This window comes from Drosophila takahashii, chromosome 2L (assembly GCF_030179915.1).
Source record: "Drosophila takahashii strain IR98-3 E-12201 chromosome 2L, DtakHiC1v2, whole genome shotgun sequence".
In the NCBI taxonomy this organism is placed as follows: domain Eukaryota; kingdom Metazoa; phylum Arthropoda; class Insecta; order Diptera; family Drosophilidae; genus Drosophila; species Drosophila takahashii.
Window position 1 is genome coordinate 35,808,231 of NC_091678.1, and position 288,358 is coordinate 36,096,588.

Here is a 288,358-nt window from a genome sequence, read left to right on the forward strand (position 1 = left end):
TTGCCGACGACGGAATGCGTATATGCCAGAGTTTGAAGAGGATAATGACGAATACCCCAACCAGAACAAGGAGGAATCTAATAAAGGTTATTAGTTTAAAATCATTTATTTTAAATTATTAAATTTAATTGAGGTCACATCGCTTCATTGCGGAAAGGCACTGTATTCAGTCTAGAGTATTACTCAAATCTACTTAATCTAATCCTTTTTACCTAGTAGCTTTGTTAGCACTTCTAGTTTTTGTGCTTCAATGGTCTTAAGTTCTTGCAGATGTTGAGCCATCATCTCCGTCTGCATCTTCATAGTGGCGGCCATCGATTCCATAGACTCTATGACTCTTTCCATTAGAGCATTCTGGGTGGCGCAAACCTCTTCCAAGGACTTCGTTTGACCCACTCTAGTCCTCTTCGGAGTTTGGTCAATTGCTGCACTGGTGTTGGCTGGGCGCTTAATAGTTTTATCCCCCTCCGCCTTAATATCGGAACTGGGGGGACCAAAGGATCTGGCTTCTTCAATGCCGTTCACCATTTGGTAGATCCCACAAATTGCGGCCACAGATCCCTCCACATCCGATACTGTCACCTGGTTGAAGGGACCCCACCGGTAGCAGTCGCACAGTGGTGGAAATGACTGATTTAGCAGCGATTTATTAATATCTTCTGCAAAAATGATGATATTTTTGTACGGAAAATTTTTTTTGGTAGAGATTGGATCCACAAATCAAAATTAATATACAAAAAATTTTTAATAATTTTTTTTATTTTTTAATTTTTTTTTGTTTTTAATATTTAACTGCTCTAATCGGTATCTGATGAGGAATCATAAGATAAGTCTTCCTCTACATCTTTATTTAAAAGAAGACTGATAACATTATTGTCTACTATTTCATTGCGTTTGGAAGGTGAAACTGAGCCTTTTGATAGCATGGTAATAAATGGATCCGATGAAATAAAAAGTGTATTGGCCAAGTCTTCCATAGTGTTTTTTCGCGAATTTTTTCGAGTATGATGTAAACGATATTTTCGCAAATCTTTATTTCTGGCCTCGAGAGCTTCTTCTGACATCATACCTATCGGAAGGGCAAAATGTTGTATTATTTCTGCACCATGCATTAAAATTTTATGGACAGATGTAGGCATGTAAAACCATGGATACAAGTCCACAAATATTATTGCGGTTTGCAATGCATAATGTCGAAAGGCTTCTGTATCAATTTCATATCCACATGCTAAGGTGCGTAAGATTACGCTGAATCGATAAATTAATACAGAGCTTACTCCTGTAATTTTGGCAGCCTTTTTTGGTTCTTGGAAAAATCTTCTAGCTGTGTTGCCATTATTAGTATTACCAGAACCAGGCTTAGGAACATCAACCAATATGCCCATTTTCTTTCGCAAATTATCTTGTATCTCCTTTTTTCTAACATCAACAGCTGCTTTTTCCGCACTGCGAACTTGCCATTTTTTAAGAATAATTCTATAGCTAATATGTAGAATGCAATCAAGAAAACGAATCCAAGCGTGTAGACTTGATAAACCATAGTCATACAAATTTTCTTTGCTTGGCAAATGTTGTATATCAATAATATCGTTCATTTTTTTTGGGGTTGTTTCACATATTCCACACACTAGGGATGATGATTCTGCCAGAACACTGAAAACTTTTCCATCTATCATGGTCATATGAAACTTATGATGTACTTCATATTTTTCCAGTCTCGTTGGCTGTATTTCGGCTATTTGACTTTTAAATTTGTCCACTTCATCACGTATCAAATCTGATGTTTCCTTAAGACAAAGCAATTTTACTGGCCTGCAATAACGTGTGGATGAAGGTTTCATATTTTTCCAGAGTATTGTTGATCCAGAAACTATTTGTAGTGGTACCAAGCACACCGAAAACATATGTTGATCGATCATACAAGCATTTGTGTCGTTAAAATTTTGACGATATGTTGCATGGCCACTACTCCCATCACAGCCCCATTTGTATATTGCAGTTATCGTAGGAATATTGTTATTCTCTGCACCTGGAAAATCTTTGGCATGTGCGGTATATAATCTGGCAACTGTGTGATCAACCAAGCTTTGTAAGGGTACCTCGAATGAATGATCAGTGACGCTTAGACCACTAGGATAGCACATTTTTTTTTCAGACAGTAGAACATCGTACGTCGGAAATATATTTGCATTCCGCTTTTTGGTACCACTCTGCAGGTCTACATATGCCTTCTTTGTGTAACCACCGTCAATATATAAAGCTAAGGCTTCCGCTGCTGCTACTTAATCGGTTGGTTATCAGCTGATTGAGTAGCTAATATCATTTTTTTGGGTAAGCTTTCATCAGAGTTTAATAACGTAATCATCTTAGCTGCACTTCGCTTGCCAGAATTATACAAACTTGTACTAGCCGCAGATACGAGCTCTTCGCACGGAATTTCTTTGACGATGTCCGAAACTTTTTTTTTTTTGTTTTCTCCTGGCTGTTAGTAAAAGTAAGTTCGGGTCGTCCAGCACTTGATCTTAGGTCCACTAATATAAGGTCATCATTTAACCATTCTTTGTTGCTTACCTCAAAATTTTTACGTATACGATGGTTCTTTTGCCATTTCAATGCCAATTTTTTGGTAAAACTTTTTATTTTCTCATTTATTTTGGCGCAGTCACTATCATTATATAAATTTCTGTCTATTATATTGTTGTACACGTATGTCTGTACAGCCAAACATTTGTTGGAAGCATCATTTTCCATGTGCCATACTGAGAATAGCTCGCGCTTAGACACTGACAATGAGGCTAAAAAAAAATATTTAAAGGTAATATGCGGAAATATGCAGCTAATGTTGGACATTTTCACAGCGCAAAACATTGACTAATTTTTATAAAAAACATTGAAATCGATCCCAGTCGATCCTCAAAAGTTCTGGTCTACGAAAGTTTAGTTTGTTAGTAAACATTATATCTCCCACGTGCACTACACCTCATACAATTTTGGGACGAACACAATCACAGGTCACAAACACTTATTTTGTAGTTAATTACATACCTTTTTCCATATTAATTGCAAAAAGTTGAATTGCAATGGATAAAATCGAATTATTTGCCAATTTTAGCCAGTGGACAAAATTGGCGGGAGAGCGGTTAGCGACAGCTGATGAAACACAAATGTTGTGTTTGAAGCTTTACAGCTGTGCGAATATCGAGAGGAAAGCGAAATGAAAAGTTTTTTTGGCCTATCGGATACATTAGTTATCGATTACAAAACATTTTTGGCGCCAATAATTAAGTTGAAATTTGAATTAATCGCTGCTAAATCAGTCATTTCCACCACTGTGTGCTGGCGACTCTGTTTGATACAAAGACAGTAAAACGGGCGGGCTCGCTGCGAATCCACGACAAAACAGTGGTTGAGTTGGACCAACAATAGAATCTTCCGGCGAATATTTTCATGCCTGCTACTTCATTAATAAGCTGAGCAAGCAACTCTGCTCCGCACAGCTCCAGCTTGGGAACTGTCATACCCTTAAGAGGTGCCACACGAGATCTTAAGCACAGCAGCTGCGCTTGAGTTATTCCCTTTCCTCTTGATACAATGTAGATGCAAGCGCCATATGCGAGTATACTAGCGTCGCAGAATCCACGGACTTCAACTTTAGTATCTGGAAGTACAACTAGCCGCGGAAAGGCGAAACGTGGAGAGTTAGACAAACTATCATAGAAGGCGATCCAAGCAGACGCCAACGAGGCCGGCAAGCTTTCATCCCAATGAAGTTGCTCCTTCCATAAGAGCCGTAGAAATATTTTGGCCTTCGTTATGATGGGTCCAACCAATCCTAGGGGGTCATAAAAGGGAGCGACGATGGACAGAATAAAGCGTTTCGTTGGCCTAGGTGACGTCGATCCGGGCGAGACAGAGAAGAGAAATCGATCTGAAGCGGGGTCCCAAAGCAAGCCAAGTGTCTTTGTGAAGTCTGTTCCATCGTAAAACAGCAGCTTCTCGTTATCCTGGCTAGAAATTCCATTTAAAAGCTCTGATGCGTTAGAGCACCACTTTCTGATTTGGAAGTGACCTTCCTTCAATAATTCCGTTGTCTGCTTCATGATCTCAGCAACCTCTTCTATAGATTCGCCTCCTGTCATTAAATCATCAACGTAAAAATCACGATTTAGAATGACAGAGCCCATCGGATATGCATCTTGTTCATCATGAGCCAACTGTTGCATGCAACGTGTGGCAAGAAAGGCCGCTGATCTGGTACCTCTTCTCTCGTGAAGAGTCTCTCCATAGGATGTACTGGAGGAAGCTATCAGGCTCTGGAAGGCGAACACATCTGTACATCTTACAAATGTCCCCGGTTAATGCTACTCGAAAGGTTCGAAAACGCAGCAGAGTATGGAACAATTTAGCTGGAAGAGTGGGACCGGTCATGAGAACGTCGTTCAACGAAAATCCGGTGGACGTGGCAGCAGAGCCGTCAAATACAACCCTAAGCTTCGTGGTCGAACTGTCCTCCTTAAGGACGGAATGATGCGGCAAATAGTATTGGCACCGACTCTTTGCTTTGGGACCCACCAACGACATTGTGGGTCTCGACATTCCTTGATGAACGCTACGTACCTTTCCTTTAGTTGAGGATGCCGGTCCAGTTTTCTTTCCAAGTTAAGAAATCGTCGAAAAGCCTGTGTATAAGAATCGCCTAGAGTCAAAATCTGCCAAGTGGGCCACCCCTGTTCCGAAGGTCCGATTTTCATCGAACTTTTTTACTTTTCCGGTTCACAACTAAATATAAGAACTTCATTTGAACGGTTTTGCGAAATTTTGAGTTTTACCGGAGTTATAGGGGTCAAAACATGGCATTTTTGACACTTTTTCGAAAAAGTTGCACTCAGTCATTAATTCATAACTTCGGAACGGTATGAGATATCTTTATGATGTTTTCACTAATCGCTCAAGAATTATTATGGCTTTCCATAAAAAAATGTAAAAAAAATTAAAATTTTTCTTCTTAAAAATAAATTAACATTTTTTTTTAGTTTTTATTTTTTTCAGTGTTCTTCACCAGCTATAGAGTTTAAAACCATTTAAAAACAAGAAAGGAAGCTACCTTCGGCCAGCCGAAGCTTATATACCCTTGTAGATAAAGTAATGCCTACTCGGTGCAGTTCCAGGAATTCCAATTTTGTTTTTAAGTAGTCAAGAATCAAAACGCCTACTTCCTACAAAGTTACAATGAATTTTCTTATATTTGTTCGAATTTTCCTATGGGAGCCTTAAGATATAGTGGTCCGATCCGGCTCGCTCCGACATATGTACTACCTGCAATAGAAAGAAGACTTTCGGGAAAGTTTCATCGCGATAGCTTTAAAACTGAGAGACTAGTTCGCATAGAAACGGACAGACGGACAGACGGACATGGCTAGATAGACTCGGCTATTGGTGCTGATCAAGAATATATATACTTTATGTGGTCGGAAACGTCTCCTTCACTGCGTTGCAAACATCTGACTGAAATTATAATACCCTCTACAAGGGTATAATGAAGTTTGATTCATTACGAAAAAGATCCAAAAAAAAAAGAGTGGCCCGGCCAAAGGTTTTTCGCAATATCGATTTGAAGAAGGGCGCACAGCGGATTCCCATTGTAATAACCTGCAAGTAATAGTCACACGCGTTTGTTTTAACTCTGTTTTATATTTGTTTAAGTCTTATTTATATACAAAGAAACACATGTAGATCTGACCACGGCGGATGCTTGATTAGTAATAAGAGTCCGCGTGATCGGCATCTGAGGACGAACCATCGCCTCTCCCTGTGGTCAGTAGAGAGTCGCTTCCAACACTCTCTCGCACCGGTTCCCACACCCATATAAAACGACAAAAAGTGCCTCATTGACAGCTGGAGTCGGCTGACGCTACGCGCGCAACGGCATGTGTTGACCAGCCAATTTTCACGAGCAAGCCGTTTTTGTATGGAAAACCGCTGTGCGCCCTTCTTCAAATCGATATTGCGAAAAACCTTTGGCCGGGCCACTCTTTTTTTTTTTGGATCTTTTTCGTAATGAGTCAAACTTCATTTTTAAATGGTTTTAAACTCTATAGCTGGTGAAGAACACTGAAAAAAATAAAAACTAAAAAAAAATTTTGATTTATTTTTAAGAAAAAAATTTTAATTTTTTATGGAAACCCATAATAATTCTTGAGCGATTAGTGAAAACATCATAAAGATATCTCATACCGTTCCGAAGTTATGAATTAATGACTGAGTGCAACTTTTTCGAAAAAGTGTCAGAAATGCCATGTTTTAACCCCTATAACTCCGGTAAAACTCAAAATTTCGCAAAACCGATCAAATGAAGTTCTTACATTTTTGTTGTGAACCGGAAAAGTAAAAAAGTTCGATGAAAATCGGACCTTCTGAACAGGGGTGGCCCACTTGGCAGATTTTGACTCCTAAGATATCCAAGTTTCGCTTTAACGGCAACCTTACAGAAAACTCCCCAGTTGGGAGGCGAGAAAAATTGGACTTGAAGTGATTCTCACAATCTATATATTCTTGTTTAAACTTTTCTAAGTTTAAGCCACAAGATTCAATATCCCAAAAATACCTTAGCAGCATATCGATTCTTTCATCTGCCTCTTGTTCATATTGCGGCGTGGATTGAGCTGCTACTAATGCTCTCTGAGATTGTCTGCTACCTCCTGAAACCACCCAACCGAAACACGTTTTCTGAAGTACTGGTAGCTCCGGCGACAACTTGATTTGGCCAACTGAGAAAAGATCAAAGAACAAATTGGCTCCTATGAGAAGATCGATGAGCTGAGGCCTGAAGAATTCTAGATCCGCTAGTCGTATGTTATTTGGAATGTTCCAATTTGCAATGTCAAAGGAGAAACTTGGCTGGTGATCTGTAATCTTAGGCGCAACTAGAGCGGTAATATTGGCCTGGTAATCAGAGATTCGAGAATGCAGGCTTAAATGAATAGTGCGGCCATCGGATGCGAAGCTGGAGTCTCCAAGTCCTGACACGACATCTGTAGACTTGGTTCGTTTTAGTTGCAACTTTTGCGTAAACTTGGAGGTAATAAGATGGACCTGCGAGCCTGAATCTAATAAAGCGCAGCATGGAACGAGAGTTCCAGCATAATTTTTTACAAGGATGACTACTGTCGCAAGAAGCAGCATGGAACGAGAGTTCCAGCATAATTTTTTACAAGGATGACTACTGTCGCAAGAAGCACTACATCTTGATTGAGATTTTGCTGGACGAATAAGTTTCTTCCACTGGAGAAGGTGGTTCGATGGCTTGGGACACGCTCGTCAAATTTGGTGATGCAGTGGCATTCGGTGTGTTGAAATGAAGCAATGTGTGATGCCTTGAGCCACAGACGCGACACGCACTGATAGATTTGCATGCTCGAACCTGGTGGCCTCCTTTAAGGCAATTGATACAAAGCCCAACCTTTTTGACCTCCTTTAATCGAGCAGACGGTGCAAGGTTGCCGAAAGATGTGCATGAGTATATAGAGTGGCTAGGATTTCTACAAAAATCAAAACCCTGACCGTTGGAATTAGTTGCTACAAATGAATTTCTACTACTGTTAAGTTTGTTCCTTCCAACCTGCTTGCCAGGCGCGTATGTGGCCGTGGCATGTTCCATAGTTTCCAGGCGTTTGCATCGTGCTTCTAAAATCGAGGTGAAATCCGCGATCTTCGGTATTTCCCCCATCCATGCATTTTCTTCCCAATTAGATTGAGTAGCTCTGTCCAATTTTTGAAGAAGTATGTAGGCAAATATAGCACCAGAAAACTCCTCCAAGGTGACCATTCCCAGAAGAGCGCGCAAATGTGCATTTAGCTTGTCCGATAGTTTCCGTAGTTTTATTGCAGACGCCACCTCCACCTTCTCAAGCCCAAACATCTCGCTGATGTGTGCCTGAAATAAAAGACGCTTGTTACCAAAACGTTTATTTAAAAGATGTAGCGCTGCAAGATAGTTTGCGTCAGAAATCTCCAGCGCTCTGATTGTATCTAACGCCGGACCATGTACACAGGATCGCAGATTTTGAAGCTTCTCGATATTTGACAATTCCGAATCGTTACGTATAATTGACGGAAAAACGGAGATGAAATCTGCAAACTCCGTGTAGCCGCCAGCGAAGGTTGGCAATTTGACTTCCGGGACGCGCGATCTGTTGGCCACAACGACGGTTGGCCGATCCGATGAGTCTTCGTGGCGGAACCTAGAGCAGGGCGGCTGCTCCGGCCTACGAATCTGCAATTGTCTGTGAGCACGAACTATAATTGCCATACACAATTGTCGAAAATTTCACGAGTTTGGCTATCGATTTCGTCGTTGTCCAATTCGTCAAGCGCATCGTGCGCAGTATTAAATGAGGTTGCTAATTGGCTTATTAAATTTAGGCGCACTTCTAAATCAATGGTACTAAGCTCCCCAATAGCGTCTTGGGAAATTGCTAATACTTTGCACTCGCTGAACAAGGGGATTTACTTTGCGTTTGTTAAAAGACACCCTGTTTTGCATCGGCGTCTCACTTCCCGCTTCTTCGTCCGACATAGTTCACCGCAATGTTCTGTTAGCACTCAACACCAAAGTCAAATTCGGACGCGAGTACAGTTGCCGCGTGCGCGAAGAAGGTGGTATGAGAGAGAGTTGATAAGAACCGTTGCAGTGAGACCGGTGTTCACGAATCTGTATTTGAACCCGTTCACTAATTGCACCCGTTCAAATAATTGCACGCTTGCACTGATTTTTTAATTATTTGTTAATGCAATAGCCGAATTGCTATCACGTCGGGGTCACCAAATGTTGCGGCTAGAGTGAGCTTTTTCACTAGCACTGTTGGCCAATAAGGCGCTCGAGAATCCAATAATCAACCACTAAAATACAAATTAATTGTCCGAATTAACAATATAAGTATTCGTTGTTTATTGGCGAATATACAAAGTTTGATGAGTGCAATTCAATGATTGCAAAGACGGCAGGCCAAAATGCTTGCCGTTTGCATGCGAAACGAAAAAGCGAAAGTTAGAAAACGAACTGAACTACGATCGGACGCAGCCGATAACAACAACAAGGAACAGCTGTTATGCGGCGCTCTTCTTCTCAGTGTTCGCAAGCTCAGCTGTGTTGCGCGGTCTGGCTAAGCGCTTAGCTGGACACATATATTTATGGATGGCCGACGGTAATACTTCGATGTTCGGGATTGGGTGTATGTGTAGAAAAAATATGTGTGGATGTACCCTGCAGGAAAAATGCGAACTAGTCTGAAAAACAACTAGTTAAATTACTAATATAAAGCAACCGGAATTTGTCTGAATGCATTTGAACTACACAGGGTCTAGAAAATTTGTGCTAGTCGAAAAAATGATTAATACAAAACAAGTAAAAAATAAACTTGTCTCGGACTAGTACCTTTCTGACAAAAAAAACTTTAAAAATATTTAACTGGTAGAACAAATACATGTTAGGGTCTAGTTAAAAGGCAACTGGAATTTAACTAGTTGCAAATGAAACACATATGATCCAAAAATATAGCCTAGAGGGTAAATGTCTTGGGAAATTTAACAATAAACAAATCAAACACTCGAGGTCCTCGGTTCAATCCCCAGTCTCTGTACATTTTTTTTTGTTTTTTGCTTGCTAGGTGATGCTTTAGTTTTATTTTAAACTTTGTTTAATCTGTCCGAGGCAATATATATGTGAAAAATCACTGTTTTTGAAGTATGTCACACTAAAATTCATAAACCTTGTTAGGGCATTACAAAATGTGATGCGTGTATGGCTCAATCAGTTAGTGTGTCTACAAATCCAAAGGTCCCGGGTTCAAGTCCTAGAGAGGGCGACTTGCCTCAAAAAAAGTAAGTTTGTTTTAATTCCATTTAATTATTTAATTGGTTAACAGTCATTAGTGCAAAACTAGTAGCAAATGGACTAGTTGTTTCCGACGACAAGCATATGAAAAATGGACCACTTCGTTACAAGGAAATGGACATAACTTGAACTAGTTAACCTTCTCGACCCAACTAGTATTTTAATAGTCCAAAACTGATTCCGTTTCCTGCAGGGTATGGAAGTAATATATGTGTAATATATGTATGTGGAATATGTAATATGTATTTATATAATGTTAATACGTTATCCTTGGTGTGAGTGGCACTGCTTCGCCTGGTCACGGGATATGTGTAGCGGGGGATGGGGTAGTATACAGCACATAAGCTGTCTACTGGTTCGGTGTCGCACCCAGCACTTGTAACTAGGTGGACGTCGAGGAGTGCGCAAATGAGGATCTGAAGACACAGCGACAGCCTCTGTTGATTGCGATAGTAGATGAGTAACAGAAAGTGGTATTCTGAGAATGATACTGTGACTGAGACTGATTTTATTAAACAAACTTAACGGTATTTATAAGTACACAAATGTTTACGGTAACCAAAAAATGTGGAAAGGGAAAAATTAAATTATAGCTACTCTTCACAACTCGCAGTGGGGCAAAGAGCTATATGCAGTGATAAGCTATATTCGCTGCGTCGGCATATTGATGACTATTAAGAAGAATGACGGTCTGACTGTAGAATTACAATTGACTGCAAATGTTATGATATGTGATTCTTTGTTCGACATATGTAAATGCGATAGTAATTATATTATGTAGGTCGATGAGTCTTAACATTCTCCCGGCCGTTGAACAGATGTTCAATCATCGCTTACGTCGAGGCTAAACGTAAGTGGTGAGCTTGCTGGATGCGTCGAGCTAGCGTGTTCCTTGGGGTGAAAAGTTGCTTTTTTGGAGTTTCAGATGATTTATCCTTTCCGGATGGTGTACGCGATTATTAGCAAGACTGATATGGCTAAGGCAGCGTAGGCCTAGCATAAATCCATTTTTTTGGTTGTGAGGCCTTTATCCAAACCATATCGGAATTAGATTCAACGACTTCGCAATGTGAGGTGGATTTATTGTTAAGGGCCGGTTTCTCGAGTCCCTGTCAAAGTCCCTGATAGCTATCTGTTCGAAAAACTTAAAGACCAGATATACTGTTCGTAAAAGCAAATCCGCTTTCTCGATTGCTTTAAATTATCTGAACGAGAAACAATTACAGAGTGCTGTTAACGCACAGAATTGTACTGTAAAGCGCAAAAATGGCGTGCTTCGATTATTTCATCAGCTGTTTGGGTATTATTCAAAGGAAAAGTCAGCTGTGATTTCGTTTCTTCTTCTTAGTTGGCTTTGGGAAATCAGCTGTCATTCTATCGCGCCGAAAACGCTTAACAGGGACTCCGAGTCCCTCTCAAAGTTAGCTCTCATATTGATGCTCGAGAAAGCCAAAATGCCTTTATCTTTTCGAGAAATGTTAGACGGCACTCGAGAATCCGGCCCTAAATAGTTCAAACTCACACCGATCTTCTGCGTTGAATACTGTTTGATGAGTGAAACAGAGATGAACATTGACGGGTACAGTTAAACATCCTTAAAACTCTTCCTCAGTCAAACTCATGAATTGATCCCTGGGCGCATTGACTATGATGATACTTGACAATAATTTGAATGAAGTCCATTTCCTGGAGTTCCATGTTGGGATGGAGATGATGCTGTACACTTCTTCCGAACTATGACATGAGTGTCTATTGTCGTACCTTCTGCTCGCATGATTTTGTATAGTTCAATCGCATGTTCGGTTGATACTGGGAGCATTTGATCTAGTGCTAAATGGTCCCTAATTTGGTCGAGTTGTTCTCTGAGTTGTTTTGGAGAGATTAATGCGGGACTTATTGTCCGATGGCGGATGACTGTTAGAATGTTTGTTATGTCTGTTTGAATCCGTTGAAGACTGGTTGGGGTAATACAAAAGCTTCAATACGTTGTGTGAAACCACTATGAAGTGATTTAGCTCGTATGTTGACTCGTGCTTTACTAGTTTTCGGTAGTCCTCCAATGCCTTCAATTCGTAATTTGGCATTATGGAGCTTTTATGATAATATTGACACCATTCGCTCTGTAATCAGATTTATCTGTGATCCAGAGTCCAGTAGTGCTCTAAAGTTGGCACATTGCCCATTGTTGGCCTGTACTGCAACCTTGGCCGTGGCGAGTAAATTTTTATTACTCGTCGCCCTACAATTGGCGTACTAGGCTCCACGGTATTTTCAAGATGAAGAATAGTATAGTGATTTTTGTTGCACTTAAAGCACTTTCATGTGCGGCAATCCTCTGTTTTGTGCTCAGTGCTGAAACACTTAACACACATTATTTGTGTTAGTACCCAATTTAATCTTTCAGATGTGGGCCTTGATCGGAAGTCTTCACATCTGTATAGCGGATGGATTTCCTTTTTTCAGAATTCACATGACGATAACCTTCCAGTTGTTGACAAGGCACAAGTTGAGGTCTTTTGATTCTTTTTCGATATTTTTTCGATTTTCCTGTGTTGATCCAAAAAATCGAGCATAGTATGCAACGGCTGTAGTTCTGATAAGGGTAAGAATTTCTCAACTGCGCATATGAAATTTTAGATTTTCTTCAAACTCGGGTACCTCGTAGAGTTTGGCTTGGTTATCATCTGTGATTTTTTTAAAATTTTTTGGTGTCCATTTAGGGGCGCTATGAATTTTTGAAGTTAAGAACTTAAAAAATGTTCTCAAACTTTAAATTAGTACATCTCGAGAATGGCTTAGAAGATCAACGTGCAACTTTACACGTTTTTAAATGTGTACTGGGGGAGTTAGAAATTTGTATGAATTTTAATTATTTGAAATTTTTTATTGCGGTTTTGAATGTCTTCTTCATCCTATAAAAGAAACTTAAGTATCCAAGATTGTCCATTTCATAATTAACTTAATTTACCCGAAAAAACATTTTAGTTCCTTTTCATCATTTCCAAGATATATAATTTTGTATGCGAATTTAGAAAAACCTTATTTATATTTCCAATGAGTACAATTCTTACATGTTTAAGCTGAAGGTTTGCACAACTCAATTACTCACTGATATTATGCACATATGCATATCATAATTTTACCACAGTCCCTTTATATAGCTGTCATACAAATCGATGGATTTTCTTATTGTTAAGAAGGTAGGCTTTGAAAAAGTATAATTAAAACTTGAAACAAACATTTTTTTCAAAGCCTACCTTCTTAACATGAAAAACGGGTGTCTCAACTTACACGCTCAAAGGGTCCCAACTTACACAAAATGAGATGTTTCGGGAAAAAATTAATTACTTTTTTTCTGACTGTCACATTAAGCTAATTCTTTTTTTAATTAGTTAACAGTTAATATACTAATGTTTTAAATATCTTACCAAATTAATTTAAGGACGTTATTAATTTTAAATGAAGTTTTTAAAAAAGTAGAAAAAACTTTTTTGGTAAAAAATGGTACACGACTCTCACAGCTTTAATCTGGCTAGAGCCTAGCTTATAATGCTTTCCCCAAAAGTTTTATCACTAAGGGCCGGTTTCTCGAGTCCCTGTCAAAGTCCCTGATAGCTATCTGTTCGAAAAACTTAAATACCAGATAAACTGTTCGTAAAAGCAAATCCGCTTTCTCGACTGCTTTAATTTATCTGAACGAGAAACAATTACAGAGTGCTGTTAACGCACAAAATTTTGCTGTGAAGCGCAAAAAATGGCATGCTTCGATTATTTCATCAGCTGTTTGGGTATAATTTAAAGGAAAAGTCAGTTGTGATTTCGTTTCTTCTTCATAGTTGGCTTTGGGAAATCAGCTGTCATTCTATCGAGTCGAAAACGCTTAACAGGGACTCCGAGTCCCTGTCAAAGTTAGCTCTCACATTTATGCTCGAGAAAGCCAAAATGCCTTAGCAGGGACTTTATCTGTTCGAGAAATGTTAGCCGGCACTCGAGAAACCGGCCCTAAAAAGGACTACAAAAAAAATAAAAACAATTTTTTTAGTGGATAAGTTTTGAGAAAATTGAGTGTCTTAACTGACAGACCGTCTCAACCTACAGACCTCTCCCCTATATAATTCCTGCAATGACTTTACGCTATCACAAGATGTCTGTTGATGCAACGAATTACTGTATTTGCAAACTGTCTTGGCTTGTCATACGAATCAACAAGTATTTCCCAAGCTTGTACATAATTGTCTTCCTTGAGTTCTATATGCCGAATCAGCCTTTCTGCATCACCGGTAAGTGCGGCTTTTAGGTACTACATTTTCTTTATGGTGGACATGTTGGTTTCATGAGCCATGCATGAGAATAAATCAGGGACCGTAACAGTTATAATCATAGCTCGCAAATAACTGTTGACCGATTCGTGCGGTCCCCAAATAACTGTTTTTCTCTGAGACTTTGAGCAAACAATCAGAGAGCAACCGATTGAATTGTTCGTACAGAAATTTTGCTCGCACTCAGGCGACGAGCAGTTTTTTCGGCTTTCTTTTGCTCGGCTCGCTTACAGACTGGTTGCTCCTGAACGACGTTTCAAAAAGTCTTTTGCGCATGTGTTAACGTTAACGTGCTTGGGCGATACTGCTCTCCCTTTCATTCGCACGTACTTTCAAAGGGAACACATTGTATAGTTGTATTAGTGAAAAGACATTTGGCGATGACTTTTTCAGTAAATCGGTCTTTTAATAAGTCTCCCTGTGCGAGCGACATTCGTATCTCTCATTGAACGAGGTTCGTAACAGAGCGTCTCACGAACAGCTCAACGTAAAAGGCTCAACCGAAAACCAAAACGAAAGGAAACGAAGTGTGCTGCGCAGAGAGAGAACGAGGGGCATGCTATTTTTCGGTTGTTCTCGGGAGTAGAGCGTAAGGAAAAAAACGGTTAACAGTTATTTGCATGCTTTGGTTATAATTTTTAAAATAAAAATCAAATTAAATTAAAATGATTTTTATTTAAAAGTCAAAGCATAACAGTTATTCTGTGATTTTTATTTTAGCATAACAGTTATTCAATGATTTTTATTTTAAAAATCAAAAATAAAAATCAAAACCAAATATCTTTTAAACCACGGGGAATACAAAAAAACGGAAAACGCACTTTTATTTTTCGGATTAATACCTTTCTTATGATATATCACACGTCCATTAGGATTCTAAAATTAATATTATTTATAGCTATATATATATGGAAACTTTTCTGGAATATTTATGTTCTAGTAATATTAAAGTCAAAAATCCATTAAATGATATTAAATATTATTAAAAAACATAGTGAGTTCTTCAATACAAACTGGAACAGCATTTAACAAAGTGGCACTACTTTTTGATATCCTTAGTAAATAATCTAAAGACGCTTTTCCTCTTCTTCTTAAGAATTCGCGGTTTTTGAAGAACTGATTTAAATATCCAAGCAAGTATAAGTATTAGTATACATTTAAATCCGTATTAAAAACCATTCCAAAAAAAATTAAAAATTTTTGGGCTCCCAAGAAAAAAATAGCACAAATCGACATTAAAAATTTAACACTAGTGAGTGCCAGTGTGTTTAAATGCTAAAAATGTGTTATTTATAACCAACTGTAACCTAGAGTTCGCAAAAATCCTTATATTTATGTTAACAGGTCGACCAAATCACTAATATAAACTTTTAAATATTTTAATATTTATTTATTATTAATTAAAACCTAGAAAAATTTTGAGTAATTATAAATGAAGTATAAGATGTTTTTTACGTAAAAAATGTATTTTATTATTTAGATTCAAAAATAGCATCTTCTTGATGGCTCCTTCTGATAAGTTGCATCTCAAGTCAGATAGTAGCAATTTTAGTGCGGATGCACGTTCCACGCTGACTTGTGTCGCTGGTACCGAGTGGACTACCTTTGCCAACTGGTACAAATGCGGATAATTGAATCTCTGCCCAGTACTTCATAATGTCCTCGCTCAAGTTGATGGGCTTTGGAGTATAGTTTTCAATTTCCGTTCTTGCCAGTTGGATCTCTGGGTTATTTTCTTCTTCGGAGTCCTTGATTTCAGATGCCACATCAATTGAACTTAAAAAGGAGTCTAAGAGGCTATATTTTAGATCAGAAGTGTCACTTTTCTGACTGGTCGGTGGAGTCGGTTGGGGTATTTTGTTGTCCTATAAATAAAAAATATTACAAAATTAAAATATTTAATAATATAAAATATACCCTTTTCCGCACTGAATATATTTGGCTAATAAGCTTTTTTAAATGGCTCTTTGCCTTTAGGATTTGATCCGGATATGGTGCTAAAACACGTTTTAACCAGGGGTCGATATATAATGCAGCGAGAACGACTTCATTCGTCAATAGGTGATTCTCTCTCTTGACGAGGCAGTTCGCGAGTATTTCGCTGTGATTATTTTTCATCGCCATTACTTCATGTTTTGTTTCCGGCAAAATTTTTTAAAAATCTCCCAAATATAGTTGCTTGCTTTGGAGTTTCTGCTTGGCAACAAAAATGGGATTCAAAGTCTTCACCAGCACATTGATTTCTGTCCATTGCAAATCTGACAGCTGCGCATTTTTTCCCATCACATCTGGTCGGTACGTCAAGGTATGGTTGCGATAGCCCGCAATTACGAATTAAAATCCTGAAATATTAAATTAATTATATTAACAAAAAGAAAAAAGGTACAAAATAGAACAGTGGTAAGTTATTTAAGTAACCTGTACGTGGGGGTCCTTAAAGTCTTAATCATAGCTCGTACTTGTCGGATAACTTGGTCGCGAGAATCATCTTTTAAAAAATCTTTTACAGCCAACTGTAAGGAATGGGCGGCACATTTAATTGACTCGATGGAATAAATGCGAAGATCGTGATATTCCTTTTCATTGCAGATAGGTTCTAAATCGTTTTGTTCTTCATTGAGCCACTCAACAGCCTTAATCATGTTTTTTCCATTACCAGTTGTTACTGTATAGACTTGATTGGTTGATATTTTAAAATATATAAATATATAAAATTGAACATTCACTCCAAGAACTCCGCGGTTATGCCTTGATGCAATATCTTCCTTTAAGGATATTAATTTTTTGTCCAGCATACCTATCAAGTTTTTTTTAACTTGGTCATATTTCTCGGAGACATAGGTAATTACGTTCCTTGACGTTATTGGATTCATATCTAGGCCGGAGAAAATTTGATCAGTTAATATTTTAAATGCCTTTGAGTCCAGAGTGGCAAATGGCATATTTTCTTCAGTAACCAGCTGAACACAAGCCGATTTTACGTCGCAAATGGAAAGACTTATGTTAAATTTTTTCTTCTTATCCACTGGCTCATCATTTTGGCGTTCGTCCTTTTCGGAGACAAAGTGTTCCTCATGTTCATGTGCTGCAAGAATCTTTGAGGCCAAAATTGCTAGATTTGGAAAAAAAAGGATGCTTATAATGCTATCTAGCTCATCAGCCTCACTTAAATCCGCGTACTTCTCACTGCCAGTAATTTAAGTTAAGTACTCATCAGGCAAATCAGAATTATGGCAACATTTTCCATGTCTCTGTAGTCCATATCTATTAAAATATTAAAAGCTTAATATGTTAAGTTTGTATTTCTATTATAATTATTGAAATTTTAAACTTACCTTATGTACAATATCGCATTTAAGGTTTTTAAGTTCATGGAGTTGCGTAATTTGTTCTTTACATTATTCATCTGAGAGAATATACGCTCCACTTCAGCGTTTGACCATGGCAGTGAAAGAATTTTTAGGCCAAATTCCGTCAAACCACGGAATGGGTTGTTGTTTCCAGCGTCTTTGTAGTTCAGAACTTCCACCCAAAATTTAATGGTGTCTTCCACAAACTCCCATTTTATAAAATTGATTTTCTCGATTTGATTTTTTATTTCATCAATGTTTTGACATTCAAAATATTCTAATACATCTATTATGTCATTATTTTTGCAAGTTTTTAGAATATTTTGAACCGAAAATAAATTAACCTTTTCCATTACTTAAATATTTTCCGGCAATCTAAAACAAAAAAAATAGGTATTATATGTACCAGGATACAAATTACCATATTACCTATCGCGAAGTTTGATTATTAATTCTTTTACGAACTCCATGCAATTTGTTCGTATTTCAGTTTTGTACGATTGGAATTGATTCTCTTGCCTTGCATATATGAGCCTTAAGAAAAACAAATAAAGATAATTTATTTCATTATTATACAGCCCGTTGAGAATGAGGGCCTTGTGACACTTTTCCGAATCAGCTGCCAATTCAAAATGCAGCTTCAACTCTGTCCACTGATCCACGATGCGGGAAACAGCACTCTCTATCGACAACCATCTTGTGTCAGATACCTTCGGTATTTTTATACCCTTTTAGAGGGTATTATAATTTCAGTCAGATGTTTGCAACGAACTAGTCTCAGTTTTAAAGCTATCGCGATGAAACTTTCCCGAAAGTCTTCTTTCTATTGCCGGTAGTACATATGTCGGAGCGAGCCAGATTGGACCACTATATCATAAGGCTTCCATAGGAATATTCAAACAAATATAAAAAAATTCATTGTAACTTTGTAGGAAGTAGGCGTTTTGATTCTTGACTACTTATGTATAAACAAAATTAAAAAAGATACGCTGAATCTGGAATCCCTGGAACTGCACCGAGTGAGCATTACTTTATCTGCAAGGGTATATAAGCTTCGGCTGGCCGAAGTTAGCTTCCTTTCTTGTTAAAGGATTCTAATGTAATAAATTAAAAAACCTATTATTAAAAACTTAGAAAATCTTAAAAAATAAAAATATATCTGTTACGCACCTAAAACAACTGTAAGTTCTACTATATCTATAAATCGTTAATACATTAGTAATAGACAATCACAATTTGGATTATTTTTTGTTAATACAATTGTTTATATGTACCTTCTCATCATTAATACTTTGATACATTTTTCTATAGCGCAATTGTCGACCTGAACTTTTTGAAAACCATGAGTAGGTCTCATGCGCAAGAAATTCTAGGCTATCCGGTAGAGTCTTTTTGCAAGACTTTGTAACGGCCAACTGAATTGAGTGGCATACACATTTAAGAAGTTTTAAAGTTGGGACGGACTTTTTCAACTCCGTGTAAACGCTCCTTTTTGAGCCAGTCATAACGTTTGCGTTATCTGTTCCAATTCCAACCAAATGAGCTATATTTAAATTAGTTTTTTGATAGCAAGTTTTTACAGCAACTGCTATGGAAATAGCATCTCCACCTTCGATTTGTTCAAGGCCCAAAAATCCCCTTTAGGGCCGGTTTCTCGAGTGCCGGCTAACATTTCTCGAACAGATAAAGTCCCTGCTAAGGCATTTTGGCTTTCTCGAGCATAAATGTGAGAGCTAACTTTGACAGGGACTCGGAGTCTCTGTTAAGCGTTTTCGACTCGATAGAATGGCAGCTGATTTCCCAAAGCCAACTATGAAGAAGAAACGAAATCACAGCTGACTTTTCCTTTAAATTATACCCAAACAGCTGATGAAATAATCGAAGCATGCCATTTTTTGCGCTTCACAGCACAATTCTGTGCGTTAACAGCACTCTGTAATTGTTTCTCGTTCAGATAAATTAAAGCAGTCGAGAAAGCGGATTTGCTTTTACGAACAGTTTATCTGGTATTTAAGTTTTTCGAACAGATAGCTATCAGGGACTTTGACAGGGACTCGAGAAACCGGCCCTTAGTCTTACTAAAGTAGCTTATAGCAACTCCTAAAGATTAAAGAACATTTACAATTACAGGTTTATGTACATATACACGCTTATTATACCTTTGCAGAGGGTATTATGATTTCAGTCAGAAGTTTGCAACGCAGTGAAGGAGACGTTTCCGACCCCATACAGTATATATATTCTTGATCAGCATCACAAGACGAGTCGATCTAGCCATGTCCGTCTGTCCGTCTGTCCTTCTGTCCGTCTGTCCGTCTGTCCGTCCGTCTGTCCGTCTGTCTGTTTCTACGCAAACTAGTCTCTCAGTTTTTGAGCTATCGGGATGAAACTTTCCCAAAAATCTTCTTTTTATTGCAGGTAGTATATATGTCGGAACCGACCGGATCGGACAATTATATCTTATAGCTCCCATATCTTATAGCTCCCATATTACCTTCTACTCTTGGGAATATTATTTTTTATATATTTCTGAATTTCGAATTAAATATTTTAAAAATCGGATCTCTATATCATATAGCTGCCATAGGAACGGTCGAAAAATTAAATGGAAATTAATAGGAAAACAAATTATATCTTTGTTGATTTTTATTACATTCTCTTCTACTCTGGGATATGACTATTTTTAAATATTTCCGAATTTCGATTTTAATTTTAACAAGAAAGGAAGCTACCTTCGGCCAGCCGAAGCTTATATACCCTTGTAGATAAAAGAATACTCACTCGGTGCAGTTCCAGGGATTCCAGATTCAGCGTTTCGATTTATTTCAATTTTGTTTTTAAGTAGTCAAGAATCAAAACGCCTACTTCCTACAAAGTTACAATGAATTTTCTTATATTTGTTTGGGAGCCTTAAGATATAGTGGTCCGATCCGGCTGGCTCCGACATATGTACTACCTGCAATAGAAAGAAGGCTTTCGGGAAAGTTTCATCGCGATAGCTTTAAAACTGAGAGACTAGTTCGCATAGAAACGGACAGACGGACAGACGGACAGACGGACAGACGGACAGACGGACATGGCTAGATAGACTCGGCTATTGGTGCTGATCAAGAATATATATACTTTATGTGGTCGGAAACGTCTCCTTCACTGCGTTGCAAACATCTGACTGAAATTATAATACCCTCTACAAGGGTATAAAAAGATCGAACTACTATATCATATAGCTGCCATAGAAACGATCGAAAAATTAATATAAAATAATAGGAAATTTAACATTTTTGCGATTTGTAAATTAATAGGAATAATCTGCAAGGGTATATAAGCTTCGGCTTGCCGAAGCTAGCTTCCTTTCTTGTTTTTATTTATACTCAAACAAAAAGCTTACCAAGAATTTTTGTCACACCAATGTCAGTGGACTCGTCCAACAGAAGACTGAAAGCGGCGTTTCCGATGTCGGTGCGTAAGTCGCATTGGAAGTACATTTTTAATAATGTAGGTGCACTTCGTTCTGCATAATTTTATATTAGCAGCAGCTTTGTAAGCTGAAAACTGCTCCACACACAACTTTGCCAAGTGATAGTGAAATAGTGAAATATAGTGCCGCTTCCTGTTTCTCCGTTTTCGTTGACTTGCAAACGAATTTCAACTTATTTGTTTGGGTAAATGCGCCCATCAAAGCCAGATTTTTTTTGAAGAGGCGTGGTGGCGAATATCGAAAATTTTTGCATTTATTGCACATTTACAGTAAGCACAGTATGCTCGGGCTCGATCAGTACAGTCTTTGCGAATCCATTGCTTGAACTCCTCATCTCGCAGCCAGGCATCACGAAATTGTTGCTTGTATGTTTTTGGCATTTTAACTTGACGACAACGCACTTTCAACACTTTCAAGAAGTTCATATAATCGAACCACTGAGTAAAATACAAGTTCTGATAACTTTGTGAACCATTATTAATCGTAAATTGTGCAATCAAATTCAAAAAGGTATAAAAAAGCAATAATACCAAAGAAAAGTAAGAAATTGCTTGTCTTTTAGTTAAATGGCTAAAATAGCTAAAAAAAAAGTGGCTAGTTTAGTGGCTGATAGCATTTACAAAAAAAAAAATGACAACTTTTTTTAAAAGTGGCTAGAAATAGCCATTAAATGGCTGACGTGGCAGCACTGGTGGTAAGCCACCGTACAAATCATACGTGGCATACGTCCACTTCGAGTTAGTGTCTGACCTCACCACTGATGCGTTTTTGTTGGCATTTCAAAGGTTCGTGAGTCGACGCGGGATTCCGGAGAAGGTGTGGTGCGACAACGCGACGAATTTCGTCGGAGACGATCGCCACATGAGAGAGTTCCGGGCCCGTCTGGAGAAGCAGGGGGGCGGTATCGCAACTTGCGCATCAAAAAAAGGATGCTAGTTTGCTTTCATACCGAGAGCACCTCTCTTCGGCGGACTTTGGGAGGCAGGTGTGAAGTCTGCAAAACACCTGTTCCTTCGGACGGTCGGCGAAGACATCCTGACCGCGGAGGAGCTCGGAACTCTCCTCACCAGGGTGGAGGCCGTTCTCAACTCCAGGCACCTCGGAGCGATGAGCACAGATCCCAACGACGGCGAAGCCCTAAGCCCAGGCCATCTCCTGATCGGCGGGCCCCCCCTAGCTTCACCCTCAGCAGCGCTCCCGGACCAAGTCAGCCCAACTTGTTTACACAGGTTTTGGCAGCGATGGTCCCGAGAGTATGTCTCCAGCCTCCAGGCGAAATGCAAGTGGCACCAGGAGGTTCCAAACGTCGGCGTGGGAGCTCTCGTCGTCGTCGCCGAGGACAATCTTCTGCCGCAGCAGTGGATGATCGGTCGGATCGTGGCGGTGCACGTCGGCACTGAAGGGAAGGCCCGAGTGGCGGACGTTAGGACAAAGAATGCGACGTATCGGCGAGCAGTTCATAGGCCGGCGGTGCTGCCTGTGGCGTGCTGAAGACGGTGGTCCTTCAGAGGGGGCTGTGTTTGCGCACTTTGCGCTTTTATAATGAAATATGTTGAATAGTGTAAGGCGGGAGCGGGAGCGCAATAAAGCTTTAATCGCTCTCGCGAATTCGCCCCGTCTCTCGCCCCTTCCGTTAAGTTAGGCTTAAGCGTTTATATATTGAAATTAAAGAGTTAGTTGTCATATGAATCTCATTGCGCAAACTCCCTCGTTGTCGCCAAAATAAAATATCAAGTTTCAATGCAATCACAAGTTTTCGCGTTGTAATACAAAATAGTGAAACAGTGAAATTGTTGTTGCCGCTGAAATTCGTCAGTTGCTGCCTACTGAAATACGCCTTTGCTACGGCTGGAAAATTTTGGCCGCTCCAGTTCTCAACCGCCGTTATCGCCAAATTCACCGCTTTAATCCCCTACGCACAGGAAGAATGGCATATGGATTCGAAGAGGGAAGTTACCGACGGATGTGAATCGTCCCACCAGGTATAGAGTGCTAAAAGTTGAAAGCTAATCTGTGGCGTGTCGTAAATTGTGTTTTGGCCCATCTTTCAACTTTTTGCATTCGTGTGAAAAATTCGGTAGATAGCGAGCATTCTAACCAAGAAATAAATAAAACTTGCATGCACTAACGATTATAATTCTGATACATATATACATACATCCATACAAATATACATATTTCGAATTATAAATACATAAGTGAATCGATTTGGACCAAAATCAAATAAATATTTGTCGGCATCCTGGTTGTTCAAAGAATAAAATTCCCCCATTTCTCGTCGTAGTGAACACCAATTATAGCTTTGCAAAAATTAAAAGGGTAAAAGTTGGGAAGTGTAAAAATTTCTAATTCGAGAATTAAATTCCCGGCAAATTTTCGGCCGCGCATTTTCTTCAAATTTCCCTCGCTTTTCGACGCGCTTTTAAGCGTCGGGTTTATGTATTCGTTGCCCTTAGTTATCGGTCAGTACATCATTCTCCGTTAGCATTGCGCTGAGCACCGCCACCCGTACACATACACACACGCACAGACAGCGCAGCCCGTTCTTTCGAGTTCTCTTTCGTCGTTTTCGTTTTCGATCGCTGGAACGGTGCAAGCGTTGCCGTTGCCTAAACGCTTGTTCGTTTTTTGGTGTTTGAGCTTGGCGTGTGCTGCCCTACACTACGTGCGCTCGGCATATTATAATTATTTAATTATTATAATAAATTAGGATTCCTTAAATTAAGTCCTCAATTCATTTAAATAACTCCCCTACACTGCTTGCGTACAGCTTATTCCTCTCGTTGGTTATTATTTTAAATTTAATAAATTTAAAAAAAAAATTGTGTATACATACATACATACAATTTAAAAAAAAAAAAACTAAAATAAAATAAATTATAAACTCTTCGATACCAAAAAAAAAAAAAAAATGCCAAAATCAGAAAGTAACAACAAGGACATCGAAGGGTTGAAAAACCAACGAGATGGATATATGAAGAGTATCGAGCGAACGCAAAAATATTTAAAGGAGGGTCGATTCTCCTTAAATACGGTTGAGTTAGAATGTCGATTAGAAATCCTAAATACGCACATTGAAAATGCTTCGCTTATACAGAATAAAATCGAAAAATGGAGATGATGAGTACCGCGAAGAGTTAGAAGAGACTGCGATAATAGCAAAATCGTTGCTAATTTCCCTAATCGCGGAAACAAAGCTTAAGAGCGTTGATAATTCCGCTCCGCCGGCAACGCGCACACCCCAATGCCGTTTGCCGAGCGTCGCTCTTCCAACCTTTAGCGGAAAACATTCCGAATTTAAAAATTTTATAAGCCTTTTCGAAACTTTGGTTGACAAAGATGACACGCTGCACGATATCGAAAAATTTAACCATTTAATATCGTGTTTGGCTGGAGACGCGCTAGGAGCAGTCAGGGCATTCCAAGTTACAGCGAATAATTACCCAAAAGCCTTGGCTAGCCTAAGGCGGGTGTACGATAATGATTGTTTAATTTTGTTTGACAATATATCGACACTATTTAATCTGCCAAAGATTTCCCAGCCATCAGCTACAGCCTTGAGAAACCTGATCGACACAGTCACAGCGCTGTACGTTTCTCTTTTGTCCATTGGGGATGACAAACGTATTACGAATGCCATCCTCATCCATCTAGTAATGGGCAAAGTCGATGCAGGAACTAAAAGAAAATGGGAAGAACAGTTAGATTATACTTCGCTTCCTCTTTGGAGCGAGTGTGAGTCGGCCCTGAACAAGCGCTATCAGCATTTGGTTGCCGAAGAAGCGTGTAAGCCAAAAATTGTTTAGCAGAGCCAGGCTTATCCTAAGAAGAATGGAAATAGGAGTTTTTTGTTTGTTGCTGCCATAGACGACCCCGAAGTATGTGTGTTTTGCAACTCAGCAGAACATCAAGTAGGAAGTTGCACTGCTTTTGCTGCCCTCCGAAAGGGCCACACTGTAAAAAGATGCAAATCGAAAAGATGCAGGGTGTGTAAGTCCCCACACCACACATTGCTGCACATTTACTCGCCATCAAATCTCGCGTTGCCAGCCCCTCCTCAGCCCCACGCTCTTGCAGAATACTCCATCCACTTCGCATGTTATGCATGCGACTGCATCGGATAAAGTTATTCTTGCCACAGCCATCGTGTGCGTCCAAACAAAAAGTGGCGAATTAGTTTTGGCTCGAGCGTTGCTCGATTCTGGTTCACAAGTAAATTTTGTGACCGATGAGCTCCCTCAGAGACTTCAGATTAAGAGAGAGGACGTGTGTTTGAGTTTGCGGGGCATTGGTGGAACTAATGCTCAAGCAACCAAGAAAATTCACACTATAGTTAAGTCGCAGCAGTCGAAGCAGTCAATTGTCGTACGAATTTTACATACTAAAAAATATTTCCGGTTATCATCCGGATTAAACGGTGAACACCAGCGGCTGGAGGGTGCCTGAAAATATTCAATTGGCAGATCCATTCTTCTTCAAGCCCCAAAAAATAGATATGCTTATAGGCGCAGACTCGTTCTTTGAACTATTGTCAGTCGGCCAGATAAAGCAAGAGCCTGAGTTTCCCATTTTGCAAAAAACAGTTCTCGGCTGGATAGTGTCAAAGAGATGTGCCTCAGAAAAAATAAGAAACACGGAAAAGTTGGTACATCTCAGCTGCCAGAAGGAAGTGTTGGAGTCAATCGACACAACCCTGCAGAAATTTTGGTCTGTGGAGGACTTGCCGCCCAAGGCCAAGGTCCATACTCCTGAGCAGCAACTTTGTGAGCAACACTTTGAGAAAATTACTCAAAGATTGTCGTCCGGGAGATTTTCGGTTCGTCTGCCGTTCAAATCTGACCCAAACACTCTTGGTTCATCATATGAAGTTGCGAAACGTAGATTTTTGTCGCTTGAAAGAAGATTATCCAAAGATCCTTCTTTAAAAAATATGTATCTGGAATTCATGGAAGAATATGAAGCGATAGACCATATGTCATCCACGAACAATAAAATCCCAGACAGTCCGCACTATTTCATTCCGCACCAATGCGTGCTGCGACCTCAAAGCACCTCGACAAAGTTGAGAGTGGAATTCGACGCCTCGAGCCGTACATCGACGCAGGTCGCGTTGAATGACATCTTGATGGTTGGCCCCACCATTCAAGAGGAGCTGTATTCGTCCCTGCTTCGGTTCAGACTGCACAAGCTTGCGCTTGCAGCAGACGTAAAAAAGATGTATCGTCAAGTAATGGTTGACGAAGCTGACCGAAACTTTCAGCTCATAGTGTGGAGACGAGATCCATCTGAGTCTCTAAAAATCTTCAGGCTGAACACCGTGACTTATGGAACTTCGCCAGCCCCCTATCTGGCGATTCGGTGTTTAATGCGGCTTGGAGAGATCGCGCAGACGCCAAGGTCATTCAGAATGACTTTTATGTTGACGATTTGTTGACTGGCGCCAGAAGCGTTGAGGACTTGTTAAGCCTTCGAGACGAAGTTTCTCAGGTATTGCAAGAGGCAGGATTTGAATTGGCAAAGTGGTTTTCTAACTGCCCAGAGTTGTCCGCATCTGAAAGCGCTGTCATGCCGCTAAGACTCAGACGTAACTAAGACCCTTGGTGTGGTTTGGTTGCCGGGTAAAGATTACTTTCAATTTCGGTTGGATGACTCTTTCCTGGATCTTCGTGCGACAAAACGAAACATACTGTCGGTGACTGCCCGACTTTTCGATCCGCTTGGCCTGTTTTGCCCTCTAGTGACTAGGGCAAAAATGTTGTTGCAGGAACTGTGGCTTCGAAAGTTAGACTGGGACGAGTCGCTGCCGATGCAACTGCAGACATCTTGGAATGCTTTTAAGGGAACGCTGTTGCAACTGCCCAAGATCAAGGTATCGCGATTCGTTCATACAGACGCCAAAGTCCCGGCAGAAATACATGGTTTCGCTGACGCTTCCATGCGAGCATATGGAGCGTGCATCTACGTTCGCACTAGTACCGCTGAAGGTTTAAAAGTATCTTTATTGACAGCAAAATCCAAAGTAGCTCCCCTCAAGACGAAAACTTTGTCCCGCCTTGAGTTGTGCGCAGCTCACCTTCTTGCGGATCTTTATAATCGTGTAAGACCATTGCTTAATTTTCCGATCACAAAGGTGTTCCTATGGACGGACTCTGAGATCACTCTGCATTGGATTAAAACGCATCCGTCGTCGTTGTCGGTTTTCGTCTCAAACCGAGTTGCAGAGATCCAAGAGTGGTCGGAAAAAGCAATTTGGCGATGCAGAAAAAGATTGGCCTGTGAAACGACACTTCGAAGTACCTGCTGATGTCGTGTCGATGGAATTACGCAAATCAGCTTAGGCGCTTGTGGTTATCCCAGAGCCTAATTGTGTGCTTCAGAAAATATAATCCTTTTCGTCGCACAAGCCTTATGTGCCTTAAGGGTTTTCGTGTGGGTTTTTCGGTTTATTCAAAGGTGCAAAAAAGTGTCGCAGCCTTTTAAAAAAAGTATTACTCCAACAGAACTGAATTTTGCGTTTGAGAAAATATTGGAAGTGATCCAATCTCACGAGTTCAGTGACGACATAGGCAAAATTCGGAAAAATAAACCGGTAGCAACGAATATTCAAAAACTAAGCCCCTTTCTCCAGGAGAAAAAACTAGATTGGTGTTCCTCGACATTGCTGCGAGTTGGGGGTCGGTTATTGAATGCTCCTATCCCGTACGAAGCCAAATTCCCGTTGTTGTTGTCGAAAGGCTCACAGTTTGTTAAAGCCTACGTGTCCTACCTGCACGTCACAAATTGTCATGCTGGCCCTCGAGCTCTTGTAAGTCTGTTGCGAGAAAAGATATGGTTGGTTAATGCGCAGGAAGTTTGCCGCAGAATAGTTCGGTCTTGAATTTGTTGCTTTCGGTGCAAGCCTCAACTCTTGACGCAAATCATGGGGAACTTGCCATCAGACAGACTTCGAGCTCTCCGCCCGCACAGTGCACTATGGGAAAAAAGTCTATTTTTTTGGCATAAACTCTAGTTTTAGAGATACAATTTAGAAATTTTTTATATATACTATTAAGATAAAGCTGTAATTTCGGTTTTTGTTGCTTTTTGAATCGGACCATTGCTTTCATCCACCGCCCACGCCCCATATTCAAATTAATTGGCAGGGATTTAAAAAAATTTGTATTTGTATTGGTAAGACGGTAAAATAATTTCGGATTACGTTAATTTTTAAAATATGTCAAAAAAAAAAATTGCTGACATGTACAAGAAAAGTGAAATATTATCTAATAGCAGATGCCAATTTTAGCTTTAATTGGGGTCCAGCTTCTTTATATTTGAGTCCTTTGCAGCCAGGATTTTCACTTGACTTGTCCCTTTCCATAAATTCAATTTTTAAGATTAATGAAAGCCACTTAGATTGTTTTTTTATTTAAAAAATATTTTTTTTTATGTTTATAAGTTGCTGTATTTAAGTAATTTTTTTGAAGAAACGTGCAAAAAGTTGCAAAAATGATTAGTTTTGCGATATTAAGGATACATTTGGTAATAACTTTGCGTTTTTACCTTTTTGCAACTTTGTGCCATTTATAAGTTGTACACCACGGAACACAACCAAACTTGTTAGTTTTAAGCTAAAAAGATGCACATTTAAAACAGTTCACAGTTGGACAACAAGCCATAATAATCAAAACATGTAATCTAAGATACATTTATAAATACCTTTGCTAAGATTTGACATGATCAGAAATAATAAAACATTTTGTTGCTCCACAAAATAAGCACTGAAAGTTTGCAAAGATTTTTCACTAATTTACGCACACAACAAAGTCAATCGAAGAGCTGACTTTGTTCGCTTATCAACACTATAGTGTTGTTAGTAAAAAATCTTTGATAACTGTTCTTGGCTAATTAGGGTATGTAAATTCACAAAATATATTTAATTTTTAAAAATAATTTGTAAAATAAGTTGATTTTATGCCAAAAAAATTGACTTTTTTCCCATAGTGCAGTGGGGCGAAAAAGCCAAAAGTCTGCCTTAAATCTGCGGAGCCCTATATCGAATATCTTTTGATGGGGCATTGTTGAAGGCAATTAAATATGTAAAAAAACATCATAAGGTGATTTTTTTTAGTAAAATTTTTTTGTTGTAGAAAATTTTTAAGAAAAAATAAATTGTTTTTTTAAGAAAAAAAATATAAATAAATTACTTATAGGGTTCTAAGTTTCCCAATATTTTTTTTTAATTTAACTTGATTTTTGAAAAAAAAAATTATTCAAATCGGTCAACTATATCTTATAGCTGCCATATAAACGCTTATTACAAAAAGGAATGTCTCGGTTCTATTTCAATATTGGTTCATGTAAATTGGGATTAAGTCATTATTTATCATTTTAGCTCTGTGCTTACCTTTTTTTTAATTGGTCAATGATATCTTATAGATGTCATAGAATCAATCAAGGAAATATAGCATATTTTCAAAAAAAAACTGGTAGAAACCGGTATTTACTTCATATATGTATTTTTAGTAAAATAACATAATTTAACATTTTAAACCCAAATTTGTTTATTAATTTATCATTATCTTCATCAATACCTTCACATAAGTAAAATATCTTCATGATGTTAGGGCGCGCGAATGAACCAGGGCTGACGATATTTCAAATTATGAACATTTCTTGCTAACTTAAACTGCGGTTTTCTCAGAAGAGGCACAAAAGGGCAGGCTAATTTTTTCAGAATATGTAGTTAAATATCTAAACTTTTTTTTAAAAAAAGAATTAAACGGGGATCTAGGGTGTAACACTACTTTACGTCCAAGGATATCCAAAAAATCCCTTTTTTTTTGGACCACTTTTAAAAAATTAAAATAAAATAGTAATTATGTATCTAAAATTTTTATTTTTTTTTAATATTTTAAGAATTGGTTGCTCTTAAAATTTCAATCGTTTCATATACAACTTAGGCCCTTGGGCGCTTTCAGAAAAAGTTCAAAGATGTGTAAAAATACCTTTTTTTCTTATTGGCTAAAATTATATTATACCATTCAACACAGATCACTCTTTCCTTTTGATGTGTATAGAGAATTCAATTGTTTTTAAAGTTGCATTGCAACATTTTGGAAAATCTTTAAAAAAAATAAAACATTTGTTCTAGGCGCCCCACAGTGCGCCCCTTTAATATCTGTGGTGTTTGTTTTTGTTGCCCATTTAACACAACGTATCGTATCCGTGGTAAGCCGCCGTACAAATCATACGTGGCATTGTTTGTATGTTTTGCGTCCAAAGCGGTCCACTTAGAGTTAGTGTCCGACCTCACCACTGATGCGTTTTTGTTGGCATTCCAAAGGTTCGTGAGTCGACGCGGGATTCCGGAGAAGGTGTGGTGCGACAACGCGACGAATTTCGTCGGAGACGATCGCCACATGAAAGAGTTCCGGGCCCGTCTGGAGAAGCAGGGGGGCGGTATCGCAACTTGCGCATCAAAAAAAGGATGCTAGTTTGCTTTCATACCGAGAGCACCTCTCTTCGGCGGACTTTGGGAGGCAGGTGTGAAGTCTGCAAAACACCTGTTCCTTCGGACGGTCGGCGAAGACATCCTGACCGCCGAGGAGCTCGGAACTCTCCTCACCAGCGTGGAGGCCGTTCTCAACTCCAGGCCCCTCGGAGCGATCAGCACGGATCCCAACGACGGCGAGGCACTAAGCCCAGGCCATCTCCTGATCGGCGGGCCCCTACTAGCTCCACCCTCAGCAGCGCTCCCGGACCAAGTCAGCCCAACCTGCTTGCGACGATGGCTCAGTGTCTCGTGTCTCAGGCACAGGTTTTGGCAGCGATGGTCCCGGGAGTACGTCTCGAGCCTCCAGGCGAAAAACAAGTGGCACCAGGAGGTTCCAAACGTCGCCGTGGGAGCTCTCGTCGTCGTCGCTGAGGACAATCTTCCGCCGCAGCAGTAGATGATCGGTCGGATCGTGGCGGTGCACGTCGGCGCTGACGGCAAGGTCCGAGTGGCGGATGTGAAAACAAAGGATACGACGTATCGGCGAGCGGTCCATAGACTGGCGGTGCTGCCTGTGGCGTGCTGAAGACGGTGGTCCTTCAGAGGGGGCGGTGTTTGCGCACTTTGCGCTTTTATAATGAAATATGTTGAATAGTGTAAGGCGGGAGCGCAATAAAGCTTTAATCGCTCTCGCGAATTCGCCCCGTCTCTCGCCCCTTTCGTTAAGTTAGGCTTAAGCGTTTATATATTGAAATTAAAGAGTTAGTTGTCATATGAATCTCATTGCGCAAACTCCCTTTCGTCGTCGCCAAAATAAAATATCAAATTTCCCTGCAATCACAAGTTTTCGCGTTGTAATACAAAATAGTATTCCATTTTCAATAAGGTCAGAGGCAGGTGGGATATAGGAACATGAAATAAAGATAGACAAGGATTTTAGGGTAACTTTCACACAAACAAATTCAATGTCACTAGGGACATGAGAGTGAATTCTCTCAGAATTTAGGGTAGAGGTAACGGCAATGTGCAGACCGCTTGGCGAACATTTCCCAGCCATTGAGGGGTACCCTCAATTAGGGCGTGATGTCGGTCACCTCTTGACCGATTTGTATACCAAATTAATTAATCCTTCCTTCTGCTGCCAAGGTTCAAGCTTCTGTTTATCGACCTCCAAGTCTTCTTCTTGCTGCTGGACGATCGCCCTTGAGACAAATATTATAGCATTGCCGTAGGGACTGAAGTTGTGACCTTGTATAAATCTATCATATGGACTCTCTGTATGTGGAATTCCTGCAACAAACCTTAAATGTTTCTTAGTTAACTTTAGAAGTTTCATCAACAGTTCAGAGTTTGTGTAGTTTCGAAGTTGAGCTGATTTTTTAAGTAGTTCTCTTGCTGCTTTTCCGCTAGCTGCAAGACTTATTCGGCCTAAGCGTTGGTCCTTGTCTACGTCTTCTTCTAAGCCCGGCTTTATTTCTGCATCACGCGAGGTTTCTGTCTCGAGAAGACCTGTGATTACATAGCCAAGGCTTGTGCGCTGTGCTAGAGCCTTACCAGGTATAAGTCTAAAAAGCCTCCGGTGGTCAAGCAGGGATATAATTCAGCCCCCAATATTAGGTCAATGGGTCAAGGCAGCCGGAAGTCAGGATCTGCTAACGGCAGTTTTTCTAGTATTTTAAGATCATTTGTAATTTGTACTGACGGCTGATTTGGAATGACGTTGTGAACAATATGTACTTCTACGAGGGTTTCAAAGTCCGAAGTGCACGACGAGAGTTTTAACAGTGCCCTAGTTGCCTTTACTGTTCTCTCTCCGATTTCTGATATTTTCATCATTGACGTCGATTCTTTAAGCGATAGCAGTTCTGTCATCCTCCTTGAGATCAGATTCACTTGTGATCCAGCATCTAATACGGCGCGACATGTTTGTTGGGACCCAGTTCGACCTTGTAGAGTTACCTTGGCGGTCGCCAGTAGAACATGTCCTTTCGGATTGCCGGAGCCTGTGATTGTTACGGTGCCGCACACTGGAATCCTTGTCGGATCCTTATGTAGCATTGAATGATGCTGTTGTCCACAGTGTTGTCAATTTCGGGTTGATTGGCAGCCGGACAGATTGTGATGTCCCGATAGACAATTTGAACATCCTCTGATTTGTTAAATAGGATTACGACGCTCGTCTGGGTTCATAATATTCAAAAGTGAAGAGATTGCAGCCGATAGGATCGTGTGATCCCTGATTGCAAATGTTGCAGTAGGAAATGGTTGAATCGGTTGCGAACATTGGTTGTCTTCCACTTGGTTGTTCATCCAATATTTAAAGCATGCAAGATCCTCGTTCCAAAAAACTTAGAACGCTTGGTAGAGTGGGCACTTCTGTGGGTGCGTCGGCAGCGTCCTCTAATGCTGCTTGTGTCTTGTGATCCAGCTTTTCTCGTATTAGGAATCCTAAAATTGGATCCCATGTTTGTGTGTCGATTTCTAGACTTTTGAGGGTGCCTTTCGAATTTTCGACTGTGTCATAAAGGGACCGGAGTTGCAACGATGACCCGTTGAAGGGCGCGTAATCTACTATTTTTGAGAAAGCGGTAAAGATTAATATTTTTCCGTTTTGGTATCTAGTTTTTAATCGTTGCCAAGTGTTTTCGTATACGCCTTGGAAAAATGCTGTATCCGTTAATGTGCTTCTTGCTTCCCCCTTAAGTGCACTTTAAAGCAGATCTAGCTTTTGTGCAGGAGAGTACGGTTGATTGTGAACTAATTCCATGAAGAGGTCGTGGAATTGTGGCCATTGTAGAAATTCCGCAGCAAACTCAGGTAGATTGACTGGTGGTTGGGTTAACGTTAGCTTTAGTGGCGAGTCATCTTTGCCTAACAGCGTCGTCTCGTATTCTTCATAAAATGACTGTACTTGACACAATCCTGTAGCGGCGATGTCTGAAGCCCTTAGTATTACTTCTATCACATCATTAGCCTGTCTCACCAATGCCCTTTGCGCATCGATGTGGCGCTGTAGTGCGGGTGTGATGGTAGTAGCATGGGATGCTAAGTTGGTACATCGTAATTGCAATAGTCGGATTGCCTTGCTTATTGATGCGTCTAGGTCCATCGGTAATGGTTTCCTTGATTTAGAGTCATCTCGTACCCTTCTAGGCATGCTTTTGGTGTACCAGTGTCTCTTAACTAATGTTTCAAACTAATGTTTGTAGGTCTTTCCTTGTTCGGCAGTGAATCATAGCGGTGTGCCTTCTTTGAAAGGGAAGTGTAGCACCAGTAATTTTTCGGTACTACGGTAGCTTGGAGGTCACCAATGTTTGAACCCAAGCGTGGCTTGTAGACCAATATAAGTATAAGGAACTCGGTCCTTATAGTTACGAGGCTTCTTCACGGAAGAAGAACCACGGAGTTATAAGATGAAGTGATAACTGATTTATTATGAGGTTGGTACATGGTTATATACTACTTGGAGTTGAGGAAGTTAAGTGTAAAGAATTGTGAGTTGTATGAGTTGTATTCTAGAGTTGGTCAGTATGTTTTGACTATGGCAGCGGTTAGCGTAGTTAGGTCGGCTGACACTGCAGAATGTGCAGACCGCTTGGCGGCTCTGTGGCACATCGAGTCAACATTGTCATAGACTATGTAGAATGTGCTGATATGGACGCCTGGTACTGTTACCAATTTTACTACTGCTTGATTTGTTGTTTGTTGGCCATGTTGAGCAACATAGAGTACGAACGTTTGTCATTTTGAGCAACATTGAGAACGAACAGAAGGAATGAGATCCTCCTTTAAATGTATGAATTCATTAAATAACTCATAAAATGGCCCCAATCTTTGGAATCTCCAAAAAATGTGAGTACCTGAATTTTAGGCAGCGTTGGCAAATCATTAATTTTAAATCCAATCGCTTATATACGATTTTAAAAATGTAAATATTTTGGAAAAGTAAAAAATGCAGTTTTATTGTGTTTATAAATACCTATCGAAATGCAGAAGAAATTTTTCAAATCGGACCATTCGTTAAAAAGTTATGGGTGGTCAAAGTTTTCTATCTTCATCTCCCTCGCACTCCCTTTACCTGAGTAACGGGTATCTGATAATCGGCACCCGACTATAACGTTCTCTCTTGTTTTCTATGTCTTTGGTTAACATTGAAATATCGAACGCTAATTCTTACAATATATCATTATATCTTTTAACAGTGACGCCTGTAGTGATTCCCTTCTTTAAAAGAACTAGCTTATCCCAATAAAAATTAATCTTTCCAATCCTAATTTCAAATGTTTTATTTTTATCATTTTGGACGACCTCAAATGTATCTGCGTCTGGCGTCTGTAGTGATTGCCTTCTTTAAAAGAACCAGCTTATCCCAATAAAAAATTAATCTTTCCAATCCTAATTTCAAAAGTTTTATTTTTATCATTTTGAACGACATCAAATGTAGCTTTTAATTACCTATCTAACTGCTGAATCGCCAAATCTAACTGGCTTTCGCAGTTTATATTGGTTTCTATTTTCTGCTCGTTTGCCATTAATTTTCCCTCGGACTTATCAGATTTAGCTAGCACTGTATCTATTCTTACTTTAATTCTATTAAAAATAGAGAGCATTTGCTCGTAATGACTTTTACTGAAGTAGTCATGGTCGACTACTCCAATATGAATCAGAGCTTTATGGTATTCGATACACTCGGCTTTAAGCTCATCAAATTTCTTTAAATATTCGAATAATAAGCTCGGGAGATCTTCAAGCGCTTTTGTGATCTCCACCTGCCTTTTTATCAGTGCGACAGTTTGATCGGACCTCGATCTTGTAGTTGTATCAGTCGTAGACGTACTGAAGTCCTTGAAGTCCCGGAATCCTTATAAGCAGGTTTTACAGATGATTTAAGAGTTGCTATAAATTTATTTTTGGTTTTTTTTTTATATTGGGAGTTACTTAATGATTTATTTTTTATTTGTATTTCCGTTATTTTCTTAATAAATTCGGGAGCCACTTATTATTCTACTGTTATAACTTTTTCGATGTCGGCCTCGACTACACCTGATTTGATTAATCACTTTTCGATGTTTGAAGGCCTCAAAAACGCCAAAAAGTTTAATCCCTCAATGGTAAGAATTATTTTTATTTAATATTTTGATTTGTCGAATTTATTACCACTTTTACAACAAATTTTGATTTTTTTTTATTATATTAAAAAAGATTATTTTATATCTTTTTGGTTTTTATAAATTTTTTACTCTGTTTCTTACCACTGCTGAGTTGTCGAAGGACCAAAATGTAAGGGATGTATATTGAAATAAAAACAACCTTTTGAGTTGAGTTCTGTATTAAAACTAATTTTTATTTTCTAAGTCCCTGCTTAGGAAACTAACATGAAATTTTTGTTCTGGTCTTATCAGTGGCCTACGCAGAGGCCGTGTCTGCCTGAATAGGAGAGTTATCATGTTCGAGAAACATCTCAAGTAATTATATTCTGTTAGGCTTAAGTGGCCTGCACTTACAGATTGTAGCATATCACGAATGATTCTAACAGCAACGAAAGATGGTGGGTGTAGCTTCAAGTGGGGCACGCGCTGGTTCCGGCTCTTGTTTCGTCGGTAAAGGGAGTGAGTTTCCAATTTGATCCACAGTGCTACTTGCTCGCATATGTATATAAAATATCCTATTTAAATTCGCGTGCGAACTGACTTTGAGGTTAATTGTAGGCGGACAGAACTAAGATTGGGGTAAAGAGGAAGGGAATACCTGAAAAGAAGGGTGCTGCCTAGATGGAATGGCAGCAGCTGATGTGTGTGTGTCGGTGTCAGCAGCAAAGATGTTGTTTGCCGCTGATATTGCCCACCCTACCATGATCACCACAGCCGCATAACCTGACACAGGTTGGTGATCCCTTCGACACACGCCTAACTCCTAATCATCTTCATCGCTGCAAGCTTCCATTAGAAAAAAATTTAGCAATTCATGTTTATAATAGGTTTAATACAAGAAAAGTAATACTTACAAAGGTGATCATTAAAGTTACAAAGTTAAGTATCATATAAAGTTTATGCAAAGCTCATATTGAATGAGTATATCTAAATCAAAGCAAGAAAATGTAATTTAAGTTAAAATTTGTTTTCAAAAATATTAAATGTAATTGAATTCACTGAGCAAGTATTTAAGTCATGGGGGAATTTGTTTTATAATAACAAAATCAATGAAGTATTATATTAGACAGTCAATGAAAATGTGTAGCATTACGACCGGAGCCGATCACTTACCCAAAATATCCAACGTTGAAAGCGCTTTCAATATGTTGTATTATTGGCTGTAATTTTGTTTATAAATTTGAAAACTGCATTTCAATTGACTTTATGTAAAGATAAATTAGGGAAAAACACTTTCAGGGGCTTAAACACTTGCTCTCATGACGAGATTTGCTTACTGCATATCGAATTATTTGATTACACTAGGATTTAAGGTAATTTACGTTAGCTGCTTATTTGATATTTATGTTTTAATTAATTTAGCGATAAATAAATTTAATTTAAATTACGAATAGGAATTTAGTTGATAAAAATGTAACTGATTAGAATTTAAATTGTGTTGGTGTACTAGACGGAATCACAAAGTGGGTGTTGCAGGCTTGGGCCTGCCCACTTGCGCACTTTCTTGATTAGACTTCTGTTTGATGCTCTATGATGAATGTGGAGAGCTGATGAAAATCTTGACAATCCTGTGGCGTTGGTGGTAGAAGGAGTAAACTCGACTTCAATTTTCCACGATGCAGATGAAAATCTGGGAGGAAAATTTTCCTGGGCCGTAAGCCACGTGAAGGAGTAAACTCGACTTCAATTTTCCAAGATGCAGATGAAAATCTGGGAGGAAAATTTCCCCGGGCCGTCAGCCACGTGAAGGAGTAAACTCGACTTCCAAGAATTTTCCTATAAAATGCATTACTTTATAAGTGGGGTTTTTCCACGAAATAATAGTAAAACTTACTTCCTTTAATCAACAGGAACCCACTGGTAAAAAAAAACCTTATAAAAGGCTGAGGATGTCTGATATTTTCCACGATTTGGTTTGGGTAGATCTCTGGGTTTAAATAAAATACGCTCAGGAGAGAACGATCTTCACACGGCCAAGGTTCAAAACGGAAAGACCGAATAATCGAAATGCATCAGGCAGCCAGGCATGTTTATCGAAAAAGTGTGGGACCAGAGTTGCTCAAAAAGTCTTTATCGAACTCGTCTTTTCAGTGTTGTAAAAACCGAAATTATTTGAATTTAGCTCTGCCATTTTAATTCCTGGCGGCAACTTCAAAAACTGGCGGGAATTTTAAATTGAAGTGGGAAATTTAAAAATTGAAAATATTAACGACAAGCGCCCTACAAGATTACAAGCAGAGCTTGCAAATAACTGTCAACCGATTTTCCTGAGGAAGTTTAATCTCGACAAAACCGAAAAAAATGTTGCCCACAAACTCTCTCTCTGAGCGGAACCCTTTTTTAGTTTTGCTTGTCGGTTTCGGTCCGACCGTTCGGCTCAACCGAACAAAGCAATCGGTCTTTCAATAACCACTCGGTGAGACCCTTTTAAGTTAACAGTCACCTAAAAGGGTTTCTAAAAGACTACTGTTAAATAAAAGTCAAAAAAATGGGTTTTCTCTAGAAAGGAAAAAGTATAGGCCTGCTGTGATATGTGCATAAATTTTACATAGGAAATCAAGATAATTCTAAAATTGCATTGTACATATAAATGTATATAAAATTGTATTCTGAATATAGGTTAGCTGCTATTTTTTTGTTTGCTTCAATATATTAATTGACTATATAAGGAACTATCTTTAATAAGAAATGCCATAAAGAAACGAATTACCTTTCAAATGAGCTATACCATAAGATTAAATGAGAACTACCATAAGTCTTAAGATAAAAAATGGCTCAAAGCATTCCAACTAAGCCTATTCCTACAAAATGGATCGCGCGTTCCTTCAAATCTTTCGAAATATTTTGAATAAAACTGAATAATGTTGTGAAGATATTCTTAAATAGTTAGGAATTGATTTAAAGCTACATAAACAAAATTTGAAACTGCTAAAGGAGGTTTAACCTGTTAAAAAGCTCTAATTTTTCTTGCAGCTTAAAAGATTCGCTTCTTATTACGTGGATTTGGTTATTAATTGCTACATAAGAAAGAAATGCCAAAAGTGGAGTTTTGGAATCGTAAATTATTTAAAATATGTAGAATATTGGAATTTAATGGTAAATGGGCTAATCTTACAGATTAAGCTTTAGAAAATACACATTACGTATTTTCCCGTACCCTTTTGAATTTTAATAATCAAAAAGCAATGTTACGACTGAAGCATTACTGAACAGGTCACACATGCACACTCATACATTCACAAAAGACCGTTTTCCTTAACAGACCGAGCAAAGTAGTCAGTAGAAACCGAAACCGAAATAACTCTGAAAAAAAGGGTTTTGCTCTGAGCGTAACATCTGTTAAGCAAAAACCCTTTTAAGGGGTTAGCTCACACCCAGTTGTCATAGGGTTTTTTGTGACAGGTTTTTTCCTAACACTTTGAAAAGGTTGACCGAACCTTGCAAGCTCTGATTACAAGTGCTAACACCGCTTCCTTGTAGGGTTTAAAATAACAGATCATAGTTTATGGCTCTGGGTCGATTAACAATTGTCACATGACATGCACAGAGCTCATAAAGTATTATATTTTATTTTTATTAGTGTTTGTTTGAATAGTCAGCAGATGAGATACTTCCAGTCTTTATTCATGTTTATTGTCTACAAGAACTAATTAAGGTCGCCAGTTCTTCAATAAAAACTGGAGCAACATTTAACAAAGAAGCTCTACTTTTTCATATGTAAAGTTAGTCCGCATAATCTAAAGAAGCTTTTCCTCTTCTTCTTAAGAATTCGCGATTATTGAAGAATCGATTAAAACATAAAACAAACTATAGGAATATAGCTAAGTAGAGAAAAGTATCCACACAATCAGCTCCTCTTCTTCTTAAGAATTCGCGGTTTTTAAAGAACTAGTTTAAATATCTTACCAAGTATTAGAAAAGGTTCAATATTGAAATCGATTTTTGAAGAATTCTTAGGAACAAGTAAAAGGTCGGATTTTGTGGACCATTCTCTACTTAGCCCACATAATCTAAAGAAGCTTTTCCTCTTCTTCTTAAGAATTCGCTAGTATTGAGAATTGATACATTGTTAATCGAACTATAAGAAACAAGAAAGGAAGCTAGCTTCGGCCAGCCGAAGCTTATATACCCTTGCAGATAAAGTAAAAACCTATAGTTTAATGCTCTTTTGGTGCAGTTACAGGGATTCCATATTCAGCGTGCCTATTTAAATTTGGTTTTTAAGTTGTCAAAAATCAAAACGCCTACTTCCTACAAAAATACAATGAATTTTCTTATATTTTTTGGAATATTCCTATGGGAGCCTTAAGATATAGTGGTCCGATCCGGCGCTCCGTCATATGTACTACCTGCAATAGAAAGAAGACTTTTGGGAAAGTTTCATCGCGATAGCTTTAAAACTAATAGACTAGTTCGCATAGAATCGGACAGACGGACATGGCTGGAGAGACTGGGCTATTGGTGATGATCAAGAATATATATACTTTTTGGGGTCGGAAACGTCTCCTTCACTGCGTTGCAAATATCTGACTGAAATTATAATACCCTCTGCAAGGGTATAAAAAGTCCTTAGCTAGGTAGGGAAAGTATCCACACAATCAGCTCCTTTTCTTTTAAAGAACGGATTTAAATATCCAACCAAGTATAAGAAAAGGTTCGATATTGAAATCGATTTTTATGAACCGCGAACCCGCCTCCGTAGAGAGTGCTCCATAGAAGCCATTACCCCCCATTCTCCGCCATTCTCCGTTCTCCAATCTCCTTGCAGTGTACTTGCTGCAAGTCGCTGTAAATAGTTAAGTACAAATTGCATGGCTAATTTAAGCTGTTGCATAAGGCTTAAGAGCACTCACGCACACACAGACTCCGCACTTCACATCGTGTTGACAAGTTGACCGTAGAATTAACCGGCGAAGGTGTGATGTGACAGAAGATTTTGCTTGAGTAATGACCGTTGCGAGCTGAGCGCTGTGCCCATGAAGTAGGCAGGTTTAATAGCAGCTATCAAGAAATAATTTCCACAGACACTAAAAATTTGCCGCTTGGTTCCATATAAAAGAGAACTGTACTTAGAGTCAAGGAACTTGAGCGCAAACTTGAACTACAATACTTGGAAATGGTTCATCCTGCGAAAATGGTTCTTACATTGATACCTGAATTTTACCTGACATGGCTTCAAACCCAAATTGACTTATAATAAAAACTTTCATCCTAAGAAGAAGAGGATCTGATTGTGTGGATACTTTTTCTACCTAGCTAAGAACCTTTTTCTTATAGTTCGTTTGACATTTTAATCGATTCTCAGTAATCGCAAATTCTTAAAGATAAGAGGAAAAGCTTCTTTAGATTAAGTGAGCTAACTATATACATCAAAAAATTGTGGTATTTTGTTAAATGTTGTTTCAGGTTGTGTTGAAGAACTCGCGGCCTTAATAAGTTAAGTAGTTCTTGTAGAATGAGAGAGAAGGAAAAGAGCATTTCGACAGAAATCCATGTTTTAGTACTTAAACATAAACAAAGGATGGAAGTATCTCCTTTACTGACTAAAATTATAATACCATTTGACGGGATGCAGAAGCCAAGGTCAAGCTTTTTTGTCAGAGGTGGTACATCTGCATTCGTTATAGGACTATGTAAAAACAACGTCCTAAATCGGTATAGAAAAGCCGTGGCTTCCAATTCAAAATCAACAATAATCATTATTTTAAGGCTTTATTTTTTCCAATCAGAAATAGGGGATAAGGGGCTGAATAGTATATGGCCCTAGCAGCCAAACGGCTTGTTTAAATTGCGCGCCGTGTTTACTGAAGGTTTGTTAGAGCATCAGAGGGCTGCATTAAGCTTCAGTTGAAGCGCCATCAGTTGAAGAAATTACTAACCAATTTCCGTCAATGTCTCATTCTGTTCGGGTCACTTTATTGAACATTAGTCGCTCGCGAGATTTTTAGAAATATTTATTTCCTGAAGGGAAATTTCATGCCCAACGCGTTTCTCTTACTAAATATTTTGTTGGTCTTCAATCTTACACTCAGAAAAAAAATCGCCCTGAATTTTAGAAAATCGCCATACTTTTTAAGCCAAAGGCAGCTCGCCTTGCCTTTTAGAAAAAATATTTCTAAAAATTAGAAAAAAAATTTCTAAAATGTAGGGTTAGTTTTTGCAAAATTGAATAAGAAGAAGAAAAAAAAAATCGGGGAATCGGGAGTTATGCCGACTCCACCCCCCTGTCGATGTGGGGGGGTGTTGTTGTTGGGGTTCTCGTTTCTCAACTTATTTTTCTCTCCTCTATTTAAACATAGGGATGACGTCACGATGTTTGTACACAAGCACACTTTTAATCTTAAATTGTAACTGATATAATAACTGAAATTATTATATTATTTATTAATGATAAACATAAAAATCAAATAACTTACTATCTTGAGAAAAACATTTTGGTCGCTCGCGGGATTCGAACCCCTCACCTCACAGTTTGCAGTCAAACACTCTACTAGCTGCGCCAGGGAAGCATCACGAGAGGCGCTGTACAAAGTACATTCTCATTCTGTTCTCTTGGGTTCTAGGTTTATACTCTTATTTATCCATTATGTGTGTGTTAGCTTACCTAAATCCTTATTTGTATTAAAGTATACATTTTAATGCGCCAAAAAAAAAAGACGCAAAAAATGTCCGCCTCGACGTGGGATCGAACACACGCTTCCGAATATAAGCGTAGAAAACAAATAATCCGCTCGCATTAGACCCCTGGGCTACCGATTGAGCCAATTTCCTAAAATGTAAGGCGATTTTTTCTTAGTTTGAAAGAAAAGTTTCTGAATAACAGAAAATTTTTCTAAAAATGGATAACAAGAGGAGTTGATCTAATCAGGGTAAGTTTTTCTTATTATTTAGAAAAATATTTCTGAAAAATAGAAATATTTTCTGAATTTCAAGGCGATTTTCAAAGTATGGCAATTTTCTAAAATTTAGGGCGATTTTTTTTCTGAGTGTAGCGAAACTTCAAACATTCCTTCTGGGGTGGAAATAGTAGATGGTTGTATATGATAACACTTGGTCTTTATTTTATTTCTTATGAATTCTGCAGGTTGGTAGAACAATTGGTCATAGTCGGAGTATTGGTTTCGGTAATTGTCGAATTTGTAGGCGAGAGTTAAGTGAGCCAGATTGCAGTCAAACTGAGCAAAATGACCTAAGTAGCGGTTATAAACAGCAAAACAAAAAGCGAAATTTTTAAGGAATAATGGAGTTCTAGAAATCAAGGAAGAAAAATATTAAACTTACAAAAATAGGGACCTCCGCGTCAAAGAGCTATAAACGGATTTTTAACAGCAAAAGAAAGGTTAGAAAAAATACCACAACAAATGTATTATTTTAGATCGATAGATTAGTGTCTCTTTCACCCTATACCGTTAACAGCGAAAGTAAGTTTCGTACTGTTATTACCCCAATATTGGGGCTAGACCAGTTTAAAAAGTATATTGACATTTTGCAATGTTTCTTAAAGGCTTTGCAATTGACTTCAAAATGATGTACAAGGTGAGTTCCAAAGTAAACAGGACTTTTAGTTTTTTCGGCAAAATCAATTTATTTTATTCAAAATAGTTTCCTTCTTCTTTAATACAGCGTTTTGCACGGTCAAAAAGCATGTCGAACGAGTGTGTGCAAGACTTTTGAATGGCCTCTACGTCTGCATAACGCTTTTCTTTCATCGGCAAATGCATTTTTTCGAAAAGGTAGAAGTCGCAAGGTGCCATATCAGGTGAATACGAGGAGTGGTTGCTGGTTCAAATGTGATTTTTTGACAAATAGTCGGACACATTCTGAGCAATTTTTGGACGTCAGTCAATTTGTGCGGAACAAACCGTGCACACACATTTTGTAAGACCAAATGTTCGGTGAAAATGCGGTAAATCGATGTTTTGGAAATGTTCAATTCCATTTCCATGAATTGCAATGATGATTTCGGCAGATCTTTTATGAATTCACGCACAGTTTCGATGGAATTTTCGGTGATCACGGATTTTGGTTGACCCACATGTTCATCGTCATATATGTCTTCACGACCACTTTGAAAACGTTGAAACCACTCGTGCACTCTGCTACATACATACTACATCATCGCCATAAACTTGTTTCATCAATTGAAACGTGTAACGAACTGATTTTTGTGGTTTGCTCGCTACGAAGATCGTGCGGCTAGCTCAGTAGATTTGTGTGTTCGTCCCACCAAATTTATATAAACGTGACCGCCCGGTTAACAGTAAAACACTTCAGAACTCGGTTCAAAGAGGCGTTTATTTACGGCTCGGGGTTACAATAATTGTTGTGCCTCGCGCTGACGATGCTCCTGCGACTCCGCTCGGTGGTTCCTCGCTGCCGGTGCTCCGGTATGCTCCGGGATGATCCAGGTACTCTCGCTGCCACTCGTCGACGAGGGCGTGGAGTTGGGTCGTTGGGCTTAGGGAAGCGTCACCGTTCCCAGACTAGGGTGAACAGGCACCACGCTCGCAAGACCTTCGTCCTGCCAGCCGCAGTCTCCTGTCCCTTGCTCTGTCCCGGCCGGTCCCGCCAGACGCCTACTCAGTTTCCTTTGACGCTCCGGTACTACGGCCGGTTTACGCCAGCAGTCCCTGTAGCAAACGCCCAGAGAAAGACGAACGTTCCACCCTAACCTTCCCTCCTGGCTGGTGCGATCGTACCTGATGCCTAGTTCTCGGCACGGTCCCTGGATGCTGGTCCTCGTCGATGTCCTGGGCGACTCGTTGCTGCGTTGTCCTGCGTTGCTCCCTTGAAGTCCGCTGCTCGTGCCCACACTCTGATGGTCGGGATGCCCGTGCTAAGTCTGCCCGCGTTCTGCTCAACTGATCGGTACTACGGCCGACGCACAGTGGCGCCTTTTGACTTTTTTTTGGTAATAAATCATAACTTTTGAACCAGTGAAGATAATTGAATTTTGTAAACGGCAAATGATAGATAATTGATCCACCTTTCAAATTATTGCTTGAGACAGGGAGTGGGCGTGGCAGAGGCGTACTTACAAATCGGCAAAGTCAGAATTTAAAAACAAATCCATTTTTTTCCGACAAAAAAAAACTTTTTTTAAAAAGTTTTTGTTTTTTTTAGTTTCTTTTTTCATGTTGTAATTTTTAACACTTATTAAAAAAAATAAATAAAAAATTGGAATTTTTAAAAAAAAATTTTTTTTTTTTAAAAATTACGTTTTGTTTAGTTTATTTTTTTATGTTTTAATTTTTAAAAACTAAAAAAAAAAAAAAAAAAAAATTAAAGTTTTTTTTTAAAAATAAAAATTTTTATATTTCATGTTTTTTGAAATAATGGTCACAATTTGGTAAACTTGGTAAATCCAATAGACTTAACATTTCTGGACTATAATTACTAGATTCTAACTCTGTGACAAGGTTGTGATTCCATGACCCTAGAATACAGTTTGGATTCGCACATACTAAATTCAATGCTTAGGCAGCGTAAGTTGTTTTGAGCTGGCAAAAGTGGCTATTTTCGTTTCTGAATAACATTTAAACGTGATTTTTTACAGTAACATGATATATACCAAAATTTAAGGAATCTCAAGGGCTATACAGTTTAAAGTTTTAAAGAAAATCGTTAGAGCCGTTTTCGAGAAAAATAAAAAAAACTAAACAAAAAAATTTAAAAAAAAATTGTTTTGTGCATATCTTTTTCAATATTACATTTACACAAACTACATATAGGATGCGCTTAAAGCTTTTTTAAAAACCTTTCAAACGAGATACAGCACAAGTCTGTTGCTTCTGTAGTTTAGAAGTTACGGCCTTCCGTATTTTAGCTATTTATAGCTGTTTTCCCGCTAAACTAGCGAGTTTTTCCAAAAGTGGTAGAACTAAAATTTCTTATATCGAGCTGTTGAACATCATATAAAATTTTCAGGACTTTAAAACCATGTTTTGGACAAATCTTTCACAAGGTTGAGCCATATGCAATTTCTTGGACCATGACTTTTTTCCCTTTTTTGGCTCTTAAAACCGCGGACGCAGGCGGACGCAGCTACAACTTTCGTAATATCAAGAAGAAAGTCCAAATAACGTTTTACGGAAGTAAAAAAAAAATAGTATTAAATAGTTTTTTTTTATTTTCCATCAAAGTTGAAAAATATGGAAAAAATGGACGTTTCGCAAATAACTCATAACTAAGAGATGCGCATGGCAAACTGCAATATGTTTTACTTTTTTTACTCTTAACTAACACACCAATCCGTGGAAAAAAGAAGCAAAGCGATTCGATACCTAGTTTTTAAGAAAAACCCCCCGGAAGTGCGAAAAATAACCTAAAAACGGTGTGTTTTTTTTAAGTGAAAAATTGTTCAACTTTGAAAATTCATATCTTTTACAACAATTTTTTGATTTGAAAAAGGGTTACATATTTGTAATAGTGGATCAATTACCTGTCGATTGGTATGGGTCACAACTTTCTAGGACAAAGTCAAAAAAGTGATTTATTGCACGTTTTTTGGCCCAAGGCGCCACTGTGCGACGCAGCGGGACTAATCGGTATTACAGCCAATGTAGTCGGACTAGTCGGTATTACAGCCAACTTAGCCGGACTAATCGGTACCACAGCCAATATAGTCAGACCAATCGGTATCACAGCCAATATAGTCGAGCCAGTCGATATTACAGCCAACTTAGCCGGACTAATCGGTATCACAGCCGATATGGTCGTGATGGTCGGTACTACGGCCAACCTTGACGTTCTGCAGACTTAGCCGTGCGTTGCCTTGAAGGACCTCAGCTACCTGTGTCGCAATTCGGAGACTTGCTTGGTCCCGAACGTCTTGACGTAGCGATCTTGCTCCTTGCTGGTTTTTCACGGCTATTTCTCCTTGACTTTGATTTTACTAGACGTTGCTCACTCGCGATTTGATGCTCGATGACTGGTCCCGACTCCAGCGCAGGGCCCGCTTATATAGGCCTCCGGGTCCCGTTAATCCTCGGCCTCTCCTTTTCATCTCTCCAATTCAGGGTCCAAAGTGCACGGTTTTACCGTTCGACCTTTCGCCCTCTGCGCACGACACCACTCCAGGGTCCAAAGTGCGGCGCTGTACCGTTAACTCCTTGCTCACGGCACGCCTGCGCTCTCTCGTCTCTCCCTCAGGCTAGTGCCGTCTCGCTCTGACGCCTCTCTTTGCTCTCTCTCTCTCTGGGTTGACACTCTCCCAACTCTCCACTTCAGGGTCCAAAGTGCACGGTTTACCGTTCGACCTTTCGCCCTCTGCACACGGCACTACGCTAGAGTCCAAAGTGCGGCCGGTCTCCATGTAGTTCTCCATGTATTTCTTGTGTTTATTTGTGCGGAGTTATTTAACTCCTCACAAACGTTTCGGTAAAAGTTTTACCAATTTTAAAACAAATTTTAATGTTGGCTCTTTGTTTGAAGCTCATTTTTGCAACGATGACAAAAACATACGCAAAACGCAATAACCTCACTTCCAATAGATGGAATGTCATGACATTTTCACTGGAAGTCGATAAACGATAGCAGATTCTAACGCACCAGTTGACATATAGCGCCACTAGAGGGCGCAAGAGAGAACGCTATAGTCGGGTGCCTATCAGGTACCCGTTACTAAGCTAAAGGGAGTGCGAAGGAGATGAATTTCTTTTCATTGATTTGTTAATTTTTTCCAAAGCTTTTTCTGACAGTTAACGACTACAAAAACGTACAAAAGAATTCATAGCTAATTCCTCAAGAGAGATCCCACTTTGAAATCAGTGGCATATAATCCGTTAAATATGGGGGTTTCTGAGAAAAATATAATGGTATTTTTGCAGACTGGCCCTTTGGACGAAATCCTACTTTTAGACTTTAAAAACGCTATCGCTTGGTCATCTACGGTCCAATAAAATCTATTTTTTTTCTCGTAATCGGCTATGGAAAGACAGATTTTTCTGCTTTTGAACCATGGTAATTGTTTCTTCCGTTCGCAGGATAAAAATGATTTTGTGTTTTCTTTTCAACGCGATTATACGGCGAAAGAGTGGTAACATTGACAAAATAGGTATGAGGTAAACTATTGGAAGCAAGTGGCTTTGCAATCAATGTGGTACTCTCCACATACAAAAAAAATAAAAAAGTGGGGTGGCCGGGTTGACATGGAACGTCCCATATGAGTGATTCTTTGTGAAACGTATCGAGATTTTCTTCATGGTCTCAAAACGATATCTAATTTTTATGACACTATCACACCATTTAAAAAGGATTTTTAAAAAAGTTTCAAAAAAAAATCCATTTGACAGAAGCGAAGATATGGCGTTGCTATTTTTTTGTTTAATTCATTTATAATTTTAAATTACGCTGGATAAAAAATAAATAAAAATACTCAAAAAGTATTATTTTTGCCAAGCTTTCAGATGAAAATAACAACCATAATGGTTCCAATGCAAAATATGGTCCAAACTTTAAAAAAAAATTTTCATTCGCGGTTTTCTGCAAATCGGCATTTTTAATCTTTATAAAAAAAATAGTATAATGTTCTTTACATAATTCTTGTTGGCTCCTAAAAGTTTCGTTATGGGACCTCCATTACTTTCTGCATAATTTAATAAAACATTAAAAAACAAAGCAGTCTTTCGTTGTTATACATTAAATTATATTAGACGAACAGTTTCGTTCTTCATGAATTCCGGGAGAACGACCGTTCCCATTTAGGTAAAACCAATAGGAAAAATGCAGTTTTGTATAACAAATAAATCCCTACCAATTTCAACGTGGGACAATAACTTCTTGCTACTTATGTAGTTCTAAGGAAGAACACTCGAATATATAGCAACACATTACATCCAAGCTAAGACCATTCCAGGCTCCTGGTAAATAACGCCCCTCGTTCGGTTCATGTCGCTCCTTGATTCCCCCTGTGGCGGCGCTCCACTGTTGTTTTAAGCCTCCTTACAGTGATTTGTGTATTGGGAAAATTTAAATGTCTTCAGCGAATGACTATCTTTTTAAAAGAGTTTGCTATTAGGTGTTGGAGCAATATGGTGGTGCTTTTGAGAACGTGCAATGGTCTTAGCTTGGATGTAAGGTGTTGCTAACGTGTTGTTCTTCCTTAGAACTACATAAGTAGCAAGAAGTTATTGTCCCACGTTGAAATTGGTAGGGATTTATTTGTTATACAAAACTGCATTTTTCCTATTGGTTTTACCTAAATGGGAACGGTCGTTCTCCCGGAATTCATGAAGAACGAAACTGTTCGTCTAATATAATTTAATGTATAACAACGAAAGACTGCTTTGTTTTTTAATTTTTTTTTTTAAATTATGCAGAAAGTAATGGAGGTCCCATAACGAAACTTTTAGGAGCCAACAAGAATTATGTATAGAACATTATACTATTTTTTTATAAAGATTAAAAATGCCGATTTGCAGAAAACCGCGAATGAAAAATTTTTTTTTAAGTTTGGTCCGTATTTTGCATTGGAACCATTATGGTTGTTATTTTCATCTGAAATCTTGGCAAAAATAATAATTTTTGAGTATTTTTATTTATTTTTTATCCCGCGTAATTTAAAATTATAAATGAATTAAACAAAAAAATAGCAACGCCATATCTTGGCTTCTGTCAAATGGATTTTTTTTTTAAACTTTTTTAAAAATCCTTTTTAAATGGTGTGATAGTATCATAAAAAGTAGATATCGTTTTGAGACCATGAAGAAAATCTCAATACGTTTCACAAAGAATCACTCATATACACTCTTTATCTTTCAAACCCCATACTTAGAAAAATTTTAGAATTTTTTTTAAGGCAGAAATAAATTCCAGAAAACATAGTCAAAAAACTTAAAAACATACAGCTGCGGTAAAAGTAAAGGGTGTTTTTTTTAGAGGTATAGAACTTTAAGTTGGCATCACTGTTAAAGATGGCGACCGATTTAACAGCTGTCAAGTGATTAATTCTCAGTTTGGTTTGGCACTTCATCATGAATAGACTCAAATAGTGCAAAAACAATGATGGCCAGAACGTTACAGTCAATGGTGATCGGTATAGAGCCATAATTACTAACTTTTTCATTCCTGAATTGAACAGCAATGATGTCCAAGAGCTCTGGTTCCAACAAGACGGCGCAACATGTCACACAGCTCGTGCCACAATCGATTTATTGAAAGACACGTTTGGTGACCGCCTAAATTCACGTTTTGGACCTGTAAATTGGCCTCCAAGATCTTGTGACTTAACACCGCTAGACTTCTTTCTGTGGGGCTATGTAAAGTCATTGGTCTATGCGGATAAGCCACAAACGCTTGACCATTTGGAAGACAACATTCGCCGTGTTATTGCCGATATACGGCCGCAAATGTTGGGAAAAGTCATCGAAAATTGGACGTCCAGATTGAACTACATCCAAGCCAGCCGTGGCGATCATATGCCAGAAATCATTTATAAAATGTTATGCCACAAGATTATCTTTCGAATAAAAAAAAATGAATGTCTATCGATTAATCCATCGTTGTTTTATTGCAACTTAAAGTTCTATACCTGTAAAAAAAACACCCGTTAGTAGTAGTGTTGCCGCCCTGTGTTTTTAAAAGTTTTATGTTGTAACTTGTTTTTATCCAATTAGTCTAATAGTAAAATTATAATCAATACAATATTAACAGGAAAATATCAATAAATCAATTAATTCGTTAACACAACATACCAATAACTACTTCGAAATTTGATATTTTAAAGTATTTTAAACCTTTAAACCTTTATGATTTTTTACTATGTTTTCTAAAATTTGTTTCTCCCTTGATAAAAATCATAAAATTATTCTACGTTTGGGGTTTGAAAGATAAAGAGTGTATCTTCTAAAAAACTTTAACATCGAATCAAACCATTATTCCGTTTGCCTCTGAGAGCTCCGGAAAGATGGCCCATTTCAGCATTTTCGAACTTTGAGGTCTTTTTGCTAAGAATCCTTGCGTCGGAGAACTTTTTTGAAAACGCAGTTTAGGCTTAGTACTCAACCCAACAAAAAGTCGTCCAAAACAAAAAACTTCATATAAAAAACAACGTCAAAGTTTTTGTTTTGGACGACTTTTTGTTGGGTTGAGTACTAGCCCTAAACTTGGGAACTCGTAACGAATCCAAAAATATAGCATCCATCGAGGTAAATTTAAAAAGCATTAAAAATGCTGCACAGTGTTATCTGTCATATGCTTTTTATATTATTCAATTATCCCAACTGGTTCAATAGTTATGATTTATTACCAAAAAAGTCAAAAGGCGGCACTGTGCTTCGAGCCTGGTGCTGAGGACGGCGTCCACGTCGGTGAGGAGAGTTCCGAGATCCTCCGCTGCGCTGCCTCTGCCCAAAGTCCGCCGAAGTGAGGTGCTCTGGGCGGTATGAACGCAAACTCGCATCCTTTTTTTAATGCGAATGTTGCGATACCGCCCCCTGCTGCTCCAGACGAGCCCGGAACTCTCTCATGTGGCAATCTGCTCCGACGAAGTTCGTCGCGTTGTCGCACCACACCTTCTCCGGTATCCCGCGTCGAATAACGACCCTTGAAAAACCAACAAAAACGCATCAGACACTAACCCTAAGTGGACCGCTTTGGACGCACAACACACAATAAACGCCTCGCATGACTTGTACGGTGTCTTCCCACGGATACAATACGTCGTGTTAAAAAATCAAAAATCAACACCACAGATATTAAAGGAGCGTAGAGCTCTAAGTCTATCGGACGGCATGTTCCCCAAGATTTTCTTGTAACAGACTTACAAGAGCTCGAGAGCCAGCATGACAATTTGTAACGTGCAGGTATGACACGTAAGTCTTAACCATCGAAGTAGCAAAAGTCGCGTAATTTTTCATTATTCTTGCTTCGACTTGTTAATATGAGCTGTAGTTTTGCTGCTGCTTCTAAAAAAGTCGGCAGTCGCAGTCGAAGCAAAATCCCATCACTGACGACTGTCGAAGCAATAGCAAGTCGTCGCTTTCTGATTTTTAGCTGCTGCTGTGCTACTGCTTTCAGTTGGTAGCAACAATTTCTGGAAGTTGCTATTGGTTCTGCTACTACTTCTAAATATCTGAGAAACTTCGTCTCGAAGGCTTAGCAGGTCCTCAACGCATGTGGCGCCAGTCAACAAATCATCAACATAAAAGTCATTCTGAATAACCTTGGCGGCTTTTGGACACGAATCTTGCGCAATCTCTCCAAACCGCATTAAGCACCGAATCGCCAGATAGGGTGCTGGCGAAGTTCCAAAAATCACGGTGTTTAGCTTGAAGAGTTTAAAGTCTCCCCACTATGAGCTGAAAGATTTCGGTCAGCTTCGTCAACCATATTTTTTACGCCTGCTGCAAGCGCAAACTTGTGCTGTCTAAACCGAAGCAGGGTCGAATACAGCTTCTTTCTTTAGTTCCTGCATCGACTTTGCCCATTACTAAATAGATGAGGATGTCATTCGTAATTCGTTTGGCATCCCTAATGGACTACGGCGCTGTGACTGTGTCGATCAGGTTTCTCAAGACGGTAGCTGATGGCTGGAAAATTTTTGGCAGATTAAACAGTATCGATATATTGTAACTTGGAATGCCCTGACTGTTCCTAGCGCGTCTACAGCCAAACACCATACTAAATCGTGCAGCGTATATTCTTTGATAACGGTTGGAAAAGCGACGCTCGGCAAACGGCATTGGGATGTGCGCTTTGCCGCGGAGCGAAATTGTCTTATACCTTGTTGCAGTAATTAGTGAAATTAGCAACGATTTTGCTATTATTGTAGTCTCATCTAACACTTCGCGATAAACATCATCTCCATCTTTCGCTTCGTATTGATTTTGTGTAAGCGAAGCATTTTCAATGTGCGTAGGGGAGAGTGGGGTAATATCGTCACTGGGGCATTTCGTCACCTGCAATATCTCGGAATCCATAAGTCTTAAAAATATATAATTTTTTTGTTTTAGTCCTTTAAGATGGCATAACACAACCAATGCATTTTTTTTGCACAGAAGGCCAATATAATTAAGCTATAATATTAAATGTGTTTTAATAGTTTAAAAGCTACATTTAGTTCTCGGCGAAATTTTTTCTGTATGCCACAATTGAAAAGGGATAAAATACAGATTTTTTTATATAATACACAGTGCTATAATGTGCATTTCTGCGTTAGTGATTTTTAACTTCGCTCCTAATTTCGGAAGAAAAATAATTATTTCTAAAAAAGTACTGTCTGGGGAAATTTCGCCACCCTATGCTTAGGGTAAATTCGCACCTATTTTAAATACATATTTTTTTATTTGACGAGCTGGCTTAAGAACAGACTACAGGCAGCAGCAAAAAATATAGGACGTCAACAAAAATGGTACGCTTGATCAGTAGTATGCTACACTGATCAAGCGTACAGGCGTAAAGTTCCCTACATTTTACAGGTGACGAAATTGCCCTAGTGCTGTGGCGATTTTACCCCCCTATGTGGCGAGATTTCCCCAGTATATTGGTTTTACTTTTTAATTTTTTAAAAACCACCAAGGTAATTTAAAAAAAAGGGGAACGTCACATTTTAAAGCTTGGTGCTAACCGCATTCAACAATATAAATAGAAATATGATAACGTGTCTCAAGATGGACAAAAAATAGCTTTGAAACAAGAAAGGAAGCTACCTTCGGCCAGCCGAAGCTTATATACCCTTGTAGATAAAGTAATGCTTACTTGGTGCAGTTCCAGAAATTCCAATTTTGTTTTTAAGTAGCCAAGAATCAAAACGCCTACTTCCTACAAAGTTACAATGAATTTTCTTATATTTGTTCGAATTTTCCTATGGGAGCCTTAAGATATAGTGGTCCGATCCGGCTCGCTCCGACATATGTACTACCTGCAATAGAAAGAAGACTTTCGGGAAAGTTTCATCGCGATAGCTTTAAAACTGAGAGACTAGTTCGCATAGAAACGGACAGACGGACAGACGGACAGACGGACATGGCTAGATAGACTCGGCTATTGATGCTGATCAAGAATATATATACTTTATGTGGTCGGAAACGTCTGCTTCACTGCGTTGCAAACATCTGACTGAAATTATAATACCCTCTACAAGGGTATAAAAATGCTGACGAAATTACCCCACTCTCCCCTACAATTCAAATCTATTAACATAAACGTATCAACTCCTAAAAAATATTAGTATCGATACTGCACGAAAAGAACCGTCGCATTAAGTACTCGCTTTTGCTTCCTGTGCTTGAAAAAAATTAGATGTAAAAACCACAAAACTTATTATTTTTCTTTTTCGAAATAAAGCCATTAAACAATATTTCAAGTTGTAAATCACAACTTGTAATTGAATTATTCACCGGCGATCCTACAAATTTGGTGTCAGAAGTGTCATTAAAATAAGAGTGTGGCTAATTGCGCAGGAGCTTTTTTTGTTTCTTTTAAGCGGTTTATACAAAGAAAATGAATTTTTTTTCTTAGCTGAATATGTGCTTTGTGGTTCTACCTACAAGAGCACATTTAAATCTTTGTAAAATTCTACGTTGGTCGGATGCAATCACACTTTGAGTGATATTTTTGAGCGTAATATATCGCTCAGAAAATAATTATTATTTCTGAGCGATATTTTTTTCGCTTACAAAATAATCATTAAATGGAGATTTTTATTTTTTATTTAAAAAAAATTATCATTATTTTCGGTCCCTGATCAAAAGAGCCTTCAGCGTTTCCTCGGATTAACACCATATTTTAGGCGATTCGTTGCAGACTACGCGTTGAAGGCAAAACCACTCTCTGATTTGCTTCGTAAGGACATTCCATTCCGATTTGCCGAGGAAGAGCTCGCTGCATTCGAGCAACTAAAAGTAGCTTTGATATCTGAAACGTTGTTACGTTTATATAATTCAAAAGCTCAGACGGAGATACACAGTGTGTATCTGTGTGTGTATTACACACAGACGCTTCTATGCTTCTATGCGAAGCCAGCTAAAGAGAAATACCACACTTACGATCTGTGTTGTCTATAGTCGAAGCTTTGAAAAAATGGGCTGCTTATTTACTTGGGATAAAATTCAAAATCATTACCGACTGCAATGCATTTGCTTCAACTATGAAAAAGCGCGGCGAAATCCGTTTAAGAGTTTCACGTTGTTTCTTCAGGATTACGACTTTGTCATCGAACATCGAAGTGGCAGCAAAGTGTGGCAAATGCTGGAAGACACCTTGCATCACAAACTGCAGGAAGCACAGTCGCAGGACGAATCTTCTCAAGTGGAGCGGATCCATAAGATCGTGATTTCAATGTTAGCCAAGCATTGCCAAGAAAAACCGTGTAGCTGGTATAAACATTAAGTGATGAACAGCACACCGCCAAGATGCAAGAGATTCTCACCTTTTAGGATATTGACAGGCCTTGAAATGAAAACAAACAAAGTAACAGAGCTGAACATATTCCTTAAAGAAGCCGCTATAGAATTATAGGACCGAGAAAGGGAGACCGTTCATATGGAAACTCAGGATAACATGGCCAAAATTCAACAGGAAAATCGTGGATCCTTCAACAAGGGTCGCAAAAAGGAGTTGAAGGAGCTTGTGGCCATATAGCGCACCCCGCTTAAAGTTAAAGCCGAAATCATTGGACCTTACAAAATAAGAAAGACTTTTCCCCACGGCCGATATAGAAAAGGTTGGAGACCATGAAGGTCCGGGCAAAACATCAACGGTTGCAGAATATATGAATAAGTGGAATCCTCAATCAGAACCTGCAGAAGAACCATCATTCGAGCCGAATGATAATTCAGGATGGCCGATTGTGGGAAAAGAAACGAAAACAAGGAGTGCACTATGGGAAAAAGTCTATTTTTTTTGGCATAAACCCTAGTTTTAGAGATACAATTTAGAAATTTTTTATATATACTATTAAGATAAAGCTGTAATTTCGGTTTTTGTTGCTTTTTGAATCGGACCATTGCTTTCATCCACCGCCCACGCATATTTAAAATAATTGGCAGGGATTTTAAAAAATTTGTATTTGTATTGGTAAAACGATAAAATAATTTCGGATTACGTTAATTTTTAAAATTTGTCTAAAAAAAAAATTGCTGACATGTACAAGAAAAGTGAAATATTATCTAAGAGCAGATGACAATTTTAGCTTTAACGGGGGTCCAGCTTCTTTATATTTGAGCCCTTTGCAGCCAGGATTTTCACTTGACGTGTCCCTTTCCATAAATTAAATTTTTAAGATTAATCAAAGCCACTTAGATTGTTTTTTTATTTAAAAAAAAATTTGTTTATGTTTATAAGTTGCTGGATTTAAGTCATTTTTTTTTAAGAAACGTGCAAAAAGTTGCAAAAACTATTAGTTTTGCGATATTAAGGATACATTTGGTAATAACTTTGCATTTTTACCTTTTTGCAACTTTGTGCCATTTATAAGTTGCACTCCCTTTAGCTTAGTAACGGGTACCTGATAGGCTATAGCGTTCTCTCTTGCGCCCTCTAGTGGCGCCATCTATATGTCAACTGGTGCGTTAGAATCTGCTATCGTTTATCGACTTCCAGTGAAAATGTCATGACATTCCATCTATTGGAAGTGAGGTTATTGCGTTTTGCGTATGTTTTTGTCATCGTTGCAAAAATGAGCTTCAAACAAAGAGCCAACATTAAAATTTGTTTTAAAATTGGTAAAACTTTTACCGAAACGTTTCAATTGGTGAAACAAGTTTATGGCGATGATGTAGTATGTATGTAGCAGAGTGCACGAGTGGTTTCAACGTTTTCAAAGTGGTCGTGAAGACATAAATGACGATGAACATGTGGGCCAACCAAAATCCGTGATCACCGAAAATTCCATCGAAACTGTGCGTGAATTCATAAAAGATCTGCCAAAATCATCATTGCAATTCATGGAAATAGAATTGAACATTTCCAAAACATCGATTTACCGCATTTTCACCGAACATTTGGGCTTACAAAATGTGTGTGCACGGTTTGTTCCGCACAAATTGACTGACGTCCAAAAATTGCTCAGAATGTGTCCGACTATTTGTCAAAAAATCACATTTGAACCAGCAACCACTCCTCGTATTCACCTGATATGGCACCTTGCGACTTCTACCTTTTCGAAAAAATGCATTTGCCGATGAAAGAAAAGCGTTATGCAGACGTAGAGGCCATTCAAAAGGCTTGCACACACTCGTTCGACATGCTTTTTGACCGTGCAAAACGCTGTATTAAAGAAGAAGGAAACTATTTTGAATAAAATAAATTGATTTTGCCGAAAAAACTAAAAGTCCTGTTTACTTTGGAACTCACCTTGTACATCATTTTGAAGTCAATTGCAAAGCCTTTAAGAAACATTGCAAAATGTCAATATACTTTTTAAACTGGTCTAGCCCCAATATTGGGGTAATAACAGTACGAAACTTACTTTCGCTGTTAACGGTATAGGGTGAAAGAGACACTAATCTATCGATCTAAAATAATACATTTGTTGTGGTATTTTTTCTAACCTTTCTTTTGCTGTTAAAAATCCGTTTATAGCTCTTTGACGCGGAGGTCCCTATTTTTGTAAGTTTAATATTTTTCTTCCTTGATTTCTAGAACTCCATTATTCCTTAAAAATTTCGCTTTTTGTTTTGCTGTTCATAACCGCTACTTAGGTCATTTTGCTCAGTTTGACTGCAATCTGGCTCACTTAACTCTCGCCTACAAATTCGACAATTACCGAAACCAATACTCCGACTATGACCAATTGTTCTACCAACCTGCAGAATTCATAAGAAATAAAATAAAGACCAAGTGTTATCATATAGAACCATCTACTATTTCCACCCCAGAAGGAATGTTTGAAGTTTCGCTAAGATTGAAGACCAACAAAATATTTAGTAAGAGAAACGCGTTGGGCATGAAATTTCCCTTCAGGAAATAAATATTTCTAAAAATCTCGCGAGCGACTAATGTCCAATAAAGTGACCCGAACAGAATGAGACATTGACGGAAATTGGTTCGTAATTTCTTCAACTGATGGCGCTTCAACTGAAGCTTAATGCAGCCCTCTGATGCTCTAACAAACCTTCAGCGACGCTCGACAAACGGCATTGGGGTGTGCGCGTTGCCGGCGAAGCGGAATTGTCAACGCTCTTAAGCGTTGTTTCCGCAATTAGGAAAATTAGCAACGATTTTGCTATTATCGCAGTCTCTTCTAACTCTTCGCGGTACTCATCATCTCCATCTTTCGCTTCAACTTTATTCTGTATAAGCGTAGCATTTTTAATGTGCGTATTTAGGATTTCTAATCGACATTCTAACTCAACCGTATTTAAGGAGAATCGACCCTCCTTTAAATATTTTTGCGTTCGCTGTATACTCTTCATATATCCATCTCGTTGGTTTTTCAACCCTTCGATGTCCTTGTTGTTACTTTCTGATTTTGGCATTTTTTTTTTTTTTTTGGTATCGAAGAGTTTATAATTTAATTTATTTTAGTTTTTTTTTTTTTTAAATTGTATGTATGTATGTATAGACAAATTTGTTTTTAAATTTATTAAATTTAAAATAATAACCAACGAGAGGAATAAGCTGTACGAAAGCAGTGTAGGGGAGTTATTTAAATGAATTGAGGACTTAATTTAAGGAACCCTAATATATTATAATAATTCAATAATTATAATATGCCGAGCGCACGTCGTGTAGGGAAGCACACGCCAAGCTCAAACACCAAAAAACGAACAAGCGTTTAGGCACCAACGCTTCCGCCGTTCCAGCCATCGAAAGCGAAAACGAGAACTCGAAAGAACGGGCTGGGCTGTCAGTGTGTGTGTATGAGCGTACGGCTGGCGGCTCAACGCAATGCTAACGAAGATTGATGCACCGACCGATAACTAAGGGCGTCCTGCAAAAGCCAGGAAGCCGACAAATATTTATTTGATTTTGGCCCAAAGCGATTCGGTTATGTATGAATATTTCAAAATATGGGTATATGTATTATGAATGGATGTATGTATATCAGAATTATAATCGTTAGTATGCAAGTCTTATTTATTTGTTGGTTAGAATGCTCGCTTTTTACTGAATTTTTCACACGAATTGAAATATGGGCCAGAACACACGCCACAGACTAACTTTCAGCATTCTATACCTAGTGGGACGATTCACATCCGTCGGCAACTTAGAGTAATCGTCTGCTATCCAAAAATGTATTTAAGCTTATATATGTGACCAACGGAAACGCTTAACTGAAAATTTGTGATGAGAAATCAAAGAGATAAGAAATAGGTCCTCGCTAAAGAAGCTTGGAATTTTAAAACTTTTTAAAAGTGCAGAAAACCACGGTTAAAATTTTCAAAAAAATGTTTGACCACTTTTCTTGTTTTGGCAACCTCACCTCACAGTTCCTGTGTCTTTTAACCATTCAATTAATAATAATAATAAAAATAATTGCATTTATACTTCTCGGAAATCTTTAAAGGTGTGGGCGCCAGACTAGAGATGCAAAACCATCGATGTACATCGATGTTTTCATAATCGATGGTTAAAAACTTCGATATATCGCTGAAAAATAAAGAAAATAGAATAAAAAAAAACTTCAGTCTTTTTCTTTAAAAACTACACTTCATCCACAACGACGAACCGCCCTAAGGGGTTTCAACTGAAAGAAACTGTAGCAAAACTAAAAATATTTGAAAAAATGTGCTCATCAGAGAGCTGCAACGAGTCAATCATTTTCAGATACACCGATCATTTACTCGAACCCGTTTTGATTAATCGCTTTGGGTGAGCAAAGCGAAATGAGCGGTGAGCGAAAGCGATTGTCCCATAAATGATGTGATCGTTTGTGATCTACGGCTTGATGATTTTTTGTAATCGAATAATTTGTACAATCGGTTGGTATGATCGTGCGTCTTCGCGCTTACCAGTGTGACCGTGCAGCTCAAGTTTATCGTGCATTCGTCAGCTGTTAGTTAATAAGCACACGTCATGTATGTCGATCTAATATTATTTTTTAAGTAATAATAGTTTATAAAAAATGTTTGCCTTAGTATGTCAACATAGAAGGAGTTAAAATCGCTTTCTTTAGTTAATAATTAAATATTTAATATTCCTTTTGTTTTCATTAAACATACAATACATTCAAACGCATTCTCCTTTAATTTAATATCGTGGTCACACGAAATTTCTAATCAACTTAATCCTTTCACAATCCATTCTTGTACAACTGACTCGAAGCCGCAATCATCGGAAACGGTTGATCGCTTCGGAACGATCATTTTGTTCACCTTCACCTGAAGCTAAAAATCACATCATTGATCGTTACGAACCGAGACGAGTAGTTGAACAAACCCGAAAGCCGAAGTATGATCCGATCGTGATTATTCGAGCCGAGTGAGTTTAAGGGATTAATCGAAAATTCAGGCGCGATGATCGATCGTACTCGATCATACTCGTTGCAGCTCTCTGGTGCTCATTTATCAAGTTTACTTACGGCTGCTTAGCGTATCTTTCTCTTATTGATACATCGATGGTTGCAAACCTACATCGATGTATCCCCGTTTTTAAAAACATCGATAATATTGAAATATACATCGATGGTTTTGCATCTCTACGCCAGACCCATTTTAAAATCGTTAGTGGGCGATTGTGGGCGTTAGAGGGGGCGTGGCGCTTGGCTGAAATAAATTTGCGCTGCGTAGGAAGCCCAAGAATATGTGCGGGAAATCTCAACCTTCTAGCTTTTGTAGTTTTCGAAATCTCAGCGTTCATACAGACGGACAGACAGACGGACAGACAGACGGACAGACAGACGGACAGACAGACGGACATGATCGACTCGGCTAGTGACCCTGATTAAGAATATACTTTATGGGGTCAAAAACGCTTCCTTCTAGGTGTTACATACTTTTGCACGAATACAATATACTCTATTACTCTACGATTAACGGGTATAACAAACCTAAGTTTTGCGTCAGACATTACATTTACGTATCTGTTTGTGTCGTCATCTTCAAAGGTTATTTGGCTTGTTGGCCACTTTTTAATATTGGTGTTACAAGAATTCTGGGCCTTTTATCCACGATAAATCCTACGCAGCGCAAGTTTATTTCAGCCGAGCGCCACGCCCCCTCTAACGCCCACAATCGCCCACTAACGATTTTAAAATGTATAAAAAGACCTGAAAAAAGTAAAAAAAATCGTTTGGCCGGAAAACAATATCTGGGCACTTCTAAGCCATATTGCCCAAGAAACTTTATACCATAAACCACGTTTGACCGAAATTGCAAGAGAAAAATACTGGTATTTCGTTTTACTTTTGAGAAAAACATCACAGTAGCCATGAAATATTTGTCAATTTTAAATGACTTATTCAAAATTTGACAACATTTAGGAGTAGATAATGAAATAAAAAAAAAGGTTTTATTAGTATAATAAATCCAATAAAAAATATTCTCATAAAATCGCTTTAAACCGAAATTAAAGAATACAATAAACAATAGATTCAATGAATAGTTAAAATTACTTCCATTCAAAATTTAAACCTCAGAATTGTTTATCCATCAGAAAAAGCTCTACAATTTTGGGATTTTCAACTTTGGCGTCGAATTCCAAAGACATGGGCAATGGTTCACAATGGGGACTATTTTTTAGGAATGCCGTGATGTATTGAGAATAGGTTCTACCGAAAATAATAAAGGTTAGTCCAATTATATAGGCCATGTAATTCAAAGTGTCGGCAAACATCGGTTTTTTGTATTCTTAGCTATACCGCGGAACCTGTAGGTGATGGAAAATAATTTTGTATGGGACTTTTACTCAGGAGCATCCAAATATCATGGAAAACTTGAAATGGTTCGTGGAAATTTCACAAAGTTTAATTTTGTGTTCCTGTGTAGTACGATATCTTTAATTGTAATTAAACAATTTCTGTGCGCACGCTCCAGTAAGGCTAGATATACACTACCATCTACTCGCATTTGTATTTCCCAAAGATAGATAGAGTGGATCGCTTATTTGGCAATACACTAACAATTTTGCAAATAGTTCTCGCAATTTAGTTAGCATTTGACATTGTGCAGCTTCGGTCAAGGTCAAGTCCCAATGATTATTGTCTTCAAACAAGCCCAAAGCTTTGCAAGCCATTTGGAAAGTATTGTGCTCAACACCATTTACTGTTTTTAAATCCAAGAATGAGGTTGGACCTCATATCTCATGGAGTAAAAGTCTAAGATAATAACATTCACTATTTTTGGGATTTTATCTATAATGTTACCATTGATTACAATAGTAAAACCACTATCAATTGGAGCCCTTCGCCTATATTGTGGGTAACCGTCTTTCCCAGTCAAAGTATCTTTCAAAAACTGCCTTGGAAATATTTTTGTGCATTTACTTTCATTCATGCAAGGCGATTTCAAATTTAATGCCCTGCAGGGTCCATGAATCATATTTGCCTTGACGATATCATGAAGTAGAGGATCCTCATCAGGATCGGGAATTTCAGCGCTTATGATAGAATCAATTTGCTCAGGCATAATATGAGATTTTATATATATATATGTTGATGCACTACGAGCAGTACAAACAAGTGGCCCAACGATACCAAGCACGTGCTTGTTACGTGCTTGTCAATTAGGTCAAAAATGCGAGTTCGCGAGGAAAATACATGAAACAAATAGAGACGGGACATATAAAGATTATAAAGATTATGAACTAAGATTGAAGCAAATGAGATAAAATTTTAGTTTTCAATACAGGGATAGATGTAGAGGTGCAAATTAAATGATAAAGATATAATTATTACATAGAACACGAAAGGGCTCATGCAGAGTAAAATTTGATGTGCATCGAGGCAAATTAAGGGGGTTATTCTAACGGGAACATTAAAAGTTGAACGGTTTACCAGTTCTAAAGAATCAATATCACCTCTTATAAGATTTTGCATAAAAATAGTACCAAGCATTATTCTACGGTTTTCAAGTGTAGGTAAATTAGGCATTAGTACCTTCTTCTACTACCTTCTGGTAGGAAGGTAGCCTTACGTTTTGTTCCCAGTTCAAACTACGAAGGGCAAAAGTAGGTTGGTGGTAGTCGATCTTCGCTTAACGAAACCATGCTGACACGGTGATATTAGGGAGGAACATAAATGTTGCAAATGGGTTGTGATGATACGTTCAATAGCTTTTGGAATTGCCGACAATTTAGAAATACCTCTATAATTCTGGGCATCCGCCTTCGCACCCTTTTTGTGAATAGGAATAATAAAAGAGTCCTTCCAGATAGTTGGAAAAACTGATGATGAAATAGACAAATGAAAGAGCTTAAGAATAGGTTTGCAAATGGTTGATGCACAAAACTAAGGCACACACCCAGGAAGTCCATCAGGACCGCGAGAATAAGTTGGCGTTGTTGTTGTTAAATCTCTTAAGAGAGAACTTTCTGTAATTATAGGTAAAAGAAATACAATTTGCCCTATTTAAGGGATTACGGTAGTTTGATTCTGACCATGAAGAAGAACTATAAGTAGTTTGAAAAAAGTCGGAAAATAAATGAGCAATTTCAGAGTAAGTCGATGCCTCCATTGAGTTAAATCGAACCGATGAAGGCAAAGCTGATGACTAACGCTTTGCGTTGACAAAGTTATAAAACTGCTTCGGACCATTTGTAAATTCAACTTTACAACGATTTAAATACATGGAATAGCAATGACTGTTAAGAACATTAAAATCAGATCGAGCCACCACATATTTCGAAAAATCAGATGGCTTACCCGATTTTTTATACTTTTTATAAATGGTTGTTTTAAGATTTTTTAGTCTTTGAAGCATTTGTAAACCAGGGGGCCTGTTCGGCTTTGGAGGAAGCCTATCAGGAACGCATTCATTAAAAAAAGTGTTTAGAACGCTATAGAATAGTTCAGTTGCACTTTCGATGTCCACACAGTTATAAAGATCTGTCCAATCGTAGTGCGAAATCATTAAGTTAAGTTTATTATCGTCACATTTCTGAAAGCATCTCATTTTAGTTTGAGAAACTAAAGGAGGCAAATTGTCAATTTCATAGTTGGGTGGTATCGGTCTTCTGGTACCACAAGAGTGAATTCTCCCAGAACTTATGGTGGAGGTGACGGCAATTAAAACGCTGCCCCCCCTGCGGGAAAGGCGATCGGTTCTAAAATTGTTAGACAGAACTTCAGAGTCGGTTATCTCTGGTTTCAGACAAGTTTCAGTAGCTTCATGTTAAATCCATTTTGTCCTCTAAACTTTTTACAAATTCTTTGATTACTAGATCATCATTAAGCCAAAAGCTTTCAGAAAGTAGTATATTAAACACAACAGGCGGGGCAAACATTTTGAAGGACTGTGGGGATATGAAAATCTAAATTGTTCCACCGCAATATCCTCGGATGGGAATTTTTCTCGAATAAATTCCAAAACATCCTCAGATGTGGTAAATAATGAAACAAACAATTGCTTCCTATGTGGGACAACTGAGAGTATCTTAGGCCCCCCAGCAGCGGTCTGAACATTTCCCAGCTGAGAACCAGAAACGGCTCGTTTGGGTACAACTGGGAGTTTCTTCCGCCCCAAAACGGCAGTCTGAACGTCACTGGGCTGAGAGACAGAAACAGCACCTACTTAACCTGTGGGCATGGCCGGCACCGAACTGATTGACTCCGCCGGCTCTGAGGATTTTATTGGAGCTTGACTTTCAGATATAGGCAAAGAAGTATGTGTACATGTGGCAGGCCACGCTTTTGGCACTGGACTTTACCAAATAAATTGCCTTTATCCAATAAAAACATTAATATTTTTACCTTTAAATGGAAAATTGGAGCAATAATGTCATGGCGATCATGGGTTTTTTGACCCGGATATAACGCTTTGGTTATATCATCCCATTTAGGATTGCATGTAAATGTTATAAAGAGATCAGGGCGACCATAGTGTCGTACGTCATGACCTCCTGCGTCTTTTCATGCATATATCGTGCGGAACCATTAAATGTTGAAGGTAAAATTACCATTTGACCAAGTTGGCGTGCATCTGCGTCTTGGCCGCCTATTGCACCTTTAAGATGTATATAAGTTTCTGCTCTTAATTTTGCTTGAATGTTTCGAATATAATTTAGTCTTTCACTATCATTTTTTGCGAACATATCTGTCACAAATTGATTAAGCAAAGATCTCGAACGCAATAAATGATTGTCTTCAGATGATCGAACCATTAATCTATAACTATAGAAGTCTAATGCTGACACGTTTTTTTTAAGTCTTTTTTTGACACTGGATCAATTTGAGGTATGTTAATAGAATATCCATCCTCTCCATGACAAAATAGTAAAGGATATTGTAAACTATCATATTAGCGATGGATTTCACTTATGCGCTGAAGTTTGTTTTTATAACTTTGAATAACAAATGTCTCTCTTTTGAAATTGATCGCCAATTAATACCAAAGCAACTTCTTTGGCTGCAGGAGCATTATAGCGGCCTCTATGAGCATCAGCTGGTTTTTTTTCAGGGTGAATAACCATTTTAAAATCCTGGCAATTTTTCGGAACTTTTTGTAGTGCATTTTTGAACCCATTAATATATGGATTACAATTTACGGCATTATTTGGAGTGCGTTTATTAAGTCATGTTTAACGTCAGAATAATGTTTTCTCCTTAAATTAACTTCTGTTTCATCCTCGCCAACAAAATATATTTGCAAAAACTCAGCTTCCTTTTGAGGAGCCGGCAAGAGGCTACCAACCAAGTGATTTTGTATGTCTGCTCGCTACGAGATTCGTGCGGCTAGCTCAGAGAAGTTATGTGTTCGTCGCACCACATTTATATAAACGTGACCGCCCAGTAGATCAGTGAGAAAGCACAGAATTCACGAGTTCGAATTGGGTTTATTGCGGGTTTGATTACAGCGGGCTTGGTTGGCCTTGGTGTTGCCACTCGTGGTCCTCGGTGTCTCCTGGTGATGGTCGTCTCTGCACGTCGATGCGTCGCCTCGGTGATCGCAAGCCTGGTCGATTCCGTGCTCCGATCCTGTAGCTCCCTGTGTCTTCTTGTAGCTGCTCGGCGATGCTCGTCTCGGATGCGTGGATTCGACGACCACTTGTAGCGCCTCGGACTCGCAAGGAGATCAGCCGTGTGGGCTTAGGAAAGCGTCACTTTTCTCAGACTAGGGTGAACAGGAGCTGCGTTCTACAGGACAACGACTAAAGACACACAACCGCCTATCCCTGGCTCTGTCCCGGATGGTCCCACTAGGTTCCTGCTCGGATCGCGCTGACAGTCTAGGTGGTCACCTGGAAGCTGCTTAGTGCTTCACCTTGCTTTTACGCCTGGTGTAAAAGAACGTTCCTCCCTCGCCTCACCCGCTAACTCGTTCGTGACGGTTCCTGCTCCTGGATGCGCGGGTTGTGAAGCTGCACGTAGCGTGGCTTCTGGTACTTGGGGTTACGGACACACCGGTCCCGGGCTCGTAAAACCGTGGGTCTTTCTAGGTCACCGCCTTGAAATGACAAACTGCCTGTTCTCTCTAGGACAGCGCCTTGAGATCACAACTGGCCTATTCTCTCTAGGACAGCGCCTTGAAATAATAACCGGCCTACGGCTCGCCCTTTCTAGCTGGTCGCGCCAGGACCTGTTCGATTTCCATTTGACTGACTGGGCTGACGCCGGGACCCGCCAAAGTAGTGTTGAATCAAGGCACAGGACTTCACTGCTCGACTCTGAGGGACACGCCAGGCGTAATGCGAGGCTTTAGTCGTACAGGAGTAGGAACAGTTCGCCATGACTTAGCCGTGTGATGCCCTCTGGACTTCAGCTACCTGTGTCTCAGCTCGGAGATTCCTGATGATCCAATCCCGAACGTCTTGACGTAGCAATCTTGTAGGCTCCCACGGCGCTGCTTCCGACGACTTGACTTGTGTTTTCACTTGTAGATTACTTGGCACTGGTTGACTGACTTATTCACTTTGATATCTTGACTGATCTTGACGGATTGATTCCTCGTGATCGACTGATCCAGTTGCCAGCGCCCGGCGGCTTTATATAGGGCTTACGGGAACCGTTATTTTCCTTTTGTGCTCTGCCCGCGGCATCTCTCCACTCCGGGTCCAAGGTCCGTGGCTCCTGTTTGACCCACTTGTCCTTCACGCTCGGCCTTAACTGGTAGTTGTGCGCGTTGCCGCCGTCCTGCTGATTCTCATGGTGCATGTGGCACGCCGGTGTGCCGCTTTGTTACTGAGATGTGGCACTTGTCCTCCTGGTCCAAAGTTCACGGCAGAGTCCAAAGTCCGGTGCAGTTCCGTTATTCCTTTTTGCACCCGGCACTCTGCCTCCGCCAGCGAAGTCTCCACTCTCTCACTCTCCGTACTCACTCTCCACACTCTCTTTGGGAGAGTTTTCTCTCTCCGGAGTTAGACTCTCCAAACTCTCAGTCTCCATCATTTATTCTCCAACCTCTTACTCTCCAAACTCTCTTAATCCGAGTTCTCTCTCCAAACTCTCACTCTCCAAACTCTCTTCGCCGCGCCGCTACTACGCTAATTCGCCTCGTAACTGGTAAGCGGCCGGCCATCCGTTATTCCTGCTGCTGCTATTTTTATACCCGTTACTCGTAGAGTTAAAGGGTATATTAAATTCGTGCAAAAGTATGTAACAGGTAGAAAGAAGCGTTTCCGACCCCATAAAGTATATATATTCTTGATCAGGATCACTAGCCGAGTCGATCTAGCCATGTCCGTCCGTCTGTCTGTCTGTGTCTGTGTCTGTGTCTGTGTCTGTGTCTGTGTCTGTGTCTGTGTCTGTGTCTGTCTGTCCGTATGAACGCTGAGATCTCGGAAACTATAAAAGCTAGAAGATTGGCATTCTGCATGAATATTCTAGGAGCTCCTACGCAACGCAAGTTTGTTTTTTACGTATGAATTTCCTATGTAAAGCGGTTACGAACGTTTTAGCATGTGCTTAATTTTTTCGGGCTTTTGGATGGAAAGTTCATGTGAAACCTGCAGAAACCTGTAAATCCTTTCCTTTTTTCTATATTTTCTCCACTCTTCCCCAATCATTATTGACAGTCCCTACTTAGATAGGTGCCGGGCTAAAAGAATTTTAAATTATTAATCCTTGTGAGCCACTGACCCAAGCAATAACAATAATTAAACACTACATTTTACCGGCATGGCAAGGAATAAGCCAAATTCTGCACATAAATTTAAATATTTACCAAAATAATCGATGAAACATATATCTTATTGCGTATATACTGTCTATTATATATTTATCGTATTATTAATCTTCATAATGGGGTGGAAAAAATGTTATAATACTTTTATTATTTTATTTTTAAATAATAAAACAATGTATTTATTTAAATTAATAGACTTAGCAGACAGCTTTGAACCCAATATACTAAAGATTCTGCGGCGACTGACAGTAGATAAACTTTGAAGGATAACAAAGCTTTTTATGCGCGAACAGGGTGTGCAATTAGTAGCTTTGACCAAAGCTCAAAAAGCTACGCAATGCTTTTTCTTTTGAAAAAGCTCATTCTTTTAAAACTAACATAACATAATTTTACATACCCTTTCGTTAGGTATAAAAGCATACTTTTTTTATTTTAATTTTTATTTGCTTTAATATCCCGATAGTCTTACTGTGTCATTTTAATTAACATCGGTCACTTTATTATACCCTTGCAGAGGGTATTATAATTTCAGTCAGATGTTTGCAACGCAGTGAAGGAGACGTTTCCGACCACATGGAATCCCTGGAACTGCACCGAGTGGGCATTAAACTATAGGTATTTACTTTATCTGCAAGGGTATATAAGTTTCGGCTGGCCGAAGGTAGCTTCCTTTCTGGTTAATTATAAAATTACTTAGGAGCTAAAGGTACAAATTCATTTAAAGAAACAATAATTATTTTGACATTTAAAAACTTACATAAAATGACATACAGGGTAATTCCCTAAACTGTTGAATTGTTGAATTTTGGTCAGCTGTTAATCAGTTGCTCCATACAAAGTCAACTTTCAGAAATTTAAGCAATTTAACAGCCTCGGGGCTGTTGAAAATTTTTGGTGAATTGCTGAAAAGCCAGAGCTGTCACCTTTTTTATTAAAAGTAATGGCAACTCTGTAACATTTTAGTATAAGTCACTTAATTACGACAACTTGCAGGCTGAATTTGATCATTATGACTGGACTCTCATTTACAACTTGCCATCTGCTGAAGACGAACTATTACACCAGTTTACAAAAAAAATCGATGAAATATACCATGAATGAAACCTTTGTTTTCCGGTAAGGTACATCTTCCTGATTAAGAAAATGGCACTTAAATTTTTTTTTATGGATAAAATTTTTTTTTATGTGTAAAAAACGTTTTTGAGGTTTTTTTAATTTCTAACTTGAGTTATGGTTAACCGATTTCAACCATAAATTACTCATTTTACAGGTAATAGAATTCCCTCCAACTTTCTTATACACTGCATTGAGTTCCATTCATTAGTTTAGGAGCTACATTTCGTCAAAGTTGAAAAAGTTAGAAAAAATGCAGAAATGCTGGCATAAATGGCTTCGTTAAAAATACACGCCTAAAAACCGAAATTATTTTTATAACTTCTACTGGTAGAAGGTGCTTTGACAAGAAAAACAAGCTATTGATCATTACAATCCACCAGCAAATTAATTTGATATGCATTTTTGAAGCTTGCGACAACGGTGTTTTTTTGGCCGTTTACAGCTGTTAACTGACACAACAGGGCTCTAACAGGGCTGTAATACCCGTAGTTCCCAACGTAAAAAATCGATATAAAATCGAGCTAATGATTGATTTTTTTGTTGATGGTCTTGTTAGTTGACTTAAAGGTGTATCTTTAATTATAAGTCATAAAACTAATTTCGGTTTTTAGGCGTATATTACCTGTAAAATGAGTCATTTATGGTTGAAATCGGTTAACCACAATTCAAGTTAGAAATTAAAAAAATGTCAAAAACGTTTTTTACACTTTAAAAAAACTTTATCCATAAAAAAAAATTTAAGTGTCATTTTCTTAATCAGGAAGACGTACCTTACCGGAAAACAAAGGTTTCATTCATGGTATATTTCATCGATTTTTATACCCGTTACTCGTAGAGTAAAAGGGTATACTAGATTCGTGCAAAAGTATGTAACAGCTAGAAGGAAGCGTTTCCGACCCCATAAAGTATATATATTCTTGATCAGGGTAACTAGCTGAGTCGATCTAGCCATGTCCGTCTGTCCGTCTGTCCGTCTGTCCGTCTGTCCGTCTGTCCGTCTGTATGAACGCTGAGATCTCAGAAACTACAAAAGCTAGAAGGTTGAGATTTCCCACACATATTCTTTGGCTTCCTACGCAGCGCAAGTTTATTTTAGCTGAGCGCCACGCCCCCTCTAACGCCCACAATTGCCCACTAACGATTTTAAAATGGGTCCTGCGCCCACATCTTTAAAGATTTCCGATAAGTATAAATGCAATTTTGTTGTGTATATTTATACCTATCGAAATGTAGAAGACATTTTTCAAATCGGACCATTCATTAAAAAGTTATACGCTTTATAAATTGTCAACATATATCTATCTCCCTCGCACTCTCTTTAGCTGAGTTACGATTATTAGTCGGGACACCAACCCGACACAGCGTTCGCACTCCCTTTAGCTGAGTGACGGGTATTAGATAGTCGGGACACCAACCCGACTATAACGTTCTCTCTTGTTTTTTGTAAACTGGTGTTATTATACCTGTTTCTCGTAGAGTAAAAGGGTATATTAGATTCGTGCAAAAGTATGTAACAGGTAGAAGGAAGCGTTTCCGACCCTATAAACTATATATATTCTTGATCAGGATCACCAGCCGAGTCGATCTAGCCATGTCCGTCTGTCCGTCTGTCTGTCTGTATGAACGCTGAGATCTCAGAAACTACAAAAGCTAGAAGGTTGAGATTTCCCACACATATTCTTTGGCTTCCTACGCAGCGCAAGTTTATTTTAGACGAGTGCCCCGCCCCCTCTAACGCCCACAATCGCCCACTAATGATTTTAAAATGTGTCTGGCGCCAACACCTTTTAAGATTTCCGAGAAGTATAAATGCAATTTTGTTGTGCATACTTACATATACCTATCGAAATGTAGAAGACATTTTTCAAATCGGACCATTCATTAAAAAGTTATACGAAATCAAAGAAATGTTATATATCCATCGCCCTCGCACTCCCTTTAGCCGAGTGACGGGTATTAGATAGTCGGGACACGAACCCGACTATAGCGTTCTCTCTTGTTCGTACTACTAAATGACGTAATTTGAAAGCAATTGTTGTACTTTCTTATAAACGCCATGAAGTGATTATGATTATAACCAGGGATCGTAATTATTATGATTTTTAAAATAAAAATTAGAAAATAATAATTATTTGTTGATTTTTATAGAAAAAATTGGAAAATAAGTTTTATTTTCAATTTTTATAATAAAAATTAAAAATAAGTCTTATTCTTAAATTTTTATTATATAAATTGAAAATAAGTCTTATTTTCCAATTTTTATAATAAAAATTGAAAATAAGTCTTATACTCCAATTTTTATTATATAAATTTAAAATAAGTCTTATTCTCCAATTTTTATTATATAAATTGAAAATAAGTCTTATTCTCCAATTTTTATTATAAAAATTGAAAATAAAAATTGAATGCAAATATCTTTTAAACCAATGGAGTATGGGCCAAAATCTAAAAACAGGATTGATCTTCGAGTCAATACCTTTCATATGAGCTATGACATGACTATGTCCAAGGATATTTTAAGGACTTATAGCGCCTTTTAATGTTTTATATATGTAACTTCTATGTTCGATGAAAGTACATGACGTCAAAAAAAACCATTTAGTACCAGAAAATCCAAATGATAAGAATAAATATCCCAGTCGAAATGCACCTGTCCATCTGTCTGATTTTGCATAAAGTAATTAAAAAATAAAAGTCGCGAATTTTCCAATTATTTATAAGTATATTTAGTTAAGTTAAGTTATGTATAATCCACACAAATAAATCCTCTTGTTCCTAAGAATTCGCGGTTTCTAAAGAATCGACATAGAATACATATTTAGGTATCTAAAGTAAAGTTATGTAAGATACACAAAAATATATCCTCATGTGCATAAAGTTAGCAATGCAACTTTTGAAAATGCAACTTAGCAGAACAACTATGTGTTAAAAAAAACAAGAGAGAACGCTATAGTCGGGTTGTTGTCCCGACTATCTAATACCCGTCACTCAGCTAAAAGAAGTGCGAACGCGGGTTGGTGTCCCAGCTAATAATCGTAACTCAGCTAAAGGGAGTGCGAGGGAGATAGATATATAATTTTTGATTGCGTATAACTTTTTAATGAATGGTCCGATTTAAAAAATGTCTTCTACACTTCGATAGGTATAAATATACACAACAAAATTGCATTTATACTTGTCGGAAATCTTTAAAGATGTGGGCGCAGGACCCATTTTAAAATCGTTGGGCGATTGTAGGCGTTAGAGGGGGCGTGGCGCTCGGCTAAAATAAACTTGCGCTGCGTAGGAAGCCAAAGAATATGTGTGGGAAATCTCAACCTTCTAGCTTTTGTAGTTTCTGAGATCTCAGCGTTCATACAGACGGACAGACAGACAGACGGACAGACGGACAGACGGACAGACGGACAGACGGACATGGCTAGATCGACTCGGCTAGTGACCCTGATCAAGAATATATATACTTTATGGGGTCGGAAACGCTTCCTTCTAGCTGTTACATACTTTTGCACGAATCTAGTATACCCTTTTACTCTACGAGTAACGGGTATAAAAATGTTAAAACAAGAGCAAATAAATTTTTTTCTTTCACGAATAATTTACGGCAAAATAACGGCAAATTCCCATTAAAAAAGATTTTGGAAATTTTGAACTTTAGTGGGGGTGTTCTGCTAAGTTGATATCAACTTAGCAGAACATCTCATAATTTTAAAAATAGTTGAGCGGCAAATTTTTTTCTTTCACGAATAATTTACGGATAAATAACGGCAAATTAATTTAATTTATTTATTTATATCTTCTTCCTAACGCTACAAGTATAATACTTATAATTTAATGCGCTAGTCACACATGACAAGTTAACTTTGTGTTAATAATTGACTTAACTCTAATTCACAAATTGTAATTATACTTATATTTAATCTAAAGCTAGGGTCGCTATGTTTATTTTATGTCCTGTTAGCTGCTTGGAAATGAGAAATTAATTTTGCCTTAAACTGCGCTGCACTACTAATATTTTGAATACAGTTTGGTAGTTGGTTCCATGACCTTATTGCATGAATAAAGAATTGCCGGTCAGAAAGCAGGGATCTATGCCTTATTTGAATGATAGTTTTTGATCTGAGCGAATTGGCAAATCTAAGCGTTTCAAAGAGGTAGCTTGGTTGTTTAGTAATAATTATTTTATGTAGGTATACTAACACTCTCATTTTCATCCAGTCTGCCGAGTGCAGTTCAAATATTTTGTAAGCAAATCCTGTGACGTGATCAAATCGATGCAGATTAAATACGAATCTCGCAATGCTATTATAGGCCACTTTAATTTTGTGCTGGCTGATTGAATCACTGTTTGCAAAAACTTCAATCCCATAAAAAAGTGCTGGGATCAGACACGATTTGGCAAGCAACAGACGTATGTTTGTGGGTAAATAATTTCTAACCTGGTAAATTGCTCTGAGTAATCCATACGTTTTCCCTACAGCTGCGTTAATGTGATCACTCCAGGTCAGCGTACTGTTAAAAACAAAGCCCAAGTTTGTGGCTTTTTCAACGTATTCAATAGGTATGCTGTTTAAAACTAAGGGCTGGATGGAGTTAATGCTAATTTTCTTTTTGTAAATTATGAGACACTTGGATTTTGCCGGATTAAGACCTAGCCCGTTATCTTTTGCCCAGTTGCTTATTTGGACCAGTTCACTATTACATATATCTACACACTCATCTATTCTACGTAGGGGACGACTCACATACATTTGGACATCGTCTGCGTACATATGGACATTACAATTTGATAACGCAGAAGGAAGATCATTCACATAAAGAGTAAACAGCAACGGACCAAGAACAGAACCTTGAGGCACGCCACGTTTTAGAGATACAAAAGAAGACGAGACATTTGAGATTACAACAGACTGACGACGATTTAGTAGATATGAGGACATAAGTTTAACGGCAGTTTTTGAAAAATTGAACTGATTTTTTAATTTTGCACATAGAACATCATGATTAACAGTGTCAAAGGCTTTACTATAGTCAAGGAGTACAAGGAAGGTCACAAAGGATTTGTCAGCATAGTCACGTATATCATTTGAAATTTTTATGATAGCTGAAGTGCAACTACGATTTTTCCGAAATCCGGATTGCATATGGTTTAGTAAATCATTTTCTTGCATAAACAAATTAATTTGGGCTGCCATTATGTTTTCAAAGGCCTTGGACAAATAGGGAAGGATAGAGATGGGCCTATATTCATTGTTTGCCTTTCGGACGGGGACTATTTTGGCGATTTTCCAACTGTCTGGAAATGTAGATGTTGTTATGGCAGTATTAAAAATGTGTGTTATGTATTGTATGATTTTATGAAGCAATAATTTTAAAAATTTAGGGTTGATATCGTCCAGTCCAACTGCATCTGATTTAATTTTAAGGATGTTGAAAAGCACTTCACATTGATTGACACACACAAATCTAAACCTATTATCACAGACATTTTCAGGTACTGATCTCAGGTACATATTGTTATTGCAGATTTCAGGTACATTGCATTCCGACAATCTTAGGTTCAGTTCCTCTACGTCAACATCCTGAACTGGTGTTGCTTTTTGTTTGCCTATTCCTAATGACTTAATATTTCTCCATGTTTGACTAGTAGATGTTGAGTTTTTAAACCTACGACTACAAAAGCCTACCTTCGCGGATTCAATTAATTTAGTCACTGTCTGTCTTAATAACTTAAAGCGCCCGTAATGTATTGCAGTCCTGTACCTTTTCCACTTTTGATACGCGCCATTCCGCGCTTTTATTGCCAACTTAATCTCATTGTTAAACCACGGTTTAGCTGAGTGTTTTATAACTTTGCTTTTGACTGGAACAGAAAGCTCGAGCGAGCTTTGAATATATCGAGGTTCCCCTCCTTCGTTCAGCTTCACGTGGACCACTCCACGGCGTGTAAAAACAGCTGTAAGCTGCTTGTGCTTTTTAAGTCGCATGGCTTCTTTGAAGATCTCATAATTATATTTGGTCAGCTGTTCGTTCATGTACATCAGTGCTGGCGACTCAAACCCTATCAGCTGTAGGCTAAGTTGAACTTTTTTGTCTCGCCGGTATGCCCCAATTGCTCTCAGTAGCTCCACCTTGCCGCGTACGTTTTCCAGTTTTACAATTATTATTGGGTCTACAAATGATTGACCTGATTGTCGCGGACGTACCCTAAAGATGGATTTGACCACTGGAGGCGGAGTAAGTTGCAGCGAGAAACAAAGCTTGTGAAAAAGCGTCTTCAAATTTTCGCCTTCGACATGTGGGACCCCATGCCAGCGCAAATTGCTCGCGACCGCAGCATCCTCCTCCGCGTTGCATTTTGCCACCAGTCTGGCATCCAAGTCGACAACTTGCTGCTTCAGCTCATCTACCAGGCCACTAGGAGGGCCGTTTGCTGCCAGTTGGCTAGCCAACTCAGTGACCCGCTGTTGTAGCTCGTCTACTTTTTTTACCTCATTCTCCAGTTGAGTGACACGTTGAGTGAGGCTATGGATCTCGGTTGCCATCGCCTGGAACTTCTCCTGGAGGTTGCTAAGGACGCGGGCCTCACTTTCTCGCAGCTCGCTGGAAAGAATCTCCTTCTGCTCATCAAACCTCTCATTGATGAGTTGGAGCATCTGTGTTGAGGATTCATTGTCGATAGAAAAAAATTTGCATTTTCAAAAGTTGCATTGCTAACTTTATGCACATTATATCCTCTTGTTCCTAAGAATTCGCGGTTTCTAAAGAATCGACATAGAATACATATTTAGGTATCTGAAGTAAAGTTATGTAATTTATTTGTGTGGATTATACATAACTTAACTTAACTAAATATACTTATAAATAATTGGAAAATTCGCGACTTTCATTTTTTAATTACTTTATGCAAAATCAGACAGATGGACAGGTGCAATTCGACTGGGACATTTATTCTTATCATTTGGATTTTCTGGTACTAAATGGTTTTTTTGACGTCATGTACTTCCACCGAACATAGAAGTTACATATATAAAACATTAAAAAGCGCTATAAGTCCTTAAAATATCCTTGGACATAGTCATGTCATAGCTCATATGAAAGGTATTGACTCGAAGATCAATCCTGTTTTTAGATTTTGGCCCATACTCCATTGGTTTAAAAGATATTTGCATTCAATTTTTATTTTCAATTTTTATAATAAAAATTGGAGAATAAGACTTATTTTCAATTTATATAGTAAAAATTGGAGAATAAGACTTATTTTTAATTTATATAATAAAAATTGGAGAATAAGACTTATTTTCAATTTTTATTATAAAAATTGGAAAATAAGACTTATTTTTAATTTTTATAATAAAAATTGAAGAATAAGACTTATTTTCAATTTTTAATTTAAAAATTGAAAAATAAGACTTATTTTTAATTTATAAAATAAAAATTGAAAAAAAAGGTTTATCACGTTTTCACATTTGCCGAACCATACTAAGTAAGTGGTTTTTTTCCCTTATTTTTTGGACGCTATTTTGGCTATCAATTTTTTTAAACTCATAACACTTATTTGCAGTCCCTGATTATAACTTTTCCTTCTTTACAACATATACCTTTAGACTCATTTTTCCATTTTAAAGCTTCACAAAATCCGCACTTCTTGTCCATCGCTCCTAATTGAACATAATACAAATGTCCATTAGAGAGATCGCCACTAAAACGCCGTCTATTTGTAGGACTCCCTTCTGTTCCCAAGTGGGTAAGAAAATTTCCATTGTAGTAATTTCAATAAAAATTGGGTACAATTCCCCTGAAGCAATTAACTCAGAAGTAGCACCATAAGTGTGAGGGCGCATAATTTCACGTTCATAATCTAAAGGATTGTCATAAATGTTTCCTTGAGAATTAACCGTATAATTTGGGAAATGATTCCACCGTCCCACAATACACCTAACTATGGCCTGGCGTATTTTAGCAGACAAACATTCATTTCCATTTAAAATGTAGGGAAGTGCATTAAATAGGCAAGCTCCATCGCCTGTTAGTGAAATTATGGAGTGCGGGATTAATACACCATCTATCTTTAGGTTTTCAATAGCCATATTGATAACTTAATTAAAAGTTAAACTCGAAAAATGTTCGATTATAAAATGTTTTCTTAAAAACTAACGAAAATGGCAATACATAGAAGTTCACTACGAATGCAACAGTAAAATTAAGTTTGCATTCAGCCTGTAAAATACAGACCGTAGTAAACTTATAATAAGCAATTTATAAAACAAACTGATTTTTTCAGTAGAAATTATTTGCTTTTTTTAAAACAATCTACCGAAAATCGCAATACATAAATGCAATTAAGAAAACTTTAGTTTGCATTCAGCTTGCAAAATACAGACTGTAGAAAACTTATAGTCAGCAATTATGTTTTGTTAAAAACTATTGAAAATTGCAATACATAGAAGTTCACTATGCAAATTAAGTTTGCATTCAGCCTGCAAAATGCAGACTGTAGAAAACTTATAGCAACGTAATTTTTTTCTTAAAAGGTTTACTACAAATAATAATTTGTCTCAAATTTGTATTTAGCCTGCTAGAACAGACTGCAGTAAACTCTAAAATGATTTAAGGATTAGTTTAATACAAATGCAAACCTATAATGGAAAAATTAGCATTAGCCTTTAAAATGTAGGCCGTTTATATCTTTGCACTACATACTAACCCGATGTTTACTACGAATGAGTATTTAGCAATTAACTAATTTTTCTTCCAGTCTATATGTAAACAGACTGCAGTACACTGTCGAGAAAATATACATAAGCAGCCAAAAATAAATATATTATAAAGAAGAATACTTGATACAGGCTGTAGTTAGCTGCAGAAAAATCATAATTTATTTAATTGTGTTGGGGCGGGGGTGGCTTGATTGCAGAAGGCGATGATGAGTCCCAGGGAAATGGATTAAATCCGCGCAGAAATATGCTTTCGAAAACACGGTTGAACTTTCGGGGTTTTGCGCGACATGCGGCTGTTTATTAGTACACATGTAAATAGGAACTAAGTACAATAATCTTAGCTTAGAGGCTCCTGAGCGGAGCGGAGACTTTGGGGAGAGTTGAAGTGGGAGAGCTAAGGACAGGGCGAGCAAGTGAGATGTGGACATCTGGAGAAAACTGCCGCTCGACGCTGCCTCCAGAAATTAAACGCCCTTTTGGCGTAAACAAATTGTTTTGCATTCAAACCAGTTACTCAAAAATGTATTTTAAAAAAGAATAGCCAGTTCTATTCCTATTCTTCTCCCTATTCTTTCTTGCAAATTCTTCTTCTAGACACTTCGATTTGCTTCCTTGAGCTTCCTCTCCAATACTCTACCCTTGCAGCCAGAGACCTAATGTCTTGCTGAGCCTGAGGTCAGGACTGCCACCGGATTGTGGACCTGTCCCTGCCGCTTCCAATAACTTGGCCTTTGTTCTGTTCTGGCTGCGCTGCTGCGTAATACGCACTTGTTGTTGCTGCACTTGCTGTTGTTGTTGGTATTACTGCTGTTGTTGTTGGTTTGGCTGCTGTTGTTGGTTTGGCTGCTGTTGTTGGTATGGCTGCTGTGGTTGTTGGTTTTGATGCTGTTGTCGTTGCTGGACTTGGTTTTGAAAGTCCTGTTGTTGTTGCTGCATCTGTGGCTGTTTTTGGCCTAATTGGTGAAGTAGCGCCGCGTGTACCGCCCAGAGCAGGTAAATTTCCATTTGGAATTCGTTAGGTGGCCCCTGGCCACCCGCACGTCCGTCTTTGGCACAACAATCTAATTCTGAGAAATGAAGAACTTTTGAATAATATACATATGTAAATATGTATATCCCAAATCTTAACATTAGATAAATTAACCAGTTCATTTAAACGCTTTACTTGTATCTACATATAAGGTATGGAATGCTTTCTATACCCAATGATAGCAACAATAGATACAATTTCGCTGATTTGAAAGAAATTTTCAAAAATCTATATCAAAACTGAAATTCTTAAGAAAGTTTCGATTAACGTTCCAGTTATTTATTTTGAGGGCATTGAAGGTAATGCATCTTCGCAAATAGTTAAATTTTATTTCAGAACTGACAAAGCTAATAAAACAAATTAGCAAAATAAATGAGAATTTTAATTTTTTAACGCTTAAGTTACATTTAATGTTTTGAACACATTGATGTGCATATTCTGCTTTTTAAGAATAGTTTTAAGAATAGAGCTCAAAAACTCAAGCTGCTAATTTTTTTCGTAGTGGACATAACAGACCTACTCCCACAAGTTTTGCGAGTGTTAAAACGTAAGCAACGTATGGCCGAATAGTCTCCCGAACCATTGAAAATTTAGTAACAGTGAATAGAACTCAACCATACGTACATACATAGGTAAAATAACTTTGGGATCATACGGCAAATCTTAAAAATTCCTGAGGTAGGGCTTGAGCTGGCAATATCCAGATGATCAGCGTTGCAAAGTGAATATTACATCTCCTAACTGGAAATTTTTTAATGTGTATGCAGTGTTGTGCTGGAGAGAAATTCATTCGTTTGTACTTATGTATATCGCAATCGTTTTCGTCAATTTTGTTGTTTGCTGCTGAATATTTTAGCTGGTCTAAAAAAGTAGGCACAACGCATTCTTACATGCCGACTTGTCAATGTGTGTGTAGTGTAAGTCGTTGCGTTTTTTACATTTAAATGTGACGACTACAATTTTTTCCTTCTTTCCCCTCAAATACCCTCGAATGAATTATTTAAAATCAAAACAAAACAAGGGAGAACGCTATAGTCGGGTTGGTGTCCCGACTATCTAATACCCGTCAGCTAAAGGGAGTGCGAGGGAGATAGAGATAGATACAGACAGACAGACAGACAGACAGACATTGATGAGTTGGAGCATCTGTGTTGAGGATTCATTGTCGATAGAAAAAAATTTGCATTTTCAAAAGTTGCATTGCTAACTTTATGCACATTATATCCTCTTGTTCCTAAGAATTCGCGGTTTCTAAAGAATCGACATAGAATACATATTTAGGTATCTGAAGTAAAGTTATGTAATTTATTTGTGTGGATTATACATAACTTAACTTAACTAAATATACTTATAAATAATTGGAAAATTCGCGACTTTCATTTTTTAATTACTTTATGCAAAATCAGACAGATGGACAGGTGCAATTCGACTGGGACATTTATTCTTATCATTTGGATTTTCTGGTACTAAATGGTTTTTTTGACGTCATGTACTTCCACCGAACATAGAAGTTACATATATAAAACATTAAAAAGCGCTATAAGTCCTTAAAATATCCTTGGACATAGTCATGTCATAGCTCATATGAAAGGTATTGACTCGAAGATCAATCCTGTTTTTAGATTTTGGCCCATACTCCATTGGTTTAAAAGATATTTGCATTCAATTTTTATTTTCAATTTTTATAATAAAAATTGGAGAATAAGACTTATTTTCAATTTATATAGTAAAAATTGGAGAATAAGACTTATTTTTAATTTATATAATAAAAATTGGAGAATAAGACTTATTTTCAATTTTTATTATAAAAATTGGAAAATAAGACTTATTTTTAATTTTTATAATAAAAATTGAAGAATAAGACTTATTTTCAATTTTTAATTTAAAAATTGAAAAATAAGACTTATTTTTAATTTATAAAATAAAAATTGAAAAAAAAGGTTTATCACGTTTTCACATTTGCCGAACCATACTAAGTAAGTGGTTTTTTTCCCTTATTTTTTGGACGCTATTTTGGCTATCAATTTTTTTAAACTCATAACACTTATTTGCAGTCCCTGATTATAACTTTTCCTTCTTTACAACATATACCTTTAGACTCATTTTTCCATTTTAAAGCTTCACAAAATCCGCACTTCTTGTCCATCGCTCCTAATTGAACATAATACAAATGTCCATTAGAGAGATCGCCACTAAAACGCCGTCTATTTGTAGGACTCCCTTCTGTTCCCAAGTGGGTAAGAAAATTTCCATTGTAGTAATTTCAATAAAAATTGGGTACAATTCCCCTGAAGCAATTAACTCAGAAGTAGCACCATAAGTGTGAGGGCGCATAATTTCACGTTCATAATCTAAAGGATTGTCATAAATGTTTCCTTGAGAATTAACCGTATAATTTGGGAAATGATTCCACCGTCCCACAATACACCTAACTATGGCCTGGCGTATTTTAGCAGACAAACATTCATTTCCATTTAAAATGTAGGGAAGTGCATTAAATAGGCAAGCTCCATCGCCTGTTAGTGAAATTATGGAGTGCGGGATTAATACACCATCTATCTTTAGGTTTTCAATAGCCATATTGATAACTTAATTAAAAGTTAAACTCGAAAAATGTTCGATTATAAAATGTTTTCTTAAAAACTAACGAAAATGGCAATACATAGAAGTTCACTACGAATGCAACAGTAAAATTAAGTTTGCATTCAGCCTGTAAAATACAGACCGTAGTAAACTTATAATAAGCAATTTATAAAACAAACTGATTTTTTCAGTAGAAATTATTTGCTTTTTTTAAAACAATCTACCGAAAATCGCAATACATAAATGCAATTAAGAAAACTTTAGTTTGCATTCAGCTTGCAAAATACAGACTGTAGAAAACTTATAGTCAGCAATTATGTTTTGTTAAAAACTATTGAAAATTGCAATACATAGAAGTTCACTATGCAAATTAAGTTTGCATTCAGCCTGCAAAATGCAGACTGTAGAAAACTTATAGCAACGTAATTTTTTTCTTAAAAGGTTTACTACAAATAATAATTTGTCTCAAATTTGTATTTAGCCTGCTAGAACAGACTGCAGTAAACTCTAAAATGATTTAAGGATTAGTTTAATACAAATGCAAACCTATAATGGAAAAATTAGCATTAGCCTTTAAAATGTAGGCCGTTTATATCTTTGCACTACATACTAACCCGATGTTTACTACGAATGAGTATTTAGCAATTAACTAATTTTTCTTCCAGTCTATATGTAAACAGACTGCAGTACACTGTCGAGAAAATATACATAAGCAGCCAAAAATAAATATATTATAAAGAAGAATACTTGATACAGGCTGTAGTTAGCTGCAGAAAAATCATAATTTATTTAATTGTGTTGGGGCGGGGGTGGCTTGATTGCAGAAGGCGATGATGAGTCCCAGGGAAATGGATTAAATCCGCGCAGAAATATGCTTTCGAAAACACGGTTGAACTTTCGGGGTTTTGCGCGACATGCGGCTGTTTATTAGTACACATGTAAATAGGAACTAAGTACAATAATCTTAGCTTAGAGGCTCCTGAGCGGAGCGGAGACTTTGGGGAGAGTTGAAGTGAGAGCTAAGGACAGGGCGAGCAAGTGAGATGTGGACATCTGGAGAAAACTGCCGCTCGACGCTGCCTCCAGAAATTAAACGCCCTTTTGGCGTAAACAAATTGTTTTGCATTCAAACCAGTTACTCAAAAATGTATTTTAAAAAAGAATAGCCAGTTCTATTCCTATTCTTCTCCCTATTCTTTCTTGCAAATTCTTCTTCTAGACACTTCGATTTGCTTCCTTGAGCTTCCTCTCCAATACTCTACCCTTGCAGCCAGAGACCTAATGTCTTGCTGAGCCTGAGGTCAGGACTGCCACCGGATTGTGGACCTGTCCCTGCCGCTTCCAATAACTTGGCCTTTGTTCTGTTCTGGCTGCGCTGCTGCGTAATACGCACTTGTTGTTGCTGCACTTGCTGTTGTTGTTGGTATTACTGCTGTTGTTGTTGGTTTGGCTGCTGTTGTTGGTTTGGCTGCTGTTGTTGGTATGGCTGCTGTGGTTGTTGGTTTTGATGCTGTTGTCGTTGCTGGACTTGGTTTTGAAAGTCCTGTTGTTGTTGCTGCATCTGTGGCTGTTTTTGGCCTAATTGGTGAAGTAGCGCCGCGTGTACCGCCCAGAGCAGGTAAATTTCCATTTGGAATTCGTTAGGTGGCCCCTGGCCACCCGCACGTCCGTCTTTGGCACAACAATCTAATTCTGAGAAATGAAGAACTTTTGAATAATATACATATGTAAATATGTATATCCCAAATCTTAACATTAGATAAATTAACCAGTTCATTTAAACGCTTTACTTGTATCTACATATAAGGTATGGAATGCTTTCTATACCCAATGATAGCAACAATAGATACAATTTCGCTGATTTGAAAGAAATTTTCAAAAATCTATATCAAAACTGAAATTCTTAAGAAAGTTTCGATTAACGTTCCAGTTATTTATTTTGAGGGCATTGAAGGTAATGCATCTTCGCAAATAGTTAAATTTTATTTCAGAACTGACAAAGCTAATAAAACAAATTAGCAAAATAAATGAGAATTTTAATTTTTTAACGCTTAAGTTACATTTAATGTTTTGAACACATTGATGTGCATATTCTGCTTTTTAAGAATAGTTTTAAGAATAGAGCTCAAAAACTCAAGCTGCTAATTTTTTTCGTAGTGGACATAACAGACCTACTCCCACAAGTTTTGCGAGTGTTAAAACGTAAGCAACGTATGGCCGAATAGTCTCCCGAACCATTGAAAATTTAGTAACAGTGAATAGAACTCAACCATACGTACATACATAGGTAAAATAACTTTGGGATCATACGGCAAATCTTAAAAATTCCTGAGGTAGGGCTTGAGCTGGCAATATCCAGATGATCAGCGTTGCAAAGTGAATATTACATCTCCTAACTGGAAATTTTTTAATGTGTATGCAGTGTTGTGCTGGAGAGAAATTCATTCGTTTGTACTTATGTATATCGCAATCGTTTTCGTCAATTTTGTTGTTTGCTGCTGAATATTTTAGCTGGTCTAAAAAAGTAGGCACAACGCATTCTTACATGCCGACTTGTCAATGTGTGTGTAGTGTAAGTCGTTGCGTTTTTTACATTTAAATGTGACGACTACAATTTTTTCCTTCTTTCCCCTCAAATACCCTCGAATGAATTATTTAAAATCAAAACAAAACAAGGGAGAACGCTATAGTCGGGTTGGTGTCCCGACTATCTAATACCCGTCAGCTAAAGGGAGTGCGAGGGAGATAGAGATAGATACAGACAGACAGACAGACAGACAGACAGACAGACAGACAGACAGACAGACAGACAGACAGACAGACAGACAGACAGACAGACAGACAGACAGACAGACAGACAGACAGACAGACAGACAGACAGACAGACAGACAGACAGACAGACAGACAGACAGACAGACAGACAGACAGACAGACAGACAGACAGACAGACAGACAGACAGACAGACAGACAGACAGACAGACAGACAGACAGACAGACAGACAGACAGACAGACAGACAGACAGACAGACAGACAGACAGACAGACAGACAGACAGACAGACAGACAGACAGACAGACAGACAGACAGACAGACAGACAGACAGACAGACAGACAGACAGACAGACAGACAGACAGACAGACAGACAGACAGACAGACAGACAGACAGACAGACAGACAGACAGACAGACAGACAGACAGACAGACAGACAGACAGACAGACAGACAGACAGACAGACAGACAGACAGACAGACAGACAGACAGACAGACAGACAGACAGACAGACAGACAGACAGACAGACAGACAGACAGACAGACAGACAGACAGACAGACAGACAGACAGACAGACAGACAGACAGACAGACAGACAGACAGACAGACAGACAGACAGACAGACAGACAGACAGACAGACAGACAGACAGACAGACAGACAGACAGACAGACAGACAGACAGACAGACAGACAGACAGACAGACAGACAGACAGACAGACAGACAGACAGACAGACAGACAGACAGACAGACAGACAGACAGACAGACAGACAGACAGACAGACAGACAGACAGACAGACAGACAGACAGACAGACAGACAGACAGACAGACAGACAGACAGACAGACAGACAGACAGACAGACAGACAGACAGACAGACAGACAGACAGACAGACAGACAGACAGACAGACAGACAGACAGACAGACAGACAGACAGACAGACAGACAGACAGACAGACAGACAGACAGACAGACAGACAGACAGACAGACAGACAGACAGACAGACAGACAGACAGACAGACAGACAGACAGACAGACAGACAGACAGACAGACAGACAGACAGACAGACAGACAGACAGACAGACAGACAGACAGACAGACAGACAGACAGACAGACAGACAGACAGACAGACAGACAGACAGACAGACAGACAGACAGACAGACAGACAGACAGACAGACAGACAGACAGACAGACAGACAGACAGACAGACAGACAGACAGACAGACAGACAGACAGACAGACAGACAGACAGACAGACAGACAGACAGACAGACAGACAGACAGACAGACAGACAGACAGACAGACAGACAGACAGACAGACAGACAGACAGACAGACAGACAGACAGACAGACAGACAGACAGACAGACAGACAGACAGACAGACAGACAGACAGACAGACAGACAGACAGACAGACAGACAGACAGACAGACAGACAGACAGACAGACAGACAGACAGACAGACAGACAGACAGACAGACAGACAGACAGACAGACAGACAGACAGACAGACAGACAGACAGACAGACAGACAGACAGACAGACAGACAGACAGACAGACAGACAGACAGACAGACAGACAGACAGACAGACAGACAGACAGACAGACAGACAGACAGACAGACAGACAGACAGACAGACAGACAGACAGACAGACAGACAGACAGACAGACAGACAGACAGACAGACAGACAGACAGACAGACAGACAGACAGACAGACAGACAGACAGACAGACAGACAGACAGACAGACAGACAGACAGACAGAAATGGGCACAATTTATAATATTCCCATTGAATATGTACAAAATGCTGTTAACTTGGGTGTAACTTTCAACAATACCTTGCAATGGAGTACACATATTACTACAGCAACAGGAAAAATATATGGAATGTTAAGGCAGTTGTCAGTATCCAACACTTTCTGCCAGTAAACCTTAAGATCTTAATAGCAAAAATGTACCTACTACCCTCATTATTTTATTGTGTTGAAATCTTTAGCCATTTTCAGCTTTAATTTTCGTTCATAAGATTATGATGACAAATGAACCAACTTACCTCGCTGACAAACTTGTGCATGCCCAATCAAATCTAACTAATAATTTAATTCATCCGAGGACAAGATTACTGTGTTCTCAGAGACAATTCTACATCAATGCTGTGCGCCTGTGGAACGAACTGACTCATGTTCTCAAATCAATAAGAAGTGCTAATCAGTTTAAAATTAAATTAAAAGAATTTCTAAAAATAAATAACTCTAATAATTAACGATAAGTTTAGTTAAGTCCCTTGTAAACAACTATGTATTATTTTTAAGAAATATTGTCAGCTATAAATTATCTTAATTATCAACACGTAGTGACTAGCGTATTAATTCATAAGTTTCAAAAACTTGTAACGCTAGGATACAATAAATAAACAAATAAATAAATAAATCATCACCAAACGCGTGGTATGTTCCGAGTCAGCACAAATTTTTGACCCACTCGGACTATTTTCCCCCGTGGTAGTTAAGGCAAAAATATTTATGCAAAGGCTTTGGGACTGAACCTGAGTTGGGTCAATGAGCTGCCTCAAGAGCTTCAAAATGATTGGAAGAACTATCGCTCGGATCTGCAAGCATTGAACAGTATGCAAATTCCTAGGCATATCTATAATGGAAGGTTCCAGTCAATCAAAAAGTACACACATTCGTGGATGCATCAGAGCGTGCGTAAATTTCAGTACGACTTCTTTGGTCCAAGTCAGGAGTAGCTCCATCCGCGAAAGAAACTTTGCCTTGCCTTGAACTATGTGCTAGACTGACTCAGCTGTAGGGATGTCCTGGATAAATGCATCGTCGGCCGCATACTACACGCTCATCTCGAATCGTGTATCAAAAATAAAAGCTTTCTCAGATCCATCTCAATGGCGACACGTGTCCTCGGCAAACATTCCAGCAGATGTGCTATTAAGACGAATTGCAGCCAGAAAATTATCAGAACACAACCTCTGGCTGTATGGACCACTTTTTATACACGGTTCAAATGGATGGCAATAGTGTTTAAAAACTACACAGAGTTGTGGCATATATGATACGTTTCTGTTACAAAAGAAACAGATCAAGTACAACCACCCTATGCATTGGTGAACTAACTCACGCCCGTACTAGCTGGATTATGTTCACTGGCCCATTCACATTTAGGCACTACATCAATGGGAGGGCAGTAATTTCCAATTAATAATCTCGGGCCCAGCTTGGCTTTGCCAAAGCTGATGTAGTGGCTGTCCACTCTGCTATACGGATGGAGTCCACTTACGTGCCGCCGACGTCGCCGGAGTCGCCTGGCCGGAGAGATGCTCCCCGCAGGCAGCCGCCGCTGCACTGTTGGGCCCGTGGGCCTGTTGCAACAGCTGGTGGAGTCGGAGGGAGACTAGAAGAATCTAAACTCCCGTATAACGCAAAGCATAAAATCTTCCATCCTTACAATGATCCAATAGTAACAATGCTGTTGCGATGCGCAGGCGGTAAGAGCCATTGCCAGACAGCAATACTGGATTATCAATGATAAAACAATGTTGAGAAGCATTATACACTGTTGTGTCAAGTGTACAAAGGAACGGCCCAAGCTAATGCAACAAATCATGGGCAGTCGACCGAGTAACACAAGCTCGACCATTCTTCAATTCTGGTGTTGATTACTGCGGGCCAATTTGGATTCACCATAAACTCCGTGAAAAAAAGACCAGACATGGCGAATACTGCAGTTGTCTGCTATTTTAGTACTAAGGCAGTACATCTAGAGTTGGTAAGCGATCTAACAACAGATGCATTCTTAGGTGCCCTTCGACGGTTCATGAGTCGGCGTGGAAGGTGTCAGACCATCCACTGAAATAACGCAACCAACCTCGTCGGCGCCAACAATAAAGGCCTTAGAATAAACGATCTTCACGCATAAGGCACAAGCCCAGATCATCCACCATTGCAATTAGAGACAGGTGGATTTTAAGTTCATACCGCCCCAAACTCCATCATTCGGCGGGCTGTGGGAAGGTGCATAAAATCTGTGAAACGGTTACTAGTATCAGTCATTGCCACCGCACCATTGAAATTTGAGGAGCTTAACACTGTAATAGTGGAAGTCGAAGCAATTCTTAATTCTCGACCTATTTCACATATGTCGTCCGATCCTACATGTCTGCATTAACCCCAGGTCATTTCCTGATTGGTGAGCCTCTAACGGCCCACCCGATATAAATCTCTTCTCAACTAACAAATGATTGGTAAGAAGATGGGAATTAGTGTCCAGACTTAAGCACGCATTCACCATGTCGCAGAATGACAAAAAGGAATTACTTGTATTAAGGGGGGGTAGGGTCTTTGGCACCAAAAAATCGACTAACTTTGCGATTTTTTCTATAAAAACTGGTTGGATGGATTTAATTCAAACCTTTAATATATTTTTAAGTGCTATTTTAGTAACATCCACTAATTTTTACAGCCCATACTGTCGGCTAATATATCGGTGGTAAAGCGATTGCTGGAACACTATTAAAAAAAGACGTTTTGCGGTGTTCACTGTACCTCCGCTAAAAATGATCGGATTTCCATTTTGTTTTTACATTTCGCCTAAGAATTAAAAAAACCCGCCCCCTGGGAAGCCCTTTTTTAATTTTTTATTTTTAACAATTTTTTCCGAAAGTCCAAAGTCAAAAATGCGTTTTTCACCTAAAAAATGTGACTTTCGGCTTAAAAATAAAATATTTAAAGTTAAATGCAGAAAAATATGCGAGAAATTTAAAAACGATCGGTTGAGCCGTTTAGAAATGCCGATGAACACAGACTTTCGAAACGTGGTTTCGAGAAAAACGCTCTTAAAGATGCACTTACGTACCTAAAGTCTTAGAGGTTAGGGTAGTAGATTTAGCATAACTTCTAAAGTTTTTGTCCGATTGACTTAAAACTTTTTTTGTATAATCTTAAGATGTTATTATAAAAAAAAAAAAAATTTTTAAATCAAAAATAACGAAAACGCATGCAACTCTATATTTGAGCATTTTCAATATGTATATGGCGAGCTACAAGAATGAAGTTATTTGTTCTAATTATTCCCGACAGTGAAGATCACGACTCGATATAGTAGGTAACGTGGCTAATTCACTATTTGGCGTACTTAGCGTCATGTATGCAGACGACATGGCCAAGGTTATAAATGAGGTGAAATGCAGAGAAGATGTGTTGATAATGCTGCTCAAGAATCAAACGTCGATCTTGGGTTCCACTATAAACGTAGTCGGGAAAAGCCAGTCATCCACTGATAACCGCATCATAAATTGGGAGCATCAACTAGCAACCATCAACAGGGAACGTGGCAGCTATTAAGGCGACACCTTACAGCAAGCATTTGTGATTTAAACTGCCCAGCTAACGCTGCTGGCTACTGGATGCAGCGGATGCAAGCGGAAATTGCCAGCGTTCTTACCGATGTCCGTCATCGAACCATCAGTCCCATGCTGGTAACTCCTAAGCAGCTAAGATAACAATTAGACAAAATTCGGGAATATCCTTCCTGATCATATGTTGCCGGTCTCGTCGGAAAATGTAATAGAACTCTTTAAAATCATGCGCGCTGAGGAAACCACAGATTTGTTTGTTATATTCAAAATGACAGTGCCTCTGGTATCAACAGCTATGAGGGAAGTCTTCAGCATCCCCAGCCCGACGTGGAAATCAGGAGGCTGGATTCGTTTTGACATTAAGACACCTATCATAGCTGTAAATTCCCACAGAGATCAATTCATTGGTCTTACTGAGGATGACTTCGAGCATCAACAAAACAGATGGATGTTTGCGACCCACAGCCAAATAGAACTTCAAGCTGTAGGCAAGGGAATGCGAACCACCATTCACCTTAATGGATCAGGCTTATTGTCTCTGTTCTCAGGCTGCACCGCACGAAACGCTAACATTAGTATTAGCACATTCAGCACGATGATCACCGAATCACATTTAGCGTACATTCGTTTTGGCAATATCACAACGCCCGATGTGGAAGAAACATCAGACTCAGCTCAAGAGACTGCAACCCAGCCATCTGAATCAGACGAACTGGATCGTCTACAACAAAAGCTGTCTAAGCTAAAGGATACAGCATGGCCCAATCAATTTAGGTCAGCGAACTAAGGTATCATATATCGGGTCAAGCCGTCAGCAACATTATCGGGTCATTGACTTATTGGCACAAACTTATTCTGCTGAATTGTAACTGGGCTTGCTTCTCTTGCAAATAATGCATAATAACCAACACTTCGCTTTATACCTATTCTGTTAGCCTGAACACTTTTTTACCTATAAATACTGTAAAGTTTATTTAATAAAATCAGTAACAAATTTGACCCCCACAATCAAGTTTTACTCATTTTGCAGTCAACAGATACTGATATGCAACCCTTAGTCCAACTGGTTCAAGTTCTAGTTGCGACGGCATCTAAGCCAAGCAATAAACATGCTGCATATGCATATTTCGATGCGTCAGTAAATATGAGAAACTGAATGTCGCATTCTGTAATTGGTAATGTTGTCATAAGTCTGGGGATTGCAAATTTTCGGAATTTTCCAAAAGATTCGCAGAGTGTTTTCCAAGTCACAAAATGTACGTCAATGAATTGGTCGTCCCAGCCAATACCACTATCCCATATAGCTTGCAAAAGTATCTTGTTAGTTATGAGAATATTGGAAAGGAAACCCAATGAATCAAAAATCGACATTGTAATCTTTAGAACCTCTCGCTTGGTAGTCGCCTTGACATATTAATTATTTCATGATGTGATTTTGTAAATTGAAGATTATAGGTGAATGTGTGTTACACATTCTTCTGTAAGTATTTTGATTTTATGAGAAGCCTGAGCTATATTTTGACAATTGACAGTATTTATTTGATTCAGAACCTCTGCTGAATTCGATATCCAACTGCACATTTGGAAGCCACCTGTCTGATGTACAAATGAAATGTCTTTGATCAGTTGAACAACACTGTCAATGTCATCTGCTCCGCTAAGTTATCGTCCATATAATGCTTGGTTATAATGTCTTACCAGGCCTTGATACTTCTGTTGGTAATCAATCGCGTTGTGACTTCTTACTTGTTGAGCTATGCTCGGTCTGCATTTGGCTCCGAAAAAGATAACTTGGACTTCATAAACGTCCGGAGGGCCCTCTATCCCCTTTTCATAGAATTCTTTGAGCATTGGATTTGCCAAAACATTTGTTTAATGTCTCCTACGAAAACTATTTTCTTTTCTCTGAAGTTCATAAGAACGGAAGACAATAGATTATAAAGGTCAGGTCCAGGTAGAAAAAATCATTCAAGAAATAGTTGTGGCTTTTAGAAGCGGCATCAAACACTATTCGCAGTTTTCCTCGTTTGTTGATATTTTGTAAACCAAAATTCGGGAGATAGTAAGTTAGAGGTGTTTTAATTTTAGCTTCTGTCGAGTTTAGCTCTTTAAAACACCCTTTTGAAATATAAGATAGCATTACTTTGGAGTATTTTTGTCCATAGTTGGGGTTCTTGTAAATTGTACGTTCGCATGACAGTAACCTAGATAAATCGTTGTTGTAGCTTTCAGGGAGCTGTATGTTATCTTTCTTCCATAAAAGTCCGCACTCAAACCTGTCACCTACTCGTTTTAAAGCATTATTTGTAATACTTATGCATCTTATGTCTTCTACAGGCATTGGAATGTCTTTTTGAATTGCGAGCTCGTTTTCGATTGACCAGTAAGACTTTACTAGGTTATGTAGATCATCCAAATCGTCATTTTCTGGAAAATAATTATTTACATGGAGTGTATGATTTGTCTCGTTCGACTGTCTTACAGGTTGTGTTAAGCCATGCACGATCCAACCTAACCATGTGTTGCTAGCAACCGGACCGTCAACGAATTCGTACTTCAACTTGCGTGATACAATAAGAAACCAGATGTCTTGTCCTATCAGAATTCTAGGATGTGCCCGATCGTAGGAGCAATGGGTAAAAATCGTTTAAAACTGAAAGTTGTCTGTCATGTCGTCTATGTTTAAAGTTTTCAGCGGCAAATTGAGATTAGAAACAGTCCTTACCCTTCTCATCGTGTGTGTCTTAGTATTAGAACCACTGCCTTTGATGCGTACGCTGACAACCTTAGAGTTATCTTGCTCATATATTTCATTGTTAGTCCATTGCATTTTCAAAGGCTTTGTTGGACCGTCAAGACCTAAATCGTTAGCTAACTTTGCATCAGTGATCAGTCAGTTTGCAAAAATTGCAAAAACCTTTCACCTGACCTTTGCCTGTGCCATCCCCAATACCCGATACCGTCAAAGTGGTGTCTTTAGACTTGCTAATAATGTGGCCAAATCCTAGAGTGGTGGCAGCTTTGATAGTCTCACCTAGCCACGAATGAAAAATAATTATTTTTGGGTCATATTTATACCCTTGTAGAGTAGGGTGGGTCGATTTGGAGGTCAACAAATCGTAGGGGGGAACGTATTCTATAGACTATTCTAAGCAACAATGCCAAAGAAACTATGCCTTGGAAACCACGTTTAACCCTCCACATTTGCAAGAGAGCAATACTGGTTTTTTGATGAAAAATATCTCAATAGCCTTAACTTTGGAACATTTGTATGGACGCGAAAAAAGATATAAATCGTTTGGGCGGAACATAATCAATGGACCATTCTAAGACATATTGGCCAAGAAACTATTTGCCTAAAACCACGTTTGACCCTCCGCATTTGCAAAAGAAAAATACTGGTATTTCACTTTATTTTTGAGAAAAATATCATAGTATTAGTAACGACTAATATACAAAATAATAGTATTGATAAAATGCTTTAAAGAGAAAAAAAAAATGTTTAACAAAGGGAAGAATTTAAATTTCACAAATATTTCACGGCTACTATGATTTTTTCTGAAAAGTTAAACGAAATACCAGTATTTTTCTCTTGCAAATGCGGAGGGCCAAACGTGGTTTATGGCATATAGTTTCTTGGGCAATATGGCTTAGAAATGCCCACAGATAGTTTTCCGCCCAAAACAATTTTTTACTTTTTTCTGGTCCATTCCAGTGTAGAAAATGTAGGGCTACTGTGATATTTTTCATCAAATACTGGGGTTTTATACCCGTTACTCGTAGAGTAAAAGGGTATACTAGATTCGTGCAAAAGTATGTAACAGGTAGAAGGAAGCGTTTCCGACCCTATAAACTATATATATTCTTGATCAGGATCACTAGCCGAGTCGATCTAGCCATGTCCGTCTGTCCGTCTGTCTGTCTGTCTGTCCGTATGAACGCTGAGATCTCGGAAACTATAAAAGCTAGAAGATTGGCATTTTGCATGAATATTCTAGGAGCTCCTACGCAGCACAAGTTTGTTTCAAAAAGGTGCCACGCCACCTCTAACGCCCACAAGCCCCCTCTAAAGCCCACAGTTTTGAAGCTATTATGAAAATAGTAACTGATATGTATTCGCTTCGTCAATACCTATCGATTGGCCAACTAAAAAATTGCCACGCCCACTCTAACGCCCACAAACCCAATAAACGCTTAAACCTGGCCAGCGCCTACATTTCCGCCTTTCATGACCAGTAGTACCAATATCTGGCGGTAGATGGCGCAATACAAAATACACTAGCGCCATCTAGGAAATGGCATTGAAAATAATCTACCTTTATTTCTGTGGTCACTCTAATTCACATTATGTTAATGCAAATTTTAAATTATTTAAAATGGGGCGCGCATTTTGTTTTCTAGAAAGCCTCTTCTAGAAAGAGATCCTTGGGTAAAAATCGAGCGGCGAAAAACATATAAGAAGGCATATTTCTATTAAGTTGTTTAGCTGAGTAACGGGTATCTAATAGTCGAGGCACTCGACTATAGCGTTCTCTCTTGTTTTCTTTTGCAAATGCGGAGGGTCAAGCGTGGTTTTTAAGATATAGTTTATTTTGCAACATTGCTTAGAATTCTTCCTAGATTGCGTTCCCCCCCTACGATTTATCACTTTTTTTTGCCCATACAAATCGACCCAGTCTAATATATATATATATATATATATTAGGGTGGGTCGATTTGGAACCGCAAAAATCGTATAGGGGGAATGTAATCTTTAAAGGATTCTAAGCCATATTGGCGAACATACTTATGGTCTAAAATAACGTTTGACCCCCCCAAACGCGAATGAAAAATACTGTTTTTTTTTGAGAAAAATATCATAGCGGTCAGCACAGATATATTACTGAATATCAATGTCAAATTTTTATTTCAAATTTAAAAAAAAACTGATAAAAAATATACAAGTTCACCACTTTTACTTGGATCACATTCATTTATTATATTTCTTTAAACAATCTGAATTTAATATATGTTTTTAAGGAATCTAAAAAGATTATATATATTTTCAGCGACGATTATTAGAAGAGGCGTATGCAAAAAATACACTTGCTCTCCTTTGCCACAATTCGATTTTTGGGAGTGAGAAGCAGGCAATTAGAAGAGGGCTATTTTATTATTATACATATTAAACTTCCTTTGGATTTAGTTAATTTAGAAACACCTCATTGCTCTATTTCAAAGCAATGTAATATGACTGCGGTGTTTAAAGATTGTAAGTTTATTGTTTGGGATGAGTGCACCAATTTCGCAAAACAAAGTTTTAAGTGTGTACTCTTTTGGGAACCGTTCTTTAGGTAAAAAACATAAATATTTTTTAATAGATTGAATTAATTTCTCCCAGGCTCCTCCCATATGAGGCGACAGTGGGGGTTTAAACGACCATGTGCAATTTTTTTGTGTCAAGAACTGTGTCATTTCGTCATTAGACCAATTGTCAATTATTATCTTAAGATCCTTACTTGCTCGTTTAAAATTGGTCCCATTGTCTGAGTAAAGTTCTATTGGAAAGCCACGACGACGAACTGACGAAATACATGCATAAATGCATTACAAGACAAGTCCTCTGCTATTTCTAAATGAACTGCACGAGTGGTCATACAAGTAAAAATTACACCATACCTTTTTACATGACTTCTGTTTACCAATACCTCGATAGGACCGAAATAATCTATTCCAACTTTTAGAAAAGCTCTTTCTGTTGGTTCAATTCTGCATTTAGGAAGCTGTCCAATTAGAGCTGTCTGTAGCTTAGCACGTCTATTCTTACAAAATTGACACTCACGAATTATTTTCTTCACCGTATTTCTACATCTAATTATCCAATATTTCATTCTAAGATTGGAAATGACCGTTTCAGTAAAAATATGACAATTTTGTGTATGGTAAAAAAAGATCAGTAGCGCAGTGATTGGATGGTCGTTACTAAGAAGTATTCTTGCGTTCATGTTATAGTCCACGTCATTCAAATTGTCCAATCTACCTTTTAACCTGAGTAGTCCGTCGGTTGTAAAACATAATGGCAATGATTTTAAGCGACTTGAGTTCCCTATTGACTCTCCTCTTTGTAGACTTTGAATTTCATCTTGAAAGGAATCAGATTGAATTTGTCTGTGTATTACATTTTCGGCATCAACTAACTCATTAGCTGTAAGTTCGCAAATCAAAGTAGCCAAGCGGTGGTTCGTAAAAACCTTGTCCAACTGGAGAATCTGCTTACATCAGGTAAAACAAATGTACGTTTTGCTTCTGATATTACATTTACGTATTCGTTTGTGTCGTCATCTTCAAAGGTTATTTGACTTCTTGGCCACTTTTTAATATCGGTATACAAGAATTCTGGGCCTTTTATCCACGAATTGTTTTTTTCCAAATCTATCTTTGCGACCCTTGTGGCTTCGTCAGCGGGATTAATTTTTGACGGAACATATCTCCAATCGCGAACGTTGGTTAGTTCTTGGATTTCACCTAACCGCTGGGATACGAAGGTTTTAAATCTCTTACTGCTAGATTTTAGCCAGTACCAAATAATTTGAGAGTCCGTCCACAAATACATTTTATTTATTTTCAAATTTAATGTTTCTAGTAGTGCTTTGCTCATTCTTGCACCTAATAAAGCACCCTGTAATTCCAATCTTGGGATCGACATAGGCTTAAGAGGAGCGACTCTTGACTTCGCTGTTATCAACATGCAATCGATTGTCTCATTTTTTTCAAACCGAATGTAAGCGCATGCTGCATATGCATATTTCGATGCGTCAGTAAATATGTGCAACTGAATGTCGCATTCTGTGATTGGCAATGTTGTCATAAGTCTGGGGATTGCAAAGTTTCGGATTTTTCGAAAAGAATCGCAAAGTGTTTTCCAAATCACAAAATGTTCGTCAATGATTTGGTCGTCCCAGCCAATACCGCTATCCCATATAGCTTGCAACAGTATCTTGTTAGTTATGAGAATATTTGAGAGGAAACCCAATGGATCAAAAATCGAAATTGTAATTTTGAGAATCTCTCGCTTGGTTGGTCGCCTGGACATGTTAATTATTTCATGATGTGATTTTGTAAATTGAAGATTATATGTGAATGTGTCGGTTTCGTAATTCCACATTAACCCTAGGACACGTTCTTCTGTAAGTGTTTTGATTTTATGAGAAGCCTGAGCTTTATTTTGACAGTATTTATTGACAGTATTTATTTGATTTAGAACCTCTGCTGAATTTGATATCCAATTACACATTTGGAAGCCACCTCTTTGATGTACAAATGTAATGTCTTTGATCAGTTGAACAGCACTGTCAATGTCATCTGCTCCGCCTAAGTAATCGTTCATATAATGCTTGGTTATAATACCTTGACAGGCCTTGGGATACTTCTGTTGGAAATCATTCGCATTGTGATTTCTTACTTGTTGAGCTATAGTCGGACTGCATTTGGCTCCGAAAAAGATAACTTGGATTTCATAAACGTCCGGAGGGCCCTGTCTTCTATCCCCTCTCCATAGAATTCTTTGAGCATGTCTATCTGTCTCAGGTACTTGGATTTGCAGAAACATTTCTTTAATGTCTCCTACGAAAACTATTTTCTTTTCTCTAAGGTTCATAAAAACGGAAGATAATTGATTATAAAGGTCAGGTCCAGGTAGTAAAAAATCATTCAAGCAATAGTTGTGGCTTTTAGAAGCGGCGTCAAACACTATTCGCAGTTTTCCTGGCTTGTTGATATTTTGTACACCAAAATGCGGAGGATAGTAAGTCAGTGGTGTTTTAATGTTAGCTTCTGTCGAGTTTAGCTTTTTCAAATACCCTTTTGAAATGTAAGATTCCATTACTTCGGAATATTTTTGTCCATAGTCGGGGTTCTTGTCAATTTTACGCTGATAGTAGCCTAGACATAGCGTTATTATAGCTTTCAGGAAGTTGTAGGTTATCTTTCTTCCAGAAAAGTCCGCACTCAAACCTGTCACCTACTCGTTTTAAAGTATTATCAACAATACTTATGCATCTTTTGTCGTCTACAGACATTGGAAAGTCTTTTTGAGTTGAGAGTTCGTTTTCGATTGACCAGTAAGACTTTACTAGGTTATGAAGATCATCCAAGTCGTCAGTTTCTGGAAAATGATTGATGTAGTGTATGATTTGTCTCGATCGACTGTATTTCAGGTTGTGTTAAACCATGCACGACCCAACCTAACCATGTGCTGCTAGCAACCGGACCGTCAAAGGATTCGTACCTCAACTTGCGTGATACAATAAGAGACCAGTTGTCTTGTCCTATTAGAATTCTAGGATGTTCCCGATCGTAAGAGCAATGGGTAAAGTTCTTTAAAAACTGAAAGTTGTCTGTCATGTCGTCTATGTTTAAAGTTTTCAGCGGCAAATTGAGATTAGAAACAGTCCTTACCCTTCTCATCGTGTGTGTCTTAGTATTAGTAAGAACCACCTTAGAGTTATCTTCCTCATATATTTCATTGTTAATCCATTGCATTTTTAATGGCTTTGTTGGACCGTCAAGACCTAAATCGTTTGCTAAATGTTCATCAACTAAAGAAATGGTGGACGCTTCATTAAGAAGAGCATATGTTTCAATCGTATTTATTGGCACATAAGAGTGACATGTACCGCTTTTAATAAAACTTTGTTTGTATTCCAGTTAACGTTGCAATTATTTTCTGTGTTACTTGAGACTGACTGTTCAATACCCTCTGACTTGCATGTTTGCATGTTTTTAGATTTGTCTGTATGTAGAAGACTATTATGATTGTAACTACAATTATTTCTGTTACATTGCCTTTTACATTTGCAGTCTTTTAGTAAATGGTTTTTACCAAGGCACGAAATACACACAGGCTATTTTGAGTGACATGCTCCCAGCGTTTGTCAACATTTAAATCGTTAAGTTTAGTGCAAGTATTAAGTTGCAAGTTTGCAAAAGTTGCAAAAACCTTTCACCTGACCCTTGGTTGTGCCATCCCGAATACTCGAAACCGTTAAAGCGGTGTCTCTAGACTCTCTGTCTCTAGTGTGGAAATCCTAGAGTGATGGCAGCTTTGATAGTGTCACCTAGCCACCTAGTCGTTCACAAAGACACTTTATTTCGCAAGTGGACGCCTGTTCTATCAGCGCTGCCAATGCGATTTTTACAAAAATTCTTATTTTTAAAGGGCAAAAATATAAATGTATTTTTCAACACTGATCTTTCGGTTAATATTTAAATTTGAACTAAAAACAAGAAAGGAAGCTACCTTCGGCCAGACGAAGCTTATATACCCTTGTAGATAAAGTAATGCTCACTCGGTGCAGTTCCAGGGATTCCAGATTCAGCGTTTCTTTTTTAATTTTGTTTATACATAACTAGTCAAGAATCAAACGGACAGACGGACAGACGGACAGACAGACAGACGGACAGACGGACATGGCTAGATAGACTCGGCTATTGGTCCTGATCAAGAATATATATACTTTATGTGGTCGGAAACGTCTCCTTCACTGCGTTGCAAACATCTGACTGAAATTATAATACCCTCTAAAAGGGTATAAATATAGGGGAGTGTAGGGTACGGTGACGAACGTTTCGTTTTTTGAATGTAACTTTTCTAAAAATCAATATTTTTCAAAAGTGTAAACGCAGAAAGTTGCTTACATCTACTGAGCATATCCCTGTAAAAATTGAATTCGAAATTCCAATGCAGCCAAATCCCACAGTGTTTGGCGTGAACCCTTCTTTTTTTGCACTTTCAAAAGTTGTAGGGTAATGTGACGAACGATTTGTTCTTTAAAGTAACTTCTCCAAAAATCAATATTTTTTAAAAGTGTAAAAGCAGAAAGTTACTTACATTTACTGAGCTTATTTCTGAAAAATTTGGATTCGAAATTTCAACGTAGCCAAACCCCACAGCGCTTGGTGTAAATCATCCTTTTCACAAACAAAAAAAAAATTTTGTTATATATAATTTACGGAAAAGTTATTTTCGATACGGAAAAGAAGGAAGTAATAAGATAATAACCAAACTTACACAAAAAAAAAGGTCAATGTACAATTCTTTAAAAATTAAATTAAACTGACGTCACTAATAAAAACAACAATAAAACTGTAGCAGTAAATGTTATCTGGTATTATTATATTTTTTTACAAATAATCAAAGATAACAATTGAAATTCTTGAATAAAAAAAGTTCGTCACAATACCCTACAAAAAGTTTGTCACGATATCCTACAAGGTAGAATTGGAGCAAAAACGGTGTCACTCTCAAACGGCGCAAAAGAAACAAAACGCGAAGTACCAAAAACTGTTGATAAAGATCTCATGTATACGTGCATATATTTGCCTGATTTTATTTTCCACTCATCTTTGCTCTGGCACTGCTGAAACACAAGTTAATTGAATAGGTTTGCTAGTTTGCGCACCACATTTTTAGCGAAAATTACCTCACGAACAAATTACGGGACTTCTTATTAATATTACTGTAAATACATTGTCGACACGATAAGGGGAGACGACTACATTTATTTGGATTTTTTGTCGTGACGTCATATATGAGATTCGACGAGTTCGTCACATTACCCTACTCGTCAAATTACCCTACACTCCCCTACAAATGTTCAACAGGTGAGTTTAGAGAGTTCTTTGTTGGATCTCATTATGATGTATTTTGTGTGTCAGAAACTTGGCTTGTTAATGGTTCTAGTGATGTCCCGTTTTCAAGAATCTGCATGGTTAAATTTATAGTTTCCGAGGTCTCTGCGTTAATACTGTCGGACAGACAGGCAGATGGACAGACGAACATGGCTAGATCGACTCGTCTATTGTTCATGGTCAAGAATATATATTTCATAGGGTCGGAAACGCTTCGTTCCTTCCTTCCTAATAACAAAGTCTTGGGGCATCCTTTTCTTCGGCTTATAAACGTACAACTGTCACGTGCGACAGTAGTGAATTATCCAAATGTAAAATTCATTATGTATGCAAACCATAAACCAGATATTACAGATATTACACTACTTCACAGCAAAAATACACCAAGGACGATGTTAGTTATACCCGTTACTCGTAGAATAAAAGAGTATATTGTATTCGTGCAAAAGTATGTAACAGCTAGAAGGAAGCGTTTCCGATAAAGTAGGGGAGAGTGGGGGAATTTCGTCACAGGGGCAATTTCGTCACCTGCAATATCTCGGAATCCATAAGTCGTAAAAATATATAATTTTTTTGTTTTAGTCCTTCAAGACGGCCAGACACAACCAATGCATTTGTTTTGCACAGAAGGCCAAGATAATTAAGCTATAATATTAAATGTGTTTTAACAGTTCAAAAGCTACATTTAGTTCTCGACGAAATTTTTTCTGTATGCCACAATTCAAAAGGAATAAGATACACGATTTTTTATATAATACACAGTGCTATAATGTGCATTTCTGCGTCAGTGATTTTTAACTTCGCGCCTAATTTCGCAAGAAAAATAATTATTTCTAAAAAAGTACGGTCTGGGGAAATTTCGCCACCCTACGCTAAGGGTAAATTCGCACCTATTTTAAATACATATTTTTATATTTGACGAGCTGGCTAACGAACAGACTACCAGCAGCAGCAACAAATATAGGACGTCAACAAAAATGGTACGCTTGATCAGTGTAGCATATTTTCAGGCGTTAAACTCCCTACATTTTTCAGGTGACGAAATTTCCCCAGTTGTGTGGTGATTTTACCTCCCTGTGTGGTGAGATTGCCCCAGTATATTGGTTTTACATTTTATTTTTTTATAAATCAACAAGCTAATTAAAAAAATAGGGGAATGTCACATTTTAAAGCTTGGTGCTAACCGCATTCAACAATAAAAATAGAAATATGATAACGTGTCTCAAGATGGACAAAAAATAGCTTTGAAAAAATGCTGACGAAATTCCCCCACTCTCCCCTACATATATTCTTGATCAGGATCACTAGCCGAGTCGATCTAGCCATGTCCGTCTGTTCGTCTGTCTGTCCGTCTGTCTGTCTGTCCGTATGAACGCTGAGATCTCGGAAACTATAAAAGCTAGAAGATTGGCATTTTGCATGAATATTCTAGGAGCTCCTACGCAGCGCAAGTTTGTTTCAAAAAGGTGCCACGCCCCCTCTAACGCCCACAGTTTTGAAGATATTGTGAAAATAGTAACTGATATGTATTCGCTTCGTCAATACCTATCGATTGGCCAAGTAAAAAATTGCCACGCCCACTCTAACGCCCACAAACCCAATAAACGCTTAAACCTGGCCAGCGCCTACATTTCCGCCTTTCATGACCAGTAGTACCAATATCTGGCGGTAGATGGCGCAATACAATATACACGCCATCTAGGAAATGGCATTGGAAAAAATCTGCCTTTTTTTCTGTGGTCAGTGACCACTGGTCACTCTAATTCACATTATGTTAATGCAAATTTTAAATTATTTGAAATGGCGCGCATTTTGCCTCTTTTTGCTCGTATACGTTTTTCACAAGTGCATTCACCTGCGCTAGAGAGAGACGGAAGATGTGCTTGCCAGAATTGAAAGTTCTAGAAAGCCTCTTCTAGAAAGAGATCCCTGGGTAAAAATCGAGCGGCGAAAAACATATAAGAAGGCATATTTCTTTTAAGTGTTTTAGCTGAGTAACGGGTATCTAATAGTCGAGGCACTCGAGTTACGAGTCGAGGCACTCGAGTTACGAGTCGATCTAGCCATGTCCGTCTGTCCGTCTGTCCGTCTGTCCGTCTGTCCGTCTGTCTGTCCGTCTGTCTGTCTGTATGAACGCTGAGATCTCAGAAACTACAAAAGCTAGAAGGTTGAGATTTCCCCCTCATATTCTTTGGTTTCCTACGCAGCGCAAGTTTATTTTAGCCGAGCGCCACGCCCCCTCTAACGCCCACAATCGCCCACTAACGATTTTAAAATGGGTCCTGCGCCCACATCTTTAAAGATTTCCGAAAAGTATAAATGCAATTTTGTTGTGTATATTTATACCTATCGAAATGTAGAAGACATTTTTCAAATCGGACCATTCATTAAAAAGTTATACGCAATCAAAAATTATATATCTATCTCCCTCGCACTCCCTTTAGCTGAGTTACGATTATTAGTCGGGACACCAACCCGACACAGCGTTCGCACTCCCTTTAGCTGAGTGACGGGTATTAGATAGTCGGGACAACAACCCGACTATAGCGTTCTCTCTTGTTTTTTTTTTTTTGGTATTAAGTTACTCTCAACCTCGAGCAGCTGAGAGAATTATTTGGCCTCCTCGTCTAAAAACGGGTTAACGCCATCTCCTATGTGTGTGGTGAAAACAATTGTAGGCGATGAATATCGAATGATTGTTTGTATTAAACATGTTGATGAATTTTAGTAATGATGATTAATGATTAAGAGTTCATTAATTGTGATGTTAGGTGATTACATTTATAATTTAATATTAGCAGTGCGTATGAAATGTGTGATTTGCTTGTAAGATTCGATGGGTTCTTTATCAAAGAAACGATAAATATCATTGTAATTCCTTAGTGTTGGAAAATGTGAGCGTGTATTTGAAAAGGCGGGACAATTAAAAATAAGGTGAGATGCATCTTCTGGTACGTTGCATGTGTCGCATAGATTATTATTAGTGACTTTCATTTTAGCTAATGAGCATTTGTCAAAGCCATGACCGCTCAATAGACGGTTGATTTGCTTAATTTCTAACCGATTGAGGTCACAGTTTTTATCCTTAAACCAAGGCTTTGAAGTAACATATGGAAAAAGGCGAGTGAAACCTCTATCCCTTCCGCTGCAGTATAAATTATATTCATTTTCCCATTCCATGTGAATTTGATTGTATATATAAGTAATAGCGTCCTTCAAAGGCCAGCGAGCACAGAAGAAAACACCATTGTCCTTGGCATTTTTAGCGGCAATGTCAGCTAATTCGTTATCTTCGATATTTACGTGGCTTTGAATAAAATGAATTTCTATTGAAAATAGAAATCTAGCATTTTCGATTTTGTTTATGATTTGCTTAGCGATGTAGTTATCTGGATGAGATTTTTTCAATGATAAGACCCCATTGAGACTATCAGTTAAAATAGCAATTTTAAAGTATTGGTTATCTATGGCAAAGTCGATGGCTTTATCTATGGCGATTAATTCAGCTGTGAGTGAAGATAATTTTTTGTTTGTAAAAAAACTTTTAATGGTTTCTGAGCTTTTGTGAACAAAAGCGCAACCTGTAAAATTTTCATTTACAGAGCCATCAGTATAAAATAATTCAAAATTTTTGGATAACAGATAATTAATTTTTTCCTGGATAAGGGCATTTATTAGAGCAGCATTAGCTGATTTTTTATTTAAACAAGAGCCTTTAAAAAAGTCTGTGTCAGTTGTAATCTTGCGCGTAGAAATTAAAACATTGTTCAAAGGCACGATGGCGTCAAAGATGTATTTAAATTCCGAATATATTCTAGCATAACTTGTGTTTTTAGCAATAAAAGAGTTGGACAAAAGAGATGCTGCAGGTAAACCGTATGCAAATGTTTTGGCTAACTCTTTGGCAGTTATAAATTTTTGTCTGAACTCCGGGGGGAGTTCAGACGCTAAATTATAAATTATATTTACAGGAGTTGATTTTATTAAACCAAGAGCACGTCGCAAATAAAAATTTATATACACTTTTATCTTTTTAGAAACAACAGCAGAAATATTAGCAAATGATGAACATGAATACTCTAATTTAGAGCGTACAAAGGCTTTATAAAATAAAAGCGATTTATTTGGGTGAACACCAAAGTGACAACCACTGAGCATTTGCAGAAACATATTAGTTTTATTGGCTTTAGAAATAATCTGCGTTTCTTTTTTAATTTTGTTTATACATAACTAGTCAAGAATCAAACGGACAGACGGACAGACGGACAGACAGACAGACGGACAGACGGACATGGCTAGATAGACTCGGCTATTGGTCCTGATCAAGAATATATATACTTTATGTGGTCGGAAACGTCTCCTTCACTGCGTTGCAAACATCTGACTGAAATTATAATACCCTCTAAAAGGGTATAAATATAGGGGAGTGTAGGGTACGGTGACGAACGTTTCGTTTTTTGAATGTAACTTTTCTAAAAATCAATATTTTTCAAAAGTGTAAACGCAGAAAGTTGCTTACATCTACTGAGCATATCCCTGTAAAAATTGAATTCGAAATTCCAATGCAGCCAAATCCCACAGTGTTTGGCGTGAACCCTTCTTTTTTTGCACTTTCAAAAGTTGTAGGGTAATGTGACGAACGATTTGTTCTTTAAAGTAACTTCTCCAAAAATCAATATTTTTTAAAAGTGTAAAAGCAGAAAGTTACTTACATTTACTGAGCTTATTTCTGAAAAATTTGGATTCGAAATTTCAACGTAGCCAAACCCCACAGCGCTTGGTGTAAATCATCCTTTTCACAAACAAAAAAAAAATTTTGTTATATATAATTTACGGAAAAGTTATTTTCGATACGGAAAAGAAGGAAGTAATAAGATAATAACCAAACTTACACAAAAAAAAAGGTCAATGTACAATTCTTTAAAAATTAAATTAAACTGACGTCACTAATAAAAACAACAATAAAACTGTAGCAGTAAATGTTATCTGGTATTATTATATTTTTTTACAAATAATCAAAGATAACAATTAAAATTCTTGAATAAAAAAAGTTCGTCACAATACCCTACAAAAAGTTTGTCACGATATCCTACAAGGTAGAATTGGAGCAAAAACGGTGTCACTCTCAAACGGCGCAAAAGAAACAAAACGCGAAGTACCAAAAACTGTTGATAAAGATCTCATGTATACGTGCATATATTTGCCTGATTTTATTTTCCACTCATCTTTGCTCTGGCACTGCTGAAACACAAGTTAATTGAATAGGTTTGCTAGTTTGCGCACCACATTTTTAGCGAAAATTACCTCACGAACAAATTACGGGACTTCTTATTAATATTACTGTAAATACATTGTCGACACGATAAGGGGAGACGACTACATTTATTTGGATTTTTTGTCGTGACGTCATATATGAGATTCGACGAGTTCGTCACATTACCCTACTCGTCAAATTACCGTACACTCCCCTACAAATGTTCAACAGGTGAGTTTAGAGAGTTCTTTGTTGGATCTCATTATGATGTATTTTGTGTGTCAGAAACTTGGCTTGTTAATGGTTCTAGTGATGTCCCGTTTTCAAGAATCTGCATGGTTAAATTTATAGTTTCCGAGGTCTCTGCGTTAATACTGTCGGACAGACAGGCAGATGGACAGACGAACATGGCTAGATCGACTCGTCTATTGTTCATGGTCAAGAATATATATTTCATAGGGTCGGAAACGCTTCCTTCCTTCCTTCCTAATAATAAAGTCTTGGGGCATCCTTTTCTTCGGCTTATAAACGTACAACTGTCACGTGCGACAGTAGTGAATTATCCAAATGTAAAATTCATTATGTATGCAAACCATAAACCAGATATTACAGATATTACACTACTTCACAGCAAAAATACACCAAGGACGATGTTAGTTATACCCGTTACTCGTAGAATAAAAGAGTATATTGTATTCGTGCAAAAGTATGTAACAGCTAGAAGGAAGCGTTTCCGATAAAGTAGGGGAGAGTGGGGGAATTTCGTCACAGGGGCAATTTCGTCACCTGCAATATCTCGGAATCCATAAGTCGTAAAAATATATAATTTTTTTGTTTTAGTCCTTCAAGACGGCCAGACACAACCAATGCATTTGTTTTGCACAGAAGGCCAAGATAATTAAGCTATAATATTAAATGTGTTTTAACAGTTCAAAAGCTACATTTAGTTCTCGACGAAATTTTTTCTGTATGCCACAATTCAAAAGGAATAAGATACACGATTTTTTATATAATACACAGTGCTATAATGTGCATTTCTGCGTCAGTGATTTTTAACTTCGCGCCTAATTTCGCAAGAAAAATAATTATTTCTAAAAAAGTACGGTCTGGGGAAATTTCGCCACCCTACGCTAAGGGTAAATTCGCACCTATTTTAAATACATATTTTTATATTTGACGAGCTGGCTAACGAACAGACTACCAGCAGCAGCAACAAATATAGGACGTCAACAAAAATGGTACGCTTGATCAGTGTAGCATATTTTCAGGCGTTAAACTCCCTACATTTTTCAGGTGACGAAATTTCCCCAGTTGTGTGGTGATTTTACCTCCCTGTGTGGTGAGATTGCCCCAGTATATTGGTTTTACATTTTATTTTTTTATAAATCACCAAGCTAATTAAAAAAATAGGGGAATGTCACATTTTAAAGCTTGGTGCTAACCGCATTCAACAATAAAAATAGAAATATGATAACGTGTCTCAAGATGGACAAAAAATAGCTTTGAAAAAATGCTGACGAAATTCCCCCACTCTCCCCTACATATATTCTTGATCAGGATCACTAGCCGAGTCGATCTAGCCATGTCCGTCTGTTCGTCTGTCTGTCCGTCTGTCTGTCTGTCCGTATGAACGCTGAGATCTCGGAAACTATAAAAGCTAGAAGATTGGCATTTTGCATGAATATTCTAGGAGCTCCTACGCAGCGCAAGTTTGTTTCAAAAAGGTGCCACGCCCCCTCTAACGCCCACAGTTTTGAAGATATTGTGAAAATAGTAACTGATATGTATTCGCTTCGTCAATACCTATCGATTGGCCAAGTAAAAAATTGCCACGCCCACTCTAACGCCCACAAACCCAATAAACGCTTAAACCTGGCCAGCGCCTACATTTCCGCCTTTCATGACCAGTAGTACCAATATCTGGCGGTAGATGGCGCAATACAATATACACGCCATCTAGGAAATGGCATTGGAAAAAATCTGCCTTTTTTTCTGTGGTCAGTGACCACTGGTCACTCTAATTCACATTATGTTAATGCAAATTTTAAATTATTTGAAATGGCGCGCATTTTGCCTCTTTTTGCTCGTATACGTTTTTCACAAGTGCATTCACCTGCGCTAGAGAGAGACGGAAGATGTGCTTGCCAGAATTGAAAGTTCTAGAAAGCCTCTTCTAGAAAGAGATCCCTGGGTAAAAATCGAGCGGCGAAAAACATATAAGAAGGCATATTTCTTTTAAGTGTTTTAGCTGAGTAACGGGTATCTAATAGTCGAGGCACTCGAGTTACGAGTCGAGGCACTCGAGTTACGAGTCGATCTAGCCATGTCCGTCTGTCCGTCTGTCCGTCTGTCCGTCTGTCCGTCTGTCTGTCCGTCTGTCTGTCTGTATGAACGCTGAGATCTCAGAAACTACAAAAGCTAGAAGGTTGAGATTTCCCCCACATATTCTTTGGTTTCCTACGCAGCGCAAGTTTATTTTAGCCGAGCGCCACGCCCCCTCTAACGCCCACAATCGCCCACTAACGATTTTAAAATGGGTCCTGCGCCCACATCTTTAAAGATTTCCGAAAAGTATAAATGCAATTTTGTTGTGTATATTTATACCTATCGAAATGTAGAAGACATTTTTCAAATCGGACCATTCATTAAAAAGTTATACGCAATCAAAAATTATATATCTATCTCCCTCGCACTCCCTTTAGCTGAGTTACGATTATTAGTCGGGACACCAACCCGACACAGCGTTCGCACTCCCTTTAGCTGAGTGACGGGTATTAGATAGTCGGGACAACAACCCGACTATAGCGTTCTCTCTTGTTTTTTTTTTTTTGGTATTAAGTTACTCTCAACCTCGAGCAGCTGAGAGAATTATTTGGCCTCCTCGTCTAAAAACGGGTTAACGCCATCTCCTATGTGTGTGGTGAAAACAATTGTAGGCGATGAATATCGAATGATTGTTTGTATTAAACATGTTGATGAATTTTAGTAATGATGATTAATGATTAAGAGTTCATTAATTGTGATGTTAGGTGATTACATTTATAATTTAATATTAGCAGTGCGTATGAAATGTGTGATTTGCTTGTAAGATTCGATGGGTTCTTTATCAAAGAAACGATAAATATCATTGTAATTCCTTAGTGTTGGAAAATGTGAGCGTGTATTTGAAAAGGCGGGACAATTAAAAAGAAGGTGAGATGCATCTTCTGGTACGTTGCATGTGTCGCATAGATTATTATTAGTGACTTTCATTTTAGCTAATGAGCATTTGTCAAAGCCATGACCGCTCAATAGACGGTTGATTTGCTTAATTTCTAACCGATTGAGGTCACAGTTTTTATCCTTAAACCAAGGCTTTGAAGTAACATATGGAAAAAGGCGAGTGAAACCTCTATCCCTTCCGCTGCAGTATAAATTATATTCATTTTCCCATTCCATGTGAATTTGATTGTATATATAAGTAATAGCGTCCTTCAAAGGCCAGCGAGCACAGAAGAAAACACCATTGTCCTTGGCATTTTTAGCGGCAATGTCAGCTAATTCGTTATCTTCGATATTTACGTGGCTTTGAATAAAATGAATTTCTATTGAAAATAGAAATCTAGCATTTTCGATTTTGTTTATGATTTGCTTAGCGATGTAGTTATCTGGATGAGATTTTTTCAATGATAAGACCCCATTGAGACTATCAGTTAAAATAGCAATTTTAAAGTATTGGTTATCTATGGCAAAGTCGATGGCTTTATCTATGGCGATTAATTCAGCTGTGAGTGAAGATAATTTTTTGTTTGTAAAAAAACTTTTAATGGTTTCTGAGCTTTTGTGAACAAAAGCGCAACCTGTAAAATTTTCATTTACAGAGCCATCAGTATAAAATAATTCAAAATTTTTGGATAACAGATAATTAATTTTTTCCTGGATAAGGGTATTTATTAGAGCAGCATTAGCTGATTTTTTATTTAAACAAGAGCCTTTAAAAAAGTCTGTGTCAGTTGTAATCTTGCGCGTAGAAATTAAAACATTGTTCAAAGGCACGATGGCGTCAAAGATGTATTTAAATTCCGAATATATTCTAGCATAACTTGTGTTTTTAGCAAAAAAAGAGTTGGACAAAAGAGATGCTGCAGGTAAACCGTATGCAAATGTTTTGGCTAACTCTTTGGCAGTTATAAATTTTTGTCTGAACTCCGGGGGGAGTTCAGACGCTAAATTATAAATTATATTTACAGGAGTTGATTTTATTAAACCAAGAGCACGTCGCAAATCAAAATTTATATGCACTTTTATCTTTTTAGAAACAACAGCAGAAATATTAGCAAATGATGAACATGAATACTCTAATTTAGAGCGTACAAAGGCTTTATAAAATAAAAGCGATTTATTTGGGTGAACACCAAAGTGACAACCACTGAGCATTTGCAGAAACATATTAGTTTTATTGGCTTTAGAAATAATCTGATCAATATGATTGACTGAGGAATTATTAGCACTAATAATTCTACCTAAATAGTTGACTTTTTCTACTTCTGAAATTGCTATATTATCACAGACTATATTTGCAGGCTGTCTTCTTCTATTGAAATGTATTATTGAAGATTTATTGGAATTAAAAGTAAGATTGTTGATATTGCACAAGTTATTGAAAGCATTTATCTTAAGTTCTAAAATATCTCTAGCTTTTGCAAACTGTCTATCATAGCACACTAAAAAGAAATCATCTGCATACTGAAAGAGTATACAGTTTTCGTCATTGATGGAATGAAAATCTATAGTATAAATATTAAAAAGAATGGGACTCAGACAACTACCTTGACATACACCTTTGCTTACAACTATTTCTTGGTTATTACTTACTAAAACTCTTTTTTCTAGAAATTTAATTATGAAACCTATATATGGGCACTTCCAAAAAAAAGTCCACCAAGCCAAAAACCTTGAAACTTGAATAAAACATATTTCCACATGATTTTGCCCCGACATTAGTTTCTAATTAGTTGGATACTGAGCTTAACTACAAATTTGGAGTATAGTTTGATTATTTTTATGGCAAACCCCACCAATATACGCAAAAATCAGTTTTTGGCTATTTTCTTGTTATTTTTTGGACCTGTCTTCTGTTGTAAATTTATCCTATAGGAATGCTAATATGTGACATTTTTCTGTACTGAATGCTTCATTTACATGCTAAACTATTAAGTTAAAAGCAAAACATCCAGCAATTGAGAGATAGAGGTAAAGAAATCCGCTTTACAAAACAGTTGGAAAAAATGTCCCGAGCGACATGTCCCGAGCGAATGTGGTTGAAACTGCATAAAAAAAAACGGCAAAGAATTTTAGAGTAAAACCAAAAGCATTTCACAGCGACATGTTTGAACAACATTTTAAAAAAATCGCATTAAAATATTCCATCAGAATTCGCTAATTTCTGGTGTTGTATGAACTTCCCCGAAATCCACTTCTATTTTTGTCCCGAGCGAATACGGCAGTTTTTTACCGATATTTTAAAAACTAAAAGTGGTACAAAATCAAGATAGAGCTTGGGAAGAGTGAAAAGAAAAGCCCATAATTAAAATAAAAATCCATTGTTTTAAATTTTTTTTTCAACTTTAAAGGTGTGCAAATGTCCCGAGCGACATTTTGGAAGTGCCCATATGCACTATCAAAATTATAACTCGTTAGCTTTTGACAGAGCAAAGGAATATTTACTGCGTCAAAAGCTTTACTTATATCCAATACAGCGGCTATAACTTGCATTCCTTTTGCTTTAAGATTTGCTATATTATTTATTACGTCATTAATACATTGGGAAGTCGAGTGATTTTTCCTAAAAGCGTAAGATCTATCAGGTAACAAGTGATTAAAATTAATAAAAGATTCAAACCGCACTTTAATCATACCTTCTAAGCACTTAAATAAAATACTAAGAAGGCAAATCGGTCTATTGTTTGACACAATAGAGGCGTCTAAATTTTTTTTCGGTACAGGAACCACTTTTATTTTGCGCCAACTATCAGGGATAGTCCCGCTAATAAAAATTTCATTTAAAAGGGATAATAAATTTTCCAATTGATTATTAGGAAGACTCAGAATCATTTTGTAAGAAATGTTGTCCAATCCTTTAGCCGAATTTGGGTTTCTAGTTTTAAGAAAAGTTATAAAATCATCTAAATTAAAGTTAAGACTAAAATTAGGAAGATCCCAACTTGTTGGAATGGTGGTTTGGTTGCAAAGTGCGGTATTTGGAATATTTGCAATTTGATGCAAAAATTCCTTATGTTTTGCTTCGTTCCAAGAGCTTTTGACCGGCTTAATTTGCTTATACATTTTAAGGTTTTTTATATTTTGCCACATATCTTTTGGTGATGTTGGATTAGACAAATCATCAGATAGAGCGTTCATATTCAATTTTCTTACTTTAAAAAGGTAATTGTTTAATGTTTTGTTGGCTTTGTTGTACTCAATTGCATCAGAAAATAATTTTGTTTTATAATACTTTTGGCGACTTGCGTTTCTTAATCTAAATAATCTATCACAGGATTCATCCCAATATTTCTTAGGAATGTATTTGTTGTTTTGCGAAATATGTAAGGTGTTATTAGAAACAATGTTCTTAGTTGTACTATACAGGTTGTCAAGAGTTGAGATATGAATTTTCGAGAAATCCGAAAATACCTTCTCATGTACAATTTTATGCTCAATAATGGAATTATTATTAAAAATTTCAATTATTACTGGGAAATGGTTACTATTAGTTATTTTAGTGTTGATTGCGGACCAATTAAAATTGTAGTTGATTCTATTTGCTAAAGATAAATCAATAGCAGAAGAATAGTTGGGATTTATTGAAAAAGTTGGCGAGCCATTATTAATACAGGAAAATTCCGAGTTTACTAAAGACCTTTCTAAAAAGATTCCTTTAGAATTATTAGATTCATTACCCCAAACTATTGATTTGGCATTAAGATCACCTCCTATCAAAGAAGGACCGTTTAATGATGAAAAAAAAGTTAGGATGTTATTGAAGCTAAGCTCAAACGTATTAAGGTCCACGTTGGGAGCAGAATATACACTAAAAACATATATGTTACGACTAAGATTTAAAGTTCTGATATCAATTAAAATTCAATATTAGTGCTAAAATTTATTATTTCAAACCGTATATTTTTTCTTATGTATATTCCAACTCCTCCATAACCGTCTTCTCGTTCTCTACAGACGAAATTGTAATTTAAAAGGCTACACATTGAATTATCTTTGACCCAAATTTCAGATAAAATTGCAATATCAATATCATTATTTACCAGAAAAATTTCCAGCAATTGTTTATTATTTTTAGAAGTAAGACTTTGTATATTATATTGTAGAATTTTCATTTTCAAAAAATAAAAGTTGAAGAATTATTAGTTTTTATAAAAGAAAAAATTAATATGGGGAAAAAATAAGTATTAATAAAAATAAAAAATATAAAATTTTAAATTAATTATTAATTTTAATTAAATCAATTCTGCAATTTGTTTGCGCAATTTTAGTATTTAATTCTTCAAGGAATTTTCTTGAATTAACATTGTTGACTTCGTTGTTTAAGTTTGATAAAAATTTGGAAATTTCTGCATGTAAGTTATTTAGACCACACTCAGCAGTTTCGAGAGCAGACTCGAACTGTGACGGTCTATTATTTTCAATTGGTGTAAAACGTTCAGATGAAATATATTCGTTTTCTTTCAGAGCACTTTTCCAGGCTGCCATGGTGTTCTGTGCGTTTACATTTTCAGCTTTGCGGTTTTTCATGTTTCTAACTATTTTGTTAAAAGGTTTATAAGAGTGCATTGTTTCTGCTGTTGATTTTGTGTTGTTTTGCATTGCTGAGCTCTCATTACTAACTTTTTGCCAAAAAGGCTGAGGAAAGGCTGTATGATCAAATGAATCAACTGTTTCGAATCTACCGAAAAGAGATGGATACCTAGCTTTAACTTCCATTCTAGATAAATTTTCTGCTGTCATACATTTTTGGATTGCAAATTCACGCTGTCTTGCTGGACAAGAACGCGAAGTCGAAACATGGTTTCCGTTACAATTAACACAGACAATATCACTGCAAATAAAAGTGGAGAGATGCACTAAGGAACACTTAAAACATTTTTGCTCGTTTTGTTTGCAATGTTGTGCAAAGTGGTTAAATCTAAAGCATCTATAACATTGATTGAAAGGAACAAAATGCGAAACAGGAACTTTTGTATAAAGTAGAGTTATTTCCGAGGGAATTTGATTGCCTCTAAATAATAATTTTACTTTGCTGGTAGGTACTAAGATCTCTTTATTGTTTCTGTCTCTGGTGTTAATTCTAATCACCTCTTCAATAGGCACTGAAGAAATAATCGACTCCTTAATCATGTCAGTTGTAAAAGAGGTTGGAATTTGGTATATAATACCAGTTTTGAAAATAAAGTGTTTAAAAATTTTCGGTTCATATCCGTATTTGTCAAGATCAGAATTAACGAATAAATTCGCCTCTTTTGCCGATTTAAATTCAATTTTGCAACGCCCAAAACCTATCTTTTGCACTGCGATAACTCCAATAACTTCATTTTTGACTAAAAGACCGCTTAGCTCCAATGGGTTAATCGGCACTCGACTTTGTTCTCCGCTAGTTCTCTTTTTGTCCACATACACCATAAACGGTCCCTTATGGTCACCGTTATATTCTAATTTCATTGCATTCTCTACTTGCTTTTCTTCCATCTGAATTCCAGATACCGTTGGGTTAGGGGTTATTGGCATAACCTCCATTGGTTCTTCTCCAATTTCTCCGTCGTTACCGCCATTTCTTGTCCTTCTATCAAATTTAGCTTTTTTGGCTTTACACGCCACTGCATCCGAGGCCAGGAATTTCTCCTTGGCCGCGGAGGACATTTTGAGTTTCTCAATTAGGGTCCTCGTATTGAGGCCTTTTCTTTTTGCAACACTCCAATAAAAATAAGAATAAAATCAAATGTTTTAAATATTTAAATCCACACTTTTAAAGAATTTAAGTCACACCGATCCAAAAAACATCTATTCACCACGAGGGGACAAACGATTCTGATGATGTATATTTATTTTTAAAATTTTATTGCTGGTAAAAAAAAACCATCTTCTAGGCCTTCTTTTCTTTTGGCACTAGGCTCAAATTAAAGGTCTTTATTAGCATTAAAATATGTGCTAGGGCTGACATTGAACCATTTCTCGTTTTTAAGATACATAAAACAACCAAGACTTTCGCACGCGACACCAATAGAAGTGACTTTTTATACCCTTGCAGAGGGTATTATGATTTCAGTCAGAAGTTTGCAACGCAGTGAAGGAGACGTTTCCGACCCCATAAAGTATATATATTCTTGATCAGCATCACAAGACGAGTCGATCTAGCCATGTCCGTCTGTCCGTCTGTCCGTCCGTCTGTCTGTCTGTCCGTCTGTCCGTCTGTCCGTCTGTCTGTTTCTACGCAAACTAGTCTCTCAGTTTTTGAGCTATCGGGACGAAACTTTCGCAAAAGTCTTCTTTCTATTGCAGGTAGTATATATGTCGGAGCCGACCGGATCGGACAACTATATCTTATAGCTCCCATAGGAAGGATCGGAAGAAAAAAACTTTAAAAAATTCTAGCTTCGGTGTTTTTTGAAATATTACCTTCTACTTTTGGGGATGTTATTTTTTAAATATTTCTGAATTTCGAATTAATTATTTAAAAAATCGGACTACTATATCATATAGCTGCCATAGGAACGATCGGAAAATTAATGGAAAAGTAATAGGAAATAAATTCTAGCTTCTTTGATTTTTATTGTATTATCTTCTACTCTAGGATATGACTCTTTTTAAATATTTCCGAATTTCAATTTTAATTTGATCAAAATCGGACGACTATATCATATAGCTGCCATAGGAACGATCGGAAAATTAATGAGAAATATTAGAAAATTAACATTTTTGCGATTTGTTAATTAATAGGAATGATCTGCAAGGGTATATAAGCTTCGGCTGGCCGAAGCTAGCTTCCTTTCTTGTTTTACTTCCATCTTAACTTTAGATTGTAACGAAACGTGAAGAAATATTTTAATGCAGTTAGTTTCATAGTGTTCATTGTTCTTTCTTCATTAAAATGTATTTGGTTTGTTTACAAAATATTGAGTGGTTACTTTTTTATTGGCATTGAAGTGACTGTCACACGCTACATGTCGCATGCGTCAGTTTTTTCCGTCATTTTCTTAGGTGGTTTTTCTGTAACCTTAAGTGCCGTTTTCTCGTCCGTTTTTTAATTTGCCTGCCGAGACAACGGAGCGATAAACAAAAAATGGTTTACTCGTCCTTATGTTAGCGCAGGTAGTGACAAATTTTGTCTCGGTACTTCATCCACCGTGCAAAATTTTTGCGGTTGAATTGTGCGCAAGTGTTGCCAGACATTTGAGCGTTGTCAATCTGGTTCTACTCTTCATTCGAAAACAGGTGATTCTATTTTCAGTTAAATATAATGCGAACCTTTCGGCGCAGATATCAAATCTAAAGTAAAGAAGTAAGTGCATTCATTTGATTTTACTAATTCCATATAGTCAAAAACCATTATTGCAGGGAAACGACAATATAGTCATGGGTTAATTTTCTAATAACTCTTAGATTCTACGCAAGTGGCAGTTTTCTTATAACTGTTGGCGATTGTTAAGAAAGTTTCTTTTGCTATAAGGTCTTTTTTAAAACAATTTATGAAGTACCTGCGTATTGAAGATAGCCAAGTTTCCGAAAGTCATTGGAGCTATAGATTGCACGCTCTCCTGTTCATCGGTATAACTTTTACCGCGAAACTTTCTTTCTGCCGAAATTGTTTTTTATTAGTTTGAAATTTTGTTTATATCATTAGCTGTTAGTGTGACTGTTTTATGGTAGTTTTCGATAGTTTTTCGATTAATTTTTAAGAATTAGTTAACTCTTCTGTTGTGGGGCTGCCACCTAGTCTCAATTTAGTGCGCCTTTTATTTGGAGTTTTAAATGACGGACGAGAAAACGAAAACCGATTTGCCACCGGGATAAATTTTTCCTTCCATTAGCTAAATTTTACTTTGCAGGACGGACGAGAAAACGGCCCTAAGAGGGGGTAGGGTCTTTGGCACCAAAAAATATACCAACTTTGCGATTTTTTCTATAAAATTATTTTAAATTAATTTAAACCTTTTGTATATTGTTAAGTGTAATTTAAGTAACATACACTCATTTTTATAGCCGATACTATCGGCTAATATATCGGTGGCAAAGCGATTGCTGGAACACTTAAAAAAAGGCGTTTTGCGGTGTTCGCTGTACCTTCGCTAAAAATGATCGGATTTCCATTTTGTTTTTACATTTCGCTTAAGAATTAAAAAAACCCGCCCCTGGGAAGCCCTTTTTTAAGTTTTTTATTTTTTTCGAAATTCCAAAATCAACAGTCTTAGAGGTTAGGGTACTAATTTTAGCATAACTTCTTAAGTTTTTTGCAGATGCACTTACAACTTTTTTTGTATAATCTTAAAATGTTAATCTACAAGAAAAAAAAATTTAAAAGAAAATCAATTTTTTTTTTGTGCAAGACCCTACCCTCCCCCTTAACCTCAAAAAAACCGTTTAAGCGCTACTTTAAAAATACCAAAAAATGACTTTTTTGTTTATATAACAGGTATTGTCCTAAAAAATTAACCCAGGATACTAAAATAACTTAGCTTAGTTGAGGATCCATCTAACTAAAATCACATATCAGTGCAAAATCATAAAAAAAAAATATATTTGTATCAAGTTTCAAGCTTTTTGGCTTGGTTCACATCCCCAGAGAATTGCCCATATAAAAATTTATAGAAATAGTTATATTAATACCAAATAAAAACAACGTTTTCGTATTTTGTTTATTTAAGAACTGAAAGTGACAATATTATACACCAGTTTGGCTGTGTTCACAAACTCATTTAAGTTTTAGCAAAGTTGTCTAAATTTTAGCAGGGTAATGTCTGTGACATATTATTAACTCAAACTTAATGTTATTTTAGGGAAGAGGGAGTAAAAAAACAGTTAAAATAAGCAACATAACTTCTTAAGTACGTATATAACCACATATATGTGCATATTAGGACTGGGTCGATTTGTAAGGTCGCAAAACTAGGAAAAATGTGATGTTTTTAAGGGGGGAGATAGATGTAGAACTACATTTAGAAAGCGTCTGAACCTAACTTACAAAGAATATTCATAAACTCTGGTTGTGGCACCCTTTTAAAATCAAAAATTATTTTTGTACATTTTTTTTTTTGTTCTTTTTGCTTTACAAATTTATTCAGCAAGTAGGTTCAGACAGTGTTCATTACGAAAATTTCTGTAAAACCAGCATGATGATCAAACCATTACTTTTTGAGTTACCCGATCAGCAGCTGAGGAAAACATGGTTTCTAGAAAAACGCATTTAAAGTAATGAAATATATATAGTGCACAAAGATGGTAAGTGCCGTCATATAGTTCGAATTGCATTGGGAAACTTTAGTGACTCATTCTTAAAGAATTATTCTACCAATTTAAAAAATAAGAAAAATCTATTTTTTTTCTTAATGGATCTTTTTTCTTAATGCCTTTTAGTTTGTTTCGTTTGTTGGTCTAATTACTTAAAAAACGGGAAACAATCTAAAACTAACTAAAGTTGATTAGGCTATAAAAATAAAAAGTTTTAAGTGCCTTAACTCACAGAAATGTCTTTCAAAGCAGCGTTTCATGGCACTTACTAAATAAAAATTTTAAGTTTTCCTAAAAGAAAAAAAAATTTTCTTGGTTTATTTAATGGTAAAAGACTAATTCGATCGATACCAAACACGTCAAGTTAAAAAGTAAATGATAAAATAACAGACATAAATCAAAGTGTCCTACAGACCTCTCCCCTACACAATTATAACCGATTATAATAATTAGTTGCAGTCCTAGCAAAACGGGTACTATGATTTTTTCTCCAAATCTAGAAATTTTCTTTTGCAAATGCGGAGGATAAAGCGTGACTTTACGGACACGGGTTCTTTGACAATATGGCATAGAATTGCCATACATTGTGTTTCGTCCATAATATTTAAAATTTTTTTTGCTTCCATACCAATGTTTTAAATTTAAGGCTACTGAGATATTTATCATGAAAAAACAGTATTTTCCCCTTGCAAATGGGGATGGTCATAAAAGAATGCCTATAATTGCCATTAGATTAAGTTCCCGCCTTCTACTATTCCAAGACCCCAAGTTGAGTCACCCTATATCCAAGAAAACAAATAGGTAGATAAAAAATATATCAAATGACAAATCAGGATAGGTTATGATTGATTTTTACTACTGCAAGATAGCTATTGCCTAAATTAAAAAAATAACTCATTTTTAAAAAAATGTTGTAAATAAACCGTTTTAACCGAGTTTACACAAATTGGTTCAAGTATAGTGCAGGGTTTATGGATTTTCAATAGAATAACTGTTTTTTTTATATTACGCCAAATTTGATTATCTTCAAATTCTTTAATACGATTGTTCTACATGTTTTATTGGTGTTTACTTTGCCTATTTTCGGATCTATCTCCTAGCTTTGGCAAAAGTGGTATGGAAGCTGCTGTCGTGTCTCTGTCATCATGCTTTCCATTTTGAAGCTCTTCTACTTCTGAAGCAACTAAGCTACTATTTATTGACGCGTTATCCGTTTGCTCAGGGTTGTTTACTTTTTGCGCATCTTGAACGGGTTCACTGACACTATTGTGTCTTTCGTCCTGAGATATATCCATATTTCCAGGTGAAGAATTTGCGCTTCGATTAGTTAGATTTAGACGATTTTGATTTTGTGCAAGTATTGGTGGTTTTTCATCTTCTGTTATAGAGTGTAATAAACGTTCAACTTCGTCATCAAAGGTCTCACTTGAAAATGTTCCTGATTTACGACTTTTCTCCAATAATGTAGCTTTTTTCGCGGTGAGGTATAAGACCCTTTTGATTGCAATGTATATCACATCAGATAAAGCACGAACGGAGTAATCAGGTACAAAAGATTGCCGAATTTTGGAATCCAAGTTTAAAGACTGCAAGGAGCCCATTTGTGATGGAGAGTCTAGAAAAAAAACACATTAAAAACTTGTAAGTCGTTTAGATTCAAAAAACAAGAGAGAGCGCTATAGTCGGATTGGTGTCCCGACTATCTAATACCCGTCACTAAAGAAAGTGCGAAGGAGATGGATATATAAAATTTTTTTGATTGCGCATAACTTTTTAATGAATGGTGCGATTTGAAAAGTGTCTTCTACATTTCGATAGGTATAAATATATATTAAAGATTATTCCGCTTGACAGAGAAAAACACGTGCGACCTGGTTGAGTAAATATGTGTAAGTGATGGAGCTTTATTCGATAACGTCAATGATGGCCCCATATTTAACGGATTTTATGCCACTGAGTTCAAAGTGGGATCTCTTTTGAGGAATTAGCTATGAATTCTTTTCATTGATTTGTTAATTTTTTCCAAAGCATATACGATTATTTTATATTACTTATTAGCTTTTTCTGACAGTTAACTACTACAAAAAGAATTCATAGCTAATTCCTCAAGAGAGATCCCACTTTGAAACCAGCGGCATAAAATCCGTTAAATCTAGGGCTTTTTGAGAAAAATATAATGGTATTTTTGCAGACTGGCCCTTTGGACGAAATCCTACTTTTAGACTTTAAAAACGCTATCGCTTGGTCATCTACGGTCTAATAAAATCCATTATTTTTCTCGTAATCGGCCATGGAAAGACAGATTTTTCTGCTTTTGAACCATGCCGATTGTGTCTTTCGTTCGCAGGTTAAAAATTATTTTGTGTTTTCTTTTCAGCGCGAATATACGGCGAAAGAGTGGTAACATTGACAAAATGGGTATGAGGTAAAATATTGGAAGCAAGGGACTTTGCAATCAATGTGGTACTGTCCAAATACAAAAAAAATCAAAAAAGGGGGTGGCCGGGTTGATATGGAACGTCCCATATCCAGATAATGCCTCCTTAGAATTCTTGTAATGCAACTTTAGATCATTTGTTGATGCCAAATATCGAAGAACATGCTTTACTCCTGTCCAATGCTCAATGTGGGGATCCTTATTACGTTGGGCCAATTTAGATATTGAATGTAATATATCTGGTCTTGTGCATAGAGCCAGCCACATGATTTCACCAATGGCCTTTTGGTATTCCTGCTCGTTCACCTTTTTGCTTCCATCCTTGTCGCATAAAACTTGAAAACCTGCATCAAGTGGGGTGGTAGATGGTTTGCACTCTCGAATGCCGTGTCGATGAAGCAAATTTTCAATATATTGGCTCTGACTCAAAGTAATATCTCCCAATTCGCCTTCTCGTTGAACTTCCATACCAAAGAACATGTGTAACTGTCCTTGGACGACACAGTCAAACGATTTAGAGATTTTGCTTTTAATGTTTATCAAATCTTCCTTGTCTTGGCAGGCTATGATCAAATCGTCCCCGTATACCAGAATAAGGGATAAATGTGGTCCATCTGTGTTTATATATAGACAAGGCTCGTTTTTACATGAACTAAAACCAATTCCACGAAGAACTTCATCCAACTTGTAGTTCCACTCTCTTCCCGATTGCTTCAAACCAAAAATCGCCTTCTTTAGCAAAAGCACTCCGTTTGCGTGATCTTTGACCAGAAATCCGCATGGTTGTTTCATATAAACAGTGTCAGTTAAATCGCTATTCAAATAGGCAGTGCATACATCCATTTGATGCAAATATAGTTTTAATTGTGCATTTCCATTGGCATCCATCTTCACTGTAAAAACCCATTTACATCCAATAGTGCGTTCGTTGGTAGGAAGGTCTACGATCTGCCGAGTTTGATTAGTCATCAAGGCCTTGTATTCTTTTTCCATCGCTTCTAGCCACAGCTCGGAATCGGGACAACTAATTGCTTCTTGGTTGCTTACCGGAAGAAATATTTCGCCATTAACTGCTGCTCCCAGGACATTGTACTGTTTTCGCGGGCATCCAGGCTTGCCCGGTCGAATAAGTTTTGGTCTTCCAGGACCCACTTGTCCTACGTCTCTGGCTCCGATGTCTTCAACTTCCGCGCGGTCGTCCTCTAAGTCACCGTCCTCTGCGCAGCCGTTTATATAGCCTCTCCCCATAACGATTCGCCAAGTCCAGATTGTGTCAGTAAACAACGCGCCATCTCTACCAACGTACGGTTAGCTCTCTCTGCTACGCCGTTTTGTTGTGGGGTGTACGGGATTGTTAGCTGACGCATGATTCCATTTGCTTTAAGGAATTTATCAAAGGTCGTGTTAATTAATTCTTTTCCATTGTCGCTACGTATGCATTTTAAAAGCTTTCCTGTTTGCCTTTCCACAAACTTCGAGAAAACTTCGTCTTTGCCTTTTAGAAAGTAAACAAAGATACGCCGGGACTTGTCGTCTATGAACGAAAGAAAGTAGCGATTTCCGCCCAGAGATCGTGTACTAAAAGGGCCGCATACATCTGTGTGAACTAGTTCCAGCACTTCACTGGCTCTACTCTCAGTTTTCTGTAAGAATGGTTGAACATGTATTTTGCTTAGCATACATGTCCTACATGATGCATTTGGTGGGATATTACAGCCTTCGATTCCACGAACCATATCCTTTTCGAAACAATCGGTTAAGCTGCAAAAATTCAAATGACCATATCGCATGTGCCATAGCATTCCATCGATACTAGATGCAGCAAGGCATTGGCCGGACATTCCCTCGAATATATACAGATTTCCAGTCCTGTTGATTTGTAGTATACACTCTCCGCTCTGAATAATTTTGGCATTCTTTTCGTTAAAATGCACCAGATTCCTTTCGATACAGTTTGACTTACAGACATAAAATTTGCCTTCATCATTGGCACATACAGAACGTCGCTTAGGACAATGGTGTACCGATCTGTTTTAAGCTTGACCACTCCTTTTCCCTCCGCTTTTAGGAATCCGTCTCCAACCAATCCAATCAACTCAGAATGCTCCTTCATGCTTGTAAACATCTTATCGTCGCAGCACATATGACCAAACACCACTTCGAACGACCAAGGCTATCTGAGTCCAGGGCTCCCAACAAACTGCACTGATTTTGAACACCTGTTGGGGGTGGCTTCTTCTTTTGAGATCCATCATTCCGACATTCCGACATAGCAAATGACACTCTTCTTGTTGTTGAATGACTTCTTAGCAACAAACGCCTGTGCGTGCGTGTCATTTTCTTGCGAATGAGACCGTCTTTCTCCTTCCTCTTTCATTTCGATTCGTAGCACCTCAAATTCTGGTAAGAAATCCCGCGTCTCAATGGCGACAAAATTTTCGTACTCTTTGGGAAGACTGGATAACAGGATTATTGCTCGTAGCTCATCACTCATCTCGATGCTCACTGACGAAAGCTGATCTAGAACTTCGCTGAAAAAGATCAGGTGGCTGGAAACATTTTGGCCATCCTCCATTTTTAGGCTCAGTAACTGTTTGTAGAGTGATACTTTTCTAACGGGACCACTCTGCTGGTGCGCCTCCTTTAGCTTCGTCCATGCCTCAAATGCCGTCGTACAGGATTTGATGTAACTCAGCTGGGATGTTTTAACACTGAGGGTGATCATTGCCAAAGCTTTACTGTTCTTGCTCGCCCAATTTGAGTCTTCAGCGGCATTCCAGTTCCATCTCGCCTGAGGCCACATCCCAAAGCTCCGCGTGGACCAGTACGCTGCGCATTTAAATACTCCAAGAATCATAATTCTTTTCTTCTAATTTATCAATTTTATAAAGCGCACTCGTGCTGAGGCTGTGTTTCACTCTTGTTCTTACGCCACTCCCATACAAAAAAGAAGTTCGATTTTTTTTTTAAATTTTTTTCTTGTAGATTCACATCTTAAGATTATACAAAATAAGTTTTAAGTCAATCAGAAATATTTTTTAGAAGTTATGCTAATACTAGTACCCTAACCTCTAAGACTTTATTTTATGACACTGAAGTTATTATTTATTGATAGTACATGTTTTTATCGAAACAACAAGCGTTTGTTCTTGAAAAAATATGAATAATTTACGAAGTTATGGCAATTCTTTCGGAACCCTTTTCTTTTATAGCGGTTTGCGGTGACCACGATGGCAGTCCAGCAGGTCAACTGATATCAAAAAACCAAACAATTTTTATTAGGATAGTATTTTTTCCAGTTCGTGCACGATTATTTTCAAGAATATTTGTTTTTTTTCTGCATACAGTAACAATTTTTCCAAAAAGTTGATTTTTCGAGTTCTAAAAATTTTATTAAAAATTCTGATCTGCGAAATCTAAATTGGCTCAAAAAAACTGAATTGTTCACGAACTCGGCAAAATCATTATGAATAATTAAAAAAAAAAATTAAAGAAGATCGATCAAATAGTTCTTGTGCAATCGTGGTCACAGCGAAGGCACTTTTGGAAAAACACGACTTTGAGATAATCGCATTCAAAGTTTTACGTTAAGTATATGCAACTATTGAAGTCGAGCACGTCAAAACGCTGTTTTCCTATCGAACTATTATTCGGATCTCTATGAAAATTTGGGAAAGTGTTCTCCAGGAGATATACTTTAGGATTCAGCAAAAAAAAAATTTTCGTTTCTTTGAAAAAAAAAAGGTATATAACCCCTTAAGTGCGTTTTTCTCGAAACCACGTTTTGAGAGTCCGTATTCATCGGCTTTTCTAAACGGCTCAACCGATCGTTTTCAAATTTGTCGCATATTTTTCTGCATAAAAAAAACCCGCCCCATATGAACCGTTTTTTTATTTTTGAACTTTAAACATTTTATTTTAAAGCCAAAAGTCAAACTTTTTAGGTGAAAAACGCATTTTTAACTTTGGACTATCGAAAAAAATTGTTTAAAATAAAAAATTAAAAAAAGGGCTTCATAGGGGCGGATTTTTTTAAATTCTTAAGCGAAAAGTAAAAACAAAATGGAAACCCGATCATTTTTAGCGGAGGTACAGTGAACACCGCAAAACGCCTTTTTTTAATAGTGTTCCAGCAATCGCTTTGCCACCGATATATTAGCCGATAGTATCGGCTATAAAAATTAGTGGATGTTAATTAAAGAAAAAATCGAAAAGTTAGTCGATTTTTTGGTGCCAAAGACCCTACCCCCCCTTAAGAAGAAGAGGTAAAGCTTCTTTAGATTATGTGGACTAACTAAAAATAACAAAAAGTAGTGCTACATTGCTTAAGGGGGGGTATGGCCAAAAAAAATTGGATATATTAGTTAACATAAAATAAAAAAAATAAATAAAAACAAGAGAGAACGCTATAGTCGGGTTGTTGTCCCGACTATCTAATACCCGTCACTCAGCTAAAGGGAGTGCGAACGCTGTGTCGGGTTGGTGTCCCGACTAATAATCGTAACTCAGCTAAAGGGAGTGCGAGGGAGATAGATATATAATTTTTGATTGCGTATAACTTTTTAATGAATGGTCCGATTTGAAAAATGTCTTCTACATTTCGATAGGTATAAATATACACAACAAAATTGCATTTATACTTCTCGGAAATCTTTAAAGATGTGGGCGCAGGACCCATTTTAAAATCGTTAGTGGGCGATTGTGGGCGTTAGAGGGGGCGTGGCGCTCGGCTAAAATAAACTTGCGCTGCGTAGGAAGCCAAAGAATATGTGTGGGAAATCTCAACCTTCTAGCTTATGTAGTTTCTGAGATCTCAGCGTTCATACAGACGGACAGACAGACAGACGGACAGACGGACAGACGGACAGACGGACATGGCTAGATCGACTCGGCTAGTGACCCTGATCAAGAATATATATACTTTATGGGGTCGGAAACGCTTCCTTCTAGCTGTTACATACTTTTGCACGAATCTAGTATACCCTTTTACTCTACGAGTAACGGGTATAAAAAAGCTTGACCTGATTACCAGGGGATTTATGTACAGAAATTATCTGCAAAATTTCAGAACGATCGGTACATTAGATTTCGATGGACAATGTTCACCGACTTACAAAAACATACTTTTCAGGAGAACGATTTAAAGTTTTGAATAGGTATAAGGGACGGCTGGGACCGCCCCACGTTCAAATGGTCATATTTTTTGTAATTTTCATCCGATTGACATGAAATTTTAACACAACATTCTTAACGTGTTGTACATTAATAAAAAAATTTAAAAAAAATCTAAAAAAATTAAATACCATACCCCACCCACCCCCCAAGCCCCCCCTAATGTTCTTCCACTTTGTATTGAAGAACTGGCGACCTTAATTAGTTCTTGTAGACAATAAACATGAACAAAGCCTAGAAGTATCTCCTTTACTGACAAAAAAATAATATTTTTCTTTTAAAACTCAAAATTAATCAGTAGTCTTGAGTTTTATTTCTTTTATCAAAAATAATGATTATTGTGTGATTTTAAATTAAAACGAATTTTAAATTACGGTCCCTTGTTTAATTTCTTTTTGAGAGTAGTTGCAGAATGGGCATGCATAGGGGAAGTGTTCTGTTTATTTTATGAAAATTAGTAAATTTGGTATAACCTAATCGCAGCCGCTGTATGAGTATTTGCATTTCCCCATTCGTATTTCGGAGTATCCCAGCGGGAACATTCCTTTGGAAAATATGATATTTTCATGAGGTTTCTCCATGCAAGCGGAAGGGACAAAACCTTATTCACCCCTTACATTTAGCAGGTCATCCACAGTTTATTTCATATAAATTTGATCGACGTTTTGTTCGACAAAGATAAAAACGATTCTATCTTGCCTGTGTTCGCGAAAATGTTCGTCGAAAAAATTCGACTGTGGATGACCTGCTTTTCTTTCGTCTCTGGTTTTAAAATACACGGGGCTGACACAAAAAGTGAGGGTGTTGAGGTACAACCGCTTAATTTTGAATTTTCCCGGCTGCGATTTAAATTACTCTTTTTTATGTATACTTTATCAGCGTTGCCACTTTGGTTTTATTAATAATGCGAATGTCAGTACGAATCTGACGACAGGAAGAAGAAGACGTGCCAGCGTCTATGAGAAAAATCTAATAAAGTTTATAATTGAAAGCAATAGCGTTTGTTTCTAATTATAAATGGTCCTTCTGAGTCGTATCTGTCGCTGATCGGTTTACTCAACGTGTGAAAGTTCGAAATGGAAAAACTAAAGTTAATAAGGAGCAAACAAAAGAGCAGTCTGACACGACTGCTTTCGTTTGCCGAGAATCCCACAGCGGAGTGCAACGCGAATGTTGCTGACATTATGATGGCGAGACTCCAAGCCGTTTGGGCAGAGTTCGACCGATCCACGGATGACATGTTCGACTTTACGGAATCTGAAGGTTATGTTGATCCCATGAGTGACTATAACTTGTATGAAGGCAAATTTGTGCGAGCCCAGCTGCTATACACACAGATAAAAGAGCAGGCTGGTGCAACACAAACGGTAAAAATTGCAGAACATGATGAAATTGGTAACGACGCAATTTCACAGGCATTACAACAACAACTCCAACTGCAGAGGGTTTTATGAACGGTTTCCAACGAGTACTGAAGCAGTGACGCCAGGGAGAGATGTGCAGTTACCCAAACTACAGATCAAAACCTTCGGTGGCGATTATAAGGAATGGCCAGCGTTTAAGGATCTGTACGAGCACGCAATCGACTTAAAGGAATATTTAAAAAAAGGACAAAAATTCCAATTCTGAAGTCGTTTCTGGAGGGAGATGCGCTTAGATTGATTAGTCATTTGCCTATCACGGAGGCAGCATATGACGCAGCATGGGCACGCTTGATAGAGCGCTACGATCGGCCCCGTCATGTTGTTAATTCACTTTTAGAATCTTTTATAAATCTGCCCATAGCCAAGTCTGCAAACGTGGGCATTTTGAGAAAGATTGAAATGAAATTGTGCGTGGATTAGACGCAGTAGGACAAACTGGACGAGACTGTTGGGTAATACACCTGCTTTTGGCAAAAATCGATTCGGAGTCGAGACGCAAGTGGGTGGACTTCAGTCGAGATTTGACATCTCCAAGAATTGAAGACCTTTTTGGATTCCTGGTTGCTCGATGTGAGGAGTTCGAGCTTAGCCATCGTGAGCCAACCACCGCCTCGTATGGACAGAACACAAGAGGAGCTGCACGATCATTTGTATCAGCTGGACAGAGTTTTAAATGTGTTCAATGCAGATCAGATGATCATTCACTGTACGATTGCCGACACTTCCTTGGGCTTTCTGTCGAACAGCGCCATACCTTTGTCAAAGAGAAGCGACTATGCTTTAATTGTTTAAAGCCAGATCATGTATTTGCCAGATGTGAATCAAAATATCGCTGCAGACACTGCCATGGCAAACATCATTCTCTGATTCATTTGCAAGTCTCCTCTAGTCAGCCTGTTGTATCCCAAAGTCAGCCAAGCGTATCAATGACGGTGCAGGATGAACAGGACCAGAATGTTTCGCTGGTTTCAATGAGCCACATTGCACTAGCACCTTCTGAACGACTTGATAGCCGTCCACCATCTCAAATAAGAGGAACGCTCCCTACTGCGTTGGTTCATGTACTTAATGCAAGCGGTACATATACAGTTTGTCGGGTGCTTTTGGACACTGGGTCCGAACTATCCTACTTATCGGAAAGGTGCATCAAGGAACTTGGAATTATGCGATCACCGTCCCGAATACTCGTATCTGGAATATCATCAGTTAAGGCGGAAACGACAAGGTGCTGAAGCATTCTTAACCTTAGATCAAGAGTGTCACAGGATGAGTTGATTGTAACTGCTCACGTTTTAGTCAAAATCACATCATCGCTGCCAAGGAACAATATCGACACAGCAGCATTGAAGATCTTCGATGATCTTTCGTTAGCAGATTCAATGTTCAACACCAAATCAGAGGTCGATATTCTGCTCGGAAGTAATTATGTATGGACTGCTTTTTCTGTACAAAAGAAATTTGACAATCATGGCAACATAATCGCTGTATCAACAATCTTTGGATGGGTAATTACATCAACAATGCTTTCAAGTCCAGTAGCTGCAACATCGCTACTTTCAACATTCGACATTAACGCTTTCCTCCAAAGGTTTTGGGAGCTCGAGAATGTGTCTGCCAACATTCCACCAGACCCAGAGAACTCTAAAGTTGAGGCGCATTTTTGTGAAACTCACTCGCGAGATGACCATGGAAGATACTGTGTAGAGCTACCATTTAAAGACCAACTTACAGAATTTGCAGACACACTTCAAGGAGCAATGGCGCGATTTAACTCGCTAGAAAGACGCCTGCAAAGAGACACGAACCTGAAAGCACAGTACGTTAAATTTATGCACGATTTCGAAGTTCTGGGGCACATGCGAAAGCTCGAACCGCAAGAAATACATTCTTCAGATAGGCGTACATTTTATATGCCTCATCACCCGGTTTCTGGTGTAAAACTACGAGTGGTGTTCGATGGGTCTTACAAGGACCGACATGGCAAGTCGCTAAACGATGCGCTGCATGTGGGACCGAGTATTCAGCGAGACCTGTTTGCTGTTTGCCTTCGATTTCGCATTTATCCATATGTGTTTTCCGCGGACATTGTTAAAATGTTTCGTCAGGTATGGGTTTCCACTAAACATCGAAACTACCTAAGAATTTTATGGAGACAGGATCCTAAAGAAGAACTAGCCCATTATCAGTTGTGTACTGTAACATATGGCACGGCCTGCGCTCCATTTCTGGCTGTAAGAGTACTTGAGCAACTGGCAAACGACTACAAGCAAGATTATCCTGATGCTTCAAGAATCGTACTTGAGGATTTTTACGTGGATGATGTTTTAACGGGGGCAAGCACGGAAGGTGAGCTGATACAACGAAAGGATGAACTCGTAAGACTATTTGAACACGCACAGCTTGAGCTGGGAAAATGGGAATCTAACAGCGAATTGATTGGTGGCTCTAAGACGTGTCTAAACCCAGATGTTATAAGCATGTCGAAAGATGAAACAACGAAGGTGCTTGGTATTCATTGGAAACCAGATCCTGAGATATTGGTATACAACGTCAATCTGATCGAAACCGCAGAGTGTACGAAACGCCAGGTATTGTCCGATGTCTCTCGGATTTTCGATCCGCTCGGGTTACTAGCGCCAGTAGTTGTTCAATTTAAAATATTGTTCCAAGAGTTATGGCTGCTTGACCTGAACTGGGACTCACCATTGCCCGATAATTTGACGGAACTGTGGCAGAAATACCGAAAGGATATTACCAAACTATCTGACTTGCAGGTAAAGAGGCATCTGGGCTACACTTCTGGACCAATTGAGTTGCATGCATTCTCAGATGCATCGATAAAGGCCTACTCCGCAGTTGTATACAGCCGAGTCAAACTTCCGGACGGCAGCTTCGAGGTGTGCCTTCTCGCTGCAAAGACACGCGTGGCACCACTTAAACAGCAGTCATTGCCTCGATTGGAGCTTTGTGGGGCGTTGCTTTAGAGTCGACTAGTTGCATCTATCAGGGCTGCATTAAAGCATATCCAAATCACCGTTCACGCATGGTCCGATTCTACGGTCGTCTTGGCTTGGCTGTCGCTCATTCCGTCCAAATTAAAAACATTCGTCGCCAATCGCACTGCAGAGATTTTGGAAATTATACCCCGGCATGCTTGGCACCATGTCAACACGAAGCAAAACCCTGCCGATTGCGCTTCCAGAGGAATGATGGCTTCAGAACTTCTCAAGTTTGACCTTTGGTGGAAGGGCCCAGAATGGCTGCACGACGAAGACCTAAATCTGGTAACTCAACCATGCTCACAAATTTATAGTTCCGTTGCAGATGATCGAATCAATGAAGAGGTTAAAACCATCGCACTGATAACCATGGGTGACACTCTTCCTGTAAAATCCGTAATAGACGAACTGGCTGATCGCACCTCATCCTGGCGGAGACTTATTCGCATCATGGCCTAAGTATTGCGGTTTATTCGTCGTCGAGGATCGCAACATACACCCAGTTCGATATCTTTGTGCTCTCAAGAAATATTTGAAGCACGTACCTACTGTGTTCAACATGTTCAGGCAGCATTTGAAGATGAGCGTGAGCGGTTAAAGAATGGACGCCCTTTAAGAAAGGATTCCAAGCTGCGCACACTTTCCCCGATTTTGGACAACAACGGACTCCTGCGTGTGGGTGGACGATTAAGCAACTCGGAACTGACCTTTTCTGCCAAGCATCCGGTCATTATGCCCAAAACGCATCGTATCACATACCTCATTGTAGAGCAGCGGTCGGCACACACATACAATAACATTTGAATGATCAAATTGCACTGGGCAGATCATTAGAGTGTGTGTGCAGACCGCTATTCTACAGTATACGTGAGCGAGCAGCGGCTGGGCAGAACAAAACCCTATGCTCACTTAATAGGGCGCTGCCGACCGCTGTTGTAGAGAATGAGCACAGGTTACACCTGCATCCGGGCGTATCGGCACTCTTTGCCATAACTCGTCAAAACTTTTGGATTTTAGGTGCACGAAACCTGATTCGAAAGGTTACACATAACTGTCTGAATTGTTTTAAGCAACGTCAACATACTGCTCATCAGTTTATGGCGGACCTTCCCACTACCAGAGTTCGTCAAGCATACCCGTTTCAAAACACGGGATGCGACTATGCGGGACCTATGATCCTTAAGGTACACAAGGGTCGCAATCCCCGCAAGGAGTAGGGCTACATATGCCTTTTCGTTTGTATGGTTACCTCAGCACTTCATCTGGAATTGGCAACTGACCTTAGTACGGAAACCTTCTTGGCAGCCCTACGCCGTTTCATTTCCCGTCGCGGAAAATGCACAGAAATGTTTAGCGATAACGGGCGAAACTTTGTTGGTGCTAAGCGTCAGCTAAATGAAATGGAACAACTTCTTCGATCACAGCTGCATAACGACACCATTGAACAAGCACTTGCATCAGAAGGCATAAAGTGGAACTTTATACCGCCACATGCTCCACATTGGGGTGGCAAATGGGAGTCCGCAGTGCGATCGGTTAAGATGCATCTTCACAGAGTACTAGGCAACGCCACTCTCACTTTCGAGCAAATGCATACTTTATTAGCACAAGTTGAGGCCGTGGTCAATTCGCGTCCACTGTATTCAACATCCGACACCAATCTTGGGTATTTATCTCCTGCCCACCTGCTCATTGGTCGTCCGTACACCTTAGTACCAGAAGGAGACCTTGGAACAGTGCCAACCAATCGATTGAGCTACTGGCAACATTCTTAGTCACTTCTTCAAGGGTTTTGGAAGCGTTGGCACCAGGAGTATTTGACGACCTTACAACAACGCCCAAAATGGACCACACGACTCCAAAATCTGGAATGTGGACACATGGTTTTAGTGAAAGACTAAAACACACCCCCAGCCGCCTGGATTTTGGGACGAATTATAGACACATATCCCGGGGCGGATGGCTTGGTACGCTCAGTTAAATTGAAAACATCTGCTGCAGAAATAACACGTCCGATTACCAAAATTGCTCCGTTACCGAGTTCTGAAACGGAGTTTCAGGGCCGGGCGGTATGTTGAGGAACAACCGCTTAATTTTGAATTTTCCCGGCTCCGATTTAAATTACTCTTTTTTATGTATACTTTATCAGCGTTGCCACTTTGGTTTTATTAATAATGCGAATGTCAGTACGAATCTGACGACAGGAAGAAGAAGACGTGCCAGCGTCTATGAGAAAAATCGAATAAAGTTTATAATTGAAAGCAATAGCTTTTGTTTCTAATTAGAGGGGTAAATGAGGTTTCTATGTGGTTTTCCAAGGGAATTTACATTTTCCCTACACCGTCGCCTGCTAAGAGATACAGGATTTCCAACACTTTCTGCTTAAAGGAACTCGATTTCCAACACACAAAGAACCACTCACTTTCCCGGTGGGATGTGACAGATGGTTTGCAGTGAGGTCTGAAGAATTTGCTTGTGTATATGTTTTATATATGTTTATTCAGAAAGTGTAAAATGCAGTTAGCGTTGTCTTGTGCAGTTAATTTTTGGTATCGCATAGATTTACGCACAAAAGAAACGAGAAAGAAAACAATAGAGAATGCTATAGTTGAGTGCATCGACTATCAAATTCATCTTACTCAACTATGTGAGCGTGAGAGAGGTAGATCTATGCAAACAGAAACGCTAGCAATCGCTTAATGTGGTTCCATTTAGCAGAAAATTCATAATTCGTAATTCATCATTTTTTATTGAATAACGAATAAAAGCCAAAAATCTGTCTTTAATCAACAAATCCTAATAGCTAACATTTTTTGATGGGATATTGTTAAAGGCAATTAAATATGAAAAGAAGAATGGAAGTTAATTTCAGCCAGCCGAAGTTTACATCCCCTTCAGGAGTGCCTATTTAAAATGTTGTTTTTAAATGGTCAAAAATTAAAACGCCTACTTTCTACAAAGTTATATCGTTTTCTCTATTATTTTTTTGATTATTCCTATGGGGGCCATAAGATACAGTATGTATCGACATATGTATGTACTAAAGATTCATCGCGAAAGCGTAAACACTAAGAGACTAGTTTGCATAGAAACGGACGGACATGGCTAGATATACTCGGCTTTTGGTGCTGATCAAGAATATACTGCGGTTACAAACTATAACTAACCCTCCTTCTATATTACATCTATAAAAAACATCCTAATTAAAAATGTCCCAAAAATAGGCCTTGTTTGGATTCCTATCCACATAGGAATATAAAAGGCAATGGAACTGCAGTCTCATTTGCCAAACTTAGCCTTCAATTCCCTTACATATCTACTACAAGTTTAGTGACATCGCTCACATTCTAAAACAATGTTTAAACCATCAAAAACTAAAATAAAAAAAGAAATTTCAAAAACAGCATCTCCCTAGTACAAAGTGAAAAAACTAATAACATTTCCACCTAAATACAAAATTAATAGAAGACAACAAAGTATAATCAACAGAATACGACTGGGACACACCAAGTACACCAATGCGCCTTACATTGATAAAAACCTCCCCTCTATCTGCCCCCTGTGCAACATCAAACCAATAAGCCTAACCCACATTATTACCTCATGACAACCCTTTCTCTTCAAAGAACTGCATCGTTCAACTCATAAAACCCTCCACATTACATAAAATCCTACTGACATCAATTTCTACTCTACTCTTTCTAAATAAGATATTATTAAAACATATGAATTTTAAATACCAAATAAGAGATGAACAAGAGAGAACGCTTTAGTCGGATGTCCCAACTATTAGATACCCGTACTCGTCTAGAGGGAGTGCGAGGGAGATAGAGATATACAATTTTGATCGGACATAACTTTTTAACGAATGGTTTAACGAATGATTTGATAAATTTCTTCTACATTTCGATAGGTTTTGATACACACAATAAAACATTTTTACTTTTCCGAAGGTGTGGGCGCCACAAAACGCTACAAAATTGCATTTATACTTCCCCGAAATTTTTAAAAATGTGGATGCTAGACACTGGAACATATTATCTGCGATTGCCCCAGTACTCGCATCACTAGGAGACGCCTCCAGCAAGGAACCAGGCGATGTTCTTGCCTTCGCCGTATCTCAAGAATCACGTGCCAGGAGCAAAATGATGGACTTAGCCATTATGTAGTGAGAATCACAGGCCACTCCGCCACAATCACACTCGGAATACTCAACAGCCGCACCTGCAGAAAATGCGATGAATCGAGGCCAAACCGGAAGATCTAACGCTGAGGCTGACTATTGACACGGGTACAAAATGAAATTAAATATCTGAAAAGTCAAGTAAACGCTTTCGTAAAGCAAACTTTGCACTTATCAATAGCCTTATCGCTTGCTCGGATTGGTCTAATCTGTACTATTGTATTAATATGACTGAAGCTGTTAATAAATTTTAGAATGTACTAGCAATACATTTATTGCTGATTTTTTCATATATTCAAATTCAAATTCAAATAACCTTAGCTAAACAGTAAATCCACCTAGAACGCACTAATATTCTAATCCTTCTCACCATAACATACCTTACCTTAACACCGCATTAACCCTAATATTACCTCACCTTGACCCCACCCATTTTATTCTAACCCTGGGCACACTTTTTTAGCACCTTTATGCGTTTTTCACTATTTCCTCGCCTTAACCCACCTTAGCACCAGTTGTTCTTCTTCTTAGCTAACCGGACTTTAGTCTCACCTGAAAAAAAATGTTGCCTACTATACTTACTTACGTTAATATCACTTTTTCTTAGTAAAAGATTTTTGTCACCTTGAACTTATCCTCACTAAAGTCCAAACGAACCTTACCTTTCATTACTTTTACCCTAATCTATCTAATACGTCCCTAATTGCAACTTAACCCCTAATATCACCTTATTCCCACCTTAACTCCACCTCGTAGTTCTGGTAGCCTAATTATATAGATTTGGTTAGCTAAACGAATGCAGAGAAAAACTCTTACTCTTTTTTACCGTTTATTTTTAACAGATCTAAACCCCAAAAACCTTAAAAACACCGCATTAACCGTAATATTACCTCACCTTTACCCCACCTATTTTATTCTAAACCTTGACACAATTGTTTAGCACCTTAATGCTGTTTTCATTATTTCCTCGTCTTAGCCCACCCTAGCACCAGTTTTGCTCTTCTTAGCTAACCTAACTTTAGTCTCACTTTTTCTTAGTAAAACTTGTTTGTCACCTTGACCTTATCCTCACTTAAGTCCAAACGAACCTTATCTTTCTCACCTTCACCCTTTCCTTACATTACTTTTACCCTAACCTATGTCATACCTCCTTAATCGCAACTTAATCCCTAATCTCACCTTATTCCCACCTTAACTTCACCGTTCTGGTAGCCTAATTATATAGTTTTGGTTAGCTGATCGAATAAAACTCTTACTCTTTTTTAGCGTTTATTTCGAACAGATCTAACCCCCAAAAACCTTTAAAACATAAAAAAGAATATATAAAAAATAACACACAATTACCTATAAAAGGCTACGGCCAAAATGCTTTAAGCGAAAAACGGATCCTCGCAGGATCGGTAGGTAAACAAAAAAAGAAGTGCCCCAATGTTGGCTGGGGATCAACAGCTGGAGTTAAATATTTCCGGAAATAAGGAAAATTAAAAAAAGCACCTAAAGCTCCAACTCTTTTGGGAGAAAACAGTGGGTGTAATTTTGGAAACGAAATTTCCCAACAATTTTCTAATTTTTTCAAAATATTTGATTTAGAATTGCAACCATTAGGTGATTCGTTATTTTATCCTAATTTACATTACATACTTATGTACATGTCAATTTATCGATGTGTGTGTGTCATTGCGTTTCTCACATGCAAATGTGACGACTGCTTTCCCCTTGAAAACCAATCCAAAATTTTGTTAAATTAAAAACAAAAATTCCTTGTCTATTTTATGTGTTGGCTAGACACTTTGACTTAGAATTGCATCTGGTATCCAAATAGTAAAATTTTGATCAGGTATTTTCAAACCAGAAAAAAAAACCAACAACAACTACTTTCTCGCTCTGCTTCTTATGACGTTCGTGAGTGGTGCGAACTGCCGAAGCATACAAAAAACAAAAACAACGTACTGCCAAAAAGGCCCCCCAAACCCCGCAATCTTACATAAGTCATATAAAATCAACCGTGGCACAGTGGCGCCATTTGACTTTTTTTTGGTAATAAATCATAACTTTTAAACCAGTGAAGATAATTGAATGATGTAAACGGCAAATGATAGATAATTGATCCACCTTTCAAATTATTGCTTGAGAGGGAGTGGGCGTGGGAGAGGCGTACTTACAAATCGGCAAAGTCAGAACTTAAAAACAAATCCATTTCTTTCCGACAAAAAAAACCTTCTTTAAAAAGTTTTTGCTTCCCTGCAGGAAACGGAATCAGTTTTGGACTATTAAAATACTAGTTGGGTCAAGAAGGTTAACTAGTTCAAGTTATGTCCATTTCCTTGTAACGAAGTGGTCCATTTTTCATATGCTTGTCGTCGGAAACAACTAGTCCATTTGCTACTAGTTTTGCACTAGTTACTGTTAACCAATTTACGGTTACAGCTGTTAAACTACACTGAAAAAAATATTTTCACGAAAAAACTAAAAATTAATCTCGAAACCAAGAAGTGATTGAATTTCACTAGTACTTGACGATGCCCAACTTGACGCTCTCCTAATTTAGTATCCAATCAATAGGCGCGGTGCTTAGAGAATTTCTGATAATTATTATGTAATCAAATACAGTAAATGATAATTAGATGGAATTAAAACAAACTTACTTTTTTTGAGGCAAGTCGCCCAGAAACAGCGATTTTTTACATATATATTGCCTCGGACAGGTTAAACAAAGTTTTAAATAAAACTAAAGCATCACCTAGCAAGCAAAAAACAAAAAAAAATGTACAGAGACTGGGGATTGAACCGAGGACCTCGAGTGTTTGATTTGTTTATTGTTAATATTTTTATACCCTTGTAAAGGGTATTATAATTTCAGTCAGATGTTTGCAACGCAGTGAAGGAGACGTTTCCGACCACATAAAGTATATATATTCTTGATCAGCACCAATAGCCGAGTCTATCTAGCCATGTCCGTCTGTCCGTCTGTCCGTCTGTCTGTCTGTCCGTCTGTCCGTTTCTATGCGAACTAGTCTCTCAGTTTTAAAGCTATCGCGATGAAACTTTCCCGAAAGTCTTCTTTCTATTGCAGGTAGTACATATGTCGGAGCGAGCCGGATCGGACCACTTTATCTTAAGGCTCCCATAGGAATATTCAAACAAATATAAGAAAATCCATTGTAACTTTGTAGAAAGCAGGCTTTTTGATTCTTGACTACCTAAAAACAAAATTTAAATAAATAGGCACGCTGAATCTGGAATCCCTGGAACTGCACCGAGTGAGCATTCTTTTATCTGCAAGGGTATATAAGCTTCGGCTGGCCGAAGGTAGCTTCCTTTCTTGTTATATATATTTTTGGATTATATGTGTTTCATTTGCAACTAGTTAAATTCCAGTTGCCTTTTAACTAGACCCTAACATGTATTTGTTCTACCAGTTAAATATTTTTAAAGTTTTTTTTGTCAGAAAGGTACTAGTCCGAGACAAGTTTATTTTTTACTTGTTTTGTATTAATCATTTTTTCGACTAGCACAAGTTTTCTAGACCCTGTGTAGTCCAAATGCATTCAGACAAATTCCGGTTGCCTTATTTTAGTTGTATTACTAGTTGTTTTTCAGACTAGTTCGCATTTTTCCTGCAGGGTTTTTTAGTTTTTTTTTTGTTGTAATTTTTAAAAATTATTAAAAAAACAAATTGTTTTGTTTAGTTTCTTTTTTTATGTTTTAATTTTTAAAAACTAAAAAACAAAAAAAAAGTATTTTTTTTCTTAAAATGTTTATATTTCATGTTTTTTGAAATAATGGTCACAATTTGGTAAACTTGGTAAATTTAATAGACCTAACATTTCTGGACTATAATTACTAGAATCTAACTCTGTTACAAGATTGTGATTCCATGACCCTAAAATACAGTTTGGATTCGCACATACTAAATTCAATGCTTAGGCAGTGTAAGTTTTTTTGAGCTGAAAAAAATGGGTATTTTCGTTTCTGAATAACTTTTAAACGTGATTATTTACAGTAACATAATGTATACCAAAATTTAAGGAATCTCAAGGGCTATACAGTTTGAAGTTTTAAAGAAAATCGTTAAAACCGTTTTTGAGAAAAATAAAAAAAGATATAAAAATAAAGTTAAAAAAAAATTTGTTTTGTGCATATCTTTTTAAATATTACATTTACACAAATTACATAGGGGAGAGGTCTGTAGGTTGAGACGGTCTGTAAGTTGAGACACTCAATTTTCTCAAAACTTTTCCACTAAACAAATTTTTTTTATTTTTTTTTTTTGTAGTCCTTTTTAGTGACAAAACTTTTGGGGAAAACATTATAAGCCAGGCTCTAGCCAGATTTAAGCTGTGAGAGTCGTGTACCATTTTGCACCAAAAAAGTTTTTGTCCACTTTTTTTAAAAATCTATTAAAAATTAATAACGTGCTAAAACTAACTTGGTAAGAGGTTTAAAACATTAGTAATTAAAGTGTTAACAAATTAAAAAAAGAATTAGCTCAATTTGACAGTCAGAAAAAAAGTAAATAATTTTTTCCCGAAACATCTCATTTTGTGTAAGTTGGGACCCTTTGAGCGTGTAAGTTGAGACACCCGTTTTTCATACAAAAAGGCCTTAGGCCAACAGAGGACGCTTTACGCCTAGTACATTTCTTTGATATTAGGGGAAAAGTGAATGTTCAAAGAGCCTTTTGATTTTAATTGTTATTTGGTCTAAGTTCTTAAAAAATGGATGGGAAATAATTTAGGAAGAACTAAAATTGATTAAATTAACATAAATAAATAGTTCCTTATAGTTTCGAGTACTTTTTGTGTGAGTATTATTGACTTTTAAAAGTGTCTCAACTTACAGACCTTTTCTTCAAAATGTCGTTTTTTGGGACTTTTCAAAAAAAATAATTTTTCAGTTTTCCCTAAGGAAAAAAATATTTTTTTTTCTTTTTTTATTAAGCTAATAGACTAACCTTTCGATCAGTACCAAATGCGTAAAGTTTCATAAGTGAATGTCGAAATGGCAGATTAAAAACAAAAGGTGTACCAACCTACAGACCTCTCCCCTATAACAACGATTGAGTCTCTAGCATCCTTGAAGGGTTTAGGCATCGACGTATCCACATGGGATCCATTTTTAGCTCGACATGACTTACCGGGCTCTGTATGAGCAATCACTTGGAAGCTCATGGGTAAGACTTTCTCAACTGCGCATATGAAATTTTAGATTTTCTTCAAACTCGGGTACTTTGAAGAGTTTGCCTTGGTTATCATCTGTGATTTTTTTTAAATTTTTTGGTGTCCATTTAGGGGCGCTATGAATTTTTGAAGTTAAGAATTTAAAAAATGTTCTTAAACTTCAAATTAGTATATCTCGAGAACGGCTTAGAAGAACAACGTGCAACTTTACACGTTTTTAAATGTGTACTGATGGAGTTAGAAAATAATTTTCTTACATTTTTTGTTGTCCAATAAGTATGAATTTTAATTATTTGAAATTTTTTATTGCGGTTTTGAATGTCTTCTTCATCCTATAAAAGAAACTTAAGTATCCAAGATTGTCCATTTCATAACCAACTTAATTTACCCGAAGAAACATTTTAGTTCCTTTTCATCATTTCCAAGATATATAATTTTGTATACGAATTTAGAAAACCCCTATTTATATTTCCAATGAGTACAATTCTTACATGTTTAAGCTGAAAGTTTGCACAACTCAATTACTAACTGATATTATGCACATATATTAATATCATAATTTTACCACCGTCCCTTCATATAGCTGCCACACAAATCGATGGATTTTCTTATTGTTAAGAAGGTAGGCTTTGAAAAAATTTTTGTTTCAAGTTTTAATTATAATTTTTCAAAGCCTACCTTCTTAACAATAAGAAAATCCATCGATTTGTATGACAGCTATATAAAGGGACTGTGGTAAAATTATGATATGCATATGTGCATAATATCAGTGAGTAATTGAGTTGTGCAAACTTTCAGCTTAAACATGTAAGAATTGTACTCATTGGAAATATAAATAAGGTTTTTCTAAATTCGCATACAAAATTATATATCTTGGAAATGATGAAAAGGAACTAAAATGTTTCTTCAGGTAAATTAAGTTAATTATGAAATGGACAATCTTGGATACTTAAGTTTCTTTTATAGGATGAAGAAGACATTCAAAACCGCAATAAAAAATTTCAAATAATTAAAATTCATACAAATTTCTAACTCCCCCAGTACACATTTAAAAACGTGTAAAGTTGCACGTTGATCTTCTAAGCCATTCTCGAGATGTACTAATTTAAAGTTTGAGAACATTTTTTAAGTTCTTAACTTCAAAAATTCATAGCGCCCCTAAATGGACACCAAAAAATTTTAAAAAAATCACAGATGATAACCAAGCCAAACTCTACGAGGTACCCGAGTTTGAAGAAAATCTAAAATTTCATATGCGCAGTTGAGAAATTCTTACCCTCATCAGAACTACAGCCGTTGCATACTATGCTCGATTTTTTGGATCAACACAGGAAAATCGAAAAAATATCGAAAAAGAATCAAAAGACCTCAACTTGTGCCTTGTCAACAACTGGAAGGTTATCGTCATGTGAATTCTGAAAAAAGGAAATCCATCCGCTATACAGATGTGAAGACTTCCGATCAAGGCCCACATCTGAAAGATTAAATTGGGTACTAACACAAATAATGTGTGTTAAGTGTTTCAGCACTGAGCACAAAACAGAGGATTGCCGCACATGAAAGTGCTTTAAGTGCAACAAAAATCACTATACTATTCTTCATCTTGAAAATACCGTGGAGCCTAGTACGCCAATTGTAGGGCGACGAGTAATAAAAATTTACTCGCCACGGCCAAGGTTGCAGTACAGGCCAACAATGGGCAATGTGCCAACTTTAGAGCACTACTGGACTCTGGATCACAGATAAATCTGATTACAGAGCGAATGGCGTCAATATTATCATAAAAGCTCCATAATGCCAAATTACGAATTGAAGGCATTGGAGGACTACCGAAAACTAGTAAAGCACGAGTCAACATACGAGCTAAATCACTTCATAGTGGTTTCACACAACGTATTGAAGCTTTTGTATTACCCCAACCAGTCTTCAACGGATTCAAACAGACATAACAAACATTCTAACAGTCATCCGCCATCGGACAATAAGTCCCGCATTAATCTCTCCAAAACAACTCAGAGAACAACTCGACCAAATTAGGGACCATTTAGCACTAGATCAAATGCTCCCAGTATCAATCGAACATGCGATTGAACTATACAAAATCATGCGAGCAGAAGGTACGACAATAGACACTCATGTCATAGTTCGGATAGCGCTACCATTGGTGTCGACGACGTCGCAAGAAGTGTACAGCATCATCTCCATCCCAACATGGAACTCCAGGAAATGGACTTCATTCAAATTATTGTCAAGTATCATCATAGTCAATGCGCCCAGGGATCAATTCATGAGTTTGACTGAGGAAGAGTTTTAAGGATGTTTCTCTGTTTCACTCATCAAACAGTATTCAACGCAGAAGATCGGTGTGAGTTTGAACTATTTAGGGCCGGATTCTCGAGTGCCGTCTAACATTTCTCGAAAAGATAAAGGCATTTTGGCTTTCTCGAGCATCAATATGAGAGCTAACTTTGAGAGGGACTCGGAGTCCCTGTTAAGCGTTTTCGGCGCGATAGAATGACAGCTGATTTCCCAAAGCCAACTAAGAAGAAGAAACGAAATCACAGCTGACTTTTCCTTTGAATAATACCCAAACAGCTGATGAAATAATCGAAGCACGCCATTTTTGCGCTTTACAGTACAATTCTGTGCGTTAACAGCACTCTGTAATTGTTTCTCGTTCAGATAATTTAAAGCAATCGAGAAAGCGGATTTGCTTTTACGAACAGTATATCTGGTCTTTAAGTTTTTCGAACAGATAGCTATCAGGGACTTTGACAGGGACTCGAGAAACCGGCCCTTAACAATAAATCCACCTCACATTGCGAAGTCGTTGAATCTAATTCCGATATGGTTTGGATAAAGGCCTCACAACCAAACAAATGGATTTATGCTAGGCCTACGCTGCCTTAGCCATATCAGTCTTGCTAATAATCGCGTACACCATCCGGAAAGGATAAATCATCTGAAACTCCAAAAAAGCAACTTTTCACCCCAAGGAACACGCTAGCTCGACGCATCCAGCAAGCTCACCACTTACGTTTAGCCTCGACGTAAGCGATGATTGAACATCTGTTCAACGGCCGGGAGAATGTTAAGACTCATCGACCTACATAATATAATTACTATCGCATTTACATATGTCGAACAAAGAATCACATATCATAACATTTGCAGTCAATTGCAATTCTACAGTCAGACCGTCATTCTTCTTAATAGTCATCAATATGCCGACGCAGCGAATATAGCTTATCACTGCATATAGCTCTTTGCCCCACTGCGAGTTGTGAAGAGTAGCTATAATTTCATTTTTCCCTTTCCACATTTTTGGTTACCGTAAACATTTGTGTACTTATAAATACCGTTAAGTTTGTTTAATAAAATCAGTCTCAGTCACAGTATCATTCTCAGAATACCACTTTCTGTTACTCATCTACTATCGCAATCAACAGAGGCTGTCGCTGTGTCTTCAGATCCTCATTTGCGCACTCCTCGACGTCCACCTAGTTACAAGTGCTGGGTGCGACACCGAACCAGTAGACAGCTTATGTGCTGTATACTACCCCATCCCCCGATACACATATCCCGTGACCAGGCGAAGCAGTGCCACTCACACCAAGGATAACGTATTAACATTATATAAATACATATTACATATTCCACATACATATATTACACATATATTACTTCCATACCCTGCAGGAAACGGAATCAGTTTTGGACTATTAAAATACTAGTTGGGTCGAGAAGGTTAACTAGTTCAAGTTATGTCCATTTCCTTGTAACGAAGTGGTCCATTTTTCATATGCTTGTCGTCGGAAACAACTAGTCCATTTGCTACTAGTTTTGCACTAATGACTGTTAACCAATTTATAGTTACAGCTCTTAAACTACACTCAAAAAAATATTTTCACGAAAAAATTAAAAATAATCTCTAAACCATCAAGTGATTGAATTTCACTAGTACTTGACGATGCCCAACTTGACGCTCTCCTAATTTAGTATCCAATCAATAGGCGCGGTCCTTAGAGAATTTCTGATAACTATTATGTAATCAAATACAGTAAATAATAATTAAATGGAATTAAAACAAACTTACTTTTTTTGAGGCAAGTCGCCCTCTCTAGGACTTGAACCCGGGACCTTTGGATTTGTAGACACACTAACTGATTGAGCCATACACGCATCACATTTTGTAATGCCCTAACAAGGTTTATGAATTTTAGTGTGACATAATTCAAAAACAGTGATTTTTCACATATATATTGCCTCGGACAGATAAAACAAAGTTTAAAATAAAACTAAAGCATCACCTAACAAGCAAAAAACAAAACAAAATGTACAGAGACTGGGGATTGAACCGAGGACCTCGAGTGTTTGATTTGTTTATTGTTAAATTTCCCAAGACATTTACCCTCTAGGCTATATTTTTGGATCATATGTGTTTCATTTGCAACTAGTTAAATTCCAGTTGCCTTTTAACTAGACCCTAACATGTATTTGTTCTACCAGTTAAATATTTTTAAAGTTTTTTTGTCAGAAAGGTACTAGTCCGAGACAAGTTTATTTTTTACTTGTTTTGTATTAATCATTTTTTCGACTAGCACAAATTTTCTAGACCCTGTGTAGTCCAAATGCATTCAGACAAATTCCGGTTGCTTTATATTAGTAATTTAACTAGTTGTTTTTCAGACTAGTTCGCATTTTTCCTGCAGGGTACATCCACACATATTTTTTCTACACATACACCCAATCCCGAACATCGAAGTATTACCGTCGGCCATCCATAAATATATGTGTCCAGCTAAGCGCTTAGCCAGACCGCGCAACACAGCTGAGCTTGCGAACACTGAGAAGAAGAGCGCCGCATAACAGCTGTTCCTTGTTGTTGTTATCGGCTGCGTCCGATCGTAGTTCAGTTCGTTTTCTAACTTTCGCTTTTTCGTTTCGCATGCAAACGGCAAGCATTTTGGCCTGCCGTCTTTGCAATCATTGAATTGCACTCATCAAACTTTGTACATTCGCCAATAAACAACGAATACTTATATTGTTAATTCGGACAATTAGTTTGTATTTTAGTGGTTGATTATTGGATTCTCGAGCGCCTTATTGGCCAACAGTGCTAGTGAAAAAGCTCACTCTAGCCGCAACATTTGGTGACCCCGACGTGATAGCAATTCGGCTATTGCATTAACAAATAATTAAAAAATCAGTGCAAGCGTGCAATTATTTTCGCACACATACATACGCGTATACAGTGAACGGGTTCAAATACAGATTCGTGAACACCGGTCTCACTGCAACGGTTCTTATCAACTCTCTCTCATACCACCTTCTTCGCGCACGCGGCAACTGTACTCGCGTCCGAATTTGACTTTGGTGTTGAGTGCTAACAGAACATTGCGGTGAACTATGTCGGACGAAGAAGCGGGAAGTGAGACGCCGATGCAAAACAGGGTGTCTTTTAACAAACGCAAAGTAAATCCCCTTGTTCAGCGAGTGCAAAGTATTAGCAATTTCCCAAGACGCTATTGGGGAGCTTAGTACCATTGATTTAGAAGTGCGCCTAAATTTAATAAACCAATTAGCAACCTCATTTAATACTGCGCTTGACGAATTGGACAACGACGAAATCGATAGTCAAACTCGTGAAATTTTCGACAATTGTGTATGGCAATTATAGTTCGTGCTCACAGACAATTGCAGATTCGTAGGCCGGAGCAGCCGCCCTGCTCTAGGTTCCGCCACGAAGACTCATCGGATCGGCCAACCGTCGTTGTGGCCAACAGATCGCGCGTCCCGGAAGTAAAATTGCCAACCTTCGCTGGCGGCTACACGGAGTTTGCAGATTTCATCTCCGTTTTTCCGTCAATTATACGTAACGATTCGGAATTGTCAAATATCGAGAAGCTTCAAAATCTGCGATCCTGTGTACATGGTCCGGCGTTAGATACAATCAGAGCGCTGGAGATTTCTGACGCAAACTATCTTGCAGCGCTACATCTTTTAAATAAACGTTTTGGTAACAAGCGTCTTTTATTTCAGGCACACATCAGCGAGATGTTTGAAGGTGGAGGTGGCGTCTGCAATAAAACTACGGAAACTATCGGACAAGCTAAATGCACATTTGCGCGCTCTTCTGGGAATGGTCACCTTGGAGGAGTTTTCTGGTGCTATATTTGCCTACATACTTCTTCAAAAATTGGACAGAGCTACTCAATCTAATTGGGAAGAAAATTCATCGATGGGGGAAATACCGAAGATCGCGGATTTCACCTCGATTTTAGAAGCACGATGCAAACGCCTGGAAACTATGGAACATGCCACGGCCACATACGCGCCTGGCAAGCAGGTTGGAAGGAACAAACTTAACAGTAGTAGAAATTCATTTGTAGCAACTAATTCCAACGGTCAGGGTTTTGATTTTTGTAGAAATCCTAGCCACTCTATATACTCATGCACATCTTTCGGCAACCTTGCACCGTCTGCTCGATTAAAGGAGGTCAAAAAGGTTGGGCTTTGTATCAATTGCCTTAAAGGAGGCCACCAGGTTCGAGCATGCAAATCTATCAGTGCGTGTCGCGTCTGTGGCTCAAGGCATCACACATTGCTTCATTTCAACACACCGGATGCCACTGCATCACCAAATTTGACGAGCGTGTCCCAAGCCATCGAACCACCTTCTCCAGTGGAAGAAACTTATTCGTCCAGCATTCTTATAGCCCAAAATCTCAATCAAGATGTAGTGCTTCTTGCGACAGTAGTCATCCTTGTAAAAAATTATGCTGGAACTCTCGTTCCATGCTGCTTCTTGCGACAGTAGTCATCCTTGTAAAAAATTATGCTGGAACTCTCGTTCCATGCTGCGCTTTATTAGATTCAGGCTCGCAGGTCCATCTTATTACCTCCAAGTTTACGCAAAAGTTGCAACTAAAACGAACCAAGTCTACAGATGTCGTGTCAGGACTTGGAGACTCCAGCTTCGCATCCGATGGCCGCACTATTCATTTAAGCCTGCATTCTCGAATCTCTGATTACCAGGCCAATATTACCGCTCTAGTTGCGCCTAAGATCACAGATCACCAGCCAAGTTTCTCCTTTGACATTGCAAATTGGAACATTCCAAATAACATACGACTAGCGGATCCAGAATTCTTCAGGCCTCAGCTCATCGATCTTCTCATAGGAGCCAATTTGTTCTTTGATCTTTTCTCAGTTGGCCAAATCAAGTTGTCGCCGGAGCTACCAGTACTTCAGAAAACGTGTTTCGGTTGGGTGGTTTCAGGAGGTAGCAGACAATCTCAGAGGACGGCATTAGTAGCAGCTCAATCCACGCCGCAATATGAACAAGAGGCAGATGAAAGAATCGATATGCTGCTAAGGTATTTTTGGGATATTGAATCTTGTGGCTTAAACTTAGAAAAGTTTAAACAAGAATATATAGATTGTGAGAATCACTTCAAGTCCAATTTTTCTCGCCTCCCAACTGGGGAGTTTTCTGTAAGGTTGCCGTTAAAGCGAAACTTGGATATCTTAGGAGTCAAAATCTGCCAAGTGGGCCACCCCTGTTCAGAAGGTCCGATTTTCATCGAACTTTTTTACTTTTCCGGTTCACAACAAAAATGTAAGAACTTCATTTGATCGGTTTTGCGAAATTTTGAGTTTTACCGGAGTTATAGGGGTTAAAACATGGCATTTCTGACACTTTTTCGAAAAAGTTGCACTCAGTCATTAATTCATAACTTCGGAACGGTATGAGATATCTTTATGATGTTTTCACTAATCGCTCAAGAATTATTATGGAAGTGGTGACGGCAGCCGGGTCAAAAAATAGCTAAATTTAAAAGCTAGAAAATTATAAAATAAATTTAATTTCTGAAAATTCCTTTAAATATATAAAATTGCTTGCGTTATGACTGTGAGTATTTTTAACTAAGTACTATCCATTTGGATAGTTCATTCTTATGAATAAAGTAACCTTAATTAAACAATTAAATTCACTTTAATAATTTTCTAGCTTTTAAATATCTGATTTAGCTATTTAGTGACCCGGCTGCCAACACCAATTATTTTTGTTTACATGTCGCCGCCTATGATAAATCTTAAATTTGGACTCTGTCAACCGAAAAATGTGGAAAAATCCGAACATTAAAAATCCACCATAAATCCAGTTTTCCATGGATTTGGGCCATATCCGGCTTGTTTTATTCGGTAGGATGTAATCTTTAAGATTGTACCCATTATGATTTTTCAACGGATTTATTTCGAGTTTTTACGATATAAGTTAAGCTCTGATCTATTGACTTTGAAATAAAACTAAAACTGGCCCAACCGAGTGGATATCTGCCGAGATATAAGAAGAAATTCGAAAAAAAGTCCGAAATTTAACATTTCAAACTTTAAAAAATCTTTAAAAAAAAACTGTGCCATCGAAAAAAAATTTAGTGCTATTTTCGTGATCTAGGGGTCCAAATCTAACAGAATTTTCCATCAATTGCTGGGGAGCATTTCGGCTGTAAACTAGTGTTATAAGCAAATTTTAATTGTAAATCAAATTGAGTTTTAAGAGAGGATTACATATTAATTGTTAATTGTTATTTTGCTAAAAACAAGTTGTTACGATGTTTAAAAAAATGTTATTTTGTTTTAAAAAAAATTAATTGTTATAAAGTTTACGAAATTTATTTTTTTTGTTTGTAAATATGTTTGGCTTTAAGGGATGGAAATTAAAAAAAAAGAGATTGACGATAGTTTCTTATTTTTTAATATTTACTTTTAAGGTTTGGAATTAGACTATTTGTACGAAGTTTGCAGTTTATTGTTGAAAGTACGTAATCTTAAGGTGGTGGGCGAAAACTGTTTATTAAAAGTTGTATAGTTGCTAAAGCTTTAACTTTTTCAAAATTCTAAAAGGTGGACACAAGTGGACACATTGAGGACATATCTGTCCACCAAAAAAAGTTTTGAAAAATTTAAATTTTAATTTAATTAATATTTTTAATTTAATTTTAATTTTTTTTAAATTAAATCTTGCAAAGTTTTGACTTTTTTCAAATTCTGAAAGGTGGACCCAAGTGGACACATCGAGGACATATCTGTCTACCAAAAAAAGTTTTAAAAAATTCAAATTTTATTTTTTGGAAATTCAGTGAAAACTAAAAAGTGGTATATCTTTAAAAGTTTTGACTTTTTCAAAATTCTGAAAGGTGGACACATTGAGGACATATCAATTCAACCAAAATGTGTGAAGGTCAAATTTTAAACTTTTTTCCTGGGGCTTAAAAGAAAAATGTTTTGATGCAAAGTTTTTCCAAAATTAATAACTGCAAAAAAAAAATTTTAAAATATTTTTCCTCGTATTTTTTATGATTTTTTGAAAATAGCTAAAAATGACAATTTTAGCCGCTTTTTCCACCTTTTCATACACAATTTAACGTTCCATTAAAAAAATCAAAAAAAAAACACAAGGAAAAATATTTTGAAATTTTTCTTTTGCAGTTATTAGGGGAGAGGTCTGTAGGTTGAGACGGTCTGTAAGTTGAGACACTCAATTTTCTCAAAACTTATCCACTAAAAAAATTGTTTTTTTTTTTATAGTCCTTTTTAGTGACAAAACTTTTGGGGAAAACATTATAAGCCAGGCTCTAGCCAGATTTTTAAATTCCATTTAAAATTAATAACGTCCTTAAATTAACTTGGTAAGAGATTTAAAACATTAGTATATTAACTGTTAACTAATTAAAAAAAGAATCAGCTTAATGTGACAGTCAGAACAAAAGTTATTATTTTTTCCCGAAACATCCCATTTTGTGTAAGTTGTAGAGACCTGCACGAGTAAGTAAAAATATACTCGATTACTACTCGGCGACGCCGATTCCAACTGTCAAATCTGGAATCGTGGCATCGTAGAATCGTAGGCATCGGCATCGTTTTACTCATATCTGACTCGTGTTTTATTTAATTTTTTTTATTTTTTTTTTTGTAGTCCTTTTTAGTGAAAAAACTTTTGTTGAAAACATTATAAGCCAGGCTCTAGCCAGATTAAAGCTGTGAGTCGTGTACCATTTCTCACCAAAAAAGTTTTTGTCTACTTTTTCAAAATTCTATTTAAAATTAAAACGTCCTTAAATTAACTTGGTAAGAGATTTAAAAAATTAGTATATTAACTGTTAACTAATTAAAAAAAGAATTAGCTTAATGTGACAGTCAGAACAAAAGTAATTATTTTTTTCTCGAAACATTCCATTTTATGTAAGTTGAGACACTTTGAGCGTGTAAATTGAGACACCCGTTTTTCATACAAAAAGGCCTTAGGCCAACAGAGGTCGCTTTCTGCCTAGTACATTTCTTTGATATTAGGGGAAAAGTGAATGTTCAAAGAGCCTTTTGATTTTAATTGTTATTTGGTCTAAGTTCTTAAAAAATGGATGGGAAATAATTTAGGACGAACTAAAATTGATTAAATTAACATAAATAAATAGTTCCTTATAGTTTGGAGTACTTTTTGTGTGAGTATTATTGACTTTAAAAAGTGGCTCAACCTACAGACCTCTTTTTCAAATTGTCATTTTTTGGCACTTTTCAAAAAAAATTATTTTTTAGTTTTCCCAAGGGGAAAAAAATTTTTTTGTTGCTTTATTTTACAGCTAAAAGACTAAGCTTTCGATCGGTACCTAACACGTGAAGTTTCAAAAGCGAATGTCCAAATGGGAGACTAAAAACAAAAGGTGGCTCAACCTACAGACCTCTCCCCTATAGAAGGCGCCTAAAACATTTTAAAATACCTTTCAAACGAGATTCAGCACAAGACTGTAGCTTCAGTAGTTTAGAAGTTAGGGCCTTCCGTATTTTAGCTATTTATAGCTGTTTTTCCGCTAAACTAGCGGGTTTTTTCAAAAGTGGTAGAACTAAAGTTTCTTATATCGAGAAGAATAAAAAAAATAATACTGAATATTTTTTTTTTTATTTTCCATCAAAGTTGAAAAATATGGAAAAAAGGGACGTTTCGCAAATAACGCATAACTAAGAGACGCGGCTGGAAAACTGCAATATGTTTTACTTTTTTTACTCTTAACTAACACACCAATCAGTGGAAAAAATTCAATACCTAGTTTTTAAGACATACCCCCCGGAAGTGCGAAAAATTACCTATAAAGGGTGTGATTTTTTTAAGTGAAAAATTGTTCAACTTTGAAAGAGCATATCTATCATTTGAAAAAGGGTTACATATTTTTAATAGTGCATCAATTACCTGTCGATTGGTATGGGTCGCAACTTTCTAGGATAAAGTCGAAAAAGTGATTTATTGCACGGTTTTTGGCCCAAGGCGCCACTGAGCGTGGGTCCAAAAAAAAATAAATACCTTTCCTTAAAAATAGCTCCATACTTTAAACCAAAAACGGATCCGATCGCATAATCGGTGCGGAAAAATTAATTAAGTGCCCCAATCGGAATTCAGTTGGGGCTCATCTTCTAGGCTTTCAAAGATTTCTACAAACAAAGCTTAAAATAACTGTTTTTGGTATAAGCCGAAGTAGGCACATTTTTATTTAACACGCCTCACAAGAAAATAGTTCTTGTTTTCATGTTTGTCGTCATATAATTAAAGAAAAATAATCCCGAAATCTGCGGGTAGTCGAGCCACAGTGGGGCATGTTACTTCATCTGGGTTAATTATAAAAGTCGCCCGTGTCTATTACGGCCGAGAATCCATAAGTCCGCCGGGTGTCTTCTGCGGAGACGACGTTGGCCCAGTGGTGTGGCATGACGTCTAGCCAGGCGGTTAGAATGCACCAGAAGCCGATCTCTGTATCGATTCGAGAACTGAGTTATCATCTCAGTCACTGTTGGTACTCCTGTGTCTCGAAATAAAACGCTATTTTCAACGTTACGATGCTACTTCACCCCAAGCATCCTCCGTAATGCTTTTGTGATGCAAGTCTGAACCCTTCCTAGCGACGTGTCGCAAGCGCTGCCCCAGCATGTTATTCCCCAATTTAGGGTCGGGAGAACAATGGCTTTAAAGAGCCGCACCTTGGCCTGAAGGGATAATCCGCTATCTGAGCGAAGTAGCCAGTCCATTTTGTCCAGTTTCGTCCTCGCTGACCCACAGACACGGTCAATCTGACCCTTCCAGCATAGACGGCGGTCTAAGGTAACACCGAGGTATGTTACTCTCTGCTCGTGCTTAAGTCTATCACCATCCAAGTAAAGACTGCGGGATCGGCCAGGTCGAAGGGAAAAGGTGGCGTGTTGCGTTTTATCAACGTTTAGCGCAATATTCCAACGAGAGGCCCAATATTCAAACTCGTTCAAAAATGTCTGGACACGCCACGAGGCCGAGGAGGGGGTGCTGCCAGTAGCTAGGAATGCAGTATCATCTGCATAGGTGGCAAGGAGAGTACCACGAACCACTGGATTTGGGAGATCGGAAGTGTAAATTGTGTACAGAACCGGGCCAAGGACGCTTCCCTGTGGGACACCAGCACGAATTAGACGTAGTCCAGAAAGATGTCCACGAATGTCAACGGCAAACATCCTATGGTCCAGAAATGACACAATGAGCTTCCAGAGTCCCTCAGGCAGTAGTGGCATTGATTTATAAAATAGACCTTCATGCCAAACCCTGTCAAAAGCCTGTCTGACATCAAGAAAAACAGCCGAGCAATATTTATGATTTTCTAAGGCATCTAGAATGTGGTTTACGACTCTGTGAACCTGTTCGGCAGCGGAGTGGCGACTACGGAAACCAAATTGATGGTTTGGTAGAGCGTCATTAAAGGTGTCAGTATCCAGGAGCCTGTTAAGTACGATCCGCTCAAAAATCTTGGAAAACGTGGAAAGGAGACTTATTGGCCTGTAGGACTCAGGGGAGCACGGATCTTTGCCCTTTTTGGGGACCATTGTAACTCGAGCACTTTTCCAAGGTGATGGAAAATGGCCAAGGTTGAGTGACGCATTAAAGAGAAGGCAGAGCTGTGCAATGACAGAGTTGGGAAGTGACTTTGCAACTTTACCATCGACCTTATCCATACCAGGAGCTTTTGTTGGGACCAATCGTTTAATATGATCATATGCAGATCATATGCAAATACATAAAGTAGTCACCTTCGCACACTCTCCTGGTGCGCTTTGTCACTACATGGACTGCCGTCCATAGTGATATATGCTTCGATTTGCCGAAGCTATGTTTCTTTCTTTATCAATTTTGTTTTCTTTTAAAAATGGATAGAATACCTCCTTAAGAATGCATCATGAAAGTTTCACAAATAAATTCGAAGTTACACGAGGATGACGGAACCTGCATAAGAGAGGTGTGTAAGTTAAGGCACCCCATTTTCTAACAACTTTTGTACTACAAAAATATTAATAAAAAGAAAGGAAGCCACCTTCGGCCAGCCGAAGCTTATATACCCTTGCCGATAAAGTAATGCTCAATCGGTGTAGTTTAAGAGATTCCAGATTCAGCGTTTCTATTTATTTAAATTTTGTTTTTAAGTAGTCAAGAATCAAAACGCCTACTTCCTACAAAGTTACAACGAATTTTCTTATATTTGTTTGAATATTCCTATGGGAGCCTTAAGATATAGTGGTCCGATCCGGCTCGCTCCGACATATGTACTACCTGCAATAGAAAGAAGACTTTCGGGAAAGTTTCATCACGATAGCTTTAAAACTGAGAGACTAGTTCGCATAGAAACGGACAGACGGACAGACTGACATGGCTAGATAGACTCGGCTATTGGTGCTGATCAAGAATATATATACTTTATGTGGTCGGAAACGTCTCCTTCACTGCGTTGCAATCATCTGACTGAAATTATAATACCCTCTACAAGGGTATAAAAATATCAACTTGTTTGGTTGAAAACTGTGGGAATGGTTGATGTTTTAATCAAGCAATTTTGCATTTTTCGAGAGTCCCGGTAGTCCATAGGAGCTGAATTAAAAACACACTATTCAGACCCATTTTATTTCCAGAATTTTAGGTCTTATGGTTTGGGTTGGGGCAACATGACGCAAATCGACATCTACTCTTTTATGGTAATACTCGATAAAACGAAGTTTTTGATGCATGCGTTTCTACGTATTATCCTAAAATTTTCTAACCAACCTCCGAGGTTTGGTAAAGAACTGTCACGACTTAAAAATGTGAAGTCTAGACTCTACAAAAAGTTTAGAGCTTTTGGATCACAAACTGCCTTTTTCCGATAATTAGGTGCTCGGTCGGATTTTACCGTGCCTAACGCTCAGTGTTATAAAAACTATTTAGCTCGTTGCAAGACACTGTTTACACGGTTTACACTGTATCCAAAACAGTTTAAAAATCTTCATTCGTGAACAGCGTTTAAAAATTAAAAAAAAATATTTTCTTCTAGAATGCATTTTTGATCCAAAGACACCTTATGTCCTTAATTTTTAAGACACTCATCAGGTTTTTGTAAATTGTATTGAAATTTTTAAAATTGTTTTTCTTACTTCCTTCACAGTGACGATTCACAAACAGTGACCAAACCTGTCATTATTTTACGTAACTCATAACTATTTTTGAGCACAAGTGACCCTTGCTTTAAAAATATTTATGCATGGGCGTAAGTTACACTTCAGACATTTCAGCCCGCAAAGATTACTAGGCTAGGAAGTAAGAAAACAAATTTTAAAAATTCCAAAACAATTTACAAAAACCTTATGAGTGTCCTAAAAATTAAGGACATAAGGTGTCTTTGGATCAAAAATGCAAGTTTGCCGAATGGAAAGTATTAGAAAAATTTAACGGGAGCGATCACGAGTATATATCCTAAAAGCTGTCACAAGGCGATCAAAATCGTTCTGAAATCGCCTTAGCCTAGGAAAAAAGGGATGGAACTTAAATAGACTGAGCAAAACAACTCTAATCAAGGAAACGACGAGAATATAATTAACCGGACTATGTCAATTATAAAAAAAAACGCGCAACGTCGCAATGCCAAAACGGGGAAACCCACACAGGCAAGGTCAAGCAGCATACTAGTGAATAAATCAAATAAAAATCTTAAGAGAGAAATGCCTCAAAACTAGACGCCGCTTCACCCGAGCAAGACGTAGATAAATATTTACTACCCAGGAGCAGGAGTACAAAAAAGCTAAGGATCTTAATATTGCTATCCGGAAATCCAAGATTAATAGATGGAAAGCCTTTGCAACGATGTTAACTCTGACTCATGGGGACTAGGCTACAAAATCGTCATGAAGAAACTTAGGTCCCGGAGATCCTTGCCTTCCCTACTTATGAGATTTGGCCGCGGAGAATAACGGTGCCCGACCTCGAAGAACGAGGGCAACAAAATGCTTAAAAAGTAGGAATGCCCCGGGACCCGAAAAATATCTGCGGAGGTCCTGCAAGCAATTGCAGAGAGGCTCGATATGTTGAATGCTTGCATCCGAAAAGGACTATTTCCCGAGCAATGGAAACTGCAACGTCTGGTTATGATAATCAAGGGCAAAGGAGATCCCTTATTGCTATCACCATATTGACCATTATGTATGTTAAATACGACAGGAAAACTCCTAGAAAAGATGATCAAACCTCGTCTAGCAGCAGCAGTTAACAGAGCCGGTGGACTCTCTTCAAGGCAGTTCGGTTTTAAACCAGGGAGGTCCACAATAGGTGCAATTCAAAATGTGTATTGCGAAGCACAACGAAGCCAACAAGGAGATAACTACTCAAGACATATAGTACTCTTAGCAATACTGGATGTCAAAAATGCATTTAACAGCGTTAAATGGGAAAATATTATCAGACGCCCTAGAACACAAATTCAAAATCGATGGATAGCTCTTGAAAATATTACAAAGCTACCTCGAAAACAGGAAGCTACTGTACCAAGCAAAGGCAGCCGAGAAATGTGTAAAGGTAGGCTAGGCAATATTAGTTACGACGAAATACTGCGCATAGAAATGCCGGAAGACACGACCTTAATAGGATATGGAGACGATGATATAGTTGCAGTTATCTCGGCTCGTAACCCCGAAAACATACAGCGCGATATGGGAAAAAACTCCCTTTTTTTGGCATACAATTAACTATTTTTAAAAATAAAATATATTTTTTGTATTTACATACCCTAATAAGCCAAGAACCGTTATTTTAGATTTTTTACTAACATACCAAGTTTTACTTATGACTCGTTGCATTTTTTTTGTTCTTACACGATGTTTTGATTTCATATTTAAGATACATCATGAAATTTTGAATGTATAATTTTAGGATACCTCCGAACCAATTTTCAAACACAAAAATCGTGTTTTCATTTCCACCTCGGTATTTATGTTAATAAGCAAAACTGTCGCATTTTTGCATTTACAACGAGAGACTGTTTGGTGCGGTATGTGGTCGGGTGGCATCATTGGGCCCTTTTTTTTTGAAAACGAAGAATGAGCAGCCGTAACCGTTAATGGCGTCCGCTTTTCCCGAATGGGGAAAGCAAACGTCACAATCGATCTTTTGCGAACTACGTTCGAATATCGCATAATCAGCCGAAACGGCGATGTCAACTAGCCGCCTCAAAGCTGCGATTTGTTGCACTATTTTTTGTGGGGTGGCGTCAAGGATAAGTGTTACGCCAACCACCCAGAGACGATTGACGACCTAAAGCATAAAGCATACATAAACGTTGAGGCTATCCAATAAAAAAACAAGAGAGAACGCTATAGTCGGGTGCCCCGACTATCAGATACCCGTTACTCAGCTAAAGGAAGTGCGAAGGAGGTGGAGATAAAAACTTTGATCCGCCGTAACTTTTTAACGAATGGTCCGATTTAAAAAATTTCTTCTACATTTCGATAGGTATTGATAAACAACATAAAACTGCATTTTTACTTTTCCGAAATAATGAAATTTTAAAAATCATATATAAGCGATTGTGGGCGTTAGAGGGGGCGTGGCACCCTTTTGAAACAAACTTGCGCTGCGTAGGAACTCCTAGAATCTGCATGCAAAATGTCAATCTTCTAGCTTTTATAATTTCCGAAATCTCAGCGTTCATACAGACAGACAGACGGACAGACAGACGGACAGACGGACAGACGGAAAGACGGACATGGCTAGATCGACTCGGCTAGTGATCCTGATCAAGAATATATATAGTTTATAGGGTCGGAAACGCTTTCTTCTACCTGTTACATACTTTTGCACGAATCTAGTATACCCTTTTACTCTACGAGTAACGGGTATAAAAAATTGAAAAACATATACTCGATGTTTTTTGTTGCGATTTTAAAACGTACATTTTTTGTTGGCCACTCTGTGTATTCGAATTAGAGCCCTGCATGAATCATTCAATTTTTGTTTTATCATAGTATGCCATGAAATTTCTGATTTGTTGAATTCAATTCTATGTGAAATTGAATGTTGTTCTAATTCACTTCGAATTGAAAGAATCGTATGAATTATTTTATGAATTTTTTGAATTAGCTAGATTTTTTTTGTGCTTTCTTTTGAGAACAAAAAGTGGAAAATTGTTAACAAATCAATGTTAACTGCATAGTAAATAAAATTCAGGCAGATTTAATCACAAAATTATGACCCTTTCTTCTTCAAAATAAATTGTCGTTTGAAATATTCCGGAATTCATGCCATTCATTCATTCAATTCTATTAAACTCAAAATTCAAATTCATTCAATTCTATTAAACTCAAAATACTATTTAATTCATTCATATGAAAGAAAAAATTCAAAATAATTCATTGAATCCATTCAAGCAGGGCTCTAATTCGAATCTGAAACGTGGACTGGGCCTATGGGGGACACCACTATAAAAAACACGCCTGGAACTTTACGTCAATGGTGGTGCGGAAAAGTGTTAATTAAAATTATTTAAATAATTATAAAGATACAAATTGTTTGAGTGTTATTTAATGCATTGAAATAGTGGGGGCCGTAGATGGCAATGATCGTTGCAGGCCGTTACTAAAATCTCGATTGTGACATCAATCATATGTCCTTTATAGACCGCGCTCCACTCATAGCATAAGCATAAGTTTTTTTTGAAGACAAAGAATAAATTATTGAAAAAAAAACCGAATTCATTTAAACAATTATTTAATTTTATAAGAACTCATTTTTATAGCAAAACCGGGAAATGAACCATGGCCGTCGGCCAAAATCTTTTTGCACGTAAATTCTTAAGAAATGGTGGTCCATCGAGGATAATTATACCCGTTACTCGTAGAGTAAAAGGGTATATTGTATTCGTGCAAAAGTATGTAACAGGGAGAAGGAAGCGTTTCCGACCCCATAAAGTATATATATTCTTGATCAGGATCACTAGCCGAGTCGATCTAGCCATGTCCGTCTGTCCGTCTGTCCGTCTGTCTGTCCGTCTGTCCGTCTGTCCGTCTGTCTGTCTGTATGAACGCTGAGATCTCAGAAACTATAAAAGCTAGAAGATTGGCATTTTGCATGCAGATTTTAGGAGTTCCTACGCAGCGCAAGTTTGTTTCAAAATGGTGCCACGCCCCCTCTAACGCCCACAATCGCTTATATACGATTTTAAAAATTTTAATATTTTGGAAAAGTAAAAATGCAGTTTTATTGTGTTTATCAATACCTATCGAAATGTAGAAATTTTTCAAATCGGACCATTCGTTAAAAAGTTATGCGTGATCAACGTTTTCTATCTCTATCTCCATCTCCCTCGCACTCCCTTTACCTGAGTAACGGGTATCTGATAGTCGGGGAATCCGACTATAACGTTCCCTCTTGTTTTTTCGCTAGTTTCGGGAGTGAGTCCGTTAATCTAGAGTATTACCCTGAATCATTAGATTGATCAGTTAGATCTAGTAAAGATTTAAAGTCTAGACTGCACATTTAACATTATAACTACTAGACCCAGCATGAATGGATTGAATGAATTATTTTGATTTTTTTGTTTTATATGAATGAATTAACTCGAATTTTGAATAGAATTGAATGAATGAATGGCATGAATTCCGAAATAATTTAAGCGACAAATTCTTTTGAAGAAGAAAGGGCCATAATTTTGTAATTAAATCTGCCTAAATTTTATTTACTAAGCAGTTAACATTGATTTGTTAAAAATTTTTCACTTTTTGTTCTTAAGAAATAGCACAAAAAAATCTGTCAAATTCAAAAAATTAATACAAATGATTCATTCATTCATTCAATTCGAAATGAATTAGAAAAACATTCAATTTATTATTTAACTGGATTTAAATAATTATTTGATTATTTATATATAGAGCAAAGTTAAGATTAAATTCTATAAGTACTTGCAGCTATGGCCTTCACATTGAATCAAAAATATAAAACCGGGACAAAAGGTGTAACATAAGTAGAATATTTTTATATTATACGCTTTTACTTACCGACGACTACATTTGGCACCAACGCCTGTGTTCCGAAATAGGTAAAAGGTCCACTTTCAAACATAAGAGCTTCTTTGCCAATTGTAACTTCCACCCGACCCTCCAAAATAAGTACGAAAAAGTCTACTGCTTTTCCTTGAGTGAAAATATAAAGACTTGGATCGTCTTTACTTTTTGCTTTTGTTTTAATGTTGTGAAAAACGTCTTGATTAAGTAATCTGCGCAAAATGGGCTCCGAAATAACATCCTTTTTAAACGCATCGACAGCTGAAATTATTTTTTATAGTACAAAAGTGTAAATAATCATTTAAAGTATGTATTACCAGTGCTTAAGTACTGGAAAGTAGCCAATGTTAATTGAGGAGAAATCCGTACTGCTTGAATTTCACGACGTTCAGCAAACGCTGAAAAGTCAGCTTTTTTATATCGGTTTCTTCTGGTTTTTGTACGGTTATCAACAAAAACATCGGTTTCGTCGACAATTTCAGCTTGAATCAGTTCTTCAATTACATCTTCCAACGTAACCAAACCGACAGTTTCATAAAAAGGATCTCCATCTCCTTCATTATTTACGCGGTGCACAAAAGCAATGTGCCCAATTGTTCCTTCTTTAAATTGATTAAACATAATGTCTAAGGTATAATCTTCAAACACAAAGTGAACCGGATTTTGGTAAAATTCGCATAGCGTTTTTAATGGAGTGTTATCATCGGTATCAACAAAGGCCAAATCCTTAATATAAAGCAAAGTCACAATGTTTTTTCTATCACCATCGTATACAGGAATTCGAGAATAGCCAGAATTCATAATTTCTGAAACAGTTTCAAAATCAAGTAATGCATCTAATGACAGCATAAAAGCATCATTTATATGCGTCATAACGTCAGCAACAGTTTTTTTTCGTAGTTCTAGAGCTCCGGATATGATGTTAACTTCATTTTTATCAAGATCGTTTACATCGTTAGTAACCTAAAAAACAAAAAACGATTAAAAAACCTTTACAAAGAACACATACTTTTTACTCACACGAACTAGTTCTTTTAAACGTTCTCGGTTGTAAACATTACCAATTTCTTCCCCTAATAATTTATCGAGAATACGCGAAACTGGATACGAGAGTGGTGCTGTTATAGCCATTACGGTTTTCGTTATTAAAATGGTCTTGGCTCCAATGGCCAGTCCATGTCTTGAACAAACTGCCTGAAATGTTTAAAAACATACAAACCAAATTTAAAAAATTCATGCCAAATGTAACTTCGGTAAGCCGATGTTCGTAAGGGTAGGTAGTAATAAAATGAATGGTTTACCAAATGTAGTATGGTAGAGGTCTGCAAGTTTGAGGTCAATCTGAGATCTTCGATCTTGTTTACAAAAGCCAATTTTCTTTTAAATAAATATAATTATTTAGCTCAATGGGTAAGCTATAGACACGATCAACATTTTTAGCAAAGAACTGTAGTGCAACTATTCGAATTGCATAAACATGAAAGGAAGTTAACTTCGTCAAGACGATGTTTATATACCCCTGCAGTTAAAATAATTACACATAGTTTAATGCTCGCTCGATCAGAGCTGATCGAGGGATTCCATTTAAATTTTTTTATTTTTAAGGGCTGGTATCAACCTGACAAAAAGTCGCCCAAAACAAACAACTTCATATGAAACAAAATTTCTTGAGTATAAAGTATATATATTCTTGATCTTGATGACTAGCCGAGTCGATCTAGCCATGTCCGTCTGTCCGTCTATATGAACGCTGAGATTTCGTAAACTACAAAAGCTACATATTCTTGGCTTCCTACGCAGCTTTCAGCCGAGCACCACGCCCCCTCTAACGCCCACAATCGCCTTAAACGATTTTAAAAGGTATCTGGCGCCCACTCCTTTGCAGTTTTATTGTGTTTTTCAATGTAGAAGACAATTTTCAAATCGGACCATTCGTTCAAAATATATGCGCTATTTTTCTTTCAAACATTATTTACTTTTAAAATTGCAAAAAAAAAAAAGCCATAATAAAAAAATGAATTCGTTTTTTTTTTGGAAGTTTAAAATATTTTTTTATCTCTATTAGCAAAAAAAGAGCCAAATTCAATAAAAATGGGCCAAAAAGCCCAACGCGAAAAAAGACTATACCTGAGACTAACTCTGAGACATGGTTTGTCCAAAGTCTATGTGATGGGCTAATCAGTGTTGGGAAAGGTACTGTGTTTTTTTACCTAGGTAAGGTAAAAGGTATTGGGCAAAAATAAATACCTAGGTAAGGTAAAGGTACTTCAATTTCCCAGTACCTAGGTAAAGGTATAAGGTAAATATATTGTTTTTTTTTTATTTTTGTATAATTTTTTAATTTTGTTCAATGTAATCATTTAAACTTAAAATAAGACTAGTTTTCAGTTTTTAGTCGTCTTAATCAAACAATATCTTTTCATTTCATTTAAATTTAAATGTTTTAATTTTGTGCATATATTTTTAAAACACGCGGCATGAATAATTGTATGTACGTATCACTTCATTAATGTATTTATGAAAGCCTCATGTACATATTTGGCGCGCAAAAATTCCGTGTGTAGAAACATTGACTATGTATATGTATATGCCGTTTGTTTACGTCAGCGGTCGGCAGCGTCCTATTAAGTGAGCATAGGGAATTGCTCTGCTCACACGCTGCCCCTCACGGACACTGTAAAACAGCAGTCCCCACCGGGAAAATTCCTCTGGAAAATAACATATTTTTAAGAGGTTTCTCCATAGAAGCAGAAGGGACTAAACCTCATTCACCCCTTACATTTCTTCCATCTCTGGTTTCAAAATACACGGGGGTGACACAAAAAGTAAGGGGGAAATGAGGTTTCTATCTGGATCTCTGGCAGAAGAATGCAGGACAAAATCCACTGGTTTTTCGACTTCCCGCATTATAGATTTTCCACACGTACCCAGTTATGGTTTTCCTCCACTTGCAATATCTGTTTTTCTACACCCTCCCAGTTTTGGTTTTTCCAGACCCTCGCAGTTTTGGTTTTGCACTGCTTTGCAGTATCTGATTTTCCACAATAAAAATCATTTTTTTTTGTAATATTTGTTTGTGTATTTATTATCGAAGCATTGGAACTACAAATTTTTAATGAAGCATTCCCGGGTTTTGCTTGGCCGAATGCAGTACTTAGATATCCATTTCTTGTCTGTCTTCTGAAAATATCAAACATAATTTAGATATGAATGTAAGACCAGGAATAATAATAATAGTAATTACCATTATTAGGTCTCCGCACAAAATTAAAGGATCTCTCCAGAAATTATGCCTGGTTTGCCATGGCCGATCATTTACCCTCTGTTCAGTTGTTTTATGTCGGGTATCTATATCAAAAACTATGAGAAGAAAAAATAAAATATGACAAACGCAGGCGCAACACTTCTGGTCCCAAGAAGTCTCAGTCGGCCTGGCTGAAATAAATGTAATATTTTGATTAAGTTAAACAACTAAGTTAGTACTGAAGTACTATTTATACAACCATTTAATGAACACCTCACACCATTTACCACTGGTAAAGATTAAAAACATTTCAAGTGTCACTGAAATGCAGAATTTGTGTTGAAGATAGCATCCGGAGGCGTATATTTATTAATGGCGAAAATATCTGTGATACTAACCTTTGTAACGCTGAAATAAAGGTTATAAAAAGACAAAATTCATTTTATCACTCACCTTTTTATTGTTATATTAACTATTAACTATGTAATTAACTATTTTCACTTTTTTTCACTTTTTCCAACAAATTTAAAAATGATGTGACCCTGCATTATATTCTTGATAATACCATACAAAATGCAGATAAATGTGGGGTAAATTTCGTTGTAAAGTTGGGTCACACTTTGGCGCCGAATAAATATTTAAACAATACTTTTCAGGGACCGTAATCATTAAAGGTTACGTATATTATAGGTATATTAGGCATTTTTCGTGTTATCAATACCACCAACACGAATTTTTATATTTTAACAACACTTAAAAATGGCTTAGGCCACGATCTGACGATCAAATTATTTTATTTCACAGAAAATGTTTAAAAATGTAAAAAACAACAATAGTTTTCTTTGTAATTTAATGTAATTCCTTGATAAATGTGATCAAATATTTTAATCGTCTTACCGTGGCTTTTCTCTATAATTTGGTTGAATCCCACATTCATCCTTATTATTATTTGAAAAATGTTGAGTAAAATAAATTAATATTATCATTATAGACATTATGATAATAATGTTATAATGTTTTTGATTAACAATTATTAATATTTTTTCTACGACTTTTAAAATTAATAAAAATTAAAACTAAATGTGAGAACAAGTCTTTTGGTTTTGGTGTAAATCATAGGATTTTTGAATATTATAAGTTGGTGATTTTTTTGTTAAAAAATATTATAATCGTAGTGCCACAGAAATCATACAGCGCATAAATGGCCTGATATTGATGCTACTCAGAAACCCACCCTCATTTAGCGCTCAGAAATTATCTATCCCTACACCGCCGCCTGCAAAAAGGAACAGGATTTCAAGAACACAAAAACCAACTTCTCACATTCCCGCTGGGTACGTACATACGGCATTTTTGCGCGCCAAATACACTTTGGTTTCATAAATAAATTGATGTAGTGATGGGAACATACATACGTGCACAAAATGATATAAAATAAAACTGCGATTAGTTTTAACTTCACAAAACAAACAATAGAACGGCTGAATTCCAATGACTTTTAATGCTGCGTTCCGACTATTACAATTTCGAAACGAAACGATACAATGAAACGATACTACAGTGTCGCAGTCAGATTTGGCTATTTTAAATCAGAGCAATGTTTAATACCTATGTAAGTACCTTCATAATTCCAAAGGTATATAAAAATCTGTAGCTAGGTAAGGTAAAGGGTACTCAATTATTTTTATACCTAGGTAAGGTAAAAGGTACCACTAAATTGTACCTAGGTACATACCTAGGTAAAAGTATCTAGGTATGTCCCAACACTGGTGCTAATATCGTGTTATAATGTGTACCGTTTTGATCGTGTTAGTCATGGGGAAGGAGTTGCAATATATGTAAACAAAAAATAAAGCCAAAATTATTTCCCAACACATAATAAACAGTGCAATAGAATATATTTTTCTTGAATTACTGAGAAGTTGAATAACTCCCCACAAGTAACAGCAGCAAGAATAACGGATCGCCGGCCGCATACCAGTTACGCGGCGAATTAGCGTAGTAGCGGCGCGGCAAAGAGAGTGTGGAGAATGAGAGTTTGGAGAGTGAGAGAGTGGAGACATCAAGTTGGAGAGTGAGAACTCTGATGGAGAGTTTGGAGAGTGACAGTCGGCAGAACAAGAGTGCAGAGAGAGAGAGAGAGAGTGGAGACTTCTCTGGCAGAGCGAGAGTGCCTAGTGCAAAAGAATTAACGGAACGGCACAGGAGCTTGGACTCTGACGTGGACGTTGGACAAGGGCCACATCTCCGCAACGGAGCGACACACAGGCCACATGCACCATCGGAATCAGCGGGATGGCAGCAACACGCAGAATTAAAAGCGAAGGCCATGTGTGGAGGACAAGTGGGTCAAACAGGAACCATGGACTTTGGACCCACAGTGGAGAGCACCGCGGACAGAGCACAAAGGAAAAATAACGGTACCCGGAGGCCCTATATAAAGCCGCCGGGCGCCGGCAGCTGGATCAGTCGATCACGAGGAGTCAATCTATCAAGATCAGTCAAGATAATCAAAGTGAACAAGTCAGCCAGTACAGTGAACAACAACAAGTCGAGTCTCCGGGAGCAACGCCGTGGGAGCGTTCAAGGAGCAAGATCGCTACGTCGAGACGTTCTGGATTGGATCACCAGGAATCTCCGAACTGAGACACAGGTAGCTGAGGTCCAGAGGGCGTCACACGGCTAGGTCAAGGCGATCCGCTTTTATTTGTGTTTTGTTTATACACAAATTAATAAACGGTGATGTCGACTCCTCCTTTCTACTTAGTTCCCTAAACTGGAATGTACCATGCAGTACAATTCGCCGGTATCGGCCTTTGTCTCTGCCATTGTGCAGGTCAAATTTTGCCCTTATTGACCCTTTCCGTGTTGTGATAAATATAATGATCTCAGTCACGTCTTGTTGTATGGAGTCTCTTTAGTGTCTAATTATAATATAGTACTATCGTTATTGTCATCAAATATGTAATTTAAAGTGCAGGGGAATATCGTTAAAAAATTCCCCTTATGTGGCTTGGCGCACTAGTTATTTAACACAAAATGTATATTATAAATGCTTTACAAGCAGTCCATTGCTTAATAAATACAATACAATACAATACAATACAATACAACTAAATCCTCGCATCTAGCCTGGAGCGTCGTACAGAATTGGAGTGGTGAAAGCATGCGGCAAGAAATCGTGAGCTTGGGGAGAAACCTATCAGCCAGAAGGGAGATCGGTCAATCGTCTGTGGTCTCGAGCGGAGAACTCCCGGAGAGCCCTACGGTTTGAGTCGTGTAGTCCCGGAGCGGCGTGCGTCTGAACCCCAATGAAACGAGCCAGAAGGGAGATCGTTCGATCGTTTGCGGTCTCGAGTGGAGAATCTAGAAGAGCTCTACGGTTGAGTCGTGTAGTCCCGGATCGGCGTACGACCAAGACCCCAAGTACCAGAAGCGGGACCATCCGGGACAGAGTGGGACCATACGGGACAGAGCAAGGGACAGACTGTGGTGTATCGAAAGGAGACATTCCTGGAGAGCGCGGCCTCTGTTCACCATAGTCTGAGAACGGTGACGCTTCCCTAAACCCGCGCAGCTGATCTCCTGGCGAGTCCAAGGCACTACGAGTAGTGATCGATTCTAAGCAGCGAAAAAAATCTATTAATTGGATGCATTTATCGTCCGCATTGTAACACAAATTATGATGATCTAATCAATCTTCTGTCAGATATTACAGTAAACTTTACTGATGTAATCCTTACGGGCGATCTATAGTGATATTCTTACCAGCAACATGGAATCGCTAGGTCTGTAACCAGTGAATCTTTCATTTCCAACCCACTCCAGCAGAACACGTAACACATTATTAGATTTGTTTTTTGTGAGTGATGTTAATAAATTATGATTGTATGATCAGCTAATCGTTCCGTCCTTTTCAAAACATGACCTTATATACCTGACTTATCACTTTGACCTTAAGTACACTGACCATACAATAGTTTACCGTGATTTTAAGAATATTAACTATATACTATTTAACGAAGCATTTGACCAGTGTCTATGGGACAATATATACAGTCTTCCAACAGTTGATCGTCAACTTAACCTTCGTCAACATAATATTAGCCATTTATACGATAGTTTTGTTCCAGTTAAAAGTAAAACAATTCGAGCGTCCAAAAAACGAAATGAATCATACCAGAAGGGGAAAAAATACAAAACATACAAAGATGCAAAAAATGCAACCTTTTTGAGTCAAATATGGAAACAGATTAAAACTCTAGGGATAGGTAAACAAAAGACATCACAGGAACTAGATATTGACATAAATGAACTCAACCTAAAACAAGAGAAAACGCTCTAGTGGGGTGGGTGTGTCGCATATCTAATAGCACCAGTTTACAAAAAAAAATCGACCTCTTCCTACTCGAAGGCAATCTTGGTTTTCCGGTAAAGTACATCTCCCTGATTAAGAAATGGGCACTTAAAATTTTTGTTATGGTGTCAATTTTTTTTAAAGTGTAAAAAACGTTTTTGGGCCTTTTTTATTTTCTATCTTGAGTTCTGGCAAACCGATTGAGGTCATAGATAACTCAGTTTACAGATAATATAATGCCCTTTAACTTTCCTATACACAGCATTGAGTTCCAGTCATTAGTTTAGAAGCTGCACCTTGTCAAAGTTAAAAAAGTTGAAAAAAATGCAAAAAATGCAAAAAATACACAAAAAAAAAAAACAAAAAAATCAAATAAAAATACTCGCCTATAAACCGAAATTACTTTTACAGCTTCTTCTGGTAGATGGTACTTTGACAAAATAAACAAGCTAATGATCATAAGAATCCACCAGAAAATGAATTTTATATGAATATTTAAAGTTTGGAACAACGGTCATTTTTTGGCCGTTTACAGCTGTTAACTGAGACAACAGGGCCTTAACAGGGCTGTAATACCCTTTTTTCCAACTTGAAAAATCTATATAAAATGGAACCCTTGGTTGATTTTTGAGCTGATGTTCTTATTAGTTTGCTTAAAGTTGTATCTTTAAGTAGAAGATGTAAAACTAAGTTCGGTTTTTTTACTTTTAAATTTATTTTATTTATTATTTTTTTATATTATGTAATTTATTAAACATTTTTAAATATTTATTTTTAAATTTAAAAAAAAAAATTAATTAAATTTTATAATTTTTTATTTTTATTAAATAAATTTTTTTAAAAACTTAAAAAAAAATATTTAAAAATGTTTAATAAATTACATAATATAAAAAAATAATAAATAAAATAAATTTAAAATTATTGTTTATTAAATAGACGGTTAAATAAATAGTTGTAAGTTTTTAATTGATTAAAAAATGACTTTTTACTTTTTGTCATTCAGAAATTGTCAAAAAACTTAAAACTTAACTTTTAATCATTAACAATTGTTAAAGGACTAGTAAACAATGAGAAAACATAAATTCCATTAGGATCCGATAAGAGTGAGAGAGTAGATCTACTTGCTGCGACGTTTTTTCATAGAAAAAAGCCGAGGCCTTGCTAAAACAAATTCGATATTTTAAAAACTAAAAGTGGCTCCAACTTTTTACAAAAACCGATTGTAACTAACAATATGACGCAAGTGTTAAAATAAAAAAAAAAATTTTTTTTGTGGGGGCAATAGTTAAAAAATTTTTTTAAATCTTATTTTGTTTTGATTTTTAAGAAATTAAAAAAAATTTTTTTTTAAGAAATTTTATTTTGAAAGGAGAGGTTTTAGAGGAATTAATGCAAAAGACATGAAGTCAATTGGATTCATATAACCGGAGATACAGATTTTCAATGAGAGGGTACTTTTTCAAATTTGACAATTTTTGGCACACTTAAAAAAATTCTAACTAGGAAAATAATTTTTTTTCGGTCAAATCCTGATACACGTGTTTACTTATTTTCCGAATAGTACGTGTAAAAAAATTTCAGACAAATCAAAAATGTAAAATTTTTTTTTTGGCCAAATCTGTTCGGTTTGTAAAAGAACGGCCCATATTTGTGATCCAGAACGTGCATCTTATTTCGTTCACAATGGTCTCGTCATTTTGGTGATGGTATGCCTCATGATACCATTTAACAATAAGTTCGGTGAAGATATGTCGGGACGGCAGTATTTATGGCTGGCGTTGAGTTATTGGAATGTCAATGCACAATACATTTTTTCTTCATTCACTAAAACTCCATGAGCATTTATCTGCGGAGAAAGGGTATAAATGGAGCTGCTCTTGGCTACAGATTCAGAACTTTGTAACTCAGCCACCTCATCTGCGTATACTTGATTTTTTACCACCTTGCACAATTTCAATTCCGCGAGGAAGAATTCATGGGCAGATAATTTTCCTTTTTCCCTTTCTTCAATCCGTTTTTGACAATCGTTTTTTTAGGAACCTCAAGCGCCATCCCATCATGCGTTTAATTATAATTCGAGAATCGGCTGATATCTATAAACTGGGTAGTTTAAACCATCATGGTAGCTTTACGCCTCTCTGTGCCATCATCCGAAAAAAAAAACTGGTCTATCGAAGGCCAAGAATCCAAAGCAAGTCCTAAGTCCAAGCAAAAACTTGGACCGCTTATCCATTCGCTTCCGGTAATATATTTTTAACACTTAGTTGATTTTGTTAACTTAAACACAGCGGATAAGTGTTCAAGTGCGTTGGCACCTAGCTCCAATCAGTTTCAGATGTCGTTTCCAGAATTTCGCTAACTCGATGGGCAACAAATGGTTTAAGCTATCTATGATCTGACCGAATCCAAGAGATGACTGTTCGGAAATCTGACCACAGTGTTGTTCCATTTACTATGACATCATAATTATCTAAGATGATCTTTCTCATACGCGTTTGTATATCCGCCACAAGATATACGCCGGTATGCTACAGTTGCGAAGGCCTGTTCGCTCGCATCAACAAAAATATGGAGCTCGATGTTATCTTTAACTGACAAAAATTCTGGCAGATAGCATCTACTTAACTGAAACTGTTTTGCCTTTTCCAATTCAAGTACCCAAAGCTTAAAATTTTTCCCGGTATCAAGTCGTTCCAATGTATTCCAGATCTCCAAACATCTTGTATCAAGATTTTGCAATGTATCATTAGATCTGCTAACATACCAAAGGGATCGTATACAGACATAACCAAACTCAGCAGTTGGCGTTTAGTGGGGCACTTTATCTCCTTTAACAGTTTCTGTATCCACTCGGTTTAGCTCAAATACGAACAAATACGAACTCGTCAGACTGACTATCCCAGCACATTCCTAAAATCTTGTCTGTTGTGTCGCTGTCTAGTTGGACAGTCGGTGCTACCAATTCGTTTTCCTCTGTGTTGTTAAGGGATTGCTATGCTCAAACTCTTCCAACTTATGGACCCCTTGACTTCTCTGCTGATTTGAAGGGCAACGAAGTCATCCATGTAATGCTTTGTATGGCATCAATTACTTGTTCCCTGTATATCGCAGCGTTTCCGGCGTTAATATTTTTTATATATTGAGCACATGATGGCGAGCATGCTGCTCCAAGTATAAGGACTGTCATCTTGTATGTATCAACCTGAGCATTGCAATTACCATGTCTCCAAAGAAATCTCGACGAATCCTGATCTTCCTTACGGACTTGCACTCGCAGAAACATTTCCTAATATCATCTCATACTGCTACCTCACCTTGCCCGAATTTAAAAACAAGAAAACTTCCGTCTGTCTGTTTCTACGCAAACTAGTCCCACAGTTTTTGAGCTTTCGGGATGAAACTTTATATATGTATATATTTCGGAACCGACCGGATCGGACAACAATATCTTAAAGCTCCCATAGGAAAGATCGGAAAAAAAACGTTAAAAAATTCTAGCTTCGGTTTTTTTTTTCAAATATTACCTTCTTTTTATATTTTTATACCCTTGTAGAGGGTATTATAATTTCAGTCAGATGTTTGCAACGCAGTGAAGGAGACGTTTCCGACCACATAAAGTATATATATTCTTGATCAGCACCAATAGCCGAGTCTATCTAGCCATGTCCGTCTGTCCGTCTGTCCGTCTGTCCGTCTGTCGTTATCATATTTCGCCATCTTTCGTGCATTTTGTTTTTTACGCCCTGCAGCCTTTGCAGAGCCATTTTGTAAATGTCCGGTTTCCAAAGAAATCCAGTTTCATAACAGCCATTTAGTTTTCTAGACGTGTTTTTTAATATATCCCTGGCTCTGGATATACCGGCAGACTCTAAGGGCTTTATTGGTATTTTTACACCGAAGTTTTCCGTTGTAAAGTAATCTGCAATCATGTCATAGATCTCTCGTTCATTGCTATCTTTTTTGGAGCATGCGTGTAAAACTACAGATACTCGTGGTGATCCTTTGTTTTGGTCATCGGCTGAACCATAAATAAGCCAACCCAACGGTGTCTTGGCTGCGATTAGGTTTGTATCTAGATAGTGCATACTTCTGAGTGAGCTTCTCGACATCAACCGACTGCAAAGGTAGATCTAAAGTTGGAACTGAGTTTCCAACAATACGCATCCATTTTTGATCAGCTCCATATGCCCTTATACGAAGATTGCATTCCAGCGACAAAAACTCCTTTGCAAGATTTTCTATCCAATTTAAAGTTAACTTTCTTTTTGGCTCAAGTACGCCCAGACTATCTGCTAATTTCTCATTTATTAATGAAGAAGACGAACGTCTGCGTACGTCTGTATAATTTTATTACTTGGGCCCAACATTTCAACGGCCAAAACCTTTAACAACAATTGTGGAGTTGCTGGGTTGATTGTGTTAATCGTAGCTTCTTTGGGCTCGACTTTCTCTTCCTTTTGAGGATCTTCTGAATGTAAAGACGTATGGTGGTTTTTCTTGCATCCATTCTTCTTACATTCCCGCTTATACTTGCAAGCTTGCAGAGTGTTTCCACGCCGAAGACAACCAAAACATAATCGAAGATCCTTTATCATCTTCCACTTTTCTGGAATATCAGCCTTTAAATAGTGTTCACAGGTATACAGATAATGTTCACCCTGACATTGATAGCACTCCATCTTGCTCACTTTAGTTTCATTCTTGGAAGAATGTAAAATTGATTTCAACGGACCCTTTTGCTCATTCTTCGTCTGTTTGGTATTTACCGGTGCTGATACGGTAGCCCTTGCAATGCTTCTTGCCATAGTGCTCAGCCAATTGCTGAAATGATCTAAATTTGGATATGGCTGAATTTGCGAGTGGCATTTTACTGAGTGGCATTTTACCTACCAGGCTCTGTATCAGGGCAGGATTTTGTAAATGTTGAGTGGCATTGGCTGATTTCAAAAATATAACTAAATTGTCAACCTTAGATGCAAATAAGACTATCTTTTCTAAGTTATTCTCTGTTACCGGCGTTATTTGGTTAACCATATTCATCTGACTGTTAATCAACATTTCTGGCCTTCCATATGTAAACTGAAGCCGCTCTATAATGTACCTTACATTAGCCGGATTAATTAATAGACCCTTAACCTCTTCTCTAGCCACTCCCTTTAGACTTTTCTGCAATCATAAAAGATTCTCCAAGTTTGTATACCCATATGCGTTCGATGATTCCCAAAACATAGTTAAGAATACAGGCCATGATTCTGGATTTCCATTGAATTCTGGTAAATCTATTAGTTTTCTTGGATGTATATTTCGGGAGTGCTGTTGTTCAACCATGTTCCTATTAAAGTCACCAATACCTTGCCAACTAACCGCATTAACATTATCAGACCCGTACACACCGACAATTCTATTTTGACGACCAAATATGTCTCCAGTAATGACAGAACCATGACATCATCCAGTAGGGCCTCGACCAAATGGTTCTTCGTGAAATGCGTTCGCGCCTCTATTAGCGCCAGCAACAGCGCCTAGCCTATGCGCTGATCCAATAGCTTCATGAGTATAAGCGTCTCCATTAGCACCAAGATTGTGAGGATCTCCAACTGATCCAGGAATAAGTGCGCCTCCAGTAGCGCCACGAGAATAAACGCCTCCATGAGCGCTAAGATAGTCTGCACCACCAGTGGGGCCAAGATTATTTGCGCCGCCAGTAGCGCCAGGATTTGGTGCGCTTCCACGAGTGCCATGAGTACAGGCGCCTCCATAAGCGCCAAGATTGCCTACTCCTCCAGTAGAGCCATGAGTGTGTGCACCTCCAGTAGGGCCAAGATTGTTTGCGCTGCCAGTAGCGCCAAGGTTGTGTGCGCCTGCACATGCGCCACAAAACAAATGCGCCTCCATAAGCGCCAAGATTGTGTGCTCCTCCAGTAGATCCATGATTGTGTGCACCTCCAGTAGGGCCAAGATTGTTTGCGCTGCCAGTAGCGCCAAGGTTGTGTGCGTCTGCACATGCGCCAGAAACAAATGCGCCTCCATAAGCGCCAAGATTGTCTGCGCCTCCAGTTGCGCCATGAGTCTTAGTGCCTCCATAAGCGCCAAGATTGTGACGATCCCCAACTGATCCAGAAACAAGTGCGGTTCCAATAGCGCCATGAGTACAAGCGTCTCCAGTCGAGCCATGATTGTGTGCACCTCCAGTAGGGCCAAGATTGCTTGCGCTGCCATGAGAACCAAGATTGTCTGCGCCTGAATATGCGCCAAGATTGTCTGCGCCTCCAGTAACGCCATGAGTAGTATAACCGCCTCCATGAGCGCCAAGATTGTGAGGATCCCCAACTGATCCAGGAACAAGTGCGCTTCCAGTAGCGCCATGACTGTATGCGTCTACACGAGCTAATGTACGCTTTGTGTTTTCTTCCATAATTTCACAAGCCGATCTGATTTCACTTTTGCACACCGTCACCTATCGGGTCTCCATAAGAATAACTTGGTTTGCCTGATCATCACTTAGATTATTAACTCGTGCAGTTAATTCTGTTTGAGCATCTTTTATGCTTTTCATCATATTCATCAAATTCCGAAACATATCATTTTCCGGAACCTTCTCTTTTAGATCCATCTCGTCATCTGACTGTTTGGTGTCGGTGTAGAAGTACCAGCCATTTCCCTCGAATCAAATCCCAATTTTTTTTTGCAGCGCAGATTTAGGTAATAGTCTAGAAGAGGGGCCTGTGCCCCAAAAATCGCGAAAAAATTACCCTCGATGGACCGCGATTTCTTAGGAATTTACGTGCAGAAGATTATCGGCGGAAATGCATGGTTCTCTTGTAATTGCATTTCAAAGTTGCGTGTTTTGATATAAAAACAAAGTAGCATTTTCTAGGATTTTGAGGCGTTGTGTGACATTTAGCTATAAAAAACATATGGGCTTTCTGTTTGTTGTCAAAATAATAAGAGTTCAAACAAATTCGACAAAAATGTTAAATTGTTCTTAAAGCAAGCCAGACCCCACAACCGTGAATTAAATACCCTCTAATGAGCCTTAAGAGCTTGAGAGACCATGGATAACCAACATATACAGGGGTGGTCAAAAGAATTTTCACAAATGTTAATGTTAACTGTACTTATATTTTGAACCAGTGTTTAAAAAACTGTCTGAATTTTCATTTAGCCTGATTTTGCTTTTGCTGCTGCTTCTGAAAAAGTCGGCAGTCGCAGTCGAAGCAAAAGCAAAATCCGAGCACTAACGACTGTCGAAGCAAAAGCAACACTGTTTTGAACTTATAATATAAACTTTTGGCACCTATGGAAAGATCACATCAATTCCGTTTAAATGACACAAAAATGTTCTTAACCCATTAAGACCCCTTTGAAAAGTGAGCAAATTTTGCGAAAGTCAAATTTTCAACTTTTTTCCTGGGGCCTAAAACAAAAATGTTTTGATGCAAAGTTGTTCCCCAATCAAAATTAATAATAACTGCAAAAAAAAATTTTCAAAACATTTTTCCTTGTATTTTTTATGATGAAAAAAAATCGCGCGATTTTTAAAAAAATATTTTTTGCCTTCGGCGCAGAGCTTTTCTTTCCATTTTCTTAAGTAATTGTATTGCGATTAGGATTATAAAATGCGTGCATTATTGGAGTAGCCTTTTATACGATTTCCTTTAAAAATATAAAAATTAAAGGTTTTTTAACGGCTGAGACCGTGAAAAAGGTTATAATATTTAATCCTCCTTGGACCGCGATTTCTTCAGATTCACCTAAAGGTTATGTATGTCTTGGTCATCCATGGTCACTCCAGTTCTTAAGGAATCACTGCCCACCGAGGATATTTAATTCGCTGTTGGGTCTGGCTTGCTTTAAAAACAATTTAACATTTTTGTCGAATTTTTTCGAACTTTTATTATTTTGACAACAAACAGAAAGCCCATATGTTTTTTATAGCTAAATGTCACACAACGCCTCAAAATCCTAGAAATTGCTACTTTGTTTTTATAGCAAAACACGCAACTTTGAAATGCAATTACAAGAGAACCATGCATTTCCGCCGATAATCTTCTGCACGTAAATTCCTAAGAAATCGCGGTCCATCCAGGGTAATTTTTTCGCGGTTTTTGGGGCATAGACCCCTCTTCTAGACTATTACCCAGATTTATCTATACTATTTCTGAATTTTACCAGCTTTCATAATATTGCGCAAGTCTAACTGCGCACTTCGACGATCTACTATTACAAATTTAATTAAGATGTGGCAAAAGAAAGCATCAAATAGAATATTAATTAAACTCTGCTGTTACTTATATTCAGGGATCGAAAATAATGATTCTTTTTATACCCTTGTAGAGGGTATTATAATTTCAGTCAGATGTTTGCAACGCAGTGAAGGAGACATTTCCGACCACATAAAGAATATATATTCTTGATCAGCACCAATAGCCGAGTCTATCTAGCCATGTCCGTCTGTCCGTCTGTCTGTCTGTCCGTCTGTCCGTCTGTCCGTCTGTCCGTTTCTATGCGAACTAGTCTCTCAGTTTTAAAGCTATCGCGATGAAACTTTCCCGAAAGTCTTCTTTCTATTGCAGGTAGTACATATGTCGGAGCGAGCCGGATCGGACCACTATATCTTAAGGCTTCCATAGGAATATTCAAACAATTATAAGAAAATTCATTGTAACTTTGTAAGAAGTAGGCGTTTTGATTCTTGACTACTTGAAAACAAAATTTAAATAAAAGCGCTGAATCTGGAATCCCTGGAACTGCACCGAGTGAGCATTACTTTATCTGCAAGGGTATTTAAGCTTCGGCTGGCCGAAGGTAGCTTCCTTTCTTGTTTTAAGTAAAAAATAAAAATCACAATTTATGATTTGTAAGCGAAAAAAACCTCTCAGAAATAATGATTACACCATGCAACACCTAAAATTTACCTCGCTGGATGCTATATTTTTGAATTCGTTACGTATTCCCAAGATAAACTGCGTTATCCCAAAAGTTTCCCGACGCAAGGATTCTTAGCACAAGGACCTCAAAGTTCAAAAAATGCTGAAATTGGCCAACTTTCCGGAGGTCTCAGACGCAAAAGGATTCATGAGTTGTTTTGATGTCAAAGTTTTTTTTAAAAATACACTTTATCTTTGAAACCCCATACTTTGAATAATTTTAGGATAGTCAAAAAACATACAGCTGCGGTCAAAATAGTAGCAGTGTTGCCGCTCTGTGTATTAAAAAGTTTGTCGTTGGGAAGATGGTGTTGGGAAGATGGTGAAAAAATTAAATTCAGGTTCACATATACCGTTTACTGTTTGCCGTCTAAATTTTCCGTTTCTACTGTCAATGTGAATAAAATAAAACATGAATATTTTATTGAATGTAGAAATTATATTTTTTGAAGTCTTAGAATTCGATAAAGAAATGGACGATGCAGACATGAATCATTTGTTTATTAAAATAAAAAGTAATAGTCTAGAAGAGGGGCCTGTGCCCCAAAAATCGCGAAAAAATTACCCTCGATGGACCGCGATTTCTTAGGAATTTACGTGCAGAAGATTATCGGCATTTCCGCCGATTTACCTGGAATTTTTATTTTTTAATTTTATTTTCGTTGACATAAAATTCTTTTCGTTTTGAATTTCTGCAAAATCAAAAATAAAATGATCCCAAAAAAATATCTAATGTGCATTGCATAGCAATATATAATGCAAACAAAAGCTTAATAAAACATTCAAATCTTTATTGTCCATGGTCAATTCATTTAATTGTTAAAATCTCCTGCTTGCGGATTAGTATTTGAGAAATTATGCCCATATCTCAGGTTTTGAAAAATGTCTTCCTCATGAAAAGCTTTCAACGATTTCCTTTGTGTTTCCATGCCTGCACTGTTTCTCTAGCTGTTTCTGAATTTTCAGCAGAAAACACATGACAAAAATAAGATAATTTTTGTTAGCATTGAATATTTTGAATTTAAAAGCAAAGCACATCTGTTTTCGAAATAATAAATGCTGAATGCTAAATGCTTTCCCGTGCGGACAGGAAATAGCATTTTTTTGAATACCGAAAAAATACTACAGTATGTACATCAGTGAGGAAACGGCATTAGTGTAATTACACGCTCTAAACCTGTTTTTTTTTTTTGGTATAAGCCGAAATAGGCACATTTTTAATTAACACGCCTCACAAGAAAATAGTTCTTGTTTTTATGTTTGTCGTCATATAGTTAAAGAAAAAGAATCCCGAAATCTGCGGGTAGTTGAGCCACAGTGGGGCATGTTACTTCATCTGGGTTAATATATATTATAAAAGTCGCCCGTGTCTATCACGGCCGAGAATCCATAAGTCCGCCGGGTGTCGTCTGCGGAGACGACGTCGGCCCAGTCATGGTGAAACAATATAAGGTGGTCTCGTCAGCTCTGCTGAGGACGTTAAATATGTTTACCTCTCTGTCTCTCTTAAGCGATAGAATGAGATAGCTAGACGAGATCACCTTGTATAGTTCCACCATGGGCCCAGTGGTGGTGCAAGACGTCTAGCCAGGCGGTGACAAAAAAAACCTGCTAAAACTTTTGTAATCTCTCTTCCACTCTCACTCTCTCTGAACTTGCTGTATTTCTGATTTCTCTCTCTCTTGCTTGCTTTACACTTTGTAACGAACTAATTTTTGTGATTTGCTCGCTACGAAGATCGTGCGGCTAGCTCAGTAGATTTGTGTGTTCGTCCCACCAAATTTATATAACCGTGACCGCCCGATTAACAGTAAAACATTTCAGAACTCTGTTCAAAGAGGCGTTTATTTACGGCTCTGGTTTACAATAAATGTTGTGACTCGTGCTGACGATGCTCCTGCGACTCCGCTCGGCGGTTCCTCGCTGCAGGTGCTCCGGGATGGTCCGGGAGGATCCGGGTACTCTCGCTGCCACTCGTCGACGAGGGCGTGGAGTTGGGTCGTTGGGCTTAGGGAAGCGTCACCGTTCTCAGACTAGGGTGACCAGGCACCACGCTCGCAAGACCTTCGTCCTGCCAGCCGCAGTCTCCTGTCCCTTGCTCTGTCCCGGCCGGTCCCGCCAGACGCCTACTCAGTTTCCTTTGTCGCTCCGGTACTACGGCCGGTTTACGCCAGCAGTCCCTGTAGCAAACGCCCAGAGAAAGACGAACGTTCCACCCTAACCTTCCCTCCTGGCTGGTGCGATCGTACCTGATGCCTGGTTCTCGGCACGTTCCCTGGATGCTGGTCCTCGTCGATGTCCTGGGCGACTCGTTGCTGCGTTGTCCTGCGTTGCTCCCTTGAAGTCCGCTGCTCGTGCCCACACTCTGCTGGTGAGGATGCCCGTGCCAAGTCTGCCCACGTTCTGCGCAACTGATCGGTATTACGGCCGATGCAGCTGGACTAATCGGTATTACAGCCAATGTAGTCGGACCAGTCGGTACTACGGCCAACTTAGCCGCACGCAGTTAGACTAATCGGTATTACAGCCAATGTAGCCGGACTAGTCGGTATTACAGCCGGCACAGCTAGCCTGATCGGTATTTACAGCCAATGCAGCCAACTGACCGGTATTACAGCCAACTCAGTCGGACTAATCGGTACCACAGCCAATATAGTCAGACCAATCGGTATCACAGCCAATGTAGTCGGACCAGTCGGTATTACAGCCAACTTAGTCGGACTAATCGGTATCACAGCCGATATGGTCGTGATGGTCGGTACTACGGCCAACCTTGATGTTTTGCAGACTTAGCCGTGCGTTGCCTTGAAGGACCTCAGCTACCTGTGTCGCAATTCGGAGACTTGCTTGGTCCCGAACGTCTTGACGTAGCGATCTTGCTCCTTGCTGGTTTTTCACGGCTGTTTCTCCTTGACTTTGACTTTACTAGACGTTGTTCACTCGCGATTTGATGCTCGATGACTGGTCCCGACTCCAGCGCAGGGCCCGCTTATATAGGCCTCCGGGTCCCGTTAATCCTCGGCCTCTCCTTTTCATCTCTCCAATTCAGGGTCCAAAGTGCACGGTTTTACCGTTCGACCTTTCGCACGGCACCACTCTAGGGTCCAAAGTGCGGCGCTGTACCGTTAATTCCTTACTCACGGCACGCCTGCGCTCTCTCGTCTCTCCCTCAGGATAGTGCCGTCTCGCTCTGACGCCTCTCTTTGCTCTCTCTCTCTCTGGGTTGATACTCTCCCAACTCTCTCTCCAACTCTCCACTTCAGGGTCCAAAGTGCACGGTTTACCGTTCGACCTTTCGCCCTCTGCACACGGCACTACACTAAAGTCCAAAGTGCGGCCGGTCTCCATGTAGTTCTCCATGTATTTCTTGTGTTTATTTGTGCGGAGTTATTTAACTCCTCACATTCCCCCCTTTCTTCGGGTGACGAAAGTGAGCTTGTTCCTCCTCTCCGGCTGTCATCCCGTGTATCCTGTGTAGCCTTTGAGTCCATTCATTCTTCTTCTTGATTTAGTCCCCCCTCAGATGTTTTCCCCACAGTCGTAAGAATTCTCGTTGTTCCTCTCCGGCTTTTATCCTGTGTATCCTCGTCGCCCTTGAGTCCTCCCGATCCTTCCATCGACGCCTACAGCTCCTTCTTGAGTTAGACTGCGCCGATCCGTCACGATTTTCTCCCACGATGCTCCCTCGTTGATGCAACATTTCTTGATTCCTACTGTTGCCGATGAAATTTAAATATCCCGCTCTAGTATGATTCGCGGTCTTCGGTAGCTCGTCCTGGTCACACCAATCTCTTGCGATCGATAACATGACTCGCCTATCGATATCGCCTTGGGCGGCGTTGCCACCTAAACACCGCGATGTTTATTAGAGTGACCCTCCATATGCCGATATTTCCATTGTTTCGTGCCCATCGATCGGCTGTCATACAATAGTGCCAATCGACCGCCAAATATCGCTGGCGCCCCCTTCCCTAAGCATATGGTGAATTGGCAAAAATGACTTTGTAAGTGCAGTTTCTGGATGTTTGTTTTTGTGTTCTAATTTTCCATCCCTTTTCAGCTCCAGCCATATTGCCCTTATGTCCTTTGCTGCCCTTGAGGTGGGTTCAATGCCCCTACCGGTTGTAGTTGCCTGTTGGTCTGGTTGGTTATTCTCTGTCCATGGGCCGTGGTAAGTTGGTTTTCGTTGCAGACTTGTATTCACCCTCTGCTTTTCTTTCAGCCTTCAGCTTTCGCAAAGATTTTGCTTTCCTAGGTTGCTTGGCAGGCTACAGTATAGCTATTGAGCTTTACTGTCTCCCCCCTTTCTTCAGATGACGAGTGAATCCTTGGATCGTGGCTGTTGGCACAGAGTTGTGGTTTAAAATATGACTTGAGCGCTTCTACGACTGTGTTCAAATGTAGCGGCTTGGCTTGGACCGTTGACTCCGGCTTCGGCCTGACGAAGAAACGGCCGACTTTGCCTCCTGCATCCCTGGACCTAGTTGTTTTCTGTGGTCAAATAGAAACGGATTCCGCATCTGCCTCCAGCTGGCTACTCCTTCCGTTGACTCCGGCTGCTGCCTGACGATTAAACGGCTACTTGTAATCCTGTTCCTTTGTTCGTCGTTGACTCAGGTGTGTGCTAGAACGATCAGCGTCTTAGTGTGTGGCGTGCTCTGTTGACTCCGGCTTTTGCCTGACGATTAAACGGATGCTGCTGCCTAATGCGGACTTGGACTCTGGTGGTTCTGCATTCGCTTGACGATTAAACGACCTTTTCTGTCTGTCCACCTCCCCTTTCCGTTGACTCCGGCTTGTCCTGACGATTAAACGGCTTCTTGTAATCCCGATCCTGGTTCGTCGTTGACTTAGGTGTGTGCTGGCATGATCAGAGTCCTTGCTCGTGTGTGTCGTGCTCCGTTTAACGTTCGACTGGAGTATGAGATAACTTTCTCGCCGTCTTCCGTGTTCTGTGTTAGAATCGCCCCTATGCCGTAGTAGCTGGCGTCTGTTTGCAGGATGAATGTTCTTCCAAAATCCGGACATGCTAGCACTGGGTCAGTTACCAGCCTCGCCTTCACCTCCTCGAATGCCTGTTGATGGTCTTGCGTCCACACCCATTTCACGCCCTTGCGAAGTAGGTCGTTGAGAGGCTTAACGTTGCGTGCGAAATCCGGTACAAATCGTCGGTACCGGACGGTTGCAGGTGGTTCTAACTGGGCTATGGCAGCAACCTTCTCTGGGTCTGTGCCAATTCCTTGGCTTGTAACTCGATGTCCCAGGTCCCAGCTCCTTTTTGAAAAATTGACACTTCTCGGGGTTTATTCTCAGGTTCGCCTCCTTTAGACGCCGAAACACTTCTCTAAGATTGTCCTTGTGTTCTTGCTGAGTGCGTCCGATGACGATTATGTCGTCCTGATAGGCAAACGCATGAGGAGACATCTCTGGTCCAATCACTTGGTCCAAGGCCCGTTGAAATGTTGCGGATGCCGAGTGTAATCCGAATGGCATCACTCTCCATTGGAAGAGCCCCTTTCCTGGCACCGTGAACGCCGTGAACTTTCTGCTTGCTTCCTCCAGCGGAATCTGCCAGTATCCATCCTTTAAGTCCAGGCTGCTGATATAGCGTGCTTCTCGTAGTTGGTCCAGGATGTAGTTGATACGTGGCATTGGGTACGCGTCCTTCACCGATTTTGCGTTTATCTGTCGGAAGTCGACGCACAATCTCCACTTGCCGGTTTTTTTCTTCACCATCACTATGGGAGAGCTATACGGGCTTTTCGAGTGTTCTATGAAACCCATTTCCAGAAGTTCGTCCACCTTTGCATTGATCTCCCCTTGAACTTTGGGGTTCTTAGGGTAGTATCTTTGTTTTATGGGTTTGTCGTCCTTCATGGTGATCTGGTGCTCGGCCACGTTCGAAGTTCCGCTCATGGCTCGGAATTCTGCCAGCTCTGCTTCTAGGAATTGCTCGATGTTTCCTTCCTCGCGGTTTTCTTGAACAACAGCCACCGACAATTTTTCCTCCAGCCATCCGTTGTGTCTGTTCCTGGCCGGTATGCGCATTTTGTGACCTGCGCACTTTATCTCAGCGCCAATTTGTGTGAGAAAATTCCATCCCAGCACCAATGCGTCTACTACCCCTGGTAATATCAGCAGGCTCATGGTCAGTCGTTTGTTGCCGAATTCGACTTCTACCTCGGGCTGCGCGCCTACTTCGCTGTACCTTCCGTCTGCCAACCTAACTTGCCGTCTCGTCCGTGTAATCTTTCCCAGAGCAGCCATATTGTCCGCCAGCTCTTCGCTGATAAAGCTAGCTGTTGCCCCGGTGTCGATTGTGGCTTTGTACGAGTTCCCACCAATCGTCACCGCTGCGGACAACTGCTGCTCCTCTTCGATTAGCCTGCCAGTTAGATTGGAGAGGTATCCGCGTGCGACCCCCGCTCGCCTCTCTGCGGCTGGGATCGCTGGCCATTTCCCGCTCTCTGGCAGCATTCCATGCATCTCACTCCCACTTTTCCGCATATCCAGCAGAACAATATCCGCTGGTTCCGGCAACCTCGTGCCCAATGGCCGAGTCCTCCACATTTGCGACAGGCCTCTTGTGGATCATTGATGTGGGTTTCGGCTCTGCCTGTGCCTTGTGACCTCTGAGTTGTGATCGGTGGTCTCCATAGGGTGCTGATCGGATGTCCTTGGTGGAGTAAGTTCGGCGGGATCCGCTGGTTGGTGGCTGGAATGTCTTGTCTAGCGTTGTCGTCGCACCTTCTGCACGTGACCTGTTCCGGGAATGTTGTCTTTGTCCTGCTGAATTTGTTCTCATGGGAGAACGCTTCCCGCTCTTTTTCCAGCTCTTCGTACTCGTCGGCCAGGATCATGAGGGCTTCCAGGTTGTCGACTTTGTATGCTCGGAGGGAAATTCTTAGGTCTGGTGTGCTGTTTTCTCTTATGATCTCGAGTATTTTCTCCGGACTATACCCGAGCGGTCTTACCATGGTTTGCATTTCCACCATGTAACCTTTGAACGGCTCCCTGAATCCCTGCTTCCGAGCCTTCACCTGGTCCTCTAGTTTGGCAAAATACCCTCTGGGTAGGAAGAATGTTTGGAAACTCTCTATAAATTCTATCCATGTTTTCCAATGCCGGTTGTTTGAGATGAACCATTTTAATGCTCTTCCTTGAAGTATCTCAGGCATCGCTCGAGGTATTAAATTCAAATCCAACCCGTAGGTATTCGCGGACCATTCCACCTGCTCCAGGAATTCGAGTGTTTTCTCTGTGCCATCGAATCTGAAAGACCATTCTCTGACCTGCTTCGCGACTTTGGCATAATCTGGGTTGCTGGGTGTAGAGGTCGGTGTCGGTTCTGTCTTTTGCGTTGCCTTTTGCCCTTCCTGGCTTGGCTCTCTCTTTTGCCCCTCCTTCTGCATGTTTTCGACGCTCAAACTTTCCAATAGATCTTCACCCTCGGCGTTTGTTATCTTTATACTGGTGCCTGGCCTGTCGCCGTATTTTGCTTCAAGCTCGGCCCAGATATCGACTAGCTTGGGGTCGTTCTCAGTCTGTGAATAATATTCGGACAATGCCTTTCTGATGTCTTCCGATCTGCCTTCCAGACTAATGTTTAACCTCTGTGAGACATGGGCAAAGTCCCCTTTCTTCAGACGGTAAATCCAACTCTTCCCCATTCTGATTTTTATTTGTTTTTACTGCCGGGACAATCACGTTTTGGGCGCCAGATGTAACGAACTGATTTTTGTGATTTGCTCGCTACGAAGATCGTGCGGCTAGCTCAGTAGATTTGTGTGTTCGTCCCACCAAATTTATATAACCGTGACCGCCCGATTAACAGTAAAACATTTCAGAACTCGGTTCAAAGAGGCGTTTATTTACGGCTCTGCTTTACAATAAATGTTGTGACTCGTGCTGACGATGCTCCTGCGACTCCGCTCGGCGGTTCCTCGCTGCAGGTGCTCCGGGATGGTCCGGGAGGATCCGGGTACTCTCGCTGCCACTCGTCGACGAGGGCGTGGAATTGGGTCGTTGGGCTTAGGGAAGCGTCACCGTTCTCAGACTAGGGTGACCAGGCACCACGCTCGCAAATATACTAAAAATACTACGTAAAACGGATGGGATAGAAACATCAAAGGGTTGACGGTGGAATATTTTCAACCGTTTAGCTTGTCAAATTTGTATGACCGTCTGAGACGGTAGAAGGTAAACGGTAGATGTTGACTAATGTGAATAGTGATTACGTAATATATGAAACCAGCCTGATCGGACAACAATATCATATAGCAGCCATAGGATTAATCGGAAATAGTTTTTTTTTTTTAATTATAGCTTGGGTGTTTTTATACCCTTGCAGAGGGTATTATAATTTTGGTCAGAAGTTTGTAACGCAGTGAAGGAGACGTTTCCGACCCAATAAAGTATATATATTCTGGATCAGGATCAATAGTGGAGTCGATATAGCCATGTCCGTCTGACCGTCTGTTTGTCTGTTTCAATACCGTTTGCAAGCTCAGCTTAAAAGCTAGCGACTTAAAACTTTCACAGTCATCCTAAAACATGTGTACGCGGATCGAGTTTGAAAATCGACCCGATCGGACGTCTGTATCTTATAGCTCCCATTGGAACAATCGGATATATCTTGCAAAAACTAAAGACTTTTCGCACAGTGTAAAAGTTATTGACATGAATCATTCCAAATCGTATTTTTTTGTCATACCTTGAATAGGATAAAAGCGCGTGCCGGTCGGACGTCTATATCCTATAGCTCCCATAGGAATAATAGGGTGAAATCGGTTAAAATTTTATGTTTTTCTGGATATTTCGCGCAATGTAAAAGCTATTGACATGAATCTTTCCAAATCGTATTTTTTTGTGCATACTTTGATCAGGCAAAAGCGCGTGCCGATCGGACATCTATATCATATAGGAGTATACGAATAATAGGGTGAAATCGGTTGAAATTTGATGTTTTTCAGGATATTTCGCGCAGTGTAAAAGCTAATGACATCAATCTATCCAAATCGTATTTTTTTGTGCATACCTTGATCAGGGTAAAAGCGCGTTCCGATCGGACGTCTATTTCCTAAAGCCCCCATATGAACAGTAGGATGAAAAATTAAAAAAAAATTTTTTTGAATTATGAAATATTTTGTTTATTAATTCATGATGCTATTGTAGTCAAATTTTAATTCGTGAATTCTGCAAGGGTATTAAATTTTTAGCTTGCCGAAGTAAGCTTCCGTCCGCGTTTTTATTAATTCTGATTTCGAATAAATTTTCATCAAAATCGGACGACTATTAAATATATCTGCCAAAGGGTACGATTGGAAAATTAATTTAGAAAACATTTAGCTTTGTTGGTTTGTTTTTTTTAAATTCTCTTCTACTTTGAAATATGACTCTTTTGTAATATTTTTGAATTTCAAATTAAATTTGACACACATTAAACTTTTTTCAAATATGTGCAATACTAATCAAGATAATGAGACACTACCTATAAAAACAAACCATTTCCACATCCATTTTTTTTTAAATTAAGAACTTATCGTAAATAAGTAGTCCATATACGTTTGGAGCACTTTTGATTTAAGTTTTATTGACTTTTAAGACTGTTGGCGCTATAAACCTACTTAAGGAATTAATCACGACATTTAGTATTAATTGAATTATTTGGTATCGATGTATCAGTATGTTCTTATCGATAGTCATTAAGCTCATTATATCATCACAAATAAGAAAGACATGAAGAAAGAATAACTTGAAATTAAAGGCCGACTTGGAAACAATGTGTTTGAGTTTTTTTATTAATAACTACACGTCAGGAGCAAGGATTGCATCCAGGATTGCGGCACATCTATTGGCGCCCGAACAGGGACATCTTGGAAAAGGTCCAATAACCGGAGCGAGCCAACTTAGCTCCAAACTAAATTCGCGGCCATCCACGTTGGAATTGAGGTTAAAATCGGCGACTCATTGTGTCCGAAATCTCTGGAGCGGAATACGTCTGGAGTTCAATTACACTGTGCAGCATTTTTAGTGCTTTTTAAATTCACCTCGATGGATGCTATATTTTTGGATTCGTTACGAATTTCCAAGTTAAACACAGGGCGGCAACACCACTACTATTTTGACCGCAGGTGTATACTTTTATGTTTTTTGACTATGTTTTCTAAAATTTGTTTCTGCTTTAAAAAAATCCTACAATTATTCTAAGTATGGGGTTTGAAAGATAAAGAGTGTATCTTTAAAAAAACTTTAACATCGAATCAAACCATGCATCCATTTGCCTCTGAGAGCACTGGAAAGTATGCCAATTTCACCATTTTTCGAACTTTGAGGTCCTTTTGATAAGAATCCTTGCGTCGGGGAACATTTTGGAAAACGCAGATGAACTTGGAAATTCGTAACGAATCCAAAAACATAGCATTCATCGAGGTAAATTTTTGATGCTGCATAGTGTTATTGGAGCTTAATACAGTCATTTGAAGTTTTTTCGTTGCGAGACGATATCAGGTCAGCAGCGTGGCGGCGCAACTGGGAGTTCTGCGAAAAGTACTGGTTCATACTGCGGTACGCGTTTTCACATCAGGGTACCGCTGGAAACAGAAAGGTCAACGGCGGCACCGCCACCGAATTGCCAGGTTTGTGAATGCCAGAGGACTCCCATTTTCGTCGCACAGACTTGTTTAGAATTTTGGTGAATATAATCAAGTGAAATTAAGTACACTTTTATCTCCCCATTCGGCCACGCGGTAGTTGAGGTTAGAATTGATAAACATAAAGGCAAATAGGTCACCAGCGGGCTTCGACAATTAGCTGCGCGTAGTACAAGAAAACGATAATTGTAATTATTCAAGCATTACCTTTGGGGAATTAAGAATTTACTGCTAAATGGCACCAAAAAAAGGAAAGGATTGTGAGTTAATCACAGCACGACAAGCGCTAATAAGTTCCTTTCATAGAAACAAGTCATATGTATGGAGGAACCATGCGTCGATATCTGCAGCCGAAATAGAAGCTCGGATGAGTCTGATAGAATCTAACTTTAGCCAATTTTGCATAATTGAAACTAAATTAAAGCAGAAAGCAATGAGAAGTTGGTGTTGGAGACTCGGTTTGAGATAGAGGAGCTGTATTGTGAAATAAAATCCAAGTTATTGAGTTCGGTTGGGAACAAAGGTCGCAAGCATTCGCTCATCTAAACTTCCGATAACACCAGTTTACAACAAAAAATCGATGAAATATTCGATGAAGGAAACCTTTGTTTATAAGTAAGGTAGGTCTTCCTGATTAAGAAAATGGCACTTAAAATTTTTTTATGGATACAATTTTTTTTAAGTGTAAGAAACGTTTTTGAAACTTTTTTAATTTCTAACTTGAGTTGTAGTTAACCGATTTCAACCATAATATACTCATTTTACAGGTAATAGAATGCCCTCCAACTTTCTTATAATGAATATCAGGAATTGGGGCATTTGGAGGTCCTCGAACCTACTAAATTACGTGAGGTAAAATATTTTATGCCTCATCACCCGGTTCTTAGGCTTTAGATTTTACAAATATGCTCTTACAGCAGATATTGCTAAGGTAGAGGTGGAGAAACATCGATGTTTTCGATGTTTTAACAGGCAAACATCGATGTAACATCGAAAAACATCGATGTTTCTCCACCTCTATGCTAAGGTATTAGTAGGTATTAGTAGAGACCAACCAGTGCAATTACACTATGCAGCATCAAAAATTTACCTCGATGGATGCTATATTTTTGGATTCGTTACGAATTCCAAAGTTAAACTGCGTTTTACAAAAAGTGCCCCGACGCAAGGATTCTTAGCAAAAGGACTTCAAAGTTCGAAAAATGCTTGTACGGATTTTCAGACGCTTCATGCCGCGCCTATGGAGCAGCAATCTATGCTCGGGTGATCAGGAAGGCGGGAACGATCGCCAGTGCGCTTAGTGACGGCAAAATCAAAAGTTACGCCAGTCAAGGTCACTTCATTACCGAGACTGGAACTGCAGGGAGCCTTACTCTTGACAAATCTAATGAGCAAGGTCCTCTCCTGCATTCATTTAAAGGTTTCAAAAGTCAGTATTTTACTGATTTGTCCATAGTATTGAACTAATTAGCCTCCCATGCAAGCCGGTGGAATACGTTTGTGGCCATCGGATAAAACAAATAAATAATTTAATTTAATTTAATTTAATTTAGAGTGGAACAAATTCAGGAAATCACCCAAATCGAGCAGTGTACTATGGGAAAGAGTCCGTTAAGAATAGGGCCTTGAAAATAATAATATATACTCTAGGGCGGGTCGATTTGTATGGGGCCGAAAAAAGTGATGAATCGTATAGGAGGAACGTAATCTTTAAAGGATTCTAAGCCATATTGTCGAACATACTTATGGTCTAAAATGATGTTTGACCCCCCCCAAACGCGAATGAAAAATACAGCTTTTTTTGAGGAAAATATCATAGTAGTCAGCTCAGATGTATTATTAAATTTAAAATAAAAATTTGAAATTGATATTCAGTACTATAAATGTGCTGACTACTATGATATTTTTCTCAAAAAAACAGTATTTTTCATTCGCGATTGGGGGGGGTCCAACATCATTTTAGACCATAAGTATGTTCGCCAATATGGCTTAGAATCCTTTAAAGATTACGTTCCCCTATACGATTTTTGGGGTCCCAAATCGACCCACCCTAATATAGGGGAGAGTGTGGGAATTTCGTCAGCATTTTTTCAAAGCTATTTTTTGTCCATCTTGAGACACGTTATCATATTTCTATTTTTGTTGTTGAATGCGGTTAGCACCAAGCTTTAAAATGTGACATTCCCCTATTTTTTTAATTAGCTTGGTGATTTATAAAAAAATAAAATGTAAAACCAATATACTGGGGCAATCTCACCACACAGGGGGGTAAAATCACCACACAACTGGGGAAATTTCGTCACCTGAAAAATGTAGGGAGTTTAACGCCTAAAAATATGCTACACTGATCAAGCGTACCATTTTTGTTGACGTCCTATATTTGTTGCTGCTGCTGGTAGTCTGTTCGTTAGCCAGCTCGTCAAATATAAAAATATGTATTTAAAATAGGTGCGAATTTACCCTTAGCGTAGGGTGGCGAAATTTCCCCAGACCGTACTTTTTTAGAAATAATTATTTTTCTTGCGAAATTAGGCGCGAAGTTAAAAATCACTGACGCAGAAATGCACATTATAGCACTGTGTATTATATAAAAAATCGTGTATCTTATTCCTTTTGAATTGTGGCATACAGAAAAAATTTCGTCGAGAACTAAATGTAGCTTTTGAACTGTTAAAACACATTTAATATTATAGCTTAATTATCTTGGCCTTCTGTGCAAAACAAATGCATTGGTTGTGTCTGGCCGTCTTGAAGGACTAAAACAAAAAAATTATATATTTTTACGACTTATGGATTCCGAGATATTGCAGGTGACGAAATTGCCCCTGTGACGAAATTCCCCCACTCTCCCCTACTCCCTTTGCACAAACAGAATTTCGGTTTTTTCCGTTTTTTGAAAAAAACTTACGGGTGTAAAAGCACCACCCAGTCATCACCTCCCCATTGTGATCAACCTCCTAATAATATGCAGAATATTTTTTTTATTAATAGAAAACATATTTATTAAGAAAACAAATATAATATGGGATAAGGTAGTTAATAAATAAAAATTGTTATTATCCACCACCTTAAGCCTCAAAAAAAAAGCCAAAAAGTTAAAAATTTGGTGGTGTTTTTTTTTAATTAATACATTTCTATAACAACCTTGCGTCGATCAGCGTAGACTTTTAACTAAAGCCTAACCGAACACAAACACTTTAGTTAGTTTTCGGCTAAAATAGACATACACAAGACATTAAATAACTGGACTGGATCAAATAACACAAACAGTTACAACACAATTTGTATTGAGAGGTATTTAAGTATACCTTGACGTAAATTTTCCATATTTATACCCGTTACTCGTAGAGTAAGGGGGTATATTGTATTCGTGCAAAAGTATGTAACAGCTAGAAGGAAGCGTTTTCGACCCCAAAAAGTATTTGTCGGAGATTACATTAAAATATCAGATCGGATTGTTGATTGTGAATCTCTCAGTGTATGAATTATGCGAAGTAGGTAAGGACGAATGAGGATCAAAAGAGATTTGCAAAGAGTGAGAGAGCTTTTGTGTGAGAGCGCTGTGGAGAAGGAGAGCGAAATCCCTGCTGAGCTTGGCGCAATGATGAGTAATGAGAAGTGAGGAATAGAGAGCAAAGCAGTTCGACTTAACCCTTCTGAGCGGACGAACGTGCGTGTTAAGAAAATTCATGGCGACTCGCTGCGCTGAGTACACTTAGAAAACCCGTATTTCATAATGGCCGACGAACATGACGGTATAACTCCTACATCAGAAGTGGGATCAACACCCCTGCAAGAAAATTCGGAGAATAACTGGCGAGCAATAAATTAGAGAGCAACAGATACTCGTACAAAAATTTTGCTCGCACTCAGTCGACGAGCAGTTTTTTCGGCTTTCATTTGCTCGGCTCGCTTACAGACCGATTGTTCTGAACGATGATTCAAAAAGTCTTTTGCGCATGTGTGTGTACACTGATAGTACGTGCGAGTGAAAGAGAGGTATCGCACAAGCACGTCAACAGACTAAAAGCCGAAGCATCAGGCAGCCGACGGGACTACCTCGTATAGTTGTATTCGGGAAAAAAGACTTTTTTCGATGACTTTTTCAGTCAATCGGTCTTTGAATAAGTCTCCCTGTGCGAGCGATATTCGTAAATCTCATTAAACGAGGTTCGTAACAGACGTACAGACAACAGTCACGTACAGCTCACAAAGGCTCAACCGAAAACCAAAACGAAAGGAAACGAAGTGTGCTGCGCATAGAGAGAACGAGGGCAATATTCCATAGACGGACGAACAAGAGAAACATACAAAAGCTTTGTTGTGTAAGGATCGTCGAAAGCTAAAAGACGAAGCTTTCGATCCTTACCTAACACGTAAAGTTTCGTAAGCGAATGTCTAAATGACAAATAAAAACAAAAAATTTACCAACCTACAGAATTCTGCCCTTTAGCTAGTATTTAATGAAGTATTGTTTCTAAACCCACAGCTTATTATACCCGTTACTCGTAGAGTAAAAGGATAAATTGTATTCGTGCAAAAGTATGTAACAGGAAGAAGGAAGCGTTTCCGACCCTATAAAGTATATATATTCTTGATCAGGGTCACTAGCCGAGTCGATATAGTCATGTCCGTCCGTATGAACGCTGAGATCTCGGAAACTAAAAGAGCTAGAAGGTTGAGATTTCCCAAACATGTTCTTGGGCTTCCTACGCAGCGCAAGTTATTTTAGACGAGCGCCACGCCCCCTCTAACGCCAACTGACTATTTTAAAATGTTTCTGTCGCTCATAACTTTGAAGATTTCCGAGAAGTATAAATGCAATTTTGTTGTTATTTATACCTATCCAAATGTAGAAAAAATTTTCAAATTCATTAAAAGTTATACGGAATCAAAAAAATTTAATATATCCATCTCCCTCGCACTCCCTTTATCCGAGTGACGGGTATTAGATAGCCGGGACACCAACCCGACTATAGAGTTCTCTCTGGTTTTTTAAACTACTAAGCTATTAGTTTGTATAAACCGAGAATGGATTGATGAATTGGAAAGAGAATACAGTCTTGAGATTTTAATATTAAGTTGAGATTGATTGTCCTTTGAAAAAGTATTTAAACCAGGGAACGTAACTGTTATAAGTTTTATTTTAAAAATCACACTTTAGGGCTAGTACTCAATCCAACAAAAAGTCGTCCAAAACAAAAAACTTCATATGAAAAACAACGTCAAAAAATTTTGTTTCATGTGAAGTTTTTGTTTTGGACGACTTTTTGTTGGGTTGAGTACTAAGCCTTAACAGTTATTTTCTGATTTGTAAAGTAAAACTCAAAGAATAACTGTTATTTTTTGAGTTTTATAATAAAAGTTGACAAATAACAGTTATTCGTCGTGATCAAAAATAAAACTCAAACTTGATTTATGGCGATTTTGTGGGTAAAAAAAAATTAAAAAAAATATAGGTATAAAATATGCGCGGTTGCCTTTTTTAACAAATTTTTAGTAAGTTAAAGCACGGGTATCATGTTTTTATACCCGTTACTCGTAGAGTAAAAGGGTATATTGTATTCGTGCAAAAGTATGTAACAGGGAGAAGGAAGCGTTTCCGACCCCATAAAGTATATATATTCTTGATCAGGATCACTAGCCGAGTCGATCTAGCCATGTCCGTCTGTCCGTCTGTCCGTCTGTCTGTCTGTATGAACGCTGAGATCTCAGAAACTATAAAAGCTAGAAGATTGGCATTTTGCATGCAGATTTTAGGAATTCCTACGCAGCGCAAGTTTGTTTCAAAATGGTGCCACGACCCCTCTAACGCCCACCATCGCTTATATACGATTTTAAAAATTTTAATATTTTGGAAAAGTAAAAATGCAGTTTTATTGTGTTTATCAATACCTATCGAAATGTATCGTAATGTATTTTTCAAATCGGACCATTCGTTAAAAAGTTATGCGTGATCAACGTTTTCTATCTCTATCTCCATCTCCCTCGCACTCCCTTTACCTGAGTAACGGGTATCTGATAGTCGGGGCATCCGACTATAAAGTTCCCTCTTGTTTTTTAATTATTTCATATTTTCAAAAATGTCAAGGGAATAACTGTTATTCATAAAAATCAAAAAATAACAGTTATTTTTTGAGTTTTATTATAAAAATCAAAAAATAAAAATCATTACGGATTTGTAAACTACAATGGCTAATAAAAATTGTGGTGTATTTAAAAAATTTTAGGACCCTTCTAAGTGCGTGATTTTTTTGTATAAAAAATGTACAATAACAGTTATTTTCGTTCCCTGATTTAAACGTTTTAATTTTAAATATATCAATTGAAAACTTACCTGTGGTGTAATTTCGCCGAAAAGTACGATGGCCAAGGTGGAAAATATAACAGCAAACAGTCCAGAAGTTAAACCATCCAGTAGAATGGTAAATGTTGAGTTAACCAACACATTACCCAAGAGAATACTGCACAATAAATAATTACCTTGATCTCGAACAGGTGCTATTTTTGACGCATATTTTTTTTCTTTTTCCGTGCCAGTGTTCCGCAGTATCTAAAATTTTACATTTATATTAAGGGTTATATTTTAATTTATTTGTATCACCTTTAGTTCTGTGCGGTCCATTGACATTAAACCCAAGTTCAGTCCAGAAAATAATGCCGAGAAGCATAAGCAAGTTACAATTATGATTATTGCCAGCCACACAGGTAGTAATGGTTCGTATGTTTTTATTTTTAAGCAGTCGGAATTTCCTTGATGCTCCAAAGGAGTCGTGGTTGCTGCTTTGCTTTGCTAAAAATATGAAATATAATTAGACGACAGTTCATAACCAAAAGCGATATAGTATATCTGGTACTTTTCCCTGTCTGTCTGCCTGTTGTTTGCCGCCACTGGGAAAGGCTCTCCAAATAGTTCTTAGCTCTGAGCCCTCTACTAGCGGCACCCTCTTATGGAGCGGTATTGGCCTGACGCTGGTCAGGTCAAGAAAGAAAGTTAGGATCGTGCACTTTTGAAAGATCACATTTTTATAACTCCTAGAGTAAAAGGCAATATTGTATTCGTGCCAAGGTATGTAACAGGTAGAAAGAAGCGTTTCCAACCCCATAAAGTATATATATTCTTGATCAGGATCACTAGCTGAGTCGGCCTATCCGTCTATCTGTATGCACGCTGAGATCTCGGAAACTACAAAAGCTAGAAAGTTGAGATTAATTACCTACTTTCGCCACGCCCACTCTGTCGTCCACAATCACTTTAAGGGGGAGGTAAATTGTCGGGTTCCACTTCTATTGTGTTGTCTTCGATTTCTAAGGGCTCAGTGAACCCAAAAGAATCTTCTTTGTCTTCTTCTAATAAAATGTCAGCCAACGATTTGTCGAAGTCTGAGTTTTGAGGGACCTTAATTTTCCGATCGTTCCTATGGCAGCTATATGATATAGTCGTCCGATTTTGATCAAATTAAAATTGAAATTCGGAAATATTTAAAAAGAGTCATATCCTAGAGTAGAAGATAATACAATAAAAACCAAAGAAGCTAGAATTTATTTCCTATTACTTTTCCATTAATTTTCCGATCGTTCCTATGGCAGCTATATGATATAGTCGTCCGATTTTGATCAAATTAAAATTGAAATTCGGAAATATTTGAAAAGAGTCATATCCTAGAGTAGAAGATAATACAATAAAAACCAAAGAAGCTAGAATTTATTTCCTATTACTTTTCCATTAATTTTCCGATCGTTCCTATGGCAGCTATATGATATAGTAGTCCGATTTTTAAAATAAATAATTCGAAATTCAAAAGTATTTGAAAAATAACATCCCCAAAAGTAGAAGGTAATATCTCAAAAAACACCGAAGCTAGAATTTTTTAAAGTTTTTTTTTTCCGATCCTTCCTATGGGAGCTATAAGATATAGTTGTCCGATCCGGTCGGCTCCGACATATATACTACCTGCAATAGAAAGAAGACTTTTGCGAAAGTTTCGTCCCGATAGCTCAAAAACTGAGAGACTAGTTTGCGTAGAAACAGACAGACGGATAGACGGACGGACAGACGGACAGACGGACATGGCTAGATCGACTCGTCTTGTGATGCTGATCAAGAATATATATACTTTATGGGGTCGGAAACGTCTCCTTCACTGCGTTGCAAACTTCTGACTGAAATCATAATACCCTCTGCAAGGGTATAAAAATGGTTCCGAAAGAATTGTCATAACTTCGTAAATTATTCAGGGTTCCGAAAAAATTGTCATAACTTCGTAAATTATTCATATTTTTTCAAGAACAAACGCTTGTTGTTTCGATAAAAACATGTACTATCAATAAATAATAACTTCAGTGTCATAAAATAATTGCTACACACCTGAAAAAAAACCAAATATCCCCCAATTTTTTCGCTCAAAATAGGTATATAACCCTTTAAAGTAATGGAATATATCTACTGCTCAAGGAAGGTGGGTGCCGTCATCCTGGTAGAAGTTCCAAAATAGGTAGAATTTCTTCGTGAAACTTTCATGACACATTTTTAGAGAGTTATTCTACCAATTTAAGGAATAAAAAATAAATTAAATTTTTATTTTTTCTATATGAATCTCCCCCTTAAACCATTTTTGTCGTGTCCGGCGCCCACATCTTTTAAGATTTAAAAAAAAAGTATACATGCAATTTTTTGTCCTTATTAATACGAAATGTAGAAGAAATTTTTCAAATCGTATCAATAAAAAGTTATACGCAATCAAAAAAAGTTATATATCCATCTCCCTCGCACTCCCTTTAGCAAATAATGAAATTCAAGCAGTGCAAGCCATCGCATATCTCTCGCACTTCCTTTGGCTGAGTAACCGTTATCTGATGGTCGAGGTACTCGACTATAGCGTTCTCTTAAATTGTTTTTCTTTAATGTTTAATGTGTCTAGAACGCACTCTGAAAATTTAAAATCGATCGAATTAATACTTTCAAAAAAATGAGCTTTGTGTTGTGTTGAAACCACGTTTTGAAAGTCCGCTTTCATCGGCATTTCTAAACGGCTCAACCGATCGTTTTCAAACTTGTCGCATATTTTACGACATGAAAAGACCTAGAAGTAATTTTTTTATCTATTAAATGAAGTAATTTTTAAATGAGTTGCTGTAATAAGTAGACATTGGATTATATGTAAAATCATATTTTTAACGGCTTGTCGAAATCAAATTTCGATTCTAGTGAAATTCGTTTTACGTTAAAATAATAAGATTAAGCCCATGTTGTTTTTGCATATTCGACATATCTTGCATGTCAAGAACATATCCAACATATTTTAGGACATATATTATAAAAAACCCGTTTTTGGTCCAATAACACAAGTTTAAAAGATATCACAGGCCTACAAAAATTGTTTTAAAATTGTTTTTCTTACTTCCTTCACAGTGACGATTCACAAACAGTGCCCAAACCTGTCACTATTTTACGTAACTCATAACTATTTTTGAGCACAAGTGACCCTTGCTTTAAAAATATGTATACATGGGCGTAAGCTAAAAGCTGGAGGGGGATTACACTTCAAGCATTTCAGCCCCCAAAGATTAGTAGGCTACGCTCATGTGCTTATACTCAAAGCAAAACTATTTAGATCGTTTAGAATTATGATATTTAAAATTGTGACAGGTTTGGGCACTGTTTGTGAATTGTCACTGTGAAGGAAGTAAGAAAAACAATTTTAAAAATTCCAAAACAATACACAAAAACCTGATGAGTGTCCTCAAAATTAGGGACATAAGGTGTCTTTGGATCAAATTTGAATGTTAACTGTACTCATATTTTGAACTTATAATCTAAACATTTTGGCACCTTTGGAAAGAGCACTTCAATTCCGTTTAAATGACACAAAAATTTTCTTAACCCATTAAGCACCCTTTGAAAAGTGGGCAAATTAGACAATATTTTTTGAAAGTCAAAATCATAAAAAATACAAGGAAAAATATTTTGAAAATATTTTTTTTGCAGTTATTATTAATTTTGATTGGGGAACAACTTTGCATCAAAACATTTTTGTTTTAAGCCCCAGGAAAAAAGTTGAAAATTTGACTCTCGCAAAATTTGCTCACTTTTCAAAGGGGTCTTAATGGGTTAAGAAAATTGTTGTGTCATTTAAACGGAATTGAAGTGCTCTTTCTATAGGTGCCAAAAGTTTATATTATAAGTTCAAAATATAAGTACAGTTAACATTAACATTTGTGAAAATACTTTTGACCACCCCTGTATAAGAGACATGTTACTATTTAATTCCGAAAAGATTACCAAAATTGGTTGACCACTCTTGAAGATATATCCCAAAAGACGAAGAAAACTTGTGATTTTTTTAAATTAAAGATACCGCAAATACCAGAGCTGATGGACTATAGGCGTAGTGGCAACTTATGCTTAGAAAAGCGTCATTTATCGAAATAAAATGGTGGCAGGCCTGGACACCGACCCATGTCACATTTTGTCGGTCTGTGTATTATATTTAAATTTTTTTTGTGCATTATTTGAAATTAAACAAAATTTTGAATGTTGTTTTTTTTTTTCAATTTGACACCCGCACAGTAGGTACATTTTTTTTTTATTAAGTAATTGTTAAAAATAACACATGCCAACAGGCTTGCCACCATTTTATTTCGATAAATGAGGCTTTTCTAAGCATAATTTACCACTACGCCTATACTCCATCAGCTCTGATATTTCCGGTATCTTGAATTTAAGAAAATCTTGATTTTTCGACGTCCTTTGGGATATATCTTCAAGAGTCGTCAACCAATTTTGTTACTCTTTTCGGAATTAAATAGTTACACGTCTCTTTTATATGATCCTTTTTGAAAATGTAATCTAACTTAACCACAAAAGAAGGTGGGGGCATTCAAAATTTGAAAGTCACAGCAAAATTTAAAAATCTTAATTTGTGAACCGCGTTTAAAAATTAAATATAAGTATTTTCTTCTACAATGCTTTTTTGATCCAAAGATACCTTAATTTTTAAGCCACTCATTTAGTTTTTGTGAATTCTTTTGGATTTTTTAAAATGAATTTTCTTACTTCCTTATTAGTGACGATTCAGAAAACTGCGCCTGGCTACAAACAAAGTTTGTGTATAGCTTCTGATGCACTTTCTGCTAAGGAGCCAACAGGAACAATGTATTTTTCAATTATGATGTAGCTTCATGGGGAACCAAAAGTAAAAAGTCCTATACATGGTGAATACATATGTGGCTAGACAAACGCAAGATTACCAAAAGGGAGCAAAAATGAGCAAAAATGGTTAATTGTATGGCAACACGTTCAACAACGTATTTACTTCTTTGCAACTCTGTGCCACTGAGAAGTTATACTCCACAAACACAAACACAATCGCTAACACAATTCTATAAAGAGACACATATAAGACAGTTCACAGTTGGACAACAAGACACAAAAAGGCAACCATTTTAGCTAATTTACATTAACAAATACCTTTGCAAGGAATTTCCGTTTTCAGATTTATGAAAGTCTTCTTTCACACCACACAATTAACAAGCAAAGTAAGCTCATTTTTCTCTGAATTTTTCGACACTGCTAGGTCTCTCTATCAGGCAACTTTGTTGCAGTGGCAAAACTACAGATTTGCCACCAACAATTTTTGGAAGGCGGTTTTCTTCAAATGAAGATATCAAGAGACGATTAGTATGGTCCATTTATAAAAATTAAATAATGAAAATAAATAGGTTTATGCACCAAAACTGGGATTTTTACCTATATAATAATAATAATAACTGACAACCCATTTTCCTAAGGCAGTTTGAGTCTCGACAAAACCGAAAAAAATGTTGCTCACAAACTCTCTCTCTGAGCGGAACCCTTTTTTGGTTTTGCTTGTCGGTTTCGGTCCGACCGTTCGGCGCAACCAAACAAATCAATCGGTCTTTCAATAACCACTCGGTGAGACCCTTTTAAGTTAACAGTCACCTAAAAGGGTTTCTATAAGGCTACTGTTAAATAAAAGTCAGAAAAATGGGTTTTCTCTAGAAAGGGAAAAGTATAGGCCTACTGTGATATGTGCATAAATTTTACATAGGAAATCAAGATAATTCTAAAATTGCATTGTACATAAATGTACATAAAATTGTTTTCAGAATAGGTTAGCGGTTTTTTTTTTGTTAGCTTCAATATATTTATTGACTAGCAGGGTCTGTAGCCCGCAGCTTCGGCTGCGGAAATTAAAATTGAAAATTAAGCATTGCTATATCTTTGGTACTTATTTTAAATTTAAAAAATTCCTAATTTTGATTCTATAAACCGAGAAAAGATTTTACTAGAACTTTTTCCCTTGATATCCGTAAAAATATAAATAATATTTTGTCCGTTGAAAACTACTTTAAAAAACATGTGTTTTTTTAAATCTTTTTAAAATTATTATGGATTGTTTGATAAGTTAACAGATGGACAAAACAGAAACAAACAGATTCCTTTTTCGACACAAATCCTTACACTAATTTCATTCAAAACATTAGTATTTTGTCCAAAAAATATTATTTAAATATAGAATGTCATACTGCGTTGAGCATGTTATTAAATTCCCAATCCATTGCCATTGCCTAGAAACATTATTTGAAAAAAAATTCTTTAAGAAAAAAATAGATAGGATACGAATTTAATTAAATTTACATGTTAAAAATATTAAACTCTTTTTCAATTTCGGAGAGTTTTGACTATTGCTGTCCCCAGATAAATTTATGCATTTTTTTTATGAATTAAGACTACAAAAATATGAATTTTAAAACAGTACTTTATAAAAAAAAAGCAAAAAACTGCCAAAATATGGATTATCACGCCGCGTTAAGTTTGTAATTCAATTCCAAATCGATTAGCGTTTAACTCTGGAAAAAAAACTTGTATTCTTAAAAAAAATTGCTAAAAGTTTTACATAGCTCTCCAACAACCAATATAATATTTTTGATTAAAATTTAAAAAATTTGAGGTAATATTTTTAATTTAAGTTCGCCTTGAAATGTTACAACCGCTTCAAAATGTGATGGGATGTTTATCCTTCGACAGTTAAAAAAAAAATTAATGTCTCCAATTCTTATTTTAAAAAAATAAATGCCAGAGATAGGATAATTTTAGGCTTATTTTTATTTCATCGGTTCCTTAAAACAAATCCTGTTGATATTGGCCTTGCTACCTCGTTCTACATTTTCTATTTCTATTTTCTATTTCTATTTTTTGTTTTTTAAAGATGCAATTTTTAAACTATTTATTCAAACTATTACAAACCAAAAACTCTTGGCGAATTTGCTACCGTGGGGTTTTTGGAAGGTATCCACAGTAGACAACTATTATAAGGGAAACAAATATGCGGATCAATGTTTTGCTTTATGTATTTGACTAATTTAAGAAAAGACATCATGAAAGGCAATTCCAAATTACTGCATTTTATCATTGATATTTTGTTTCAGTATTTTAGTTTTCACATTAATTTTTCACCTTGATTAGAATTATATTAATAAATAGGGAATGCAGGTGGGCGGGGAAGCCGTGCATCAAATTGTTTAAACATTTGAATTTGTTTAAACAATATGAGCACGTGTAATAAAGAGCAAGATAATCAATTGGTTTGAATATTTAATGTTCTTTTAATATTATCAATGCAATTTGAATTTTAGTTCACAAAAATCGGTTACAAAATGTCTTATGTAAGTATGTTGTGGAAATGTAAATGAAATATTCTTTTAGCAAAAGGATATCAGTATTATCTTGAATTTGAGTTTGAGCGAATCTCAATTCCTTAGTCAGCTGCAATGCACACACACAAACGTACACACGCATATACATATGTATCTTATGGCGGTGTGTGTGTAAAATACGCATTTTTTTGATATATTTATTTTGTGCGTGTGTGTGTACATAGCAGAGCAAATCATTGTTTGTTTTTTTTTTTTACAAATTCAAATGAAAAGATTTGCGATATAATCGATTTTTTTTGGCTGTGGTATTTTCATTTTCCCCTTGCGCGGTCACACTTGAATTGCGACAGCAGGACATACATATGTACATACATACATGCGCCAGCAGAACATACATACAAACATATGGGGACGCGTGACGTCACATCAGGTTAGCCAAATTTGAAAATATTGGGGACTTGGTTAAGGATGCTGAATCTCCAAGAAATTTAAATGCAGTTATTTGCGGGTATGCCATAAGATTATGAACATCACATTTTTAAACCATTTTAACAACATTTATAACAGAGAAATGGCAAAAGAAAGAATTAAAAAAAACAACAAATCGAATTTTGGGGCACTTTGGGGTCGTTTTTTATTCTAAAAAGTACCCCTTACGCGGCTCCTAATTATTTTAGTAATTACTGTGATTTTTCTAGATTTTTAGGTCAATCCGTTCTGGTTGGAATTTGCTACTGACCGTTTTTTAATCAAGACAAATATTGATTTAGAACGTTGTCCGCTACTATTGGCAAAGCATTTATTGCTGATTTTTTTCATATATTTAAATTAATATCAGAGTTAAATCCCGCCTAACCTTAGCTAAACAGTACACCCACCTAAAACGCACTAATATTCTCTCCATATCCTTTTAACCATAACCATTACATCTTACCTTAACATCGCATTAACCGTAATATTACCTCACCTTAACCCCACCTATATTATTCTAACCCTTGGCACACCTTTTAAGCACCTTAATGCTGTTTTCACTATTTCCTCGTCTTGACCCACATTAACACCAGTTCCTCTTCTTAGCTAATCTAATTATAGTCTCATGTGAAAACAAATTTTTTCTTAGTAAAACTTGTTTGTCACCTTGACCCACCTTTGACCACCCTGACCATCTATCATTTTGGTTATCTAAGATTCTTACTCTTTTTTACAATTTATTTCGAACAGATCTAACAACCAAAACCTTAAAAACATTAAAAAGAATATAGAAAAAATAACACACAAATACCTATGAAGGGCTACGGCCAAAACGGTTCCGCTCGCAGGATCGGTAGGTAAACAAAAAAAGAAGTGCCGAGATCAACAGCTGGAGTTAAATATTTCCGGAAATAAGGAAAATTAAAAAAAGCACCCAAAGCTCCAACTCTTATGTGTGAAATTTTCCAACAATTTTCTTCGTCTTTAACACAATTTAAATTTTTGCAAAATATTTGATTTAGAATTGCATGCATTAGGTGATCCGTTGTTTTATGCTAATTTAATCATTACATACTTATGTATGTACATTAGGGTGGGTCGATTTGGAGGTCAACAAATCGTAGGGGGAACGTATTCTATAGACTATTCTAAGCAACATTGCCAATGAAACTATGCCTTAGAAACCACGTTTGACCCTCCGCATTTGCAAGGGAACAATACTGGTTTTTTGATGAAAAATATCTCAGTAGGCTTGACTTTGGAACATTTGTATGGACGCGAAAAAAGATATAAATCGTTTGGGCGGAACATAATCAATTGACCATTCTAAGATATTTTGGCCAAGAAACTATATGCCTAAAACCAAGTTTGACCCACCGCATTTGCAAAAGAAAAATACTGGTATTTCACTTTATTTTTGAGAAAAATGTCTGTCTGTCTGTCCGTATGAACGCTGAGATCTCGGAAACTATAAAAGCTAGAAGATTGGCATTTTGCATGAATATTCTAGGAGCTCCTACGCAGCACAAGTTTGTTTCAAAAAGGTGCCACGCCCCCTCTAACGCCCACAAGCCCCCTCTAAAGCCCACAGTTTTGAAGCTATTATGAAAATAGTAACTGATATGTATTCGCTTCGTCAATACCTATCGATTGGCCAACTAAAAAATTGCCACGCCCACTCTAACGCCCACAAACCCAATAAACGCTTAAACCTGGCCAGCGCCTACATTTCCGCCTTTCATGACCAGTAGTACCAATATCTGGCGGTAGATGGCGCAATACAAAATACACTAGCGCCATCTAGGAAATGGCATTGAAAATAATCTACCTTTATTTCTGTGGTCACTCTAATTCACATTATGTTAATGCAAATTTTAAATTATTTAAAATGGGGCGCGCATTTTGTTTTCTAGAAAGCCTCTTCTAGAAAGAGATCCTTGGGTAAAAATCGAGCGGCGAAAAACATATAAGAAGGCATATTTCTATTAAGTTGTTTAGCTGAGTAACGGGTATCTAATAGTCGAGGCACTCGACTATAGCGTTCTCTCTTGTTTTCTTTTGCAAATGCGGAGGGTCAAGCGTGGTTTTTAAGATATAGTTTATTTTGCAACATTGCTTAGAATTCTTCCTAGATTGCGTTCCCCCCCTACGATTTATCACTTTTTTTTGCCCATACAAATCGACCCAGTCTAATATATATATATATATATATATTAGGGTGGGTCGATTTGGAACCGCAAAAATCGTATAGGGGGAATGTAATCTTTAAAGGATTCTAAGCCATATTGGCGAACATACTTATGGTCTAAAATAACGTTTGACCCCCCCAAACGCGAATGAAAAATACTGTTTTTTTTGAGAAAAATATCATAGCGGTCAGCACAGATATATTACTGAATATCAATGTCAAATTTTTATTTCAAATTTAAAAAAAAAAACTGATAAAAAATATACAAGTTCACCACTTTTACTTGGATCACATTCATTTATTATATTTCTTTAAACAATCTGAATTTAATATATGTTTTTAAGGAATCTAAAAAGATTATATATATTTTCAGCGACGATTATTAGAAGAGGCGTATGCAAAAAATACACTTGCTCTCCTTTGCCACAATTCGATTTTTGGGAGTGAGAAGCAGGCAATTAGAAGAGGGCTATTTTATTATTATACATATTAAACTTCCTTTGGATTTAGTTAATTTAGAAACACCTCATTGCTCTATTTCAAAGCAATGTAATATGACTGCGGTGTTTAAAGATTGTAAGTTTATTGTTTGGGATGAGTGCACCAATTTCGCAAAACAAAGTTTTAAGTGTGTACTCTTTTGGGAACCGTTCTTTAGGTAAAAAACATAAATATTTTTTAATAGATTGAATTAATTTCTCCCAGGCTCCTCCCATATGAGGCGACAGTGGGGGTTTAAACGACCATGTGCAATTTTTTTGTGTCAAGAACTGTGTCATTTCGTCATTAGACCAATTGTCAATTATTATCTTAAGATCCTTACTTGCTCGTTTAAAATTGGTCCCATTGTCTGAGTAAAGTTCTATTGGAAAGCCACGACGACAACCAAACTGACGAAATACATGCATAAATGCATTACAAGACAAGTCCTCTGCTATTTCTAAATGAACTGCACGAGTGGTCATACAAGTAAAAATTACACCATACCTTTTTACATGACTTCTGTTTACCAATACCTCGATAGGACCGAAATAATCTATTCCAACTTTTAGAAAAGCTCTTTCTGTTGGTTCAATTCTGCATTTAGGAAGCTGTCCAATTAGAGCTGTCTGTAGCTTAGCACGTCTATTCTTACAAAATTGACACTCACGAATTATTTTCTTCACCGTATTTCTACATCTAATTATCCAATATTTCATTCTAAGATTGGAAATGACCGTTTCAGTAAAAATATGACAATTTTGTGTATGGTAAAAAAAGATCAGTAGCGCAGTGATTGGATGGTCGTTACTAAGAAGTATTCTTGCGTTCATGTTATAGTCCACGTCATTCAAATTGTCCAATCTACCTTTTAATCTGAGTAGTCCGTCGGTTGTAAAACATAATGGCAAAGATTTTAAGCGACTTGAGTTCCCTATTGACTCTCCTCTTTGTAGACTTTGAATTTCATCTTGAAAGGAATCAGATTGAATTTGTCTGTGTATTACATTTTCGGCATCAACTAACTCATTAGCTGTAAGTTCGCAAATCAAAGTAGCCAAGCGGTGGTTCGTAAAAACCTTGTCCAACTGGAGAATCTGCTTACATCAGGTAAAACAAATGTACGTTTTGCTTCTGATATTACATTTACGTATTCGTTTGTGTCGTCATCTTCAAAGGTTATTTGACTTCTTGGCCACTTTTTAATATCGGTATACAAGAATTCTGGGCCTTTTATCCACGAATTGTTTTTTTCCAAATCTATCTTTGCGACCCTTGTGGCTTCGTCAGCGGGATTAATTTTTGACGGAACATATCTCCAATCGCGAACGTTGGTTAGTTCTTGGATTTCACCTAACCGCTGGGATACGAAGGTTTTAAATCTCTTACTGCTAGATTTTAGCCAGTACCAAATAATTTGAGAGTCCGTCCACAAATACATTTTATTTATTTTCAAATTTAATGTTTCTAGTAGTGCTTCGCTCATTCTTGCACCTAATAAAGCACCCTGTAATTCCAATCTTGGGATCGACATAGGCCTAAGAGGAGCGACTCTTGACTTCGCTGTTATCAACATGCAATCGATTGTCTCATTTTTTTCAAACCGAATGTAAGCGCATGCTGCATATGCATATTTCGATGCGTCAGTAAATATGTGCAACTGAATGTCGCATTCTGTGATTGGCAATGTTGTCATAAGTCTGGGGATTGCAAAGTTTCGGATTTTTCGAAAAGAATCGCAAAGTGTTTTCCAAATCACAAAATGTTCGTCAATGATTTGGTCGTCCCAGCCAATACCGCTATCCCATATAGCTTGCAACAGTATCTTGTTAGTTATGAGAATATTTGAGAGGAAACCCAATGGATCAAAAATCGACATTGTAATTTTGAGAATCTCTCGCTTGGTTGGTCGCCTGGACATGTTAATTATTTCATGATGTGATTTTGTAAATTGAAGATTATATGTGAATGTGTCGGTTTCGTAATTCCACATTAACCCTAGGACACGTTCTTCTGTAAGTGTTTTGATTTTATGAGAAGCCTGAGCTTTATTTTGACAGTATTTATTGACAGTATTTATTTGATTTAGAACCTCTGCTGAATTTGATATCCAATTACACATTTGGAAGCCACCTCTTTGATGTACAAATGTAATGTCTTTGATCAGTTGAACAGCACTGTCAATGTCATCTGCTCCGCCTAAGTAATCGTTCATATAATGCTTGGTTATAATACCTTGACAGGCCTTGGGATACTTCTGTTGGAAATCATTCGCATTGTGATTTCTTACTTGTTGAGCTATACTCGGACTGCATTTGGCTCCGAAAAAGATAACTTGGATTTCATAAGCGTCCGGAGGGCCCTGTCTTCTATCCCCTCTCCATAGAATTCTTTGAGCATGTCTATCTGTCTCAGGTACTTGGATTTGCAGAAACATTTCTTTAATGTCTCCTACGAAAACTATTTTCTTTTCTCTAAGGTTCATAAAAACGGAAGATAATTGATTATAAAGGTCAGGTCCAGGTAGTAAAAAATCATTCAAGCAATAGTTGTGGCTTTTAGAAGCGGCGTCAAACACTATTCGCAGTTTTCCTGGCTTGTTGATATTTTGTACACCAAAATGCGGAGGATAGTAAGTCAGTGGTGTTTTAATGTTAGCTTCTGTCGAGTTTAGCTTTTTCAAATACCCTTTTGAAATGTAAGATTCCATTACTTCGGAATATTTTTGTCCATAGTCGGGGTTCTTGTCAATTTTTTCGATTGACCAGTAAGACTTTACTAGGTTATGAAGATCATCCAAGTCGTCAGTTTCTGGAAAATGATTGGTTACATGTAGTGTATGATTTGTCTCGATCGACTGTATTTCAGGTTGTGTTAAACCATGCACGACCCAACCTAACCATGTGCTGCTAGCAACCGGACCGTCAAAGGATTCGTACCTCAACTTGCGTGATACAATAAGAGACCAGTTGTCTTGTCCTATTAGAATTCTAGGATGTTCCCGATCGTAAGAGCAATGGGTAAAGTTCTTTAAAAACTGAAAGTTGTCTGTCATGTCGTCTATGTTTAAAGTTTTCAGCGGCAAATTGAGATTAGAAACAGTCCTTACCCTTCTCATCGTGTGTGTCTTAGTATTAGTAAGAACCACCTTAGAGTTATCTTCCTCATATATTTCATTGTTAATCCATTGCATTTTTAATGGCTTTGTTGGACCGTCAAGACCTAAATCGTTTGCTAAATGTTCATCAACTAAAGAAATGGTGGACGCTTCATTAAGAAGAGCATATGTTTCAATCGTATTTATTGGCACATAAGAGTGACATGTACCGCTTTTAATAAAACTTTGTTTGTATTCCAGTTAACGTTGCAATTATTTTCTGTGTTACTTGAGACTGACTGTTCAATACCCTCTGACTTGCATGTTTGCATGTTTTTAGATTTGTCTGTATGTAGAAGACTATTATGATTGTAACTACAATTATTTCTGTTACATTGCCTTTTACATTTGCAGTCTTTTAGTAAATGGTTTTTACCAAGGCACGAAATACACACAGGCTATTTTGAGTGACATGCTCCCAGCGTTTGTCAACATTTAAATCGTTAAGTTTAGTGCAAGTATTAAGTTGCAAGTTTGCAAAAGTTGCAAAAACCTTTCACCTGACCCTTGGTTGTGCCATCCCGAATACTCGAAACCGTTAAAGCGGTGTCTCTAGACTCTCTGTCTCTAGTGTGGAAATCCTAGAGTGATGGCAGCTTTGATAGTGTCACCTAGCCACCTAGTCGTTCACAAAGACACTTTATTTCGCAAGTGGACGCCTGTTCTATCAGCGCTGCCAATGCGATTTTTACAAAAATTCTTATTTTTAAAGGGCAAAAATATAAATGTATTTTTCAACACTGATCTTTCGGTTAATATTTAAATTTGAACTAAAAACAAGAAAGGAAGCTACCTTCGGCCAGCCGAAGCTTATATACCCTTGTAGATAAAGTAATGCTCACTCGGTGCAGTTCCAGGGATTCCAGATTCAGCGTTTCTTTTTTAATTTTGTTTATACATAACTAGTCAAGAATCAAACGGACAGACGGACAGACGGACAGACAGACAGACGGACAGACGGACATGGCTAGATAGACTCGGCTATTGGTCCTGATCAAGAATATATATACTTTATGTGGTCGGAAACGTCTCCTTCACTGCGTTGCAAACATCTGACTGAAATTATAATACCCTCTAAAAGGGTATAAATATAGGGGAGTGTAGGGTACGGTGACGAACGTTTCGTTTTTTGAATGTAACTTTTCTAAAAATCAATATTTTTCAAAAGTGTAAACGCAGAAAGTTGCTTACATCTACTGAGCATATCCCTGTAAAAATTGAATTCGAAATTCCAATGCAGCCAAATCCCACAGTGTTTGGCGTGAACCCTTCTTTTTTTGCACTTTCAAAAGTTGTAGGGTAATGTGACGAACGATTTGTTCTTTAAAGTAACTTCTCCAAAAATCAATATTTTTTAAAAGTGTAAAAGCAGAAAGTTACTTACATTTACTGAGCTTATTTCTGAAAAATTTGGATTCGAAATTTCAACGTAGCCAAACCCCACAGCGCTTGGTGTAAATCATCCTTTTCACAAACAAAAAAAAAATTTTGTTATATATAATTTACGGAAAAGTTATTTTCGATACGGAAAAGAAGGAAGTAATAAGATAATAACCAAACTTACACAAAAAAAAAGGTCAATGTACAATTCTTTAAAAATTAAATTAAACTGACGTCACTAATAAAAACAACAATAAAACTGTAGCAGTAAATGTTATCTGGTATTATTATATTTTTTTACAAATAATCAAAGATAACAATTGAAATTCTTGAATAAAAAAAGTTCGTCACAATACCCTACAAAAAGTTTGTCACGATATCCTACAAGGTAGAATTGGAGCAAAAACGGTGTCACTCTCAAACGGCGCAAAAGAAACAAAACGCGAAGTACCAAAAACTGTTGATAAAGATCTCATGTATACGTGCATATATTTGCCTGATTTTATTTTCCACTCATCTTTGCTCTGGCACTGCTGAAACACAAGTTAATTGAATAGGTTTGCTAGTTTGCGCACCACATTTTTAGCGAAAATTACCTCACGAACAAATTACGGGACTTCTTATTAATATTACTGTAAATACATTGTCGACACGATAAGGGGAGACGACTACATTTATTTGGATTTTTTGTCGTGACGTCATATATGAGATTCGACGAGTTCGTCACATTACCCTACTCGTCAAATTACCCTACACTCCCCTACAAATGTTCAACAGGTGAGTTTAGAGAGTTCTTTGTTGGATCTCATTATGATGTATTTTGTGTGTCAGAAACTTGGCTTGTTAATGGTTCTAGTGATGTCCCGTTTTCAAGAATCTGCATGGTTAAATTTATAGTTTCCGAGGTCTCTGCGTTAATACTGTCGGACAGACAGGCAGATGGACAGACGAACATGGCTAGATCGACTCGTCTATTGTTCATGGTCAAGAATATATATTTCATAGGGTCGGAAACGCTTCGTTCCTTCCTTCCTAATAACAAAGTCTTGGGGCATCCTTTTCTTCGGCTTATAAACGTACAACTGTCACGTGCGACAGTAGTGAATTATCCAAATGTAAAATTCATTATGTATGCAAACCATAAACCAGATATTACAGATATTACACTACTTCACAGCAAAAATACACCAAGGACGATGTTAGTTATACCCGTTACTCGTAGAATAAAAGAGTATATTGTATTCGTGCAAAAGTATGTAACAGCTAGAAGGAAGCGTTTCCGATAAAGTAGGGGAGAGTGGGGGAATTTCGTCACAGGGGCAATTTCGTCACCTGCAATATCTCGGAATCCATAAGTCGTAAAAATATATAATTTTTTTGTTTTAGTCCTTCAAGACGGCCAGACACAACCAATGCATTTGTTTTGCACAGAAGGCCAAGATAATTAAGCTATAATATTAAATGTGTTTTAACAGTTCAAAAGCTACATTTAGTTCTCGACGAAATTTTTTCTGTATGCCACAATTCAAAAGGAATAAGATACACGATTTTTTATATAATACACAGTGCTATAATGTGCATTTCTGCGTCAGTGATTTTTAACTTCGCGCCTAATTTCGCAAGAAAAATAATTATTTCTAAAAAAGTACGGTCTGGGGAAATTTCGCCACCCTACGCTAAGGGTAAATTCGCACCTATTTTAAATACATATTTTTATATTTGAAGAGCTGGCTAACGAACAGACTACCAGCAGCAGCAACAAATATAGGAATAGGAATAGAAATATAGGCGTTAAACTCCCTACATTTTTCAGGTGACGAAATTTCCCCAGTTGTGTGGTGATTTTACCTCCCTGTGTGGTGAGATTGCCCCAGTATATTGGTTTTACATTTTATTTTTTTATAAATCAACAAGCTAATTAAAAAAATAGGGGAATGTCACATTTTAAAGCTTGGTGCTAACCGCATTCAACAATAAAAATAGAAATATGATAACGTGTCTCAAGATGGACAAAAAATAGCTTTGAAAAAATGCTGACGAAATTCCCCCACTCTCCCCTACATATATTCTTGATCAGGATCACTAGCCGAGTCGATCTAGCCATGTCCGTCTGTTCGTCTGTCTGTCCGTCTGTCTGTCTGTCCGTATGAACGCTGAGATCTCGGAAACTATAAAAGCTAGAAGATTGGCATTTTGCATGAATATTCTAGGAGCTCCTACGGAGCGCAAGTTTGTTTCAAAAAGGTGCCACGCCCCCTCTAACGCCCACAGTTTTGAAGATATTGTGAAAATAGTAACTGATATGTATTCGCTTCGTCAATACCTATCGATTGGCCAAGTAAAAAATTGCCACGCCCACTCTAACGCCCACAAACCCAATAAACGCTTAAACCTGGCCAGCGCCTACATTTCCGCCTTTCATGACCAGTAGTACCTGGCGGTAGATGGCGCAATACAATATACACGCCATCTAGGAAATGGCATTGGAAAAAATCTGCCTTTTTTTCTGTGGTCAGTGACCACTGGTCACTCTAATTCACATTATGTTAATGCAAATTTTAAATTATTTGAAATGGCGCGCATTTTGTCTCTTTTTGCTCGTATACGTTTTTCACAAGTGCATTCACCTGCGCTAGAGAGAGACGGAAGATGTGCTTGCCAGAATTGAAAGTTCTAGAAAGCCTCTTCTAGAAAGAGATCCCTGGGTAAAAATCGAGCGGCGAAAAACATATAAGAAGGCATATTTCTTTTAAGTGTTTTAGCTGAGTAACGGGTATCTAATAGTCGAGGCACTCGACTATAGCGTTCTCTCTTGTTTTTGGTAGAGTTCGACCACTAAACACCTAAAACCATGATGTATATTTTTATACCCGTTACTCGTAGAGTAAAAGGGTATACTAGATTCGTGCAAAAGTATGTATTCTTGATCAGGGTCACTAGCCGAGTCGATCTAGCCATGTCCGTCTGTCCGTCTGTCCGTCTGTCTGTCTGTATGAACGCTGAGATCTCAGAAACTACAAAAGCTAGAAGGTTGAGATTTCCCCCACATATTCTTTGGTTTCCTACGCAGCGCAAGTTTATTTTAGCCGAGCGCCACGCCCCCTCTAACGCCCACAATCGCCCACTAACGATTTTAAAATGGGTCCTGCGCCCACATCTTTAAAGATTTCCGAAAAGTATAAATGCAATTTTGTTGTGTATATTTATACCTATCGAAATGTAGAAGACATTTTCAAATCGGACCATTCATTAAAAAGTTATACGCAATCAAAAATTATATATCTATCTCCCTCGCACTCCCTTTAGCTGAGTTACGATTATTAGTCGGGACACCAACCCGACACAGCGTTCGCACTCCCTTTAGCTGAGTGACGGGTATTAGATAGTCGGGACACCAACCCGACTATAGCGTTCTCTCTTGTTATACTTTCTATCAGTTACAATGTTACCAATGCAATTTTAATTTGCGCACAAATATGTATACTTGTTTGTGAATTGTAATTTTTGTTTTAAAATTTGTTGTTTTGAATGAATCAAAAACATTTGTACATAAAAAAGTAGCGAAGTAACTTATTATTTTCCGATTCCACATTTAATTGATAACACTATGCAGCATCAAAAATTTACCTCGATGAATGCTATATTTTTGGATTCGTTACGAATTCCCAAGTTAAACTGCGTTTTCCAAAGAGTTCCCCGACGCAAGGATTCTTAGCAAAATGACCTCAAAGTTCGAAAAATGCTGAAATTGACCAACTTTGCGGAGCTCTCAGAGGCAAATGGATGCATGGCTTGGTTCGAAGTTAAAGTTTTTTAAAAGATACACCCTTTATCTTTCAAACCCCATACATAAAATAATTTTAATATTTTTTTAAGGCAGAAATAAATTCCAAAAAAACATAGTCAAAAAACTGAAAAACATACAGCTGCGGTCAAAATAGTAGCAGTGTTGCCGCCTTGTGTTTTTAAAAGTTTGATGTTGTAATTTTTTCTTATCCAATTAGTCTAATAGTAAAATTATAATCAATACAATATTACCAGTAAAAGATCAATTACAACAACAAACTTTTAAATACACAGGGCGGCAACACTACTACCATTTTGACCGCAGCTGTATACTTTTATGTTTTTTGACTATGTTTTCTAGAATTTGTTTCTGCCTTAAAAAAAATCTTAAAAATTTTTAAAGTATGGGGTTTAAAAGATAAAGGGCGTATCTTTTAAAAAACTTTAACATCAAATCAAACCATGCATCCATTTGCCTCTGAGAGCTCCGCAAAGTTGGCCAATTTCAGCATTTTTCGAACTTTGAGGTCCTTTTGCTAAGAATCCTTGCGTCGGGGAACTTTTTGGAAAACGCAGTTTAACTTGGGAATTCGTAACGAATCCAAAAATATAGCATCCATCAAGGTAAATTTAAAAAGCACTAAAAATGCTGCACAGTGTAATTATTAATTTTAAACTCGTCATATTTTGCATTGGCTGAAAGGAAATGAATAATTTTATTTGTATTTTAGCACATTATCGACTTTTAAGTAGAAACGTAAAACACATTGTGTGTATGTATTGTATTGTACATGTATTGTACAAATCAAAACATATCCAAATATGCATACGTATTTGGGCTAAAGTTCGAATCTTAAGATATTTAACTTGGAAACATTTTGGCTTTGTTTACAGAATTTGTAGTAATTTTTTATCTTCTTCCATGGTGGAAATTAAATAAGGCTCTTACTTCTGCTACAAAATGAAAAATATTTTTTTTAAATAAAACCCAAGCATTTGATCCACAGGACTGACTATTGATCAAATATCATATTGATCGGAACAGTAGTTTAAGTTTTTAAAATCCAGAAACAAATTTTCACATAAATTGCCCCTTTCCCCTCCCCCTTCCACACAGCAAAACCCCTCCCCCTCGTCAGTTTTCTTGGCTGTTGCTCTCTCGGCCGTCGCTCTCTTGGCATCCGCTCTCAGGGTTTCGCTCTCTCGGCAGGCTCCCACAAAATACAACGCAATAACTTAGAAAATCGAAATAAATTCGTTAAAAATACTCGATCGGAGCAGCGGCTTAGATTTTTTAAATCGAAAAGTTAATTTTAAATGTAGCCCCCAAATTATAGGGGATAATACAATTTCTTTTAGATTGGGCCTTTTCAAGACCTAAAATTCAGCAAAATCCCAATTTCGAAATTCCAACCACTTTAGAAGTTAAGCTTTCGTACATCTAATGTTTTTTTTGCTCAAAATATGGATGTTGGAGCTGTTTGGGGCCACTGGGGGGACATGTCGGACTTTGGTGGGCGCCTACGCCCCCAATGGAATACTGTGCAAAAATTTGGCTGCTCTAGCTCATACGGTTTGGGCTGTGGTCGTATCCCCTTACAAAATCGGTCTTTCATTTTATAATCTTTAGAGATTACACAATTATTGTAGAAGTACAAATTGCAACCTTTAAAATTCCAACAAAAGAGACTTCTGACTTATATATTTTCCATCACCAAATAAAAGTTATTTAAGAATTTTTTTAATAAACGTCTTCTCATAAAAGTTACGCAGGACTTTTATTTTTTCAGTCAAAAAATAACAGTTGTTTCTAGACTTTTTTTATAAAAGTCATTAATAAAAGTTTTAAAAAAAAAGCCTGTTATTCTCTGACTTTTAAATTAAAAGTCTGAAATAACAGTTACTTTATGACTTATAAATAAAAGGTGATGAATAAAGAATAATCAATGGCTTTCAAAGTAAAACTTATAACTTATATTGAGATCGCGAATTCTTAAGACCAAGAGTAACCAGTAATGACCATGGTCACCATTTTATTTGTGCTTAACAATAAAGCCATTCATGACTTTTTTAACGTAACAACATTTCTTGAGTTTTTTTTATATGAAGTTTTTTGTTTTGGACGACTTTTGGAATACCAGCCCTATTCGTATTCTATAGACTATTCCAAGCAACATTGCCAAAGAAACTATGCCTTGGAAACCACGTTTAACCCTCCGCATTTGCAAGAGAACAATACTGGTTTTTTTGATGAAAAAAAAGATATAAATCGTTTGGGCGGAACATAATCAATGGACATATTGGCCAAGAAACTATATGCCTAAAACCACGTTTGACCCTCCGCATTTGCAAAAGAAAAATACTGGTATTTCACTTAATTTTTGAGAAAAATATCATAGTAGCCGTTATTAATATACAAAATAACAGTATTAAAAAAATGCTTTAAAGAGAACAAAACATTTTTAACAAAGGGGAGAATTTGAAATTGACAAATATTTCACGGCTACTATGATATTTTACTCAAAAGTAAAACGAAATATGCGGAGGGCCAAACGTGGTTTATGGCATATAGTTTCTTGGGCAATATGGCTTAAAAATGCCCAGAGATTGTTTTCCGCCCAAACGATTTTTTACGTTTTTCAGGTCCATTTTAGTGTAGAAATTTTAGGGCTACTGTGATATTTTTCAACAAATACTGGGTTTTTATCTTTTGCAAATGCGGAGGGTCAAACGTGGTTTTCAAGATATAGTTTCTTTTGCAATTTTGCTTAGAATTCTTCCTAGATTGCGTTCCCCCCCTACGATTTATCACTTTTTTTGCCCATACAAATCGACCTAGTCTAATGTACGTGCCAATTTATCGATGTGTGTGTGTCATTGCGTTTTTAAAAGTTTTTCCCTGCTCCTCCCTTGAAAATCAATCCAAAATTTTTTTTAAAATCAAAACAAAAATTCCTTGTGTATTTTATGGTTTGCCTACGCACTTTGACTTAGAATTGCATCCATTAGATAATCCGTTCTGGTATCCAAATATTAAAATTTTGATCAGGTATTTCCAAACCAGAAAAAAACCATTGGCCGCCTCTCTTTCGCTTCAAATGACTCTCTTTCTGCTCACTACTCTCTCGCTCTGCTTCTGCTGACGTTCGTGATGCTGCCAAAAAGGCCCCCCGCAACCCCCGCAATTTACAAAAAAAAATCATATAAAATCAACCGTGGGTAAAAAAAAAAAAAATGCCTTACTGATTGTATGGCATAGCTCCATACTTTAAACTAAAAACGGATGCGATCTCATAATCAGTGCGGAAAAATTAATTAAGTGCTCCAACCGGAAGTCGGTTGAGGCTCATCTTCTAGGCTTTCAAAGATTTCTACAAACAAAGCTTAAAAAAAATATCAACTTGTTTGGTTAAAAACTTTGGGAATGGTTGATGCTTTAATCAAGCAATTTCGCATTTTTCGAGAGTCCTGGGAGTCCTTAGGAGCCGAATTTTAAAAAGTCCTTTTTTAGTGGACACCTCCTCTAACATACGATTCAGACCAAATTTTTCTTGAATTTTAGGTCTTATGGTTTGGGCTGGGGGAACATGACGCAAATCGACATCTACTCTTTTATAGTTATACTTGATATAAGGAACTATCTTTAATAAGAAATGCCATAAAGAAACGAATTACCTTTCAAATGAGCTATAAAAGGCAGATCGGTTCAAGTGAACTACCATAAGTCTTAAGATAAACAGGAGAGAACGCAATAGTCGGGTTGATGTCCCGACAATCTAATACCCGTCACTCAGCTAAAGGGAGTATTTGGGTTGGTGTCCCGACTATCTAATAATCGTAACTTAGCTAAAGGGAGTGCGAGGGAGATAGATATATAAACAATTTTGATTGCGTATAACTTTTTAATCTACATTTCGATAGGTAAAAATATAAACAACAAAATTGCATTTATACTTTTCGGAAATCTTTAAGGATGTGGGCGCAGGACACATTTTAAAATCGTTAGTGGGCGATTGTGGGCGTTAGAGGGGCGTGGCGCTCGGCTGATATAAACTTGCGCTACGTAGCACATTGGGATGAAAAGCCTTTTTTTTGGAATAAAGTCCAAAATTATTTTGTGAAATTTTTTTATCCGTTGAAATGTTTAAGAAATGTTTAACTAACATAAAACTATTTTTGTGACCATCCCCGGCTTTTTGCCAGGTTTCTAAAGTCAGCTGTTCGAGTTAAGTTGCGTGCGCCTAAATTTTTCTACGAAGTGTCACAAGAGTTTAATTATTTATTCTTTTGCAAATATCGCGCATTCTTTTCGGCTAAATTATGAAAAATCTTCGTCAAGGTATGTATAACATTGCTTAGAGGTCTTACACTAGAAATGCTTTTGTTTTGTGCTGATTTAAATTTTTTTAGAGAACCATGTTTTGTGTAGAAGTTAATTTATAAATATTTGTGTTTCGTTGAGTTGAACTAGCAAGTGTAGGGGAGAGGTCTGTAGGTTGGTACACCTTTTGTTTTTAATCTGCCATTTCGACATTCACTTATGAAACTTTACGCATTTGGTACTGATCGAAAGGTTAGTCTATTAGCTTAATAAAAAACAACATTAGGGAAAACTGAAAAATTATTTTTTGAAAAGTCCCAAAAAACGACATTTTGAAAAAGAGGTCTGTAAGTTGAGACACTTTTAAAAGTCAATAATACTCACACAAAAAGTACTCCAAACTATAAGGAACTATTTATTTATGTTAATTTAATCAATTTTAGTTCGTCCTAAATTATTTCCCATCCATTTTTTAAGAACTTAGACCAAATAACAATTAAAATCAAAAGGCTCTTTGAACATTCACTTTTCCCCTAATATCAAAGAAATGTACTAGGCAGAAAGCGACCTCTGTCGGGCTAAGGCCTTCTTATATGAAAAACGGGTGTCTCAACTTACACGCTCAAAGTGTCTCAACTTACTAGGCACGATTCCACGAGTAAAAGTAATCAAGTTGGCGATGCCACGATTATTTTTTGTAACCATGTAATCGTGTCAGACGATGCCGAGTTTACTCGGCATCGTAGAATCGTACGAGTAGCATCGTAGCATCGCCAACAAATTTCAAATTTGACATTTAAAAATAAATTTCAATAAAATTTCCTCTTCTTCTAAAGAATTCGCGGGTACATTTTTTTTAGAATTCGTGAATAGAAAAACCTAGCTAAAGACAACAAATCCATACGTGTTTTGGACATGGTCCTTTATTGGTTCTTCTTCCAAAGAATTCGCGGTCTCATTTTGGTTAAGATTTCGTGTATGTCGGGTTCAAAGACGGTAAAACATAAAAAAAAAATCTCTTGTGCCAAAGAATTTGCGGTCTCATATTGTCAAAGAGTTAATCTATGGTCTTAAGTAGATAAGACTAACAATTGTGAAATCTTGGTTATATTGGTTCCTCTTGTTGATTTTGGTTGATTTTGTTTAATAAAAAACACGAGTCAGATATGAGTAGAACGATGCCGATGCCTACGATTCTACGATGCCACGATTCCAGAATTGACAGTTGGAATCGGCGTCGCCGAGTAGTAATCGAGTATATTTTTACTTACTCGTGCAGGTCTCTACAACTTACACTAAATGGGATGTTTCGGGAAAAAATTAATAACTTTTTTTCTGACTGTCACATTAAGCTGATTCTTTTTTTAATTTGTAACAGTTAAATTACTAAAGTTTTAATTCTCTTACCAAGTTTATTTAAGCCCGTTATTATTTTTTAATGGCATTTTGAAAAAAGTGAACAAAAACTTTTTTGGTGAAAAATGGTACACGACTCTCACAGCTTAAATCTGGCTAGAGCCTGGCTTATAATGTTTTCCCCAAAAGTTTTATCACTAAAAAAAAACCACAAAAAAAAAAAAATTTTGGTGGAAAAGTTTTGAGAAAATTGAGTGTCTCAACTTACAGACCGTCTCAACCTACAGACCTATATATGTCTCAAAAAACTAGATTCTATTCTTCTGCCTTCCTATAAGAATAAAAGTAGTAGTAGTAGACTGATAGTTTTTCCTTGTCTTTCCATGTTATTGTGTTCACAGAAACTTGGCTAAAACCGGAAATTCTTAGTTCCGAAGTCTTTCCAACCAAGCTCACAACGTACAGGCTTGATCGTCCCTCCCGACGTGAAGCTAGAGTTTTAATTGCAGTTGACTCAGAATTAACGTCTGAAGAAATAACGTCCGACGAAAAAATGGACATTGAATTTTAGTGTATAAAAATATCCCTTCCGGATATTTCTATATACGAGGCCAAATTGGTCAAACTGCTACCCCATCCACATTATTTTCCAGTATTTGCCCGTGTGACTTTTTTTTGTTTCCAAACTTGTCGAATGAGGACTTCTATTTTGCAGACCTCGCGAAAACGTAGTTTTCAGACGGGTTAAAGAAGTTGAAGCATCGCTGGGTCAAGTGTATCGAGCTATAAAAAAATTATGTTGAGAAATAAATCGCCCCTTTTCCAAAATTTTCGTTTTGCTTTTGGAGGCTAAGTACTTATCGCACCACCCTCGTACATAACATGTTCTTATTTTCCGCCGTCATCTGAATTCCCAATATATGCAAGTCATCTGTCCGCTATCCAGTTTATTTCAAGTAAACTAGCAGATAGGGATCAGTTAATAGTTTTAGGTGACCTTAATATACCTAGGGCGACAAGGTCCACCGTTGAAACATCGAATATATTGTAACCTTCAACGCAGCATGATTTTCTTCTTGGTTTGCTTAATATTTCATGTAGACCATGTTCAAAATTTGTTAGAACGATTACTGGATCTATGCTTTGTTTCAAGTCTAGGTGGCGTCTGCATAGTTAGAACCTCTGTAATTACTTTACCAGAAGACCCATATCAGCCAACGCTGGAGCTGACTATTGACACAAGTACAAAATTAATTGAAATATCTGAAAAGCCAGCTAAACGCATCCCTTGCTTTCGTAGAGCAAACTTTGCACGTATTAATAGCCTTATCGCTTGCTCGGATTGGTATAATCTGTACTTTTGTACCTATATGAAGCTGTTAATATATTTTATAATGTATTAAACGCAGTTTTTGATGCATGCGTTCCTACGTATTATCCTAAAATTTCTAGCCAACCTCCGTGGTTTAGTAATGAGTTGTCACGACTTAAAAATGTGAAGTCTAGACTGTACAAAAAGTTTAGAGCTTACGGATCACAAGCTGCCTTTTCCCGATACTTAAGTGCTCGGCTCGGTCGGATTTTACCGAGCTTAACGCTCAGTGTAACAAAAACTATTTAGTTCGTTGCAAGACACAGTTTACACTGGATAATTTTGTTAACACAAAGCACAAATCTTCAAGTTACCCATCAACCCTTAAATTTGAAGATTTTGCCGCAAACACTGATCAGGCCATAGCCGATCTTTTTGCACAGTTTTTCCAAACCACCTATTCAACATCAAGTCCGTCAGTTGAGTATTACCCATATGATATGCCTAAGTCAAACTTCATTTTTTGTCCTGTTATAAGTAATTCTGTAAACCATCCTATTTTAGTTCGGAAACTGGACCTCTTAGGGTTTTCTAATGATCTTCTTAGGTGGATTTTAAGTTATTAGAATGGCAGGACTCAAAGGGTAATTTTTAAAAACTCTTATTCTTCCCTAATCCGAGTTACGTCCGGTGTACCACAAGGAAGTCATCTTGGTCCGCTCCTGCTTATATTATTTATAAATGACCTTCCTCTAGTCCTAACGAACTCACGCAGATGACGTTAAGTTGTGCCTGCAATTTAATGATCCCGCACAAAGTCTAGCTTTACAATCCGATCTCAATGCATTTCAAACATGGTGCATGAACAATGACTTAAATTTAAATGGTTCTAAGTGTAAGCGAATGATCGTTTTTCATGTCAGCCCTCACTATTCAACTTATACTTTGAGCGGTTGTGTGTTAGATAGAATAACGCATGCTGACGATCTTGGAGTCTATATGGATCCTAAACTGAAATTGTCCGATCAGATTACTACCATGGTAAATAAAGCCAGGGGCGTGCTTGGATTTATCAAAAAGTGGTCGAAGGAATTCGGTGATCCCTTTGTCACAAAGACCTTGTTTATTTCATTAGTCCGACCAATTCTTGAGTGCCGCGCTCCAGTTTGGACTTCCCATGAAGACCGCATTGAGCCTGTGAAAACGCCCATAATCGCCCACTAACGATTTTAAAATGTGTGTGAGAAGTGTAAATACAATTTTGTGGTGATTTTGTATACCTATCAAAATGTAGAAGACATTTTTCAAATGGGAACATTCATAAAAAGTTATGCGCAATCAAAAAAAAGTGTTATATATCCATCTCCCCCGCACTCCCTTTACCTGAGTGACGGGTATTAGATAGTCGGGACACCAACCCGACTATAGCGTTCTCTCATCTCTCTCTCATTCTCTCATCGACGTCCAGAATAAGGAGAAAAAAAAGGGGTGTGTCAAGCCTACGCACAACAGAAGTAAAACTTCTAGTATTCTTGTCTCGTTTATCATTTCATTATCTCTTTTTATACCCTTGCAGAGGGTATTATGATTTCAGTCAGAAGTTTGCAACGCAGTGAAAGAGACGATTCCGACCCTATATATATATTCTTGATCAGCATCACTAGACGAGTCGATCTAGCCATATCCGTTGTATCATATAGCTGCCATAGGAACGATTGGAACATTAGTGAGAAATAATAGGAAATTTAACATTTTTGAGATTTGTAAATTAATAGGAATTATCTGCAAGGGTATATAAGCTTCGGCTGCCCGAAGCTATCCTTTCTTGTTTTTTATGAATTGGAGCTGGTGTTATAGCGTCAGCTGCAGCAGATCGCAGACGCTCTCTGTAGTTGAAGTCACAGAAATTATTTCTGTATTCTCACACAAGCAAGATTAGATTTACTTTAGATTTTACTCTCTCAACTTTATGCGAGCGCATGCTGCAACCAAGAGTGTAAGTGCACAATTTCGTTTGCTTATAAACTTACACAACCAAAGAATCTAGCACGGACAACGCACACTAGGAATCCCAGCGGGAACATTCCTTTGGAAAATATGATATTTTCATGAGGTTTCTTCAAACAAGCGGAAGGGACAAAACCTCATTTACCCCTTACATTTCTTCCGTCTCTGGTTTCAAAATACACGGGGTGACACAGAGATCGTTAAATATGTTTACCTGTCTATCTCTTCTTCATACAAGCGAAAGGGACAAAACCTCATTTACCCCTTACTTTTTGTGTCACCCCACCCCCGTGTATTTTGAAACCAGAAACGGAAGAAATGTAAGGGGTAAATGAGGTTTTCTCCCTTTCGCTTGTATGAAGAAACCTCATGAAAATATCATATTTTCCAGAGGAATGTTCCCGCTGCTCTCTTTTAAAACGTCATTTGTGCCAGTCTCTATCTAGCTATCTCATTCTATCGCTTAAGAGAGACAGACAGGTAAACATATTTAACGATCTCACCAGAGCGGTTAAGAAAATAATGGTAGATGTACGATTTTCGTGACGGTCTGAATTGGTTTTACTCCGTCCACGAAAATGCATAACGCGCCCAAAGAAGTTTCTCTTCAAAAAAAGCAACAGCTAAATTAACTGATCATTTGGTAGTAGTTGAGAAGTGGCTATCAGACTGGCGAATCAAAATTAATGAACAAATGTGTAAACATATAACGCCCCCGCTAATTTTGAATAATACGCAGATCCCTCAAGATGCTGTCCATATATTACGTAATCACAATTTCGGCGATTTTTAACATTATTCACTAGTAATGCTAAAGAAAAAAGAGCTTTTTTAAACATAAAATTAAAATTTTGGGGCTATAAATACCTTGTAGCTTTGTGGTTCTATATATATTACGTATTCACGTTTTCGGGAATAGAGACCTCCCCCACAACCACTTAAACTACTTTAACACATTTTTTTTGCAGTACTGTAGGAGAGTGAATCACGCACCAGTTTAGGTCAGGATCACTCTCAAGACTGTCCCTCTCTCCTTTATTCTCTCTTTTGCTAACATGCTCTTAACAGCGGGAAAGTAAGAAGTAGGTTTTTGTGTTCTTGAAATCCTGTTCCTTTTTGCAGGCGGCGGTGTAGGGATAGATAATTTCTGAGCGTTAAATGGGGGTGGGTTTCTGAGTAGCATCACTATCAGGCCACTTATGCGCTGTGTGATTTCTATGGCACTACGATTATAATTTTTTATTTTATTAAAAAATCTTATGATTTACACCAAAACCAAAAATCTTGTTCTCACATTTATCTTAAATTTTTAGTAATTTTAAAATTCATAGAAAAAATATTATTAATTTTTAATCAAATAAATTAAACTAAATAATTATAATCATAATGTCTATAATCACAATATTTATTGATGATTTTAATTTATTTTACTCAAAATGCTTACAAATAATAATAAGAATAAATGTGGGATTCAACAAAATGATAGAGAAAAGCCACGGTAAGACGATTAAAATATTTGATCACATTTATCAAGGAATTATTATTGTTTTATTACATTTTTAAGCATTTTCTGTAAAATGCCTAATATACCTATAATATACGTAACCTTTAATGATTACGGTCCCTGAAAAGTATTGTTTAAACGAAATATTTATTCGGCGCCAAAGTGTGACCCTACTTTACAAAGGTTAGTACCACAGATATTTTCGCCATTAATAAATATACGCCTCCGGATTCTATCTTCAACACAAATTCTGCATTTCAGTGACACTGGAAATGTTTTTAATCTTTACCAGTGGTAAATGGTGTGAGGTGTTAATTAAATGGTTGTATAAATAGTCCTTCAGTACTAACTCAGTTGTTTAACTTAATCAAAATATTACGTTTATTTATTTCTTTATTTATTTCTTTCTTAATTCCTAGTGCTACAAGGAATTCCTTATAAATTAATGCACTAGTCACAAAAAAAAAGAAGTATAATGAGAATAAAGAATATGTAGGTCCCTACTTAAGTTTAACACTTATATCTAACATTTAATACAATTAACAATTAGAGCTGACATATTACAAAACTGTTGAAAATTTATTTTAATTAATTTTAGAATTTTATTTTAATTTTAATATTAATTTTAATTGGTACATTGTGATTTTAAAAATTTAAATAAATTGTCCCTAAATTGCGATGTGCTTTCAATTATTTTAAGATGTTGTGGCAGTTCATTCCACAACCGAATGGAATGGATAAACAAGAAAGGAATACCCTTGCAGATCATTCCTATTAATTAACAAATCGCAAAAATGTTCCATTTTCTAATATTTCTCATTAATTTTCCGATCGTTCCTATGGCAGCTATATGATATAGTCGTCCGATTTTGATCAAATTAAAATTGAAATTCGGAAATATTTAAAAAGAGTCATATCCTGGAGTAGAAGATAATACAATAAAAACCAAAGAAGCTAGAATTTATTTCCTATTACTTTTCCATTAATTTTCCGATCGTTCCTATGGCAGCTATATGATATAGTAGTCCGATTTTTTAAATAATTAATTCGAAATTCAGAAATATTTAAAAAATAACATCCCAAAAGTAGAAGGTAATATTTCAAAAAACACCGAAGCTAGAATTTTTTAAAGTTTTTTTTTCCGATCCTTCCTATGGGAGCTATAAGATATAGTTGTCCGATCCGGTCGGCTCCGACATATATACTACCTGCAATAGAAAGAAGACTTTTGGGAAAGTTTCATCCCGATAGTTCAAAAATCCGAACATGCCAGCTTATGTTTAATAGTAATAATGTTTCGGGTTCTTGTCGAGGTACCAAATTTCAATTTTTCATATAAGTAACTGGGTTCTTTGGTTTTTATAATTTTATGTAAAAGAATGAGATTTCTGGCATTACTCCATGATTTAAAATTAAAGCCGTATATACTATTAGCAAATGACGTGATGTGTTCCCCTCGTTTAATATTAAATACATATCTAGCTATGTTATTAAACGCAATGTTTAGCTTGTGTTGCGAGGCACTGTCACAATGACCAAAAATCTCTATTCCGTAGCACAATGTTGGAAGGAGGTATGATTTTGCTATCATAAGTCTTATGGATGTTGGTAAAAATTGTTGCGACAGATAAAGTTGCATAAGTTGACCATATGACCTCCCCACAGATTTGACAACATGTGCACTCCATGACAAATTGGAATTAATTGTAATGCCAAGATTAGCCACCTGTTCTACATAGAAGATCGGAGAATTATCAATACGTAAATTTGGAAGATTACGGATGCTTGAGGATTTTTTACTTATAACGATACACTTACATTTAGAAGGATTAGGCGACAGACCATTGCTTGTTGCCCACTTACTAACATTTGACAATTCCACATTACATAAATTTACACAATCTAATATTCTTCCTATAGGACAGCTAACATACATTTGAACGTCGTCAGCATACAAGTTATTTCAGCCAGGCCGATTGAGACTTCTTGGGACCAGAAGTGTTGCGCCTGCTTTTGTCATATTTTATTTTTTCTTCTCATAGTTTTCGATATAGATACACGACATAAAACAGCTGATCAGAGGGAAAATGATTGGCTATAATTTCTGGTGAGATCCTTTACTTTTGTGCGGAGACGTAATAATGGTAATTACTCTTATTATTATTCCTGGTCTTACATTCATATCTAATTATTTTTGATATTTTCAGAAGACCGACAAGACATGGATACTTAAGAACTGCATTCGGCCAAGCAAAAACCGGGAATGCTTCAGGCATTAAAAATTTTTAGTTCCAATGCTTCGATTATAAATATTATTAAAAAATAAACAAACAAATAATCAAAAAAAAAAAATTTTTGTTGTGGAAAATCAGATACTGCAAAGCAGTGCAAAACCAAAACAGCGAGGGTCTGGAAAATCCAAAACTGGGAGGGTGTAGAAAAGTGGATATTGCAAGTGGAGGAAAACCATAACTGGGTACTTGTGGAAAATCTATAATGCGGGAAGTCGAAAAACCTGTGGATTTTGTCCTGCATTCTTCTGCCAGAGATCCAGATAGAAACCTCATAGGGGCTGTCCATATATTTATATTTATAAACAATATTAAAGATTAAAGATTTATAAATATTATAAACATATTAAAACAAAAAAAATTTAGTTCTTGGGATTGCGTAATCATTGGGGGGGGGGGGGTATTTATTGAAAGATTACGTTTGATCACCAAGGGGGGAGGGGGTCAAAAATCAGCAAAAACGTGATTACGTAATATATGGACAGCCCCATATTCCCCTTACTTTTTGTGTCACCCCCGTGTATTTTGAAACCAGAGATGGAAGAAATGTAAGGGGTGAATGAGGATTTGTCTCTTCCGCTTGGCTTGTATGGAGAAACCTCATGAAAATATGTTATTTTCCAGAGGAATTTTCCCGGTGGGTATGCTTGGGATTACTATAGGTACTATATATATATATATATATATGTGTATAAATATATGTGTATAGGGCTGCCACAGTACTGTTGCCACAGTACTGTTGGTTGACTTTAACCAAACCACTCCCCCTACCCCCTGGTCATTATATGGACAACCGCTTACCTTTGTACACAAAAAGAATAGCTGTCCCCATACCGGTTTCAGTTATAATAAACTAAAATACTTACATTTGTTGCTTCCTCAGCAGTTTTGGCACAAATATAAAATTCATTTATAAATGATGGAAATTTGACTGAGTAAATTGCTGAATATCCATCATTGGCTACTTCTATCGGGGTGAAAAGGTCAGTAGCTGGTTTTAGACAGGGACCACCGTTGGCTGACTTTAACCAAACCACTCCCCCTACCCCCTGGTCATTATATGGACAGCCGCTTACCCTTGTACACAAAAAGAATAGCTGTCCCCATACCGGTTTCAGTTATAATAAACTAAAATACTTACATTTGTTGCTTCCTCAGCAGTTTTGGCACAAATATAAAATTCATTTATAAATGATGGAAATTTGACTGAGTAAATTGCTGAATATCCATCATTGGCTACTTCTATCGGGGTGAAAAGGTCAGTAGCTGGTTTTAGACAGGGACCACCATAATCATTTTTTTCATTGGTAAACGTTATTTCAGTATTTTTTTGTAGTCCGGTACCGAAAACTCGAAAAGTTTGCTCCTTATCAACTAACACACTTGGTACGCCATTTGTTGTCTCGACTGTGTCGGCTTCCAAACGAATTCCGACTATTCGAAAAGCATTCGCAATAGTCCGCCGTGTACGTGAACTGCAATAAAAAGTAATTTTCTGAATTTAATTATGTTGTAATTTTATGTTACACTAATACTACAAAGCAACTACGAAGCAACGTTGTCCGCTACTATTAGCAAAGCATTTATTGCTAATTCTTTCATATTTCCAAATTGGAATTAATATCCGAGTAAAATCCCGCCTGACCTTAGCTAAACAGTAAACCCACTTAGAACGCACTAACATTCTATCCATATCCTTCTAACCATAACATACCTTAACCTAACACCGCATTAACCCTAATATTACCTCACCTTAACCCCACCTATTTTATTCTCACCTGATATGTCCTTTATTATTTGAATTAATACATTTTTAATTGGTTCGCATTCTGCACGAGCAAGAGTACAAAAAAGTAGTGATGGGATATATATAGGATAGTCAACTTGTGAACTTGTCGGAATGAAAAGGGCTGCCATTCCTTTAAACATAACATTTCTTCCGCTCTCAGGGTGATGATGAACACATTACCCTCGGCTTACGAACTCTGTTGGATCGCCAAAGAATCCGTTGTGGTGGTGGTGCCGACTGAGGTATATCCGGTCTCCAGGACTTCTCCCTTTGTTCCTCATCTTCGGGAGTCGAAAGTGGAGTGCTAAAACGGTCATCGTCTGGATCTTCACCAAGGTGGTTCTTGTGTGGAGTACTGATGCTTTGGTTCGCTTCGACGCTAATTAGAAGGATTTCGTTGTTTACTTCCTCATCCTTACCGTAGGTAGTGGATGTGGTGTTCAAAATATTTACTTCTTCTTGGTGTTCCCGAATGTAACCCTCCAGCGCGCTGCTTAATTGGTCAATATGTCGCTAATAGATTTCGTTGTTGTGGGCGATTTCATTATGGAGGTCACAGAAGTTCTTGACCATTTTTCCCGGCACCCACTTATCCATTCGCGGGGTGTAGGTCGCAAAGTAGACTCTCTGACCTGGAACAAAACGTCGGAATGTCTGTTTGCATTGTGTTGATGGCTTGGATGTTCTTTGATCTGGGGTCCGTCAGGGCGAATTTGATCCAGGCGCGTGAGTAGTTGTCTGCCCATAAATAGTTTCGCTGGTTACTCGCCTGTCGTGGAGTGTTGAGCGTTGTTGTACTAACGGAGGAATTCGTTATGATCTGTGTTCAAGAAGAACACTTTTTATAATAAATCTAATACTTTACGAGTTCAGTACATGTAAATATGTATGTAATATTACAGGAATCCCTTTCAATCTGCCTGTAAGGAACTAACGGGTGTTTTTTTAGAGGTATTGAACTTTAAGTTACAATAAAACAACGATGGATTATTCGATTGACATGAATTTTTTTATTCGAAAGATAATCTTGTGGCATTACATTTTATATATGATTTCTGGCATATGACCGCCACGACTGGCTCGGATGTAGTCCAATCTGGACGTCCAATTTTCGATGATTTTTCCAAACATTTGCGGCCGTATATTGGCAATAACACGGCGAATGTTGTCTTCCAAATGGTCAAGCGTTTGTGGCTTATCCGCATAGACCAATGACTTTACATAGCCTCACAGAAAGTAGTCTAGCGGTGTTAAATCACAAGATCTTGGAGGCCAATTTATAGGTCCAAAACGTGAAATTGGCGGTCACCAAACGTGTCTTTCAATAAATCGAATAAAATATCACTATTTGCAGGCGTTGTTCAGGCTTGAGTGTATTCATGATGAATTGCCAAACCAAACTGAGAATAAATCACTTGACAGCTGTTAAATCGGTCGCCATCTTAAACAGTGATGCCAACTTAAAGTTCTATACCTCTAAAAAAAAACACCCTTTAGAAGAAGTACCCATTGCTTTAAGGCAGTGGTGGCCAGCAGAGGCAGCGCGCAGGGCTATTTAGCAATTTAGCTACCGCTGCGCTCTCAGCGCGCTGCAGGTTTCTACGCACACCCACCGGGAAAGTGAGAATGTGGTTCTTTGTGTGCTGCAAAACCTGTATCTTTTTAGCAGAAAGTGTTGGAAATCCTGTATCTTTCAGCAGGCGACGATGTAGGGTAAATGTAAATTCCCTAGGAAAACCACATAGAAACCTCATTTCCCCCTTACTTTTTGTGTCACCCCCGTGTATTTTGAAACCAGAGGTTTTGTCCCTTCCGCTTGTATGGAGAAACCTCATGAAAATATCATATTTTCCAGAGGAATGTTCCCGCTGGGCATGTACGCTGTCAAGCTAAAAAACGCACACAGCCAAATTCGTGCATGCTCGCACTAACACAAACGCAATGCGTTCTTTCATTGTATGTTTGCTGCTTCTGCTGGCCACCACTGCTTTTAGGTCACCCTTGACGGTTGTGATTGATTTTGTAACTGCCACGTCTAGTCATTTGGAGTAAACATTCGTGATTATTAAATGTGCATAAAGTTAGCAACTTTTGAAAATGCAAATTTTTTTTTTGCCGTTATTTATCCGTAAATTATTTGTGAAAGAAAAAAAATTGGCGCTCCATTATTTTTAAAATTATGAGATGTTGAAATGGTCCAGCATAGTCGATATGCACGTGTTCCCAGGGTGCTTCCGGATATTCCCAGTGATGCCAGGAATATTTCTGCGGAAAATTAGCATTTTTTGCGCAATTCTCACATAATTTGCCTATATTTCCAATGTCCTTATCAATCCCTGGCCAATATGTAAACGAACGAGCAATGCTCTTCATTTGGACGATACCCAAGTCAGCACCATGAAGTTCTTCTAGTACCAACTTCCTCAGTTTGTCGGGATTACCACTCTGTGCTCGTAAATTAGGCAGCCAGATGAAATTTGGTAGTGACGTTCTGGATCAGGGGTGCTCATTCCTATGGCACACGAGCACAATTGTTATACCCTTGTAGAGGGTATTATAATTTTAGTCAGATGTTTGCAACGCAGTGATGAAGACGTTTCCGACCATATAAAGTATATATATTCTTGATCAGCACCAATAGCCGAGTCTATCTAGCCATGTCCGTCTGTCCGTCTGTCCGTTTCTATGCGAACTAGTCTCTCAGTTTTAAAGCTATCGCGATGAAACTTTCCCGAAGGTCTTCTTTCTATTGCAGTAGTACATATGTCGGAGCGATCCGGATCGGACCACTATATCTTAAGGCTCCCATAGGAATATTCAAACAAATATGAGAAAATTCATTGTAACTTTGTAGGAAGTAGGAGTTTTGATTCTTTACTACTTAAAAACAAAATTTAAATAAATAAAAACGCTGAATCTGGGATCCCTGGAACTTCACCGAGTGAGTATTCTTTTATCTGCAAGGGTATATAAGCTTCGGCTGGCCGAAGGTAGCTTCCTTTCTTGTTTTTGTAATAGCACTAAGCATACGGCAGTGCACTCGCAATGCTTGTCTATGCACACCCCGAGTCCTCTTTGTGTCGCTGTCCTTAATAGATAAGAGCGAGACAGGCCAACAACAAATTCCATTGAAGTTTTTTTTTTCTCCTCAACTCACAATGCAAAGTGTTGTTGTCTTTTTCTTGACTGTGTGTGACTTGTTACTCCCCTTCAGTACCAGATGTCACTTTTCCCTCAGTAATCACCAAAGGAAAACCCGAGTACAGGTCATCTCTACTCGAGGACGCACCGAGGACGCCACATAGAGAAAATTGTATGGGAGTTCCGCTTTTTTCTCTAGTACAACAACAAATTATTAGACAAGGAAAGAGAGCGCAATATATAAATACCGACTGCTCTGCTGACGTCGACAGCGGCCGAGCGTTTGGCCTAAGGAATTGTCTTCGATATGGGACGCCAGAACTGAAGGGTCGCGTGCGTGTGTTTTTCATTTAATGGTGTTTGTAACTGCACTGCCATAAGGCAGTTTTGAGCACACCTGTTCTGGAGCTTTATATCCTGCTTGCTTGAGGCATTGGCCCCCTTCGTACACTGTGCAACAAAATGAATGCTTTTTAAATTTACCTCGATGGGTGCTATATTTTTGAATTCGTTACGAATTCCAAAGTTAAACTGCGTTTTCCAAAAGTTTTCCGACGCAAGGATTCTTAGAACAAGGACCTCAAAGTTCGAAAAATGCTGAAATTGTCCAACTTTTCGTAGGTCTCAGAGGCAAAAGGATTCTAGTTTGTTTTGTTTGATACACTCTTTATCTTCCAAACCCCAAACTTAGAATAATTTTAGGATTTTTTTTAAGGGAGAACCTAATTTTAGAAAACATAGTGTTGCCGCCCTGTGTTTGGAAAAGTTTGCTAATATTTTGACCGCAGCTGTATACTTTTATGTTTTTTGACTATTTCCTAGAATTATTCTAAATATGTGGTTTGAAAGATAAATAGTGCATCTTTAAAAAACTTTAACATCAAAACAAACCATGAATCTGTTTGCCTCAATGTGCCAATTTGAGGTCCTTGTGCTAAGAATCCTTGCGTCGTACACTGGGGCGCCTAGAACAAAAAGCCAGCCAAAATGTTTTTTTTTAGGTTTTCCAAAATGTTGCAATGCAACTTTAAAAACAATTGAATTCTTTATACAAATCAAAAGAAAAGAGTGATCTGTGATGAATGGTTCTCCCACTACAGATTTTTAAAGTTGATTTTTCGAAATATTATTTTAGCCAATAAGAAAAAAAGGTATTTTTACACCTCTTTTTTTTCTGAAAGCGCCCAAGGGCCTAAGTTGTGTATGTAACAATTGAAATTTTAAGAGCAACCAATTCTAAAAATATTAAAAAAAAAAATTTAGATACATAATTACTATTTTTTTTTTAATTTTTTAAAAGTGGTCCAAAAAATTGGGTTTTTTTATATTCTTGGACGTAAAGTAGTGTTACACCCTAGATCCCCGTTTAATTCATTTTTTAAAAAAAAAGGTTAGATTATTAACTACATATTCCGAAAAAATTATACTGCCCTTTTGTGCCTCTTCTGAGAAAGCCGCGGTTAAAGGTGAATAGTTGCTTTTCTTTCGCGGCAAGCTGTCCAATTATTTTGTGTTATCAAATTTAAATCCAATTATAATGGAAAGAGAAGCCGGAGGTATTTATATTGTGTTCGTGCTGTCAAATATATTCTTATTAATGTGCTGTATTCGTCTTTTAGAGCTATTGTGATGTTTTAGAAGTGTGCAAAATGGTGATTTTGTGAAGCTATATCCGTGGTATAATATACCTCCAACTCTGCACATGGTCCGGAAATAATAAGCCACGCTTTGCTAACTATTGGCCAATTAACTGAGGAAGCACAGGAAGCTCGAAATAAGGATTTTAAGCATTTCCGAGAACACAATTCCAGAAAAGCTAGTCGCGAAAAATCAAACCAGGATGTTTTCAATAGATTGCTTGTCAGCTCGGATCCTATTATTTCCAATTATTTCAAAACTCCTCAAAAAAAAAAAATTGAAAAAATGCCAGAGTCGGCTTTAACTCTTATAAAAAGTCTTCCCTGTCCTGCTCTGACAGTAGCAATGAAGATGAAAATGAATAAAAAAAATGAAATTATAATTTAAATTTGTTTTATTTTATTGAAAATATAAATATAAACGAAATATGTTATCGAGATATAATCAAAAACGTGATTTATACCCATTTTTTTAAATTATGCAATATTTTCTTGACAGAAATTACAAGAATAAGAATTAAAAAATTACAAACCAATTTAAAAAAAATCTCAACATTTTTCAAAGATCAAGTTAAATTAAAAAACAAGAGAGAACGCTATAGTCGGGTTGGCGTCCCGACTATCTAATACCCGTCACTCGGCTAAAGGGAGTGCGAGGGAGATGGATATATATTTTTGGATTGCGTATAACTTTTTAATGAATGGTCCGATTTGAAAAATGTCTTCTACATTTCGGTAGGTATAAATATACATAACAAAATTGCATTTATACTTCTCGGAAATCTTTAAAGATGTGGGCGCAGGACCCATTTTAAAATCGTTAGTGGGCGATTGTGGGCGTTAGAGGGGGCGTGGCGCTCGGCTAAAATAAACTTGCGCTGCGTAGGAAGCCCAAGAATATGTGTGGGAAATTTCAACCTTCTAGCTTTTGTAGTTTCCGAGATCTCAGCGTTCATACAGACAGACAGACGGACAGACGGACGGACATGGCTAAATCGACTCGGCTAGTGCCCCTGATCAAGAATATATATACTTTATGGGGTCGGAAATGCTTCCTTCTAGCTGTTACATACTTTTGCACGAATCTAATATACCCTTTTACTCTACGAGTAACGGGTATAAAATGTATAGGGAAACTTAGAACCCTATAAGTAATTTATTTTTTTTTTTTCTTAAAAATTTTCTAAAACAAAAAAATTTCACAATGTGATGTTTTTTATATATTTAATTGCCTTTAACAATACCCTATCAGAAGATATTCGCTATAGGGCTCCGCTGATTTAAGGCAGACTTTTGGCTTTTTTGCCCCACTGTGCGTCGGGGAACTTTTTGGAAAACGCAGTTTAACTGGGGAATACGTAACGAATTCAAAAATATAGCATCCGTTTTTGATGTTACATAATTTTGCATTTAATTTTTCTCGGATCTTTATGCTATCACCTCAAAGTTATGCGAGATGCATAACGGTGGTAAAGTATCTAGGAAAGCGGCTTATTGTCTGTTATAAAAGTCCAATGCCTTGCGAACAGATACTTAAAGAATCTTAAAGAATCAATCTGGGGATATCGCTGTTTATACCCGTTACTCGTAGAGTAAAAGGGTATATTGTATTCGTGCAAAAGTATGTAACAGATAGAAGGAAGCGTTTCCGACCCCATAAAGTATATATATTCTTGATCAGGGTCACTAGCCGAGTCGATCTAGCCATGTCCGTCTGTCCGTCTGTCTGTCTGTCTGTCCGTATGAACGCTGAGATCTCGGAAACTATAAAAGCTAGAAGACTGACATTTTGCATGTAGATTCTAGGAGTTCCTACGCAGCGCAAGTTTGTTTCAAAAGGGTGCCACGCCCCCTCTAACGCCCACAATCGCATATATACGATATTGAAAATTTCAATATTTTGGAAAAGTAAAAATGCAGTTTTATTGTGTTTATCAATACCTATCGAAATGTAGAAGAAATTTTTAAAATCGGACCATTCGTTAAAAAGTTACGGCGGATCAAAGTTTTTATCTCCATGTATAATCCTTCGCACTCCCTTTAGCTGAGTAACGGGTATCTGATAGTCGGGGCACCCGACTAAAGCGTTCTCTCTTGTTTTTTTCAGTCTTCGTTCGACGTGCATAGGCTATTGGCCTCTCTTTTCCATCCAGGACGCCGGTGTGACAAAACAGCACCCAGACCTATTGAGCTGGCGTCTGTTGCTAGTAGCAGTGGGAGCAATGATTCAAATGGCATTAAGACTTGTGGTGATACTAGCAAATCCTTAATGCTATTGTTCGCCGAATTGTGATTTCCGGTATAATAAAACTCGACTCCTTAAAGATATTCCTAAGCGGTCTTTCTAAACTTGCCAGCTTTGGAATGAAGTTGGTTTAGTACGCTGCTTTTCCGAAGAATAGTTGTACGTCCCCAATTGATTTCGGCATTGGTGCATGAAGGACGGCTTCAACGTGTTTGTTCGATTCGTTTTTGAATGCCCTGATCATTGATTTTATGACCTAGAAACACGATCGATCGGGCGGCAAATACAAGCTTGTTCTTATTTAGCTTGAATCCCAACGTCTTCAGTGTACGTCATGTTTGTGTAAGGAGAAGCTCTTCCACATTTTTAGCGTAGATCAAGATATCGTCGAAAAAATTTAATATGTCGGGATTCCCTGAAGCACAGATTCCATTTTACGCTGCCAAATTGAAGGTATATTTGCAGCGCCATAGACTGCATGTGTTGGGCGAATTAGACCATGCTTAGGAGTGTTTAATGTCAACACGAGACCAATTTTCTCGTGGCAAGTGTGAATAGGGATCCGTTACATCTTAGTGAGCGAATACTGTGGCTCCTCTCATTTTATTAAATTGCCTGTAATGAGAATGCCTCCATTGTTCTTTAGCTTAAAACTAACAAGTTTGTTTGTGTTCCGTGGTGTACAACTTATAAATGGCACAAAGTTGCAAAAAGGTAAAAACGCAAAGTTATTACAAAATGTATCCTTAATATCGCAAAACTAATCATTTTTGCAACTTTTTGCACGTTTCTTAAAAAAAAGGACTTAAATCCAGCAACTTATAAACATAAAAAAAAATTTTTTTTAATAAAAAACAATCTAAGTGGCTTTCATTAATCTTAAAAATTGAATTCATGGAAAGAGACAAGTCAAGTGAAAATCCTGGCTGCAAAGGACTCAAATATAAAGAAGCTGGACCCCCGTTAAAGCTAAAATTGGCATCTGCTCTTAGATAATATTTCACTTTTCTTGTACATGTCACCAATTTTTTTTTTTTTTGACAAATTTTAAAAATTAACGTAAACCGAAATTATTTTACCGTCTTACCAATACAAATACAAATTTTTTAAAATCCCTGCCAATTAATTTGAATATGCGGCGTGGGCGGTGGATGAAAACAATGGCCCGATTCAAAAAGCAACAAAAACCGAAATTACAGCTTTATCTTAATAGTATATATACAAAATTTCTAAATTGTATCTCTAAAACTAGAGTTTATGCCAAAAAAATAGACTTTTTTCCCATGCACTGTCTGAACCTACGTTATGTAGAAATTTGTACAAAATAAATTTGGTTTCATAAAAATTGGATCTAGACAGCGATCTGTGGACGATCCGCAGCTAGCCTACTTTATTTAAAAGGCCTGACAAAAAAATTTCACGGCCGCCATTTTAAAAAATAAAAACAAAAACTAAAATAATTTGTAAAAAAAATTAAAATTTAAATTATATAAGAACACAAACCCTTATTGGTTAAAAACATTACGAAAAGTTTGAAAAATTTGAAGTTCTATATGTATCTCCCATCTTAAACATGCCCGCTGTTGTACTGAAAACATCGGTGAATTGTTGAATTAATTGTTTAAGGCGCAACATCTCAGCTGTGCTCAAGTCTGTTGCTCGTAGTCGCATTTGAGGTTCCCTGAGAGGACGACTACGGTGTCTGATCGGGCGCAAATAGGCTTGAAAAATTTATTTCTCGCACGATTTGTGAAATCCATTTTCGACCAAATAATGTGTTAAAGTATCCCTCCACTACATACAGATTTAGTTTCTGGGTGGTGTTCTTATATTTCACTCTGACCACTGCACGACCTATACAGTTGACGATGTGACCTGCGTAGCTCGCAAATCTACGGTTCGTATTTGTTAGGGGTGTTGGGGGTCCGAAAACGATATAATTTATGATACTACATGGGACTGTGTCTAGTTCCATTACTATTTCCTTCCCATTGATCTGCATTTGAATCATTGTCTTACCGTGTTTCCCTGACGTGCCTTACATTGGCGTAATACTTGCACCTGGCCGTTTTCGTCTGCTTCGGAGTCAGTGATTTGGTTTGTAGTTGATTTGCACATCTTTCTTATGTGTCCCAGTTTGCCACATGAAAAACATTTCTCCCTTTTTATACCCGTTACTCGTTAAATTTGCAATTCTTTCGAAGATGTTGGCCCCCACAGCCGTAAAAGAATTCATCTACGTGTATCCCGATGTATTTCCTTCTTTCTTTCCTACAGATTCTGATGCATTAACTATCCCCGAGGATCTATGCGTATGTTCTCTGGAATAAGCAATTTCGTAAGCATTTATAAAAGTTGTCGGTTGTTTAGAATTAGTCTCGTCACATATACTGCGAGACTCCGTTCCAAAGAGCATTTGCTCCGTTAGCATTCTATCTAGAAAAGATATGATATATGTAGCTGCTTGTCGCAGACGTAGCTCATATGTCGCAATTGATTCTCGTGATTCCCGACGAATCTGCCTGAATTTAAAGCTCTCAGCGAACGTGTTTTGCTTTCCATCGAAGTGGTTAAATAGCACCTCTTTAATTTCGTTAGATTGAAGATCTTCCTGACTTCGTGGACTTATCAAAATTCGCAGAGCGGAACTAAGCTCTGGACCATATAGACTCGGATGTAGTTTTTATAAACAGCAATTGGGGTTTTGCTCATTTGTAATGCCAATTCGAATCGTGTGAAGTATTCTCGTACCGATACGTCCTCGCCCGCCTTGTAGTTTTTCACTGAAAGAGCTGCTCGCCTCTCCAGCATTTGTTGCTGCTTGGGTTATTGCAGCAATTATGCTGCCAAGATCCAGGTTTTCCTCTGCCATGTTGACTCACTTCTAACACCCATTTTTATATTAATATGTCCTTTATTATTTGAATTAATGCAAATTTAATTGGTTCGCACTATGCGCGAGTCTAAGAGTACAGAAAAATTAATAATGGAATGTATATAGGATAGTCAACATCGATCACGACACGTCCCGATTAATCCACAGGGTGATCTTGTCGCAAGGCTGCCATTCCTTTAAACATTACATCACCATTGGCACACTTTTTTAGCACCTTATTGCTGTTTTCACTATTTCCTCGTCTTAACTCACCTTAACAGCAGTTTTTTTTCTCCATAGTAAACCTAACTTTAGTCTCACCTTTACTTTACTATACTTACTTATTTTAACTTCATTTTTTCTTATTGAAACTTGTTTGTCACCTTGACCCACCTTATCCTCGCTTAAGTCCAAAAGAACCTTACCTTACTCACCTTCACCCTTCCTTTACATTGCATTACATTACATTTGTTTAAAATCAAAACAAAAATTCTATATCCATTTTACGGGTTGCCTACAATAGTAAAATTTTAATCGTGTGTTCAAACCAGCAAAAAAAAAACATTGGCCACCTTTTTATTTGCTTAAAATGACTCTCTCACTCTCTCTGCTCTCTACTCTCTCTGCTCTCTACTCTCTCTCTCTCTGCTCTCTCTCTCTCTGCTCTCTGCTCTCTACTCTCTCACTCTGCTTCTACCCAGCGGCGAAAACTGCCATTACAAAATGGATTACGAATGCGTTACTTCTCCTCTAGTATTAGGGAAACAATGGATTACAACATGGATTACTTTGCCATAGGCATGGCCGCCTTGCAATGTGGTCGGGACACAATTTTTATTACTAGTACTGGGAAAAGTATGCTAGGGCCGAATCACCTTCGGGTCTCCATTACGAATTCAATATACTTTCCCAAAATTGTAATGCAAAATGTAGAGCGACTAGAAAAAATTCAACATACATTTTGAAAAACGTATGCTGAGTTGTAATGCTGTTCATTTATGAAAACAAAATATATTCTTTCCCCATGTAGGAATTGAACATGGGTATTATTGTACAATGGATGGAAAGGCTAAACGCTCGGCCATTGTCTGTGCTTCTTTTAGTTCGTTAAACTATACTTAGAATGCATGCTGTTATTATTAAAGTTCCAAAGCTCAAACGTGACAGAAGGGAAACGAAAAACATATAAAAACATAGGCAATAATTTTTGGGTGTGTTTGTGATTTTTGACAAGAGGACGAAGCAAACAAAAAACAAGAAAGGAAGCTATCTTCGGGCAGCCGAGTCGATATAGCCATGTCCGTCTGTCCGTCTGTCTGTCTGTCTGTCTGTTCGTCTGTATGAACGCTTAGATTTCGGAAACTACAAAAACTAAAAGGTTGAGATTTCCCACACATATTCTTGGGCTTCCTACGCAGAGCAAGTTTATTTCATCCAGGCGCCATGCCCCCTCTAACGCCCACAATCGCCCACTAACGATTTTAAAATGTGTCGGGCGGCCACATCTTTAAAGATTTCCGAAAAGTATAAATCAAATTTTGTTGTGTATATTTATACCTATCGAAATGTAGATAATCCAATCGGACCATTCATTAAAAAGTTATACACAATCAAAAAATGTTATATATCCATCTCCCTCACACTCCCTTTAGCCGAGTGACGGGTATTAGATAGTCGGGACACAAAACCGAATATAGCGTTCTCTCATGTTTTTTTAAGGAGGAAAACAAAAATGTGCATTTCAAAGCAATACTTTGCATCGAGTTCGTAAATTAATTCCAAATCGATTAGCGTTGAAATCTAGAACTTAAACCTGTTTTCTTAAAAAAAAAAAATTGCTAAAAGACATACATACTTAGCCCTTCGCTTTGAAATGTCACAACGGCTACAAAATGTTATCGGATGTTTATCCTTCGACAGTTCAAAAAAATTATTGTCTCCAATTCTAGTTTTACAAAATTGAAGAAATAGTATCGCCTTTAAGTGGACATTTTTGAATAGAATGGCAAAGAAGGTAAAATTTTAGGCTGGATTTTATTTCATCGGTCCTTCAAAACAAATCCTGTTGATCTTGGTCTTGCTACCTCGTTCTACCTTTTCCCCTTTGTTAGTTGTCCCCGTATTTTTTGCTTCCTAAAGAGAAAATTTTTAAACTATTTAAACCGAGTTGTTTTATAATTTATTTACCTAAGATTGTAGCAAAGGCACATAGGTAAGTCTTTGCGATTTTGCTACTGCGGGGGTTTTTTGGAAGATATTCACAGTATACAACTCTTATAAGAGAAAGAAATATTTATGCGGAGCAATGTTTTGCTTTATGTATTTGAGTAATAGGACTTTGTTTTCATTAATTATACCCTTTCAGAGGGTATTATAATTTCAGTCAGATGTTTGCAACGCAGTGAAGGAGACGTTTCCGACCACATAAAGTATATATATTCTTGATCAGCATCAATAGCCTAGTCCATCTAGCCATGTCCGTCTGTCTGTCCGTCTGTCCTACTATCCGTCTGTCCGTCTGTCCGTTTCTATGCGATCTATACTCTCAAAAAAATTCAAAACGATCGGAGCTTTAGAACCGAAGTTGTAGCTAGTTATAGCGCACTACCTGCACATCGGCCCTTACAAACTTAAAACTTTAAACGCGATTATCTCAAAATCTCGTTTTTTCGATATTACCTTTGCGGTGGACACGATTACTAAAAAACTATTAATCCGACCGACACAAAATTTTGACCACTAATTTATTATAACATAAGCTAGTCCTTGAACGAAGGATTTTCAATTTTTTTGAGCATAAAATCCAAAATTGTATACCTTGAAAAAGTACATTTTTTGTTAAAACCGTTGCCATTTTTTTTTAAATAAAAATTTTTACAAATCCATTGTTCAGGTACTAGGCAATACAATATACTAACGAAATTTTTTTGAATTGGGGATTTGAGATGAACCGTTCTTGGGATATGATGTGCACCGCAAGTCACCATCGAAAAAAGACGATCTTCGAATTTGGCCATAACATTTTTATTATTTAATATTTTTTTATGAAAAAATTTTAATAAGTACCCAGAAACATTTACTGAACAACGCCGGTAAAACATTTTTAATAAGTTTTTTTTTTGGTGTCAAAAAAAAATCGGTACAATATTATTTTTTTTGTGCGGTACAACTGTATATAACCCCTTAAGTAAACAAAAAATTATTGTAAAAAGGACACAAAATTTTTCCTGAGTACTCATACGACATGTATAAATGTTCGAATTTGGTCGAAAAAAATAGTTCTCTTAATTCTTGTCTTGTCAAATTATGAATTTCGTTGTAATAATTGGTAAAAAACAAAAAACAACTGAATTCTTGAAATCTATGCCACCTTGATTAGAACAACTTTTTTATCAAAGGCAACAGTGCATATGGGTGATAAACTTTGAAGCCAATTCGCAGACCCTTCAACTTGAATTTTTCAAAAATTTTCTTTTGGTATACCTTGAATGCGCACCGTATAGGCGGGTGAGAGTGAAACCTTAAAAATTTCCATATAAATGTTGACCACCCTAATGCACACATACACGTACAAACGCATATACATATCTAGTAGTGTTGGGTTGCTAATGAGTGAGTGAACAAAAAAGAGTTGCTCACTAAACTGAGTGAGTGAAAATGTTCCTTCGAACTTGTTCTTTATTGTTCACTTGTTCATTTTTGCTCACTTGCTCCTTTTTGTTCACTTGCTCAGTTTTGCTCTCTTACTTGCTCTTTTTGTTCACTTGTTCAGTTTGGCTCTCTTATTTGGTCTTTTTAGTTCACTTGCTCACTTGCTCTCTTGCTGTTTTTGGCACTTTTAGGATGCATTTTGCATACTGTTTTACAGACAATGAGCTGTTTTCTCAAAACCAGTAAAAAAGTTAAGGACAGAACAATTGAGCAAGTGAACAAGTGAGCAAGTGAACAAGTGAGCAAACTGAGTTAGTTGACTCATTGGAAAAAAAAAGAACAAGTTAACATGTTCACCCAAATGAGCAGTTTTTACCCAACACTAACGTTGACCGCAGGTTTATATTTAGGCAGAGCTCGAAAAATACGGTCAACCGAATTTTTCTAATCGGGCTGCTCAGTTAACAGACCCCAAAAATTTGAACTGACTAGCTCATTTATTGAGAGTCAGTAGGTGAGCAAAACAACAAAAGGGCTCCTATAAAATATCTTTATTTTTATACCCCTTACTCGTAGAGTAAAAGGGTATATTGTATTCGTGCAAAAGTAAGTGACAGGTAGAAGGAAGCGTTTCCGACCCCATAAAGTATATATATAAATTTTTCAAATAGGACCATTCGTTAAAAAGTTATGCGCAATCAAAGTTTTATATATTTATCTCCCTCGCACTCCCTTTAGCTGAGTAACGGGTATCTGTTAGTTGGGGCACCCACCCGAATATAGAGTTCTCTCTTGTTATACAGTCAGAAGTTTGCAACGCAGTGAAGGAGACGTTTCCGACCCCATAAAGTATATATATTCTTGATCAGCATCACTAGACGAGTCGATCTAGCCATGTCCGTCTGTCTGTCCGTTTCTACGCAAACTAGTCTCTCAGTTTTGAAGTTATCGGCTTGAAACTTTTTCAAAAGTATTCTTTCTATTGCAAGTAGTATATAAGTCGGAACCGGATCGGACAACTATATCTTATAGCTACCATAGGAAAGATCGAAAAAAAAACTATAAAAAAAATTCTAGCTTTGGTGTTTTTGGACATATTAACTTCTTCTCTTGGGAATGTTATTTTTTTTTAATATTTAGGAATTTCGAATAAAATTTAGAAAAAATCGGGACACTATATCATATAGCTGCCATAGGATCGGTCGGAAAATTAAATGCAAATTAATAGGAAAAAAATTATTGCTTCGTTGGTTTTTATTGTATTCTCTTCTACTTTAGGATATGACTCTTTTTAAATATTTCCTAATTTCGATTTTAATTTGATCAAAATTGAACTACTATATCATAGGAACGATTGGAAAATTAATGAGAAATAATGGAATATTGAACATATTTGTGATTTGTTAATTAATAGGAATGATCTGCAAGGGTATATAAGCTTCGACTGGCCGAAGCTAGCTTCCTTTCTTGTTTTTTTTTTAAAGTACCAAACAACGAAATTTTAATAAAAAGGTCTGTAAGTTTAGACACTTTTTTAAGTCAATAAAACTCACACCAAATCTGATTTGTTTTATATTTGTAAACAGTTTAATTACTAATGTGTTAAGCCTCTTAGCAATTTAATTTAAGCACGTTTTTATACCCTTGCAGAGGGTATTATGATTTCAGTCAAAAGTTTGCAACGCAGTCAAGGAGACATTTCCAACCCCATAAAGTATATATATTTTTGATCAGCATCGTGCCATGTCATATCCATGTCCGTCTGTCTGTCTGATTCTACGTAAACTAGTCTCTCAGTTTTTGAGCTATCGGGATGAAACTTTTCCAAAAGTCTTCTCTCTATTGCAGGTAGTATATATGTCGGAACCGACCGGATCGGACAACTATATCTTATAGCTCCCATAGGAAGAATCGGAAAAAAAAAACGTTTAAAAAATTCTAGCTTCGGTGTTTTTTCAAATATTACCTTCTACTCTTGAGAATATTATTTTTTATATATTTCTGAATTTCGAATAAAATATTTAAAAATTGGATATCAATCAAATAGCTGCCATAGGAATTGTCGAAAAATTAAATGGAAAGTAATAGGAAAAAAAGTATATATGACTATTTTTAAATATTTTCGAATTTCGATTTTAATTTTAAAAAGATCGAACTACTATATCATATAAACGATTGAAAAATTAATGTGAAATAATAGGAAATTTAACATTTTGTCTATTTGTAAATAAATATAATGATCAGCAAGGGTATATAATCATCGGCTTGCCGAAGTTAGCTTTCTTTCTTGTTTTTAATATTTTTGTAGTACAAAAGTTGTTAGAAAATAGGGTGCCTTAACTTACACACCTCTCCTATACCTACTGCAAAAGGAAGGCAGGTTCCGTCATCCTCGAGTAACTTCTAATTTATTAGTGAAACTTTCATGATGCATTCTATCCATTTTTGAAAGAAAACAAAATTGATAAAGAAAGAAACATAGCTTCGGCAAATCGAAGCATATATCACTATGGACGGCAGTCCATGTAGTGACGAAGCGCACCAGGAGAGTGTGCGAAGGCGACTACTTTATATAGCCGCAGAATTAAAAAACTGCTGTGATGGTCCGAAAGGTATCGCAAAAACTAACAGGATTGCATACCAAGATTTTAAGAAAATCAATTGGCTTGGAAGAGAGAGCGGTGAAAGTGAAATAGTGAAAATTTCGAAATTTGGAGCTGTTAGGGCCGGTGGGGATAAATGGCCCCTCTCAATATTTTAGTTGTTTAACTATTGAAAATACCCGTCGAATGAGGGGTCATATGATAAAACCCGACGCTTTGTCCAAAAGTTATAGCCAAACGAAGATTTTCTTCTTATTCTCAAAATGAAAATTTAATTCTGTTTGTCAGTTTGTCTGTCTGCCTCAAAACGTTGGTTTGAAGTCCTGGTGTTAAACAGCTTTATATAAGAAATATTAGTTCTACGACTTTTGGAAAAATTCTCTAGTTTAGCGGGAAAACAGCTAAAAATGGGTAATGTTCGTAAGCCCATAATTTGCGAAATACTTAAGCTACAGACTTATGCTTTACCTTATAGTAAAGGTATTTTGAAGTACAATAAACGCCTTCTAAACGTAATTATAGAAAAATAAAAAATTGTACAATTATTTTATTTAGCTTTTTTTTAAATTTCTCAAAAACGGCAAGCTGCAATAAAAAAGCCTGTGGGTTCCCATGTAATCTATTAACTTGGATTTCAAGTTACTTGAATGGTAGGACTCAGAGGGTTATATTTAAGAGCGCTGTTTCTAAAAGGATCAACGTGACATCTGGAGTTCCTCAAGGTAGTCATTTAGGCCCTTTGCTGTTTACTTTGTTTATTAACGATCTTCCCTCTATCGTAGCTCATTCTCGTGTACTAATGTACGCTGACGATGTTAAGCTTTGTTTATCATATAAAGATGTAGGGTCCGGTTTCAACTTACAGTCAGATATTGATTGTTTTCAGGGATGGTGTGAGTACAACCTTTTAAATCTGAACTGCCTTAAATGCAACGTTATGACTTTTTATAGGGGCACTCCTACGTTTGTTAGTTATTCTCTTCAAAATACACCACTCGACCGTATATATTCAATTAACGATTTAGGTGTTCTTCTCGACCCAAAACTTAAATTTGATTGCCACATAATGGCCACTGTCAATAAAGCTATGAGTGTTTTTGGGTTTATAAAGCGTTGGTCAAAGGAATTTGATGACCCTTATACAACCAGATTATTATTTACCTCTCTTGTCCGTCCTATTTTGGAATATTGTTCTTCAGTTTGGAGTCCACAATACCAAGTGCACATCGACCGTATTGAGTCGGTGCAAAAAAAATTTCTTCTTTTTGCCCTTCGTAGTTTGAACTGGGATCAAAACGTAAGGCTACCTTCCTACCAAAGTAGATTACTATTGCTTTATTTACCTACACTTGAAAACCGTAGAATAATGCTTGGTACTATTTTTATGCAAAATCTTATAAGAGGTGATATTGATTCTGTAGAACTGGTAAACCGTTTAACTTTTAATGTTCCCGTTAGACTAACACGAAATTATTACCCTCTTAATTTGCCTCGATGTACATCAAATTTTACTCTGCATGAGCCTTTTCGTGTTCTATGTAAAAATTATAACAATCTTTATCATTTAATTTGCACTTCAACATCTATCCCCGTATTAAAAACTAAAATTTTATCTCATTTGCTTCAATCTTAGTTGTAGTATTTGTAGTGTTTGGTTTCATGTCTTTTCCTCGCGAACTCGCATTTTTGCCCTAATTGATAAAGGGTCCCGCGCGTAACAAGCACGTGCTTGGTATCGTTGGGCCACTTGTTTGTACTGCTCGTAGTGCATCAACGTCCATCATATATTAAAAAAAAAAAGAGTAAAGAAGAACAAGAGAGAACGCTATAGTCGGGTGCCCCGACTATCAGATACTCGTTACTCAGCTAAAGGGAGTGCGAAGGAGATGGAGATAAAAACTTTTAATCCGCCGTAACTTTTTAACGAATGGTCCGATTAAAAAAATGTCTTCTACATTTCGATAGGTATTGATAAACACAATAAAACTGCATTTTTACTTTTCCGAAATAGACGAACAGACAGACGGACATGGCTATATCGACTCGGCTAGTGACCCTCATCAAGAATATATATACTTTATGGGGTCGGAAACGCTTCCTTCTCCCTGTTACATACTTTTGCACGATTACAATATACCCTTTTACTCTACGAGTAACGGGTATAACAATTATATTTTACAAATAACACATATATTCAAATAATGAAATTAACCTATAATCTACATACCTTGAGCAATATTATCCATTTTTTTATTCAAATTGTTGCACAAAATTAAAAATAGCGAATTGTCAAACTTAATTAATTAATTAACTATTTTCCGCTTCTTTTTGCTTGCCAGCAGCTGATCGGTCAACGAACTTTGCGACCCTAGCAAAACTCCAGACTTGCATATATTCAACTTAAAATTATCGATTGTTTGTAGTTAAACAATATATAAGAACTAAGAACTACTATTACTATGAACAATTGGTCATTTCGACCAGTGTGGGGCGGGCCGAATTAGAAAATTTTACACACAAAAAAATTTGCTTGGTAAAATTGACCAACAAAGATAGTTAAGTAACTATTAAAATAGTTACGTGTATTTGTATGTTGTATGTTTTGTGTTTTTCCTAATTGTGTGTATTTTGTTGTTGTGAAATGACTATTTACTTAGTAGAATTGACAATTTTGCTGGTTGGGGCCTGTTTGACAATTATTACAGTTGATTTTACTAAGTTTTTTTTTGTGTGTAGAAAGTGTATTTAATGACGACTGTAATAATTTTTCGTCACAAATGTTGATATCAAAACTTTTGTATGTTGACGGAGCGATCATCACTAGTTTTTTTACCTCGTTAATAGGTGTTTTTATTTGATTGTATCTATGATATGATTTAGAAGTCATCATTTACTTCCGCATTTCTGCATTTCGAATTAATTTAACTTTTAGTTTTGGAGTCTTCCTATAGCAGTTATGTAATATAGTTGAATGATTAAAAAAAAATTTAATTCGTATTTTTTAAATATTTAAAATAAAAGCCAAAAACACTGAAGCTATAATTGATATACTCGGTAATTGTATAGTAAATGGGTATATTATTAGTAACTGGTATAATTACAGCTTAATTTTTCCAGTAAATTAAATTTCTTATTTTAGTTTTGATTTGATTAACGACGTTGCACAGTGGTGGAAATGACTGATTTAGCAGCGATTAATTCAAATTTCAACTTAATTATTGGCGACAAAAATGTTTTGTAATCGATAACTAATGTATCCGATAGGCCAAAAAAACTTTTCATTTCGCTTTCCTCCCGATATTCGCACAGCTGTAAAGCTTCAAACACAACATTTGTGTTTCATCAGCTGTCGCTAACCGCTCTCCCGCCAATTTTGTCCACTGGCTAAAATTGGCAAATAATTCGATTTTATCCATTGCAATTCAACTTTTTGCAATTAATATGGAAAAAGGTATGTAATTAACTACAAAATAAGTGTTTGTGACCTGTGATTGTGTTCGTCCCAAAATTGTATGAGGTGTAGTGCATGTGGGAGATATAATGTTTACTAACAAACTAAACTTTCGTAGACCAGAACTTTTGAGGATCGACTGGGATCGATTTCAATGTTTTTTATAAAAATTAGTCAATGTTTTTCGCTGTGAAAATGTCCAACATTAGCTGCATATTTCCGCATATTACCTTTAAATATTTTTTTTTAGCCTCATTGTCAGTGTCTAAGCGCGAGCTATTCTCAGTATGGCACATGGAAAATGATGCTTCCAACAAATGTTTGGCTGTACAGACATACGTGTACAACAATATAATAGACAGAAATTTATATAATGATAGTGACTGCGCCAAAATAAATGAGAAAATAAAAAGTTTTACCAAAAAATTGGCATTGAAATGGCAAAAGAACCATCGTATACGTAAAAATTTTGAGGTAAGCAACAAAGAATGGTTAAATGATGACCTTATATTAGTGGACCTAAGATCAAGTGCTGGACGACCCGAACTTACTTTTACTAACAGCCAGGAGAAAACAAAAAAAAAAAAGTTTCGGACATCGTCAAAGAAATTCCGTGCGAAGAGCTCGTATCTGCGGCTAGAACAAGTTTGTATAATTCTGGCAAGCGAAGTGCAGCTAAGATGATTACGTTATTAAACTCTGATGAAAGCTTACAAAATTTTAACGACACAAATGCTTGTATGATCGATCAACATATGTTTTCGGTGTGCTTGGTACCACTACAAATAGTTTCTGGATCAACAATACTCTGGAAAAATATGAAACCTTCATCCACACGTTATTGCAGGCCAGTAAAATTGCTTTGTCTTAAGGAAACATCAGATTTGATACGTGATGAAGTGGACAAATTTAAAAGTCAAATAGCCGAAATACAGCCAACGAGACTGGAAAAATATGAAGTACATCATAAGTTTCATATGACCATGATAGATGGAAAAGTTTTCAGTGTTCTGGCAGAATCATCATCCCTAGTGTGTGGAATATGTGGAACAACCCCAAAAAAAATGAACGATATTATTGATATACAACATTTGCCAAGCAAAGAAAATTTGTATGACTATGGTTTATCAAGTCTACACGCTTGGATTCGTTTTCTTGATTGCATTCTACATATTAGCTATAGAATTATTCTTAAAAAATGGCAAGTTCGCAGTGCGGAAAAAGCAGCTGTTGATGTTAGAAAAAAGGAGATACAAGATAATTTGCGAAAGGAAATGGGCATATTGGTTGATGTTCCTAAGCCTGGTTCTGGTAATACTAATAATGGCAACACAGCTAGAAGATTTTTCCAAGAACCAAAAAAGGCTGCCAAAATTACAGGAGTAAGCTCTGTATTAATTTATCGATTCAGCGTAATCTTACGCACCTTAGCATGTGGATATGAAATTGATACAGAAGCCTTTCGACATTATGCATTGCAAACCGCAATAATATTTGTGGACTTGTATCCATGGTTTTACATGCCTACATCTGTCCATAAAATTTTAATGCATGGTGCAGAAATAATACAACATTTTGCCCTTCCGATAGGTATGATGTCAGAAGAAGCTCTCGAGGCCAGAAATAAAGATTTGCGAAAATATCGTTTACATCATACTCGAAAAAATTCGCGAAAAAACACTATGGAAGACTTGGCCAATACACTTTTTATTTCATCGGATCCATTTATTACCATGCTATCAAATAGCTCAGTTTCACCTTCCAAACGCAATGAAATAGTAGACAATAATGTTATCAGTCTTCTTTTAAATAAAGATGTAGAGGAAGACTTATCTTATGATTCCTCATCAGATACCGATTAGAGCAGTTAAATATTAAAAACAAAAAAAATTAAAAAATAAAAAAAAATTATTAAAAATTTTTTGTATATTAATTTTGATTTGTGGATTCAATCTCTACCAAAAAAAATTTTCCGTACAAAAATATCATCATTTTTGCAGAAGATATTAATAAATCGCTGCTAAATCAGTCATTTCCACCACTGTGCGTTGATGACTTTCCTTTTGCAGTTGTATGGATGCACACATATTTCTGTCTTGTCGATAAAAAAAAATATGAGTGTGCTAACTGCTCAACACTAATCAAAAGTTTACAAAAAAAAAATCGGATAAATCCGAAAAAATCCAGTTTTAATTGGATGTCCATAGCAACGTAAGCTTTGACGTTGTTTGCCAGTTTGTTTTTTGGGATTTCGTACGCAGGGCGGAGATAAGTAGGTTGCAATATGTATGGAGGTTGGGACACTTAAAAACATGGAAATAATAATATAAGCTATTAAGCAGTTTAGCTTCCCTATATTTCAATGTTAACTAAAATTAACAACACATTTTTTGACCCATTCCTGTTATCAAACTTTTTTTTTTAATATTCAACCTTTTTTATTCAATGAACATGGATGGCGATATTCAGCGGTGGGCTGTTCCAAATAATTTTGTATTCTTTCACGATAAAAGACATTTCTTTTAAAATAATCTCTGAAATGGATAAATGCGTAAAGACAACAAAATATGCATTTTGTATTAATACAAATTAAGCTTTGCAGAGGGTATAATAATTTTATTCCGAACACATAAAGTATTTATGTAGCACAGTCCATCTAGCCATGTCCGTCTGTTCGTTTCTATACGAGCTAGTCTCTCAGTTTTAAAGGTATCGCAATGAAACTTTGCCAAAAGGTTTCTTCTATTGCAGGTAATACATATGACGGAACGAGCCTGATCGGACCTTTATATCTTATGGCTCCCATAGGAAAAAAAGAAAAAAAAAATAGAAAAAACATTATAATTTTTTAGGATGTAGGCGTTTGGATTTTTGACAATTTAAAAACATTTTAAATAGGCAATAACATATCTGAAATTCATGTTTTTTATTTTACCTGCAAGGTTATATATACTTCGGCTGGCCGAAGTTAACTTTCTTTCTTGTTTTAAATAACGCTTTCGTGTTACAAAAATAAAACAGATGAAAAACATATCCTTTTTACATTTATAAAAAATATTTATGACGAAGCGAACAGGGAAAGGTGTTTGTACAAAAACTCAGTGATTTTAAAAATGCCAATTGTTTTCATAACATTTTATTGATAAATGTGCAAATATTTATATATTTACTTGTGTAATCTTGGTTATTACTTTAATTGTTTTTTCTTTAATTTCTGGCGAAGAGCTAGCTATTTATTTACCAATAATTTTATATTAAAAAAGAATGTTATTTAAATAAACTAAAAACAATTAAAAACTTTTCGTTATACTGATTTTTTTAATAAAAAGAAAAAGAGAAAAAGAGTTCTGTAAAAGAGGTAATGTCAAAAAACTATTATCAAACTTTAATGAACTTAGACCCAAAAGCTATTAAAACGAAAAGGCTATTTGAACAATTGCATTTCAGCTAATTTCAAAGAAATTTACTGGGTGAAAGCATTTTATTAAATATATTTAAGTCCGTTATTTTTTATAGAAATTATAGAAAAGTGCACAACAATTTTTTTGGTGATTAATGCTCTCATAGTTTAAATTTGGCTTATAGGGGGTGTCACATCGACGTCAGCAGATCTCTGCTACCGTCCGCGTTGTACATACATATGTTAGCAGAAGAACTATGATTTAAAAAAAAGATTTAGGAAATTTTGTACTTTGGTGTGCGGTGTTCTGCTAAGTTGATATCAATTTAGCAGAACAACTGTTTTAAAAAAAAAATGTTAAAGCACGAGCAAATAAATTTGTTCTTTCAAGAATAATTTACGGCAGAGTAACGGCAAATTCTTATTAAAAAAGATTTTGGAAATTTTGAACTTTAGTGTGGGTGTTTTGCTAAGTTGATATTAAAATAACGGCAAATTGATATCAACGTTATTTTGATATCAACTTAAGCAGAATTCGCGGGAATTTTACACATTTGACGTCGACGTCAGCAGAGCTCTGCTACAGTCCGCGTTGTATGTTAGCAGAACTAAAATTTAAAAAAAAAAGGTTAAACAAGAAAGGAAGCTAGCTTCGGCCAGCCGAAGCTTATATACCCTTGCAGATCATTCCTATTAATTAACAAATCGCAAAAATGTTCAATTTTCTAATATTTCTCATTAATTTTCCGATCGTTCCTATGGCAGCTATATGATATAGTCGTCCGATTTTGATCAAATTAAAATTGAAATTCGAAAATATTTAAAAAGAGTCATATCCTAGAGTAGAAGATAATACAATAAAAACCAAAGAAGCTAGAATTTATTTCCTATTACTTTTCCATTAATTTTCCGATCGTTCCTATGGCAGCTATATGATATAGTCGTCCGATTTTGATTAAATTAAAATTGAAATTCGGAAATATTTAAAAAGTGTCATATCCTAGAGTAGAAGATAATACAATAAAATCCAAAGAAGCTAGAATTTATTTCCTATTACTTTTCCATTAATTTTCCGATCGTTCCTATGGCAGCTATATGATATAGTAGTCCGATTTTTTAAATAATTAATTCGAAATTCAGATATATTTAAAAAATAACATCCCCAAAAGTAGAAGGTAATATTTCAAAAAACACCAAAGCTAGAATTTTTTAAAGTTTTTTTTTTCCGATTGTTCCTATGGGAGCTATAAGATATAGTTGTCCGATCCGGTCGGCTCCGACATATATACTACCTGCAATAGAAAGAAGACTTTTGGGAAAGTTTCATCCTGATAGCTCAAAAACTGAGAGACTAGTTTGCGTAGAAACAGACAGACGGACAGACGGACGGACAGACGGACAGACGGACATGGCTAGATCGACTCGTCTTGTGATGCTGATCAAGAATATATATACTTTATGGGGTCGGAAACGTCTCCTTCACTGCGTTGCAAACTTCTGACTGAAATCATAATACCCTCTGCAAGGGTATAAAAAGAGCAACTAAATTTTTTCTTTCACGAATAATTTACGACAAATTCCCATTAAAAAATATTTTGGAAATTTTGAACTTCAGTGGGGGTGTTCGGCTAAGTTGATAGCAATTTAGCAGGACAACTGTTTTAAAAAAAATGTTAAAACAAGAGCAACTAAATTTTTTTTTTCACGAATAATTTACGGCAAAATAACGGCAAATTCCCATTAAAAAAGATTTTGGAAAGGAAGTGTGTGGGTGTGTTGCTAAGTTGATATCAACATAACATATTTTAACATATTTTCTTCTTCAAAATTTCCAAAATCTTTTTTAATAGGAATTTGACGTTATTTTGATATCAACTTAACAGAACACCCACACTAAAGTTCAAAATTTTCAAAATCTTTTTTAATGGGAATTTGTCGTTATTTTGCCGTAAATTATTCGTGAAAGAAAAAAAATTTGCCGCTCCATTATTTTTAAAATTATTTTTAAAATTTTGAACTGTAGTGTGGGTGTTCTTATTGTTTTTATTTAGTAGAACAATTGTTAAAAAAAAAAAATGTTAAAACAAGAGCAACAAAATTGTTTCTTTCACGAATAATTTACGGCAAAGTAACGGCAAATTCCCATTAAAAAATATTTTGGAAAGTTTTAACTTTAGTGTGGGTGTTCTGCTTGATATCAACTTGGCAGAACATGTCACAATTTTAAAAATAATTGAGCCCCAAATTTTTTTCTTTCACGAATAATTTACGGATAAATAATGGCAAATTGTCGATAGAAAAAAAATTGTATTTTCAAAAGTTGCATTGCTAACTTTATGCACATTATATTTCATATTGCCGCAGAGTAACGAAATCTTGGGAAGTTCACAATGATATGTGCAGACAATTTAAAACGAAAATGACATTCCATATTGTTATATTAAGTTTAAATACGTGTGTTATGATTATTTTATTTTCAAGATGTAAGAATGTTCTATTTCTTAAATAACAAGAAAGGAAGCTAGCTTCGGCCAGCCGAAGCTTATATACCCTTGCAGATAAAGTAAATACCTACACACAAAAATTTTCATGTATTTTGTTATTTTATTCATTTGGCAAATTAATAGTAACGTCTTAATTAATAAAAAAAAAGTTTAAAGATTAAATGAATAAAATATTATATAGACCTATATTTAAGATTTATTTTAAAATTTGGTTGCATATCCTTTGCTTGCAATAACAGACGGCACGTCTTTAGAGGAATATAGCTTTAATATCTTTGAATAGCTTTGTATAGCTTTCCAAATTTGCTTGGTTTTGTTTCCGAGACAGCTCTTTTCACGTCACAGCATAAATTCTCAATTGGATTGAGATCAGGTGACTGTGCGGGCCACTCCATGACATTGACTTGATTGGCTGCGAACCACTCTTTATCTTGTTTGCTAATGTTTTTTCGATTATTGTCCTGTTGGAACGTCCAAACAAGAGGCATGACCTAAGCGGCATATGGGAGCATCACGTCGTTCAAAATGCTGACCTAGCGAGCGACAACAGCGCAACGTGTAAGAAGAGAACAGCAATACGAACACGGGAGGGCAGCAATAGTGCTTTCCCTTTCTTACACGTTGCGCTGTTGTTGCATGGTGCAAAGCTCCTAAACTAAAATCGTTGTCTTTACTAGTAGGTCTTGCAAATACAAAAATTTTATTTTACCACTTCGTGAAGAATTGATGAAGCAATATGAGGATAATTCTTTTATTCGGAAACCGCGTGTATTCCGGCGTACAGAATTTTTTAAAATTTAAATTCTCTTAAAAAATACTTAATTTTAAAATTAAAAATTTAAAAAATTTTTTTTTCTGAAAGACATGAACATATCCCACAAAGTTGCATACCAAATATTGAAATAACTCAAACGAGTCTCAAGTGATGCATAACTGAAAAATCGGAGCTTAATTAGAAAATTATTTTTTAAAAATAAACGGTAAGTGTTAAAAAAAAAAAAAATAAAAACCGATCCTTATATTTCAATCCTCTATCGAAAAAAAAGTTTCGATTGATTCTGAGATTTGACCCAAATTGGCCTGTCACGTTTCACGTGGAATGAGCCCTATAGATAACGTTCCACAAAGAATTCGAGCCAATATCCCATCTTCATAGTACGAAAAACTCGTCTGAATCATAATTGAAGAACCACCGTGCTTTCACGTTTTTAAGGTAATTTAAGAGCAAGAGAGCATAAGGTTGGTCGTCTAACAAACTGCAGAGAGCCAAGGCCTCCAAAGAAAACTATTTTGGACTCATCCGACCTTTAAATATCCCTCTACTCCTCCAAAGGCCAATCCAGGTGTTGCCTTGCAAACTATAAACTTTTGGCGACATGTTTTTTTTGTGAGTAACGTTTTTATACCCGTTACTCGTAGAGTAAAAGGGTATATTGTATTCGTGCAAAAGTATGTAACAGCTAGAAGGAAGCCTTTCCGACCCCATAAAGTATATATATTCTTCATCAGGGTCACTAGCCGAGTCGATCTAGCCATGTTCGCCTGTCCGTCTGTCTGTCCGTATGAACGATGAGATCTCGGAAACTACAAAAGCTAGAAGGTTGAGATTTTCCACACATATTCTTGGGCTTCCTACGCAGCGCAAGTTTATTTTAGCCGAGCGCCTCTAACGCCCACAATCGCCCACTAACGATTTTAAAATGTGTCTGGCGCCCACACCTTTAAAGATTTCCGAGAAGTATAAATGCAATTTTGTTGTGTATATTTACACCTATCGAATCGTAAAAGACATTTTTTCAAATCGGACCATTCATTAAAAAGTTATACGCAATAAAAAAATGTTATATATCCATCTCCCTCGCACTCTCTTTAGCCGAGTGACGGGTATTAGATAGTCGGGACACCAACCCGACTATAGCTTTCTCTCATGTTTTTTTTAGACTTCTTGAAATGAGTTTATTATCTCCAACCAGTCTTCTTATTGTTTGCAAACTTAGATTTTTTTAGTGATTCTGCAGACGCAAATGTCTTGATCCTTGAGTGCCTTGCTAAGCGATCCACTGATCTTTTGTCCAATAACTTGGGTCGACCACGCGTTTTATTTGCTGGATCATTTTTAATAGCATTTCTAACCATTGTAGAAGAGCACTAAATAATATTGTTCACTTCGAAATATTTATTTTGGACATAAATCAATTTTTTAGTCAGATCTCGCCTCTCGGCAGAACAATGTTTCCTACGCCCCATTTAGACAGGACTCACTGTTGAGGAAGAATCTCAAAATGCTAGGGACTAATAAATAACACGCAAAAGTATTGTTAAACAACACAAACCTTATTTAAAATGAAGAAAATTTAATTAATCCTGAAATTATCTCTGGCACTACTATTATTTTGACTGAGTCCAGTAAGTGCATCCTTACAAATTAAGGTGAAAAGGAATACAAAGGGAGGCGATATCCTAACACAACTGCACATTTTTAAAGAACAGATAATTATTGTTACTTTTGCGAAAGAATGAGTTGGATATGTGCAGAAATAGAGAAAGTATTGATAAAAAACTCTGTGCGCGACCGGCCCTACTATTACTTTGACCCCAACTGTATGTCAACTATTTTTCTGGACTTAGGGTGGTTAGAGTATCCGACTCATAATCTCTGGGTCGTGAGTTCAAATCCCGCTTTTGCAGATGATGTTTATCTTTTTTTTTTTTTAAATTTTGATTTTAAGTCTATATATTATAGATCATTCTTCTGTGGCCTAGTGGTTAGAGTGCTCGACTCCGATGGTTGCGGCCCCGGTTCGATTCCCAGCGGAGGCAAAAAACCTGATTTGTAAGTTTAAGTATCTGTGAAATGTAAGTGTCGATAAATAACTTACATATAAATTAATATATCAAATTAAATTAAAAATAAAAATAGTTAAAAAATAAATAAAAAAAAAAAACAAAAATTTTGTTCGGGTAAAATTCTATTTTGTAGGTCATATATTATTTTAATTTATCTACTATTTTATGGGGAATTTTCTATTTTTTATGGGTTGGGACAGTTTTCACTTTTAAATAGTTGATTTTACATAGTTTTTTTTTTTTGTGTGTATAGTTTAATGCTTACTCGGTGCCGTTTTTTTGTTTTTTTAAGGGCCGGTTTCTCGAGTCCCTGTCAAAGTCCCTGATAGCTATCTGTTCGAAAAACTAAAGACCAGATAAACTGTTCGTAAAAGCAAATCGGCTTTCTCGACTGCTTTAATTTATCTGAACGAGAAACAATTACAGAGTGGTGTTAACGCACAGAATTGTGCTGTGAAGCGCAAAAAATGGCTTGCTTCGATTATTTCATCAGCTGTTTGGGTATAATTCAAAGGAAAAGTCAGCTGTGATTTCGTTTCTTCTTCATATTTGGCTTTGGGAAATCAGCTGTCATTCTATCGAGTCGAAAACGCTTAACAGGGACTTCGAGTCCCTGTCAAAGTTAGCTCTCACATTGTTGCTCGAGAAACCCAAAATGCCTTAGCAGGGACTTTATCTGTTCGACAAATGTTAGCCGGCACTCGAGAAACCGGCCCTAAGTTGTTTTTTGTTTTTAAGTTGTCAAAAATCAAAACGCCTACTTCCTACAAAGTTACAATGAATTTTCTTATATTTCTTTGAATATTCCTATGGGAGCCTTAAGGGGTTATATACCTTTTTGAGCGATAAAATTGAGGGACCTTTGGATTTTTTTTTTAGGTGTGTAGCTATTATTTTAAGACACTGAAGTTATTATTTATTGATAGTACATGTTTTTATCGAAACAACAAGCGTTTGTTCTTGAAAAAATATGAATAATTTACAAAGTTATGGCAATTCTTTTGGAACCCTTTTTTTTATAGCGGCTTGCGGTGACCACGATGGAGGTCCAGCAGGTCAACTGAATTCAAAAAACCAAAAAATTTCTATTAGTATAGTATTATTTCCAGTTCGTGAACGATTATTTTCAAGAATATTTGGTTTTTTCTGGATACAGTAATTTTTCCAAAAAGTTGATTTTTCAAGTACTACAAATTGTATTAAAAAATTTTGATCTGTGAAATCAAAATCGGCGCATAAAAATTGAAGCATTCACGAACTCGGCACAATCATTATGAATAATTTAAAAAAAAATTGAAGAAGATCGATAAAATAGTTCTTGTGCAATCGTGGTCACAGCGAAGGCACTTTTGGAAAAACATGACTTTAAGATAATCGCATTCAAAGTTTTACGTGAGTATATGCAACTATTGAAGTCGAGCACACAAAACGCTGTCTCTATGAAAATTTATGAAAATGTTCTCTAAGGGATATACTTTAGGATTCAGCAAAAAAAAAATTTTGTTTTTTTTTTTTAAAAGGTATATAACCCCTTAATATATAGTGGTCCGATCCGGCTCGCTCCGATATGTGTACTACCTGGAATAGACCGAAGACTTTCATCGCGATAGCTTTAAAACTGAGGGACTAGTTCGCATAGAATCGGACAGACGGACATGGCTAGATGCACTCGGCTATTGATGCTGATCAAGAATATATATACTTTATGTGGTCGGAAACTTCTCCTTCACTGCGTTGCAAACATCTGACTGAAATTATAATACCCTCTGCAAGGATGTATTTTGTCAAGGCCTTCTTTTGTTTGAAACACCAATTACACTAGTTTACAAAATAATATTCTTGGTGTACTCCCCAGCAATTGATGGCAAATTCTGTAAGTGCTGGACCCCTAGATCACAAAAATAGCACTTATTTTTTTTTCGATGGCACAGTTTTTTTTAAAGATTTTTTAAAGTTCGAAATGTTAAATTTCGGCCTTTTTTCGAATTTCTTCTTATATCTCGGCACATATCCACTCGGTTAGGCCAGTTTTAGTTTTATTTTAAAGTCAATAGATCAGAGTTTAACTTTGTCATACAGATCAATACGATTGGATGAGTAATGGCAGCGCAGAAGCTCGACAAAGATGAAAAATGTGTTTTTTGGTCGTCTGTAAGTCGGCTGTATATATCGTAAAAACTCGAAATAAATCCGTTGAAAAATCATAATGGGTACAAACCTAAAGTTTACATCCTACCGAATAAAACAAGCCGGATATGGCCCAAATCCATGGAAAACTGGATTTATGGTGGATTTTTAAAGTTCGGATTTTTCCACTTTTTTCGGTTGACAGAGTCCAAATTTAAGATTTATCATAGGCGGCGACATGTAAACAAAAATGAGTGGTGACGGCAGCCGGGTCAAAAAATAGCTAAATTTAAGAGCTAGAAAATTATAAAATAAATTTAATTTCTGAAAATTCCTTTAAATATATAAAATAAATCCAGTTTTCCATGGATTTGGGCCATATCCGGCTTGTTTTATTCGGTAGGATGTAATCTTTAAGTTTGTACCCATTATGATTTTTCAACGGATTTATTTCGAGTTTTTACGATATATACAGCCGACTTACAGACGACCAAAAAACACATTTTTCCTCTTTGTCGAGCTTCTGCGCTGCCATTACTCATCCAATCGTATTGATCTGTATGGCAAAGTTAAGCTCTGATCTATTGACTTTGAAATAAAACTAAAACTGGCCCAACCGAGTGGATATCTGCCGAGATATAAGAAGAAATTCGAAAAAAAGTCCGAAATTTAACATTTCAAACTTTAAAAAATCTTTAAAAAAAAACTGTGCCATCGAAAAAAAATTTAGTGCTATTTTCGTGATCTAGGGGTCCAAATCTAACAGAATTTTCCATCAATTGCTGGGGAGCATTTCGGCTGTAAACTAGTGTTATAAGCAAATTTTAATTGTAAACCAAATTGAGTTTTAAGAGAGGATTACATATTAATTGTTAATTGTTATTTTGCTAAAAAGTTGTTACGATGTTTAAAAAAATGTTATTTTGTTTTAAAAAAAATTAATTGTTATAAAGTTTACGAAATTTATTTTTTTTGTTTGTAAATATGTTTGGCTTTAAGGGATGGAAATTAAAAAAAAAAAGAGATTGACGATAGTTTCTTATTTTTTAATATTTACTTTTAAGGTTTGGAATTAGACTATTTGTACGAAGTTTGCAGTTTATTGTTGAAAGTACGTAATCTTAAGGTGGTGGGCGAAAACTGTTTATTAAAAGTTGTATAGTTGCTAAAGCTTTAACTTTTTCAAAATTCTAAAAGGTGGACACAAGTGGACACATTGAGGACCACAATTTAACGTTCCATTAAAAAAATCAAAAAAAAAACACAAGGAAAAATATTTTGAAATTTTTCTTTTGCAGTTATTAGGGGAGAGGTCTGTAGGTTGAGACGGTCTGTAAGTTGAGACACTCAATTTTCTCAAAACTTATCCACTAAAAAAATTGTTTTTTTTTTTATAGTCCTTTTTAGTGACAAAACTTTTGGGGAAAACATTATAAGCCAGGCTCTAGCCAGATTTTTAAATGCCATTAAAAAATATTAACGGGCTTAAATAAACTTGGTAAGAGATTTAAAACATTTGTATATTAACTGTTAACTAATTAAAAAAAGAATCAGCTTAATGTGACAGTCAGAACAAAAGTTATTAATTTTTTCCCGAAACATCCCATTTTGTGTAAGTTGTAGAGACCTGCACGAGTAAGTAACAAGAAAGGAAGCTAGCTTCGGCCAGCCGAAGCTTATATACCCTTGCAGATCATTCCTATTAATTAACAAATCGCAAAAATGTTCAATTTTCTAATATTTCTCATTAATTTTCCGATCGTTCCTATGGCAGCTGTATGATATAGTCGTCCGATTTTGATTAAATTAAAATTGAAATTCGGAAATATTTAAAAAGAGTCATATCCTAGATTAGAAGATAATACAATAAAACCAAAGACGCTAGAATTTATTTCCTATTACTTTTCCATTAATTTTCCGATCGTCCCTATATAGTAGTCCGATTTTTTAAATAATTAATTCGAAATTCAGAAATATTTAAAAAATAACATCCCCAAAAGTAGAAGGTAATATTTCAAAAAACACCGAAGCTAGAATTTTTTAAAGTTTTTTTTTTCCGATTGTTCCTATGGGAGCTATAAGATATAGTTGTCCGATCCGGTCGGCTCCGACATATATACTACCTGCAATAGAAAGAAGACTTTTGCGAAAGTTTTGTCCCGATAGCTCAAAAACTGAGAGACTAGTTTGCGTAGAAACAGACAGACGGACAGACGGACAGACGGACGGATAGACGGACATGGCTAGATCGACTCGTCTTGTGATGCTGATCAAGAATATATATACTTTATGGGGTCGGAAACGTATCCTTCACTGCGTTGCAAACTTCTGACTGAAATCATAATACCCTCTGCAAGGGTATAAAAATATACTCGATTACTACTCGGCGACGCCGATTCCAACTGTCAAATCTGGAATCGTGGCATCGTAGAATCGTAGGCATCGGCATCGTTTTACTCATATCTGACTCGTGTTTTATTTAATTTTTTTTTTTTTTTTTTGTAGTCCTTTTTAGTGAAAAAACTTTTGGGGAAAACATTATAAGCCAGGCTCTAGCCAGATTAAAGCTGTGAGTCGTGTACCATTTCTCAGCAAAAAAGTTTTTGTCTACTTTTTCAAAATTCTATTTAAAATTAAAACGTCCTTAAATAAACTTGGTAGGAGATTTAAAAAATTAGTATATTAACTGTTAACTAATTAAAAAAAGAATTAGCTTAATGTGACAGTCAGAACAAAAGTAATTATTTTTTTCTCGAAACATTCCATTTTATGTAAGTTGAGACACTTTGAGCGTGTAAATTGAGACACCCGTTTTTCATACAAAAAGGCCTTAGGCCAACAGAGGTCGCTTTCTGCCTAGTAGATTTCTTTGATATTAGAGGAAAAGTGAATGTTCAAAGAGCCTTTTGATTTTAATTGTTATTTGGTCTAAGTTCTTAAAAAATGGATGGAAAATGATTTAAGACGAACTAAAATTGATTAAATTAACATAAATAAATAATTCCTTATAGTTTGGAGTACTTTTTGTGTGAGTATTATTGACTTTAAAAAGTGTCTCAACTTACAGACCTCTTTTTCAAAATGTCGTTTGGGACTTTTCAAAAAAAATAATTTTTCAGTTTTCCCTAAGGAAAAAAAATATTTTTTTTGTTTTTTTAAGCTAATAGAATAACCTTTTGATCAGTACCAAATGCGTAAAGTTTCATAAGTGAATGTCGAAATGGAAGATTAAAAACAAAAGGTGGACCAACCTACAGACCTCCCCACTATTAATTTTGATTGGGGAAAAACTTTGCATCAAATTATTTTTGTTTTAAGCCCCAGGAAAACAGTTTAAAATTTGACTTTCACAAAATTAGCTCACTTTTCAAAGGGGTCTTAATGGGTTAAGAACATTTTTGTGTCATTTAAACGGAATTGAAGAGTTCTTTTTATAGGTGTGTTCTTGTTATGAGTGTTTAGTTTAAGCATTAAGATATTTTATGATTGTAAAAGTTATCTTAAACTTATATTCAAACTGTTAAATTTGGATACCCGAAGGATGAGCAAAACAGCAAAGACTTTAAGGCCTATCCGCGTGGCATCAGGAGTACTTAATGCGTTACTGTAATTGCACAATGGAGTTGCTGTTTCCACCAGGTGAGCTCATAATCCAACCATCGTTTCCAATTCAATTGACATTTGATTCTTCTGGGAAGGTCAATATCGGTCATGCCGAGCGCAGGATTCGGCTTTGCTTGGCAGAGCACAATGGTTAGTTAAAACCAACCATCGACAACAAAGCTCCTTCTATAATTTAGAACTTGTACCGGCAGATTTGCTTGTCTACTCCCACCAGCCAGGCGAAAAAGAATTTGTCCGCAATAACTTCAAGGGAATGTCCTGCAAATGCTTTTGCAACTGCTACTCGCTTAACTACAGCTGTGAAAAAAATAATAGCACCACTAACCCAAAAAAATTTTAACCAGTCACCCTACACACATTTTTTAACTTTTTTAACTTTTCAAAACGGGTTTTAAATAGTAAGACTAAACATAATTTGAACATGAAAAAAAATGTTAGCTTTATAAAAGGTTTCTGGACTTATTTAAGAAAATCTATGCAAAACTGGAAAAACGTACGAAAAAAATAATAGCACCACTTCTCTAAAAATAGAATAAAAGGTAGAAAAATGACAAATGGGTAACTTAATCTTTAGTTGGCGGTAGCTAACAAGTAAATCTAAGTTTAAAGTGTAAATATCTTTTGCGATTTTTGGATATAATGACTTACTATCGATTAAACAAGTCAGGACCCTACCTATAAAGGAATTGGGGCCCAAAAGTCATGATATATTTTCCAATTTTGTTCGGAAATGATTTAAGACGTTTTAGATTACCTGTATAAACTGTCTTTAAAAAAAAAACTCGAAGATTTTTGGTTGTGTTATGGTCAAGCGAGTACACAAGTCACTGTATATTGCTGACTGAGTACTTTCGAACTCTTTCTTTGCTATCCTGACCGTGATCCTGGCCGGATTTTATTGGTCAAAGATTCATTTAAGAAGTATTTTGTATTCAGTGTAAGCTACGAATTACTACCGTATTACTATTTACATCATAGGATGATTCATGAACAATGTATTCATCCGTATTGATCTTACTTCAAGAAGGAAAAACAAGCCTATGTTATTACTAGGTCCATGCTCAATAAATGGATGTTTTGGTACCATATTTTTGGTCAATTTAGGTGTTTAGAAGACACATGACTTATAAAAAGGATTTCTTCTTACCCAATTTAACTTTGCCTTCACACATTCTCATAAGTTTGCGGGCATTCATTTGTAAGTTTTTTTGACGAGCCCTATGCCCTTGTAAATGTGTTTCGCATTTCGGATAGGATTTTTTTTTTAAGTGCATGTTTTATAAATTTGTTTATTGAAACATTATCCAACTATTAAAATATTCGCTATTATTTTAAGCACGTGTTTTAGTATAGTTTTAACCCTGATAAGATTCTTTGTGCTTTGTGATATAACATTTTTGAAGGAAAAATCGGCCAGGAATCGGTTTTTCTGTGTTATCCTTCAAAGTTTATGCCATTTTTAATGAAGATGATCCAAAACCTAACCAATCCAACCGGTTTTCATGACCGTTTTTCATCCAATATGTTTCTTTTCCGACTTGGAAAATTTTCCACATGTCCTTGTATTGCCAAATGGTAATCAATTTGATGTCTGGATATCAGGAGAAGTTAGTTTTAGTCAAATCTCATAAAATATATCCTTTATACACAAGAATATTAGCGCATCGTAACGTTTTATTTAAAGAAAACGGAAGTGGTGCTATTATTTTTTTCGGCCTTTTTTTGACTTTTTTTCTTAAAATCTGAAAAAAGTATATGTAGACAATATTTTCGATATCCGTATCAATTTTTTCAAATAGGTGGAATACTAATCAAGATAATAAAAAACACTTCTTATCACTATGGACGGCAGTCCATGTAGTGACGAAGCGCACCAGGAGAGTGTGCGAAGGCGACTACTATATATACACGAAGAAATGAAAATCTAGTGTGATGGTCCGATCATAATGAATGATACACCAATCGAAAGGTATTGCAATAACTTAAAGGATTGCATACCAAGACTTTAAGAAAATCAATTGGCTTCGGAGAGAGAGCGGTGAAAGTGAAAAAATGAAAATTTCGAAATTTGGAGCTGTTGGGGCCGGTGGGGATAAATGCCCCCTCGCAATATTTTAGTTGTATTCCTTTTGAAAATACCCGTCGAATGAGGGGTCATTTGTCAAAATCCGACGCTCCGTTCAAAAGTTATAGCCAAAATAAGATTTCCTTCTTCTTCCCAAAATGAAAATTTAATTCTGTTTGTCAGTTTGTCAGTTTGTCAGTTTGTCAGTTTGTCAGTTTGTCAGTTTGTCAGTTTGTCAGTTTGTCCAAAACATGTTTCTTAAGTTTTGAAAATTTAATATGACGTTCATCCCATCGATATAAAAAACTTTTGTTCTACCACTTTTGGAAAAACTCGCTAGCTTAGCGGGAAAACAGCTATAAATAGCTAAAATTCGGAAAACCGTAACTTCTATACTACTAAAGCTACAGACTTGTGCTGCATCTTGTTTGAAAGGTATTTTTAAATGCTATAAACGCCTTCTATATGCAATTTGTGTAAATGTAATAATTAAAAAGATATGAACAAAAGACAATTTTTTTAAACTTTTTTTTTAGCTTTTTTTTATTTTTCTCAAAAACGGCTCTAACGATTTTCTTTAAAACCTTAAACTGTATAGCCCTTGAGATTCCTTAAATTTTGGTATATAACACATTACTGTAAAAAGTCACGTTTAAAAGTTATTTTTATACGAAAATAGCCACTTTTGCCAGCTCGAACAATTAACGCTCCCTGAGTATTGAATTTTGTGGGAGGGTATCCGAACTGTATTTTAGGGTCATGGAATCTGTAAATTTGCACTTAAGAGTTCCATATAGGAATCTTTTGTTCTACGACTTTTGGAAAAAGCCGCTACTTTAGCGGGAAAAAGCTAAAAATAGCTAAATTTCGTTAGTTTGTAAGTTCTATACTACTAAAGGTACAGACATGTGCTATACCTCGTTTAAAAGGTATTTTGAAATACTTCAACGCCTTTTTAACTTAATTTGTTAAAATACAATAGTTTAAAAATTATGATTGACCAATTTAAATTTAAATGTATATATTAGCTCCTATGAGAGCAAATGTAAACAAACAAAAACTTCTGATATCAAATAAAAACACCTCTTAACGAGGTAAAAAACTAGTGACGACCGCACCTTCAACATACAAAAGTTCTGATATCAACATTTGTGACGAAAAATTATTACACTCGTCATTAAATAGACTTTCTAATCTTTTCTTATTCGTCACGCTGCAATAGAAAATGCCTGTAAAGGGAAAAAGGCTGGAATAGTTTGCTAGGGCGGGCCGAATGAGAAAAGATTAGAAAGTCTATTTAATGACGAGTGTAATAATTTTTCGTCACAAATGTTGATATCAGAACTTTTGTATGTTGAAGGTGCGGTCGTCACTAGTTTTTTACCTCGTTAAGAGGTGTTTTTATTTGATATAAAAATCCCCGTTTTCCACATATTTCTTTAATATTAAGAACCTGTGACGAAGTGGTGCTATTATTTTTTTCGCAACTGTACATTAGCGATGTTCGTTCAGCGTTTCTACCGCCGGACGTTTATGCAAATGCCTGTGGTTTTTGATATTGATATGTGGTTTTCGATGTACATTACCGATTCGAAACTATTATGATCTATCGTACCAGCCTCGTCTTTGGCTGGGTAGACTTAATGGGTTAGTAGAAATCATATTATTTTTTAGTGTGAAGAAGATTTTTTGTTAAATTATAAGCCTTTCCTTAACAAAATATATACAGACCTCTGTGTTTGTGAGTATCATTCACGTATTACGTAGATTCACGTATTGCTGCATAATCTTTATACAGGGAAAGAATTCTTCTCACATGAGTGTAAAATGTCCTTAAAATAAGAACGGCATTATTATACCCGTTACTCGTAGAGTGAAAGGGTAAATTGAATTCGTGAAAAGTATGTAACAGTTAGAAAGAAGCGTTTCCGACTTTATAACCTATATACATTCTTGATTAAGATCATTAGCCGATTTAGCCTGTCCGCCTGTCTGTCTGTACAGTGTACACACATAAAAATTTGCTTTGTAAAATTGACCAATGAAGATAGTTCAGTAACTATAAAAAATAGTACTTTAACAATCAGTAAAAATACTCAATCAAAAGCAACACAAAAACAATTGTCGGGTTTCGTCATGTGCATAAAGTTAGCAATGCAACTTTTGAAAATGCAAATTTTTTTCTATCGACAATTTGCCGTTATTTATCCGTAAATTATTCGTGAAAGAAAAAAATTTGTTGCTCTTGTTTTAACATTTTTTTTTTTTAAATTTTTAATGGGAATTTGCCGTTATTTTGCCGTAAATTATTCGCGAAAGAAAAAATTGTGTTGCTCTTGTTTTAACATTTTTTTTTTAAAACACATAGTTGTTCTGCTAAGTTGATATCAACTTAGCAGAACACCCCCACTAAAGTTCAAAATTTCCAAAATCTTTTCTAATGGGAATTTGCCGTTATTTATCCGTAAATGATTCGCGAAAGAAAAAATTTAGTTTCTCTTGTTTTAAAATTTTTTTTTTAAAACACATAGTTGTTCTGCTAAGTTGATATCAACTTAGCAGAACACCCCCACTAAAGTTCAAAATTTCCAAAATCTTGTTTAATGAGAATTTGCCGTTATTTTGCCGTAAATTATTCGTGAAAGAAAAAATTTAGTTACTCTTGTTTTAACATTTTTTTTTTTAAAAAACATAGTTGTTCTGCTAAGTTGATATCAACTTAGCAGAACACCCCCACTAAAGTTCAAAATTTCCAAAATCTTTTCTAATGGGAATTTGCCGTTATTTATCCGTAAACGATTCGCGAAAGAAAAAATTTTGTTGCTCCTGTTTTAACATTTTTTTTTTAAAACACATAGTTGTTCTGCTAAGTTGATATCAACTTAGCAGAACACCCCCACTAAAGTGCAAAATTTCCGAAATCTTTTTTAATGGGAATTTGCCGTTATTTATCCGTAAACGATTCGCGAAAGAAAAAATTTTGTTGCTCCTGTTTTAACATTTTTTTTTTTTTTAACATAGTTGTTCTGCTAAGTTGATATCAACTTAGCAGAACACCCCCACTAAAGTTCAAAATTTCCAAAATCTTTTCTAATGGGAATTTGCCGTTATTTATCCGTAAACGATTCGCGAAAGAAAAAATTTTGTTGCTCCTGTTTTAACATTTTTTTTTTTTAAAGCATAGTTGTTCTGCTAAGTTGATATCAACTTAGCAGAACACCCCCACTAAAGTTCAAAATTTCCAAAATCTTTTCTAATGGGAATTTGCCGTTATTTATCCGTAAATGATTTGCGAAAGAAAAAATTTAGTTGCTCTTGTTTTAACCTTTTTTTTAATAATAGTTGTTCTGCTTACATATGTATGTACAACGCGGACGGTAGCAGAGCTCTGCTGACGTCGACGTCAAATGTGTAAAATTTCCGCGAATTCTGCTTCTGTGAGAAGCAACATCCATTTTTCATGCTTTAACATTATTAACTTTTGATTATGTGTAATTCTGGTAATAATATTGACTCAGACTCACTGCAGAAATTAATAAACCTCCAGGACGCAGAATTCGCGGGAATTTTACACATTTGACGTCGACGTCAGCAGAGCTCTGCTACCGTCCGCGTTGTACATACATATGTTAGCAGAACAACTATTATTAAAAAAAGGTTAAAACAAGAGCAACTAAATTTTTTCTTTCGCAAATCATTTACGGATAAATAAAGGCAAATTCCCATTAGAAAAGATTTTGGAAATTTTGAACTTTAGTGGGGGTGTTCTGCTAAGTTGATATCAACTTAGCAGAACAACTATGTTTTTTAAAAAAAAAATGTTAAAACAAGAGCAACAAATTTTTTTCTTTCGCGAATCATTTACGGATAAATAACGGCAAATTCCCATTAAAAAAGATTTTGGAAATTTTGAACTTTAGTGGGGGTGTTCTGCTAAGTTGATATCAACTTAGCAGAACAACTATGTTTTTAAACAAAAAAATGTTAAAACAGGAGCAACAAAATTTTTTCTTTCGCGAATCGTTTACGGATAAATAACGGCAAATTCCCATTAGAAAAGATTTTGGAAATTTTGAACTTTAGTGGGGGTGTTCTGCTAAGTTGATATCAACTTAGCAGATATGATATCAACTTAGCAGAACAACTATGTTTTTTTTAAAAAAAAATGTTAAAACAGCAGCAACAAAATTTTTTCTTTCGCGAATCGTTTACGGATAAATAACGGCAAATTCCCATTAGAAAAGATTTTGGAAATTTTGAACTTTAGTGGGGGTGTTCTGCTAAGTTGATATCAACTTAGCAGAACAACTATGTTTTTTTAAAAAAAAATGTTAAAACAGGAGTAACAAAATTTTTTCTTTCGCGAATCGTTTACGGATAAATAACGGCAAATTCCCATTAGAAAAGATTTTGGAAATTTTGAACTTTAGTGGGGGTGTTCTGCTAAGTTGATATCAACTTAGCAGAACAACTATGTTTTTAAAAAAAACAAGAAAGGAAGCTACCTTCGGCCAGCCGAAGCTTATATACCCTTGTAGATAAAAGAATACTCACTCGGTGCAGTTCCAGGGATTCCAGATTCAGCGTTTCGATTTATTTCAATTTTGTTTTTAAGTAGTCAAGAATCAAAACGCCTACTTCCTACAAAGTTACAATGAATTTTCTTATATTTGTTTGGGAGCCTTAAGATATAGTGGTCCGATCCGGCTGGCTCCGACATATGTACTACCTGCAATAGAAAGAAGACCTTCGGGAAAGTTTCATCGCGATAGCTTTAAAACTGAGAGACTAGTTCGCATAGAAACGGACAGACGGACAGACGGACAGACGGACATGGCTAGATAGACTCGGCTATTGGTGCTGATCAAGAATATATATACTTTATGTGGTCGGAAACGTCTCCTTCACTGCGTTGCAAACATCTGACTGAAATTATAATACCCTCTACAAGGGTATAAAAATGTTAAAACAAGAGCAAAATATCTGAATCATTTTCATAAATGTCCAAGACTTCGTCAACCTTTTTTCAAATTAATTAGGAAGAAGATTTAACAAAATGCAATGGATTATGTATACAGCGGATTAATTTAAAATGCTAATCGAAAGAAATTCAAATGTATCGAAAGAAACTGAGCAGCCCTTTAGTTGTTTTTCATACAAGTGCGTGTCAAAAAGCAAACTTAAACCTTTATTTTTTCGGGGACACCGACATTTTAGGTTGTTTTTAGCAACACAAATGTCGGGTTTTTCATGTCTAAAAGATTTTGAATATTGGCTACAAAGGAAACAAGAAAGGAATCTAGCTTCGGCCAGCCGAAGCTTATATACCCTTGCAGATAATTCCTACTAATCACTAATTTTCCGATTGTTCCTATGGCAGCTGTATGATATAGTAGTTCGATATTGATAAAATTAAAATCGAAATTCGAAAACATTTAAAAAAAAGTCATATCCCAGAGTAGAAGAGAATACGATAAAAACCAACGAAGCAATAATTTATTTCCTATTATATTCCCATTAATTTTTCGATCGTTCCAATGGCAGCTATATGATATAGTCGTCCGATTTTGAAAAAAATGTATTCAAAATTCAGAATTAGATAAAAAATGGTATTTCCAAAAGTAGGAGGTTATAGGTTCAAAAACACCCAAGATATAATTTTTTTTAAAATTTTGTTCCCCGATTATTTCTATGGGAGCTATATGATATAGTTGTCCGATCCGGCTCGTTCCGACTTATATACTACCTGCAATACATAAAAGACTTTTGGGAAAGTTTTAGACCGATAGCTTTAAAACTGAGAGACTAGTTTGCGTAGAAACAGACGGACAGACGGACATGGCTAGATCGACTCGTCTAGTCATGCTGATAAAGAATATATGGGCACTTTCACCAAAAGGTCCACCAAGCCAAAAAACTTGAAACTTGAAAGAAGCATATTTCCACATGATTTTGCGCCACCCGTCACTCAGCTAAAGGGAGTGCGAACGCTGTACTCGGGTTGGTGTCCCAACTAATAATCGTAACTCAGCTAAAGGGAGTGCGAGGGAGATAAATATATAAATTTTGATTGCTTATAACTTTTTAATAAATGGTCCGATTTGAAAAATGTCTTCTACATTTCGATAGGTATAAATATAAACAATAAAATTGCATTAATACTTCTCGGAAATCTTTAAAGGTGTTGGCGCCAGACACATTTTAAAATCGTTAGTGGGCGATTGTGAGCGTTAGAGGGGGCGTGGCACTCGGCTGAAATAAACTTGAAGTGCGTAGGACACAGTCTTTTGGGAATTCTCTACTAACTTAAAAGTTGAATAGCACTTTGAATAATATGTCAATGTCAAAAATCAAAACGCCTACTTTCTATAAAGTTACAATGGTTTTTCTGTTATTTTTTTATTATTCCAATGGGAGCCATAAGATATAGTGGTCCGATCCGGCTCGTTCTGACTACCTGCAATAGAAAGAAGACTTTTGGGAAAGTTTCATCGCGATAGCTTTAAAACTGAGGGACTAGTGCGCATAGAAACGGACAGACGGACATGGTTAGATGGAGTCGGCTATTGATGCTGTTCAAGAATATATATACTATACCCTCTACAATGGTATAATAAAATAGGTTCTGTAAGGAACATGTTTCTGTTTATAATTATAGGAATTGTACCCTCCGTTTGTTCTCTCTCTTCATATACATAAATCGTGTTTTTGATGAAAAACGAACACGAAAAGTGTGCGTGTTTCGTGTCACGAAAAAAACACGACACGCGCCCAACTCTAAGCTGGATGCGAAAATTGTACAGAGCTGCTTTAAAACAGCTGTCCAATATGCACAATTAAAATGTAATTGGTTATAGGGCTAGTTATTGACTGTTTCTTGAATTTTATGCATTAAGTGTATACTAGGGATGTCGAAAATATATCAATATATCGATATTTTTTACGAAAAAATAAATATTTTTATCGTGATATTTTTTTTAATAATTATCAGATAGCATCGATTTTTTTTGCACATTATTTTGATAATTTTGAGTTTTACTTTTCATCGGGAGAAGAAAAAATACACAAGTGAAAGATGAGAGCAGTTAAAATGTATTTTTTGGCAAGTTAAAATGCATAGCATAGCATTCAGAATCCAAGAAAACGCAGTAAAAACAAGATAGAACGCTATTGCCAGGTGCTCCGCCTTATGCAGCTTAAAATTAAAAAAATAATAATAAAACAAAAATATCTGATATTTGGATATATCGATACGATATTTTTAAATATTTCGACATCCCTAGTGTATACATTGCTACTGGGCGGGCTAAAATTTATTCCTGCCTTTGGATAAACATTTTAGGAAAAGTTTGTGCTTTTGACATAAAGTTTCCTTTGTTTTCTGAACAACCAATGGAAATTATCGGCCCTGTTCTAGTTTTCACTTCCGAAAGTTTCACACGGATTCGAATTTCCCAGACCTGTTCCAAGACTCACTTCCGAAAGAACTGCACGGAATCGAATTTCCCTCTGTTGTTACTCTGTTAACTTCCGAAAAATTCACACGGAAACTTTCCGCCAAGCATATGACAGGCGGATTTAAATTCGGCAGTATAAAAATTAATTCTTTAAATATACTTCGCGATAGCTTTATAAGTCAATAATATTTTTATGCTATTCCTTGATGTTTTATGTTCCTAATTGCATCATCGGAATCGAAATTATTTGCATATATGACATATTAATAATTATTTTGTGGTTGCACCTTAAAACCCGGTAAATTCTAGCTATGACAATTAATGCAAATCCGCCGCCCTTGTTCTAAATTCCGCTCGGATTTGGTAAAAATGGCTTAGAGTTGTCACGGTATGGATATAAGTTAGAATTTCCTTGGGACTTATTCTAAACTTATCCGATAAGGTTAATGGTTCTTTTATAAGAAAGATAATTTATCCCAATTAACGAAATAAGTGTTTTGGCTCGGAATACCACATTTTTTCATGTGAAATTTGAACGGGGACATTTGATAGGGACTTTGTTTTTCGACTTTGGCATCTCTGTATGCTCTTGCAGTTTGCAATACTATGATTCCCACACTGATTTTTAATACTATTCTGTCGGGAGCCTTTCAAAACTGCGCAGGGACCAATGGGAAATTTTATAAAATGTCCCTAGCAAGAAAGGGAAATTTAGTTCTGTTAAAGGGAAATCCGATAATGTTAACAAATTCACTTCCGAGTGAAAACTGGAACAGGCCTGTATATTATGTAAAAGGGAAATCCGACAATGTTAACAAATTCCCTTCCGAGTGAAAACTGGAACAGGCCGGTATATGTTAGACTTTTTTTTTTTTTTTTGACAAATTTCAAAAATCAACGAAAACCGAAACCGTCTTACCAATACAAATACAAATTTTGTAAAATCCCTGCCAATTAAAAAGTATATGCGGCGTGGGCGGCGAATGAAGGCAATGGATCGATTCAAAAATCAACAAAAACCGAAATTATACCTTAACCCTAATAACTCTAAATTTCAAATGTGTATCTCTAAAACTAGAGTTTATGCCAAAAAATAAATTTGAAACACTCGCTAAATGGAACCGACATACATAACAAAGCAGAGAACAACATTTAGCATGAATATATGTAAAATGGCTAAATGCAAAAGCATTAGTGAATCACCATATGCACATCGTATGTGTCTGCTTATAAACAGCACACAACCAGATTTATCTAGATGGTTAAGCATAAACATATGTACATATGTTCATATGAATAGCAAATGTAGATATGTAATAGATAAATATACATGTATTTATGCACATATTCGGAGTATACTATACAATGTAGAGTATACATATACACACATCCATATGTACTTATGACACTTGTAATCTAATCAAATAATTAATACATTAGAAAAACCTATAGCTACGTGGGAAAAACTTGCCTTGCTGAATTTTGTAATGACGAAACCGATAGAATGTTTGCAGCGGGTGTTCCATGTATACCGTTAGCAAAAAGGATAATCGTTATTAAAGATGCCAAGTATGCGCTTTTCATTGTTACCGAACCAAGTACAATGCAGGCTCGCGTAAATAGTTTTTCATTTTTCAAGCGTGCTTTTAAGTTCTGAGCCAATTTAATTAAGAAAATAAAAAACTTCACCAACTTTTCGAAGATACTAACTGACTTGGTACATTTTAATTGTTCAGTCCATTTAGTCCGCATCTGACACAAATAAAAACACTGTTTACTTTTTTCCATTCCACGCTGTTAGGAGAAATTGTTCGCTATTGTACACTATTACGTTGATAAACAAAGGACAAATATTCTTTTAGGTTGTGAAAACAAGAAGAAAATTAAATACCACTCAAAAATTTGTCTTTCTCGACGATTTGTTTTTTAGGTTAAATGTTGGAATTTTGTACAATTTGACAACAGATAATCACAGCAGCGCCCGATTGATTGTTTTTACTATTGCATATATTGCGTGCTTGTCGTGTTCCTTAAATACTTTCTGCTTAATCTCTTATCTTACTTTATCTCTTATTTTACTCTTAAGAGAAGAGAAGAAGAGAATCAGTGTGACCAAGGACTTATTAAAAAATGTATACTTCCGGGTATAAATAAGATACTTTTTTCATTTTAGGAATTAAAAGCTTGATTACACTGGATACCTTTTGTACACACTCGCTTAATGCCCTTTGCTCATTATGGACGCGTCGCGTTTGCATCCATTTACCGTTAAACGCACCCAAATCCCATACAAAACTTGTTAAAGGGTTGCTAGGAGGGGAGGGTGGAATATTGTCGCGTTACAGGGCTGGAAAGTGAAATTTGTGGTATTTTTTAGCAGTATTAACCAGGCATGAAAATTTTTCTGGACCAGAAACTGATCAGAGGCTTATAAGAAGCGTGAATTATTAAAACCATTTATTGTGGATATTTACATGAACTTTATTTCGTATAGTTTTGGACCAAAACTTTTGGTACTTGATATATCATATATGCCAAATGATCTGGCAATAGTTCAGGATTCCGAGGATGATTCAAGCGCATATAGGGCAGTAGCAGCTCTTTTATCCGATGGAATGGCTCGGCTAGAAAGGGTCGGAAGCGAACTATTGGTCGTTGCAGCGCAGCCAAATGGGCGTTCCCCCCGGCTCCATGATCTTGACATTTGCTTCGCGTGCGCCATTCGTCCACTGGTCGCATTTGAGCGGATCCTTTTGCTTTTTGCCGTAATAAATGCTCAAGCAGCATAACGTGGGATGTTGTTATTGCTGTCATCATTGCAGCTGTTCTGCGATTACAATTATCCATAACAAATTATTAAAATTCATTGTTAACTTCAGCTCGCAAATGACAATAGCAGAACAGCTGTGGAAACACCTCATGGAAACACCTCACGTCCGCCTATCGCGTGGCCAATCGAAAATACACAAAAATACCGAAAAAACCGCATAGTGGAAAAATGCCTTAAGATAGCAGTAGCAATTTTAAGCTGATTATTGTTCACATGAAAAGATAGGTAAAAGAGAAAAAGTTGACCGAAGAAGAAGATCTACTTGAACCAGTGCACACTGGTTGATCAAGTGGTTCAAGTTGGAATATTCAGCGGAAAATTTTTGTACTGCTATATAGACTCAATTAAATAAATAAAATACAAAAAAAATTTAAAAAAACCATACGTTAAAGTCCGAAAATATTAGAAAACAAAATTTTAAGACTTAAATTTAATTGTATACCTTTAGGGTAAGGAAATCTCTTATTAATACAATATATTTTATTTAAATTTTATTTCTGACAGAATCCTTAACGAGATCATAACATGGATATAATTTTGGACAGACAATTTTTGTGGTATTGTACTGGTGCATTGATAATTTACTGTCTATCATAAGGGCCTTTTAAAATAAAAGTCTCAAATAACTGTTATCTACGTCCCTGCTTTTAAAACATTGATTTTTGGAAAAAATTACATTAACAAACAAATTGTTTGTCACATTACCATATAACATTTGAAACAAAAAACGAATCGTTCGTCACCTTACCCTTCACTCCACTACTTTAATGGGACCGTTGCTAAGTCTTAGCATGAAGAACATGAGATGGAAGTAAGTAATTCCTTATTCATCATCATTGAACTAGCTCTTCGTTCCTGCACCAAAAACAATTCCGTATATCAGCTAAAAGCAGTGCAAATGCATTTTCTTCTAATAAAATTCGAACCGCCAATTACAGAAAAGCCTAGTACTCAGTACAGCCTAGTACTTAGTTCGGCTAAGAGTTTCACTAGTCGAAAAATATTATTCTTTTGTAGTGTGACCGAAGTTTTCAGAGTTCACCTGCTTTGCTTGTAGCATGGTCTTATTGTAAACCAGCTGGGTTCAAGAACAGCAAGCAAATTAACTGGCGCCAAATTTGAAATATTACCAAATGTTGAGTGTAAGTCGCATAGTGTAAGATTTTGCCAATCTAGGGGGACATAAATCAGTACGAGTCGTATTTTTAAAGATATCGGCTTCAAATTTGGAGTGAATACTCTAGTAAAAGATTATCTGGGACATAAAAAAATGGGCGTGGCACTTTTGGGGGAGTTAAAAATTAAAAAAAAAAGGTTTTTTAAAGATGAAAACCCCAACAAAAATTAAAAAAAAATCTTCGAGACTTTTAACTATTTTTTTATTTTTTGTTATAATTTTTGCCAACTTAAAAAATGTTGTTTTTAATTTTTGGAGCCACTTTTTTTTTTTTTTTTTTGAAAATGTTGAGTATTGGTTATATGCTCATGTTTTATGCTGTACCTTCGATGTTATAAGCTGAACAGCTGCAAAAAGGGTTTTATATTAAAGAAATTTGATAACAAAAACAATATATTATATTTTTAAGATTTTTTTTTCAATTCAAACTTCATGTGTACATCGTCTAGTGGAGACAGTGACTCAAAATGTCTTCTTGAGCACTTATCAGCCGTTTTACGGTGTGATCAATAAGGGATTGTAAACTTATTTCAGCATAGAATTCTCTTACTTTTATACCAGTTGGATAGCATAACATTTTTGAATCCTTAACGAGATCATAACATGGATATAATTTTGGACAGACAATTTTTGTGGTATTGTACTGGTGCATTGATAATTTACTGTCTATCATAAGGGCAAGTGCTTGATCTGCTGAAAGGCGTTTTGCAGTGCTATTAGAAGATAATTTAGCTTTCCTTATTATAGTCCCCGTGCACATTTGGTAATTCATTAATTAATTTAGCTGAATCCCGTTTTCCTTCCGTCCGCAAAGCCTGTTCTGCGGCTGATAGCAACTGATCCTCATCTATCGTAGGCAACAATTCTTGGCTTTTCCTTTTTTGTGTTTTAGGACAAAACTCAAAAAGGACTTTTTGTGACCTCCCTCTTGTACTTGAGGTGGAAGCAATGACATCAATGCGACAGTCTTCGCCATTTAATGTGACCTGAAGGCCACTTGCATTATGAGCAAAAAACCTGGCTTTATCTCTCCTAGATTTCTCAAATCGGTTTTGAAACTCAAAAGACAGTGTAATTTCATTTTGGAGTGATCAATGTCCTTGCCAAACACCATCACTGCGTGCTTTACAAGAGCGTCTCGCTGAGTGGTTTTATGTTTTTCGACCAAACCTCGAAAAATGCAGCACGGCTTATTTCACTCATTTCTAAATAGAAGATCTTTGGGCAGAATATGGGCAAGATTTTATTTTAGATTCTGAATCAGAACGAATGCATGCGAAGGATGTATGTTCTGGTTGGATAGAATAAGATAGAATAATATAAGTTTTTTTCCACCAAAAAACAGAAACACAAAAAAATACACTTACTTTTTGGAATTTTTTTCAAAAAACGACAAAAAAAAATTTTTGTCCCAAAAAAATGTTTTAGTTTTTGAAAGTGGAATAAAAATTGTCTAAAGTTTCTGGGAAAAATAACTTTTGGCTGCTCACACTGATCACGCGATGCAATTAATAAGACTAAACTTTGTCAACTGTTTCTCGCTTCCCAGTGCAATTTTGCATGCATTTCTAAAGTCCAACTTTAAAAACCGTTATCTTTAAAAAAAAAATTGTTTGTTTTGTTTTGTGCCTGTTTTCGTAATAGTTGAACAATTCTAAAAGTGCTGCTTAAAGCTCATCGACCTCAAAAATAGTTCAACTTTTGCTAAAAGTCCCGCTAGATTGGCAAAATCTTACACTGTGGGTCGCAAGCTTTAAATTTGCTGTTGGCATGAGGATATGTATTGCTGCAACTCCTACAGGCAGTTTTCGATTGGTTTTTGGGGTTTTCGTTCCATTTAGAATATGTTATTGGCACACCGCTTTTGCACAAACACAGCCAAAGATTAAATTTTTTATTCTATGGGCCGCGGAGTTCATCCGCTAAATCTAGTATTTTTGTGGTATTTTCTTACTATTTCCTTAGCTCAACTGAGTACCGCGGTGAAACCCCTTTTTTAGGCTATTATCGCTGGAACTCTATACAAATAAGGCGTTTTGCGGTGTTTACTGCATCTTTGCCAAAAATGATCGGATTTCTATTGTGTTTTTACGTTTTGCTTAAGAATTAAAAAAAACACCCCCGATGCTAAATTTTTTTTCCTAATTTTTTTTAAATTTTTTTTTAATTTTCCAAAGTTAAAAATGCGTTTTGCAGCTAAAAAACTGTTTTGTATGGTGTCAATATTTTTAATGTGTAAAAAACGTTTTGGCCCCTTTTTTATTTTCTATCTTTTGTTTTGGTAAACCAATAGAATGACCTTTAACTTAGTTTAAGTTAAAAAAATGCAAAAGCTCTGCCATAAATGGCTTTGTTAAAAAAACACGCCTAAAAACATAACTTAGTTTTATAACTTATTCTGGTTGATGGTACTTTGAAAAAAAATCAAGCTAATGAAACAGGTTCACAGCCAAAAATTTCCATGCACCATTTCAAATTTTCTATGATAATTGGGTACTCCTGAGTAAAAGTTCCGCGGTATAGCTAAGAATACAAAAAACCGATGTTTGGCGACATTTCGAATTATGTGGCCTGTATAATTGGACTAACCTTTATTATTTTTGCTGAAATCTACTCTCAATACATCACGGGATTCCTAAAAAATAGTCCCCATTGTCAAATATTGCCCATGTCTTCGGAATTCGACGCCAAAGTTGAAAGTCCAAAAATTTTCAAGATTTCTCTGATGAAAAAGATAAATGGAATTAATTTTAACTATTCCTTGAATCTATTGTTCATTGTATGCTTTAATTTCGGTTTAAAGCGTTTAGATGAGGACATTTTATCGGATTTATTAAACGAATAAAACGGCTTTTTTCATTTTATTATCTACTTCTAAATGTTGTCAAATTTTGAATAAGTCATGGCAAACTTTGCAGACCGTATAAAATATAACTATTTGATTGCGAAAAGATTACCAAAATTGGTCGACCACTGACGAGGAAAAATTGTGATTTTCTTAAACTAAAGATACCGCAAATTATGATTAGAAAAGCCTAATTGTTCGCAGCAGAACGCCTAAATTTCATTGTTTACTATCAGTTTGTATCTATACCGTAAAGTTTGCTAACAACTGTGCAGCATCTGCGTTGCGTTAACAGCACCATGTTAATTTAACAGCACGAATGTAAAACCTCGAAAACGAACACTGTACAACACTTATTATTATCTTCTCTCGTCTTGCGCTAAAAACTTCGAAGTACACGATCTCTAAAACGAAAGCTAGGTCTTTATATTTTAATTTAATAGAAACGGCCGAAGTGGGGTGCAAAACAGCACCTCCTCAAAACATTGGTGACCCCGACGTGATACTATCCGGGTTTTTAGTGCAAATCGCAACTTCGGTTCTAACCTTTTGCTGTCTGGCCAAACGCCGTCAGGCACACACACACACACACACAATCGTCTCCAGAAAACGGTAATCGCGTTTTTCTGTGCCCAAATTTGACTTTCGAAATCGTCAAGGGCAAATTTCTTGTATCCGTTAGTCGTGCTACAGTGAGCCACATCTAAGATGCCCAAAGATCCTGACAACTTGCCACCGGCAAACAATCAAGATGATGGATCGGCTGACATTGACTTGTACAAGGCCAAGTGCGCATCAATTCAGCGCCAACTGAAGGCAATGGGCGACCATTTCAGCATTGCTGACTTGACCACCTACGATGAAGCCGACTTAATAGTTCGTATAGACACTATTAATAAAATGAAAGAAGACTTCAAATTGTGGCAAGATAAACTGGAAAGGGTGGACCTGCTCGAGCTTTCTTCAAATACACGCTCCGAGTTCGCAATTCCCTATTGGAAAGCAAAGTCTTCGCTGACTCGCCACATGGGTACCTTTATGAAGTTACACATCGCAGATGCTAACTCAACAACACTTCCTGCCTACCAGGGCAGCATCAATGTTTCCTCTCAACTAAACAAGCGCAAGTCTCGACTACCAGAATTACACTTGCCCAGGTTCAGCGGCAGCTACGAGGATTGGCCAGATTTCATTGCCATGTACAACAGTGTCGTCGGTAACAACGAGGATTTAAGCAATGTAGAGAAATTTCAACACCTGCGCGCATGCTTGGATGGCGCGGCTCTAAGCACAATCAAATCTTTGGAACCTGCCGATGCCAATTACGATAAGGCATTGGAGTTACTTACAAAGCGTTTTGATAACAAGTTGCTACATTTTCAGGGCCATGCTCGAGCTATTTTTGGACTGGCAAACGTTGAAAAGGGATCTTCAGCTCTGCGCGGTCTAAGCGACAAAATCAACTCACACCTTCGGGCACTTAGCACCATGTCAACCATTCCTCAGCTGGCCGATGGACTGCTCATTCACATCATCTCACGCAAGCTCGACCAAAACACTCAGGAAAGATGGGAGGAGGCACTGCCATCCGACAAGCTGCCCAGCTGGACTGATATGTCAACCTTTCTGGAACGGAGGTGTCGCATGATGGAAAATCTTCGCAGCGCTACGGTACCCACATCTAGCTTTCAGGTGAGCCGAAGCTCCCATAGATCAAATCGAAGCTCTTTCATTGCCACAAACACCAGAAACCAACAACTTTGTACCTTTTGCGATTCTAAGGATCACTATATCGTGAAATGCCCACTATTCATAAATCTGTCCCCAAGCTTACGTCACAAGGAAGCCAAACGTTTAAATCTGTGCCCAAATTGTCTCCGGAAAGGTCATGGCTTGCAGCAATGTCGCTCAGGTCATTGCAGGCACTGTCAACAAAAGCACCATTCTTTACTGCATTTGGCCCCATAGCGGCTCAATCACCTGTCTCATGTGCACCTGGCTCGCAGCTTGCAATAGCATCCCCGCCAAGTATACCAGATTTAGCAACGCCCTTAGCTTCCACTCTCGTAGCCACTTACCCTGAAGACAACTCTAGGAAGGTGGTCAACAAGTCCTCCGAGTACGTATTGCTTCCTACTGCAATCGTTTATGCAAAAAGCCATTCAGGCGTATTTATGCCATGCCGTGCTCTGTTGGATTCTGGATCACAACTCAACTTTATCACCACGCGTCTGGCTAACCAGCTTCAGATCAAGGTTCATCATGCAGCCGTATCGATATCAGGAATTGACGAGTCAACGATCGCATCTAACTTGTCAGCTGACATTGTAGCTCAGTCCTGTGACAAGAGATTCAATACATCCTTCCCAGCAGTTATAACTCTTTCGATAACAGATTATCAACCGAACTTTGGCCTCGACATCTCAGGCTGGAAACATATCCCTCGCAGATCCCACGTTTTTCAAATCTCAGAGAATAGATTTATTGCTTGGGGCCGGTCTATTTTTCGACCTAATCTGTGTAGGCCAAATTCAAATACCAATTCTCCAAAAGATCAAACTAGGTTGGGTGGCTTCAGGTGGACACTATCTCGTTCGCAACAGCTATTCATCTCTCGCCGCCTTTCGTAAAGACCCTAACTTTGAGGATGATCCCTTATCAGAGATTGTCAAAAGATTCTGGGAAATCGACAGTTCCTGCGGCGAATCTCCCGCAGCATCCGCTGACGACGAAATATGCGAGCAGCAGTTTCTACAGGGCTACTCTAGACTTGAGTCGGGTCAGTACTCTGTAAGGTTGCCGACTAAATTCAGCACTGACACGTTAGGAGATTCCTTCAAGGCGCTCGAAGTCAAACTGGCAAAAAACCTTCAAACCAAACTGAAGTACTCTGCTTTCATGCGCGAATACATCGAGCTGGGCCATATGTCACTGGCTTCCAAGCAGCATGTTTTCCCACAGTTCTATTTGCCGCATCATTGCGTCGAGCAACCTGATAGCTCTACGACAAAATTGCGTGTGGTTTTTAATGGATCAGCCAAGTCTACGTCAGGAGTATCTCCAAATGATCTGCTACATACGGGCCCGTCCATACAGCCCAAACTCTTTAACATTCTCATCAAATTTCGTCTTCTCAGAGTTGCTATGTGCGGCGATATTTGCAAGATGTATCGCTGCGTGCGAATAGCTCACCCAGATAAATTTCTTCAGTGCATCCTATGGCGCGATCATCCCGATGAAGAAATAAGGACATACACGTTGGATACCGTAACGTACGGAACCAAGCCCGCTGCCTTTCTAGCAATTCGAGCTATGCAGCAGCTGGCTCTCGACGAAGAAAGAAACTTCCCACTAGCTGCGAAAATCGTGCGACAGGATTTTAATGTAGACGACTTAATTTCAGGAGGAGATTCCATGGAGGAAGCCGTCCACATCCGTCTACAAGTAAAACAGCTTTTGGCAAAGGGAAGTTTTCCGATCCGAAAGGGGTGCTCAAACGAGCCTGCCGCATAGAAGGAGAAAGCGATTCAGATTGTGAAAAGCTTTTGAAATTTAAGGATGGCACCAACATAGCAAAGGCTCTTGGCTTAGCCTGGGATCCCAGCACCGATTGCCTACTCTTTAACATCGCACATAATTCACCCGATAAACCAATCACAAAACGAAGTATCTTGTCCATAATAGCCAAGGTTTACGACCCACTCGGATTAATCTCACCCGTCGTTACCAAACTCAAAATATTTCTTCAAGCTCTATGGAAGGAAAGGTTGGACTGGGACGAATGCTTGCCGCAAGCCATGCCCTACGAATGGAATCTGGTAATTTCTTAGCTTTCAAGCGTTTGTCTAACATTTCCGCGATTCATTCTAAAGCCATTGGCCACAATTGAGCTACATGGGTTTTGCGACGCAAGCATGGCTGCTTATGGTGCTTGCGTATACGTCCAATCTGAGTTGCAGGGTTCATATTCGTCACATTTGTTATGCTCGAAATTCAGGGTCTTTCCTTTAAAAACGCTGACAATCCCAAAGCTCGAACTCTCAGCAGCGCTTCTTTTATCCGATCTTATGCCAAACATCGCCAAGGAATTCAAATTCGTCCGCAAATACCACTGCTGGAGCGACTCTACAGTAGCACTTGCTTGGATACGGGAAGCCCCTTTTAATTTCAACATTTTTGTTTCCAACAGAGTAGCTCAAATCCAGCGGCGTACAAAGGGAATGATCTGGTATCATGTGCCGTCACAGCTAAACCCGGCGGATATATTGCAAGCCACTTGAACTGTTAGAATCACCACTTTGGAAAAACGGACCTTCATTTTTACAAGCCGGCAGTGCAGGTTGGCCACAAGCCGTGTATCATCCATCTGATCTACCCGAGAGGCGCTCAAAAACACTTATTTCAACGCAACGACTGGATTTGGCAGCGTCCTGCAAATTCAGCAATTCCTTTGCAAAGCTGCAACGGATTTTTGCATACGTAAACAAGTTCATCAAGCGCACAGCATCATATTCAGCGAGTCCGAAGACACTACTCACTCCAGATGATCTCAAAGGCGAAACGCATCTTTTGAGAAGCATTCACATTGTGCATTTCGGCGAGGAATACAAAGCGCTAAGTTTAAAGAACCCGCTGCTCCTAGCAGCAAGCTGCGGTCTTTATGCCCGTTCTTGGACGACGAAGGACTTTTGCGCGTCGGAGGTCGTATTCAGAATTCAAACCTCGAGTACGAAGCCAGGCATCCAATTTTGCTGCCTTAGCATCATCCGCTGCATACGCTGCTTTCGAATGCGGCCCCTCTGGCCCCTCTGCCAGCCGAGCGCGTCCAGCCAAGCCCAACATTTTATGTAACTGGCATTGACTTTTGCGGTCCATTTTACACAAAATCGGGAGTAAGGAACCGCGCGCCAGAAAAATGCTACGTCTCAATTTTCATATGTTTTGCAACGAAGGCAGTTCATTTGGAATTGGTGGAGGACTTATCGACATCATCATTTCTCGCAGCATTGAAACGCTTCATAAGCCTTCGAGGGAAACCGCATTCAATATGGACTAATAACGCCACGAACTTTCTAGGTGCTCGGAACGAGCTGAAGGAACTTCGCGAATTATTTCTAAGTGATCCACAGAGAAGCGAAATTTTCAACAACTGTACAGCGTTAGGAGTAAATTGGCATTTCATTCCTCCACGTTCCCCACATTTCGGTGGATTATGGGAGGCCGCGGTGAAATCAGCAAAGTACCATTTCTACCGCGTCGTTGGAAATTCAACTCTTTCATTCAACGAGCTTCGAACCCTCATCTGTCAAATCTCAGCAATGCTCAACTCAAGACCTCTTTATTCTATTTCAGAAGATCCTAACTATTTGGAGATTCTCACACCCGGTCATTTTATCTGGGGCAAGGCGAACGCAACGATCGACGAGCCTGACTTGAGCCACCTAAACGCAGGTCACCTCAGTCGCTGGCAAAGGGTGTGCCAGATGCAGAAAGCGTTCTGGAGGAAGTGGAGTACATCCTACTTGTCCCTTCTTCAAGAGCGTGGGAAGTGGAAGACGACTCGACAAAATCTCCAACCCGGAACCATGGTCCTGATAAAAGAGGACAACGCGCCGCCACTCAAGTGGCCCCTTGGCAGAGTGGACAGCGTCATCACAGGAGGGGACGGCGTTTCAAGAGTTGTCGTCATCCGCACCGCAAAGGGACTGGTCAGGAGAGCCATAGCAAGGATCGCCGTTCTGCCAATCGAAACCAAACCGGTTGAAAGCCGTCACCTTCCAACAGGGGGAGCATGTTCGCAGCAGAACGCCTAAATTTCATTGTTTACTATCAGTTTGTAACTATAACGTAAAGTTTGCTAACAGCTATGCAGCATCTGCGTTGCGTTAACAGCACCATGTTAATTTAACAGCACGAATGTAAAACCTCGAAAACGAACGCTGTACAACACTTATTATTATCTTCTCTCGTCTTGCGCTAAAAACTTCGAAGTACACGATCTCTAAAACGAAAGCTAGGTCTTTTTATTTTAATTTAATAGAAACGGCCGAAGTGGGGTGCAATACAGCACCTCCTAAAAACAATAATCTATCGAAATAAAATGGTGGCAGGCTTGTACACCGACACCTGCAACATTTTGTCGGTCTGTTTTACGTCTTTGGATTTCCTAGTCCTGAAAATATCTCATACATTTAATCAATAATTATAACGGATGTTTATGATCTGACTTGAATTCCAATTTCCTTGAGTAATTTATGATAATATTACTATTATTATCTTTTATTATTATACCCGTTACTCGTAGAATAGAAGGGTATATTGTATTCGTGCAAAAGTATGTAACAGCTAAAGGGAAGCGTTTCCGACCCCATAAAGTATATATATTCTTGATCAGGGTCTCTAGCCGAGTCGATCTAGCCATGTCCGTCTGTCCGTCTGTATGAACGCTGAGATCTCAGAAACTACAAAAGCTAGAAGGTTGAGATTTTCCACACATATTCTTTGGCTTCCTACGCAGCGCAAGTTTATTTTAGCCGAGCGCCACGCCCCCTCTAGCGCCCACAATCGCCCACTAACGATTTTAAAATGTGTCCTGCGCCCACATCTTTAAAGATTTCCGAGAAGTATAAATGCAATTTTGATGTGTATATTTATACCTATCGAAATGTAGAAGACATTTTTCAAATCGGACTATTCATTAAAAAGCTATACGCGATCAAAATATCTACACCAACCCGCGTTCGCACTCCCTTTACCTGAGTGACGGGTATTAGATAGTCGGGACACCAACCCGACTATAGCGTTCTCTGTTGTTTTCAAGTTGGACCATTCATTAAAAAGTTATACGCAATCAAAATTGTTTATATATCTATCTCCCTCGCACTCTCTTTAGCTGAGTTACGATTATTAGATAGTCGGGACACCAACCCGAGTAAATCGTTCGCACTCCCTTTACCTGCTTGACGGGTATTAGATAGTCGGGACACCAACCCGACTATAGCGTTCTGTCTTGTTTTAATTATTTTTAACGATTATAGTCGATGAGATCCAGTGGGCCAAAGAAATCACTTCAGCCTTAATTTCGCCACAGACCTAGTTTTACCGCTGATGTTATGTTTCTTCCCAGGGGGCGGGTATTTTAATTCTTAAGCGAAATGAAAAAACAAAATGGAAATCCGATCATTTTTAGCGGAGGTACAGTGAACACCGCAAAACGCCTTTTGTTTTAATAGTGTTCCAGCAATCGGTTTGCCACCGTTATATTAGCCGATAGTATCGGGTATAAAAATTGGTGGATGTTATTAAATGACACTTAGAAATATATTAAAGGCTTGAATTAAATTTATCCAACCAGTTTTTATGGAAAAAAACGCAAAGTTAGTCGGTTTTTTGGTGCCAAAGACCCTTGGTATTTCCTTAGCTAATCTGAGTACAGCAGTGAAAACAAGAGAGAACGCTGTAGTCGAGTGCCTCGACTATTAGAGTCCAGTTACTCAGCTAAACAACTTAATAGAAATATGCCTTCTTATATGTTTTTCGCCGCTCAATTTTTACCCAGGGATCTTCTTCTAGAAGAGGCTTTCTAGAACTTTAAATTCTAGAATTTTCAATTCTCTAGCGCAGGTGAATGCACAAAATGCGCGCCACATTTCAAATAATTTAAATTTTGCATTAACATAATGTGAATTAGAGTGACCACAGGAAAAAAGCCTTTTTTTTCATTGCCATTTCCTAGATGGCGCTAGTGTTTATTGTATTGGATATTGGTACTACTGGTCATGAAAGGCGGAAATATAGGCGCTGGCCAGGTTTAAGCGTTTATTGGGTTTGTGGGCGTTAGAGTGGGTGTATTAAGTTTTTACTTGGCCAATCGATAGGTATTGAAGAAGCGAATACATATCAGTTACTATTTTCATAATAGCTACAAAACTGTGGGCGTTAGAGGGGGCGTGACACCTTCTTGAAACAAACTTGCGCTGGGTAGGAGCTCCTAGAATCTGCATGCAAAATGCCAATCTTCTAGCTTTTATAGTTTCCGAGATCTCAGCGTTCATACGGGAGGACAGACGGACAGGTAGACGGACAGACAGACAGACATGGCTAGATCGACTCGGCTAGTGATCCTGATCAAGAATATATTTACTTTATGGGGTCGGAAACGCTTCCTTCTAGCTGTTACATACTTTTGAACGAATACAATATACCATAGCTCGCAAATAACTGTTGACCGATTCGTGCGGTCCCCAAATAACTGTTTTTCTCTGAGACTTTGAGCAAACAATCAGAGAGCAACCGATTGAATTGTTCGTACAGAAATTTTGCTCGCACTCAGGCGACGAGCAGTTTTTTCGGCTTTCTTTTGCTCGGCTCGCTTACAGACCGATTGCTCCTGAACGACGTTTCAAAAAGTCTTTTGCGCATGTGTTAACGTTAACGTGCTTGGGCGATATTGCTCTCCCTTTCACTCGCACGTACTTTCAAAGGGAATACATTGTATAGTTGTATTAGTGAAAAAACGTTTTGCGATGACTTTTTCAGTCAATCGGTCTTTTAATAAGTCTCCCTGTGCGAGCGACATTCGTATCTCTCATTGAACGAGGTCCGTAACAGAGCGTCTCACGAACAGCTCAACGTAAAAGGCTCAACCGAAAACCAAAACGAAAGGAAACGAAGTGTGCTGCGCAGAGAGAGAACGAGGGGCATGCTATTTTTCGGTTGTTCTCGGGAGTAGAGCGTATGGAAAAAAACAGTTATTTGCATGCTTTGCAATATACCCTTTTACTCTACGAGTAACGGGTATAAAAATCGCCGCTGAAGGTTTTAGCTATCTCTTTGCCTCTCGCTTACTCCTATGCTTAGCTAGCGGTTTTCGTCGTACTGAGTACTAGGCTTAAGAATATGGTAAATAATAATAGACGGCCTCACTACATATAAAAGCCTATTCGCATTACAGTATTTTTTGGGAGAACGTTGGGAAAAAATGAAATTTAGGTCCACAGTGTGAACTTCACACATACCGTCTACCGTTTGCCGTCTAATAGCCTCTTCCCATAGAGTCCATCCGATTGAAACGGCTGGGATTTTTGACAAATGTAAAACTCGTGTTCCCACAGAACTCCATCCACCATCCAATAACAGCTGACGGAAGAGCAGTTGCTCAGCTCAACATTAACGAAGGCGGATTTCAACTCGGGAAAGCTGTCGTAATATTGCGTACTCCTAATCCTTATGTAGAATAATACAATAAATAGATCAAGATAATAGTTAAAGAACATAACTGAACATTTATTACATAACGAGTATGCATACATATTGCTGACTGCGGGAGAGCCTAACCCCCCGTACCACGCATTCCGCTCATACTACGCCTCTGTCTAGCCAATATTAATATGGCAAATTTGTAAACAAAACCAAATTTCTGCTGTTTTGGTAATTTATAGCAACTTTGGAACTTTATAGGAGTCCATAGTACACTTTTAATTTATATTAGGTTTTATTTATGAAGTGCAGAATATAATTTTAGTCTTTGCTGCAAACATTGATGTTATCGTACGCAGAACAGCTTAAATTTTGGCCCTCTCATAGCAACCTGTTTGCGAACGCTTTTACGCTCATAAGAAACTCCAAATAATTCAACAAAAGCCAAAAATCAATGAGCGTAAGCATTATTAAATGTTTTCCCGCCATCGATTTAATTTGTTCTTGCAGTCATCGTTCCATTTTTCACAGTCAAGAGGAAGAATTCAGAGCTGCACCGAAAAAACATCGCCTAACTATCGGATAAAAGAGTCCGTCAAAGTCCGTTAAAATTAGATGGCGGATTAACTGAGAGATTTTTGGAACGGCAAAACCTTACGGACCATCCGTTCAACGGATGGTGGAAGGTGGATGGAGCTCTGTGGGAAGACCGTATAAATTTCCGTTTCAACTGTCAATGAAATATGAATATTTTATTGAATGTGGAAATTATATATGTTGAAGTCCTAGAATTCGACAAAGAAATGGACTATGCGGACATGAATCATTTGTTTATTAATATATATTGTAGATGGCTTTGACAATCTTTTTTATAATCCATCTTAAAATGCGGAACTCTGTCATTCCGCGGATCATTTCTCGCGGCTCCTACTGGTATTCTGCAACTTTGGCCGCGGCTCAGGACAAAGGGGCGTAGGCACGGGGTTTTTTGTGTTAACGACGCCCGCACCTTTCTCAGGTAAAAATCTAGGCACATTTATTGGCACCTTTCCACACAGACGGGTTGATGTACTTTCCGAAAGTGAAATTTGGGGGAAAATCTCTTATAAGTGTTTTAAAAAGATCTTATAATATTTACCTAATCGACCGACTGGAATTTTTATTTTGGAATTTTATTTGCGTTTACATAAAATTCTTTTCGTTTTGAATTTCTGATTTTTAGTTAGTGATTGACACAAAATATACTTAAAATACTAGGGGAAACGAATGGGATAGGAACATAAAAGGGTTGACGGTGGAAAATTTTCAACTGTTTAGCTGTAAAATTTTATGACGTATGTATGTGAGACGGAAGACGAACCGGTAGATGATGACTAATGTAAATAGGCTATAAGTGACGCCGATTGATAAGACCGAACAAGCGTAACGAAATAGAACATTTAAAATAAAAACATGAGAGAACGCTATAGTCGGGTGGCCCGACTATCAGATACCCGTTACTCAGCTAAAGGGAGTGCGAGGGAGATGGAGATATAAAACTTTGATCGCGCATAACTTTTTAGGTAGGTATTGATAAACAAAATAAAACTGCGTATGCGTATGCCATTCGGCCTAAGAAATGGCCCTGCCGTGTTTCAGCGATTTATTTTCAACGTACTCCATGAAATGATTCGTAATCGTCAGGTTTATGTCTATATGGATGACATCATCCTAGCAACTTGTACGGTAGAACAACACCTTGTTTTACTTACCAAATTATTAGATCGTCTAAATGAAAAATCTTTGAAACTATTTGCAGGAAAAGTGTATTTCTAAAAACCGCATTGACTACACTGATCGACAAAAAAAAGCAAGAAAACCCTTCGTAGCCGAGAGCCACAATTTAGCGGAAATGGTACTTTGAACCTCAAGAGTGTCCAATCACAAAGTTGAGCTACCTCTAATTCTTTAGCTACAATGGATTTTACTGAAGTACTTTTTGTCACTTTTAACCGTTTCCGGTTGGACCCGATGCGTGCCGTGTGCAAAGGGAACTAACGGGACACACTTGGACATTGGACCATAGCGAGCTGTGTGCAGAAGGGGAAATAACGGGACTACGCCGCAGCCTATAAAAGGACGGCGCAGGCGCAGCTCAGGGCAGTCAGTCGGAGTTCGCGCGACAGTCAGTGCAGTAAGCGCTGCAGTTCATGCAGCCAGGAGGCGCGGGACGTGTCGGTCGGAAGACGCGACGCTGGCAGCCGGAGTACAGGACAGACAACCAAGATACGCGAGCGAAAGTACAAGTGCAACCAGTGAACCGGAGATCAAGAATACAAGTGCGAGGATTCAATCGAGTGCGTGGCCGTGAGAGTACCGTAGAAACCGAGTGCTCAACGCCCAGATCAAGATACCAGAGTCAAGACGCTAGGCCAATACTGAGACTGCAACGGTGAGATCTGCAGGACACAGAGATTGGAGTGGAGACGAGTGCAGAACAGGAGCAGAGTCGAGAGAAGGACGAACTACCGGCAGGGTAAGCGCGGATCAAGAGTTTGTGCCAGGCGTCGGGGTTACGGTGGACTGACGATAAGGCTGAATCCTCGAATTTGACCTGTCGGGACATTTGTTTCTCAGGCTAGAGCCAGACCTACCCCAGGGAACACGACGAAACAGGTGATCCCAGGATTATTCTGGTCGGACCCGAAAGGAAGGTTGTGCAGACTTCTTGAGTCCTACAAGCCGGGCGGAACTGGAGAGACGCCGTTTGAGAACGACGCCGCAGGAGTCCACAAGCACCACGAAGGGAGACGAGAGCAGCGACGCCGTCGAGGAGCGCCGCCGAGAAACGCACGAAGTGAATCTTAAGCCGAGGAAGGCACGTCGCCGACCCGGCAAGCTGCAACAGCCAGCTGACGAAGAAACCAATTCCAGCGAAAAGAAAAAGTTAATAAAGTTTTCCGATTTGTCCCGGAATACAATACAAATTTGGTGGGACGAACACACAATATCTCTGAGCTAGTCGCGGCGTTTACGTAGCGATCAAACAGTTGAAAACAGTTCCTTACATCTGGCGCCCAAGCGTGATTGTCCGGACCAAGAGTGCAAGAAGGAGTGCGAGGCGATGCAGAGCGGCAGACCCGAGGACAGAACTTGTTCGAAGGAAGGGGGAAGAAGATACTTGGCGTAT

General features: G+C 37.4%; 2 protein-coding genes and 2 long non-coding RNA genes across 5 annotated transcripts in view; 1 reads left to right on the forward strand and 3 right to left on the reverse strand.

Moving 5' to 3' along the window:
• Positions 1 to 15,718: 15,718 nt before the first annotated feature.
• On the reverse strand, positions 15,719 to 17,971 carry LOC138912056 (uncharacterized). The gene is made up of 4 exons (XR_011417704.1): positions 17,547 to 17,971; positions 16,630 to 17,475; positions 16,129 to 16,553; positions 15,719 to 16,076 (listed from the first exon to the last, which is right to left on the reverse strand). It is a non-coding gene; the product is annotated as an uncharacterized lncRNA (long non-coding RNA).
• A 99,263-nt stretch (positions 17,972 to 117,234) lies between these two features.
• uex (metal transporter uex) lies at positions 117,235 to 224,748 on the reverse strand. 2 transcript variants are annotated; one of them, XM_070211854.1, is made up of 7 exons: positions 224,590 to 224,748; positions 192,395 to 192,583; positions 192,274 to 192,343; positions 159,628 to 159,801; positions 158,925 to 159,570; positions 158,602 to 158,868; positions 117,235 to 119,459 (listed from the first exon to the last, which is right to left on the reverse strand). In XM_070211854.1, exons 4-7 carry the CDS (start codon positions 159,736 to 159,738, stop codon positions 118,903 to 118,905), a joined length of 1,581 nt encoding a protein of 526 aa, XP_070067955.1. In that variant the 5' UTR covers positions 159,739 to 159,801; positions 192,274 to 192,343; positions 192,395 to 192,583; positions 224,590 to 224,748; the 3' UTR covers positions 117,235 to 118,902. The 2 variants fall into 2 exon arrangements, with proteins under 2 accessions (XP_070067955.1, XP_070067954.1); XM_070211853.1 differs by having other exon boundaries at positions 192,128 to 192,343.
• On the reverse strand, positions 160,470 to 162,554 carry LOC138914958 (uncharacterized). The gene is made up of 3 exons (XR_011420660.1): positions 162,305 to 162,554; positions 161,852 to 162,042; positions 160,470 to 161,787 (listed from the first exon to the last, which is right to left on the reverse strand). It is a non-coding gene; the product is annotated as an uncharacterized lncRNA (long non-coding RNA).
• A 62,630-nt stretch (positions 224,749 to 287,378) lies between the features above and the next one.
• The window catches only part of LOC138914900 (pre-mRNA-splicing factor 38B-like), a 1,949-nt gene continuing 969 nt past the window's right edge, over positions 287,379 to 288,358 (forward strand). The window contains exons 1-3 of the mRNA XM_070219600.1: positions 287,379 to 287,620; positions 287,911 to 288,114; positions 288,208 to 288,358. The exon at positions 288,208 to 288,358 is cut by the window's right edge and continues 212 nt beyond it. Of these exons, the coding sequence (XP_070075701.1) occupies positions 287,379 to 287,620; positions 287,911 to 288,114; positions 288,208 to 288,358 (597 nt within the window). The remainder of the gene's footprint in view (positions 287,621 to 287,910; positions 288,115 to 288,207) is intronic.

Coding starts and splice junctions, on each gene's coding strand:
- uex (XM_070211853.1), bottom strand. CDS start 192,421: ATGTCAATGGACCGCACAGAACTAAAG. Junction 159,571..159,627: donor GTTTAAAAGAACTAGTTCGT/GTGAGTAAAAAG, acceptor TTTGTTTTTTAG/GTTACTAACGATGTAAACGA. Junction 119,460..158,601: donor GGTGCCAAATGTAGTCGTCG/GTAAGTAAAAGC, acceptor TTTTTTTTCTAG/ACTCTCCATCACAAATGGGC.